General features: G+C 34.0%; 9 protein-coding genes across 18 annotated transcripts; 4 read left to right on the forward strand and 5 right to left on the reverse strand.

The window, feature by feature from the left end:
- Positions 1-4,533: 4,533 nt before the first annotated feature.
- On the reverse strand, positions 4,534-11,008 carry LOC123672987 (DNA ligase 1). Of its 2 annotated transcripts, XM_045607355.1 has the most exons (15): positions 10,864-11,008; positions 10,775-10,810; positions 10,542-10,622; positions 10,449-10,486; positions 9,958-10,353; positions 9,835-9,898; positions 9,385-9,557; positions 8,477-8,700; positions 8,129-8,397; positions 7,500-7,701; positions 7,237-7,440; positions 6,970-7,186; positions 6,415-6,650; positions 4,903-5,100; positions 4,534-4,752 (listed from the first exon to the last, which is right to left on the reverse strand). In XM_045607355.1, exons 1-15 carry the CDS (start codon positions 10,881-10,883, stop codon positions 4,582-4,584), a joined length of 2,529 nt encoding a protein of 842 aa, XP_045463311.1. In that variant the 5' UTR covers positions 10,884-11,008; the 3' UTR covers positions 4,534-4,581. The 2 variants fall into 2 exon arrangements, with proteins under 2 accessions (XP_045463311.1, XP_045463310.1); XM_045607354.1 differs by having other exon boundaries at positions 10,542-10,810; positions 10,864-10,991.
- A 14,928-nt stretch (positions 11,009-25,936) lies between these two features.
- Positions 25,937-60,116, forward strand: LOC123672988 (dual oxidase maturation factor 2-like). Of its 3 annotated transcripts, XM_045607357.1 has the most exons (8): positions 32,244-32,523; positions 32,600-32,636; positions 50,127-50,370; positions 52,868-53,219; positions 54,884-55,095; positions 57,320-57,533; positions 59,418-59,636; positions 59,921-60,116. In XM_045607357.1, exons 3-8 carry the CDS (start codon positions 50,148-50,150, stop codon positions 59,970-59,972), a joined length of 1,272 nt encoding a protein of 423 aa, XP_045463313.1. In that variant the 5' UTR covers positions 32,244-32,523; positions 32,600-32,636; positions 50,127-50,147; the 3' UTR covers positions 59,973-60,116. The 3 variants fall into 3 exon arrangements, with proteins under 3 accessions (XP_045463314.1, XP_045463313.1, XP_045463312.1); XM_045607358.1 differs by lacking the exons at positions 32,244-32,523; positions 32,600-32,636 and adding an exon at positions 25,937-26,391; XM_045607356.1 differs by lacking the exon at positions 32,600-32,636 and having other exon boundaries at positions 32,247-32,523.
- Positions 60,117-60,570: 454 nt separating this feature from the next.
- LOC123672989 (peptide transporter family 1-like) lies at positions 60,571-120,806 on the reverse strand. 3 transcript variants are annotated; one of them, XM_045607360.1, is made up of 9 exons: positions 120,687-120,806; positions 97,893-97,954; positions 72,797-72,875; positions 66,364-66,867; positions 66,164-66,246; positions 64,512-65,275; positions 62,443-62,722; positions 61,917-62,156; positions 60,571-60,877 (listed from the first exon to the last, which is right to left on the reverse strand). In XM_045607360.1, exons 1-9 carry the CDS (start codon positions 120,694-120,696, stop codon positions 60,680-60,682), a joined length of 2,220 nt encoding a protein of 739 aa, XP_045463316.1. In that variant the 5' UTR covers positions 120,697-120,806; the 3' UTR covers positions 60,571-60,679. The 3 variants fall into 3 exon arrangements, with proteins under 3 accessions (XP_045463316.1, XP_045463317.1, XP_045463315.1); XM_045607361.1 differs by lacking the exons at positions 97,893-97,954; positions 120,687-120,806 and adding an exon at positions 89,818-90,305; XM_045607359.1 differs by lacking the exons at positions 97,893-97,954; positions 120,687-120,806 and adding an exon at positions 77,223-77,418.
- A 7,558-nt stretch (positions 120,807-128,364) lies between these two features.
- On the reverse strand, positions 128,365-157,046 carry LOC123672990 (solute carrier family 15 member 1-like). Its single transcript, XM_045607362.1, has 15 exons — positions 156,950-157,046; positions 156,809-156,890; positions 156,532-156,673; positions 156,389-156,475; positions 153,640-153,914; positions 143,104-143,186; positions 142,867-143,055; positions 140,431-140,913; positions 139,816-139,919; positions 137,477-137,623; positions 137,275-137,389; positions 135,746-135,874; positions 133,535-133,642; positions 132,134-132,328; positions 128,365-128,550 (listed from the first exon to the last, which is right to left on the reverse strand). Exons 1-15 carry the CDS (start codon positions 156,953-156,955, stop codon positions 128,530-128,532), a joined length of 2,166 nt encoding a protein of 721 aa, XP_045463318.1. The 5' UTR covers positions 156,956-157,046; the 3' UTR covers positions 128,365-128,529.
- A 4,016-nt stretch (positions 157,047-161,062) lies between these two features.
- LOC123672991 (melatonin receptor type 1B-like) lies at positions 161,063-189,515 on the reverse strand. 4 transcript variants are annotated; one of them, XM_045607366.1, is made up of 5 exons: positions 189,327-189,509; positions 174,153-174,324; positions 170,850-171,043; positions 168,312-168,548; positions 167,636-167,800 (listed from the first exon to the last, which is right to left on the reverse strand). In XM_045607366.1, exons 3-5 carry the CDS (start codon positions 171,034-171,036, stop codon positions 167,760-167,762), a joined length of 465 nt encoding a protein of 154 aa, XP_045463322.1. In that variant the 5' UTR covers positions 171,037-171,043; positions 174,153-174,324; positions 189,327-189,509; the 3' UTR covers positions 167,636-167,759. The 4 variants fall into 4 exon arrangements, with proteins under 4 accessions (XP_045463320.1, XP_045463319.1, XP_045463321.1 ...); XM_045607364.1 differs by having other exon boundaries at positions 161,063-168,548; positions 189,331-189,515; XM_045607363.1 differs by having other exon boundaries at positions 161,063-168,548; positions 189,327-189,515.
- Positions 189,516-203,844: 14,329 nt separating this feature from the next.
- Positions 203,845-206,926, forward strand: LOC123674234. The gene is made up of 2 exons (XM_045609170.1): positions 203,845-204,320; positions 206,540-206,926. The coding sequence occupies exons 1-2, from the start codon at positions 204,116-204,118 to the stop codon at positions 206,797-206,799; spliced, it is 465 nt and encodes a 154-aa protein (XP_045465126.1). The 5' UTR covers positions 203,845-204,115; the 3' UTR covers positions 206,800-206,926.
- Positions 206,927-217,814: 10,888 nt separating this feature from the next.
- LOC123674235 lies at positions 217,815-225,978 on the reverse strand. The gene is made up of 2 exons (XM_045609171.1): positions 225,518-225,978; positions 217,815-218,992 (listed from the first exon to the last, which is right to left on the reverse strand). Exons 1-2 carry the CDS (start codon positions 225,930-225,932, stop codon positions 218,847-218,849), a joined length of 561 nt encoding a protein of 186 aa, XP_045465127.1. The 5' UTR covers positions 225,933-225,978; the 3' UTR covers positions 217,815-218,846.
- A 14,926-nt stretch (positions 225,979-240,904) lies between these two features.
- On the forward strand, positions 240,905-249,278 carry LOC123674236. Its single transcript, XM_045609172.1, has 2 exons — positions 240,905-241,142; positions 248,849-249,278. Exons 1-2 carry the CDS (start codon positions 240,938-240,940, stop codon positions 249,133-249,135), a joined length of 492 nt encoding a protein of 163 aa, XP_045465128.1. The 5' UTR covers positions 240,905-240,937; the 3' UTR covers positions 249,136-249,278.
- A 9,553-nt stretch (positions 249,279-258,831) lies between these two features.
- On the forward strand, positions 258,832-265,446 carry LOC123674237. Of its 2 annotated transcripts, none has more exons than XM_045609173.1 (2): positions 258,832-259,072; positions 265,050-265,446. In XM_045609173.1, the coding sequence occupies exons 1-2, from the start codon at positions 258,859-258,861 to the stop codon at positions 265,307-265,309; spliced, it is 474 nt and encodes a 157-aa protein (XP_045465129.1). In that variant the 5' UTR covers positions 258,832-258,858; the 3' UTR covers positions 265,310-265,446. The 2 variants fall into 2 exon arrangements, with proteins under 2 accessions (XP_045465129.1, XP_045465130.1); XM_045609174.1 differs by having other exon boundaries at positions 258,835-259,063.
- Positions 265,447-275,945: the final 10,499 nt, after the last annotated feature.

Genomic DNA, 275,945 nt, shown 5'->3' on the forward strand with positions numbered 1-275,945 from the left:
TGAATAAGTATTCATTACAGAACTAGTGCTTCACTTATTCAAGTAGTTGAATTTATCAACAGAATCATTGTATTGTAGATTTTTGGTTATTTCAATTAATCAATTTACTTTTCCATTCATTATATGGAAAAATTTTCCTTATGAAATCATGAACACCTCACAGCAAACTGTTTCCGGTTGGATTTTATTTGAAGGGGTTCAAGATTCTCTTTAAATACAGGTCATCTGAAACTTCTCTGTATCTAGTGGGCAATCATCTTCACGAAATAAATCACGAAGGAAAATCGTCGTCCAATTAAATTCATTATGGTGTTTTTCTGAATGATTCGATGAATTATTAGGAGATCTGAAAAAATACAATAATTATTCAATATATTATTTATATTATATAACTTAGTAACTTACTTACGCCGAACTGTGTTGTTTCTTATTGAAACATAAAATATTTTCGAATCAAATATCGAATTATTCCATTTGTTTGCCAAACATAACCACAATTCTTCGAGATTTCTCCATAGACCTATTATCCATGGATATTAGGTCTATGGATTTCTCAAATTCTCAGTTTGGCCATGCGCATAGAGTAATAAACTCTGAGGCCATGCGCAATAGTTCAAATCGTTCATAACATACGGTAATCTAGCATATTATGACTTATTTTATTATACAAAATTCGATTTAACATTTCGGATGATACTAATTATTACATTTCATGAAATTCATAATGAAATAAATTTATTAATTCATAAATTTGATGGTTTGTTTAAAAAATTATTCAAGATTCTTCTATGTTGATCGGTCATGCGCATAGAATGATCCGAAAACAATTGAAATTCGAGTTTATGGTATCATGATTTCTGTTGTTTTGTTTAATGTAAGTGATAAGTATTAAGTGTATTTAGTTTGTTAAGTGTTACCTAAGTGCGTTTAACTTGTTAAGTGTGTTTAGTTTGTTTAGTGTAAGGTGTTTGTTTAGTGTAAAGTGTTTGTTTGTGAAGTTCTTTAAGTGTGTTAAGTGGAAATTAGCAGAATGTATTCCAACCAGGAGATGGTAGATATGTTGGAATGCTATTTCACAAATGGAAAAATAGCGAGAAGAGCTAAAGAAGCTTATGGAAGGCTGTTTCCAAATAGGATACAGCCAAATGAGAGAACTTTCGTAAGGATTGTTCAAAGATTGCGTGATCATGGAACCCTCGCTATCAACATGGTGGATAATGGCCGAATGCGATCAAGAGCAATGGATGATGTTCTAGATGACGTGCAACAGCACCCCGAAACAAGTACGAGACGTCTCGCATTGCGATATAACATATCGCAATCTACGGTGGATCGCAGCTTGAGAGATCAAGGATTGTAGATTGTACCCATACCATATTCAAAGGGTACAAGCTTTATTGCCGACGGATTTACCAAAAAGAATTGAATTTTCTCAATGGGTTTTAAGAAACCATTTTGAGAATAATGATTTCTTGCGGTATATTCTGTTCACAGATGAAGCAGGATTCACAAGAGAAGGCATTTTTAACAGCCATAACACCCATTTCTGGGCTGTCGAAAACCCCCATGCAACCAGAGAAGTCAACAACCAACACCGTTTCGGAGTGAATATGTGGGCAGGCATCGTGAACAATCAACTGATTGGACCACGGGAATTATCCAGGAGATTGACCTCAGCTGATTATCTACATTTTTTACAGAATGATTTGGACGACTCATTAGAGAACGTACCACTTCTTGTTCTGCAAAATTTGTGGATACAGCAAGATGGAGCTCCTCCTCATAGTTCCCGAGCAGTAACAGATTGGCTCAACGACAATTTCAATGGAAGATGGATAGGGCGATACGGCCCAGTGCTATGGCCTCCAAGATCACCAGACTTGAATCCATGCAACTTTTTCCTTTGGGGTTTCATGAAGCAGCATGTTTACAGCAGTGCAGTAAATGATGTGGACGAACTGAGATCGCGTGTGGCATGTGCGGGACAACAGATCAAGGACAATCCCAATCTCCTTGAGAATGTGAGACATTCCTTTCTGAGGAGAGCTCGCGCCTGTTTGGATGCGAACGGCGGACAATTCGAGCACCTACTGTGATGTGTGATATGTGGGATGGTAGGGCTCCTGGCGAACAACCCACTAGGAAAAAAATGTAACGCGCCTAAAGCAATACTTCGAAAGTGGTGTGGAAATTTGCTTCAATAGATGAGGATTCATAAATTGTAAAAGGTGAGCTTATTCAAATCACTTTATTTTCAAACTAAGTCGGCTGGTTCCCTCACTTGTCAATGCAAATTCAGTGTTTCAATCCATGATTTTTGACCTGACAACGTAGCAAATATTCATTTCTGTGAGTTGCAATTAGCCAAGGTACCCAATTTTTTGAATTTCACAGATTTTTTTTTTTTTTAAACACATATTACTCGAAAACGGCTCAATATACGAGAAAATATGAAGAATACTTTTATTTTTCAAATTAGCTAAATATCCTTCAATGAACGTCCTAGTTACTTTTAAGAGTTCAGTTCCTTGAATTTCTGGTATTTTTATGGGATGAAGTGTTCATAATGAAGAAACGGGGAGATGTGGATAAAATTTTGTGTACGGAGAAGATTCATCACATACATGAAAAACTATATCCCGAAATTCATTTTTTTCTATACAACCATTTCCGAGATATAACGGAAAATGACATTTTTTTTATCGATTTTCAACAGCCTGTATCTTTTTAACCGGGCCGAATCGGAAAAAATGGTAAATGAAAAAAGGGTTTCTATTGACCTCAGGAATCTTCGGTTGAAATATATGTACAAGTCAAAGACTCACCCTGTATATGTATATCATGGAAATATTGATATTTGTGAAGTCTAATATGGAAAAATTCAAGAAAAATTGTGACTACCATGATTATTCTACAAGACACAGTGGGGAGCTTTCTATACCTAGACATAGATTGAGCATATTTGAACATGACCCTGCCTATATGGGTATTGTATTATATAATAAGTTACCTAATTCGATTAAGCAACTGCAGAATAAAATTGCCTTTAAACATACTGTAAGAAATGTATTAATAAAAAAATGTTACTATTGTGTTCAAGAGTTTCTCAATGATAATGAGTTACATAAGAGCTAGGATGGCTGTTTTTGTTATGTAATTTTTCTTGTTTATTTTTTTTTGAGCCTTTTTTCCTTGTAATTGACTTGTCCTATATTGTTATGTTACAATCCAGAGGATCAATAAATATTATTATTATTCAGATACACCAAGAAGAGAAGGGGTCCAGCAATCCCACCTTGGGCTATTCCCAATATGATTTCCTTCACGTCTGATCTTATCTCTGTACCATCCATGAAAACTCTCACAAGTTGAGTTCTCCCTTGGAGATATGATTTTATCTACTGGAGTGCTGTTCCCTCGACACCACAACACATGAGTTTTTCGAGCAGAATATCTTGGTCTACGCAGTCGTATGCCTTGGAAAGGTCTAAGAAGAGACCAAGAGGGAGATCTCCATCCTCAAATGCATCAGTTACTTTCTTGACAAACTGGTATATTGCTGTTTGGATAGACCGCCCCTTCAGGTATCCAGCTGATTTTCCTTAAAGAAAGCATTTTCTGTTAGAAAGCTCATTAGTTGATTACAGTAGGTCATTTCAAAGATTTTAGAGAATGAGGTTAACATACTGATAGGTCTATAATTGCCATAATTAGTTTCATCCCCACCTTTATATATCAGGACAATTACTGCTGTCTTTAAACTGTCTGGAAATACTCCTGTTCTAATGGAGTTATTTATTATATATCTCAATGGTTCCATAATTTCCTCAGATGTTTGCTTGATTATATTGTTTGAAATGCCATCTATTCCACAGCTGTGTTTGTTTTTCATGTTCCTAATTATTGATCTCAGTTCCTCGGTTGACAACACTTCTGGTTCAAATATCCTTTCTGGTTTCTTTATCTCCTTATGTTGAGTAACATTATTTTTTATTGTTGTTATAAGCGAGTGCTTATAAAAGCTCTGGATATCACATCAGTTTTGAATATGAGAAATACCTTTCATAATCCAGTTTTGCCAGAACCTTTGATCCCTTTATTAGGATTCATATGAAGTCTTTGTTGTAGTATTAATTTCTCACATCATACTAACATGACTTTGTAGTAAAAAAGTTCAAAGAAAAAGCGTTTCTTAACTTTTCAAGAATTAATATTTGTTAGTATGTATTGGAAAACAATTCTATATTTTTTTTTGTGGTGGCTCTTTGCTAGCCTGAGAAATGGCCTCGAAGTTCGGCGTTCTACGGCAAAGCCACCACGCTCAGTTATGGAGATGGATGGTCTATATTGTAGGGACCACCGAGTTGCTAAACTACTTAACTAACTATTTCATCAGGTTGAAACACCGTAATTCCTTCAGAGGGCGTACCATAAAAAATGGTTTAGATAGATTGGACGATGCTCATTTATACATTAATTTTGTAATGCTTCAATTATGAGGGTAAAGGTAAAAAAAAAGATTTTTCATGAAAATTTGAGAAAAACTAAATTTATTGTGATCATTACACAACTCTAAAGCTATCAATAGAAATCTTCTTCTGAAACTTTCAATGTTTGCTGATTTTTTATCTGATCTTGACTTGAATACATTTCAGCTACTTGCTGTGCAGAAGTAGCTTCTTCAACAGTTTTATCTTCTCTTATTCTAATAAAACGGGGGAATCTCAATGAGATACCTTTTTGAGGATCCACCTAGAAAAAATATCTATTAATAAAAAATATCGACTACTGCAAATCGTAATAAATAATTTAGAATCCAATAATATATATCCATACTTTTCTATAATGGTACATTTCTGAATGCATGTTAAATTAATTCGAGTTGACACTGGGTCTACTTACTATGCCTATTCCAGCTCTATGGATAGGGGATAATGAAAGATCTGCACATTTTATCTCCCAAACTTGGACAGGTTCAAACCAATGATCTGGTGCGAGAGATTCTTCAAAGCGATAATATGGTTTTGGATTTTCTACAACATGTTCCTTGAAAAATTCAGTATGCTTCTGTAAGTTTTCATCTGTAAAACCTGTTCCAATCTAGAAAAATTGAAAATTAATTAATGAAAAAATGACAAAAAGAGTGCTGCAAATTTGAGTATCTATGAAATTTTCAGGACAGACTTTCAGTTCAATGACACTTATGATTATTCACTTTATATGTTCCACTATGCTAAAATATCTCATGATATTTATGCTTTTTTGAAAAAAAACAATCATAGGCATTCAGAAAATTTCAAAAGTTTATTATATTTATTTGTTTCACAATTGGCAAATGCAATTTTATCGTTTCGATGTTTACATCACCAAGATAATGCACAACTCAATCGATGTTAATATAGAAGTTATATGAATTTTATCTGTTTCGATGAACGTTTCCAGATTCACGAATATTGAGGTTTAATTGACAGTAGACTAAATATTGTTCATTATAAACTTTGAGTTGGTGCATGTGCACTTGCTCAAACAGCTGTGATCGTGTTTTAATCCAACAAGGCAGCCTGTATTTATCGTTTTCCTCAAAGTAAAATAATGATGAATATATTAATTTTCATTGAGAAACAGTATTAGAAACTATTTTGAAATGAAAATTCTAATACATGAATACAATCAGGATGCCTAGAAACCCCTGTTGTGTGCACTGATTTGATTTTGTTTCAGACTTTGTACGATAGTCCAACTGTTACTTTTGCTAGAACTTACCACAGTTCTGTAAGGTGGCGCTCTTCAGAATTGTTCCAATTCTGGCTCTCTGTCTGTCGGCTTTTAAAAACGAAATAATGATTTCAGAAACTGCAAACACTTTCATAAGAAATTACAATTCAGTTCATATCGAATTTATACTAAAATTATTGAAATATAATGACTGAAGACTGAAGGCTATTGGTCTATTCAGAGTATAGAAGATTATCAAGAGCATAGAATATGAAATATAATTATTCCATACTTAAGAGAAGGCGAGAATCACGAGAATTATCAAATATAAAAAATTTATGCGCCATCTGAAACTCTAGTGATCTCTTAATTTAGTAGGCACAATTCTCCCGTGTTGTCTGAAAGTTTAACGGGTATAAGAAGTCACACCAGGGTTTCTAGGCATCTTACAGCAAATTAGTAATGACAATTTGGATCATGGAATCTGGAAAAATTTTGAGAGAAAAAAGTGTATTATTTGAAGACAGGAATCTATGGCTGAATTTAATGTACAACCTAAAGGGTATTCACAAATCTGCATAATATGCAGGCTTTGTTCGGAGGGCACATTTAGAGAAATTAGATTTGTAGAAACTCGAATCAATCCCCTAGGAACGTCATATGTTTTAGAAATGCTTCACTCAATACAAGAAGATTTACCTTGCAAATACTTTGGTATTCTTCATTATCTTGATCGTAACATGCTAACAGGAAGCCACCATAAGTCCCAGTCCTCTTTCCTTTTCCCAAGTAACCCCCAATGACTACAACGTCAAGTGTATCACCAACTCCTTCCAGGTAATCCTTTTTCAATTTCAACCAGTTATGTGATCTCTTAGCAATTTCATAGGTAGCATCTTTTTCCAAAGTTTTCACCATAAGACCTTCACAATTACCTAGAAAACGAAAAAGAATGAGAAAACTGTGAAAGATTACAAAATACCTATTTATTTATTTTTGAACATTGCAATATAGTTTAATCAGGTGAATTATATCAATGTACAGAAATAAAACCACTGTGACTCTTATTACGTTATAGATTTTTTGATTTATAGTTTTGGAAGCTTGGAGGTTGGATCCAAAGTAAGTCTCTAAATTCAGTCAATTTCCCTCATAACAAGAAGTGTAAATTTTGAGGGGAAGCTTCAAAATTTCTTTCTGGAGAAAAAAGGTTTTGTGATATCAAGTAAAAAATAAATGTGTAATAAATCATACCTTTAACACTTTCTTCTAAGAATTCTTGTACTTCTTCCATTTTAGATGTGTCTAAATATGTAGCAAAATACCAATGTCCCTCAGATTCTTTGAAATTATCTTTCAGTATGGTTCTTCTTTCAATGAAGGGTTTTTTGATTAGTGATTCACCATTAAAATAAAGTAGATCAAACATAAATACACAAACTTGTACTTTAATATCCTCTTCTTTTACACCCTAAAAAACCAGAAATAAAATGAAGTTTGAGACCTTTTTGTCATTATTACTTTTTTCTTTCTGGTACTCAAAACTTGGAAAGGCAGAATTGCTTTATTTTCAGAATCCCAAGCAACTGCTTCGCAATCCAAAATACAGGACTTTACGTTATCACTTTTACATAAATCTAGACGAGAAATAATATCAGGATATTTTGATGTATTGTTTTCTTGATTTCTACTGTAAATGTGAACTGTTTTACCATCCATATGTATCTAAAACATTACAGAATATTTTCTCATACTTTATAATGAACTAAGATATTGTAGCTTACTTGAGCTCTTTCTCCATCATATTTCCATTCGCACGTAAATTTGAGACCTTCAAATCTATTGAGAACTTCTTGAACACCTTTAGTAGGATGTGCCAACATAGGTTTCAGAGGTATTCCTGGAGTAAGCTTACAATGTTCTGGTAATTTTTCAATACCTTCCTTGAGTAAAACTGGTATAATAAGGTCATAATTTGGACACTCACTAAAAATTATGAACAATATGAATAATGACAATTGACATTTCTTATCTGTATAAAATAGAACAAAATATTTTAATAAGAGATTATGTATCGAGAAGTTCAAAACAGGTGTATTTCTAATAAAAGTAGAAATAAGAATTTCTTTTGAAGGAAAAGATTTGAGTTTGATGTTGCATTAAATTATTATTAAAATAGGGAGATAATAGTATAAGAACTGAAATAATGAAAAAAAAAAAGAAATCAACTATCATATAATATTATGTATAATTTTTTCTTTCAATTTCAAGCCCTTAAAAACAGATCTCTATCTTCAATTTACAATCCATCCTAAGAATAATATACTTATTTGAATAAGAGGTGTTGCTGGGTACTATATTACATTATAATGTATAATAATAACTTTAGGAGAATGATAATTGCAATACATACCAGTAGGTGTTCTTCAAAGTGAATGCCAATTTATCGTAGTACGTTTTGAAATCTTCAGCACTCATCTCTTTAGAAACATCAAGTCGTGTTGGGGGAAATTCTTGATTAGGTGGAGTCATAGCACATGATAATGCCAATGCTTGTAAAACTGATAATTCTGCTAAACCTATCCTTAATTTTCCTGCTAGTGACCTGATCAAATATCTTGCTTCCATTTCTTTACAAGCCACAAACATTTTTTTAATTTCGTCTATTTTGGTTGCTTGTGACTGAAAGTTTAGAATATTTACAAAATACCAAGTTGCATGAACATATATAGAGCAATAAACTATGAATATTGAAACTTACTGCATGTCCAGTCATTTGTGAGATTTGTTTCAAACTCTTGAAAACCCCTCTAACAGAAAGAGGTGGAGGTTGAAATAGTGTTTTTTGATTTGTCCTTGAATGCTCCGCTACTGTACCAAGATCACCAGTTTCCTTAACATCTGCTTTGATTTGGCTAAGAGTACGTCCAGTAGATTGAGCAATTGCTTTCATTAAACTTGTTTCTGCAACTCCTAATTCTAGACCTGAACCAAAAAGGAAAATTTTAACTTCAGATTAGGTTTCAACATGAATATTCCTTTCACTTTATCACTCTAAAACTGAAATGTTTTATATGTTTATGGAGATCTTTTTTAAAAAAACTAACATTTTCAATGAACTTAAATTCTTTGGTTGATATGATTTATTACACAAAGGGAAAAATTTTAGAAAAAAATTTTTTTATAACTTTCAAACTAATATTCTTTACTACTGGGTGAGTTCTCATATCCATCATGTTTAACCAATGAGAGATGATCATCAAAGATCAGAATCTTTATATTCATTTATAGAATGAAATTTCTAAATAACTTAGAACTTTTGAGGGTGCTTCAATATCGAATTTTTAAAAATTGCAAATGTTGAATTTGCTTTCCTGGGAATTAAACAATAATGATGAGTGCATTTTTTATGGACTTGACATAAACTTATCTGTCGATGGAATCCATCAGTAGAGTGCATTAAAATTTCATTGTTTATGGAATTATAACAAGAAGGTACAATAATCTATTAAATATAGTTGAGTGTACTAACAAGTTCTTCAGTATAAAAGTATGAAAAAATAGATGTTAGCTTTCAATAACCTTTTATGAATATAATTTTTACTGATGAAATTGTTCAAATTAAAATCTGTTTAGATTTTTCAATTTTCCTTTAAATAAATGGCTCACCTTCATACGCTGGACCCAACTTATTAAGGCACAAATATACAGAAGGCAACAAATCTTCAGGTGTAAGTACAATGCAAGATCGAAAATAATTACTTAAAATTTCAACTATCTTCAATCTACTAGAGATTTCTTCTATTTCCATAAGAGTTTTTGCTAGGGCCAAGTATGGTATTCTGAAAAATAATGACAACATATCATTTTACAACTGAAAATTCAATAAGACTGTACTAAAAAAGTACAGTAAGGAGCAGAACAGCTACCAAAAATATAAAAACTCCTTATATTTAGTGAATGAAAGAAACGGTCAAATATGGTGATCCTCAATTCTTATGGAAGAAAATAAGCATAGGAGGTGAATCATAGTTAATATTCATCTGGAGCCAACATTATTTTTGAAGACTTTTCAATAAAGGCTATAAGTACTAGAATGAGTAGAAAACAAGTACATACTTCTGTTCCCTTTTCCATATTGCATCTTTAATAGGATTATACTTCCCTTTGGCAGGATTGAATGCTGAATAAAATTGAATAAATTGTAAGAACTTTATAGTAGATGCAATAGTATAAACTCACTATCAGGAAGTTTGGCATCCTCTTCATCAGTACAGGCATACTTGGAATTTTTAGATTTTGGAGATGCAGTTTTCTCAATTACGCTCTCTTTTCTCTTGTTTTCTGGTTTTTTCTCCAAATTTTTTTCATCTGATTTAGGAGTTTTTTCATTTATAACTTTCGATTCAGGTGAATTTTTACTTGTTCCTTCTTTAGAGGAAGACAAACTCTTCTCTCCATTTTTTATAGGAGATTTGGTGGTATCATTGCTGTCAGATTCAGATTCACTATCAAATGCATTCTTCTTTTTAGTATTCCTTTTTATTGGTGAATCTTCGTCTGATGAAATTTTGCTATCATTTGTTGCCTTATTACAATGGGACTTATTTTTAGAAGGGTCTAATTTGATTTTTTTAGCTGTAAATGTATTAACTATTGAATGAAACAAGTATGTATTATTAATTTGGTGTCTAGTATATGACAAAAAAATAAACTGTTTACAAAACACTCACCATTTATTGTTGTTTCATTATCTTTTTCTATAGGTTTCCTAAAAATTCAATGAATTAATTAAAGGAAAATTGCAAAAATATATAATAACTCACTTAGTAGGTGTTAATTCTATAGAATCTCTCGAACGTTTACTTGATTTCCCAGAATCGACAGATCCAGCTAACTGACTGCTTCTGATTTTAGAGAAAAAACAATTCAATTCTTTAATATTTATGATTCGGTTCAATGATGAAGATATTCTCAAAGAACGAAAAATTATAGACATACTTCTTCCAGTGTATTACAAATGTTTATTTCATTTTATAACAAATATTGAATTACGTACCCATCAGATTTTCTTCCAGCTGAAGTGAAAAACGACCTGAAATATTTTTCATTTTGATATTTTGATGTATTAGGTTTACAATTACTTACGTTATAGATCTTTGTTTCATTTCAAATGATTTAATTGAGCAGTGTTTTGCCAAAAGATTTCATCTGTATGAAATGCTAAAAACTAGGGTTATCTCTAATTCAAAATATTTGACAGCAAATAAATCCCGCGCTTTTAATATGGGCCTCATTCATTCAAATTTCCCATAGGGGTATGGCGTATGGCGGTTTTGGTTCATCAGTCTTTGTTTGGAACTTATAGAACTTTATAATCAAGATACAGGGTGTTTTATTGATTTTGTCAATTTCTTCAATTACTCATAACTTTCGAACCACCTTATCCAGGGTGTTCAAAAAAAGATGCGATAATATTTTAAGAGGGTGATTGCCAGTGGCGACGCCAGCTTTCGAAAACAGGGGTGGCCAAAAGGGGGCCGGATTTTTTTTTAGGGGGTCCAAAGTAAAGCGAAATTAGAGTTCTGCCAATCTTTTAACCTTAGTATGTTAAATTTTAGGGGGGGTGGGCCTACCTCCCCCCTGCGTTGCCACTGGTGATTGCCCAGGTCATTTCATACAAAAAAGTTCCTTATAAACATATAGGTCCGCAAACGCTTCGTTACCGATCTACAGCGTTTATGTTTAATTGGAAAGAACAGTAAAAATTAGATTTTTCCAAAACGGCTTGAGATATCATAAAGATATTGTATAAAATATAAATAGCTGTAGGAGACACATATACTTTGCAATACAACACGCGATGTCCTGTTTTTTCCTTGAACTTGGAAATATAAGTTCATTCTAAAGGGGATGTGTTTATTTACTACATAATATATTTATTTCATGTTTAGGTCACAGAATTCGTAGGTACTACTACTTGGATTGGTAGTTATGCTATTATCACGCTGCACATTTGAAATGTAGTGTTTTCCAAGAAAAACATAATAACAATTGTTTGGATTCTGCCATTTATTCGCTGGAAGTAAAAGTGTACATTTGAGCATAATTTGTTCACACTCCAAGAAAAAACCTGTTTTAAGGAATTTGCATCTGAATCTGTAGTTGAAATCCAATCCATAGTGCTTTATTTAGGGATTCATGAATATTTTTTCTTTTTAGAAAGGAGTCAGCATTGTAAAAAATAATGGAGTGAAATAAGTTGCAAAATACTTGTCGACAAGTGGTAATGAACCATAGATCTTTCAGAGAATTATATTTTGAAGTTACATATATGTAGATATAATAAGTGGGTACTCTTACTCTACTAGTATTAGTCCTGGAACTTTTAAACATTTCAGATGATTTATGAACTTGAATGTTTATTGGAAAAATTCTCGGTTGCGAGCATCAATATTATTTCATTATTCATCAGTTTTTGGTAGATATTTCAATGTTTTTATGCTATCATTGGAGTTGTGACATGTTGAAACTATGAAGTGACTATAGCGACAATGATATAGCTTAAGGCACATTTATGTGTCGCCATAAGTCATGCAACTATCCTCATTTCATACACATATCTACTAAACTTATCTTTTCAGATTTTGAGAAGGCATTGGACACCCTCAACCATCGGCTATTATGGAAAAGTTGAGTTATTTCGGATTCAACGAGAACGCTATCAATTTTTTTGTTCGTATTGAGCAAAAGCGTACAGATCATAGTTTTGTTTTGGTCGGTGTACAATTCGATCTTTATCTTCTGAAATATTGCAGTGCTCTCTATTGGAACTCATCATTCATCTTCTAATAATTGCAGATACCTATTATGTTTCTGAGGTTGACGTCATGTGCGATCGTTTGCGAATGCTCAGCTTTTTCTCAGATTCGACTCTTCTTGAATATTCTGAAGCACATAGTTTGAGATTGAACGTAAGAAAGTAGGTGCCACCTGATCATATTTTGTTCTAATAGTAATTCAGTTGACTGAAATTCTGTAGTCAGGGTATCGGATAAGGTGATAACTACGAGTGTGATTGTTCAAGAAAGCTTTGTATATAAATTCTCCATTCACGTGTTCGTTTTCAAGGTCATCATTACCAGTTCTTATGATCAGAACATGTTTCTGAGTTCCAACGGGGTTGCATATAAATAAGACACTTTTTAACTTCAAACTGAACAAGAAGCTGGTTGAGTCTCTCTTGTATCAACTACCTATCCTATATCCTAAACTATGGATTTGTCATAATTTTTCCTTGATTGGACGAGATTACACAAGGTAGATCACAACATATTCTAGAATGCATGCTGCTGATTTATTAAACTTCTTCTTCTTGCTGTAGGACCTAGTTCTATTGGATCTGTCAGCTAGCTCCTGTGATGTGAACGTCCAGCTGTCGTGCCATCTTTTGGGTGGTACCCTTCTTTATTCTATCTCTGAGTGAGATCCCTTACAGTTCTGAGCACCTTCATTACTGCAGTTGTCATTAGTTTCTTTGAATGTGAGGTCTCAGCATAATTATTTTGACTGGATTTTTTGTGGAAGATAACCATGTTCAGTTTCTACGCTATTAAGTTGATTCTATAGAGTAGGCGTCGGAGGTCATCTTCACTTTCTGCTATGGAAACTGCCTGCACCATCCCTGTAGCAAAGGATTCCCAAAGATCGATTTCCCCATGTTGTTAATTTAATTCCGATGAATAGGTTGTCAAGCGCGGTCTCAGAGGGGGAGTCAAGGGGGTCATGACCCCCCAAAATGAAACCATCTTACACTTAATATGCGTTTCAAGCAGACAATGTACGAAATGGTCCCATCAAAAAAACTTGAAGCCCATAACGGTGACCCTCTCCCCAAAATTTTAGGCTAGTACCGCCCTCTTGTAGGTTGTTTTGAAATTATCCTGAAAACAAAAGTTTGATCCGATAGTCTGATTATGCTCATGAACGAACGAGTTTCTAGGGCTTTCCGTTCAAGAGTTATCGTGTTTACGGACCGACATAATTCAATTTGACCAAAGATTCCTTATCAGTGAGTCTAATATTGTTGTTGAGACCATTTCCGGTTTAAAATCTGACCGAGCGCTCAAAAGAATAAAAATTGAAGCGTAGTGATTTCAAGGGATCATGCTTATATTAAGATGTCTAAAAACCAGGTGTATGAACTGATTAGCTTTTGTTTTGCCAATTTTGAGAATATTAGATGAGCTTCGTTATGTCAACTGTAGGTAGCGCTATCAACAAATTAACTCTCTCTCTCTCTCTATTACAAATATTTGAATTCATTCCAGCAAACGTTTCGTGTTTTGTTTCACGACTTTGCACGATCATACTCGATTACACATCGCTTTTGATTGGTTAGTATCGGGTTTTAATTAATGTATCCAATAAAAATCAACGGAAATGACAAGTATGACATTGCGGCGCCGCCACGAACTAAAACTAATATTTTCAATTTGGTCGAATGTCATTGCATTCAAAATTTGACGAGTGCATTCACCATGTTTTTAGACATCTTAGCTTATATCCTTATATGTACTTCGCTTCGATGAACAAGATTTATGACTATGCCCTAGCTTCTGAATTCGAATTTATCTAAACAGAACAACATCTGTTTAGATTATTCATATTCGAAAATGAAAAGAATGAACATTTTCTCTTCTTGAATGTTTGTTATCAGATATAAATAATCAAATGTGGTAAGTGAGCCAATTCTATTGATACACCATTGACAAAAGGGTTAATTTGAATTCACCGAATCAATGGTAACAATGATATATTTTTAGTTCAGATATTTTAATACAGTTATGAAATAATGAGCTTTTACAATTTGTCAGACACCGATACTATGAATATTTTTATAATACCTCTGCTAATTAACCTCAAACTCTGTACATTATCCATGGTCGATTGTGAACCTTCAAGTCAATATTCCTGTAATTAAACCCATTATAATGGTACAAACGATATCCATTGCTCAATTCACCGTTTTCAATGTGCCCATTAGATAATGCTTCATTTCAATCGTTGTGGTTGATTTGCGATTGATCACAATCATGACTATGATTTTCAGATGTGCAATTTTGATTAATCGAATGCAGCAAACGGATATTCATGGGATTTTTACGAAGAATTACTGAATATTTTTAAATTGGCTCACGAAGGTAAATTGGTGCAAATGGCACGATCATGTAAATGGAATAGATATTTTGCGATAATTTGAGGCGACCAAAAAATAACGTGCGGTGTTAGAAGGAAAAATTATATGATGAATGAGACGAAGTTGAATGATTGTACCCGATTAAAATATAGTAAATGTGGCTAATTTAGAATAACGAGCAATCATCAATCATAGAGTAAAAGTAGAAACGTAAACTTGAAAAATATCGTCCATTTTTCGAGTGATAGGTATAGCTAAGAAATCTATAGAAATTTTTGTTTCTCTACTGATGGGCAGGGCTAGAAGGGAGGCAGGGTTTCAAGCTTGATCAACAAAAATCACATGTGTAGATGAAATTTAATTCGGTCAGCAACAACAGATATAGAATACCGACAAATATAATCAACATCAAAAACCATCAAAGGTGCCGCATTATGTATTATACTCATAAATATCCAGATGCCACGTAGGTATCCCCTCATAGTCCTGTTTACGAGTTATTATGCTTAAAAAAACACATGTACTCATAAGGCCTGTCGGAGTTTGCATTGCTATACGTTACTGAATTTTATTGCCACTTGGGGCGGCTTCTGTATTATTTCTCTTTTCAATTGTCCAATGCAAAATATACAAGAAACGATTCCATTCCACTATTTCCAACTTATCTTCTTTACACATTTCATTATATTATGATATTTTTTATATCAATATTGGGCGTAGGCGCATTCGAATTTGAAATAATGGTTCATCCGAATAATCCGATTGTTTTACTTCATAATCTCAAAGAAAAAAGAAACAAAATGTTTGAGCCTTTTATAAAGCCAAAACTGAGCAGAAGAACCTGAAACCGCAGCGCCCGTTCTAGAGGGGCGGCAAATAATGGATATTTCTGTTCCTGGAATAATGAATTAAATATTTTTTTATTTCAACGACTTTCACAAATGATTTATTTTTATCAAATTCACTAATCTTGAACATCTTTGCATTGAGAATCTCTATTACATATATTCGAATTTTATCCGAGCATTTTATGAAGTTTAAACTCAAGAGAAGACTCTCAAAACTGAATTCAATTCATATATTTCATCACTCAAATAATAATTTTTAGCATTCTACAGACTTTGCTTCTGTTAGGGCGGCAAATTGGGTCTTTGCCTAGGGCGCCAGTTTGGCTAGTGACTGCTCTGCTGATGGGAATTATGCTCCCTCGTTCTTCGTTTCTAAGATCATCCCTCTATAGTTCGTTATTTTTCGTCTTATCAAATCGTTGTCTACAATGGGCCTTCTATAGTCAATCAAAGTATAAGGAAAGGATAGTAAGCCAACCGCCGTTTGACGGCAAGGAAATAGTCACCAGGGGTCGCTACTGTAGTTGGATTTGTATTTGGAGAAGTAACTCGATTATAGATAGCGCTGAATCATGAGCTATAGATGGCGCAGAAATAATACGATAATTCATTCAGTGGACGTGATTAGTGATTTCATGATAACTTGTAGCATTGTACTTTTTTAGCACAAATACACGCCACTGGCGTAAATGCTTATTACAGAGCAGAAAAAATATCAAAATATAGGAATCTTCTGACCACTCTATTTCAAATATTTTAGTTCTTCAAAATTACACCGATTTTTTCAGAGGGCTCCACTTTACGGGCCAACTAGATGGCGCTCACATTAACAAAATCGAAAAAAACACTACACTGGCTTACTATCCTTTCCTTATATTATGAATCAATGTCTGAAAATGGAAAATTTGTAAACCACTCTCTAGCTCAGAAATAACCTAATTATATTAGGTGTACAACTTTGCTTCCGCTGTTTTGGAATAGATGTCTGTAGCGGTAAGTGGTAGTCGAAATAATTAGATCGTAGATGTTATACAATAAGCTTATAGGTATTTGTGAATATAACTCCATCGAAATATTAGTCGATTCGTGTCTGCATCATAAAGTTATTCTAGCTTAAACATGTCATTTTACGAGCCAAATTCTGGACATTTGCGGGAGGTTTTAACTTTCTGTTTTAATATAATGAAATCTGCGGCTGAGGCTCATAGAATGCTCTCAAATACCTATGGTGAGGACACTATCAGTGAAAGAACTTGCTGATAGTGGTTTCAACGCTTCAAGCACAGTGGTTTGAACATCGAAGACCAGCATGCCGGTGGAAGAGGAAAAGTTTTCGAAGATGCAGGATGGGAAGCATTACTAGCTCAAGACTCGTGTCAAACGCAACAAGAATTGGCAGGATCATTGGGAGTGAAGTAACAAGCCATTTCAAAATGCCTGAACCATGGAAATGATTCAGAAACAAGGAAATTGGGTGCCGTACGAGTTGAAGCAGAGAGATGTTGAACGGCGTTTGTTTGCTTGTGAACAGCTGCTTGGAAGGCAAAGACGGAAGGGATTTCTGCATCGCATTGTGACTGGAGAAAAAATGAGTTCTTTACGATAATCCCAAGCGCAGACAGTCATGGGGATATCCCGGTAGTATCGAGTGCCAAACCGAATATTCACGGTTCCAAAGTCATGCTCAGTATTTGGTGGGACCAGCTCGGCGTAGTGTAAAACCGACTAAAACAATCTCAAGCGATCGTTATCGAACCCAATTATTGCGTTTGAGCCGAGCAATGAAGGATAAACGGTCGAAATACAACTAGAGACATGATAAAGTTATTTTACAGTATGACAATGCTTGACCCCATTTTGCGAAAGTGGTCAAGACTCAAGACATACTTGGAAACGTTGAAATGGGAAGTCCTATCCAACCCGCCAAATTATCCAGACGATGCTCCTTCGGACTATGACTTGTTTCGATTGATGGCACACGGCCTGGTTGACCAGCACTTCGGGTCTTATGAAGAAGTAAACAATTGAATCGATTCGTGGATCGCTTCACAAGATGACAAGTTTTTCAACGCGGGATTCATACGCTGCTCATAAGATGAGGGAAAATAGTGGCCAGCAATGGACAATACTTTGAATCAAAAATGTATAAGCAGTTTTTTAGATAAAGCCAGGAATTCCGGAAAAAATGGCGGAAGCAAAGTTGTAAGCCTATGTAACAGCTAGAACAAATCCTGTTCATGGTATCTTTGGCTTCATCAGAAAGTAGCACGGTAATTCAAAAACCGAATTTTTCCTTCATTCTCCATTCATAAACGGGAAACCCCACAAAACATGAAATTGGAGCACCCTGCACCTACAGCTTTCACGTAGCTTTCCTAAAAGTTTTGTTGTAACTTACCCTTTCACTAAGAACAACAGTTTGATGCTAAATGTTGAAGTATCCGCATACTTGTCGACGAAATTTTATTTGAAATTTCAATTACTAAAGAAGACGTCGTTGTCGGAACAACGTAAAACACAAATAAAAATTCTGTGAATAAGAGAGTTATTTTTTTCAACATAAGTATTTCAGTTAATGTTTTTATTAATTTTTTTTATCAATTTGGATTCTTAGCCAAACGACGATATAGTGATTATTATATCAAAAAAAGAAAAGTCTTGAAGATTAAAAAAAAAAAAATGTTTACGAATTGTAGTGATATTGAAACTGAAAATCCAAACGGACTTTTATGGATTAAATTTCACATCATCTGTAGTCTGATATCTTGTCATGATAAATTTAGAATCCAATAAGATGTTTTGAGTTGAACTCTATACATGCTTCAAAATCACCAATTGATTGTTGCGCAAATATCTAAATGGATAATTAATCTGAAGTGAGATATAGAAGTATGCAATAAACTTTATTGCCTTTTAAAAACCGAATATATATTTTGGATGTTTGATGCTGGGCCATTCATTCGTTCCTTTTTTTATGGAAAATTACCAAGGCAAACGAAATTGTCAGATAAAGTACAACTTTCACTTCAGTGATATCGATATGCATACGAAATGATGTTTCTTATTTTATTTCTGATCAAATATTTTCCTTTTTGAAATTTTTCGAGTGTTTTCAATTTCAATTTTAGGATAATTTCAAAGTGAAATTGGGATTAGAAGATTTTTTTGATAAATTGATGTCAATTAGAGGCATAGTGAGTTTAGAAATATCATTGTTCGCATGATTTCTAAATTTGACCTCATGAGAAAAATTGATCGATATATAATATAAATGAGCTCTTGAGATTAATTATCTTTTCACACTATTCTTTCATTAATCTCAGCCTTCTACAAAATAGAATATATGAGATTTTTATACTTATAAAATCCTAACTAGTATGGAAGTAATGAAATTGTAGGAAGTAGTGTGGGATAATCTGGAGTCATATAGATAGGTCTTGTTTTTTTATGTTTGAGGGTCATTTTAGTAGGTATACAGAAAATCGATATCAATCTGACCGTCATGATTAAAACCGTATCAAAAATTGTTCTTAGTGACTTGAATTGCGAGATATTCACAGTTTTATGAAATTCGAGGAGATCTTAATCTCGGTCACTGTTTCAAGTGTTTAAGCTACATTGTTCATCGTGTCGCTAAGTTATCATTTCAAAATGATTTTCTTCATTGAAAACCCTGAGTGTTGTAATATATTAATTAGAAGTATCCATTATCAAAAAATGAATTCTTTTGAGATATTAAATTTGAAATTAATGATATAACCCATTTCCGAAAATGTAAACCGTGATTATATTTGCTTTATAGCAGAAATAAATTGGGAAAATTAAAAGCTATTACCCAGTTGCTGGAACGTTCATTAAAATTTAGTGCCGTCGTTAAAATTTTAATCCTTCAATACGAGGAGCCTATCGGTTATCTGTGCCGTTTAATGAAGGATTAAATTTTGATTTAATTTCAATGCAGCATTAAACTTTGATGAACGTTCTAGCAACTGGGTGTGAAATTGAAAGTAAAAATGAAATGATTAGACGGAAGTATTTTCTCATGGCAAAAATGACATTCCTACAAAACGTAAAAGGGTCGTATGAAATGAATAAATCCACAAAATTTAATGAATATCGGACTGCTGATTGTCAAGTTATGGGTATCAGAAATTTTGGCCATGATGAATCACCCTGTATCTCCAAAACTAACAGTCTTAGCACAGTGAAGAAACCATCTGTTTCTATACTATGGTCATGGTATACACACAAGCCACTTTCTTGGAGACTTGGATGCTCTGCATTCACCACTAGCTCATGGCCAAGCACTCATGTAACACCCTGTATGTATCTGGAATGTGATTTGCCATGACGTCATTGTTGTCGGTTAGTTTATCTAGATGAGGATATTTAATGATATGCTCATCCTGAAATTTGGCATTTTACATATTCAAATTCAATTCCGACCTAGTCGGATACCTTGTTAAAGTATATCCAAACTCACTTGAACCAGTCCATAAAAAGGCTTTGTCGACCTCATCTTGTGTTACCTCTGACGGTTGAGCATCACCGGCAACGATTGAACATGTACAGTGGTCCAGTGAACGTCAGAGAAAACGACCTGATGCCATTCCACATTCCAATGTTAACTTTGGAATGTGGAATGGCATCAGGTGGTCTTCTCGATTCTCCTTGGGTGCACATGATGGCCGAAGAAGGGTTAGACGACTTTGGGGAGAGAGACGTGAACCTCAGTTCGATGTTGAGCGACATGTACACCGGCCAGTATGGTATGGGGTGCTATTGCACCTGCAATTAGGTCACTTTTTGTCTTTTCTCGAGGTAACATGACAGCGCTGCGTTACTTTCAAGAAATAGTGGAGTCATATGTTCTCCCTTACCTTAACCGGCTCGAGAATCCAATATTTCAGCAGAGTTAGTTTGAACTTTTTCGAAGCGAACCATGCGAATCTTTTGCCATGGCCGCCCAGATCCCCCGATCTTTCGCCCATGGAGCATGTATGGGACATGGGTAGAAGGCTTCTATATTTATACAAACCATAGCATTTTTGAAATCAGGAAAAATTGAGCTTTCAAAAAATGGCACAGAAATCTAGTGTTCTAATTTGAAAAAAAATTACTTTGGTTCAAGCTTCGCAATTAAAAATCCCACTAAAAAGAAGAGCACGCCACTGGAGTCTACGTAAAAAGTGCCTGTATAATGTTTTAATTTCAGAGCTTTATCATCAGTACTAACGTACAGTATGCTCTTCAAAAGTTGTAGTAGTACTAAACATAGAAATTTGTTCATCCTGTACATGGTCTCCCAAATTCGATGCTCACTGAAATCATCTCGAGAACTATAAGACTCAGAGAACAAATCTTCGAGAACCCTCGAAAATTTTTTTCGAAATAATAATATATCAAAAAGCAGATTATAGACATCTTGATTCGTTCTTGAGTAACAGAGCATTTCTGAAAAATGAATGTTTCAAATATTTTGCTATACCTACCTTGGTTTCTGTTCGAGATATTCGAAAATTCAAAACCTTTTTTTCAGTAATTTTTAAGGTTTATATGATACTAATAACAGATCATAGAAATTAATAACCTTTTTGGAGATATAGGGGAAAGTTTTTAATTTGATTATTTAAGTTGGTGTTTTTTTTTCTAACGCAGTAGTTTGTCCACAGATTTGTTGAAAAGCATCCCGTTATCAGTTTCTCAAAAATATGTTTTTCGAAGATATTGAGTTTTTCGAATGCATTCTCTTGATGGGACACCGTTTATATAAACATTTTTCATTTATTTAGAGCTTCAATTCATTTTGTGTCATTGTATAATTGTAATCAAGTCATATATAGGGAGTATCATTCAATTGGAGATTGAAAAAAAGTTTTAGAACTTTTCGAATATCTCGATCAGAAACCAATCTAAGTATAGCGAAATATTTAAAACGGTCATTTTTCATAAACGCCCTGTACTTAGGGTTGCCAGATGTATATGAGGAAAAAACCGGACAAATTTTTATTTTTTATTAGTTCATATTACAAATAACAAAAAATTACGAAAAGCTTACAGTCTACTTCTTTATATATTTAGCATTCGACGAGACTGCTTTCAACAAAGATTTATTGCTTGACATGGCATCCTTAAATTCCGTGCAACTAGCATTTATATTGACATAAACACACAATTCATATTTTACAGTGTTTACGTCGAGACGATTTCTTTCGTCAGTCCATAGATTTCCCATAACATTGACATGCGCAATATCTATCTACGTAACTACAAACAATACTGTTGGCTGTCACGCGGTTGCGCTAGATATTGCGCGGTCGCGCCAGATATTGCGCGAAATTTAAAAACCGGACAATCTTCTGTCCGGTTTACCCAGATTTTTTCGAACGGACAAACATGAAAAAAACCGGACTGTCCGGTCGAAAACCGGACATCTGGCAACCCTACCTGTACTTGAGAACGAATCAAGATATCTATAATCTGCTTTCTGTTATCTTTTTATTTCGAAAGAAGTTTTTTTCTCTAAGTCTTATAATTCTCGAGATGCTTTTAGTGAGCATCAAATTTGGGACACCCTGTACATATATACATTTAATTAAATCAATTTATAGGATATTTCGTGGTACCAATGAACGAATTCGTGGATTTTGTGGGTGTTTAGTGAATTAATTAATTGTATAATTAAAATCTTGTGTGTCAAGATTCCCCATAATTGAGAAACTTTTATCGATCACATATTGTCCTTGAAACACTTTCTTCACTGATATAGTCATTGTCATTAATCAATATTGCATAAATCTTGAGGAAACGACCCATTCGTTGCTTTCATCGCTTCTCAACAATCTCAACTATAAGTTTCTGACTTTCTCTCAGTTGATATTCCTTCGAGATGAGATTTTCTACTCCTTTTTTTTCTTTTTAGAAATCTGAATCTATGACTATTATGGATACATTGAAAATAAAATATTTGACATTATGAATGTTATTGAAAGTTCATCTCAAACGGCATTAAGTGGTAATGTAATTTTCGTAATCTGAATTTCTCTGAGGAATATAGATTTGGTGAAACTGCGAATTTGATGAGAGAATATTCAAAACGGATATAGTATTCAAGGTTTTAGTGGGTATTGTCGTTTTTATTATATTCAAATAACAGTTGTTGACCTTTTATTGAAAATATTATTTGTTGTTAAATATGAGAGTTGTGAGATATCCTGTTAACATATAAGTATGTAACTGATTCGGAATTAAACGTTGTTGTATTTATGAAATTTTAAGAACAAACACAGATATTTCCTTCGTAGGCCTTGTAAATCTTAAAGATTGGTTTATTGTTTCGTCCTTCGTTACCAAATATCGTCACAAAATATTCCAACTATTATAAAATAGCACACTGAATATTGAGTATGGTTGTCGGGGTTTTGGTATAGGATTTAGAAATTATGAAGTAGATAAATATTATAATTATATGGGATGTATCTGAATAATACCGGAAAAATGTGGAAGGTGATTCTGTGATGAAAATTAAGGTGGGTATTCGGTAAAACATTTTTGGCAAAACCTCCCCGCGGAAAAGTTACACCCCTCCGAAAATAAAAAAAAGAATTGCTTTTCTTTTTTATTTTGCATGTACATATTGAGCTTGAGACACGACACTTGATGAATATTAATTGTCAACAAAACTACACCTTTGGTAATTTTTTCAACCCTGAAGTGAGTTTAGGTGTTGAAATAGTCAACCCCTAAAATATTTTTCGTTAAAACTATTTTTTGGATGGAAATTTTCCTTTCAAAAAAACAAGGTTGGAGCGACCAATTTTATCTCTATACAAGTTTTTTCGAAAATTTGAGCATTCACGAGAAAAACATTCATGTTAAATAGCATTTCATTGAACAAGATCCAACCAAGCTAAGATTCTACTAGGCTAAGACTTTTACAACTAAAACAATAGTGAACAAATAATGAACAAAAACCATTCGAATTTCGACAATACAATTAAATAAATGTTGAAATTTGTTTTGTTAATCTTTGGGGGGGTGTAACTTTTTCGGGGGGAGGGTTTTCAAAAAATTTTATACCAAATACCCACCTTAATTTTTCTCAAAGAATCATACCTTACATTTTTTTGGTGTTATTCAGATACACCCTGTATATGGGAACTGATAAACTGACAAAAATGAACTTGGATCAATGAGGATGTTCAGTTTTAAAGAATTATCAGAAATAAGGCTTCTAAATAAGCGAACAAGATAAAACTTGCCATGTTGATTGCCAACGTCCGGAACGGATAGGGCACGCCAAGAAGAAGAAATAATTTTTTGACAAATATATTTTCTAAATATTTTCAGTAAAAAATAATATTGGAAATTCTTGTCCAAAAGTATTTACTGCCAAAACCTCCTTCTTCCTTATGAACGTCCCTGATTGTATAAAAAAATTCTATTACAACTGAAATTGGACGGGAAATAATTGCTTGATATTTACTCTTTTTTTTATGGATCTGTTCTTTTATGATGAATTTGTTCTCTAAAACGTTACTCACTTTATAAGAAAATATTCTTTTTTCAGTTTTTTAAATCTCCTTCATCAAATAGATTACTTCGTCAGAATGTCTTTAATTTTAGAGTTCTGAGCAGGGAATGGTCTTAAACGATAAGGTTCAATAATAATAACTCCCCAAACCAGATCTATTGGTGAGATGTGGAAGTTGAACACAACTCCCACCAACAAGAGCGACCAAGTTGCCACGTGGGAGCACGTGAACTATTTTGAGCACTGAAAGTTACCAAATGGACACATATTATTTTGATAGGTAATCAACTATAATACTGGAATTTATTGAAAAGGAATGGTAAGACAATGAATTCTCTGTTCCCTAATACATTTCTGGGGAAACCCTTGTATATTATACATATTCTGGCATACTTCAAGTGACTATGAATATATCCAAATAAGAACAAAGAATTACAATGAACTGAAACCTAGTAAAAATGCTCATTTCGTTGATTCCCCTACGGACCGCACTGGTCTATGCGAATCATAAGGAAAATAATTAAGATCTGATAGATTTGCATTGTGCGTAGCTGCAGCCAACTAAATTAACTAAAACAGCACCTAGACGAAACGTGGACTTTTTAGCCGATAGAAACAATCAAATCGACACATTTTGGTTCCAGAGACGATCCGCTTAATACCAGGGTTTAGTCGAAAGTACTGTTAGGCAATAACATACCCCAAATGAATATCTGGAAACTTGGACAACCGAAATATTCTGGCTACCTTCAAGAGACTTGGATATCTCAACTCACCTTTTTATTCTATGAAAAAACACTCTTATAATCAATATCAATCAACATATTAAATCAGGTTAAGAGTTTTTCGGACGATATAAGTAACTTCGTGCCTGACAGTACAATTTTTCGTTCATTATCAAATACACAAAATATTTTTGTTATGGACTGGGAAAATGGAAAGACTTATAGCTTACTCTAAAATGAGTTCGCAAAAAAATGTCGGTATTAGAAACCGATCTGAGCAAATAATGATAAGATAAGAAAGGAACATCTTCTTCAACAGCCTTACCCCTGATTAGTTTTATTAATGTTGAAATCTCAATCATCATTTTGCTGAGAATACAATAAGTTACATATACAATAAATAATAGAATATTCAATGGGATGCACTCCATTGAAACGAAGTTGCAATTATAGGTACATTTAGCTCTTCATCCAATAATTCACATTCCATTTCGATTATTTCCACCTGGCATTTTCTTTGTGAAGTAAGTATTACCAAATTTGGGACGATAACATTAATTGAACGTTAAGATCTTAAGTTGTGTTGACATGAATGTTTTGTTTCGATTAATCTCAAATGAATCAGCTATAAAGTAAGTTGCAATACCGCAGATTAGACAGCTCGAGAGAAACTCATCTCTCTTATTGATGTCAAAGATGACCTAATTGAATTTATTCGTAGATTTGAGGACTGTTGATGCAACAAACCGTCACAATTCCGTTGAGTTATGAGCCAACTAATTCATTGTTTCTGTTTCTACCATGTACCGATGGAATGCGCACACTTTGAAGAAGACTTGTACATCTTCATGTATTCAGTGTCTCCAATACCAGAGATTCACTTATTTATTCCACTTTCACCAGTCAGTTAGTAGCGTTGGCTCACCATGTTATCGTTAAAAATACCAACTCTTAAACGCCAGAAAATTGAAAGCGGTACCACTGTCACTTGATGTTACTTCTTGATCAGTTCCTATAAGCATATGGAGGAAGGCAGATATAGTGTCGTTTCTGTGTCTTTTCCGGTGTGTTGACCGTTCAGTGCGGGTAAATCCTTGACACCGGTTCTGATCCTTTCGTTTCTTGATGAACACTCACATGCTGCTCTGTGAAATGCAGAATTGGCACCATCAGATGAACTTGAACGGAGGTCGAATTTGTGCGTGATTTCGAATAAACATCGTGTACGTCCTTTGGTATGACTCTAGAAATCCACGAGGTTATTGCGCTCTTGACAGAACCGGTAACTGAAGAGAAAAAGTCGTAGGGGTGACGATGTTGGAGAGTGAATCGTACTTGAATATTGTTTTTAGCTGATTTCTCAGGAATTAGGTGAGGTGATAACTATTCATTTAACGTTGTTATGGAAAACGATGTCGACGTTATTTTCGAGGTCTACCATGAAAATGTAGCATTTACTCATTTAAATAGTGACTCATCTGAAGGAGGACTGATTTAACTAGTTCAATTCAATACCTATATATTTTTGAAACTGCTGTTTCATGCGTTGAAATAGCAATATTATTCATATTATATTTCAAACATACATTCAATATCTATTAATAGCAGTAAGCAAGTGTTGAAAATGTAGTAAAGCAGGAAATCACAATAATGTACCTTCACAGCATCGAAGGCGAATTTCTTCAATCGAATTTTTTCAACTGAAGAAACTCTTTGAACAAATTATTATACATATGTTCAGGAAATCAATAATAGTTAACGTTATAACGGTTCTGTTATTTAACTCAAAAAATTAATATTCCTTGATAACACGGTTCTAATTTTTTCTCGGAATTGATTATGTCCTACATGAAATTCATCAAGTCTTTCATATTCAGGTACAAGTCTAATACCAGACATCAAGTCAACCAGTTCATACGGGAACATAATGTGGACACTTTTTCTATTGATTCCAAAATGATCTCTATGATATTGTTCTTTATTCAATCATTCGCCTCATAGCGATTGTGATAGTTCAAATTTGTTGTTCTAGCGAAAAGTATAACTATTATATAAGAACTTGGTCTCAAATTGTGCTCATATTCTTTGCATAAATTAGTGCATCAACGACATGTTGTTGATCGAATAGTTAATGCCAGTGTTAGGTTAGTTCTTTATTTCAGAAAATTGTCCGAAATCCCAAAATACTATATTTAATGGCAAATTTCGATCATATATCCCATTTTGTGCCTGTTACCTTAGTAGAAGACACAAAATTGATTATATGGTCGGAATCCACCCTAAAAATTTCAAACGTGCGACTTCTTTGAAATTTTTGGCGCACATTTTGAATATAAATTTGCTGAATGCAAAAATTTGTACTCTTAATATCTAAGTGCTTTTTTCCGATTCTTTCACCAAGTAAAAAATTGACGTTACCAGATTTTCTTACGGAATTTTCGAAGTATTCAGAAAGTCTCAATAAAATTTGATATCTTATGTATTTTGAATTTTATAGATTAACTTACGAAAAAAAGAATATCGTGATATCGAAATTCTACAAAAAAATCATTTCCCTTCGATACGATTGTCACGAAATTTGACAAATGAAAGCCCTCTGTTCATATGGAGCAAGTGCACAAAAACACAAAAATCATAATAAAATAATCGATTTGACGCAATCCAGATGAGCTACCTACTTCCCGACAACAATTCTTCAGGATTTGACAATATGTTTAATGCATTTTGAAATAGAATATTTTGAAGGAATTTTCATAATTGATAAGTAAGTGTTAAAATCATTGACCCTTTCCAATATTCGCTTGGTTTTCCTGCGGTGGAAGAGTTCGATTGACTTCAGCATTTCTCTAGACGTGGTCATTAAAAAAATAAGCCAACCATTCAATGCATTTTTCCATAACCTTGGATATTGACCATATAATGACGAGTGAAATACTGTTATTAAGACAATTTTTCACACCGTTAGATTTCATTATGTTAATTAAACTTCTCTTTCATTGATGGAGCCATGATTCTATTTTTTCTTTCCCACTGAAAGATGAATACTATCCATTTCATTCAATTTTTCAATCATAAAATTTAAATGAAAGTAGATAATTATAAAAAGGTTTGTAAATAATTGTTTCTCCCTTATTTTCCAAAGTAGCAAACAAGCATACTAAAATGGTAATAGTTCTGTTTTTAACTTTGTTTCAGTATAACCGTTTTTTATCAATCTAATAGAATGTGTTCGTCAGTGCCGGCGCGAGTACCTAATTTCGGGCCCTTCCTGAAGAAGCATTAAATATCAGATAGGCTGAAAATATTTGATATTTAATAGTAACTTGTTTTGAATGCAAAATTGTAAGAATTTTCCATATGTTGAAGTTTCCAAATCAAAAAGCTTCCAATAAGCTTTTCGAAAAAAAAGGTTGTATTGTTTTTCGTCATTTCGTCTTTATGAAATACATAATGATTTTATCCCTCTTTCAGTGAGGGTAATAGGGAAATCTTTTCAAACTTGTTGGGATGCCATACCTATGTTATTTATTATACAGGCGTCATAGTAAAGGCGGTTTGGAGATTTTCATTGCAGGCAGGGCTGCCCCCAGACATTTTGGCGCCCCAGCAAAATAAAATTTCGCCCCCTGTTTTACCTTATTTATATTTGAAATTTTTTTGAAGGAGCCTTTATTATTCCTTTTGGGAATCTTGATAATTTCATATGAAATCTTCTTTTTTAACTTCACGTCACCATCCATCAAAGTACGACGCTGTATAATAAAACAACGACGTAGTTCTTAAAGGTGTATTTTAGTCCCTATTTTTATTTTCATAACTATAGTTGAAGGCGCCTATTTGATTTAAAAAAATGGCTCTTGGGAATTTAATTATTTCACTACCAAGAAAATACTTTCGTCAAGAAGTATGTCTTGTTTTTAACTGACTTTGTGCCACTACAATTTGGCGCCCCGGCAAAATGTCCGGTTTGCCGGTCCTGGCGGCGGCCCTGATTGCAGGGAGTGTTGGATGAAATATCAAAAAATGATCAACAAATTGTGCCTAAATGAAACGGTCGCTTCACTGTTCCACCCCTAACGCCAGTCCTGGTGTTCGTTAATATAATCATTAACAACTATTTCATTAATGAGAGCGATTATGAAATGTTTCGAGTTCACAGTATTATAATTAACTCAAGTTGAAGTAACTATATACATAATCTTTAAACACGTTCAACAAAGATTCGACAACGATGTTGTCATCTTAAGATTTTTTTGACTAAGCAGGGGTCATCCTTATGAACGAATTACCCTTATGAAGGGTCGAACAGTGAAGGAGTCTTTTCTTTTTGATATTCAAAATTGTGGTTCACTCGATTTCTGTTACTTTGTAGTCGATCTCTGGGACTTTCGTGATAGGTTGGCATACTTGGTTGTAGTTAAATATTTTTAGCTTGTCATTTAGACGAAATCTGTGAGTTTCCCAGTCTCTATGATGGTTTCTTACGAATCACGACATATTCATTGCAGCTCTTAACAGTTTATTTTCCGTCACTTGTATTAGCTTGATATGACCTTTGGCTGAGTAGCTCTTTGCTGCCGATCCATATGTTATTTGAGGTCTTGAAATTGACTTGATCTTTCCCATTTTCGAATTTTAATTCATTTGGCTCTTTCTTCTTATAAATATCTGCTTATTTTATATGGCGTTTCCATATAAGCCTATTATCTAGTTTTCCCTTTTGATATTTTCTCTATAAATAATACCTATATTTGAGTTGATCTCTAGTCTCTCTTTCTGGTAGAGAAACCCTTTTTTTATTTTACATTTAACGAACAATTCGTCTATATCCTCTGTATATGATATCAGACTGCTATTCCCATATGATCTGCATATAGCGATAACATATTTCTTGGGTTTTTTTGGATTGAAGAGTTGAGGCCCTACAGCTGAACCTTGGGTAACTCCTGTTACTATTTGTCTACTGCGTCATGTATTTTGAAGTAGAAATTCCTGTATCTCAGGCGGTTTCACAGGCAAATTTTGGTGGTATAATCTTTCATAATCATCTTGTAGGCTAGTCTTTTGTTTCAAACTCGAACGAAGGCTCTCCCAACATCTTGTAGCACTCGTTTATTCAGAAATCCTTTAGTAAAATACTTGATGAGCCTCAGGATAGTTGCAGTTCTGTGGAATGATCTCTTTTGAATCCGTGAATCCGAATTGCTTGGGTGGTAACATATTGAGGTAACAGGTTATGTCCCCAATAATGAATTCGTTGATTAAATTTGTATACACTTAAATTATAGAGAGTTGTGACTTATAATGGATATTCCTCCCTAATCCTACCCCTTAGGAATGCCACTGTTATTGAGCACTAAACTAAAACACTATGAAGCAATAGCTGCGTTCAGCGGAAAGAGCAGTTGCAAATCTGATCACTGAGCGCTCACGGATTCTAAAGTCTTAGAACTCTATCTATATTCTAAGATTCTAAGCCTAAAGTGAACAGAGAGCGGTTTTCTGAACGGTAAGAAAATACCTAATCTCTAAAACCTCTGTTTTGACAGTTCTCACAACGTTTTGAGTTTAGTGAGCGCAATTCAAAGTCGCTCAGAAAAATGGCGTCCGCTCACTAAACATGTTGAGCATTCGCTCATTGATCAGATTCGTTCAGCGAAAATTCTTCCAACTGTTTTACAACTGTTGTGTCCGCTAAACGCAGCGAATGGTTAACATTGAATGATGAGCAGAGATGACGATAAAATAATAAATATTGCGCTTAATTTCCATGAAAACTCTTGGAAATAAGTTTTTCAGAATATTGGGTTATAAGATATCATATAGAGATTTATGGTTTTACCTCAAGGATGGAGTTAATGAACAGTTGACTATGGTGGTTAAAAATTTGTTCCAATAATGAATAAAGAGTTATTGAATATTAATGCAAATTACTTTTTATCTATTACAGATCGAATATGTATAATTTGAAATATACCCACAGGGTGTTTCATTATAAACTGGACAAACATATACAGTCGTGTAGATGTCACCAGAAGAATCATTTCTGCCTTAAGCGAGATACAGGGTGAGCAACGTTATTTCTGAGTGTGGTCAGTTATGTTTAACCTCTGAGGTAACGATTTCTGGTCATATCAGGTGCAAAGTGAAGAACTCTAAAAAAAAAATTCAAAACGGCGGAAAACCTGTTTTCATATTCGTGTTAGGTGAAAGTGAAAAATCGTGAATGATTCAATCAATTTCGATGAACTCTTTTTTAATACCTAACGCGAATATGAAAGCAGAATCGAAAAATATCAAACGGTTGCGGTCATCCAAATTTCTCCCTAGGTCCTCTGACATAATTGAAAAAGAAATGGTTGGACTATGAGCGTTAAAATTTGGAATTTGGACTGTAGAAACATTCCAGATGGTAATATAAATTTATCAAAAAAAAAAAAAAATCACTGTGATTTCAATAAATCTCTGTTATGAGTGAAACTCGCGACCATGAAGTATTACCTGTGCAATGTAAATTTGAACTGATCTAAGGATATTAATGTTAAAAGTTCAATCGTGAAACATTTTTAACAATTTCGGGTGAAGACATGTAAAAAATAATTTGTGTTCAATTTATGGATAAAATTTTATCACAGACAGTCGTAGAAAATCGAATTGATTCAGAAAATGAAATTCAATTCCGCAACCGAGAAAAAATCTCGAACGTTGCAGGTTTTCCGCCATTTTGAATTTTTTCCAGAGATCTTCATCTTTTCGGAATTGAGCACTCAAAATGAGTACAATATGACCAAAAATCATATCTTCAGAGTTTTCACATAACTGACCACACTCAATAGATTATTAATCAGAAATGACGTTGGACACCCTGTATCTCGCTTATGATTTGAAAACGAGGTATATGTCAAATGGTTCTCCCGGTGTCATCTACTCGATTATACATAGATGTTTGCCAAATTTATAATGAAACACTCTGTAAATACATATAATAAGTTCCTTCCTAGCTTATGTGGGTCACTGACAATAGGACAAACATACCCGGCTTTGACTTAGCCAATCAATTAGAATCGATTAGTTCCGACAATATGCGGAACCAAGTGATTTCTAACCAATATGTGTTGATACGATGGATTAAGGATAAAACGAGCATCAGGTACTAATAATGTTAAGTAGTATTCCGCATCAGCAGCATTGGAGCCATGACTTCAAGGTCGCCGCTCCCTCCAGAGCACCTTCCTTCCTGCAAAGTGTGTGAATTCAGGGCCATACAAACATCGGAATCTAGTCACACTCGATCGAAGTCACTACTGCTCTGTGGTCGGAAGAAGTGATAATTCTTGTGTAGTTTTTGATACGATAAAGTGTTGATTATTAACAAACGGATGAAATACGGTTATGAAAATAATGCGGACTCGAAATGATGAATTGTGAGATGCCCTGTATAGTGACTTTCCTCTAATGCAACTTTACTGTTTCCCGTGGATAGAAATTTCATAACACCTCAAGGTAGTGCAAGCATTGTTTACAGTTTTTTAGTAATTCTCACCTAATAATAACGACTGGTGTTCATGATATACTTCAGGTTGTACATGGAAAACGTAATAAAGGAGTTGACCTAGGTAATTAGGAATAAAAACTTTCAAGAATACCAAATTTATAACAACTGTTGATGAATAATTTTTGATATTTTATATTTTTATATTTTATGTGTACACAGGTCCAAATAAGTGTTGAACTTTCGAAGGGGCGAATCTTCGTCGTGAATTGAAGGGGGACTTTCATATGAACAAAAGCTCTTAGACCTACCCTCGAAAAGTTCCAGGCTTCCAAAATTAAGAGAAAAGAATTTTTTTTGAATTGAAGAAGAGGTGAAATGATGGAATGATATTTTGTCGGCATATTTCACCAATAGAAAAGCTATCTATGATTATTTTCTGATTTTGTTGTAATATTTTAGAGGTGAAACGTAAAGCCCCTATTGCATTTTCACCAGAACTATTGAATGAAACGAAATTTCTCAATTTGAAAATATTTTTTTTAAATACTGATTCATTACAAATATTTTCGTACTTTTTTCTTTTTTTGTGTTCGTAAAAGCACTAGTAGCCTAATAAAAAATTAAATTACAAAATTAAGCATAAACGGATTTTCTATCAATGAAATCGAAAAAAATTAGTAGGTGGCCATCACATTTTTTTTAGTGGTAGAACACGAACACAAAATTCAACTTTTCAGCAAGTTCAAGGAAAACATTTTTTTTTCATTTTTCTTTATTTTTGGAAACGTGTAACTTGCCTAAGAGCTTTTGTTCACAAGATAGATCTTCTTTAGTTTTCGATAAGGATTCACCCTCTTAAAACTTCCCCACTCATTTGGTAACACCCTGTCTATTTTTCTCATTCTTCCCTGACAATTTTCCTAATTTTAAAGTTTTTATGAAAGTCTTCAATATCGAAAATTTACATATTAATTTTTGATTGATCATTAAATCTTCATCCGATTAAGAAAATAATATTCATTTATTTCAATTTCAATTTCGAATGTTTTAGAATTATCAAATATTTTTGAAATTATTTAGCAGGAGTACTAAAGTCTAATATGCAACGACCACTAAAGTCTAATTTTGATGTTTCAATATTTTAAATCTTGATTTTATACTGAACCTCTGTTAGACTTTCAAAAAGTTTAAACCTTTTCGAGTTAGAAGATCTTGTTGATTATCGTTTTTTTCTTGAAAAATTTAATATTTTATTTTTCAAGAACAGATCGAATAATTCAAAATTTCGCACACACATATAAGAGTTTGTGAAGTTTGAAAACATGGTGGAAAAATTTTTTCACGTAATTTTAAAATTAACATAATATTTTTGATACCTATTGACTCTAGGATGAACTATATTAAAAATATAAATGCGAAGATCAGAATTTTTTTTCAAATTATCAGCTTTGGTTAAATATACGGAATAAATTTTCATATTTTTATTAGTGATTTGCCAAGTTAGGTTTTATTTTTGTATTGTCGTAATTTTTTCATGTATTATATTCTATTGGATGAAATAGGTCTATATTCGAGTTGATGGATTTATGTTCGATTTCAATTTTCAAGATATCTTGAAGAAAAAGTCGAAAAATGGTATTTGATTTTCATTCTCTAATAGGTAGATACATCCCCGAAGTTTGTAGTTTTTGAAATTATTTTGTTCAATACTTGGAGTTGAAATGTGTCATTTTTGAAATTGTTGTCATACATTTTAACGGCCTATAGTTTTTGGGCGCTCATTCTCTGAACAGAGCGCAAGTTAGGTATATCATCTTGTCCTGATGTCTGTGTTTCGAATTTTTAAGCCGGGGATGGTATCAAACAATAAGGTTCAAATCACTCATGACGAATCTGTCCTCAAATTCAATTCTGCCCGTGAACACGATAACTTTGGAATGGAAGATCCTAAAAACTTGAAATTTCCAAGATTGGTTCGGTTCTCGATTGCCGTCAATTACGTTAACGGGAAAAATTCGACTCACTAGGGGTTCCAGAAATATAGATGTCCGAAATGTTGTTCTTTTGATAATTTCAAAACTACGAATTCGATGAAGAGAATTGCATTTAGAAATTAACTTTATTCAGATTCAACTTACGCAGACGTTCTAATTTCTTACACTTCATCAATTATTATGTGAGAACGCGGTAACGATCTCCTTGACGGTAACTATTGTAGATTAATTTAATATCGAAACCGCCTTTTACCGACACCAGTACTTTCGAGAATCGATAAATAAATCAATGCAGTATACTTTCAAATTTTTAATTCGATATAAATGTATTTTCCATTAAATGGATCGAACTAGAGATTGTAATCAAAATTCTAGCAGATTTAGATCTTCTCTAACGCCGATCTAACGAAAGAGATAGGATGTTTATTTCAATGTACTTAACTAATATCAATATCAACAATGCATGCCTTTCAACTTTCAAGAAAGAGGATTTCACTAGTAATACTTGAATGTTTGATCAATTGATACCGTGAAAACTCAGTTCTTCTTCAAAACTGTTTTTATTTTCAAATATTAATGTAATAATCTGAAGTACCTAATCTATGCTTTTCCCAAAATGCATTTTATAGTATTCTGCGGTTGCGTACGTTAATGAGCAAAATCCCATATTTTGGAAATACGGTCGGGTGAAATTTGTTTTCCTGATAATTTTGTATCTACGAATTCGAATAGAAATGAAATACCTATACACTAAAATGTAAAATAGCATCATGAGGAATCTTATGAAAAATCGCATAAAAAATTCAAGCAGAATATCAAGAAAACTTATTCTATCGGTGATTGACTTGATAGATTTATATAGTTTAAAATAATTTAAGCAGAATTTTGTGTTGATCGCTTGATTTGAATGAGAACAAAAAAAAATTCCATGCAGCAAATCAGACTAGGTTGAAATTTAGATCGTATTTGTGATCAATCGAATGCCGAATTTCAGAATGATCATGTCATGAGAACCTCTCATTTAGATTTCTAGATGAACTTACCGACATTAATGACGTTGTATCAACCACATACTAATTTGAGTTTGATAGGAACACTTTTGGATGTGACCATAAATATATTGTTGCAAAGAACTGAATATAAACCTGTTAAAAAACTATGGCGGTCTTTCCTTTTACATCTTTATGGCTATTATTGTATTAGGTATAGTCAATATGAAATACTCAACTACTTCAACAATCAACAAAAATACAATTCTCTACACTATTCTGTAATATTAGGCTTTTTAAATAGTCGGCTTCATCTAATCAGAAATTAAAAAACTCCCCTCAGAGTTTGCTTCCGATCGCTCACCAGTGGATCTTATCCAGGATTGTGCTTCATTGTTTCCAGTTCCCGTAGCTCCCCAGGTCCTCATTTTAGGGTTCCTGAATTTTATTTTTAACGCGAAGAAAGTTATCTTCTGGATTATATTGGACAGCTTTTCCCAGAGACTAATAAAAATTCAGTGCTATACCGTTGTTCAGTTTAATGCAAAAAAGTGATTAAACGAATAAGCAGTTTGTCGAAAACATTTTTATTCAATATGAAATAGTTATTTTCCTAAAAGCGCTTCGAAAGTATTACTTTCCACACGCATTAACGGTTGGAAAGTAGTAATTTTCCAAATTCGTGCGGAAAGAAGTCCGCCCACAAATATTGAAGAGTCGCATCAATCATAAAATTCGAACGTTTCTCTATGTGGCTGAGCGCAGAAAATAGTTATTTATAATACAAGTGCAGAAGGCATTGATATTCTTCCACGAGTTCAAAATTCAAAAACGAGCCACGAAGTGGCGAGTTTTGGAATGAACGAGTGGTAGAATGAGCCTTCTGTACGAGTATTATACATTATTTTCTCTAATTCATTGCATTTTCATTGAAATTAATGAAATATTTCCATAAATATAATTTAGTGATTTTTGCATTGAAAAATGTTGGTTGGCAGAACTGATTTCTTCAAGGCAAAGTGATGAATTGACAGATAAAGCCGTAGCGGAAAGATCGGAGTGCCAACATAGAATAATAAAATATAACCATGAAAACTGTGCGTTTCTGATATATTCTCGCACGATTTTGTTCTACAAGATGTGGAAGAATGAACGGAATAACCACAGAATTAGAGAAATATAATTTTTCATAACGTCAGTCGGTATCAAGACGAAAACTCTCCGTGAAAGTGTCTCATTTACGCTAGTAGGAAAATAGTATATTATGCAACAAGTGGGGAATGTCCAACCTTTCTCGCGAGTGTGAAAGGCGAGTGCCGCAAACACACGAGTGAGAAAAGGACTTTCTCCACATGTTGCACACTATAATTTTCCTACAACTGCACAAATTTAAATAATTGAAGTTATGGACTTGATTCAAATCAAAATGGCCTTCGTTTACAGTATGTGCTAATTTATTGCGTTTCCGTAGAAACGACTCAAAAGCCCAATTTCATTGGTCTTCCAAGCGAGGTTTGGGCAAAGTGCCGTGAGAAATAATATTTCCCACAGTATGAGCAATACATAGTTTTGAAATTGAGTAAGCAATGAAGAATACGCTACTTTTCATAGCTGTTGTAGGAAAAATATTGTTCCTAACTCATGTGGAAAGTGTCTTTTTCGCACTCGACAGCTTGGTCGCAATCAATGCGGGAATAGTATTTTGGGCAACAAGTGGGGGAAGTCCAACCTCTCCTACGAGTGTGAAAGTTTGTGGCACGAGCCTGAAAGGTGAGTGCCGCAAACACACGAGTGAGACAAGGCTTTCCCCACATGTTGAATACTATACTTTTCCTACAATTGCACAAATTTAAATAATTCAAGTAATGCACCTAATTCAATTCAAAATGGCCTTCGTCGACAGTATCTGTTTATTGCTTGCGTTTCCATAGAAACGACTTCTCAAAAGCCAAATTTCATTGATCTTCCAAGCGAGCTTTGGGCAAAGTGCCGTTACGTGTGGAATAATATTTCTCTAATTCTGTGGTTATTCCGTTCATTCTTCCACATCTTGTAGAACAAAATCGTGCGAGAATATATCAGAAACGCACAGTTTTCATGGTTATATTTTATTATTTTATGTTGGTACTCCGAACTTTCCGCCACAGCTTTATCTGTCAATTCATAAATTTGCCTTAAAGAAATCAGTTCTGCCAACGAACATTTTTCAATGCAAAAATCACTAAATTATATTTATGGAAATATTTCATTAATTTCAACGAAAATGCAATGAATTAGAGAAAATAATGTATAATACTCGTACAGAAGGCTCATACTACCACTCGTTCATTGAATTTTGAACTCGTGGAAGAATATCAATGCCTTCTGCACTTGTATTATAAATAACTATTCTCACACTATGAGCATTAAAAAGTGTTGAAATTGAGTAAGCTATGAAGAATGAGCTAATTTCCATATCAGTTGTAGGAAAAGATACTTTTCGCAAGAGTTAGGAACAATATTTTATCTACAAGTCCTTATTAACATATACCCCGCGCTTCTCCGAATTCTTGCGTTCACGCAGTAAGCTAAACAAATATAAACTTTCTTTTGAGACACCTTGTACATAATATAAAGAAGAGTTTTCCGGTATTGAATGAATTTAAATGATAATCAGTACCCATATTAATAATTCAATTATTTTTTGACCAGGATCATCAATCAAAGTTGGGAAACATGAAATAATGTGTGATGAGTAGTGACGATTTGATTTCTTCAGGAATTATGGTGATTATTGAAGCGAATAAATGAAGGCATACTCATTACAAAATTAATGTATATTTTTATGGTATCATCGAATCAGAAAAGCGAATATATGTGTAAATTAGTGACGCTCATTTGAGGAGTTAATTTGCAATCATTAAGTAAATTGAATTTTGCTCAACGTTCTAGATGTACGAGCTTTATAATGGTTTTCTGAATTTAGTGCACGAGTCGTGACTCTTGTTTGATTTTCCATTAGAGATTTCGTGATTTTTATGATATAAAAAATAAGTGAACGAACAAAGATTATACAGATTCAATACCTACATGTAAATTCATCAAGATATTGAAATATTACATAATATATGAGAAAAAGGTGTAGAAAGATAATAGGTATATCATCTTATTTTCGGAAACCTAGCGGATTCTCGTATGCTGGTGAATTATTAATTTTTGTTGGTTATGGACCTAGAACACTTTTAATATACATGGTGTCCCGAAGCTATGGTGCCAAATTGGAACAGAAGATCTGCCTTGAAAAATAAATAAGTCTTTCCTAATATTTCTTTTAGCAAATATTGTTGTTGCAGAGATACAGGGTGGAATATGAAAAATTAAAAGTGATTTTTATTCATCACTTCCATTGTTTTTAAAGGTTTTCAAATAATTTTGAACGAATGTTTATTTCTAAAAAAAATATAAAGTTTATATCACTTACTAATATTAAACGAGAATTTATAGAAGGTAATAAAAATTAAAATTAAAACTCACCAACTGATGTGACAAAATCAAATTTTACAGAATTAAAAGCAGTAATAGGTACAGCAAAATGATCCTAAAATTTTTTGAAAATTCGATCGAATGAAACAAAAAACTGCTCCATGGATTGAATTGAAATTCTCTGGGATTTTTGTGGTGATATTGAACTGTAAAACGCATACCCAACATTGATGGTTTATTCGATATTTTCAATTCAACGTTTGATTATCCAAAAATCCTCCAAAAGCCCTTTTTTTATCAACTTTTCAAATTAATGTAAAGAACGGAGAAAATTTTTTTCCGAGAATACCATAGCTAATTCTTGTAGAGAATTTATTCAAGATTCCAAAACATCCCCTAAATTTTCTGTACAAACATTGATTGGTGAGATTTTGATGGTTAAAGACAAAAAGGTCCTTTTCAATTCAAAGTTCGATATTTCAGAGAGAAATGCTCGTATCGAAATTTTGAAAAAAGGATATTGAAGCTGAATGAACAAGTTATCTCATCCAGATAGTGGTTAAGTTGGAAAAAAAATTTCCAAGTCTGTAGGCCAAAAAATAAAAACTGAAAAAATTTCGCATACTGTATTAGCATTGAGCGGAACACGTTGCTCGAAAAATTTTTTCATCATGAGATCTCTAAACGATAAATCTCAAGCTTCAAAAAGCTTTTTTTCAAATTGAGATACGACCATTGTTATCGAAAATACAGCCATTTGAAAAACCGCTAAAAATTTCTAATTTTATTTTGATCCTTTAATTCATTCCACTAGTACATTACAGTAATGAAAAATGTTTTCAACAGAATTTAATTTTACAATCCTAAATACTAGACCAAATAATAACTGGATATTCAACCAAAAAAATTATTGACACTTTCACGTTAATTTTTTTCACCAAAGCTGCCTTTTTGCAGAGGTACAAGTGAAAAAATGAAAGATGAAACTTTCACATGCAGTTTTTCATTTGTTTTTAAAAGTAAATGGATTGATTACTCATTGAATGGGTTCCACACCATGTACCTCTGCAAGAAAGCAGGTTTGGTGAAAAATACATGTGAGAATGTCATAATTTTTTTGGGTTGAACATCCAGTTGTTATTTGGACTAATAATTGGGATTGTAAAATTAATTTCTGTCGAACAAATTTTTCATAACTAGTACCTATGTTTGTATTCATAAAAGCTAAATTATGCTAAAAACGGTTGGTATTTTTAAGTGCGCAATTCAGAAAAGGTGAAGAACTCTGGAAAAAATTCAAAATGGTGGAATACCTGCAATGTTTGTAATTTTTTTCGCTTTCAAATTGAAATTCATTTCCTGAATGCATTCAAATTTTCCAAGAATTTCTGTGAAAAATTTTTCCATAAATCGAACAAACTTTTTTTTAATTTCAAGTTTCTAGGTCATTCTCATCGAAAGTTACCGACCAGACGATCGGAGAAAATCGAATTTGTGGGCGTATTCCTATCAGTGTGTCAAACCTTATCGTATGGGGTCATTTGCATGTTAACATCTGAAAATTACGGACATGAAACGAAATTATAGATCGATCTGTTTGGAGAACTAGTAATCAAAAAGGTAAAATTCCTATGGAACTTCTAAATGTTCCAACCTGAATACGCATACCAAATTTGATTAAAATCGGAGTAGTAGAACGCAAAATCTTTAAATAGCAGGTATTCCATGTTGGCTTAAAATTGTATGGAACCAATCATAATGGTTCAATATTCATACCAATTTTCATCAACATCGGACTAGTAGGACACGAAATATGGAAATACCAGGAATTTAACCTTTACGCAAAAATTAAAATCTGTATCCATGTAGGATGTGCGAACACAGTACCACAGACATACAAGAAACCAAAGCAGTGGATCAGTATGATCTGAAAAGCATTTGCAAGCAGAAATTTGGATACCTGTGACGAAAATCGCTTCCTGCACCATCGGTAGACTCTGAAGCACTAAAAAGATTTTGCATTTTAGTTCCCAACTCCCCAAGAGATGTTCAGATATTTATTTCTCTAATTCTGTGGTTATTCCGTTCATTCTTCCACATCTTGTAGAACAAAATCGTGCGAGAATATATCAGAAACGCACAGTTTTCATGGTTATATTTTATTATTCTATGTTGGTACTCCGAACTTTCCGCCACGGCTTTATCTGTCAATTCATCAATTTGCCTTAAAGAAATCAGTTCTGCCAACCAACATTTTTCAATGCAAAAATCACTAAAATATATTTATGGAAATATTTCATTAATTTCAATGAAAATGCAATGAATTAGAGAAAATAATGTATAATACTCGTACAGAAGGCTCATTTTACCACTCGTTCATTCCAAAACTCGCCACTTCGTGGCTCGTTTTTGAATTTTGAACTCGTTGAAGAATATCAATGCCTTCTGCACTTGTATTAGAAATAACTATTCTTCACTTTTCACAATATCAGAATATGCTCTACTCGAATTGGCTTTCCTTGAAACATTTTAATATTGAAGGTTCAATATTGAAAACAATAAATCAAATTGAATAACTATACCCGACACAAGCATAAAATCGTGATTTGTCATACATGTTCCTTGAGCAGTTCTGGTCTTCTCCTGATTTCTCATTGTCGTTGTACCAAGAAAGTGAGAGAATTCTGAGTATTATCGAGTCAAGGCGGATGTGGCCAGTGATGCATGTCTGGCAAAGTATGTAAAGCGGTTGAGCAAGCGACCTAGAGATAAAATGAAACTGAATTATTAATGTACTTAATGCAATTCTGCGGAACAGAAACCCGCATTATCTTATTCGAGCATTATGGAAATGATGTTCTAAAGGTTTAGTGCCGTATTTAATATTTGTCCGCATTGTTATTGTTTCTTGTGGAATTCTATCGTTGAAACTGCTGTCAGTACTTTATAGCTGCGGGTACCTATATTTCATAATTCACAACAATTTCTCAATCTAGTTTTAATAGATTTTTGATAATGGAAACCTACATGCACTATACAAATACGTTTTCCATTTGAATGATATATTCGACTTTGTGGAAGCTAGTCAGGATTTCCAGCAGACTCGGTACGATACAGAGTGTCCCACGTTCGAGTGCATATTATACGTTTCTGGACCCATTTGAAATCTGAAAATTGGGGTTATGATATTATTCGATATTTTCTACCAAGCTAGAATATTCGTGAAGACTGATCACTACAGAGAATGAAAAAAAAATCTCCAAAACAGTTTTTTTTTATTTTATCATTCTGATATGATTGAGTATTCAAGTTTTAATATCTTTCTAGTCAAATTGTTGCATTCACCGAAATTGTTTCCAAAATATTTTAAAAAACTTGAAAAAATGAAAATAAGCGTGTTATTCCTATTTTTGATGTCTTAACCATTAACCGTTTTCACATTTTCGAAGTAGAACAATGTTGTCCGAGGAACTTCAAAATTCTTTGTTATTCGCAAACGTTTTATGTACTTATTCGAAAATTCCAAAAGTTCAAGAGGTACTATGAGACAACAATATTTTCGAAACTGATGCGACAAGTAATGAAAGTATTTTCCTACTGTGAGATACTGTTTGAGGATATAAGAAATGATAAGTCAGTTTGAAAACTGAGTGGCGTTTCCCGAACAGATCGCTCTATCAATTCGTCACAATATCTGTAATTTTCGAATTTTGAGCCGAGAATGGTCTCGGGTGGGGTACGACCCACTGATAATTACTAAATTCAATTATGTCTATTCGGCGGGCTTTTCATGGTAGGTTCGGATTTTGGACATGGTTAATTTCGTTAAGAGGTGTTTATACCAAGTGGTTTTCTAGTGATCTGCAAAAGTTTTACTACTCCTCCTCCCTCGGCTATTTTGAGATTCCACCACTTTCCAGAATGAGTGAAGCTATCTCAAACGTTCCTCTGATTTATCGTTCTTTTCTACCACATGCAAGAATTCAAAATACGTTTTTACGTCTTTATTTTTAATTTCAGAAAAACCGTTTTTTCAGCCTTCGACAAATGGTATAAAGGGTGGCCACTTTTTCAATGGGATTGTATTGGTAACTTTTAAACCATAAGATTTAGAAGGTCGGTCAAATGGAGAAAGAGTTATATTCATAGGAGCTTTGTCAAACAGTTCAAACAAATCGAGATTATCAGGGCCGGTTATTGAGATATCATAGGAAAAGTAAACTCTGTCATTTTGATTTTTCTTTTTTCCCACTTTATTTCAAATATTATCAAAAATGTTTCAGGAATTTTTTATTCGACAGTAAATTATCCTCAATTTGACGTAATCAGATTTCGTATCCAACGTTTCGTACTCCCTGGGCCACCCTCAACCTCATTATTTTCAATACGGACCTGCATATTTTATGACACTTTTCGAAATAACTTTTAACGCTGAATTCAACGATATATCATACGATGTCATTCATAGTTGATTTTCTTGTGATTTTGACCCTTATCCAAATTTCTTTGGGTCAGATCTGTATTACATTTAGGTACTTTCAGTTTAATTAATAACATGCAATACATTTCGATAAGAAAATCAACTAACTCATCTTGAACTAAATGGATCATATTAGAATCAAAGCAAGAAACATGTAAAAATTATTTACATATTTCAGTTCATACTAATTTAACGGAACTATCATTCAATCAAAGATAAATCAAATTTTTATTCGAAAGTAAATACCTAAATGAAAATTAATGATATCTCAAAAATAAAATTCATGATACTACGAACCCGAGATTCTTCGCGAGAAGATTGAGAATGTATTGGAAGGTATCCAAGGAGATGAAATAAGCAAATGTATAAGAAGTATGGGTTCCAGAACCTTAATGTGCATTTTACAAAATGATGGGCATTTCGAACAATTACTTCATTAATTTTCATTTACTTCCCAATAATCATTTGATTTTTCTTTGATTAAATGATAGTTCCGTTTAATTAGTATAAACTGAAATATGCAAATAATTTTTACTTGTTTCTTGCTTTGATCTAATATGTTCCATTCAGTTCAAGAGTTAGTTGATTTTCTTATCGACATGTATTGCATGTTGTTAATTGAACTAAAGGACCTAAATGTAATACAGATCCGACCCAAAGAAATTTTGATAAGGGTCAAAATCACCTGAAAATCAACTTTGAATGATCGATATATCGTACGATGTCAGTATGATATATCGATGAATTCAGCGTTAAAAGTTATTCCGAAAAGTGTCATAAAATATGCAGGTCCGTATTGAAAATAATGAGGTTGAGGGTGGCCCAGGGAATACGAAACGTTGGATACGAAATCTGATTACGTCAAATTGAGGATAATTTACTGTCGAATAAAAAATTCCTGAAACATTTTTTGATAATATTTGAAATAAAGTGGGAAAAAAAGAAAAATCAAAATGACAGAGTTTACTTTTCCTATGATATCTCAATAACCGGCCCTGATAATCTCGATTTGTTTGAACTGTTTGACAAAGCTCCTATGAATATAACTCTTTCTCCATTTGACCGACCTTCTAAATCTTATGGTTTAAAAGTTAGCAATACAATCCCATTGAAAAAGTGGCCACCCTGTATAAGTTTTTGAAATAACAGGAACCAGTTATTTTTTTCAGAAAAATCAATTAATCTTTTCAAATATTTTTTGAAATGTTAATAATATGCGACATCGGTTTAAAATAAGTTCATATTCATGCTATTTTTGATAACTCTTCATTTTGAAACATCGTTGTCAAAACTTCGAGAAATGGAAAGATTTCGCGGATAGGATAATAGTTTCTTCAATTTGGGAAGAAAAGGCACAAAAAGTTCACTGTGAACTTGAAAAAGGAAATTATATTGAATTAATGTACTTATTCACTTAACTCCAATGTTAGTCTTTTCGCTTGTCGACTTCTTGCCTTGAAAATAGTGAATTATATTGAATTTGAATAAAACTTTCAGTACTTTCTTTCGCCTAATAAAGACGGTTATTATTATTTTATTTCTATGAGAAAATGTAAGCTCAACGAAGTACTGAAGCAATAGGTATCTGCATTTTCGTATTGAAAAATAAAAATTGGATCAAAATTTGGGTATTTATTTCTTGGTTGTTGACTTCCATTATTTTCATATTTCAATCAGTTGAAAAAACGATCTCTAATTTCAGATCTGCCATTCGGTCATTTTCTGCGGAGTAAAACATTTAAACAAAACAAAAACATACACTCAATATTGGGAAATGCAAGGCAAGCCAATTTTGAAGGTTGTTTCATCACTCCTGGAACCATCAGTATGGCACAAGTTTTCCCTGCCATATATACCTTTCATCTCCATAGTGGAGCATAGCGACTCTGTGGTGCTTGAAGGAAAACAACTTTTTTTTTTTTTTTTTTGCTGTACAGCAGTTTAATATAAATTTCTATAAAATATGTTACAGAGTTATATATACAAGGGGATATATACAATGTTTACAAGCTTCTTAAAGTATGAGTTGCAGACTAGTACCTAACTCAAAGTTTTACCTAGTATTGAAATTTGGATAATGGATTACATAGGTTTTATAAAAAAAAAAAGTGTAAATTTTTACTGAGGCATGTCGAGTGCTTGAATCGACTCTGTGGTTGAACCGGCGTTGGGTTTTTATCCCAGCAATACCGATCCTCCCAGAGATGCGCAGCCCACAACGCTATCTTTTGGGGTAGCAAAAAGTTATTACAAAGCCATGGAATTTTAACAAGCCTTTGAGATTTTATGATTTTATTGCTTTCGGACCTTTGGACTGGAAAAAGGCAGACAGTTTTTTGGGTGGGCAATTACCTCAATTTTCACGTAGCAACATATTTTTGAACGATTAATCAACTCTCTTCTGATCCCATTGGAAATTAAGGAGTTCGAATAAAAATTTCGTTTCTGAAATCGACATATTTTTGTGTGCTAAATTTCATGTCTAGGTATCTTATGAGCAGATTGGATTTGAAAAGTTAACAATTACACGATATGATTTATTACATTGTCATGAATAATAATATTTTTTTTTATAACATAGATTCTTGGTATAATGGAAATGAACAACAGATAATTACATTATATTTCATTATATCAATCATAATTTAGTTGAATCAAAAGTCAAATATCACTGACTGTTGAGGAATTGATTTCTTCTAGACTCCCAATAACTCGGTTACATTTACTTTCATATCAACTATTCTCGAATCTCACATGAATAAGGAAAAATCGCATTCATTGTTTAATTTATTCTTTCGAACATTGAATTATTTATTTGTCCATACTATTCACCTTCTTCTTAGTTCCTACCACAAGACTATTCATTTCAGTGCACATTTTGCTTATGCATGAGTTGCATTGTGCCTTGCATTCTTACCTCTATTAATGATATTATGGAGTATGAGAAAGCATTTAAAACACTTTGTTTGAGCACATAGATTCGTGTTCTGATGGTTTACATTCACTTTCATTGTTTTCGAACTATTCTGTAATAACACAGTTTCTCTCCTCTCCTATGCCTTGGTCGGCATAATAACTGATTTGGCCTTAGGAGCTTTTAAGCGCTCGTTATGTATGCTTTGAAATGTAGCGTGTATATGAATAATAATAATTTCAAGCTTTATAAAAAAAATCGTGTTCATCGCGTCACTAGAACACATGGAGAATTCAAGCAAAATACCGAGAAAAGTACCCAACCTACTAAAAAAAAATTGAAATTCAGTTTGTTCGTATCATTGTTTGTATTCATTGTATAGTGAGAATCTTTCAATACCTTGGAGCTAGAAAAAATTAATGGTACATTTTTGAGATCGATTTTTCAGAGAATAAATAAATTCAACTGTTTTCGAGATATGAGAGAAAATTGGAAAATGGCGTGAAATGAGAAGTTCTGATAACATCTTTCTTACTGGGGACAAAAACAAACTAAGGTACTTTTCTTTGTAGAATCCATTGCTGCAATAATTTGTTTTTTATTGCAATTCGTCTTGAAGTTATAATACAAATTTGTGTTTTTTCAAATATAAACTTTAGATAATTGAAATAATTGGTGGTCACTAAGTCCTACGGATTTCAGACCGTTAGAGTTTTCCTTTGGTCATATTTAAATAACAACATTTATTAATTTAAAGATGTTGAAAAATCTAAATGTTAAAGTGTTAAAAAGTTCTGAAACTTCGACATTTTTTTTGTTCAATAAAAAGTTATTTAATCATGTTATATATTCTTGAAAAGGCAAAAAACGCAATTTCATTTTGCATAAATTTTTATGGTTTGCATTTGAAAAAATACAAATTTGTATTATGACTTCAAAACTGATCAAATAAAGAAAAAATGATTCTACTGAATAAAGTGCCCCTAGAAACTAGAATGTTTTATTTCATTTTTATAGTAATAAAGAAGTTATGAAAACCTTTCATTTCACGCCATTTTCCAATTTTCTCTTTTGAAGAACAGAAGAATGTTTGAGGTGTCAATTTTGTTCTTGTATTCGTTTTACAATATTTCTAAAATGTTGTTGTTATCTTCAGAAACAAAATTTAATGTAATTTCTTGTTTCTAATAATGACAAAATCGTTGTTGAAACGCTTATCTATTCATAGATAAATTCAGAATGAAAGTTCTCTGTGAACTTGAAAATTTCACAAACTACTGTAGATACTTAATACGAATGACAAAGGACAGCTAGTGATACTTTATGCTATGTCAAAAATGATTGAGATAATTTCAATTGGGAAACACAGCAATCTCTATATTGCATCTACTGTTGTCTCAACGAATCTAACCTACGATATTTGAATTTTGATGAGTGTGAACCTGACAAAGTGAACGTTCTTTGAAACATTATACTTTTTCGTGTTTACATAATAGCAGGCCGAAAACACGAAGAAGTTTTATGTCCTAGAGATAAAACGTACATTCCAATGTGTAATGCGTTCAAATTGCGTGCTACCTTACTGATGATTCACATTTTGAATAATTGACCCTAGTTTGGTTTGCATCCCTGAATTATCTTCAGAATGGTCATGGGTCAATGATTAGGTATTCTTTATTATGGTACGTGTGGGTGCTGACTGCCAACCTTGATCCACTTCCCATCATATAAAAAAGTATTCCCTACCTAATTGAAAAGAATATTCCTTGGCATTGATTTGTTCATTTTTCATCCCATTTTTTTTAACAGAACATTATTCAACCCTATAGCAACAAAGTTGAAATAATGTTTATCCACTCAGTGAATTTGAATTATTTTGATTTAATTTTAATGAACTGTCACTTCTGTAATCTTGCCTATAAAAAAAACAACCTTCATAAAAAATATTGATCATTAGGAGCGGCATTAAAAAGTATTCCAAATCTTTTCATATTAATATCTTTGAATTCGTTGCTATATATGTAAAGTTGATTAAAAAGGCAGTACTTCCACGATTGTAAACAATACGCAGTGACTTAACAACCATCAATCGAACAAGGTTTGATCTCATTTCATAAAATATATATATATTTTTTGTTTTAATTTAATTAAATCCTGAATGAAGTATAAACACAATAGTAGTCCTTCAGGGGAATGACTATCTTTTCTAGAATACCTAAATATTAATATAACTCAATTATTGTGAAAATAACTATGGATTTCTAACATAAATACGAAATTCATCGAATAGGAAACAAACGAAATTTCATGAAATTATCTATTGATATTCTTCAGAAACCGAATAAATCTAATTATTCATTTTCTACAGAAAAAGTGGCTGAACTTCATTGATCTCTATATTGAGAATTCTAAGCATAATTAGGTATCAGCGATGAGGATTCATAAACACTTCACAACCAGAAAATTGTGGTCGGTCTGTTGTTGGATGTGACGAGAATACAATCATAAAACACTTCTTGAGCGATTCCATGAGAATACAAGACAATTCATATAAACAAAAAACCCAAAAATTCAATTACGAGATATAATAATAACGATAATTTTTAATAGTCTCATCAGATATACATATGTATAAAAAATGTAAGTGTGATAAAAGTCAACGAATTGTTTGATCACAAACATTATTAAAATTTCAATTGAAAAAATTTTCAAATAAAAATAGGGAAAGATGTTTCGAATGAAAGGTTGATGGTTTTGAGAGGGAAGTCCACTTATGCCAGAACCTCTTCCATTTATTTCCCCCTTGTGGTTGGTACGAGATTCAATTTTGGAATTCCGAACAGGAACCCCTGTTCTTGTTGCAGATTCGTATTTTACTGCAAAAAATACAAAAGGTCCGAACGAACAATTGTTCACCAATCGTCGCAGACGGCTCCGTATTCGAATTTTAATATTCCGTCTGAACGATCTCAACCTCGACCTTAACGTATCCGTTCCATTAATCATTCACATAAATTTATTTAGTAAGTATTCCAAACGTGTTAAGAGATCTGCATAGGTGTCCGCTGACATAACTAGCGAAGAATCATCGGCTTACATTTCCAGCTTTTTTTTGACGAATATGATCCGATAGGACAAAGCACAGAAACAAGAGGGATCTCAATATGAATCCCTGAAGAAAATTTCAGTCAATTGACCCGATAAGAAATTTTTTATTTTTACTCTCAAGTTTCTGTCCGACTTGTAGTCGGTCAGCCAACTCGAAAACACACCACGAAATCCCAGATATTCCAAAATTCTGACGAGAAAATCGAAATCGATTCAATCAAAAGTCCGAGAAACATCGAGAAAATTTTATACCGATTCAAGCAGACTGCACGTAGCTGATCATCTTTGACGACACTATATCGATCTAAAAATGACATCATTCTCTTATAGATAATTTTCTCAAAAAGTTTTGGGAATACATTAAGTACATACATAGGACGGTAATTAGGAATATCCTCTGGATCGTTTTTCTATATATAGGGTCACCATAGACATTTTTAAAGCCAACAGAAACTTGCCTGCTGAAACTGAAAGATGAATCGAGTAGACCAGATATGGTGAGATTGTTTCTATAGTTGCTTTTAGAACCCACTTGAATATGCCATCATTCCACTTACTTTTTCTTTTTTACTTTTTCAAGGTAGCTAGTATTTAATCTTTTTCGACAATAAAAAAATAATAAACCATAATATGAAATTCAAGGTGTTTTATCTCTTTGTTTCAGGAAACAGATCAAGGTGTTGACATGAAGGGTTGGTTCGATGCATTCAGAAACGATGGTGGTCCTACACTCTATAATTTCAATAACAGAACAGCTGTGACAGGGGACGTAACTATCATAACGTTTTTGACGATATTCACGACTTTATATATTGCGTTCCTCATCATATTTCCTGGCATCAGAAAAGAGAAGTTCACGACTTTTTTCACAGTTACTTTAAGTTTATTTGTAGGAGCAACGATTTTAGGTAAGATACAAATAATTATGTTTCATCAAGATTTATTTATATGATTAGTTCTTGAACGAATTAGTCAAATTGAATTGAGATATGAATAATACATTTTGAGATTTTTTTATCTTTTATCGGAACAAAAACCTAAAATGAAAAACATAGGTTTTTAGTAGGTATTAATCTCCTTGCGAAGATTAATCTTATTTTCAATATAAAAACATTCTATTTCATTGAGATGGATCTGAAATTGCATACAATATATAAAGAAAGCATATTCGATTAAATATTATATCATTTAGACTATTTAGAGTTAGGAATATAAACTGAACATATATGATTTCATTCAAATGAAAACTGAAATTTAATATGGGCTGGCATTGTTCTCGTTTAGAATTAGTCTTAGAAAGAGAAGAACGACATATGAGCTTGACAAGAGGTGTAAAATAAATTCATCATGACTCAAAGCTGTCTCACACGCTTGGATTTCTCGTTCAATCTATCGCGTTTAAATCGCGCCTTGATTGGGCAAGTTAAAGGCTTGTAAAGCTTAACAAGTACCTAAACAATCTCAACTAGAGAAGGCACTCAAATGAATGGATCTAGTCACAAAACCAAACAAGAACCTCTATTTCGATTTTTAATAAATTTTCACAATTGCTTACGAAGTCAACAAATCTATTCCGCATCTTGATTTAAATTTATGGTGAAAAATGTTCACCTAAAAGGTATTTCTTGAATTTTTTTCCTAGTGAAGAAATCAAATCAACGTTTACAATAAAGAAATCATGTCTAATCAGATTGAACCTATTCGAAAATATGTCACATAATTCAAAAATATGTTTTTTTGTTTTTCGTCTCGATAGTTGAGAAAAAAATGTATATACAAAAAGATAGCAAAATGAACTGATATGTTTTCACGAAATGTTTCGGTGGTATCAATTGTATTTTACTATGTTTTTTCCAAAAAAACTTGAATAATTTTTATGTAATTTGCCATTTATGATCATGTTCCATTGGGAATAAGCCCAATATAAACGTTTGAATAAGTCGTTATGGACTAGTTTGATTTTGGATACCCAGTAGAATTCTCAATATTCATCAAAAAGTCAGTACTTACCTCAGTTTCTCTACTAGTATTCACTTTCAAAATCTCATTTATATGAATTCATTAATTTTGAAGGCATCAGGTTTTTTCAAAGACTCTCCAATTTAGGAAATAACGAAATAACGTTTTTGAGAAAAAACAACAAGTTCAAAGCATGTGAAACTTGGATCAAACTTGCGTTTTCATTTATTCCATGTAATCTGAAAATTCAATGAAAAAATATCGAAAATTTCAGCGATTAACCTTGAATGGTTTTATTGACATATTACTTGGTAGGGTGTCTGTACACTTTTTTAATAATTTCAATAATAAGAGATAATAATTTCAATGAAAGGTGATGCAGTTCGATTTGAAAAAAGTTTGCAAACATCTGAGCAGATCATATGATCCATAAATAATATTGATTTCGAACTCCCTAAGAGAATTCTGACTATGTTTTTGTTTGTTCACGTGGTATCCATTTCATTTTGTCAAAATCAATGTTTTGAAATATTTTGATGATTTCTTTGATTTGACTTATCTTTAATTGATATTATTAGTAGGTATTGAGTGAAATTTAGTTATCTTATACCTTTGAAATTGTTTGCGTGAAAAGAATACTGCCATTCTGAGTAGTAAAAAAATGGGATGCGAAGCATTTTGAAAGTAATTTATTTAGGCACAAATGGACTCATGATCTTTTTTTAGAGGTCATTTTGAAAAAAATGCAGTGTCTTTCGGGCCACCTGTAGAGGGATCCTTAAATTTGCAGAAGACTTGAAAACTTCACGGAAATTTAATAAAACTAAATCGCACAATTACCTCGAACGTTTCTCGAGATATAATATTTAGTTTAAACCATCAAAACCATAAAATTTTTCGAAAAGAGTAGTCTACATAAAAAAGTACCATAGAAAATTGATGACAAGGGGGGTGTTTCTAAATCAGAATTTCATGTAGATTATGAGTATTATCTATAAAAAATGGACATTCCCGTTCAAAAAATCAAGGTAGTATCGTGTTTCACCACTTCCGGACCAGCCTGTAGCGTCAAAAATATTTTGAGCTTATGCGCTGAGTGCTGTCGATTCTGCAATATTTGAATCATTCTCCTGGCGTAAAATTTACCGGAGTTATCGATATATCAAGTACTATTGTCCCACCCTATATCTATAAAAACAATTTTCCTAAGGAATAACAGGGAGATTTTCAGTGTAGTTATTAGAGGTGAGTGGACAAATGAAAAACTTTCCTTGAATTTTCCGAAGAATGGGGTCCAGTTGATGTTGAATTGAAAGTAAAATACGATCTATTTTGATCTTCACAAATTATTTCAATAGATTGAACATTGAATGGAGTGTGTGTGTATGAAGGCTTTCAGTTTTTCCAGATGAAGTGTAGGTATTCTTATATTATATGTTTTTGCAGTTTCAATATATGGATCATCATGGCATGTATCCGAGGCATCTATAATGAGTACGTACAAAGCGTTCTCCAAAGAGAAAATCGCAGCCAACATAGGCGTACATGTTGGATTAGGACACATAAATATAACTCTTCGGGCACAACCTGTTAACAATAGGACAGCCGATATCGATTTCAACGAGAGATTCTCTTGGAGCGATAGCAGCCAAATGGGTGATAGTTTCAAGGATGCCATAGCACGAGGTCTTCCCTTTCCTATTTTAACCATAGCCGAATATTTTATTTTAGGAGAGGATGGACTGTCATGGGGAAGCCAGTACAGATCTGCAGGATATTTCGCCATTATAATGTTATGGTAACTGAAAAATATTATAACTAATTTTACGTATTATTACATTTCGATATGAAAGTTACGCTGTAAATTTTCATCATGAAGCAGATTTTTTTTTGTTGATTGAATGAGGAAATATTGAAGATTGAAGTAAAGAATTGAAATAGGTATAAACTAGAATTTATGTATTTGAGCTGAATATCAAGGGTTATCCATTTTATAGTTCGGAAAGTAATGCACACTTTCATTTGAAATATCGTTCAAATTTCGATTTCATTATAATGTTTAGACCTTACTATTATGTGTGGAGTGTGTATAACATCATTAATATGTCCGTCGCGCGATCTATTATTGGACTCCATCCTTGTGAGGTAATTTTCGATGACTAGCCGGCACATTTTGGGAAATATCTCACCAATAACGAAAATTACGCGTTCTGGGAATTTTTCTTGCAATAAAACGGCTCGTATTGTGTGCCTTGTTGTACTATCTTACTGGAACCACATCTGTTCCAATTCCATAACATTTATTTCAGGCCAAAAAAATCAGTTTTCATTTGGAATGAGTGATACCTTCATTTTAAAAAACTATCAATCACTTCACGAGACTGAATTGAACACCATGTGACCATACAGTCAATTTTGTAAATGTAATGGTCTCTGAGCAGTTACATGAGGATTCTACTGTTTCATGTTCCCATATGCGACAATTTAGCCTCCTTACATGGCCACTGAGTGAAAAATGTGGTACGCAGCTGAAAAAAATTCGATTCGAAAAATCGTCATCTAAACGTAGCTGTTCAATCACTCAATCGCATATGTTCTACGCATTCCATGATCAGCTGGCTTTAGTTCTTGTGTAAACCGAACCTTATAAAGATGGAGATGCAATTCAAGATGTAAAATACGTCATAGCGTGCCGTGAGAGAGGCCTAAATATTCTGCGCTCCGAGGAATGAAAACATTTAGATTTTCTCCAATAATTACAACAGCACGGTAGAGCGTGCATTTCAATTATGTATGGGCCTTCAGACATCAGTAATGAATCCAGTCTCTTCTAATTTTTTCACTGTCCTATTGTAAGCTCAAATGCACGATTATGTCGATCATAATCTGCAGTAATACACGAAACGTACTTATTGTACAGAATCATTATTTTTGTAGTAAGTTTCCACAATTTTCACACATTCAGCAGAAGATAAACTATCGATATTGTTAAAAGGGTAACCTTCAACTAAACATATGACTCTTCAAATGATAGTACTGTTTGTCATTCAAGCAGGGCTGTAAAATTCAGACCACGACATGGACAATCATTTAGAAAGCTTCCCAACAGTTTGAATTTTATTCCGCAATTGTTTTAGAATACATTTACGAAGAATCATTGAATACTTCATTTTTATTTCCATTTTTTTATCGTTCAATATTAAGAAATAATTTTTATCCTACCAAAGGGCTGACGTTGACTAAAACTTATCACCCAATCATTCGCTGTTGTGTTAACAATTAACAATTACGTGTCTGAAGTAGCGATGGAAAACAGTAATAAAGCCTACTCGAAGCACAATCTGTCTATTAACTTACACAAGCTCGAGATAAAAACACCTTCTTTTCGGATTTTCAATTACAAGTAGACTTAATGAAGAAGCGGAACATTGAGAACTAATGGTCAAATTTTATAATTTTCAGGACTTCATTTACAGTATGGATTCTAATGAATCTAATGTTAATTGCGGTCCCGAGATATGGAGCTCTTCTCATGACAGCATGTGGATTCCTACTTCTTGGTACCTGCACTGGTTACTTCTGTTCGCTTCCAGAAATACCCCTCGTAATTCATCTGGATGGAGCAACGATGCAATTGTATTTTGGTTGGTGTTTCTGGTTAGTTGTTGCAGCAGGTATTTATAGAATGGACTAGTTTTCATTTTTTTGTTAAGGATTAATTCTGAAAATTCAAGTAAAATGAAACAAAAATGTGGAAGAATCATTGAAATATCTCTAGAAATGAAAAAGTTATGGGACTTTGAAGTTGCGCTTGGAAGAATAATTTCATAGTACGTGTAAGTGTCGTGACGTCACACACTAGACGACTGGTATTCGCAGAGTGCTTACGAATTCATTGGTGTACAATCACTTGTGCCGTTCGTGTCGTGTTTTGTTCGTTACACGATGGCTGAAATAACTTACTATATACATACATATAAATTACTTTTTTCTCTTTTTACTTCTTACTTCTCACATAAATATGTTTTGTCATTGATAGACTTCAACAACCAGTACTCAACTACAAACTGTTTATGAAACGTTATTTAAATAAATCATCGTTATAAGTTGAACCATGATGAAGCAAACTCAAAAGTAGATACTTACTTGAAAAGTTTAACTCTTTTTATTTCTGCACTGACATAAGATAAATTTGAAGAAAAAAACTCCATCACTGCGAATAAATCTATTTTAGGCAAATTGTCACTTTGTCCTTTCACGAAGCCTTCTTCTATTATGGTGACATAAAAACATAAAAACTCGAGTTAAAACTACACTGTACAACTACAAACGGCGCGAGAGCTTTGGCCGCGGCTAAGTATTTAAACGTAATTTATGGTGTAGCGATCACAGGCAAGAGCCGTGACGTTACAGACCAAAGACGTTCCGCGCTAAAATACGTAAATTTAAATAATCTATTCCTCAGTCATTTATTGATGGATTTTCAAAATTTTTTCACTGATTTATCAGTTTTGCTCTATATTTTAATTCTATCGTGTCAAATATAGTATTATCAACATCACTAAACTAGTCCATTGTACTAGGCTAATTCAGAGAAATAATACAATCCTCCTGTGGATACTTCATTTTATCTTCATACACAATAACCAATAGCTTTTAATCTATTCAAATCACCTCCAATAATTTTTTGATATTTATGTAAGATGCAGCAAATCACTTCTTTTTCGGGCACTCGTTCCCTCTACATTTCTTCACGAAGTTTTATTTTTCGAACGATATAAAATTCAAACAATATCGAAGACAACATGTTTATATTTCAGTACAATTAGGAAACCTGAAACCGGCGCACTCGCCATTTTGTTATGTTGCAACTACGCATTTGTTTTTGAAGTTGCTTCAAATATTTTTCTCATGAAAATGCATATATTCCAATGAAAAGACGTGGTATGAATCGAAATATGTCATAACCAGTATCCTTTCTTTTGAAATCAAGCCTTCGTGCGTTGAATAAGCTAATAATAATAACCAATATTTGTCCCAAATTCTTTTCGTATTCGAAATTTAAAGATTCGGAATCAGTGCAAAAAGTGAAAAACGAAAAGAGCTTGTGAGCACGTATGTATTCATAATCCTATTGTGTTCTTGGAGACCACATAAATGTAACGATATACTGGGTGTTACAAGAATGGCTGGTCATATACTAGTGGTGAATGCAGGCCATCCAGTCTTTTCAATAAAGTAGCTTGTTGTGCATCCTAAGATTGGTACTTTCAGAGAAACAGGGTTATTCATGAATGTTGGTATAAAAAATCGATCATCAATACTTATTTGCATTGGTTGAATCAAGAATTTTCTATGGTATTTTTGGTTGGGGACAGCTCTTAGGGAGCATCTGAAAAAAGGGAAGTTTTGCAAGGAACATTCATAAAAGAATTGAGAAACCTAGGCTTTATTAATCTGACCTTCTGTTTTCTGAGACTCAGCATTTTGACATGAGGCAATTATATTTTTTCGCTGTATGTACCATGGAATTCAAGGACAAGTAGAATTTGAATTCATCTTCAATATAGAGTGAATTCGAAAAATTTCATTATCGATATGAACTACAGTAATATACAAGAAATGAGTGTTCGTAGTACATAAATGCATACCATAAAACCAAAAGTGTTTTTTCAAGCATTCACGCAAAACCTTAGACGCAATAGTTGCTCACCTAAAATTTCAATTATACTCTCAGAATCATATATCATAAGATATAACATAACATAAAAAAATCGAAATATTTTGAGATTACAGAAGAACCAAGAAGCTACATTCTCAACGTTTCTATTTAAAATCCATTGAAATGCATTTTTTCTTCATATTAAGGCCCTCATTTTAAATTACTGAATGTTTCAGGAGGGATTTGTTTGTTATCGGGAGTGACAATTACAACGATTGAAATTATACTGCCTCATAGTTTCTCAACTATACTAGAAGTAGATTATGATACTCCCTACGACCGTCATATTATCATCGAGGATAGCCACGGCAGACGATTTCAGCGAAAGAGAAATAGTTCGAATAAATTGGAAGATCCATCATCTGAAGGTCTTGGTTTAAGGATATTGAAGTGAGTATACCATTCGAAAAACTTTGCAAATGGGTATGACACTAATGTTTCTCGTCCTTCGCTTCAAACATTAGCTCTCTAGTTATTTCGATGTTGTAAAATGATTAACTGCCTGGAATCTCTAAGTCATGCATACAAAACGCGCAGCGTATATGTAGATACTCAAAGGGGCTGAAATTTCTGAGAAACCTAAAACCCATGTAAAATATCATTGAAATCGCAAAATATTTGGACCCGACCTGGGGAATTTACATTTGTAATGAATAATGGCGCAAATGCGTATCTTATATCCGAAAAATCTAAAATTTCTAAGAATATATTCAAGACCTGCCTTTACTGCCCATATGAATTTTATAAACATCGGACAAAAATTGAAATTGATTTGTGACTTTCTACAGGTCAAATAGGACATACAGACCAAATATCATTAATATCGGAAAAGAATTTCAGAAGTAAATGCTGTTAAAATGGTTTGCGGACTAATATACCGAAAGACGGACCCACGGACGGATAGATAAAAACCAAAATTCTCCTGAATAGTCTGAGATGCATTTTGCGAGCAGAAAATTTGAAATCAGAGACCGATTCCGAAAATTTTCAGACAGCTAACTCTTCCTTCGATAGACACTGAAGCGAAATGATAAATTAGCTAAATCATTTCTTTGAGAAACTGATTTCAACTAATTAGATTCAGCTATATAAAGGGTTTTTTTTAGAGCTTTAGATCTTTAAATTGCAATAAAACAACGATGGATTATTCGATTGACATGAATTTTATTTATCCGCAAGATAATCTTGAGGCATTACATTTTAAATATGATTTCTGGCATATGACCTGGCTGGCTCGAATGTAGTCCAATCTGGACGTCCAATTTTCGATTACTTTTTCCAACATTTGTGGCCGTATATCGGCCATAACACGGCGAATGTTGTCTTCCAAATGGTCAAGGGTTTGTGGCTTATCCGCATAGATCAATGACTTTACATAGCCCCACAGAAAGTAGTCTAGTGGTGTTAAATCACAAGATCTTGGAGGCCAATTCACAGGTCCAAAACGTGAAATTAGGCGGTCACCAAACGTGTCTTTCAATAAATCGATTGTGGCACGAGCTGTGTGACATATTGCGCCGTCTTGTTGGAACCACAGCTCCTGGACATAATGGTTGTTCAATTCAGGAATGAAAAAGTTATTAATCATGGCTCTATACCGATCACCATTGACTGTAACGTTCTGTCCATCATCGTTTTTGAAGAAGTACGGACCAATGACTCCACCAGCCCATAAAGCGCACCAAATAGTCAGTTTTTCTGGATGTTACGGTGTTTCGACATACACTTGAGTATTATCTTCACTCCAAATGCGGCAGTTTTGTTTGTTGACGTAGCCATTCAACCTGAAGTATGCTTCATCGCTAAACAAAATAAAATGTTGCGCGATACGTATTCCGCACAGAACCATTATTTTCGAAATAAAATTGCACTATTTGCAAGCGTTGTTCAGGCGTGAGTCTATTTATGATGAATTGCCAAACCAAACTGAGAATAAATCACTTGACAGCTATTAAATCGGTCGCCATCTTGAACAGTAATGCCAACTTAAAGTTATATACCTAAAAAAAAATACCCTATATATCTCGTAGTCGGCTTTCAATAATTTTCAAGAAATACTTTGTGATATAGTTAGGGAGGAAAAGTTTTATATTTTGACCATGATTAAGGAGCCCCTTAAGAAATTTTTAATTTTTAGTTGAAAATCGGGTTGAATCTCTATAATCTAATAGTAATACTTAAGTATATATGTATGTATACTTACTTGAAGCAAAGGGTACTGCTGTTACTTGTAAGATTCATTGAAGGTCACCCTAAACCATTTTTATTTTTCAGGAGAATGTCTTCCAAAACGAAATCTGAGAAAGAAAATGTCGATGTTTCTTCAATACAGAATCATTTTTATGAAGCAGAAAGAAATAAATCACCTTGGAGTTATTCAGTTAATTCCATTTCTGGTCGAACATTTCAACCAAAGCCCCTACCACGGTCTATTTCTCAAGATACTTTATCTTCAATTTCGTCAGATTCAAACGTTGGTTCAGATTTGGCGAGGTAATATACAAAAATAATAATCAGTATTACTTCAGTAGGTATTACATATTCACAATCAAAAGCAGTTTATTGTCCCTTTCTGTCAATTTCCAATTTATTAATATTTTATTTAATATACACATCTAAGTAGGAAGTATATGAAGACTCTCTTCGGCATTCAGATTCAATACTTCACAGCCGAATTGTTCAACGGCATTTTGAAGGCTGATATGTATTTGGATGATATATAATGAAAATAGTTACCAGGCACTTGATATGAAATTAACTTTTTGTCTTAATTTCAGATATAGGATCCATCCATCCAATAAGTTCTCCCAAGAAGTCGGCATGTGGTGATATGACTTTTGAATTTCGACAATGCAAAGTGCAATATTTGAGTGATTAATTTTTGTGATATTTAAGGTTAAAACGATGTTTGTTGTTAGCCATTATTTAATTTATAATTATTAAAGTTATTCACATCGATATTTCGAATGGAAATGAATTTTTTGTGTTGCTTTATGGCTCATAGTACCCTACATTTTATAGACATTATTATAGATATCGAATTATGTAAAGTGCTCAATAATTTTCTCCAGATTAATTTTGAAGACAGAACCAAAGGTTATATCTAAATTTTGTGGGTGAGAAAAAACCAATGAGGAGGTGATGATACTGATTCATAAAGGGAAGAAACTAACTATGATTATTAAGAGAGGGACACAGTTACTTATGAGAAAAAAAAAAACAGCAATAAATATATAAATATAGCAATAAACCATTAAGATCTGCAATTTCAGAGGTATGAATCGTCCTGATGATTGACATCATTCATAGCAGAGATTGCAGCTGAAGAAGAGGTACGTATTCGTTTACAACTACTCAGATCTTACTTTCCAGGTAATTCAATTGTCATAGGTTATATGATATGTACATGTGAAGAAAAACTCATATGACAGGTCATTGATAAATTATAATTCTTATAGACAAATATGTATAAAATTAAATATATCTATGTACAACAATATTACATGTATTTTATAAAATTAACGAGATCAGTAAAATTAATCATCTTGATTTTTTGTGAATACTGGGTTCTCTGAACACATTTCTTGTTTAGATTTGACGAAATTATTATCATTGTCAAGTCCAATTTGTTCTTCACTGTCCTCGAAGTTAACGTACTTATAATTGCGAGCCAGGAACCAAAATACCATCATATCTGCCACCATGAGTCCAGTGTAGAAGAAGAAATCATAAGACTGCAAATGAATATTATCACTTTTTCTCTTGAAAATGATTTATTCCAAAACATCATTTTAATAAAAATTGCTGAAAAATCAGTTCTGTTTTTTTTCAGCAAATTTTGGTTTCATTGCAACTTTGTGAAAGGAAGGTTTTTTTAAAATATACCAAAACGAATTAATATTGTTCTCAATAAAATAAGAAACTAATGGAATCTTCAATTGGAATATTATTATTAATGAAAGTACTGAATAGACTAGTTGGCAATGAACTCAATTCAGATTCATTATTCAGTTGAATTATCTTGACGAAAATCTGCATCTTTTTAATATGTATTTAGTTTTGGTATCTTATCCTAAGATCTTCGATGCAGTTTTGGGAAGGTCTAGGGTAAATATTTTTTGGGAGTACTGAATAGATTCTCTATAGAATTTCCTTATACAATGTTTAAAAAAATGTACCCTGATTTTAGAGTGTTGATAGTGAGGATTATCGTAATCGTAAAAAATCACGTCAAAGCACTCTTTGGTGATGAATACATCTAACATGAAACAGATCGCTTTCAAAGACTCGTTATAACTAGAAAATTGTCGTCAATAACTCAGTATAATATTTTTTGCTGATTGCTAGGCACTTTGTAATTATTTTTTCATTGTAAATACTATTTTCAGGAGAGTAGTAGCAAGACGAATCTTGCTCAAACAATGAATTAATTTCTAGATCTTGACATAAGTCGAATAATTTAGTAGTTTCTGTTCTGGATATTCCACGTTTTTATATTTTGTGTGAAAAGCTAGGAATATATCTCCATGGTATTAAGGAGCTCTGCCGATAGATTAGTTTATAGTGTGCGGTAGGTAATAATTACTTAGGGCATTTTAGAGCCGAAGGAGATCTACAGATTAATTAGTTTGGAAAATCGTTCCGCGAAACTCCCTCTGCCATATATATGCTATACAGATTTGATACTGGTTCTGATAGTTATCAATTATTGCGATATTTCCGCAGTCAAAAATTGGTTTCATTCAAATGGAAAAAATATGAAAGAATACTTACAGCTCTATCAGAAAATTTAGCAGCTTCAATGACGACTACAAGAAGATTTCCGATAGAGTCAGTCAATAAGAAGGATGCACTCAACACCGACTTCATAGAAACCGGCGCTTGGGAATACGAGAATTCTAAACCAGTGATGGAAAATAGAATTTCTGCAGCAGTTATAATAACGTATTGTGGCAGGAGCCAGAGCATGGATATTGAGTTTGGCTTGGTAACGGTAATCAATTTACCATCCATCTGTAAAAAAAAATTATTATAGAAATTACGATGAGTTATAATTAATCTTATCCTAAGGAAATCTCATTTCTCTTATGATGTGGCTATAATATTTGTGAATCTAAATAGTAAACGTTTTTTTATACAGTAATATCGAAAAAAATGAGGAATACATGTACTGATGTGAGATCAGGAGCTTTTATGTGCTCCTTTATTCAGGCGTAAATTGCGCCTTTGGAGACCACATATAAACAGTAATGTAGTCTTGAAGCGTGCAATTGACATTATAAGAAAATAATGAACTCACCATTTCCCCATTTGCTCCTACTTGAAGCATCAATGTGTAAACACCGCCCAATCGAAGATCTATCTCGATATCACTGGAACTTTTAGCTAGTTGAATCATATGAGCACTTGTTTCCATAGAGTTATTTGCTTTAATTTGATCAGTTCTTATAACGCGATAGTGTCCAGCCGACATCTTCAGACGATCTAGGAAGGTGTTGTTGATTGTTTTCAGATCACTTTCTTTATTCAAAAATGAAACAAAATATTTTTCTTCTGAAGCCGATTTACTCATCAGAGTCCTGAAAATGAAAATGAATTCTATTCTTGTTTGCGTTAGATGAGTGGAATGGATGAAATAATTTCGAAAACATGAATTAATTTTTATCGACAATAATTTAGAAAATTTTCTCCCTGTGGATTTCTAGTATTAGATTTTCATTAACCCGAGTTCAATTTATACAAACTACATAACAAAACCGAAAAATCATAGTAGGCTGTTTATGTAATAATAATGTTTCGAGTCAATGTCTATTCTGAAGACAATGATTCCCAACCAGGTGATCTCCCTCCACAAGCAGCTTCAGTGAACTTAAGATTGAACACCACCACGTGACATTCTCTAATGAAGATATTTTACCAGATGAGGGACAAAAATAATGTGCGGTATTGCCAGAACGCTGAATAATTGAGGGATCAGTAGATAATAATAATAATAATATATATTCATCGTCAAAGTTTACATATACATAAACATACATATGAGGGACTAATGAATATTCAAAAAATGGAGAAAACCAAGTAAAATGGTTTTCTGTGAGTAAGTAAGTAGATGTTAGGAATATTACAATAGTTTCGTCGAAAGCTATTTATGGGTATTCTTATGAATTTCCAGAAAATTCTTTTTTGAAATGATTTAATGTGGGATTTTTTTTACGAATATTGTTAAAATATTATCATATCACCAATTATCTTGCGGGAAACAAAAAGTTACGAAATTATAATTTTTTTCTTATTGTAAACCAATTTGAGAATGGTACTGATGATAAATATTGTATTATAATTTATAATATATTGACTAAATTTTTATTTGATTATTGATATTATTTTTTTATAATAATATTAATAATAATAATAAAGGTCTTTATTATTCAGACTTTAGTTACAGAAAATATATCACACAAATAAATAGGGCGAGGTTCAGTGTGGGTAATTGTACATTTCTGTAAAACCCCCACCTGTTCTTACACCTAACCCAAAATTCAAGAGTGGCACACAGAAAAAAAAATTAAAAATTTATATACTACAATGTAGTAAATTGTTGTTGTTTAAAGAAATTATATGAAAACTTCATACAGATCGGTGATTTTTAAGAAGAAATATCTCTTATTTCGTTTTGAACTTAGCAATCATGTGATGGTGTTTTCTCTTAATATTAGATCTCCTGAGAATTTTATCTGTGCTGACCCCTCTCCTCTCTCGAAAAGAACTTCTCTGAAGAAAGACTCAATATGTGTTTGCCTTCCGAAATCATCATTTCTCTTACAAAATCTTTTTGAAATATGTTAGCTAGCCATAGCCTACTCTACAATCTGGATACATCATTTCAGAATTAACTTAAGACGAATATATTATGAATCACCAAAAGGCAGCTCACTATTTTTAGTCTATCTATTCAAGAATGAGAAGCTGAGGGATTAGCAATGACGTAGGAATGTTGCACTTCACACATATATTATCAACGTTTCACAGTTTTTTTAATTGTAAATATGTCTCTGTTTTCACATTGTATCTCCATCGTGAACCAAAATATGGAGTATTCTATTCATATTTTTCCTTAAAATTTTGCGAGAAATAGACTCCTAAGATTTATCTACATAAAGTTGAATACCTTCATACTTATAAATATTGCCACCAATCGAGCCACCAATAATTAGATATCTGAGTCATATTTATGATTTCATTTTGTTTGTATGAAGCTAATAATTTCCACAATTTGCTTTTGATTTGAATGAGCGAATTGTTACATAACATAATATTACATATTGCACAGTTGAAATTTAATTACATAATCCACATCCTTAAACCTACCTGAGAAACGGGGATCCACTATCATCATCCTTTGTTATATCATCATAACCGGAAACCAGGCCATCGTAAGTGAAATGTGCCAGCATTGTACTTCCAGCCTTAACCAAAAGACTAATTTCTTGGGATTTAGTTTTCAAGCACTCGGCTTCGTAGGTAATTGTTACATTTTTTTCTAGCAAATCTCTCATTTTCAAATCCAGAACTTCAACGTAGTCCATTTGTTTCAACACACCATTCAAGTCTTCCTTGAGGCTACAAGGTTCGGTTTTCGTTATTGTTACATCACACGGTAATGGGTTGTAGAATCTAATTTGCGCAAAATCATCGCTGGGTAATACTGGATCGGTGGATTCAATTTGAATTGACACTAGCGCAGACACGGCGAAGGCCAAAGCTGCCAGCAGTCCTCCCCATGTCATTTTCTCGAGAGGAGTTCTCAACATCCCGAATTTTTGAAAAACCGGGTAGACGATATATTGGAAAATAGGAATGAAGGCCATAATCAGGAGAGGATTGATTAGCTGGAATTGGTCTGGAAGAATTGTGTAGAATCCGATATTTCCGTCCATACGAACTGCTTGGAAAGTCCACGCTGTTCCTTGTTGATCGTAAAGGGCCCAAAATATTGGAAGCGGCAAGTACAATAGGAGAACCTTGAGTGTGGCTTTGATGTCATCAACAAAGTGTTGACCATACTTTTTCGAAGAATGGTCGAGCCAATGTTCTTTCTTTTCATCCGATGCTGCTTTTGTTTTAAGAGCATTCTAGAAGTAAAATAGGAATTTGATTAAGATGAATCTTTGTTCATTTTGGAATTTCCAGAATTCTAAAATTTGTATTTCATTTTTCATGATAATGAGAAAAGTAAAGATAGCTGATTATCAAAATAAGGATGTCAAACTCAGATTGACAAAATTGTTATTCAATAATTCTTGGAAGCGTTCAAGGAACAAAATATAGAAAAATGTTGAATCCGAAAAAATTTTGCTCTCCAGAAATTTCTCGAAAAGTATAAATTCTTATATGCTTACAATTTGGTTGAAAATAATATAATAGCACACTGAATCCTCTCAGCTCCATGAATTCTATTAATTAATTTTCAATAATAATAATAATAATAATTTTTTTGAGTGAAAAATCAGAAATTACACTGAAACACTCTTCTTCTCTTTATTTCAAAAGCTTTATGACATATTATTATGTATAAGATAAAACATATGCATACATATTTCTTCAGTAATTTTTTCAATGTTTGGCTATTTACACACATAAAACAAAATCAAAAGTATGGAACACTATTTATCTGTTGACAAGCCAATATCTAGTCCAGACTGTCCAGAGTAATATTAAATACCTAAAATCTCTCAACCAAAAGATTGAATTCCTTAGTTCACTTGATATTTATTTTTACATACATGAATCGAATTCTATGGAAAGGAGAATCAATGCAATTATAAAAATCGACTTTTGCATCAAATGAAAATAACTTTCCATCTTTCGAGAAAATTTGTGAAAGCTGAACGGACGATTTTGACTATTCGATTTGGATTCTTCACATTCCATAACATGATCTATGCAAAAAATCGAGTAGGGCTGATACGAAAATTGGTTCAATCTATAGATAACAAAAATAAAATCTGTTTGGTACTTACTCCTACACACTTCACAACTTTCAGAACGATGTTTCCTTCTGGCTGTTTGATTTTATACAATGGTTTTCCAAGTCCGAAAATAGCTAAAAATAAAAAGATGAATATATTAGGATCAATCGCTCAATCGCTAGAAAATGATATCGAAAAAATTGATGAATAAAAAATAAATAATAATGATACAAAAAATTTTTCTGACGCACCTATTGCGACGATCATAAGTATTCCAGGAACTCCGAACGCTAAAGGGTAGCAGGATGAATTTCCAAAGCAGTGGACGTCTTCTCTGAGTACAGGTGTCAAAAAAGTGGAGAGAAGACTCCCAGCATTTATGGAAAAGTAGAAGAGAGAGAAAAACATAGCTAATAACGTTGCTTGCTCTGGAAGTACAAATTGATCTCCTCCAAAAGCTGATACACAAGGTTTTATGCCACCAGTCCCAATGGCTATCAGAATTAATCCAAATATCGATGATTCTCTCATGGGCAAGTTCAATGAAGGAATTGATGAAATTGACAATATAATACACCCGGCAGCATAAACTATAGATACGTAAAATATTGTTCTGAATTTTCCTAAGAAGCTGTCGGATATGATGGCACCAATCAGTGGAAAAAAGTATACCATCATAATAAATGTGTGATATATAACTGTGGCATCTGCTTTTGAAAATAATAGTATATTGACTAGATACAGCGTCAGGATACCTGAAATGAAAAACAAGAGTCAGTTTATGTTTTGTTCTGATGATTTTTGTTTCATATTTAAATGAAAATCACAAATGTAATTTGTAGGAAAAAAATCTGGCATTATGCTTCCTGGTTTTTCGTAACCCAAAATATCAATCCTCCACAGTAGGATCTCCTAAAACTTCTCCTAAGTTCTAATTAAAATCTGCTCACCGCGGCGCGCACAGCATTTCAAATTTATCAGAATAAGACTAATGAAACGCAATCCATCAAGATTCCGATAGACGGAGATTTATCTAATTTCATAATAAAAATCTGAAGACCGAGATCTGACAATCGAAGGTTGACAACAATCATAGTTTGAATACAAACACTGAACTCACATCTTTCTGGAAATAAGGAAATTTGAAAGATGATAAAAACACTAACATGAATGCTCGTTCATTTATTCATTACCCAATTGTGCTCTTTAGTTTAGTTTATTTAGCAATTCAGCATCGACAACTAAGGTCATCAGCTGAAAAGGTGCGAACTCATTGCAACATCAAACACAAAATTGTATAATAGTATATTCTAAAACAAGTTGCAGAATGAGCTCATATTCCAACACGAATGAGAAATTCGAGAACGAGCGACGAAGGAGCGAACGCAAGAGTGTTGGAATTGCATTTTGCAAAGAGTATTAGACGATATTTTCTCTATTTCAGTCAAGCTTTGTGAAATATTGTCGAAATTCAATTAAAAATTCAAATTATACATTCTAGTGACTTTTGTATTGTATCTTGGCAGTTGGTGTGACTGTTACGAAAATTGATAGATTACGGAATTTCAATTTGAATCGTACGTATCGAATTCAAATAATTTAAAATTACTCATTAAATTCATGAATTATGTCTGACGAAATCGATTTAACACCACCAGAATTAAGAGAAATTGGGAACAATGCTGCAAATCATTTCCCTATATCCAAATTATACATTATATTAACAATTATTGACGTTTGTTGAAATTATGATAGGATTGAAAGGCAGTAGAGTCAACCACAAAACGAAAAATATAACTGAAAACGATGCTGTAATGAGTTCATTACAGCACTGTTTTTAGAACTGTAATGACCTCATTACGATACTGAAATAGAGAAAATATGTATACACATATAGACACATATATATGGGTATATATGTATGTATGTGGTCTCCAAGGGTGCAATTGGCGAATAAATGAAATAGCACTGAAAAGCTCCTGATTTCAGTCAGTGCTTTCCTCTTTTATTTTTAGGTCTTCTTGAACGTTTTAAGATTCTGATCATGCACGAAATTTTACAAGTAGCTTGAAATTACAGCTCATTCCCTTGTTAAATACCTCAAATAAAATAAAGGTTAACAAAATCAATTGAAGAGATGAGTTAACGGTGGCCTTGAATCCACGTCTTCCCGTCAAAGATCAGTACCCCGGAACTATCGCTTTCATAGGTAAGTGCGTGATTATAGGAAAATTATAAATCTATTCAAATATTCATATCTCCGAAAATTAGAGTGCTTTATGATGAAAAATATCATATTCAGTATCAGAGAGGCTATACATGTTTTCAGTTTCATGTTTATTTATGTGTTGTCAAACTTTAGAGAGTTTGGAGGATCAGAGGTCTGACAATCAATGTCAGGATCTACCGGATGATCTCGACGCTATTTTGCGTTGGTCCAATACTTGACTGCTTCCTCTTCACCTTCCAAGAAACAAGGTTCTCCATATGGGAAAGAAAAATCCAAGATACTCCTACCAATTTGCCCACCAGATAATGAAATCAGTCTCATTTCACTCGGATCTTGGGGTCATCATAACAGAAAATTTCTCTTGATCAGAAGACGTTACAGCTGTTGCGAACAAAGCAAAAAAAAAAGATTTTTCTTCTTCAGAAGACATTTGGAGGATGCGATGCCGAAAGCTTCAATGTTTGGCCCTGTGTGGGCTCCTGTGCTGAGCAGTGTTATAAATTATCAGGAATGCATCCAGCAAAGAGCCACTAGAACTCCATATGGTTAAGAAGACCAAGCAATGAGAGAATTGTTACAATTCGTATCACTTAATCTATGATTACATAGTACTATACGAGATATTTAGTGTTGTTCTTGACTTTAAACTGCCGAAGGGGAGATCCGGACCACAAACAAAAAAACTAACTTCTTCCCCAACAGGGTTTTTAAAACGTGGAATCGACTTCAGCCGTAGTAGCGAGTAATTATCTGTGTTTAGAAGCAAAAAAAAATTTTTCTTCATTGTCAATTTGTGACAATTCTACTAATTTCTTTTTTTATGTGAGTTTAAAGATTTACATCCCAAGTCTTCTGTATATTTAATAATAATTGATTTTCAAATTTCAAAAAAGTGATTCATTCGTTTTCGAGTAGCTCAATGTTTTTTTTAATCACTTCTATCTTTGTTATGAAGTAGAAGATGGCGTTAGTTCGATTCAAATATTTTCTTCAAATTCGTAAAACTAATCGTCCTCCTACTAAAAGAAGACCTTTTAAGTACTGCTTAGTACTGAAATGAAAATTATTATACTGCTCCCAAGATTGGTCGATAATCGTGAAATAAAAAGTCAGATATTTGATTGATTGGATTTCCCATGATCTTACCTACAGGAAACAATTATTTATAGCATTTTAATTACATCGGGTTCATATTTTCAATGAAACAATAGATCACGAATGAGTAGTTATTCAGGCAACGAGAGTGTAAAGTGAGTACACAGGTTTGGAAAATACATTTGGAAAGATAGAATATTCAGTAGATATATACCAAGTGCTTGCTAGATACTAAAAAAATATAATATATTAATGTAAGAAAATAATAAATGAAACACTACAGTTTACGTTTAACAATATTTCATAAAAAATTCATAAAAAAAATTGTGAAACGTAAAGTCATTTATTATTTATTATTTTCTTTTATTGATATTGAAATTATGTTCAAGAAGAATCAATTCCGAAATTATATATAATATAATATAGGGGAGAGGGGTATATGAAGAACTATTTTCCGATAAAAATTTCACTCGATGTTAATTGTTAAAATACTGACTATAATTTAATGAATAAAATTTTCTTGACAATCTTCCCGAATGTTTTTGATGGTTTAAAACGTCATAATAATATTTACCTAAATCACACGTGCAGATACCCGGATATTGTCACGCTGCATTAATGTTCAAAAATACGATACGGTATTGCATAATTGACCATATTCACCGTCGCCATATTGTTGTGCGACAGTACCAACTACCCAGTGTTCCCAACGGAGAAATATTGACTTTACTAGAAAAATTCCACAATATAAAGTTTATAAGTGAAGTTTATGTGTACCTTTTCTGGCTGCTACGCCAGAAAGGCTTGTTTGGGACAATATTTCGCAAAAATTTCACCTTTTGGAAATAAAAACTATTGAAAGGTGGTTTTATGAACAAATTAACTGTGGCCGAGTGTATAAATGAAGGCTTCGCTCCATTTTTGGAAATAGTCAGTGGAAGAATAATCTCTATGGCTGATAGTATTTTTGATATTAGCGGTATTTTTCTAGTAAACTCAATATTTCTCCGTTGGGAACACTGGGTAGTTGGTATTGTCGCACAACAATATGACGACGGTGAATATGGTCAATTGAGTGTTCTCTTTCAACGGCAAATAGGGATAAGCAGCATGGGCGCCCGCAGAAATTTTTCTCAGGGGGGGCAAAATGAAAATTACTGAAAAACGATAAGGCGTCCATGATTGTCATTGAAAACCGGAAAATTGTTGTGAATCCATTAATTTCCTTTTTTCCATGTCCTTAGGATTGAGGAAGTAATATTGAGGTTGTTGTGCTGAAAAATGAGGCAACCAAAATCCCCCCCCTGCGGGCGCCCATGATAAGCAGTAAGCACAGCTGTTACAGGGCTCTAGGAATAATACAATTAATTTGGTCTAGGCGAATGGGTACTTAGGTTTGTTCTTCGCCGTAACTGGTTTGAAAATTAATTCATCGAAAGTAAGAAATATAATACAAAAATTAATTCTGAGAAGTTCGAAATTGAGGGTTGACAAATTCAAATTGAATTTTCAAATATGTTGAGCCCACCCTATTATAAAAAGATAATCACACTTCTCTGGACAGATTTGGCTTAGTTGCTATTTAGGCACAAACTTGAATTATTTTGAATCATAAGCCATTAATATTTGTCGCTCTATCAATTTCTAGCCTTTAAATCAAATTTTTTTAGTAATCTGGATGCCATTTGATTATGCCATTTTTAGAAATGACTCGGTCTGAAGATATTGCTTTGTGACTTGGGGAGCAATTGGAATTAATTAGTAGCTGTCGAACTATCGGAATAATTTCATTCTGTAGAAAGTAGAAGCAGTGTTTAGGTTGCCATCGATGTTTTAAGCTGTCATTCCGCAGTATATTTTTGAGGATACTGAACATGCGCAGAATTACTTAGATGCTTATTCTTCCTAGAACAATATATTACTACTGATGGGTTATATTTTATTTTCAAGGAAAACGATTACCTATCAGTGAATAAAATATTGCTTGAAAATGAACAAATTTTATTTTTTTTGGCATCATCGTATGACAAAATTCCATAGGTACGTTTAATTTTGTCCTATGAAGAATTTTTTGATTTGTTCGAACCATATAATATCGGTAACCATTCCTCTTCAAAATATTCCGAACACTTTTATCGCTCATATCTACTTTTTCAGAAACTTGTTCACTCTAAGAAAGTGCACTGTTTTCAATACCAGCACACACATCTGTTGAATTGATTGAAAATAGAATTTTAATGAAGAACTTGAAGCGTAATGAGAATATGTTTGAATTTTCTAATTCAATAAAATGAAGATTGATTGATATCCTATATTATTTTACCCTGAAACCTGAAATATACGCGGGCAGCCCAATGCTGAATACAACCGTACCCGATTGGAGGATGCCTGCAAGAGTTTGAGAATGAGTTAGCAGAACAAACCCGTGCGCATTTGAATTACGTGCTGCCTTCAATTGTAGGTATTATACATGGAATCGAGAATACGCGCCCCGGTCAATAACACGCCATATGAAGTTTGCTAATTTTATCAATCAATACATAATTATTAATATTTTTCATTTCTTATTGAGCATTATACAAATATTATAATCAATAATTTTTTCAATTAAATATCAATTTATTTAATATCTTAAATTTGTGGTTATAGAATTGTTAAGGTAAAATAGTTTAATTATTTTTAATGCTTCAATGTATACTGATAAGTTCTCAAATAAATAAAAAAAAACTTATTAAGTAATGTTTCCATTAAAAATATCATTCTATACATTAATGGAAAAAAACAATGAATATAAAGTAATACCTGATGATAAGAACAGAAAATTATTAATAATAGAAAAGGATTCTGCAATAACTTCATATGGCTGCGCTCTCTACCCTCTATCTCGAAAAAACGATTCAACGTATAGAAAAACTTTCGAAACGAAAGTTGTGATGATTTTTTTTCTACAATATTGATAATGAAAGCAAATAGGAAAAAGCCAATAGGAAACGATATATTTGAAAAACTATAAAAAAAACTTTTCTTGTGACCTTTGACCTTTGATTCAATAGCCGCGATACCCTACCATGAGAAGATTTTGAAACAACTTTTAGGAAGTCAAAATACAAGTTTATACGAGTTTATAGCTGGGTATCCCAAACTCTGAGACTAGTCGGTAATAGCTTTTTACTAAGATGACTGGACTAAAACGCCTGTCGATCTCAAACGGTGTAATCGGCATGAATTAAAAAAATAGGTAGATACTAAAAAATCAAACATTGATTAGCTAATGAATGTTTATTTCTTGAACGGAGCAAGTGGCCATTAGTTAACATAAAATGTCAATTCTGAAATCCTAATAGAAATTATATACTCACTCCGCATTCCATAAAAGCAGAATCTCTCGCAGAACTCATTGCTCACTATGAAGAATACGGAATAGGGATATTTGGTTTTCTGAAAAGAAAAAAAAATTAGAAGGCTTTTTCACATTTTTCCATGATTCAATGTTAAATAATATCGTTCAAAAATTATAAGAAATTTATTAACCTAAACAATGTTTAAAAAGTAGCGCCTTGTAGTGATAACCATGTTTTTCTATTGTTCGGGTATATTGAATGTCATTGAAATACTTGAGCTAAGTCGTTCAAATATTATGATTTTATATTCACTACGAACGATTTATTTTTATTTTAAATACAGCTGGCAGTAAATCAAAAAACTTTTGAGTGGCAAGGAAACTTTTATTAAGAAAAATATTTTGATTGTCTTGTTTGAGATGAGATAATATTAATATTTTTCATTTATTTATCGCATTGATTAAACTGGGCTTTCATGAAAACTTTTGATTCGAGGCGGACAACTTTTAAGATCAAATTCAGAACCACATTGCTTCAAGCCTAAGTGTTAAAACACCAACTAATACATTTTGCATAGGAAAGATGGGGTCAGTGATACTTCATTTGAAAGGTCTTTCTACCTTGAGTTCAGCCTATTACTTCTTTTCTGTTTCATTTGATCCATTCATCGAGATATTCAAATTTAAATTTTGTACAATACTTGTCAAATCATCAGGATCTATGTGAACTAATAAAATTTTTACCAATTTATTCTGTTATTACGAATATTACGATGATCATTGATGATTGTCATACGCTAGACAACAAAATAATTGCTAATGGTCTACTCCACTATAATATAATAATACAAAATATATCAAAGACTCCACCGATGGACTATTACCAGAATTTAAAATAATTGCTGTTTATAACTTTCATTACCATTTAAGGTAAAAATGGGTTATTCCTTGGCAGAAAGACTTGAACTTATTTCTTAATCTTACAAAATAACGAATGCGAGAATTTTAAAGCAGATTTATTTAATGAAGTGCACCCAGAAAAGCACGTCCATAGAAAGTAGGTATTAGCATAGTTATACTATGGTATTAGCTTGTACGAAAACTTTACCACTCAATTTTTTTCTCTGGATCCATCTAAAATTGAAGCTATGCAACTAGTATCATTGGAGGAGACGACGAATTATAGAAGAATGTAAAAAAAATAAGGCCAATAATGCTGCAAAACGTGCGGACTAGATTCGAGCAGAATTTCTATGTATGGGCAAAGGAGCAGGACCGTCTGAAAATTTAATTTGATATTTATTGTATTTTAGAAGTAACTTATTCTCTTAAGATAATTGAAATCGGATCTATGTTCTCTGTTTCCATAATGTTTTTTTGTTGAACTTACATGACCTTTCATATGGCAATGTTTGAATGATTGTTGGTGAGCTAATAAATCACACTGTATAATAGCAATATGGTGAAATGGTTCGAAAATTGCTGACAGATGCTGATATAAACCTATGTATGTATTGAGGTTATAGTTCCAAAGATTTGGATTCTTTCTTCCAAAATTAATTCATTTTTCTAAATCAAGGAACAAGAACTATGAATGCAAGTGATTTTTTCACGGCTAATAGCCATACAAATCCAGTTGTCATCGATAATAATCATTTCAGTTTGATATGAATCTGATTAAATTAAAGAAATGTATTTTCCTATATCATCCTGAATATTATGATCATATTCTATCAAGAAACATTTGTAACTCTATATGACAATAGCTTGAAACAACCGGATATCTTTTCCCCATTCACATGCGAGAAAATTACTCTCATCGAAGCAATAACATGGTTATACAAGTATAAAAAAAGGAACATTATCTCATGATTATCCCTAATTGTCGTAATAATATACAGAAAATTTCCATCCTGAAAATAACTCATCTCTCAATTCTGGTAATTAAATAAATTCCCCTTCCAGAAATTCAATGAAATAACATATCTTCAAGGAGTGTATCAATCTTTCCCAACCAAATTTACTCAAAGAAACAATTATTATATTTCACTAATACTTCATTACTTACATCACAAATATGTTTTTCTTGATGAATTTCTAGTGTGAAAAGTTTATTTTTCAATAGAATGCAAAAAACATTCAAATGAAAATACAGGACTTTTGGTTTATTATTTTCAATAATGGAAATCGGTCATGAAAAAAACACAACCCCCTTTTCTAATTTTCCCAGTACCTATATGTTTTGATTTATGTAAAATCTAAAAATCGAATCCATCCAATTCTTAGACCTTTTATTGTGAAGTTAAACGTTTTCAAAAGTGACGCAATCTACGTTTTTTGTATTCTTGCTGAAGAGTTTAAAAAATATCTTTTTGTCAGCACATTCTACCAATAAAAAAAAGCCACCAATGCATATATTCTGTTCTGATCTTTTTTGATAGATAGAATGACTTTTATTAGTTACCGCGTTTGTTGCTAGATCAGTAGATTATTTTGACTGGTAACTAAGATAAAAATAACAGTAAGTGAATAAGTTACTAAATATTAATCGAAATAATGAAATAATTCTCAAAAAAATTAGATTTGAATACATGCAGAACAGCCGATTTCCCAGGCTTTTTGAATTTCTTTTTCTTCAGATGATTCGATATCGCTCATCTCTCAATTATGTAAAGAAGTAAGAAGTAAATTAAGTTGATTTTATTGTCACTTTGATAACCTACAACCATGGGCGCCCGCAGAAATTTTTCTCAGGGGGGGCTAAATGAAAATGATTGAAAAACGATAAGGCGTCCATGATTGTCATTGAAAACCGGAAAATTGTTGTGAATCCATAACTTTCCGTTTTTCCTTGCCCTTTGGATTGAGAAGTTATAGTGAGGGTGTTGTGCTGAAAAATGAGGCAATCAAAATTTCAGGGGGGGCCATGGCCTCCCCTGGCCCCCCCCTGCGGGCGCTCATGCCTACAACAAATAAGCTTTCATCACCAAATCAATACCTTCCTCTCATTATATTCCTACACAGAATTGACATTAAAGTTATTTTATTGTATCTCGGTCGTTTCGACAATAATAACTATTGTCTTCGATCCTTTTTGTTCTCGATAATTAATATACTTTCCGCACGCATAGGCATGCGGAAAGTGAATAGCAAATATTAAAGGGTCGCATCAATCATTAAATTTTGGCATGTCTCTATGCGCCAATCATAATATTCAAACGTTTCTGTATGCTGCTGAGCGCACAAAAATATAATTTCCTGTAACGTCAGTCGAAAACTCTCCGTGGAAGTGTTTCATTTACTCTAGTAGGAAAAATATTGTTCCAACTCATGTGGAAAGTGTCTTTTCCGCACTCGACAGCTTGACCGAACTCCGCTTCGTGTCCTTCGGTCAACTGCAGTCTCTTGCGCAAAAGTATCACTTTCCACACTTGTTAGAAAAATATGTAACTATTTATTGATGGTAGGGTATTACTTTTAAATGGTCATGGATCCATATGACATGATATTTTTGAATATTTTTCCAAAACGCATAAAATAACGCATACACACATATTGTACAAAATTTTCATCTCGGGATTGAAAATATCAACTAAAACTTCTCATCCAAATGTATTCAATCGTCTGCAATAATCCGTCCCTAGTTCGTAAACCGATTAAGGTATTGCATCATTCAGTCTGAGTTGAATCGAAGTCATTTCTGAGAGTTTGATTTGCTTTCTTTCGTTGAATGTAACAATAGTACACCGATCTAAACTTGGAGAATCATTATGCATTATAGATATATAAGAATTGTTCATTCTGAAAAGTAAATATAGCATTCGATTTATTGTTTCACATGGTGAATTTTTTTGGATTGAAAACAAACAAATTTTTCGAAAAGGTTTATTAGTTTCAAACTGATACTCAATTTTTCAAGACTCTAAAGGATTTCACATTATACCTGAAAATATTTCAAAAGAAATCACATGTATCGAATAGGTACTATTGATTTGTTAGCTATGCTATAGATGTAAGGGTTTGGTATATCAGATTAATCTCGAACAAATTCAAAATTTTCTGTTAACATTCTTTGAACATTTAAGCCATAATTATAACAAGCACTCGAATTCTAATAATTTCAAAATGTGAACTAAAAATTTCACACAGGCTAAAAATATATTTTCTTGAAATATTTAAAAATTTAATTAGTGTTTAATAAATCCAAATGATCTGGGTCTACAATAAAATATTCAATATATTTCAGATACCCGATACCTGATACAATTCTGTATCAAGAATGTTTTTATTCATGAAATAAAATAAAACAAGATTATGCTGATTAAAACCTCTTTTGACCATTTCAAGATCATTCTCAATCAATAAATGTTTTTATATTATAGTAGAGCAATATTTGATGGAAAGTGCTATTACACTTCGCAGAATGATGGAGATGAGATATTTACATTTATGGTTTCTGGGGAGTAAGTGATAACCGTTTTTTTGTCTTCTACAAATTTGTTCCGTTTCAACTGTTTCCCACATCTCGCGCCATTCGAATTTCGAACACTATCCGATTCACATTGATGGCAAACTTGTACAACATTCAATTGCACAAATTCAGAATTCATTTCGATAGAACAGGCCAAAACGAAAAATATTATTTACCGAAAACTGATTCACTTCCGTCGTTATTGTATTGTTACTGAAGATGATAACTCCAAAGCACTAATTGTAGGTACCATTCAACCTTGCGATTTTATAAATTGCGCAAGCTCTGTTTAGGTTTTTATACACACTTATGTCTACAATAGGTCGGCAACCTTTATAAAAGTTCCTGTTTGAAATCACCTTAAACGATAAGAGAAAGTGTAAATCGACAATTTTGTTTTAGTCAAACTGATTGAACCTATATTTATGAATGACCCATTCAGTAGAATGATGCTGCAAAAAAATCAGAATATTTGCACCATATAACTCTCAGAAATTGTTTTAGAGAGATCGGTATCTGATCAGCACAATTTTACACAGTTCTCTACCACTTCACAACTTTTTTTTTGTGTCACAGGAGTTTCGTGACCTGTTGATAATAAGATTTTTACTGCCTTTTTGAATTTTTAGAGAATTTTTTTTGGGAAATTGTATAATGCCTAAATTTTTTTCTGTACTTCTGACAGGAACATGTGGATTTGCGTTGAAATAAGTTGAGACATTCAAAATGTTATCTTCTTTTGAAGTCACAAGCTTCGACAAAGTTCGTTCCGTTATAAGTTTTGATCCATTACAGAACTGAATTTTTCTGCAAGCGTACAAATTGTTCAGTGGTTTTAAGTCAGGATACATCTCATTAAACATTCTGCATGCTCTTGCTACAATTTGATCGCATTGGTCGTAAAGAATGAATAATTTCTTCAAAATCATTCGTACAATTATTTCCAACCAATTGAATCATTCAATCCCGGTTAATGAATTTAAAAATACTTTACAATCCATGTCGATTTCAAGATTATAGTAATCTTTTACGGCATCTCACTTTTTACATTTTATTCACTTATCATTGCCATTTGCAATGAAAAATTTTTAAAACTTAATGATATTTCTTAAAACAAAATTTTCGAGCCCCTTCAGCATCTTTACTGATCAATTTGTTTTTATTCATACAAATAACACCTCTATTTTCGAAGAAAAACACGGTTCTAAAGGAAATAATTCTATAATCCTTTATTAGTGACTAGCCTACTTAGCATTTTGTATGAATAATTTGTAAAGTTGAGAATATTTCAAAGAAGAGTAAATAATTGAAATATTTATATTTTTATATTTATACTAGTTGAATCATAAAACACTATCCTGTCGAAAATTCTGAATTCTGGTCGCGCATTCAATTCCGAAAAATGTTATCATTATGAATTTAATCTCAATGAACTCTAATGAACACATTTGCTTTTTTGATCAAATTTGAATAATGTTTATTTCCAGCCAGCTGAATTGAAAATGGTGTAATTAATCTGATTTCGTTATCTTCATATGGATTGATTAATTTCGGAATAAAATTGGATTCACTTCACCCAAAATTGTTAAAGCACAAGGAATGAAAATTATTTCATAAAGTTATATAATTGTGTACTTTTTTGAAAAAATGTACACACGTTTATGTAAAAAAATTGTTTAGTTTTCCACAATAATGTATAGAACATTCGAACGCAATAAATACTTTTTTAACTTTAATTTTTCTCTGAAAATCACTGATGATAGATAAAATTGAAATTGTTCAATTCAAACGAAGATCATTTATTGCAATCAAATTCTACCTTTGCTTGCCCGATCAAATCGTAACGGCTTGAGAAATAAACCGAAACGTGGAATTGAACATACAAAAAATTAATCGATTTTAAACGTTATTTATACCTAGCCACTTTAAAGGAAGCAAATGACACGTAAAAAGAGCTTGGCAGCTTTATCTCCGTCCATTCTACTTCGCAATGGTTCATAGATTCAGTCGGCGCTACTGAATAGTTATTCGCTTGCTACTGACCCTGGTGAACATGATAAATATTGGCGGACAATCAATCTCAGGGATTTGTAGTCATTTTCCACCATAATAATGGATCTTGACTGACAGGAATACGTTTTTCTGAATTGTACCTATTTATCTAATAGTCCTTTCAATGTGAGAACTTTGTCCGAAGCCGCATGTTCGTCAAATGTCGTATTATCATCTTCATCGTTGCTATTTAACGATCTATCCGATAAAATTGTTGGGACACTGATATCAGTATTGCTAGATTGACAAGCTATTGGTGAAGACAATCTTGACCGTTTTTCTGCAGGAGCGTCAACATTTTTATTTGCAAATTTATTTCAGTCATCAAGTGAACTGATCATTGGATTGAACCTGTTCTTTATTCTCTTCTACAAAAAATGTTTGAGGTCTCCGAATATTGAATTTAATTGGTACATTTAATTAGAGTTCCAAATTTTTCGTTTGTGTCTAGTTCTTTTTTTCATAATGTTAAATTCAATGTTTGTATTAATGGGATAGCTGATGAAATGCGGGTATTGTTATAGCTCAGAATCCGGATAATCTCTTCAAAAGGATGTATAGCATGAGTTGAGGACTCCTCTGCGAAAATTTGGGGACAATATTCCATGGGGTAGTTTTTGAGGATTTTCTACTTTCTGAAATTTTATATTATTTATATGTCGAATTATTCGTTGAACATTATTACTCTTTATTAACGGAAATAAACTGCTCTCCAACAAAATTGTGAATCGAATTCAGATGTATGTTGACGAGTGAATCATCTTTTTGTCTCTCAAATCGGACTTCTTTTCTCTAAACTCTTGCCTTATGCATAACGCACACGGGGATTCCTTCAAATTTTTTTTTCCTTGAAAGTGAGTAGAAGGCTCTCCATCGTATCGACTGGAAAAATTCTGAAGATACAAAAAAAATTTGGATTGTGCTTTCTCAAAATAAAAACGCTCTAGACGAGTCAACGTTTGGACAAGTGTCCACTATTGCTTTAGCTCTTCTATCCCTCCATTTTTGAGTCAACATTTCAAAGATAAGTTGAGCTGAGGAATAGATTATTCTTTGCAAGCACATTTCATTCAATGAAAATAGGGTGTGCTGCTTCTAAAGCTCCTCAAGGAATGAAAAATAATTCTGATGTAAACATGTATCAAGCTAGTGCAGAAAATAGTTCTGTCCTATATACAGTAATGTACCAAATCAACCTATCAAAATTTGGGGTATTTTTTAAAAAAAATCTCATGGTTTTGGGGAAATATTTAGCACCATGTATTTTCAATAAAGCAACATTGCAACCCAAGTCGAACCGACGAAGACAATACAGCACTCCGGTTTCAATATCGCTTCGCTCAGTTATATATTTGTTTTTATTTATCGGTTTTCTCGGTGCAGTATTTGTTATTTGTTAAAAATAAAACTTTGAAATAGTTTCGATTTTCTCTTTCACCTTGAGAAAAAGTTCCTAAGCTTCCGCGCATCAGGAAAATAACGCATAAGAAAGTGCACAAATATTGTGTACCCTTTTAAGAAAAAATAACTGTCAAAAATGGAACAATTCAATAGAATTAGTACACAAACAAAACAGACAAAAATCTAAATATTTTCACGTAAGATTTCTGAACGTATTCCAGCAGTGTGCCTAAAGTTGACTGTTGTTTTTAAATTGTACAACCGTTTTTGAAATTAGACGTTTGTATTACTATTATTCCATCAATCGACAATCAATTCACTTCGCATATATAATTGCATACCAATAGTTGATTATTACTCAATGAAATATATTCATCGTAATAATGGGTTAAAAACAAAATATAAATTCATTTTACAGCATGGTATCCTTCCTATATGTTGAATACGAGTGACTATTTCTATTCTAGACCTAGGTGTCCATTGAGTGAACGAATAATAGTTATTAGTCATTTCTTTCAAATCATTTCCATATAGTTTCGTAGACAAAGATCTACCGTAGGTGATGAGAGATTGAAAAGAATTCAATAGCCGACGATTTCGCATTTGATTTATTTATTTATCTGAATCAACGAGAGAGTCGGCTTTCATTGAAATACAGTTGAGCATTTATGAAATCGACCTAAATACCGTCTATACGAATTATTTGCCGTATTTAATGATTGAATCCAATTTGCATTATATTTCGTACAAATTTCGACCTGATTTTCATAATAGTTCACCACTGTAATTCATATGGAATCGTATAATTTGCATGAAATGTTGTAATTCGCGACAAACCTGTACCAAAATCAATACATAGCTCAAAATATTGACAGTAAAGCGTCGTATTTATTTCGCTAGTGCTCGCAAATACTGCGTTTTACACTTGACAAGTGTAGTAGCCAGTAGACTAGCCAAATGTGAGCGACGCTTTAATTTCACCTATGCTATATAAAAATCATTCCTTGTTAATAATACCATATACGAATTATTTGAAAATGGACTAGTTTTCATTTTTTTGTTAAGGATTAATTTTAAAAATTTAAGCAAAATGAAACAAAAATGTGGAAAAATCATTGAAATATCTCTAGAAATGAAAAAGTTATGGGACTTTGAAGTTGCGCTTGGAAGAATAATTTCATTTGTGTAAAGGATAACGAGGGTTTTTGTTCATAAAACAAAGCACAAAAGGATAAGGACAGTCCCTCACACTTTTTCACCGTACTGATGAGGGCCGAAAGCCCGAAACACGTGTCTACGGTTAGCATTTCTCTGTGAGGGACTGTCCTTATCCTTTAATAATTTCATTGTACGTGTAAGTGTCGTGACGTCACACACTAGACGACTGGTATTCGCAGAGTGCTTACGAATTCGTTGGTGTACAATCACTTGTGCCGTCGTGTTTTCTTCGTTACACGATGGCTGAAATAACTTACTATATACATACATATCATTTCACGAGTTTATTGTAAACTGCATACTTACGACCACTAAACTTAATATGTGTAAAACGGTATTCAATATTATAAATTATAAAGATTGAATGATTATTATTGATAAGAGTCAATCTTAATCAAAATATAACTCTCTGAAATTGTTAATTAAATTGAAAATGCTGCTTTGTATACTTATTTTAGAAAATTTATGACCACTTGTTGTTTTTGCTTTTTCCGTAGAGCCGTACCAGAGAAACAATCTCTTTCAGTTAGCCTACAAGTAAGTTTGAGAAATAAATATGCATTTTTCAAGTTTGTGAATTCAGAAAAAATTTTGAATTATAGACGCTGATGGGGAAATATTGTACTAAAAACTAAAAGAATATCAAAACATTCGTCTGTCCTTAGGTTAATTTAGTTGTTCAAATTATCAATTGCTCACTCAATTTGTGCAGTTTTTGATGATTTATTTTTCTTCTGGTTGGTTTTTATTATTTTGTCAATTTGGAATTGTGTTTCTACATTTCAGGGCAAAAAGGAATACATCGAAAATATATATTAAATAGTGTAGCTTTTGACAAAATGATATCATCCTTTTGATATTTATATTGGTTTTCAATGTTTTATATTGTGTAGTAACCCAAGGCATTTGGAGGTACTTCAATGAAAAATTACTGAGAACATGATCATAGCCAATATTGTCAGTTTACTCAAATATTGGGAATATATAAAAATTCATTGAAACAAAAACATTAGTTTTATAAATATACCTGTATCTATATTTTTTATCGGTTCTCGAGTTTTGTAGTATTACTTAATATTACCACTGGTGTGAATATTGCCTTGTTGTAATGGATTCATTTAATACATACCTACATGCATGGAATATATGAATAAAATCAGGCTGCTCATTTTTTTTTGAATGAATCAGAATTATATAATCTTGAAATAGTACCTACTCGTGGAACTGAAAAGCAAGAATTTAGATAAATAGAGATCTATAAGCATTGAAACTACACAGATTTATAACGAATAAATTGATATAAAATAGGTACTGAACTTAACAAAAATAAAAAATAATCGATTATAACGCTTCCTATATCAGATAAAGCAGGTTTTCTTCCTGCCAAATAAAATATCTGTAAGGATTTTCTAAGCTGATATACAATGTTTGATAGAGACTAGTATGTTTTCATAGACTAAGATTTCTAGTCATTTACTCAGAATTTATTTATATTCCTGTAAACTCCAAAGAAAATCACGAGCAGCCATTGGTTCATTGTGAAAATATTCCCCAAGAAACAGTTGATAAAACAAACTATTATGGAGTATATACATACTGGAAAGATATACTCAATAGCAGATAACTGAGTCCAATTAGGACAAAAATAAAGGAAAAATGCGACTACCGGACTTGTAGTCAAGTTCCGGCTTTCAATTCAACAGATAAAATCATCATGTTACAGGATATCTTGTTTTGCAGGGTATTATATTTTCACTTGAGTTCATTTGTTGAGGAACAAAATTTATATTAAAAAAAATATATCTTCAATAAGTACACGTTCTTATATATATTCAGATCATTTGTGGTATGTCATAATGCGTAGCACGTAATTTTTTATTTTGTGCTATAATATGGATTCTATTTTAATGAGCTTCTAGGCTCTAGTGATTCTTCCCATCAATTAAGAAATGAGCTAAAATGATTAAAACAAAGTTTAATCTTTTAACGTTATCACTACCAATAAAATTGGATATTAATTTAATATTATTTGAGGATAACATTGTATAAGCGCGCAGTTTCGAACTCATTTCAAGTTCATCTTCAAATACAGTGTCTGATAACGAACTTGAAATAAAACTTAAAAAAAAAAACAGTTATTATAAAAAAAATTTCCTCTATTTCGAATAGTGTTCCGATTGATTGTTCAATCGTTTGCGATGGTGAAAAGTCTAATAAACTGTTCAATAACAAATTCATTGAATTCAAAATTCTTATATTTAATGAACCTTCATCTAATTTGAACCACAAATTATTCATCGAGAATTCATACGTGAAAATCGATATGAATAGCAAACAAATTAATAGCTAAATGGCGAATGCGCGATGTGCTGAAAACCATAGGATATATATCTAAATAGTTTTTGATGTATCAAATAAGTTATGTGACTGTTAATTACAGAGAGCAACATGGATGTATCAACTGACAAGTTTCTAAATATTTGTCGAATTCATTAATTCGTGAAAATGAATGAACGTTTGGAGAAAATCGAAATTTCAGGCGATTTGTTCCAAAAAGCTGAGAAAGCTCGTGCCGTTATACTACCGATAAAGTCAGAAACAAAGTAGGAGTATGAAGAAGAATATGACAAATTTTTGCAGTGATTGAAAGTAAGTAAGTTAACCGTATTCAAAGCAAAATAATGAGTGAAACTATAATGTTGGCTTACATTCAAGACAAGGTATGTATGTAGTCTTTTACGTTCTAGTCTAAGTGAATCGGTTTATTTTTCTTACAGTCTGAAAGGTTCAATTCTAACTCCCTTCGGACTAAGTTTCAATGTTAAAATTAATCATAAGAATTTATAATAATATAGATGGGAGTAAGTTTCACGAACTGGAAAGTTTCTCAAAAGAAGAAGTAGCGGCTATGAGGCATGAGCCAAAAAAGTCTTCAGTTGGGACGATATTATCTAATTTCGAATAATGCTTCGTATCAAGAACACTTACTACATTAGGTATATAATGCAAATGTTACGATTACATATTGATTGTTCTGTTTTATAGGTAGTTCTGATTATGGATTATTTTGGGGACTGCATAGAGGTCAGGAATTTTCCAATATGAGGATAAATCACATTGAAGATAAGGGCTTGGTGTTGGTTGACATTGTGGAAAGTAAAACAGATATCCATAAGAAATTTACAATTGTGGAAGAAAACGAGTTCTGTGCGTCTGTCAGGTCCGGTAAGATTTTTTCTAAAGTATCGCGAAAAGCGTTGCACAATTAGCTCTTTTGGAAAAATACATTCGGTAAAATCCCAAGCAAAATTGCTAATGTTTTGCATTAGCTGAACCCTGAAATTTTCACGGGACTTTGCAAAGGAATGCTGCCTCGGCCAATGCGAGAGCAAATATGAAAATATTGAAGAGACATACATGGTGGATGGAGAAGTTCAACGGTAGCAGAAGGGGATTTGGCTGACAACATGTAATTGAAAAATGAAACAACAATAATTCTGGCTGGCATGTGTGTTATTCAAAAGAAATCTAGTCGAAAACTTGTCTGTTTATTCAAGTACGAGAACTACATGGAAAATGAGTAGGGGTAAACACATGCGTACAAACATTATAAATATAACATAAGAATTTGAAGAACAGAGCCAACAGTTTAATTTCAGTGGAATTGGTCTAGTACTACACTTTTCGGTTTCTTGCGGTTACTGTTTCCGTAAAAAAAATTTCAAACAATTTTCAGAAAAATCCAAATTATTATTGATATTCAGTTAGTAGGCTGTGATGAATGAATTAATCTGTATTAAAGATTGATGAAGATTCGATATGGTGGTAAGTGGAAGTCGAAATAAATAGATGGTAGATGTCATATTATAAGCTTAATTACATCGTAAACATAACGACATCGAAATATTAGTCGACTTGTGTCTGCATCATAAAGTTTTTCTCGATTAAACATGTCAGCTTACGAGGTTACAATTTACTGATTCAATATGAAGAAATCTGCGGCTTAGGCTCATCGAATACCTATGGTGTGGCCGCTCTTAGTGGAAGAACGTGCCGAGAGTGGTTCAAACGCTTCAAGAACGGTCATTTTGACGTCGAAGACGAGCATGGCGGTGGAAGGGAGGAGGTTTTCGAAAATGCAGAATTGGAGGCATTACTTCATCAAGATTCGTGTCAAAAGCAACAAGAATTGGCAGGATTATTGAGAATTACGCAAGAAGCCATTTCAAAACGCCTGAAATTCATCGGAATGAAACAAAGAAATTGGGTGCCGTACGAGTTGAAGCCGAGAGATGTTGATGATTGTCTGCTTGTAAACAGCTGCTTGCAAGGCAAAGATGGAAGGGATTTTTGCATCGCATGGAGACAAAAATGCTGGCTCCTTCAGATTTCGTATATTTCAAATAAGTGAGTGAGGTACGAAATCTGAACAAGCTACAAGCAAAACAATTGTTATTTACATAATAAAATAATGGAAATTAGAATAACGTATTCAATATATCAGTATTTTTAAACATCTTATGGTGGTTCCGATAAAATTTTTATTGCGGTGATTTTCTCTATCAAATTTTTTCTGTGTTCAATTTCAGTTCATTCCTGACACTTTCGTAGATTTCAAAATATACTCAACGAGTTGATTGGTCAATTAGAGTTTTATGAAACCCGTCGTTGATCTCAAAAAAACTCAATGATGAGATTGTAACTGTTCCCTATGCGCTAATGATCAAGTTAGGTCAAATGCGTTATTTTTGGCGAAAAAAAAAACATAAAAAAGGTAAAATCTATGAGCTCTTCAAAATAACACCAAACTCTTTAGTTAAAGAAGAACATCAGGCCACTATGGACTTGAGGCATTATAGATCGGGTATAGATGGGATCTTAGTTCTCAGTGCGATACAGAAACGCTTAAAATTCAATGAAGGAAGGGTCCATTGACGATTTTGTTGAACTTGCAAATTGTTATTTCCTTAACAGGTGCTCAAAGTGTTATTTTTCCCAAATAAAGAAAGATGGACGACGCGAAACGGAGTTCGGAAAAGGAACTTTGCTCACGTTTTAAAAACAACATTTTTCCTACGAGCTCCATATCAGATAAAAACAGGTTTGATGAACTTTCGATGCGCAAAAAGGCCTTTAATATTTTGGCATGATAAATATCGATTTAACTCTGGACAGTTGTTGAAATGGGTTAACAAAGGTTGACTTAATTCAAAATGGTTAAGTTAATTGAGAAGGGTACCTGCTCTAAACAATATTTTAGTTTTACTTTTTCGCATAGTGTAACATTCTGAACACACTCGAAGGAAAATATAAAACCGAATATATTATTATCTAATCTAGATACTGATTTGTAATGTGTGGCAAAATTGAGAAAGTCCAAGGCATGAATATTTCTAAAATTAATGTCCTATCTGAAAAAATGAGCAACAGAATTTGAATCAAAGAAGGCTGAATTGTGCGTTAGATAAAAATCAGGCTGAATTTTGACCTGAATTACTGAGTAGTAGTGTAGGTAGGTGATGAAACTTGTCAATTTTTCAATTAAATCAGGCTTGTTCAAGAGATTGGAGTATTGAATAAAAAGGAAAACGGTGGCTTATAAAAATTTCGTTCGAAAAATAACACATTACAAATGTTTTTGCTGACTGATGAAATAAACAATGGGAATCTACTTTATTTGCTTTTTCTTCATTCAGCTGTATATTAAATATAAGAATAAATAAATATTAACGAAACACACTAAGATAAACACGAAAGGAAATATATAAAAAAACTATATGTGAAATAGATGTTGAAGTACTATATAGGGAAGATCAAACTGAAAAAATACATTATCAGAAATAATTAGGGAAATATGGATTTTATACTGAAGAGCTGTATAAATATAAAAAACTAAAAATGAAGTTACCACAAATTGCAAAAGATCTGAAGAAAGTAGCAGCAACAATGATTGAGAAAAACAAGGCTGATGTGCATCAGCACAAGATCAGTGCGATTTATACTTTTGGTTGAATCTTCGACGCTAGTTGAAAAAATGTTTAATCGAAAGTATATTTTCCCCATTCAACAGCTTAACTAAACTCTTTGTTCGGTCGACTTCAGGCTGCTGCGAAAATTACCGATTTCTGCATTTATTAAGCAAATAACTACATACACATACATATACAGAGAGGGCCATTGAAAACGAAACAGCGGCTCTGTAAGTCGGCAGAACCGAGTTATATAAAAACGCTCGGACACGTCAACAACATTTTCGAGGGGGTATTCGTTCGCGATGAAATTCACCCGAAATACATTCCATCCCTCGGAGCTGTGACCGCCACCCCTAAATTTTTAAATGGCACCATATGGCAAGTGATACCTCATTTGAAAGGTAGTTTCCTTCTTAATATCAAACAACAAAAATAAATCAATTCTATCGATTCGTTTTCGAGATATAGGAACTTGAATTTGGAAAATAACTTTTTATTCACTCAATCAATAAAAATAAGCCGCTGTTTCGTTTTCAATGGCCCTCTCTGTATGTAAACTTTCCTCCGCATTCTCGGATGTTTAGTAATACAGACGTAAAAGATTCCGTTATTTTCGCTCCATTGTTGAGACCACCGAAACAATACCATGACCTTGTTATTAAGCACCTCTTCAGCTATTATGCCATCAAATGGTATCTTTCAGATCTGTTGACTCGTAAATGATAAACATTAATTACTAGAATAGGAGTTTGAATATTCTATCTTAAGAAGGATTACCACCACGTGGCTCTCCGCGTATCAGGCAAACTTTGGCACCCATTCATCGCTAATTTCATCGCTCCTACGATGACCAAGCTATGGTGTACGAAGTTGTATATTCACTTCATATTCTTTCTCTTTTCGAAGCAAATAAGTAGAGGGCAGGACTGTACGACGATCGATTATTTTTTTTTTACAAAATTATAGTTTTACCTCTTTCGTTATGATTTTTTTTTTTTCACGAATATTTCAAAAATTCATCAGTGCCTTTTAGGTTGTCCTTATCATCAATTCTCTGCGAAAAACAAAAAGTTACCAAAATTTTTTTTTTCATTACCACATTAAAAATTTCGTTCAATTTCGTTTTGAACTGAGCATCCACGTGGTGGTGTTTTCTCTGAATAACAGCAGTAGCCGCATATTTATTGACTATGTATATAATTTACCAATTAATTAGAGATTCTGTGTAGTCGGCACTCATCATGGAAGATCATAATTAATTCTACACAATCTGAAGGACGTGAAATACGATGATTTCTTTTCCATAACTATCGATCATTATTCGAAAAATAATTCCTATTGTTTTCTCTACCAATTGAGAGAGAGTTTAATGTGCTTTCAGGTAGAAATTGATTCCAATAAGAGGTACTTATGCACACATGCACTTAATATCACAATGAAATAAGGAAAATAACTAGTTGATACAATAGTTCTAGCATTCGATAACTATAAGAGTATAATTACAGTGTCTGTGTGTAATTCTTCTTTCCATGTTCCTATTTAAAGGTCATAATATGTATGTCCACATGTTCCAAGTCAATTTAATTTCATTGGTTGTATTTTCAACGGAATGCGAACCCTGTATCTTTCGAAATGTTCTTCATTCAATGCACGTTATCTTTCACTACGTGCCAGAAGCAGTAAGTACGTGAATTACTTGAAGGAAATCATTGTTATGTGGAAAATATGTTCTTTAGAAATCGAATAATCTCATTCAAATAGCGAACAAAACATTGTATAAAAATGTGAGTTACAATCTTATTCATTAATTACTTTTTTTTAGGAACAAGTCAGTCTAGTTGTTTTCCTTCTGATAAGAAAGAAAATTTGAAGAAAACTCACATATGGATGAAATATTCACAAAAATATCGAAAATAATGAAATTACCTTATCACGTGTTTTCTCGCTGGTAACTTCCAATTTTGCACTCGTCATTTCGACAAAAAACTTCACAAAAAACCTACACAAAAAACTACACAAAAATCGCGAATTGCACTTCAGTATTTAATGATACAAAATAGAGCGAAAATTGACATATTTCAGTTTCGCTGCACGTTTGAAGTTTGGAATTGGGACATTTTCGTCATCAACCGCAGTGTTGTGTTTGGGTGTCAATACAGCTCTCCTCTTGATTGCGGAGTGATTGTCAAACAACGAATATAGCTTACCAATCTTCGCTGTTTTATATCGAGTCAAGGTGAGCTCGTTGAGGGAATTTACTATAATGCAGTCTGTCGCTGGATCGGATGTAGGTATAGTCATTCGAAAGTGACTTGACTCGAACTGAAATTTATCAGATATATACAAGGTTTGTCCAAATTTCAAGTAATTCTACATTTTATTTCAAATATTTTCAATTTTCCTCAGTAATTTACAACAGATGCAACAAATGCCGTTTTCCATTTGTTGAATTCAACACGTGGATGCACACCTAACACACCTGACCAAAACAAAGTGCAGTGGATCTATATCAATAGGCCAGTGGTGCCTGTCATAACCGCAGCTCTTTAAATTGAACTGAGTTAGTTGTTTTGTTAGTGTTTTTGATTTTGATTATAGTTTTGTGGTGGTCATTTCCAGAAATCAAATATGCGACATTTAGAGAATCCCTAATTTATACGTCAATGTGTAGTGCTCAACATTTATGACAGTATTATAAAGTGAAATGATAATAAAACGTGAAATCGTAAATCGTGAATTATCAAAAATTAGATATTCTACAATATCACGTACCTACTGTTATTTGTGGATAAGTGGTTTGATCATTCCACTAAACGGAAATGTGTCAATCAAGAACATATAAAACTGGACGATTTTACTAAAGAACTTATTAAACCGTGTTAGACGGGTAGTGTATGATGTGTTCCTTGAATTTATTAGCGATAAAATGAACGACTATTCATCCGAATATAACCATAAATCTTTAGACATGATAGTGTTGATGAAGTGTTGCAGTCGAATAAGGTTTTGAATATGTACAAACAAATGCTGATGATTATGGAATGGAGGCCCATCGTATAATATTTGCGTGCAATTGAAGAGCATCAAATGGCAGAAAGTAATTAAATATGTAATAACTGAAGTAATGAAATAATTAAATATAATAATATAAAAATATGGAAACATGACTCGAAGAAATGCTTTCTGAATCTCCAGTAGTTTTTTGCATCAATTACTGTCCAATATTCGCTGATTGTTATGGATAATGCATCATATCACTTCGATATTCTAAATTAAATCAAACCAATAGAACTGATTTAGGAAGTGTGGTTGAAATTTTTCGAAGGGAATAATCAGTAGTTATATCCTGAGTGCTTGCCAAATATCTCGAATAATATTCTATAATTTGGCAAGCACAAGGGGTATATAAAATACTATTTCCCCAAAAAATGTTCAAACAATTTTAATTGTAGGGCAAAAATAATACAAAACAAAAAATTATTAATATTGGATGAATAGGTCTGTCATACCAATACCAATTAGTGTCGATGGTTTGAGACGTCACAAAAATATTCACCTAAAGCACAAGTGCAAATACCCCTCGAAATAATCGGATATTACTCGTATTACGCTGTATTGATATTCCAAAATATTGGTTCGTTGCTAAATGATTTGCATTATATGCGTTGATATGATTGGTTGAAATTTTTCGAGAGAAATAGTCAGTAGTTATATCGCGAGTGCTCGTCAAATACTCGAATATTTTACCGACTACACGAAGTGTAGGAGGAAAAATATTCGATAATTTGGCAAGCACGTATGAAGGACTGAAATGATTTCGATGGTTTAAACTCCAAAAAAATAGTAACCTAAAGCATAAGTGACTATACTCGGATATTTTCACCCTGTATTCATATTGAAAAATACCTATTGGTTCCTTACTAAGTGATTTGTATCATATGTCGTTAATATGATTGGTTGAAATTTTTTGAGGGGAATGGTCATTGACATTATTATAAACGAACTTATTTGAGATCCCCTCTGCATATGTTCGCGTTTATTATTAAAAGAGTACATGATTATTTATTTATGAATGCCATATTGAAGTCAAAATTATCTTATTAAGTTTGTTTCCCTCAAAATGGAGGAGTATAAGCCGTCTCAATAACAGCTATAAAGTATTATAAACCATTAAAATATAAATAGATATGCGATTGACCTGGTCGTTACTTGATGGAAATCCATTTAGTTAGTTTTTCTAATTTTCAGTATTTTATTATGAAAATAACAATTGTTTCGCTACACATCTTGAAAATGGATGCGATTTGAAAATCTCTTTTTAAACCATTTTGAACCTGAATAAATTCAGCGCAAATAATAAAAATATGACGATTATACGAAAATGATTAATCAGAAGTCTATAAGTTGTTATGCACTTATTGTCAAATTGTATATAATATATGTATAAGACAATCATAGAGATCTTCAAGAAAGAATCAATGTGTTTTCTTGGAAAAATGAAGAATAAAACATTTCTCAGCCATCTATTAGAGTTAGAATATAATTTAAATCACAATTCTGAAATTTCGAAAATAAATATTAAGCCCTCATCTGCCTTAGAAATAAACAAACGTAACAAGATGAGAAATATTTCTCAACCACCAAACAAGTCACCATCACCCTAAATTATTTTTTTTGCTATAATTCCCAAGTTTTTTATATGTATTCAGTTTAGTTTCTAGTTTCGTTCATCAAAATGTGAGAATTCTCAAGCAGTTACTGTGTAGCGAATCAATTGTTATTCAGATAATAAAAAAGTGAAAGTTGGAATAGCTCGTATTTAATATCAATATAAATATATAATTAAATTACTTATACAGGGTGGCCACTTTTTTAATGGGATTGTATTGGTAACTTTTAAACCATAAGAGTTAGAAGGTCGGTCAAATGGACAAAAAGTTGCATGCATAAAAGCATTATCAAGCAGTTCAAACAAATCGAGATTATCAGGGCCGGTTTTCGAGATATCATAAGAAAAGTAAATTATGTCATTTTGATTTTTCTTTTTTTCCCACTTCATTTCAAATATCATCAAAAAATGTTACAGGAATTTTTTATTTGACAGTAAATTATCCACAATTTGACGTAATCAGATTTCGTATCCAACGTTTCGTACTCTCTGGGCCACCCTCAACCTCATTTTTTTCAATACGGACCTGCATATTTTATGACATTTTTCGAAATAACTTTTAACGCTGAATTCAACGATATATCATACAATGTCATTCAAAGTAGATTTTCAGGTGATTTTGACCCTTATCCAATTTTCTTTGGGTCGGATCTGTATTACCTTCATTTAGTTTAATCAACAACATGCAATATGCAATAAATTTCGATAAGAAAATCAACTTACCCATCTTGAACTAAATGGAACATATTAGAATCAAAGCAAGAAACCAGTATACTGGTTTCTTAGTTCTTTTATAATAATCATTTGAATATTTCAATTCATAATAATCAAACGAAAGTATCATTTAATGAAAGAAAAATCAAATGATTATTCGAAAGTAAATGAAAATTATGAAGTGTTCGAAATGTCCAGCATTTTGTAAAATGCACTTTACGGTTCTGGAACCCATACTTCTTATATATTTGCTTGTTTGGTCTCCTTGAATACCTTCCAAAACATTCTCAATTTTCTCGCGAGGTATCACTATTGTTGTATTTGTCATTTGTTCCGTTGAAACGAATAACAGAATCGAACTTTCTTTTGAGAGCATTACGATATAATTTTTGCAAGGCTTGGTATTCAAATTTAAAATCATTGTATTCGCAACTCTTGACTATTTTATTAAGAGCAGTTTTTGAAAAATTCCATTCACTGGCCACAGTTCTCGATTTTTTTTCTGGGTTCGATTGAATTTGGGTCAGTACATTGATATCGTTAATAGACTTGTTTTTTCATACACACCATTAATTTTGGATGAGGGTCAAAATCAGCTGAAAATCCACTTGGAATGACATTGTATGATATATCGTTGAATTCAGCGTTAAAAGTTATTTCGAAAAATGTCATAAAATATGCAGGTCCGTATTGAAAAAAATGAGGTTGAGGGTGGCCCAGAGAGTACGAAACGTTGGATACGAAATCTGATTATGTCAAATTGAGGAGAATTTACTGTCGAATAAAAAATTCCTGTAACATTTTTTTATAAAATTTGAAATAAAGTGGAAAAAAAAAGAAAAATCAAAATGACATAATTTACTTTTCTTATAATATCTCAATAACCGGCCCTGATAATCTCGATTTGTTTGAACTGCTCGATAATACTTCTATGCATGCAACTTTTTCTCCATTTGACCGACCTCCTAACTCTTATGGTTTAAAAGTTACCAATACAATCCCATTGAAAAAGTGGCCACCCTGTATACGTTCTTCAACAATAGCAACAAATGGATAGTACTGCCGACTGCGGGTTTCCAACATATGTAAATATTTTTCCGTTCTGCGACAATGTAGGGCCTGCTGTACGCACGCCTATGGAAGCGGCAAAAACGTCGAAGAAAGAGATCAATTTCCGTTTTTTATATTCGTCAAGTGACTGGAAGAAAACTATACTTCAGCTGGAAGTTCTCAGTTTGGTAGGAGTGGTCAGCTTGATTGATAGGTGGGTTTTGGAAATTTTAGGTCAGATGTTATGCACTCGTTATGTAAGGCCTGTAGGCCGATTATATTCTCATGATGGGGGAATAATGAGAAGCGATTCATGGAAGTGCAGTCACCTGACATAAGCTGTATGGATACGAAGAATTTTTGCATAATTTATCGATAAGGAACGCAGTGATAATTGAGTACAATTCAAAGAATTACTGATTTTATACTGCACCATTGAGTCAAAAAGTATAGGGAATGAATCAATAAAAAAGATGTATTATTCATACAGATTCAAATTCTTCTTCAAGTATTCTATGATTTGGAAACGGGTGCCTTGAAATAGTATAACGTGTTTTCAAAAATTTCGATATTAATAAAAAATTAATCATCCTTAAAATCTGACAGAAAATGTCTAATGAATAATGATAAAATATAACTCTAATACCTAAATAGAGAACATAAGAAAACTCTCACATTTATGCACAATTAACTGTATAACTAGCTGAAACTTATGACTAGAATAGAGTAGAATAGAATAAATGCATTCATTGCATTCTATGACAATTTTAAACTTGAACGCTATATCGTGACTGGTGAGATTGGGTATTGTGGAAGCCTTTTGTACATCTTCATTCCATTGAATAATTGTGGAGGAGAATCAAATGAGACAACCTACGGTTGTTGTTTATTCCTTAGCCATTCCGGAAAATTTCATAAGTTTTTATTTCATATTTCCATGCTGGAGTCCCATTAATTATTTCCGATTGTTAACGATTCTAATCACATATATGTAATTATTGGGATTACAGCCCTATTCTAATCCGACAAATTATGTAACATTTTCATTGCCCCGAAAGCCGAAATTTTTTCAATATTTCTATTCACAGTAAAAATGGCAGAAAAAACATGAACTTTTATTTCAAAGCGACAGGTAGTATATTCGTCATAAAGTATAAAGCTCAATTTTTTAAATTAAGATAACTTAAGAAAACTCTTCATTCATTGCCACACACTAATGACAGTTGCTACCCCCTGCCAAACACCTCCAAAGTTAGTAAATTGAGAACAATTGAATATTTTTTTTAAGTGTAATAATACTTTTTTTTGTTTTATAATATTGAAATAATATTTTTCCTCTATTTCAGTATCGCAGTGAGTTAATTACAGTTCTAAAAACAGTGCGCTGTAATGAAGTCATTATGGTGTTAAATCGATTTCGTCAGATATAATTCACGAATTTAATGCGTAATTGTAAATTATCTTAAAATTCGAAACGTACGATTCATATAAAAATTCCGTAATCCGTCAATTTTTGTAACCGTCACACCAACTGCCAAGATACAATACAAAAGTCACTAGGATATATAATCTGAATTTTTTATTTAATTTCCACAATATTTCACAAAACTTGACTGAAATAGAGAAAATATCGTCTAATACTCGTTGCAGAAGGCAATTCCAACACTCATGCGTTCGAATTTCGCATTCGTGTTGGAATAAGAGCCCATTCTGCAACTGGTTTTAGAATATACCATTTTGTTTGTTTTATATTATTAAAATAACATTTTCCACAAAATTTAACATGCCTTTGAACGTAAAAAAATTTTTTATTTTATATTTTCTTGTCTTAAACGATCGCAACATCTATAAAATTCAGCTTATATACTTAAACGAATGTATATTTGTAATTATAAAAGTTTAGGGGTGTCTGGCAGGAGGTAGCTATCATAAGTGTCCGTTATGGATGACGAGTTTTCTCAAGTTTTCCGGAAGAAAATATAAAGCCGAGATTTATACTTTGACATATTTGAGATTTTGGTTGTCGACTTGAAATGCCAATTTCAAGTTCCGCATAAAATTATAAGAGAATTATGAAATAAATAGTAAATAATGAATATTTTCATGCAGAATTTTGTGTCGATAGCACAACCAAAACAATGAAAAACTCAAGAAAAAGAAATGGTATTTTTAGGTAGGTACTCAAACTTTTCGTGGCCTCAAAATCAATAGGTGATTTGGATGATATTGAATAACCATTTAAAGCTTTGTGCACAGTTTAGTGTTGATAGCGTTATCAGAAGCAGAGGAAGGTCAATCAGAAAAGCAAAAAAAAATTATCTAATAATTCCGTAACAAATCCCTTCGTGTTACAATTTCGCAAGTAAATATAAAATAACAATTTTCAGCCTTATGCAATGTTTTATGTTCAATGCATCATCAAAATTATAGAAATTTGGGAGAGGACTACCTAATATTTCCTTGATTACAATTTGAGATTTGGCGTGCCTATATAATATAATTCAGTCCAAGGCTGTAATTGAACAAATAGTGAATAGCTCTTGACTTCACCTAAGTGCTTTTCTCTTAATTTTATTCAAAAAGTTGTGATCTATCAACTTATTGATAATTATGCAGATAGATATTGTGTTTAAACGGAATTTATATTATGCCGTGAGATACAATGTAACTTCCTTGATAAGTTATCGAAACATTAAACTTCGAAATAACTGACCATGGATGTTGTGTTTTTCGAGTGGATGAGTTAATATCAGTACATTTTTCTCAATTTATTCCTTAAATTCATTTAGAAGACAAAGCTGTTATTGTGAGATATTATTCAGTTATTATAGCCTTGTAATGTAATTAAATCGCGATATATAAATCGTTTATTTAATTAACCTACATAAAATGTGCGATGGACCAACATTGAAATAATTAGAGTTAAAAAATTTACGTATATTCAACTTGTTTACTCGTATTGGTAAATATCGATTCTAAATATAAATGTATGAACCATTGATGGACTGGATCTTCATAAATTGAAGTAACCTTACATTGAGACATTTTATTTTCATTTTAATCTCTTCATCCGTTCATTGACCATATCCCAGGGAGCAATATGAGCTGATTTGATTAATTATCGTTCAATTAGAGGATTTCCCAAGATAATAAAGAGGATTATTGGGCGGTAAGATAAAAGAAATAAATTTAGTTGCATCATCCATCGCTGGAATATCTCAATAAAAATTATGAATTGCAATAAAAACTTGTATTTCTATTTGCTATATAGGAACATATCCAGAATATCAAAATTGTCTCAACGAATTTTAGGTCATTGCTTCACTTTTTTCATGAAACCCTCTCGTTCATAATGAATTTTAAGTTTGCAAGTTCAATCAATTGGGTTCTGAATATAGGATTTATATTTCAATTTATATTATGAATCAATTGATTTTAACATTGAATTTTTACACCCTGACTGATACGAGTCATAATTATACATAATACATAATTATAAGTTCACACTACTTAGAACTAAAATATTGAATATAGAGAACAAGGAGTTTTTGTGTGCAATAAAACTTACCGGTGCAGCAGAACTGTTTTCAACATCTCCGGCCTCACTGAGTTCTTTGTAATTGTTATCATCTGTGAAAATAATTTTAGTAAGTACCAACCTTTCAAAGATAGAGAAAACATAGTTTTTTATTGGACATAAATAATAATAAAATAAAATTAGGGAAATAACCTTAACTATTATGGAAAACAATTTCTTTCTGGTTGTATTCGAAGAGTTATAATTAAATGGTAAAAAATCTAATTCTAGACTTCCTAAAATTTATGGGTTGATTGCTTTTCAAAGAATAATATGTAATATAATTTATTGATCCTTTCAGACAAGACCATTTCATGTATAGGACAGGCCATATAGAATCAATTTACAAAAAATTTTCTAAATTATCATACAAGTACTCATTTACAGTGTGATATCATGCACTAGATATTAATTTGCAGTAGGTATTTTAATTGTGGAAGTAGTTTTCACATTTTTTAAGTAGGTACTTAGTTTTATTGGTTTATAATTTTCAATGAAAAACTTTTCGAAACGTTGAAGGAAGATAAAATTCAACCCGCCTGAAATTGTCATAGTTTATGTTCTGCATTGGGTAGAATCCAAAAATTAAATGAAGAGTCGTTCGCCTGGCGTTCAGAGCTAGTCAACTCAATACAATCGAGTGGTAGACGTTGTAGAGTGAAGGTTGCGCAAAGAGTGAGAGAGTGAACACGTGGTCAGAGAGCGAAAACGTGGCCATTACGGCTCAAAGTTTTTTGTTTTAGTACTTTTCAGTACTGTGTATGTAGTTGAGAGTACTTTTCAGTACTGTGTATTTTGTTAATAATATGTCCGATCACTCGGACGAAGGATTCGATATGGAGTTGGATCAAGATCCGGATCCTGTGTTCCAGGAGATGAATGCAGTCCGACGCGAGAATGCGAGACTCCAATCAAAATTGGATGAGATGTCGATTTTCAAACGTGAAAATGAAAAATTACATCGTCAAGTTAATGAGATGACGCAAACCATCTCAAATCTCGTTCTTGAGATAAAATCTCTTCGGGAACTCCTCAGCCCAGGTACTTCCCAGACTGTTGCCCAAATGCCAATAACCCCCACAACCGATGCTGAGGTCGCATCATATTCCGTTGCTGTGAAGAAAGGAGCCGTGCCAAAAGTTAGCCCAGATTTTCCGAAACTGGGCGGAACGCGTCGAAAAACCCAAACCGCTAACATATTAACACCCGCCAAGTTGATTGTACCCGCGATGCACCCCACCCCCCCCCTATGAAACGAGCTAGACAAGATAGTTCTTCGTCGACCGAGACAAGAGAGGAAACTCCCGTCAAGAAGGTTAGAAGGTTAGAATACCGCCAATCACGATGATGGGGAAATCAGATTGGACTCAAATTTCAAAGGAGCTTCACTCCCAGAAATTGAACTACAACCGCGCTACAGTGGTGAGAGACGGAATTAAAATCCTCGCGTCGTCTGAAGATGACTACAGAAGAATAATAAGATTCCTTGACCAACGCGGTAAGGAATAATATATCTTCCAAACAGAAGATGAGAAGAAAGTTTATGCTGTTATTCGGCATCTCCCTCTTGATGCCGATATAGATATAATCCGAGAAGATCTGCATAATCAAGGGATTCAAGATGCCGAAGTCACTCAAATGACTTCAAATCAAACAAAGAAGAAAATGCCCCTATCTCTGGTTAAAACCCAAAAAAGAGAAATTTTCACAATCACGAAGCTTTACAATCTTTGTATTGTAATAGAACCGAAAAAGAAGACAGCAGGACCGGGGCAATACCATCGATGCCAGAGATACGGACATGCACAGAATAAGTGCACTTTTCCATGGAGATGCGTGAAATGCTCAGGAAATCACAGAAGCCAAGAGTGCACTCTAACCAGGAAGGACGAAGAAAGGAATGCTACATGTGCACTATGTGGCGAAACTGGACACCCAGCAAGTTACAAAGGTTGTAGAGAATTCAAGCTCAATTCGGATTCAGAGATAAACATTCAACAACTTCTCCGACTAACAGAGTATATCACCCAGGGCTTTCAAAACAAACAAGCTACTGGACTGCTTCTACTAGATGTAACAAGAGCATTTGACAGAGTATGGCAGGAAGGACTAGCCTATAAGATGCGAACAGTAGGATACTCAATTAAGATGTGCCGAATCATCAGAAATTACATAAGGGACAGAAATTTCCACGTTAAATTAGAAGATGAAAAATCAACGCTAAGACACTTAGAAGCAGGCTCAGTATTAGAACCTCTCCTGTATAATATATACATCCATGATATACCAAGGAATCCGAGAAATTTGCTTGCCCTTTATGCGGATGACACAGGAATAGCAGTCAAACACAGAAGAGCAAATATCATACACCAACGATTACAAGAAGCAGCAGATGAAATAACCAAATGGTGCATTAAATGTAAGATTGAAATAAATGGACAGAAAAGCCAAGCTATCCTGGAGGAAAAATTATCAATTGACGGCAACGAAGTTGAATGGCAAAAATAAGCAAAATACCTAGGTGTGATCATGGATACGGGTCTAACGTGGAAACAACATGTTAAGTATGCGGTGGATAAAACCAACAAAGCGATGAACCGTCTATACCCAATCATCGGAAGAAGAATCCGAATGGACATAAACACCAAACTCAGGATAATTAAAGCCGTTGCCAGACCCCAACTCACGTACGGCTCAGTGGCTTGGGGATACGCGGCAAAGAACCACATCAAGACAATTCAATCAACAATTCAAGTTGCCCCTTGGTTTGTTAGAAACATCCAAATCCACAGAGACCTAAAATGGGACAGAATAACTGACTTCATGAAGAAAAAAGCCGAAAAAAATTCGAAAAATTGATAGAACATCCCAACGAAGAATTGAGAAGATTAATTGATTACGACCCTGCCGAAGATGCAAGAATAATGAGAATATACCGCAAAAGACTCAGGGATCTATTGCGAAACGATGCCCTTAATATATAGGAAACTCAAGAAAACACATCAAATTGAAGAAACAATCCGAATAAAAAGGACTCCCGAATAACACAGCGCAATAGTGTGCAAGTAGAAATTTATCCGACTAAGAGATAAATGGTTTATAGGCTTTATGCCCGAAACCTAAGAAGCAGCAGGTTAGGTTTAGTGAGTATTCTCGGTCTTGATGAGCCAGGACCCTCACACTTGTTCCTTTGGATAAGGTTCGTCCGTAAATGGATTCCCCCTGCTTTAACAAAAAAAAAAACGTTCAGAGCTCTTCTCTAGCTCATTGGAAGAACTATCGAAGCAAGGCATGGAAAGTTATTGAGAAAAAAACCGTTTTAAAAACGAAATTTTTTGCAGATTTGACTGGTTTTCAAAATAAAATGGTCTTGAGACAGTTCCTCACCAATCGATTTTTGATTTAAACTTCTGGTTTTTTAGAAAACAGAAAATTTTTTCTTGCAAAATATACCTCATAATATTTTCTGAATGCTCAATGGATTCTGCATCCGAATGTGTAAATATAGTGGAAGCTTTATCTTGCTCATATCGCTCAGCTGAACAAGAATATGGACCTTCTGTTGGCATGGGCCAAAGAATCCTTCCTTTCAGCTTAGTAGCAGAGAAAAAGGCCTAGAGAACTTTAGATAATCAATATAGTCTGTGTCCACCATTAGATTTTTTCAACATTCTCAAAAAATCTAACGATGTTAAATCCGCAGACCTTGGTTGCCACCGAATATATTAATTATCTGAAGTTCACAGATTATTATAGATAGGCACTTGATTGATTTGTCATGTGAAACTGAAACTTTTGATGATTTTATAGTTTCATAAGAAGTTTATATATCATATTATATATTTTTGAAAAAAAAACTCAAGCGATTTTATCTGTTATAGAAATTGTCTAATCTAGGGCAATAAAAAATTAATTATGACACCGATGGATTCTATTAAAAAAACTCGCTCTGCTCGCCGAAGGGGCTCCGCCCCTTGGACCCCGTCACTATGCCGGTAGATCCTTCACTGGGTATCCCTCTAGAAAATAAAAGATTTTTTTCGGAAACCTTGTATCGTTAGCTGATTTCAGACGATTCACTCGGTATACTATGCTGATTCTAGGGTGGAATTCTATATGATTTTTTTTCCTAGAACATACCGTTTGGCCCTTGCTCACATGAAAATATTTGATGCAAATAACTTTCCATGACGACAAATCAAGGGCGGTCCTAGCCTTAAATTTTGAGGGGGTTCGCCGTTATGGGCTTCGAGTATTTCTTTGGGACCAAATCCCAGATTATACCGATATCAAGCCTTACCTCTCAAAAATATTCATATTTAGATATTCATATGAATATTTATATAAGGCGTACAACTTTGCGTCCGCCGTTTTGCAATAGATGGCTGTAACGGTAAGTGGTAGTAGAAATAAATATATCGTAGATGTCATACAATAAGTTTAGGTATTTGTGAACATAACGCCATTGACATGTTAGCCGATTTGTGTCTGCATCTTAAAGTTATTCACGATTAACCATGTTAGCTTACGAGCCAAATTCTCGTCATTTGCGGAAGTTTCAATTTTCTATTAAAATATGAAAAAATCCGCGGCTGAGGTTCATCGAATGCTTTCAAATACCTATAGTGAGAACGATATTGGTGGAAGAACGTACCAACGATATTGTTTATGTCTAGGTTCAGTTATTTTCTGGTACATCTGTAAAATGGCTTGTTCCGTTTGATTAAATAAATTAAGGAATAGATGAGTGGTTTCAACGCTTCAAGAATGGTGATTTTGATGTCGATGACCAGCATCGCGGTGGAAGAGAGAAGTTTTTTGAAGATGCAGAATTGGAGGCAATAATTGATCAAGACTCATGTCAAACGCAACAATAATTGTAGGATCAATAGGAGTGACACTAAAAGCCATTTCAAAACGCCTGAATGTCATAGGAATGACACAGAAACAAGGAAATTGGGTGCGGTACGAGTTGAAGCCGCGAGGTGTTTGAAAGACGTTTATTTACTTGTGAACAGCTGCTTGCAAGACAAAGACGGAAGGGGTTTCTGCATCGGATTGGGACTGGAGACGAAAAATGGGTTCATTACGATAATCCCAAGCGCATAAAATCATGAGGATATCCTGACAATGCTTCCACATCGACGGCCAAACCGAATATTCACGGTTCTAAGGTCATGCTCAGTATTTGGTGGGACCATTATTATTATTATTATTATATTATTATATTACCAGCTCGGCGTAGTGTATTATGACTGAAAGAATTACAGGCGATCTTTATCGAACGCAATTAATGCGTTTGTACCGAGCATTGAAAAACAAACCGTCGCAATACAACGAGAGAGAAGATGAATTGATTTTACTGCATGACAATGTTCGACCCCATGTTGCGAAAGTAGTCAAGATATACTTGGAAACGTTAAAATGGGAATTCCTATCCCACAACCCTACCCGACGTATTCTCCAGACGTTGCTCCCACGGACTATCACTTGTTTCAATCAATAGCACATGGCCTGGCTGACCAACACTTCCGATCTTATGAAGAAGAAAAACTTGAATCGATTCGTGGATCGCTTCAAAAGATGACCAGTTTTTTCAATTCGTACGCTGTCCGAAAGATGGGAGAAAGTAGTGACCAGCGATGGGCAATACTTTGAGTTATAAATGTATAACCAGTTTTTTACAATAAAGCCTCGAATTTCGCAAAAAAAAGTTGTACCCTTATGTATTTGTTGTATTATAATAGCATTATTTACTAATCAGGGTTTTAACCATTCGGGTAGAAATTTAAAAAAAATTAGATTGTTTAATATGAAAAAAAGAAGACAATTGGCAACTACATCACAAAATCTAATTTGGTCTTTAAAACTTTGAACCCTTTGAAAACCTTGTAATCACAGCGTCCTCGTCAACATCAATGTCCCTATAAATGTTCAGGACGACAAAATACTCCATAAAAATGAAAGCAAACTACTAAATATGTCGTTTTCCACTGAATCTTATTATTATCCTCTATGATAGAAAAACTTTATTCAAATCAACAGAATTTTCTCACACCAAAATACCATAGCGATATATATCGATATTTTACTCTTACATATTTCGATACATTTCGATAGTGTCTGAAAATATCGATACAATATATAGATATCGATAGTTTTCTGACCTTTGCCCATCCCTAGTGTGGATTTGCCGAACGCAGTCATAACCATAAACAAAGATTTCTCTATGACCATAATTGTCAGTCAAACTCAGACGCATGTCTCAAAATTTTGTTCGAATATAAATCGTATATTGTATTCTTTAATAATGAATAAAAAATAACCGATATCAACCAAATTCTCAGATCTCATTTTTCCAGAAATGGCAATTTCTTTCTTTGAAGAATTTGGGAGAAATGAATAATCAAAATGTGAGCGTCAGTCTTTCAAGAAAGTTATTCATGCTTATAGGTTTGTAAAAAATTTTTAGAGAATATTGAATAATAATATAATCCCAACATTAAGATTTTAAATTAGCACATTTCTTCTTTATAGAGACATGTATGATGCATAAGTCCAAATTTAATTGATGATTGGGTGGGAAAAATTGACAAATATTGATATTCTTGTAAGTCAATTCAAAATGAATAATAGATATATTTTAAGGGCTATCATTCCATTGGATATTTACTTGTGAGCCATAAAATGAAGTTACATTCATTCCATTGACTCATTAATAGAAATACTACCTGAAATAAAGAAATTGCATTCAATGTTTATTTTCAGTTTTGACAAATATTGAATTTACATAATCGTTCGATAAGATCTATGAAAAGACCTACAGTGAGATTTTGTTTTAGGAATATTCAGTATAGCTGTAATAAACAAACTGAAAAGAGGCAGAATGAATAATAGATCTACCTTTCGGATACCCATATCTGAGAAATCAGGTTATAAGAAGTCCCTCATTTCCAAGGTTTATCAATACATTTTTCAGTTGAGCAGCAAATTATTCTTCTATTCCATATTTTGTGAAGAAATACAATATAATTGCAACAATTTGAAGAACCTATTGGAAATTCCTGAGGAACTAAGGAGTTTTTTAGTATCTGAAGATTGTATTGATGCTATGTTATAGAACGAGACTTGTGGCTCTGGGTTTTACTCAGAAGTGAATTAAACAGGGCAATTTATGTCCTATATAGTAAATAAAATTTTGATAGATATAAGTTTCAAAAGATCAACAATTTTGATCATAGTATTTACATAAATCAAAAAATAACTGGCTTACTATTAGTGCATTGTACGTGGATGATTTTTTTGTTTTAACTAATGTTAATTCTGAATGAATTTTCTGATAGAAAATTTTATGAAAAAGAAATTAGGGGAAGCTAAAAAATTATTAGGGATCAATATTACTAGAAATTATGGAAAAGGTAGTAAAGCTATCGATTATATTCTTCAAATATGTATTGCAATAATTCAACATGTCTGATTGTGAACATGTGAAAACTAAATTGAATTTTGATTCAACAAAAAAGAGTTGTAATGATGAACCATATAAGAAATTAATAGGTTTATTAACATCTTTAGCAGTATTAACTAGTCCTGATATAGCATACTCTGTTAATTTCTTGAGTCAATTTAATAATTATCTCATTGTTGAACACTGGAAAAGTGCAAAACTCATTTCAAGATACAAAGATCATTGTTCAAATTTTACTTCAGTCAAAAGGAACTGAGTATTTGAAATCGGTACTAAAATTGTATCGGTCAATACTATTGACCCATATTAGTGGGTTCGATGAAATGGCCATATAGCACTATTCCTATAACGATTAAAAGATTGGAAACTTTAGTGAACAAATAGGTAGGTATCTACATTATACAAATTTGATCATTCATGAAATGGAAATTTTCAATAAATAGTTGCTTTTTAAAGTATTTTATACCTTCATTGAATTGCTGGAAAATTGATACCAATTTCGAAAGTGACTGCCATGTTAAAATTCTTCATATACTGAATGATCCTTCAAAATTTATTTCTGTCGTAACATTTTGACTAGTATTTCAACTGATATATTCCATACGTTATTGAAATCAATATCTTCAAAGTACTATTCAGAAGACTTATAATGGAATTTAGAAGAATATGTCTTTCTCAATTTCATAGTCATATATGATATGATGCATAAGTCCAAATTTAATTAATTCACATCTAAAGTGAATGTTATTTTTAGAAATATTCAGTATAGCTATAATAAACGAACTAAAAAGAGACATAATGAATAGACTTGCCTTTCAAATACCCATGGCCTATGTTACCTCATAAGCAATTACCTATAATATCTTATCTTGGTGAAACCTTTTTGAGAAATCAGGTTATAAGTTTGAGAGTCTCTAATTTCCAAGGTTTATTAATACATGTTTCAGTTGAGCGGAAAATAATATAACAGGGTATATATAGTTGAAATTATTAGTATGAAAGATTTGACTTATTCATTATAAATTCAACAGCACTGCACTCAAATTCTTCAAAAACGGAGTGGTCACTTATATTTTTGCACTCCTCTGTCGTAAAAGTGTATATTTTAGATATTCAAAAAACACATGGAAACTTTTGACTGTTATCTGACTAACTTGGCTCTTTTTTTCCAGTAATAATGCCAATTGTGAATTATCTATAAGGAGTTTTTCTATCTGTTTAATACTGTTTCATAGTAGCATAACTTTTACTCCAATCCAAGACTGAATTGATGAATGAAGCTTCTGTTCTCTTTGGTAGTTCCATCTTCTGTCGCAATAAATTCAAATTCTCACGAAAGGGAATGTAGTTTTATAGTTTGTGGAAAATAAACGAAAAATTCCTGAAATAAAGTAACATTCAACCAATTAATTCCAAATAATACAAACCCTTCAAACGAACCTGAGTTGAGGAAAATGCATTCGATGATGATATCAATGTTCATTTGCAAATTTTGACAAATATCTATCGAATTTTCGATTCGCCGAAGACTTTGCATTTTATCTGTCGGCATGTATTTAAATATTGAATAACAATTTTGGAAACTGCAAACTTTTTCAAGAAATTTCATATATCGAAATGGAATATTTATTATTAACATGACACTGACAGCCAAATTGTCCACAGATACCACAGAAATATGGGACTTGAAATGTCAAAATGATCCGAAACACCCCGTATACTCGAAAACCGCGGGGAGAATCGAAGGTTTGGGATTTTTCCCGGGATCTCCAGACGATTTTGAGGGGGGTCTTATTCTTGTCATTTTTGCTCTAGATGGTCCCGTTTGGGCTGTGATTTTACGTTTATAGTTTGACGTATATGTGCAAGCGGTTTTATATATACTTAGATATTGGTACACTCTTTTTCGAATACAGCGCTCACAGAAGTTTTGAATTTTGTTCGCAATAACTATGAAGAGCTCTACTAAACTCCCAACTAAACCATACTATCATTTTTGAAAAAATGTTCTGGTTTCGATTTCATCAAATTAGAATGCTATTAATTAGTGTAATATTCATTGAAATATTTTGGTCGAATTGAGAATTCTACAAAAAAATCAGCAAAAAAACATGCTACACTTCCGATACATTTCTATAAGAACAGACTGAAAAAGATTAAATTGAACCAACAACCCATCAATTTATAAAACCGTCAATTCCGCACAGCTCATGTTCAGTAATCTACCTCAATAATAATAATAGGTCGATTGTGTTGTGACTGAGTACAGGAGAAAATAATGCACTAGAATTCCTTATAAATTATACACCAAATTATCCAAAATATGCATTATGATGCCTCAAGCGGTAATAAATAATTGGAGGGCTTTTTTGAGTGTAGATTGCATCTGAAAGAAGTGTATTAGAATTACATAGTAAAACATCTCTCGAACATGAAGAATGCATCCATGCATATGCTGATATCGATCAATTTTCCAAATTATAAGATATGGATGAATTATGAATAAATTTGATAACGATTATCTCTCAACCGCAGTTCTTATCGAGTCTATACTATATACTATTTTTGTTGATAAATGGATGACGTTATCACCATAATTATACTTAGGGAAATCCTCCAACAGAAGATTAAAAATATTGGGATTATATGTATAAATGGAAAATTCAGTTCAGACGCTTTTTTTTACTGAAATTTTGTTGTTATTAGTTTATTTCTTTATTTATCTGCATAATACTAAGTAGGTAACTCTTTCAATAATGTTCAGTAACTTTATTCTTTATATGCAGCTATGGGGTTTGAACAATGGACTATTATTGCGAATTGATTTGTTTCTTTAGGCATAAAATTAAAATAAATATTAGTAGTATAGGATATTCTTAACCATATTTTATCCTTACTTTTGAATAGTTAAGGATTTAAAAATTCTTGAAAAATTGATTTGGAATTCGGACCAACATCGGTTGCAAACAATGATCAATAATCACTGATTCAGGGATATAGAGTAAAATGCATTAGGGTAACTACATAGTGGTGGGGGATTTCCCCACTTCGAAAAGGCAAAATCATTCAATTTTAGAATTAGTCGAATATCTCGAACAGAAACCATGATAAAGCGAAATATTTGAAAAAGTCATTTTTCAAACACGTCCTGTAACTTGAGAACGAATCAAGATGTTTACAATCTGATTTCTTATTATTTCGAAAAGGAGAAGTCTGTTACTTTTCGAGAGGCTTTCAGTGAGCATTGAATTTGGTACACTCTGTACACTTCGCTCAAGGAGTGATCTGCTCCACTTCAGCGCGAATTCTTTGTCGTAACTTTTCTAAATTATTTTGCCTATTGATATGAACTTTTGATTTTAAATGGCCCCATAAAAAATTCTGAGGAGGGTAAGTCAGAGGAACGCGGTAACTTCTCAACAGGTCATCGACGTCCTATTCATCTTCCAGGAAATGTGGCGTCAAGATATTGAAAAAAGTTTATTCCAACGCGAGGAGCAGCCCCATCTCATTGATACCAAATATTCTGATGGGGAATATGTCAGGATGTTCTTGGTTGAATAATTCACGTGCCTCTTTATGTGTTTCTAGCTAATTAGCTAGAAGGTAATTACCTTATCCAACCTTTATTAAAATTTCAATTTTTTTTTATTTTAGTTTTTCTTTCTTAGTGAATCACCATCCAGTCATCATCCAAATTTATATTTATATTCTATCAAATTCATCAACCATCACCATACATACACAACATCCATGACCTAGTCAGCATTCGAACCCGGTACCTTCGGCACCACAGTCGACTATCAATCCACTGCGCTACCAAGGTAGTCTAAAATTTCTATTTGTTATTGAAAATTCTATGTGCCATTTTTTTAACATGAAAATTAATTCGCTTGAAATTGCAAACTTGCGCCTCCATCGCACTCTCACAGCAATGTTGTTTTTAAGAGGTAAATTTAAGAGTTTCGTTTTATCCCCAAATATGATACAGAACTACAGAAGTCATAACGATAATTAGTGCAAACATTATTTTATATTTTGTTATTTTACTCTTATATCGGTCAGTTCCAAATGGATGACGCATAGCAATTCGAATATTTTCGCCAAATTTCTTTTGTTTTTTGAGTTCAATATTTCTTACAGTGAATTTTCTGAACAAAATTGTTATTATAACACCATCATTTAGGTACGTACCTTCGTTGTACCATCAGATAAATTAGTAAAAAAATATTGAGGTAGTCACTTGAAAAGAAAATATGACGTCATTATGTAAAAATGAATGACGTCATAAGTAAAATTTTTATGGCATAAGGTAGTTGATTGAAAACTAAAATTGAACAGTCCGGGCGTTTTGTTTCAGAACATTCAATAACCGAATTATGAATTTTGTTCATTTCTTTATCCACACACTGTATTATATCAATATCTAATCAAAAATCAAACGTAAAATGGATGTAGATACTAGTTAATTGAAATCAATAAGCTACTATTCAGTAGATTAGTACTTAGTTGATCTTAACTTAATGCTTTTCGGGGAAATACTAGATGACGTGAGAGATACAATGATAATTCAGGAATTTTCGTTATCAGTATTTTGGATACCTACGTAAGGTTATTGTGTTCATACCGACAATACAAGGGCGTAGAAACGAGGAGGTGTTGGGGGTAATTACCCCTTCCCAAGATTTTCTAAATATAGAATTTCATAAATCTCGCAAAGACAAAGAACGAAAATTTCTCCATAAAATAAACCAATAATAATCATTTTAATTTCCTTAGAAATCGAGACGTATGTAAAAAATTGGACCCCTTTACGGTTTATGAGTTTATTATCGCTTTCAATTTTTATTGCACTACGAGCTCGTTTTTGTCCGAGGTTTATTATTTTTTACATTTATCTATCCGCTTTCTCGACATCGCCTCTCATTTGCCATATGTGATTTTTGTATTCGTCATCGGCATACACTTAACCGTTGTTTTCGATTTTTTGCATCATTCTCGTCACAAAATTTCAATATGTATTAATTTGTCAAAGAACTGAATTGAGTAATTCACATCGAAAATTTGTCAATTTATTGTGTTATATTCAAATTGCAATTTATTTGTGAAGACATCAGTTTTGAATTGACTATATATACAGGGTGATCCTAAATTGGAGGTGCAAATGAAAATGACAGATTTCTCGGATCATTTCAAGAAAAAAGTCCTATAACATGAGTCCACAAACGCTATGATTTTGAGATACAAATGTTAAAGTTCAAGTTTTTCTCTCATAGAACCTTTCCTTCAAAAGATATTCTTTGAATTGTCATAGATATTCCAATTTAAAGTTTTCATCATGTGATATCCTAATTTTGAATGCAAATCTACAAGGTGATTTTTTTCTGGAAGAGTGCCCGCTTCTTTTCTCCAGAATTATTTTTTTGTGAACCACTGGTAGTTTAGAAAAATTTAAAAAGAAACTGTGGTTCAGTACTACACTTTTTGATTTGTTGTAGTTTTGTCGTATCTGCAATCGATCTCGACAAAAAATTCAAACAGCTCTCTATAGTAATTCTTAGGAAATTCCAAATTATTATAATGATTCAGTAAGGTAGCTGTGATAAATAAATTAATTATAAGTTTTGGTACTTATTTACCACCTCTGTAGTGGATATTACTGAAGATTCGTTGAACTGGTTAAGCATCACAAAAAAGTAGAACTATAAGAAACACCTTGTATCTCGAAAACAATGCGTTTGCGGGCTAATGTTTATGGGCCATTTTAATTTTGAAATTATCCATGTCATCTCTTATTTCCTTCGTAATTTCAATTCGGGAACACCCAGTATAAGACAACAATAGAATTGGTGATAAAAAAATTATTTCGGGTAATTTGGTTCGAACTTCGTTATCAAACCTCTTTTTCTCTCATTATAGATATGAGTACAATGTCGTCAAAAAAAAAAAAATCTACGCCCTTGCGGCAATATGAGTGTATAAAGTAAATAAAGACATAAAGAAAAAAATGATTAATTTGAGGTGATTCTATCATTGATTTCAGTGCAGTCTACTTTCACTCAGAGCCAAAATAACCGAAAAGAAAATAATGATATAACTCCAGTGATCGGTCAGCCTAAAACTTGTTTTTCGCTCAAGGTCTTAATGCTGCAGAATCGAGCACAAATTCATCCACTTTTCTATAAAAATATCCGCGTGGGATAGAACTCGTATAAACATAAACTTCTTATGCAATTCGAATATTCTTCATGAAAAGTAAATCAATAACCTCGATCTTTCAGAAATACGAAAAACAGAATTTGAATAAATTTTGCGATGATTATTTGCAAAGTGTATCTTGTTTCATAATTTTCAATATTATGGAAGTATAGAGTCATTATAACATTCCTTGAACTTTCTTGAAAATTGAATTGGGATGTTATCTACCTACGTAAGGCATTTGATTTTTTTATGTTTATATGTATGTTTAGATACCTATCAGAGAAATGACGAAATAATTGATTCTACTTTTCATGGCGGAAAGTTACATATTCTATCGAATATAAATAACTATTGAATAAGTCTTTCAATAAATAATGACACCAACTATAAATATACAGAAAAAGTCTAACGGCACCGCATTAGATTCTCTGTATCGAGTAATGGCTACAAACCGAATTTCGAATTTTCGAGTTTTATAGAAAAAAAGAAAATCTCGATTTTTAGTTTTTTCGAGATATCTCGGGAACCATTGGAGATATTTTGGATCTGTTCACACCAACACACCCATTCTAAAATAACACAACGTTTTGTAATTTAAGCCATTCTTCATTTCTAACGGTTTTCGATATCCCTGTAGTGTCCCTCTAAATAGTTCTAACTCTGTGTACAAATTTTTCATTTTCTGATAGCGTTATATAATTTTATATAAAGAGTTTTATTTAATTCATTCATTCAACCATATCGAGGTTGAATAAATGAATTAAATGAAACTCTTTATATAAAATTATATAACGCTATCAGAAAATGAAAAATTTGTACACAGAGTTAGAACTATTTAGAAGGACACTACAGGGATATCGAAAACCGTTAGAAATGAAGAATGGCTTAAATTACAAAACGTTGTGTTATTTTAGAATGGGTGTGTTGGTGTGAACAGATCCAAAATATCTCCAATGGTTCCCGAGATATCTCGAAAAAACTAAAAATCGAGATTTTCTTTTTTTTCTATAAAACTCGAAAATTCGAAATTCGGTTTGTAGCCATTACTCGATACAGAGAATCTAATGCGGTGCCGTTAGACTTTTTCTGTTTTCTTTTGTTTCAGAGACACGAAAGTCAATTTTTTTCTTATGGACGCCATATTAGTTCTCCTTATGGCAGGATAAAGAAAAAAATTATACAATTCAACAATTTATCACACTCTACAAAAATATCGAGTCCAGCTACGAAAATTCGAACTTCATCTAAATTTTTTCGTTTAAGTAGTAGGCCGGTGCCAGAATTATCAAGTGGCAGGTTTTTATAAAACTCAAGTGATGATTTCTCATAACAACTGAACAAAGTAACAAGTTATTTGACAATTTTGGCACCAGCATACTACTTGAACAAAAAAAAAGGAATTTAAAATTTGCGTAGCTGGACTCGATATTTTTGTAGAGTGAGATACATTGTTGAATTGAATAATTTTTTTCTTTATCACCCCATAAGGAGAACCAATAGGGGGTCCATAAGAAAAAAATTGATTATCGTGTCTGTGAAACAATAGAGAACAGAAATAATCTGACAGCACTATACGGCAATTTTTGTACTTTCATTGATCACTAATGGGAAAATTTGAAAACTCAATTTTCGCAGATTTTCATGAATAGTTTTTGCTTTGTACTAGATTATCTCCAAAATGGTACATTCTATGAAAAAATTTATGAGACCTCTTTTCTCAGTAAAGCTCGGTTGATTCCTGAAATAAGATAAATTTCTCGAAAAAAGATTGGTTTTGATTTTCAATAGGCAAAGGATCATCACACCCTTATATCTAGGCCACTGGGCACTGGATAATGTAAGTCGGAGACACTGACCTTATTACAAACATTAAATTATCAATACCTAAAAATGTATCTCTAAAATGAAGCCTGTAAGGATATATGTTCATATAAACTTTTTTTCATGAAAACAGTTGTTCTATCCGAGGCCAAAGTTATTGAACTAAAATCTGAATTTTTATACTCGCGGGGGAGGAAAGATTCTTCTGTCTGTCAGGACGAAGGAACTGGCGTACCGGTCTGCCTTCAAAACTTCAAAAAATAATATATATGAATTTCAAGTTTCCTAAAATACCTACTTTGGAAAAAAAAAATTTATTTTGAAAATTTCTGCCACCATTTCACCACCACGATAGTCGTCTACCGTTTCGTTTTTGAATAACTACAAAAATTGAAATTTGACATATCAAAACGGCAGCTTTCTCAAAATAGTTTTAAGTTTTTCACACCTGTCGCTCCTGATGGTAGCTGAGGCCACCGCAATCGTACTTAGCTAGCCCCCAATTCATGGTCGGCAGGTACAACAGACTCACCGAGGAATTTCAGGCTTCCCTAAAATATGTGTGGTCTGCCGTACTTTGTCGCTTAGACTATACTTCTCTACTTATTCTTATTATATTTTATTCAAGAAAAATAGTAGAAAAAAATATGAAAAGCACCAACGTGAAGTCAGAAGCATTATAGCAGTTGTTCATTAATCCTCCCATTGCATCCTTGGAGAACACATATATCTTTATATACAGTTTTGTGGTCTTCGAAAGTGCAATATACGCATGAATGAACGAGCGTTCGTCATATCCCGATTTTACCTCAATTCTCTAAAGCCTGCCACTCACGAAGCGTTTTTTCGAGACTTTGAACGCCAAGCGTCCAAGAGATTCCAGTCGGGCAGTCAAGTTCATTCTCTGATTTACAGTCGTGCGGTCGTGTCCCGAGCTGCCCGACTGTAAAATTATCCGAACGATTGAACATGGTAGTCTCGTGAGTGGCCGCCTTAACAGAAACTGAACTTGAAACGTCAGCATTTAGATAGATAAAAAATATTATGGTATTATGGTTATTAGATATTACAAGTGAAATAATCAAATTTAAATTTTCAGGATGAATTGAGTGTTTTCCATTACAACCTTTATACGGCTTCAATATCATTTCTAATGTTCAGGCTGAACGCTTATTTTCAGAATATAAAATTGTTAAAAATTACCTACGAGGCACAATGTCCCATTGTGAGTGAAAAAAAGTTAATTAAAAATTCATGTATCTAAGAAATATCGAATATAATTACCTACATGTATTAATATGAAGAACTGAAAGTTACAGTCAACCCAGTCAACCTACGACAATTTTGTTCTGTGTATATATACTACATATTAATGATTGCTTTGTTACACTATAACAATTAATTTATGTTGATTTCTAAGCTAGTCATGTTTAAATTTTCACGTTTTCGTTTTACAATTAATTTTCATTTCAATTTTTCAATGTTTCACATAAAAAGAGGACTAGCTTTTATTTTTGAAGTTACAGTTGGCAATATTCTTATTGATGTATCTCGACTAATGTGTCAATGCTTCCTGTCTTTCTTTCCTGCAAACTTTCGTTCGTTGGATAATCTTATCAAAACCAATCATCAGTGATAGTTCGATACTTCATAAGTTTGCAGTAGTTTCTCGTTGAAATCACTTCATCTTGGATGGCTAGGAAAAACCTTCTGTTTCTGGAACAGTCCACTCGATGTGAGCCAATGGGTAGACGCTGCAATGCTCCTGGTTCATTAATTATTATATTATGAAATTTTCATCCATCATAAAGAAGAACCTTGATACGCTTGGGTAGTTTCGTGGATACCAAGGCTCAACAAAATCCAAAAAGAAATTCTAATTAAGTAATGAAGGAGGTCAATGCAGCTAGTCTACCGATCTACAATGGAGTTTGTCAGTACAATTTGTATTCTTATGTATATGTATTTGTACTATTATGTTCTCTATAATTCCTAGGAAGAATCTACTCGAACTATATTTCCCTTTGTACCTATTTGGTTTCAGTACAATGTCTTTGTGATGTGTTATTTATAATAATGTCACGTTAGAATAATGTGGATTAAAGCCTCATTTTCCGAAGATAATTGTCATTATGACTCTTGAACGCAATTAAACTGGACTCCATCTGGATTATGAGATTTTTCGAAATTATCAGATTTGATCAACGTCGTGTGAAACGTGATCTCATTATAACCTATCGTGGTCTCCATGCTGGTCTTCAGCTACTATTTACACAACACTCAAACCATCTATCAAACCCTATATCTAAGCTCGCTAAGGAGAAGCTTAGAAATTCAGTTTGTCAAAATTTTCAGCCGAACAGAAAATTTGAATAGGTACTGAAATCATCTACCGTCCGATGTGAACGCACTGCACCTTTGATCAATATGGATCGACATCACTGTTAGATATCAGCATATTATTTTTTTTTCATCTTTGCGTACACCTTTATTTTGTGAGTTTATAGATGTAGACTTCAATTATTAGGTACTTATATGATATATAGTATAATTATAATACCCAATAACTGCTTCGAATATTCCTGAAATAGTTTCACAAGAGACGTATACAGCATCAAATGTCAGATAGGAGCATATTTGATGAACACTATTTGTAGTTGATTGAAAAATTTTAATTCCAGATAGACAAAGTAAAGTATTCTACTCGCAGATTGTAACTTAAGGGTAATATAAGTATTAACTCATCATATGATTTAAAAAATTCGCCGTATTCTCGTGAATCTCATCCGCATATATAATGGTAGACAAAATATGTTCATTAAATTATTCTAGGAGCTCACGTCAAGCCGGACTAGGGTAACAATTATAATAGTCATCAGAAAAATTTTTAAAAATTTAAGTCGTGTATTTTTTAAATGTTGGCTTAGAATTGAAGGTAACAGGTTAGAAGCATTGTTCAGGATAACATAGGGAAAATTGAATTTGGAAAAAAGTAATAATTTGTAGAAACAATAGTTCAAAAAGCATCACATTTTCTCGGATAAAGAAAATCAATCTAATCAGAAAAAATACACGACTTAGATTTTTTCTAAATTTTTCGGATTACTATCACGACTTAGCTGTTTACCCGATTCTGGAATATCTCGTATACTTTTCTGCAACAGAATATGAAATTTCAAGAACCTATTTTGACTTAGTTCAATTATATTCAATCAACATACCTACTTACGTATCAAACAATGAAGGAGCATAGAAATAATATAAAAAATCGAAATAGAAACTCCATTGAAAAGTTCAAGATTATTTCCTTGAAATTTGTATAACTATTGGTAGGTACTACGTAATTTTCATTCATAAAAACAATTGAAATTCTGCTATATATCTGATTACAATCAATACTATTGTGATTATAATTGAACTCCTAAAAATTCCTATGATAACATATTGAAAGTTACAATCGTTTACCAGAAATAACTAGATATATACATATATGTACCTATATAGATAACAGCTACATCTCCAATATTTGTCAATAAAAATAATGTAGGTACTCTCAATACATATTCACGTGAAATAACTAATAACATAATAAATAATATTTCACGCCTTTTTTACTTAAATACAGTAGCGACGCTAACATGAGGGTTTATTGTCACGAAATAAAGGAAGAATTCAAAATGATTTTCAGTTTGAAATATTTAAGTAACGTACAATTTTTTTTCTCCCGAAAAATTGAGAGCAATGAACAAATATGCAGTTATTTTTTAAGAAATATTTTTAACACCCTGTATATTGGAACACGAAACATTTGCGAACAGAAGGATGAACATTTGTGTATCAGGAAAACAATATTTCGAACGGATATATTTTGGGAACACCTAGTATGATTGTGCACCCGTACTTAATTCAAAAATGTAAGCTATCCTGGAAATTTCAATTTTCTAGATTTTTCTGTTTGAGATTCATCGTGTTTAGGTACGCTCGAAACTCGAAAATTACAGAGAACTACCGCCCGTAAAACGATGGCATAACAGTATTTTTTAGTATTTTACCAAACGTATTTGATAATTTCATATGATCTCCATCAGTTATTTGATTAAATCAATTATTTTTCAGATTTAATTCTGTAGAATTCATTCTTGGAATTTTCTGAAGGTTATATAAGAAATATTTTAGGTCAGGGTCTGAAAAATGGATGATCCATGCAAATTTAGTTCTACCAATTTGAAAACTATCATCAATGGTGTTATTACTGCTGTTATTTTAAATGATATTCAAATGGATGGCTTAGAAGAATGATTGTGTGAAATATTCATACAAGGTTTATTCCAGCTGTCCTTGCCTCGACGAGTGTTTCATTGTATTCGCTCTTTATGAAATCTACTTCGTGAATGACAAATAAAATGCTCTCAGAAAAGGAAATTATGAAGTTTCTATTTATATGTATCTTATTTTATTTTATAAACTTATACGTTTTTGTGGATCTAAAATATATTTCAACCAGAAATTTTGATTGAAATTGAAGTTATGAACAGTTGTTGATTCTGATATTTTCTCAAAAGGTATTGAAAATAATACACCAAAATTGTATACATCAGCCAATATATATAAGGAACATCACAAAAATTTGATATCTGAATCGAATTTCAAATGTATCATTCGTAGAACATGAATTGAAATTTTCCTATCTATATATCAACATTTGGAGATAATTTAAATTCGGCAAGATTTATTATGTTACTGTCGGTTATTTCATTTGAAAGAATACTTTAAAGTAGATCTGAAATTCTTCATGAACATTCTAGTGATTATTTCACATAAACACACACTGAATTTGAACCTACTCTGATTTATTGTTGAGGAATTATTGTGCATTACGATATTCTGATTGAATTTTCACTAGTAGTGGTTGTAAATACAATGAACATGAAATTGTGCATAAAGCTTGACATTGTTAACAATGACAAATGACAAATTTCATCTGATCTGTTTTTCACTGAAATAATAATATTTTTTTCGATATTCTACATGAATTGGCTGTGATTCTGATTGTGTATTTATATCGAAATTTTCAGGAATTTAAATTATTATTTTATATTCACTTGCAGAATATTAACAAGACCGTAAAATATCAAAATTTGTTTTTCGATATTCTGTCTCAATGTTGTTCAATTTACAGGGTTAGGTTAGGTAGGTTGGATTTCTCTCCCGAGGTCAGCACCTTGTCGTGCTGGGAGGGCTTGTAGTAACTGCCTGCTGTAAAGTAGACAGTGAAACTAAGACTGACCAGTAAATGTGGCATGGCTAATACCAGCCTGCTACATTTCCATACCTTAACAATCCCATGTTCTCCCAAACACCACATTCTTGCTAATACCACTCCTAAGATTATCCTCTAATCTCTACCCTTCCAAGTGAAAGGTACTAGCAGAACGAGCGACACGGGAAGGGGACTAGCAGCCAGCCGGCAGATCCGAGCAGACAGAGGCCATAAAGGTATCATAGGTGGAAATAATTGACAGGTTTATCAGATCGAGACACAAGAGACTGAGAAGTAAGCAAGAAGGGGCTACTTATGTTTCCGCAGGCGCCAGTTTAGGACCCTAAGAGTAATTCCCGGTACACTATTCGAAGAGTAACTATGACTTTATTGATAAAGAATCTTAGGAAACGAGGATAACGAAAAAGTATGTTGGTACTCTGCTCAACCCCACTGCTCACAGTCGAAACTACTAAACTCCCTCTAAAAAACCCCCATCCTTATAATTTCCCTTCACAAGTGAGGATGATGTTATACTATGAGGACTTAGGGGTTGCATTAGTTGTGCAAGTTCGCAAAGGTCGCAAGACCAGGGTCAAAAGGCGTCTTCTCGTTGAAGATTAAGTTCGAAGGGAGGATGCTTGCCGACTAAGTCTCTGCGGGGAACTACCTCAGGCTTGAGTTTCCTTATCAGAGCTATGGGGGAAACCACGCAACGAGTGTAATTGTATCACGCTTTTTAGGCTATCTGTTGGATGACCCTAACACCTTTAACGAATTGCTTCTACCCTATACCACACTACTTAGGGCAGGACATCGTAATACAAGAAGGACATTCCGCCGTAGAGTACCAAACCCTTGGTGAGCCAGCTGCACTGAGGCTGAACGCGTAAGAGGAAGGTTGGTTAAGAGATATGTTAGGTGTCCATAAGGTGGATTTCCCTCCATTTAAAAAAAAATGTAGGTTGGGTTTGCACTAACCCTGTAACATGTTGAACTTCAACATTTTTGTTTATTAGATAAACATTAAATGAAGCTTGAAATTGTATATCATATATATGTACTAGGTATATCTCTTCCGATATTCTCATTGAGTTTTCTATTGTCTTGGTTATGCGATAAACATGAAATGATGCCTTTGATAGTGTGATTCTATATCCAAATGCTAATTTTCATCTATTTGTAGTTTGAAAATGATCAAAAAACCGAAATTTCGAACGGACATATTTACGAACTGACAGAAACGAATTTGATCCCGGATTAGTGAGTTGAATTTCATCGTTAGAGACCATCGCGACGAAACAATCGCAATTTTGCAGAAAAACTTTCAAGGATCACTTATTTCTCGAAGAGGTGATCACAATTGGCCACCAATATTTCGTGATTAAAGACCCTCAGACTTATTTCTTTGGGGCCCCGTGAAAGATAAGGTCTATGACAATGCTCCACAATCGATTCAAGACCTTAGATATGAAATTCGTAGAATTATCGAGAATAAACAGCCGCAAATGTACGAATTGGTCATGGAAAGTTTCATTAAAAGGATATGGTGCTGCAACCATAGCCGTGGCGGCATTTGGATGATAATATTTTTCATCGTTAATGCCCTACCTTCCTCTTCAAAATTAAATAAATATCTATTAATTCCTATCAGAATATATCCAATATTAAAATTGAACTTCTCATTGGAAAACCCTTCATTTTGTGGTTTGAAAGGGAAAGAAAAATACAGGCAGTTTTGAAAATCGTTCAACAGATTTCGTGATATCTTGTATACTTCTTCATTTTCATATTATTATTATATTATTATTATTATAATGGTAGCATACAATAAACTTCGATCAATAAATCTACCAAATTCGAATTTCATGTTCAATTCTCATCTTGACCATCCTCAAACTGCAAATGCACCATTGACTGCAACTGCATGTATTGAAGAAAATTTCAAAAATTGAAAATCATCCTTCCAGCATGTTAAATATTTAGTTGTTTTTTGAATAGAAAAATTATGTTAGTTACAAATGAGTAAACTCACCTCGATCCATTTTGAAACAACAGGGGGATTATAGTTATCTCACCAGATCATCACACTGCTAAACAATCACCTAACAATGTCGAAGCAATTTCGATCACATCATTTTATGATGAAAATGAACAGGTCTGGAAAAAAGATAAAGGAAACAAATGTTTATTGCGTCGGAATTGATAGCGTTCGAGTAGCTTTCCTTTGTATGGCGAGAATCCTTGTTTTGAAATCATGGATGATATTACCCCATTCAATGTTATTGTGCCAAACTTTTTCTTCGGAATATATGGAATGAATAATATTAATTCAATTGTTATTCTGAATATTTTCAGTTTTCCTTATTTGAAAGAAATGATGACTAACTTTTCAGAAATATTTAATGCATTGATAATAAAAAAACTCAATTTCTATTATTATGTATGATTATACATAATAATAGAAACTGATCGATTCATGGGGTATTGTAGATTTACAATATCCCATGAATGGATCTGTTGAATTTCAGATAATTTGCGCGATTTTCCATTTGCTAAAGATCTTATTATACAGGGTGGTCACTTTTTCAATGAGATTGTATTGGTAACTTTTAAACCATAAGAGTTAGAAGGTTGGTCAAATGTAGAAAAATTTGCATGCATAGAAGCTTTATCAAGCAGTTCAAACAAATCGAGATTATCAGGGCCGGTTATTGAGATATCATAAGAAAAGAAAATTTTGTCATTTTGATTTTTCTTTTTTTCCACTTTATTTCAAATATTATCAAAAAATGTTTTTTTATTCGACAGTAAATTATCCTCATTTTGACGTAATCAGATTTCGTATCCAACGTTTCGTACTCTCTGGGCCACCCTCAACCTTATTTTTTTCAATACGGACCTGTATATTTTATGACACTTTTCGAAATAACTTTTAACGCTGAATTCAACGATATATCATACAATGTCATTCAAAGTTGATTTTCAGGTGATTTTGACCCTTATCCAATTTTCTTTGGGTCGGATCTGTAGTGAATGCAATTTATCAAAAACTGCTGTTACTGAAATAATCAAGAGACGCGAAAACAATGATTTTAAATTTGAATACCAAGCCTTGCAAAACTTATATCGTAATGATATCAAAATAAAGTTCGATTCTGTAATTTGTTTCAACGGAACAAATGACAAATCCAACAATAATGATTTCTCGCGAGATTGAGAATGTATTAGAAGGTATTCAAGAAGACAAAATAAACAAATTTATAAGAAGTATGGGTTCCAGAACCGTTAAGTGTATTTCACAAAATGATAGACTTTTCGAACACTTACTTCATTCATGTAATCATTATGTATGTTGTCGGACTTGAAGGTAGTATTCTGTTCGCTCCATAGTTTTTTCGAAATTAAGTGTGTTAATATAGTCTATAAATCTCTCAGTTTCACACAGTGATCAGTGTTAATCCATCTTTACAAAAGGTTTATTTCGAAGAATCTAGAAGACAAGTATTTTGTCCTGAAAACTATAAAATGTCTAATTGCGTGCGTTGTAATGAAGTAACATCAAAGAGATCGCCGAGTATTTTTTGCAGTTTTTGTCGAAAACCTTATCACGCAAATGGCACCTGCTCCGATGTCACTAAGAGTCAGTTATCGGCAATCAAGAATATGCCTGGTACTGATTGGAAATGTGACACATGTCGTCAAGAAAATGCACATATATCCAGTGGTGGAGATCGGAGGAGGCAATCGATTTCGGCTGGTCGTCCATCCCTCGCATCCCTGGGTAATCAGTCTCAACGAGTTGAAAAGCCCATCGTTTCAGATGATGAATCAGACGCTGAATGGCGCAATGATGGTGTTTCTCGGCCCATTCAATCTCTCACTTTGGAAATAAGAAACCTACGAGAATCAGTTAATTTTTGTTCAGGGAAAATAAGCGATTTCGAAATCAAGCTCAGTAAATTCAATGAGCTTGTCACTAGAATGGGTAAAGTGGAGAGGGAGAATGAATTTCTGAAAAAGCAGGTCATGGATCTCAACTCTAAAGTAAATAACCTTGAACAATTCACCAGATCTAACAACATCGAAATTCAGAATATTCCTGAAAAACCTAATGAGAATATCATAGAGATTATTTCATCAATTGGGAGGGCTATTGATCAGCCGGTTGACTCTTTCTGTTTTGATTTTTGCAGCCGGGTTCCTACAAACATTCAAGGGAGACCTAAGAATATTGTTGTGAAGTTCATCTCGAAAATCAGGAGAGACGATTTTCTTGCAGCATATAAGGCCAAACGAATGTCAAATTCGGGATTGGATAAATCAGGAATTAAAGTTGAAAAGGTATCTGAAAAGCTATATATTAATGAGCACTTGTCAAATTACAACAAAATTCTATTCAAAGAAGCACGAGAAATTGCAAGGAAAAAGGAGTATAAGTATGTATGGACTCAATCTGGTAATATTCTTCTACGCAAGAACGATGCTTCTAAAATTTTACATATTCGGTCAAGCGATGAGTTGAGAAAGCTCATATAATCCACAATAGTTACATCCTATGTATAAAAATATTCTTTGATTCCCATGGCTCTCTCGATATATTACCAGAATGTCACTGGACTCAGAACTAAATTGGAAGAATTTAAAGTGAACGCCACTGTTAATAACCACGATATAATTTGTATAACCGAATCTTGGTTGAACGATGGAATAATTGACTCGGAATTAATCGATTTGAACAACTACACTATCTTCAGGAGAGATCGTGCGACTTCGGGTGTGGTAAAAACCGACGGAGGTGGTGTCTTCATTGCGGTTAAAAACAATTTAAACCTACTACAGCTGCTGAACTTCAAAGTGATGCAGAGGATATTTGGATAGTGCTTAAACTAGGTATTTTATAGCTCTTTATTTGTTGTGTTTATCTTCCACCTGGCGAGCAATTTGCTAGCTCCAGCTTCATTTCTAAACTTTACTCCAACAAAACAAAATTTGATGACTGTCTCGTCATAATCCTTGGCGATTTTAATTGTCCATCGATTTCGTGGATTTTTAATGATGATGATAACTATTTGAATGCATTTAATGTGGAAGGTAAATTCGAACATGTTGTTGACGCTTGTGCGTATTCGGAACTAATGCAATATAATCATGTAAAAAACTGTAATAATAGAAACCTTGATCTTGTATTCAGCAATTCTCACAGAGTTAATAATTTGGAACATTGTTTATCTCCATTAGTTTTTGAGAATCGTCATCATCCTGCGTTAGAGTTTTTGTTTGAGGTTGAAACATTCAGACATCTTCCATCCAATGTCTCTTCTTTTTTCAGCTTTCGAAGAGCTGACTACAATATGTAGTGAACAGGAGTGCTGGACGGGTAAGAATCTCTGGTGAATTCAAAGCACATTCACCTTTGGAAATTTTTGAAATGTAAAAATTGATGACGTCATTCTCAAAAACAATTTGAAAAATTCAAGAATGTTTGTTCTAAATTTGAAGAAGAATAATACAAATGTGTGTAAAAACTAGTACGCCATCATTACCGTCAAAAATCATTCTTAACCTAACCTCACATAATTACATTAGTCAAGAGGCAGAAAATAAAATTATCATAGTTTATCGAGATGATAGACCGTGAAGCCGGGCCTGGAATCATTCTATACGACCAAAGTTGCCTATTTCAGCGCATTTTCTTAACAGATAAGTTTGCCACACAAAGGTAATTAAAAAAAATGTACTTCATTCCTAGGTATGTTCCGGTGGCTACAGAGTCGTAGCTGCATTCTAGCATCTTCTATTCACAAGAATCACTTTACGGCATTGTTGTTCCTTGATAGAAATAAGCGCGTATTCCTTTTCATCAACAGTCGTTTATGGTCTGGGCTATCTAGACACAGAATATACTATTCTTCATACAACGCTACTATCTTTGAGTTGAGTTGAGTCTATTTTTTTTTTTTTTTTGAAAAGCCTTCACTCCATGCTCGGCCTTTACAGTATTTGTTCTTCGAGCAAAAAGGAAATTAACATATCCCAGGAGGTTTCATCTAAAGAAAAAAGTTCTATAAACATGGGCCTTCAAACGCTTTGTTTTCGAGATAAAAGTGTGATTTTTGTTTCAAGTTTTTTTCTTATAGCACCTTCCTGCATAAGGTATTTAATTGAAATTTGGCATAGATATTAAAATTCAGAGTTTACATCACGTGATGAAAATTTCGATTGCAAATCTACAGGGTGATATTTTTTCTGGAACAGATGCCGCTTCCTTCCCTCAGCATTTTTTTTTGACCACAGGTAGTTTAGAAAAATGTGAAAAAAAAATTTGATACAGTACTACTTACACTTTTTAGTTTCTTGTAGTTTTGTCGTAAACGCTACAGCAAAATCCAAATTATTATAAAGATCCAGTTAGATAACTGTGATGAATAAAACAATCATAAGTTTTGATAATAATAATTCACCCAATCTGTAGTGAAGATTAATAAATATTCGCTAAACTGGGATAAAATTAACAAAAAAGTAGGACTACAAGAAACACCTTGTATCTGGAAAACAAAGCGTTTGCGGGCTCAACAAAATCAAAACCTTATTGAAAGGTACTTTCGATAGAAATATGGACCAGTGTATGATGCTAAAACGCTAAGAAAGAGAGGATACGAAGGCTACAAACCAATTCCAAATTTTTCGAAGTATACCTGCAATGAATAGGATTTTCGATGTTCTTATAAACACCCCCCAGAACTTTTTACGCCAAGTGATGAGGTTTAAGAATATATACTAACATATCAGGTGTGGTGTGAGGAAGGCTACAACAGTAGCGTTGCAGAAGAGTTATTGTGACCCTAGCATTTCTAGCTCGACTGCCGCCACTATACAATACAGGGTGTCTGGATTAGTAGTACCAAGTTTTAAAGAATAGGTTATCTGGTCAACTTTATAATAAAAAATTCTTAGATGGAAGTCTTTTCTTGACTCCCTTCAAGTTACAGCATTTACAATATGCACATGACCTTCAGTTAGTTAAACATTTGAATAATGAGTTTACTAAATACACATCATGAAGGAAACATTTTGGTGTTGATGAATGGCCAAAAATAACAGTATCAAAGTAACTGATACTCTTCTCATTTTAAATGAGAACTAATAAAGTTCGGAAGATTACATTTTTTCACTGTAATCTTTTTTCAAAATAACAAATTCACAAAATTGATGTTCAGCGTAGATTATCTACATACTACATAGATCTTCATTAATTCACCTAGTTTTTATGTTCATCTACAAAATATTTTTTGAATTATTACTCTAAATTCAATTATTCAAAGGTAATTGTACTCAGCGTGGATTACTATACAACCTCACTTCACATAGTAATCCATCAGTATCCACACAATACACTAAAATGAGATGGACACATGGTATATCAATTTAATTCTGGTTTAATTTACAAAACGAAGGTGAAAATTTTTCTCCTTATCATGATCTGAAAAAAATTACAACATTTCTTGATTGCTGATAAAATATAATATATTAATGAGAGTAATGAGATGATGGAATATTACTTTGAGGAGGATTTTCATCGAACACAACGAACCCTATTCAAGTATTTCTCGAATTTTTTGCTTAATCCAGCATTCTTTTATATTTGCGGTCTTTTGAAGTTTCATATTACCATGATTATTTGGGTCTCGATCGTCAGATAAGATTAGATAAAAAATAGAACAGATATTGAACAATATAGGCAATAAATTTATATCCTAGGATTGCTAAGAGATATCAAACAATCGTCTCGATGAGTGAGAAAATACTTCCCACCTGTCTGTCTAGCGAGATTTCATTCAAATGTACAATCATTGTAGAACTAAATTTATTTCAGGTGCGTGGAGAGGGGACTCTGCGTAATGATTACGATTTTTCATTGAGTAGATTGAAGCAGCACATTTAAGATTTCAACAAAATATTGATGAATGTAGTCGAACGAAGTAAAATAAGTTGTTGGGTATTGAAACTGTTATTTTTGTATTTGTCTCAATGGGATTCGTTGAATTATTGATACCTACTTCTGACAAATATTTCACTTCTCGCATTTATGACCCAAAATATATGGGAGACCGGAGAGTTTATCGAAATTAATTCAACTCAAACAGCAATAGTATATTCTAAAACAAGTTGCAGAATGGGCCCCTATTCCAACACGAATGCGAAATTCGAAAACGAGCGACGAAGGAGCGATTTTTGGAACGCATGAGTGTTGGAATTGCCTTCTGCAACGAGTAGAGACGATATTTTCTCTATTTCAGTCAAGTTTTGTGAAATATTGTCGAAATTCAATGAAAAATTCGGATTATACATCCTAGTGACATTTGTATTGTATCTTGGCAGTTGGTGTGACTGTTACGGAAATTGACAAATTACGGAATTTCAATTTGAATTGTGCGTTTCGAATTTTGAAATAATTTATAATTACGCATTAAATTCGTGAGTTATGTCTGACGAAATCGATTTTACACGACCAGAATCAAGAGAAATTTCGAATAAAGTTGCAAATCATTTCACTATATCCAAATTATATTATATTGACAATTTGACGTGTATTGAATTTTGATAGGATTGGTGTAGACAACCACAGAACGAAAAAAATAACTGAAGACAATGCTGTAATGAGTTTATTACAGCACTGTTTATAGAACTGTAATGAACTCATTACGATACTGAAATAGAGAAAATTTATAATTAAACTTCAGATAATTAACTTGAATTTATGGAATTCAATGAATTTTGGTTATCAGGATCAATAACAAGTAACCCAAAATTATTCCCTAGAACATGGTCAAAATGGGAATTTTGCTATATTTATAGAACTCTTATGTTAAACAGGTTTAGCGAATTGCCAACGTCTCGAATGAGTTTCTGGTCATCTTCAGCGCTATTAATTGAAGGCAGGTTTCTTTTGATTAATTCCTGAAAATCACGTGAATTCATTATAATGTAATTGAACGACACCGATTGTCGGTTTTTATCTATATGAGGAGATATTATGGTAATATAGTGACTCTGCTTAATACGACAGAGCCGTGCCGCGCTGAATGCCATGGATCTTTGCGTGTTGGCACAAGTGACCAACATGTGCACCGATAGGTACCATTTACAGCCACCCAGCCGTGGCTGCTTCGCAGTTTAATCGCCGATGGCATGCTAAGCCTTGATTTTTTCGCCTTTTCAACTGACTTGCGTTCTCTCCCTTCTCGTATCTACTTTCGTACCTTCTCATCTCGTCGGTACTGGCAGGTATGTGCGTAGTAACTCTTTGCTTGGCCGAGGATAGCGTCGTGGGCTGCGCATCTCAGAAGATCGGCACTCTTGGGACATAAACACAATCGTGTTACGGCAAAGTCAACTTCGCTACTATGAAAAAAGGAGGTGAGTATGACAGGGATCAGTGCCATAGTGATGATTCCATCAGTGTTTTCAGGATTAAATCATCAGTTCAGTATGGCAATGCTGCCATAACTTAATATTGATTTATTTCCAATAAGTTCACTCAACCAACACATTGTCGCAGATTATACTTTCTATGGTTATAAAAGTGAATATATTGACGATTAATTTTTGTCCAAGTGATACACTTATATTTCACCCCAGAATTGCAAGAAGGATATTTTTACCGAGTTCAACATAATGTTTCTGAAATAAAATATGAATGCACATTTCGGTTGTAGATATCATATATGTATTCTGTTTTCTTTCCTTAAAGTAGGTAAGTACAATATTTTTCATATATAAAAGTTAAGTAGAAACTTGTGGAAAAATATATAGATAATCGCTGAAAATATGCTTAACTGATATGAAGTCATATCAAAATCACAAATTAATGTCTGCTATGTAACGTTCTTCACCTCCTGAAAAAATAAATTATTACATAGTGGTATTATCATCAATTAAAAATGCAGGGTGTTCCACAGATTACTTCAATGAGTTAGAATTAGTGGTCAATAATCCACCCCCGTATTCTCCGAACGAAAATATTGCATTAAATTCAAAATTTAAGATTTTTCAAAAAATATTTCTCGACGAAGTAACAACGGTGACTCTCATTCAATTGAATTTTTGTTTTCTGCATTCGGTACCAACGCAGAAAAAATCATGAAGTTGGGTTGGTACTTTAAACATACTATGAATATTTCAAGTACGTCGCAAACAGTGTTCCAAGGATAAATTTGGAACCAAAATATTTTCCAATTTTGAGGAATTTCTATGATGAAAAGTTTTCAAATCCGTTTTCCTTGAAAATCAAAGGAAGGAAGGAATATGTTTTCTCTGTAGAAAATAGACCTTCGAGTTTTCCAAATGTTGCCTCAAAGTTTGAAAATATTGAGGTACGAAAAAGTTGTGGCATTTACCTTTCAAAATTTCAAAATTTTTGTCGCATTAGATCCGGTGGTAAAAACAAATTGAAATTTTTAAATAAATTGAATTATCCCGAGGGGCGGGTCCATCGAGAAATATTTAAATATTTGATGATAGATACAGAAGTGAATTATTGAATAACTTTTCTCAAACAACCTGTATATTTGGAAAATAAATGTTTTTTCTGTGCTTTTCATCACACCTCTCCTAGTCCTCTTTGCAACCTCTCAACAGCTTAAAACTAGTGCGCAATGGCGAATTTACCAGCAGGCTGAAACTGAGAGCGGAAAATTTTTTAGAGTAGCAGAATGAGTTTTTGAATTTTCATTATGATTTACAGAATCAAAAAGAAATAATTTACACACCAAGTACGAATTTCGAAAATAAGAAAAAAATTGCTCGCAAAAAGGTATTGTATTGCTTTTATAATTTAACTTAAACTGTAATACTAACAGATAATTGAGAAAGGAAATTTATTGTATATTTTACATTTCAAGCGTAAGCTTTATTTTTATTATGTAAGTGTTGTAGAGTTTCAAGACATACCTATTCCTAACCTTACTTTAAAAGTGGTACATGATAGAGATATTCTTTGCTTAATATAATGTTTTTTGAAAATTATTTGCTGTGAAAATAATCAAGGATCCGACACCTCATACCTCAGTTCTCAATTATAACGGGTGTTTTTTTAAGAGGTTGCCGATTTTTTTTTTTGAATAAAACATATGTAGTGACTCGGTTTGCTCAGAGATGGCGCTATGGTGGTAATGCGCCACACAACTTCGGCCCCGGCGTATTTAAAGGGGTCGACGCGAAGCAACCGATTCACTTCTCACCCGATGGTGTGGGAAGGTGTGTCTTAGGCAGAGATCGCTGCATAGCCTAACTGAAGAGTCCACCAGCGATCTCGGGACGAAACACAATACCCCCGGGAGAGGGCGCACCTAAATATTGGCTCGAGACAGACTCGCCAAACATATGAAATTATGAAATGACCAAAATTTTTTTTATTTGGTAGATAATTTTTTGGCATTTAATATTTAAACAAAACTTGTGGCATATGGCCACCACGACTATTTTTCACAAATGTCATTCTGGAGGTCCAATTTTCGACCACTGTTTCAAGCATTTGAGGGCGTATGTCAGCAATGACACGTTGAATATTGGTTTCCAAAGCGTTAATCGATTGAGGTTTATCCACATAAACCAATGACTTCACGTATACCCACAAAAAGTAATCGAGTGGCGTCAAATCGCACGAACGCGGAGGCCAATTCACCGGACCATTTCTCGAAATAATGTTGTCGTTGAAAGTTTCTTTCAATAAGTCGATTGTTTCACGAACTGTATGGCAAGTGGCACCATCTTGTTGAAACCACATTTCATCCATATCCATATCTTCAAGATTTGGTAACAAAAACTCATTTATCATGGTTCTGTATCGATTTCCATTCACGGTAACGCGTCGTCCTTTCTCATTTTTAAAGAAATATGGACCGATGATCCCACCAGCCCATAGACCGCACCAAACAGTACATTTATCAGGATGCATTGGTAATTCTTGAACGGCGTGTGGATTATCTTTGCTCCAAATGCGACAATTTTGCTTGTTGACGTATCCATTCAACCAAAAATGCGCCTCATCACTGAAGAGAATTTTACGGTAAAAAAATGGATCTTCGTTCAATTGATTTAACGACCAATCACTGAATTCACGGCGCAAACGATGGTCGTGTGGCTTTAATTTTTGCACCAATTGAATTTTGTATGGCACCAAAGCCAAATCTTTACGTAAAATTTCCCATAAAGTCGATGGACAAAGTAATTTGCTGAGCACGACGACGAATCGATAAATTGTCGTTTTCTTCGACACTGGCCTCAACGACAGCAATATTTTCTTCTGTACTAACTCTTCTCCTTCTTGTCGGTGGCTTGGCATCCAAAAGAGTGAATGTAGACCGAAATTTGGTAATTACGTTCTTTATGGTGGTCTCTGACGGACGATTGTGTGCACCATAAAATTGAACACTGATTTTGAAAATTCATTTCCACGATTTGAAAACGTTGTTCTGGAGTTAACCTATTCATAATTATTTGCCAAACAATACTGAGTAGAAATGCCACTTTGAGCTGTCAAAACAACTGTCATAAAATAAAACGACATCTATCGGAAAAACAAACCTCCTAAAAAAACACCCGTTACTAACCATCTGATATAAGTTGATTCAACAAGGAAGATGGAGCACCAATCATAAAGTTTTTTGATTTCATTGATTGTGAGTTGAGGTATCAAAAATTCAGAGGCTGCAGGCGGTAATTCTGTTAATCCGCCACTGTTGGTGCGCATTAGGAAGAATTGTGTCCCAATTCAGACACAGACCTGTTAATTGCTTACCAGCAGCGAATAGTTGGGGGATGCACAGAAAGCAAGATTCTAAACCAGAAATCCTAGTTCTTTGATTGATACCTAAATTATTATGTGGAATATTTCCCTCCTGTCAAAAATTCTATGTATGTGGAGAACAATTATCGAAAATTACAGCGAATATTTCCCTCCTGTCAAAAATTCTATGTATCTGGAGAACAATTATCGAAAATTACAGCGATAATTGCATTGTAGGAAGCGAAACTGCACTGCGATAATTGTTCTGTTCATAGATGCATAGATTCAATGCATCTTACACAGTTCGAATCTATGGCAATTCCATTCTGAATCAGTTTGACAAGTGATGTAACAGTTTATTCGGGAAATATTCCCCCGAATTACACTTGTGCATCAAAATGACCGGATAATTTCGCATTCCAGCGTGTTTTCTTTGAAAAACTGCATTCGGTCATTTTCATTTTTGGAGAAAGAGCCCGACACCGAAGTTGGAGGTGAACTCATGCAGTTTTCATGACAACACGCTGTCATGCAAAATTATCGGTAATTTTGATGCACTTGTGCAATTACTTACGATAACAGGAAGGTAGAGGTCCTTAATATCTTAAGAGTGGAGTTACATATCCGGAAAAACATAACCACAGAGTTCTCGGTGAAGCACCCTGCATACTCATATAAAAATTACTGAATACCTCTTCTTCTTCCTCTTCCTCATCATTACTGTATGTAGGTGCTGAATCTCCACGGATAAGTGGGCATTTTTCGCCACGGAAGAGGTATATGGAACTGTCTGCTTCCAATTGAACGAATCTGTATCTTGAAGCCATCTCCAGAAAAACCAACATGTCGGCAATAATAAGAATAGCAAACAGAAAAAATTCATAAGCCTGAAAATTTAAAACGTTAATTTTAGGTTGTTGAATTTCAGGCCCAAGAGAACTCGGACTTTAGAGTAGAGTTTTGATGAAAAAGAATAAACTTGGCATTATCTTTGTCTAGTTATCATATGAAAGAACTTTTAACAAAGATTCAACATTCAGCACAATGTATGGAGACTAAGCAGATCTACAAATTTATAATCTTTAAGGCCCAGTTTCACCAAACAGCTCTTGATCCCAGATTGATTAAACTCCGCTTGTTACTAAAGCAGGCTTAACAGTGTTTTCTGTTTCACCATGCATCAACCCGTCCGAAGATGATCGCGATTAACCAAATCGCGTTTAAATAGTCAAACTATTTGGCAACGTTGTGAACAAAAAGTTATATAGTGTTCTGTATCGTATTAGCAGTGATGACCACCATTGGCGCTAGGTGTCATTCATTCATAACTCATAACATTTCAAAACATTTGTCATCTTGTAAACAAAAAACAAAGTTAATTTTTGCCGAAAATGTCGAGTGATGTGCTTCAAAATGTCGGAAACTTGCAGAAGTTAAAAAGAAATTATCCCATTTCACAAAACCACATATTCTGGAAAAAAAAACTATATAAGTAATTTTAGTAACTTATTTATTTTTATTAACAAGTTTAACTGCTTCTTAAATAATATTTCAATCAAACATATCAATAAATTATTTTTTTCAATAAATTTCATAAAACACAAAAACAAAGTTTACGTGTATTTTAAATGGGAAATATTGAGCCTATACATATAGTCATATTTTGATAAAATTTACCCAAAAATTAGAAATTTCCGGAAAAATAATTACATAGACAAGAGTTCCATACTGATAAATAATTATTAATCTCAACTTGAAAGGTTGTAATCCTCCAAAAATGGCCGATTAGTGCTAAATCGCGATTGGTCGATTAAATGGCGCTTTGGAATGTGGTGAAACGCTACATTACATTAATCGTGATCTAAGGCCTCAGTTAAGAGCCAAGTCAAGATTGAAGCATTTGGTGAAACTGGGCCTAAGTTTTCGAAAGTTCGAGATCCAGGTTGCAACAATATTTTAAAGTTAAACCGTTGCTCAAGCATGAAGTTAAACCGTTTCTCAAGCATGAAGTTTTGTCAATCTATCATTCTAATATCTTTCAATAATCATATTTCCACTAAATGTATTAATAAAAAATTTTGTTCAAATCTCACCTGACTCTTGAAGAAATTCGCTTGGGTAATCAGTATGACGAAAAAATTGCCTACAGCTACGCTTAAATACCAACCTGCAATAGTCACTGTCTTCATAGATTTTGGTGCCTGAAATTCAAATGAAATATTCGATATTCTTCACATTTATTTGGCCGATTCACATGCTATTAACTATCAGGTATCATGCAAGTAAATTGAGAGAAAACCCATGAGGTGAAGTGGAAGCTTTTGGGTGCTCGTACTTTAAAGCTGTTCTAATAAACACTTAATTTTGTAAGGGGCTTGAAATGATTATTCTATAGAGACACGAGAACCCTCAACACGATCGGATGCGTGGTCACGAAAAAGATTGTATATTTATTTTCCAATATTCTTCTTGAATTGCTATAGTTCTTGTCAGAGACCAACGAAATGGGGAGTCACGATGGTCGACAACCGAAGCCGATGTGTGTGCTTAGCTGATTTTGATTATTATAATCATTATTGAGTTTGAGTTGTATTGTAAACTATACGGACCATCAATAAATATTTTGAATGTAAAATTTCTTGCATTCTGATGATGGGATCAGCTTGACATTTTTCATGGAGCTTGAAATTGTTATTCCTTTGACTGGACTTCTGACTGAGCGATCAACAATCAACTTAGAATTACGCACGAGGCGTTAAATTGATATTCTACGTCCAAATGCAAAATTTCCCCTAGATCTTTCCGACGGGCATATTAGGAGTAGTAAAAAAAATATTTTTTCAATAGATGGTTTTATTTATCTGTATCTTGCGTTGTATAAGTCCGATCGGGTTTCACTATATGACGTTAGAAAAATAAGATTTCGCACTATAAAAACAGTTTTTGTTCGATAAAGACAAAAATGCAAGCCAGGTGGCTGAAAGTGTAATTAGTGTTTTTGGTCCCGATACTGTAGAAGCCAATCACGAGCAATTTTGGTTTTGTCGATTCTGTTCCGGTAATTTCGAGAAAGCAGCACGCACTGGAAGTCCAATTGTCGAAAATGTCGATGAAACTATGGACATTGTCGAGTCCGACCGTCATGTAAGCACTGTTTCGATTTCACAAAAACTAAAGATCGCACAAAAACTTTTTGGAACAATTTTCATGAGGCTGGTCTCAAGAGGAAGCTCGATGTATAGGTACCACACGGGTTAACGCAAAAAAAAACCTTATGGACCGAATTTCCAACTGCCAATCACTGCTGAATCGCAACAAAATCGACCAATTTTCGAAACAGTCAATGACTGGTCATAAAAAGTTGATCACGACAACGTCCAGGAAAAACGGTCGTGGTCGCAACACAGTTAGCCGGCTGAAACGGTGGCAAGGCTAGGATACTTTTGCTGTGTGTTTGATGGAATTGGCAGGGAATTATCTACTATGAGCTGCTATCCTACGGCACAACTGTTAACTCGGAATTGTACTGTCAACAATTGGATCGTCTGAAGGAAGCAAACGCCCAAAAGCGACCAGCTTTGACCAATAGGAAAGGAATTGTGTACCATCAAGAGAATGCCAGGCCACACACATCGATACTGACTCGCCAGAAACTCCGGGAACTCAAGAATTGACTCCCGGATCTGTAAAAGGAATTATCAAGCATTCTTCCTGAATTTTTTCTTTTCCTGATTAAGTAATCATTTTGAAACTTATGACGAATCTATAAATCGTTATTTCATATCAACTACCAAAAATTCTAATAAGTCGATTTTTTCTGAACTTTCATATTTTTTAGTAATTGATCAACATGAAATTATGTAAAAGATTGAAATTATCATTGGGACCAAACGATAAATCAATCTATTCTTTACTGAGAACGAGCGCTCAAAAATAATCAAACAAATATACAATTTTTCCCAATAATTCCTGGAGGTTATTGTTTGGAAAAACCTCAATGAAATTAAATGAAATGATTGTCACATCACATTTGATATAATTTGAACAAATCCTCCAGGTACGTTTCCATTACGATACGTATATGGAACCTAAGGCTACTAGCTATAATTTGAGTAAATTCACATAAAAATCTAGCATTGAATATAATTCATTTAAATAAATGAATTAGAATAATATTATGCACAACAAAAAAGCATTTGTTATCTAAGTTTAATTTTATTATGAAAAAAGGCTTCCAAAATCTTTTATTTTCGACAAGTTAATTCATCGAGAAAGAAGTCATCGAATTATATTACAATTCTTACCTGCATGAATGCAAATTCTAAACCAGCAATAGCAAAGAAGATTTCAGCAACAGAAATGAAAAAATATTGAGGTATCAACCACAATATGCTGACGGTGTTAGGCGCTGCCATCGGATAAATATTGAAAAACTGCAAAAAAAAAGAATATTTTTTAGCACTCATTTAATTCAATGAAGGCTGTGCTAGTCAGTATAAAGATTCTATTAGTTGTTTCTATGATATTCTCAAACTTTATATTCTGTTTTATTCCTATAATTCTAGTTATACATAATGTTTGGTTCGGTAACTGGAGTGTCAAAGTGAGATCGGGCCTCGATAAGAGGCATTACCATCACATGGCTTTCCGCGTATGAGTTGAACATTAAGTATCCATTCATTTCCCCTCTAGCGCTCCTGCGATGACCAAACTTTATACGGTGTTCAAAGTTGTATATTCACTTTATCTTCTTCCTCTTTCGTATTATTATTGTGGGATCCGAATTCTTAACCAACCCAAACGAATGATACGCTACTGACTTGACTATACGAAAACTACGCGTAGACCATGCAGTTGTTATCGATATAGGGAGACGTAAGGGGAAGAGGTACTTGAGACGGAGACTGGAGAACGATACATACGAACGAGGGTGGAATTCGACGTGAGAGAACGGATGGACATAGTTAGTATTCGACGTTATAGATTAGACGTAAAAGGTTGAAGAATTCGACGTGATAGACGCATATGATTCGACGTGAAATATAGTAGACGCAGCGAGTTAGATAATTCGATAATTAGACTATTAACAATTAGACGGAATAAAATAACTTCGATAGTTCGATAGACGAAAGTTCAGTGGCTGTACATTCAATTGAAGTTGAATTGTACATTGTGTAAATAAACAATAGTTAAGTTCCGGCGGCCTTTCATATAAACCCCTAGACAACGATTAATAATAATAATAATAATGAAGTTTATTTCATAAATAAACACTTTACATCACGGAGGTACATGAGGTATGACCTGTATGTGATATTAACTTAATTAAGATTTCTGAAATAAATGTTCCATAAGATAATTCAAAAGAAAATAATTACAATACCAGGAGAAAAACAAAAATCATTCATAAGCACAATGTAAAAAGTTATTTCACATCCGATATTTATAATTAATTGTATTATACTGCCTCAATCAGGTAATTATTGAAGTCGTCATCGTCGATATAAAAACCCTACATTATTATATGAGTAGAGGGCGGCTATGTACGACAGTCGATTATTTTTTTTTTAAATTATAGTTTTACCTCTTTTGTAATGATTTTTTTTCAGTTGTTTTTAGAATTTTTTAAACATATATCAATCAGTGCTTTGTTTATTGAACATATCAGTACCTTCAATTTTCATTAATATCCACAAGGATGCCAAAAAAAGTCACATATTTCGAAGTGCAAAATCTTTCAGGAGGTTGAATTTATTTTCGAATCATTCCAAAAAAAGTAATAATACCGGAAGAAGATATAAACTACAACTTGAATATTTTATTGTTCAATTACCTCTATTCTACGTCTGTTCTCACGTATTACCAGAGCATATATTCCACCAAAATCCAATTCAATGCTTCTCGTCAATAATTCTGGTATTTCATAGCTATTTATCGAACAATTGTAACTAAAAATTAAAAAAATCTTCAATTTTATAAGACCTTTCATTCAAACATGATATAAAGAATATTTGTCTATTTCGGACATTACTTACTCTCCATCTGGGAGTTCCATATAAGCCGATGTAGCAAGGTAATTGTTCTTAGAATCTTGTACGAAATAAACATCCTGAAAACCTTTTCCATTCTTCAGGCTTATTGTCACATTGTGCAGAGAACTGCTGGTTTTTATATATGCAATCCTGCAATCAGAAGCAATTTATCTGAATATAATTCTCAAGAATGAGGTACATTTTTTAAACTTCGTGCGAACTTTCAAGCTGATTACGTCATCAGAACCATAAAATTTGTTATTTAATATTAATACCCAATAATGAGTATTTTTTCGATATTGTAGTAAAGCGGATATTTGAAAATTATCGAAATTATTAGAAATTATTATGCAGAGAGAATATATGTTAAATTCAAAAGAGTGATCGCGACTTGTTTAGACTGATCTTAGCTTAGCATAAGGATGTTTTATTTTTCAATCAATGCTTTTCTTAGTTACCGTCTCACGGCGTTGGTGAAATCGATATATTTTTTACGGATAAGAAAAATAATTTAGATAAGGGGAAATCTTGATTTATCTGAGTTCGATACATGCGAAAAATCATCAGGGTCGTTCCCAGATGACGCAGCAAAAAGGTCTTAGGCGGAGTTGAAGTATGTTTCTTGCTGAGATTGACAGAAAAATGTAGTTTGAAGTAGAGGTAAGGACTCTTATTGAAAAAAGATAAAAAATGTTCTAACCAATGATCTAATTGACATGGTATCTGGAGGAGTAGTTGGGGCGGTCTTAGATAAGTACGATGTTACGATTTTTGTGGAGGTCGAAAGAGTTAGTTAGTATCGCTTAGGGTCTCTTATTAAGAACGGTTAAATTAGGTCAGAAATAGTAAAATAGGAATTTTTTGAGATAAAGTTAGAATTTGTTTTAGAATCTCTTTGGAATAAATTAGGTTAGATCGGAGTTCGCGGATCGGGAGTGAAGTGTTATATAAGGAATTACACGTTTTCGAGTGAACAGTTTGGAAAAAGTAAAACTAGGTTTAGGCAGGGCCTAAACTACTCAGCTAGCATCGTGGGATAAGGGCAAGTTTTTTGGCTATTTACTTTTTAGTTTATTTGTTGATGTTTGAATGTTTTTTTTTCTTTCAATGAAAATAAGTTTATTTGAGTAGTCCCGATTCTCCCAAATTCAAAGCTGGTATATTGTTTCGTTTGTTTGAATAACAGATTATTTGAGACATTTTTTTGTTTCTTATAAAATTTTGGCCGTTGAGTCAACATTTCAAGGGATATTGTAACTTTGGTTATTTTTATTTTTCTTTATTATATTTAGTTTTAAAATTTAAATCGATTTTCATTGACCCAATAAACTAATCCTGTCCCTAGAGAAAGAAATTCAACTAATAAGACCTGTCCATTGAAGCGACGGGCCGGACTTACGTAGAACATCTTTGGTGAACTTACATAATTATTAATTCTCCGAGACCTCTGGAAAGCCGCTCTTCCAGGGGTTAAAAGAACATCCCAACCGGAGATAAGTGAACGATTGGTTAACTTTCTCTGACCAACCCGTTCATGACAATATTATACCTAAATTTTCTTTGATTCGGGCTAAGCTATCAACACAATATTCTACAAGAAGTTTAAAATAATTTTTCTATATACTTATTAGTTCACCGAAAAGCTTATGCACATAAATAATCATGTAATTTTGACAAAAAACATTATGGGGAACATATGTGCTTTAAGTATTCAAGAAAAAAAAGTATGCTTAGAAACAGGCGTAAAGCATAAGGTAAGTTGAAAAGACTTGTTAACTAAAACCCTGTAGAAGATGTCATAAGGACGTCAACCTATCGTGAAAGACCCAGAAATCGACTAAGTAGGAATGTAGAACTCAATTTCAAATATCACAAAGAAGGCACTCTCCTAGGAAAGACATAGGTATACACAAAAACCATACGACAGAAATCGTGAAAGAGATAGATACAAAAAGAGTGAAAGGTTCAGTTCCATATTGTTTGACCCTTCTTAAGGGTAGTTCTCTATGAGGATTCAACCTTAAAAAATAACATGACTACTAATAATGTTGCCAACTACAAAATGGAAAAGATTATTTTCAAAAGGTGATACTTGCCTTATTCTTGGCAAAATGTCGATTATTTATCTACTTCTAATCTTTCAGATATTAAATTTAATCTCTGAGGGATTGAACATGATTCAAACCATATGATAGCATTTTATTTTATTTAATCCCGCCTTCCTTTCATTACAAACGCGTAGAAATTTGAAGCAGATCACTCAAAAACACCAAATAGTGGCAACAACTGTTCGACAAAATCAGAAGAAAAAAGATGATATCTTAATTGAATTAATGATTCACCTGACTCTGGCTCTTCCATTGAGAGATTTCTTGAAATCAATAGGATCTGTCTGGAATATTTCTATTCTGTTTCTATCTCCCACACCTATGATGACAGTTTCTACCTAGAACAATGAATAATGAAATAAATTTTCAATTTCATCAATGTGACAAAAATTAGTTGAATATAATATCTACTGAAATATTAGGTATGCTTCTAAAGTACTGATGATAACTAAGTTTTTCAAATAAAGATTATGGTTATTCTGGAAAGATTGAACCCGTTGTGGAGATAAATTATGCTCGTTAGGTGTCATTTGTCAAGTTTCTTCTATTTATGTATTAGGATCATCTTTGGTCGTCAAATGTTACCCTTAGCTCGTTCAAAATACCTTAAACACAGACCTATCGTATGTAGAAGCTAAAGAAGCCTATCATAGCCTTCTTAGCTTAGATGCAATGAATGAGTATCCCCTTATTCGAAAAGGTACCTATAGACGCATGTCCCAGTAGGTAATTTATATTTGGTAAATGATCGACGTATCTTGGATCTCATTCACAACCCTGTTGTGATACTATTCGGTAACATAATAGTCTCATAAGCAGAAAGTATTATAAAAAAATAATGAGACTCACCTGATCTTCAACTGGATTGATGGTCATCTCAAAAAAATGTTTCTGGAAGAAAAGATTACCACAAACTCTAGGAGCTTCGACAGATATCCTATACATATGGTGTTCATGTGCGGGTAAATTCTTAAACGTCCTCAATTCACTCGAATTCATTTCCATCATCTTGCCGAAGGGGTTAAGAACTTTCAGCGTGCAGGGCAGTGTGTTCACGATGAACATGGATGCATGTCTTTTTTCTGGTAATTCTGGATAAGTTTTTTCGAGCACCGTCTCCAGAATGCCAGCCGAGAAGAAGGCAAAGCTCGCCGCTACTCCGCCTATGGCCATGCGATTCAAATTGTTCTGGAGCACTGGACAGACAGTGAAGAGCGGTTTTAGGCAAGTGTCCATTATGGGGATCATGAGCAACACCATGGCTGGGTTTATGACTTGCATTTGATCCGGAACTATCTCCAGTCCCAGTACTTTACCATTCATGTGGGATGCCTTTTAAATAAAATTGAATGTATAAAATTTTTTTGTAAAAAAATATCATGGTCAGAAGGAGAACAGAACTAGCTCAGAGGTTTCAGAATAGTAAATACTGAAAAGATTCGCCTGATCATCGTGTGAAAAATGACATCTTGTTCTGTTACATTTCTAGTAACTGCTACCTACTGGTCCTTTGGACCAATCGGTCTCTCTGACTCGATCTCAGCCTGTGTCAAAAACATCTCGCTGATAATTTTGGTTCTGATGAAGATTTCATTATTTCCATGAATAAACAAACTCACCCTGTAACTTTCTGAGTTAACTCTACCTCTGATAAGAGTATGTACTGTTACTCCCGGGACACCCTGTATATCAACCTATATATTCCAGATTAATTGTTGAAGCCATTTTCAACCGTGTTATTGTTATTCTCATTTGAAACTCGCACGTGTAGTTTAGAAAATTGAATTGATCAACACGTTTTAATTGTATCACACAATTATTCGGTCTTTTTGGTTAACTATTTTTTTACTTTAAAGTTTTCAGATGGAAGGAGACAGGCAATATTTCTCTCTAATAACGTAATTGACTCCATAGTGAAATCTGGTATTCTTCTAAAAATTTACTGATTACCAATAATCAATATTGAACGGGATCCCCAAATGATTTGAAAAGGAATAAACTGGTGAATTTGTAGAGTCAGTATTTCAATGAGATAGAATAAAAAAAATTAAACTAAAGGTGCTCATATCAGGCATATGTTCAACAGAATTCATTATGGAATCCGGTATACTTCAGGGTTCGCCTATTTCGGGGCTTTTATTTATCCTATTCATAAACGATATGGGAAGAGCTGTCAGGTACTGTTCATTTCTACTTTTCGCGGACGACTTCAAACTTTTTCGTCAAATAACATCACTCGACGATTGTGAACTGTTACAACTAGATTTGAATGCTATTATGGAATGGAGCGCAGCAAACGAAATGGAATTCAACATCGAAAAATGTCATGTGATGAGATTCAATAGATTAAAATCACCACATCTGTTTGAATACAAGATGAACCAGATAGCTTTGAGAGAGTCGTCGATTGTGAAAGATCTTGGGGTGTATTTCGATACGAAAATGAACTTTATACATCAGATACAATATGTAACAAACAGAGCGTTCAAAATGCTCGGGTTCGTGAAAAGTACAATGAAACATTTCAAAAATTTAAATGTTTTGAAAACAGATTACTGTAGCAATGTCAGGAGTGTTCTAGAATATTCCACAATCGTTTGGTCACCGGCTTATGCTGTACACAGACAAAGTATCGAACGTGTTCAAAGAAAATTTTTAAAATGGATAGCCTTCAAATTAGATCTTCCCCTATCAACGGAGAGTTACGAAATTGTCTTGACTTTGCAGTCACATCAATCAGCAAATTATTACTCTTCCTGCCTAGGCAGCAATGTGATTATTCTCAATGCAAATAGAACATTCGACATTTTCTGACAATCAATATTTTTTGCCACCTTTTTTATTCATGTAAGAGTAAGTACCTACTTATAATTCGATATCACTGTCCATAATATAAATATATCCGTTTTTATTTATCACTACAGAAAAAATGAAAAGATTGTGGGAATTGAAATAATTTGCAAATACAATACCTATCCTACATATATCATTATAAACAATCGAAGAAAAAATTATACGTTTAACTATTAGGTAAAATAACTGCCTTGGCTGAATTCCTATGAACTATCAGCCGCGGTCAATCTAATATTCTAATAATTTGATACCTAGTAAAACAAACAACAATTATCTGATTTTTGTGCCAAGCCAAACAATATTATTTGCTAATTGTTTTCATAATTTTATATCTTTTGGAAATGTATTAATATTCGATTTTCGATATATTATAATTTTTATTTATCCTTTACTCCTCAAACACTACCTTGGATACTGCAGTGCAATACTCACTTGAAATGTCCATCTGGAGCCCTGTTGATCAAATAGAGACCAGAATAGTGGTACCGGCAAAAATAAGAATAGCACTGAGAAAACTATTTTCATATCATCTATCAATTTTCTATTATATTTCTCCTGGGCGTAATCCAACCAGTGATCGTATTTTTTCTTCTTGGCTGACATTCGCTTCACTAAAGCATACTTCATATCTCATCGAATACAAGTGCGTGAAAAATGAAAACAACTCACCGAAGCACATTTCATAAAGTTCAGCATTATATTATCCTTGGGATTTTTCAGTCTATACCATGGTTTTCCAATTATGAAGAGAACTGAAACAGAAAGTTTTTAAAAATGGATAAAAGGCTTATATTATGTGAGATGAGTAAGTAGTCAGTATAAGCCTGAACACTCGCTCATTTGTGTTTGTTATCTACTTTTGAATGATCTTATATTTATTAAAAATATATATGCATTAAAAAAAATTATAAGTATTATTATTATTATTATAAAAGTTCAATGCTGCTCAGATTGTTACGTCCGATAGCTCAGTATTGTTTGAGAGAAAAATGGACTGTATATCTGCGTGCGTTTGTAGTTGGATAGTTGGAGCGACAGCGAAATATTTGATAATAATGCAAATAATAATTGCGGTCAACAATGATGACTTACCAAATGGGGCTTCAGGTTGAAGAACAAATGGTCTCTGGTACAAATCCCAGCTCTTCACAGGGCCCTTGGTGCGGGTTATCAGCTCCAACTTTCTGGGTTTAAAGCGGTGTAGAAAAAACACTAACAAAGGCGTAGGCGAAAAGACAAAGCGATGAATAAAGCGGGTATTTCAAAAGCGTTAAAAAATCAAGAAAAAAAATGCGAAAAGTCAATTAATATTTAGAAAATGTCAAGCACAATTTTTGGGCGAACTAGCGAAGTCAATCATTCAAACTATATTATTCATATGTCTCTTGCGTTCTGGGCAGAGCCATCAGTGTTGAAATCGTTTACGCGCAATACTATGATACTTCGCGGTCGCTCGAACTTCATAACTGTTTCTTGCACAAACATTCTCCGGGCGCGAAAAATGGAAAATGAATGAAAGATAAAAAAAAAAGAGAAAAAAAAAATACCGTACATAACATTGGTTTTCTAAAACTGCATTAGGTGCGACTTAATTATAAAAAAAAATTGAGAGAGAAAAAAAAATTAATTTATTAACCACAATTAATATAGGTGCCTATCAAATTTCAACAGGCAAAGGGAAAAGCTTAACAACCGGTCTCTTCAAGAAACCAGATCGGGTTTTAACAGTGGCGATGCGGGAACGTCCATCGATTGCATTGGACAGAGATGAAATTCGTCCAAGTGCCCATTGGCAAGGAGGAAGCCTCTCATCTTTGATGAGCACTAAATCTCCAAGTTTAGGAGGATTATTGTCCGGCGTGTACCATTTGGAACATTGCTGCAAAGTGTGCAGGTATTCACGTTGCCAACGTTTCCAAAAATCTTGTTGAATTCGCTGGAGACATTGCCAACGACTAAGGCGGTTCAAGGGAAGTTGGGTAATATCGGGATAAGGAAGGGCATTAAGTGGTTCAAGGGTAAGGAAATGACCAGGTGAAAGGGCGGACACATCTTCTGGGTCTGAAGACAATGCCTCTAGCGGGCGAGAGTTCAATATAGCCTCGATGAGACAAAGAACCGTATAAAACTCCTCATATGTGAGAATTTGAGCTCCTATAACTCTGCTCAAATGGGTTTTCACAGATTTGACACCTGCTTCCCATAAACCACCCATATGCGGAGCTGAAGGGGGGTTGAAATGCCACTGTATGTGCTCCCTTTCAGCAGAATCTTTCATCAAATTGATTATTTATCGATTGGCACCGACAAAATTAGTACCACAGTCAGAATATAAATGACTTATTCTTCCTCGTCGCGCAATAAGTCTTTGGAGAGCGGATAGAAATGTCTCAGTGGACAAATCGGTTGCCAATTCTAAATGGAGGGCCTTTGTAGCGAAACAAACAAATAAACATACATAAGCCTTCACCGTTTTGACACCACGATGTCGACCTATAGTTATAGAGTAAGGACCTGCGAAATCTACTCCACAATTACTGAAAGGTTTAACTTCAGAAATCCGTGGTTTTGGAAGTGCACCCATAGGGGGTTGATATGGCTTGGGCCGAATTTTGAAACATTTTAAACACCTATTCAAAACCGAAGAAATGGCCTTTCTACCACTGATGATCCAAAATCTTTGAGCAATCAGAAATCTAAGAGTGCGAAGTCCTGCATGTAAATATTTTTTATGGTACATATCAACGACAAGTGCTGTCAAACGACTCTTTTTAGGTAAAAGCATTGGGTGTTTTGACTCGAAAGATAACGAGGATGAATCAATCCTGCCTCCTACTCTTAATATACCTCGTTCATCAAGACAAATTTTCAATTTTTGCCAATGTTTGGGAAAAGTGTTCCCTTTAACTTCGGTTGAAAAGGCATGTTGTTGCGTGACTCTGACTAATTGAAACAATGATTCATTTAGCTCAAGGAGTGTGAGATTTCCAGACAGTTTATCACTCTCTTTTTTAGCGTTATGCGTGAAGCGAAGAACATATGCGAGAATTCTTTGAATTCTGGTCAACGAAGAAATACTATCGAGTAAAGAAATTATAATATTCTGGGCAGATTTATCTGAAAGTTTCGAGCAAAAATTATTAATGTTCTGTTGAGTGGTCACATCAATATCGATATTAACAGGAAATGAGCTTGAAGGCGTGTGCAATAATTGAGGTCCATCAAACCAAATGGACTGATAGGCGAATTCTGAAGGCAATAACCCTCTGGACCCGGCATCAGCGGGGTTATTTTTGGAGTCAATGTGATACCACGAAGCACTAGGTACCTTCTCCTGGATGTGAGCTACTCTGTTGGCTACAAATGTAGGCCACCGATGTGGTGATCCCTTGATCCAATCTAATGTGATTTGGGAATCCGTGAAAGCGTAAACTTTACAAAAATCTATAGAATCCCGAAATACGTGAAGGCAATATGAGAGGAGCTTGGCTAGCAGTACAGCACCGCACAATTCAAGACGCGGAATTGTTATTCGTTTCAGAGGAGAAACTTTAGTTTTTGCGCATAAAAAATTATTATTTGGTTGATCGTTGTCATCAATCATACGATTATAAACCACGGCGCAGTAACCCCTCTCAGAGGCGTCACAAAATTCTACGAGTTGGTAAGACTTGGCTTTCGGGGAGAGAAGTTTGCGAGGAATGGTGATCGAGGATAGGATCTGAATTTGGGATTTGAATGCATCCCAGACTCTAGCGATATCTGGAGGAAGTTCATCATCACAATCAATACCTGACGACCAGACTCTTTGCAAGAGGTGCTTCAGGAGAAAAGTCACTGGAGCTAAAAAACCTATGGGATCATAGATGCGAGCTATTTGGGAAAGTAAGTGTCGCTTTGTAGAAGATTTATTCAAGGGTTCAAAGCTGAAGCGAAAACAATCTCCCTTTGGATCCCATTGCAAACCCAAAATCTTCAAAGAAAAGTGTTCATCTTCCTGGTCAAATGTCAGAGGATCAGCTGACATATGTGAAGACGGTATTCCTGCCAAAACGGAAGGGCAATTGGAAGAAAATTTTCTAAGTTCGAAATTACCCCTATTCAAAAGTTCAACTAGTTGCTGGAGCAACAGTTTGGCTCCTTCCAACGACGAATTGCCAGCAACGATATCATCAACATACGTATTTTCGAGTAGTGCTTTTGAAGCCAAAGGAAATTTAGGACCCTCATCATCAGTTAACTGAATGAGGGTGCGCAATGCTAGATATGGGGCACTATTTACACCATACGTTACTGTGAGTAACCTATAGTCTTGAGGTGCCTCATCGACTGAAAACCTCCAAATAATGCGTTGATAATCTGCATGGTCTGGCGTTATACGAATCATGCGATACATCTGTCGGATATCGGCGCATACTGTATATTCATGCAACCGAAAACGAAGTAAAATCGAAATTATATCCCTTTGAAGTTTCTTCCCGGTAAGAAGATGATCATTTAGTGAACCTTCTTCAGAACAAGGAGATTTTGCGGAAGCATTGAATACTACACGAATTTTACTCTGACTATTCTGAGCTTTTACAACGCAGTGATGAGGAAGATAATATGAGTTTCGATTAATGCAGTCGTAAGGAATAATCTCCATATGATTGGATTCAAGATAATCCCGCATAAACTCAACATATAATTTATACAAATCGGGCGTTTTCAAAAGTCTTCGTTCAAGAGTAAAGAACCTTTGCAGCGCCAGTTCACGCATTCCAGTAAACTGCGGCAAACAACTGCGAAATGGAAGCGAAACGACGTATCTACCCTCGCTGTCGCGATAGTGTTGATCGGAAAATATCTGATCACATAGTTTGTTATCAGGGGATATCGGTTCTACTGAAGGCAAGGAGTCAAGTTCCCAAAATTTTTGCAGAGAAATATCTGTGGAGAAATCTGAACATGAAGTTAAAAATGTTGATATAGATGGTTTTGATTTACAATAGAACTTCCCCATTAAAATATAACCGAAAATGGTGTTCATAGCGTCAATTTGACCAGGTTTTCCAATTATCTGTTCAGTCAACATGATTTTCGAAAAAACATCTGCGCCTAATAAAATATCAATCTTACCAGGGGTATGGAAGGATTCGTCGGCTAATTTTATGTCCGCTAAATGGGACCAAGCGGAAACAGGAATCGGATGAGAAGGTATCTCATCACAAATTCTGTCTAAAATTATTGCGTCTGTCAACAAAACAGGACCATTCAATTTACATGGGCGAAACATTAAAACTAAAGAACCATAAGAAGCGTTCATTTTCATGGAATTAAGACCTTTTACCTCAACATCAAGTTTGTGCCGGGGTAAACCTAACAAATTCGCAGCCTTTCGAGTTATGAAAGAAGACATGGATCCACTGTCAATCAAGCAACGAAAACGATGAAACATTCCAAAATTATCTCTGACTTCAATTAACGCGGTGGACAATAGAACTGTAGGTGTTTTATGAGAGACACCAGCGGATGCTGACAAAACTGCCCAATCAGAAGAGGTAGAAGGAGGTTCCTCTGATCCAGCGGAAGTTTCACTGGAGGGCCGTGCAAGGTGCAACAAGGTGTGATGTCGTTGATGACATTTTCGACACGTATTCACAGACTTGCAAGATCGCAAATCATGTATGTTACTCAAACAATTGAAACATAGATGTTTCTGCTTGGCGAAGGAATGACGTTCTTGGGGAGTTTTTTCAATAAATTTTGAACATGAGAGAAGCGAATGGTCTTGATTACAAAGCGTACAAGTGGATTTTGAGCGTTGATTCTTATTGTCGTTAGAGAAATAGGTTCCTATGCGTTGTTTTGAATTGGAAGAACTATTTGAATCACCCGTTCTGGTATTATTAGAATTATGGGATGTACCCAGAGTGTCCATTGCAATACAATATTTATTGAGAAATTCAAGTAGAGTCTTGAATTCGGGAATCATAGAGGAACCATTTTCAAGTTCGAAGCGTGCGATAGTTGAATTATCCAAGCGTTTTATCAAGAGCATAAACACGATAAAGTCCCAAGATTCTACAGGAAAATTCATGTTTTTTAGTGCGGCCAAATTTTCAGTGAATGTACTCAGTAAATTGCGAAGTGCGGTTTGATTATTACAATTGATTTTGCCTGTGCTTTCTATTGCGTTCCAATGAGCTTGGGCTCTCAACCTTTCATTGGAAAATCTATTGACCAGCGAGTCATAAGCGATCTGATAATTATCAGAAGTCATCGGCAATGTGCGAACTAAAGATAGAGGCGGTCCTTCTAACGAGGATATCAAATAATTGAACTTTTCAATTTCAGTGAGCGATTGATTGTTATGAACAAGGGCGTCAAATACATCCAAAAATGTAGCAAATTGCGTATAATCTCCTCTGAACTTTTTTATTTCTATTTGCGGAAGTCGATCGAATGTTAGGAGTTAAGGAATGAGGAAAGCAAGAAGCAAGACTCTGCTTGCGTGTCAAAACAGATTGCGTCGATTCATTCAAAGATTTTTCATTTGGATCAAATAATTGAGTATAAATAGTTTTGACAGAAAAATAATCATTTTGAAATTCACGTTTTATTGCTTCTTCTGAATCGAGATCAGTATCTTCACCTTGTAACAAGATTGAAGTTACAGTTTGGTGTTGTTTATTAAACTCTTCGCGAACATCATCTATCTCGGTAAAACGAATTCTAAACGAGGTTCTGAGATTAGAACCTGTTGTTGCTTTATTGGCCAAATCCAATAGTGAAGCTAATTCACCTATACACGATGTTCTCGCGAACTTAGCTCTCTTCAGTTTGAAATCCGTCATGTTTCTGTTCGATATTCACAGTAAGAACCAAAATATAATGAAATGTATAGAAAATTAATTCAAGGTAAGTCCAAAAGCAATCAATAATTTTCAAATGTGTGTGCATAAACGATTTCTAGACGACGGAAAATGAAAGGAATGAAGATAGGTACATATGACGTTACTCGTCACCAGATGCGAGATTATAACTATGAACTATGAAATAAAAGGCACAAAAAATGTTTATGACAGCGATAAATGGGAAATGAAAACAAATTAATAAACCAAAATTATGCCAAATTCAATATCCGGCTCGAAGGACCAATGTTACGTCCGATAGCTCAGTATTGTTTGAGAGAAAAATGGACTGTATATCTGTGTGCGTTTGTAGTTGGATAGTTGGAGCGACAGCGAAATATTTGATAATAATGCAAATAATAATTGCGGTCAACAATGATGACTTACCAAATGGGGCTTCAGGTTGAAGAACAAATGGTCTCTGGTACAAATCCCAGCTCTTCACAGGGCCCTTGGTGCGGGTTATCAGCTCCAACTTTCTGGGTTTAAAGCAGTGTAGAAAAAACACTAACAAAGGCGTAGGCGAAAAGACAAAGCGATGAATAAAGCGGGTATTTCAAAAGCGTTAAAAAATCAAGAAAAAAAATGCGAAAAGTCAATTAATATTTAGAAAATGTCAAGCACAATTTTTGGGCGAACTAGCGAAGTCAATCATTCAAACTATATTATTCATATGTCTCTTGCGTTCTGGGCAGAGCCATCAGTATTGACATCGTTTACGCGCAATCCTATGATACTTCGCGGTCGCTCGAACTTCATAACTGTTTCTTGCACAAACACAGATTCCATATCAGAAAAACATCATATTTTTCATGAGAGAAAAGGTTAGGTATTGATATAATTGAATTTTTAGTTATCTAATTCAATGGATGAGTATTGAGACGTGGTTTTTCTCAAGCAATATTATCACGATGTTCAGCTTTTTTTCGGAGATTTTAAAAACCTCACGAATGTAGAAGTGATGTGATTAAGAGATACTGGCCTCTTTTATTTCCTACCCAAGTGTATCTGTGTCATGAATATAATCAGGTGACAACAAATAATGAGGAAGAATAAAGAAAAAATAGACAACAACTGTCATACCTCTATATGAGCTGTCTTTTGGATACTTCACCGTCACCAGTCTGTTACAAAAACAAATTCTATTGAACTAATTCCAAAACTACCGAATAAACTACTCAAACAAAAATCTATGAATCTGAATTTGAACCATGTGAAAACCTGAAGAGAATTAATAGAACGAATGATAAGAGAAAAATAATGAATAGAAGGTGAAAGTGCGGCCCACAAAAACTAAATTTTCTAAAATATCTTGAAAACATTCACGTTTCTTTTTCCCGAGAACATGGTGTTTTTCGGAGAAAAAATGAGGACCAGATTATTATTATTACATATGATTATTTCACTGAATCGGGGTCGTTATACGGCTCTGTTAGCCGGTCGGGAACCAAGTTGATATTTTGTTCTCAATCCTACCTATTCATATAAACCCAGGTAGGCCGTCGATGCTGTTAATGGAACCAACGACATCCTTAGTAGCCTTGGATATTACTTCGTGAGTATCCAGACTTTCCTTATGAGTGCTTCTTAGGCCAGTCAGCTCCGGACATTGGCACACTATGTTTTCGTCTGTTTCTACCTCCTTTCCACAGAGTCTGCAAATTTCATCTGCTGACTTACCCTTGCGGTACAAAAAGTATTTGCACCGACAGTATCCTGTCAGCAGTCCTTCCATTACCCGAAGCTCAGCTCGTGGTAGCTTCAGGATCTTTCTGATATAGGTCGGTGAAAGCTCCACAAATTTCTTTGTCTGAAAAAGACACGAAGTATTCCTCCAGAGGGTTTTCCTATTGTCTCTCTCCCATTGTTGGACCGCTGTCTTGTATTGGTATTTTCCAAGCCTACAGAGAGCTCAGGACCAACAGGTGTCAACCTTGATGACCTTTTGCAAGTTCATCGGCTTTTTCATTTCCTTCGATACCATAATGCCCCAGTAACCATAATAGAGTTACTTTATTGCCTTTGGCGACATACATCGCCATGAAAATCGAATTTCTTTACAACGTCATCTACATAATATTAAAAAAATGTCGATTTTTATGTAAAAAATGAGGCTTCATTTCGATGAAATCTTAGTTCGTTTTTTATTTAATTCAGTTCTCTCCTTTCTCAGAAAATCGATGAAAAGGTGTAAGGCCTCCAGTAGTGGAGGCCAGCTTTCGGCTATTTACCGCATCTGCTAAACTATTAGATTTGGCAAAAATTAATATTCATGTCAAATATACAGGGTGAGTCTTTGACTTGTACATATATTTCAACCGAAGGTTCCTGAGGTCAAAAGTAATACTTTTTTCATTTACAATTTTTTCCGATTCGGCACTGTTAAAAAGATATAGCCATTTTAAATTGTCAAAATGAGCTTATTCATCCCAGAAAACCGGAACACTGAAGTTTTCTCAAGCATAAGATATACCTTTTGAACCTTGGAAATAAGCTACTAAATTAGAAAAACCATCATAAACTCACGTTTAACATTCCATTTGTTGAACAAAGTAGTGTTTATAATAAAATAAATGAGTTATTTCAATTTCGTTGACGCTGAAGATTAAATATTCTTCTCTTGATTTCTGTTTCATTTTCGATAATTATAACGAATTGAGCTAGCTACCACCCATATTAGCTCTGATACTCATATCCATTCATTCATTATATTTCATTTATATGATATCGTTGTTTACAAGAATTGCCATTTAACCTTAAAATGAAATGAAAAATGGAAGTTCTAACACAGACTATATTAATCTGTGGTTTTAAGTTTGAATTTCAAATTTCGAGTGATGCCAAATATAACCACAACAGTTCGGTTCGAATAATCTATGTTCTTACCTAATATTTTCATTCACAGTTAACACTGTTATTGTTATAAGATATTTGTTATGAAAATAACTTCCAACTATCTCAAAAAATTTTGAAATGCATCAATATTTTTGAAGCCATCAGTATGAAAATATGGAAATATGTAAAATATTCTGGCTCTGTAATCAATGGAAAATGTTAGACTCCACTTGTAATCAAATTTGTTCTTAATGTGTACCTACATTATAGCCAACTTTACTACTTAATTCATCTTGATTTTGGCATTGAATATAAATGAGAAGTATTCAATTTAAATATCCACAATAGAATATCCAGTTTCTTTCAACTCACCTAATTTGTTTTCACATTAAAACAATTATGGCCCTCTTGGAAGTATGTCAATCATATGCTCTTAGGATGAATTAATGGAATAGCAAAAGAATAAAAGTATTCAATCTCAATCACATGAAAATTTGTCTAGTATGTACCTAGTCCTAGTGGTATGTTTCGATGTGAGTTTGAATGAGCCGAAGAAGAATACAGTATTGTTCGATAGCAGCAGTCTTTAGTGGGATATTGATTGTTGTCATTATAATGGGACTATTTTGTGAAAACTTTCTTAAACATGGGCTTTATGAATAATCTGGACTTTTCAAAAAGAATGTTGATTTTAGTGAAGTATCTTCTTATTATCAGAGCTGTGCCAAAGCTCAGTAATTTTTAATCAAATCGAGGAGTTGAGGTGAGCTTATTCACTTTTACAACTTCATTTTCAAACTAAGTTGGCTAGTACTTCAATTCTAAAATCTGAGACATGACATCATAGTAAATATTCATTTCTTTGGTTTTTCTTCCACAACAGAACAGAGTTGCATTCAGCCAAAGTACCCAATTTTTTGAATTTCACAGATAATTTTTTTTTTAAGATCAACTTATTTTAAAACGGCGCTTGTACGAGAAAACATGAAGAATACTTTTATTTTTCAAATTAGCCAAATATTCTTCAATGAATGTCCAAATTACTCTTAAGAGTTGGTTTCTTCGAATTTCTGGTATTTTTATGGGATGTAATGTTCATAATAAAGAAACAGAAGAATGTGTATGGAATCTTGTGTTCGGATAAGATGTATCACATCAAAAAAAAAGCTATATTTCAAAAATCATTTCCTTCGATACAACCATTTACGAGATATAGCCGAAAATCACATTTTTTTAACGATTTTCAACAGCCTGTATCTTTTTAACCGGACCGAATCGGAAAAAATGGTAAAAGAAAAAAGTGTTTCTTTTGACCTCAGGAATCTTGGGTTAAAATATATGTACAAGTCAAAGACTCACCCTGTATAATCTTTTTCCGAGAAACATAAATAGGGGAAACCAAAAATAGCAAACAACTAAGAACATTCAATGTTCAATGTCATATCTCCAGTATTTCATTCACTTTAGGAATACTCACCTATCGAAAGTAACATGAGAGCAGCTGGGAATCCAAATCCCAAAGGATAACATGTGTCTTCTCCAAAACATGTTACATTTTTCCTCAATAAAGGTGTTATTATCATTCCCATAAAACCACCCAAATTTATACTGAAATAAAAAAGGGAGAAGAAATGCTGAAGTTCTTCACATTGGTCTGGTAAATAGAATTGGTCTCCTCCAAATGCTGCAACACACGGTTTTACACCTCCTGTTCCCAATGCAATTAGAAGTAGTCCGAACGGAGTGAAGAATCTGAAATAGAGTTCAAAATGATAATTGCACTTAATGGATACTTCGAAATATAAGGATTCAAAAGTATTTTTAGTGTATTCTTGATTTCAATTAATAATATTGACCCTATATGGTAAAATAAATTCATCTGAATCTACATATAGTATGTTTCAGAGATAATAAACACAATTTTTATCATAATATCCTCAGGAAATATTACAAGAATCGAAGCATCTGCGTATTTCTTCACAACTAAATATTTACCACTAATTCGGATGAGTATTTCTGAAATTATTTGAAACTTTTGAAAGATTTGCGAGCAGTTTCCTCTAACTAGTCGCCACTACATATTTAGGTAAGGACTTCAAGTTTCCAGCCATGAAAGAAATTTTCCGAAAGAAATATATCAGATATTCAATTCAAACTTTGAAGACTTGATCAGGGAATCAAATTTTCATCTTGCATTTTCACGAAAACTATGAAAACAGCATATTTTTTATCTACCGTAAAAAAACAATACATAGAATAGAAAGAAAAATCAGAGAAACTAAGGACCGATTCTGGGAGGAAAAGTGTAACCAAATTGAGAACTATATAGGTGGAGCACAATCAACGGAAGTGTGGAGAACAATTAGATCACTCAAAACCAACGAGACAAATAAAACACTGAATATAATTAACATGAAGGACTGGGAAGATCATTACAAAACGCCTTTAACGAAAAACAGAGACTACGCAATGAATGAAACAGAAGAAGGATATAGCCATGATCACCATAACCCTAATATGACAATAACTATAGAATAAACGCAGCAACAACTGAAGAGAATGAAGAATGGAAGATCTCCCGGCCCTGGAGATATACCAATAGAGTTGGTCAAATATGGAGGTACAGAAATAGTCAAAAGACTGACAACTTTTTTGAATATATGCTGTAGTACGATAACAACCCCAAAAGAATGGAAACATGCCTACCTAGTTTCGATTTTTAAAAAAGGAGACCGGAGGGATCCCAATTGCTACAGAGGCCTCAGTATTACCAGCAGCTTGAGCCGCCTTTATGGTAAAATTTTAAGCTCTTAACTCAGCAAAAAGATGGACAGTAGCATAAGTGAACAACAATCTGGATTTAGAATAGGAAACTCATGTGTGGACAACCTGTTTGTGCTACAACAACTGGCAGAGAAAAGAATATCGACAGGAGAAGAGGTACACATGGTCTTCGTAGATTTGGAAAAGGCTTATGATACGTCAGAAACTCTGGGGAGCATTTAAAATATTGAAGATCAATAAACAAATGCTGTTGATTATCCAAGAAATGTACAGGGAAAATACTGCCTCTATCAGAATTGGCAAACAGTTATCAAAGCCAATTAATATATCAAAGGGGCTGAGGCAGGGATGTAGTTTGTCGCCTCTGTTGTTTAACCTTTATGTCGAGGTGGTGTTGGCTAGGTGGAGAAGGAGCTGCGGAGAGATGGGCATACCTGGGGGGGACCACAAGCTTTTCTCGTTGAACTTTGCAGACGATCAGGTCATCTTGGCACAGGATCCTTTTGATATTGAATATATGATCAGAAAATTATACACGAAATATGAACAATGGGGCCTGAGCGTGAATCTGAAAAAGACCGAATATCTGGTTGTAAACAGTGAAGCAAGTTTTGAGGTGCTCATCGACGAAGACACGAAAATGAAACAAGTAGATCAGTTCAAATACTTAGGTGCGGTCGTTGACAGAAATGGCATTGGCGGAGTCGAGATAAAGCAGAGAATTCAGGGGGCAAGAAAGATTATTGGTTGCCTTAACTCTTTGTGGTGGGATAGAGGAATCTCCAATCGTACGAAGATATGGGTAGGAAGAGCGATGGTAGAATCAACTCTGTGTTATGGCAGTGAAATATGGACCATTAACGCTGACCTAAAACGCAGACTGAACGCAGTTGAGATGGACTATCTGAAACGGAGTGCAAGAACATCAAGGCTACAACATATCACCAATGATAGCATAAGAGATCGGTTACAGGCCAGAGAAACAGTAATAGACCGAATCGAAACCAAAAGTCTAAGATGGTTTGGACACTTAATGAGAATGCCCGAATATCGATGGCCTAGGTGGTTATTTGAGTGGGTCCCTCCAGGACGAAGGAAAAGAGGTAGACCGAGACGCTCTTGGAGTGAGGGAGTGCACCAATCTATGGAACAGAGACAGTTGAACGTGGAACTGACACAGAATCGCGAGGCTTGGAGAAGAGGACTGGGTAGACTAGGTAGCACTAGGCTGTATCTCACTAATATGTGATATACCATATTTTTAAGCCCAGAATATATATATAAAAAAACAATACAAAGTATTTCTTGTTCAAGTGCCGCAGTATGGCGTAAAATATTTAATCTTTCGTGTTTTAACTTGAGATATCAGATGGAACGAGAGAAAAAAACATGGTGTGTATTATATCCCGATTCTTGTCATTTGAAAAATTTTTGTTACTTACATCTTAGATAATTCAATACTTGTTACAGATGCTCCACACATCAGAATATTTCCGACCAGATATATTAGGGAAAAATAAAGTATTGTTCTGAAAATTAGCTATTACAGTAACAACATTAGTAATAAATACCAATCCATTGAAACCTATATTTTCCAATGAAACTATCTGCACATATAGCTCCTATAGTTGGTATTATGTAACATCCCATTATGAAAACATGGTATACTATGGTAGATGAATTTTCACTCAGCATGAGTTCATTTCTCAAATATATGGATAAAATAGCTGAAAATAATGATCGTTAGGTATAACAAGATAACAACATATATCCTACAACTGAAGACTCTGACTTCTTATTTTAAAATTTATAAGTGGAATTGTCAAAATTGTGATGAATGATCTTGGGGGGAACTAACTCACTTCGTAATCCGCAAAAGGAGAACCTCTCACAAAATTCATTTGCTACAATACATATAATCGAGATCTGCACCTTATACACCCTCTGAAAGCAAGCAATATAATTGTAATTCCCTGAAAAAAATAAATGTTTGAAAGATGTACCTGCATTCTATCTTTCAATTGGCATCAGATAAAAACTAATGACATACTTCGATGACAGATTTTTGTTCCCACCAGGTAATCGTTACCTTGGAAATGCCTGGATAGAAAATGTGAACATTTAGGTTTCATTTCGAAATTCATAATTTGATATAAAGGTTGTCCCAGAAGTCGAATTCAAGGCAGAAAAAAACAGTGCGCTTCAAAATCAACGCACCACTAAAAATGATGGAAAAAGGACCAATTCAAAGTTTATTTTCTCGTGAACCGTTTGAACGATTTTTGTAATTCTGGTGTCAAAACGTAGGAGTATCTCTAGTTATGATGCTATGATATAAAATTTCAAAAGCACTTCAATTCTGAGTAAATATTCAGGGTACAAAAACAATATAACGTTTTGTTCCAGAAATTTAATTCGCCCTATATGGGGTGCTCCAATCTCATCGCTGAATGCATACATTGATCAAATTGTAGGCCCATATCTTCTGAACAATTTGTTTTTTGATTACCTCTTTTATTGAAAATGATGTCTTTGTAAACGTATCAGTTAATACGAAATTTTGAGGCTCAATATTAAAAAAGTACTCATAGCAGGATGTAAAAAACGAAAATCGCGTCAAATTGAAGCGTCCTTGAACTATATCATTTGTTTTTCTAAATTATCTTACTCGGTAAAGAGAATTTTGATGAAGAATTGTTGTAATGGAGCGCCAAACAAGAAATCTGAATCGGGGCGAATGTATGAAAGAGACAAAATTGGCAGAAGAAAGAGTGAGTTACCGCACAAAAGCTACAAGACTAGCAGTTTACCATACAACAATATCTCGCGTTTAACGACTTTTTGAAGAAACCAATGATCATACCTGAAGTCCTGGACAAGGTAGGGCTCGAGGAAAAACAGCAATCCACAGTTGTGGCATTCAAATGTGTTGTTTGAGAGAACGCTTTGTAACTGCAAGAAAACTGCAAGTTAGTTAGAATTATCCGATTTAGGTCAAATATGCGGCGTTTTGTTCTATAACTTGATGCCATTTTGAAGGTTTGTGTATGCCTCTCTCATAGAAGAATTCGTCTGTATTCGCAAAAAATTGAGACAGTCGATTTTCACAAGCCTCTGTTGAAATAAGTTTTGACCAGCAAAATTGTTCGCCATGGACAGGAACAGATGGTAATCACTTGGTGCCAGATCTGGACTATAAAGTGGATGCATAAGAATCTCTGGCGAGCCTCTATCGATGTTTGTGGCCTTCCGTTGTCCCCATGGAACACATTATCTCTCCTATTGGTCACTTCTAGGTGATTGCTTTCTTCAGAAGGTCCAAATGTTGACAGTACAGTTGAGAATCAACATTCGCGCCTTAGGGGAGCAGCTCATAGTAGATAATTCCCTACCAATCCCACCAAACACACAGCAAAACCTTTCTGAACGTTTCACCCAACTCACCGCGTTTCGATCACGACTGTTTTCGCTTGACGTTGCCTTAAGTCATCGACTTCTCATCACCAGCCACCAATCATTTCAAAAATGGGCGATTTTTTCGAGATTCGCAGATGAAAATTCGGTCCAAGAGGTTTTTTGTGGTAACTCGTGATGGTAACCATACATCTAGCTTCTTCTTGAGACCAACCTTATGTAAATAGTGTTCCAAACGGTTTTTGCGCATTATTGGCTATTAAAGTATCAAAACCATAATAGTACATTCTAAAACAAGTTGCACAATGGGCACTTATTCCAACACGAATGCAAAATCGAAAACAGACGACGAAGGAGCGTGTTTTCGAACGTATGAGTGTCGGAATTGCCTTCTGCAACGAGTATTAGACGATATTTTCTCTATTTCAGTCAAGTTCTGTGAAATATTGTCGAAATTCAATAAAAAATTCAGATTATACATCCTAGTGACTTTTGAATTGTATCTTGGCAGTTGGTGTGACGAAAATTGACAGATTACGGATTTTGAATTGTACGTACGTTTCGAATTTTGAAATAATTTATACTTCCGCATTGAATTCGTAATTTATGTCTGACGAAATCGATTTAACACCACCAGAATCAAGATAAATTGTGAATAATGCGAATATTGTAGATATTATTATTGCAAATGATATACTTCAAAATTGAAAATACTAATAATTCTTTGTACATTACAGTAATAAGCATAGAAATTTCAAATTGCAATATAATAAAATAAAATCATCTAGAGATTCAAATTTGTTTTCAAGAATCTGGACATTTACTCGTTCGCTTCGTAATTGATCCAACGAAGGACTTCAAAGCTGCGCCAATACTCTTGCCGGGAGTATTCAAATTAGCATTGTAAGTTTCAAATCCTTGGGGATGAGCATCTAGACACTTTTGATATGTTTCCAAAGAAGAGCTCTCAGAACTATGCTTGGTTTCACTACTAGAACATCGTTTCGCGGACATTTTAAAAGTCAAGAAATACTAGCCAACTAATGCCTAACTAAGCTGGAACTTATATTCTCAAATGCTTAGTATTCTTTCAGAACATCTATGATCTGTTTCGGGAATATGAGAATTCCAATAGAAGAAAGCGCATCCACCCGTTTCACTTTCCCAGGTGTTCACTTTCACTGATGCAAAAAAAATGTGGAATATATGTGTTGAAGCTGTTTGATAAGCAAGAAGTTATCAAATACTAAAAGGAAACCTGTTCAAAAATCAAATCAAAAATTATTAATAAATCTGGAACCATACAACGTCGAGGACTACCTACTTAAATTCTGTTTTTCAAATCTGAACGTTTTAGTTTTATTGACGTATTTTTTTTTCAATGGATGTTTTAATTATGGAAATATTTATCCCTCCAAGGCTTATGTCTGGGTGCGCCACTGATTCGATGTACATTATAAGTGAATTTGTTTTTGAAAAACATTAGGTATCCACATAGTGTTTCACTCGATGTAACATCAAAAATATACTTATTTGAGTTCATGTCTGCACACTAGTTTATTATCTGAAATTGAATATTGATCAATGTCATTCTTTGAAATTATCATGAAAATCAATGAAAGTATTCAAAAGCTCAAACAATTGAATGTTTTTGATGGAATGCGTAAAACACCATTCATATAATTAATGAATAAACATAAGACACTTTGATGTGAAAGGATGTAACTGTAAGATTAGAATTATTTTTCAATATTCTCAAATTTTCTGGTTTCGTTGATCCGATCGATCAACATGCGCATTGAGCTTAAAGTTGTTATTTTATATCTAAATATAAATTTAATTTCGATGCAATCTGTTGCTTCGAATTTACATCAGGAAAACCATTTTCACGGAAAGCGTAGACGCATTTTGTCCATTAATAAATGAACCTAACATGGGCACTCGAGATCCAAACAAATCCTGAAACTTTCGTGGGGTTTCTATTCGAGAGTTATCGTGTTTACTGCCGAATGGAAGGACACAATCGAATTCGAAAACTGATTTGTCCTCAGTGAGTCGCACTTTATCGTTTCAGACCATTCCTGGCTCAAAATGCGAAATTGCAACGAAATAATAAAGCGATCTGTTCAGGAAACGAGTGCTAGAAGACAAAACAAATTTTACACTATGGCTTATATTCTCGTTCAACGCGAAATGTCTTGTAAACTCATGAAATATATAAGGAAAAAATATAAAACTTTCCATATAACATAATTTTAATGAGCATTCATCGACGGGAATCAAACCCATAGTCAGCCCATAATTCCACTAAGAATTTAAAAAATTTATAACACTTAAAATGAATTTTGCTGTGAAAAATGTTTCATAGTAGATTAGTAGATACATATTAATGTTTCTAAATCGTGATAGTATCGTTAATTTCCGACTTATTAATTCTTTAATTTGTTTCTTCGATTTTTTGCCTTCAAACTGTTTGTATATTGTTATCGAGCTATTAGGATCAATGTTCACCCAATTTTCTATAACATTTCCATGAGAATAGCTTTTATGGTTTTCAAGAAAAGATCTGCATGGCAGACAGATCGATTTGTTTATTGTTTTTTTTTAATTCCACAAATCAAAACGTAATTGTGAAAATGTTAGGCCAGGGAAGGATCGAATAAATTACAACATGAACTTTCATAAATATTTCCATATAAAAGTCATTTATGGTTCTCTGAGAACTTACAAGCTGAATATTCCTTAAAACTAAACATTCAATATGGTTTACTTCTTTGAATAATTTTGGATACTCATATATTATATATATCCATGAAAAAATTTTATAAAATTTCTTACATCTTACTCTTAAACTTACAAGACTCGTAGTTTCATTACACCTATCACAGCTCATTAAAATGAAGGAATTCATTAAAATTTATTCAATATGACCACAACACTTCAGCCTGAATTATGTAAAAAAATAATTTTATGACCTGTTGCTAAGATTCGTATACATAATTCCAATTTATCTTTATTGTATACACAAGATAATTCAGAAGTAACAACATCATGGAGGAGAAAATGAATATAATTTCAGTTTAAATTCAATTTTTATGAAGATTAAAATTCTACCTAAACGAGGTAAATACTGCAATAGTAAATCAAATACTTTCGAAGTAGAGAGATCATATTGATCACAAAATCAAATGAATATGGAAAAAAATTCCATTATACGAGTCCAACTAAAATAGCACCTTTTATGGACATAATTTTGCAATAATAATAGGTTATAGATACATCAATGAAAAGAGCTAAATATTATAGATATAGCAATTGCTTTCACTTACAAAAGCTCAATACATTTATCACAAAAATAAGAAATGTAAGAACATCCACTTCATATGTTGAAAAAAATATTTGAAGAGAGAAAAACTAATAAAATACAGCAACCTCAATCTGGACATCAAACAATGAAAATGAAACAATTGTCATTGTTTGTACAATTCATTCAAATTCAAGCCCATACCCTTACAATCAATACTATCAACAACACAGATTTTGCAGTTTACATATCTAAATTCCAAGCTTTTTAGGTGTTCATCATTATCACTCAAAATTTGGTTGAAATAAAAACATTGAATTTGTGCAACATAAAATATAAGACCCATTGTTCTAACTGCAACTGCAAAATATTTGCCTTAATCAAATCTCTTCCGAAGTACTTCGTAGAATTTCTAAGTAGATTTAAGAATCCTAACTCCATTCTTCTTTTTCAGTGTTCATTTGAACCTATATATGAAGATATATTATAGAAACAAGATTTATCAAATACAAAATATTAGGAAACATATCGAAAATATTTGAGATTTCAAATGGAGATTGATTAAATTTTCATTATGGCGCATGTTTCACAAAATAACCAAACTCAAACTGTTATTGAAGCAAGGGCAATCATATTATACACGGATTCTGAATATCATTATGAACAGTTCTTATGGAAATTATTTTTGTTGCTAATTAAGATACGAACAACATATAGGTAAGTCGTTTTCTACTGTCTCTCTGGGCTATCTTATCAAAAAAGATAATATTATTAGCTTATGGTCAACAAATCACTACTGTAGTTTGTACATATTATGATACCGAATAGAAAAACTCAAAACTTGTATTAGCACTACGAATGAGCTATATTTTTCTTCGTTCTTCAATGAAGAAATACTGGAAATCATTCAGAATCAATAACTAAGAGATATATCAATCTTGAACTATTGTTTCAAAATAGCGACTGTGTAGCAAGATATTTCAGAATTACCTACACCCAACAGAAATCTTTTGTAATATAATTTTTTTCGATATCCTTTTTATTTTCAACTGAAGAAGAGGTGATTCATATATTTTTTCGATTATTCCATGAAAACTTTCCCTGAATCACTGAAAGTTTTTGGATCATCTATTTTTCTCAAAAATTAGTACAAATTCAATAAAAATAAATTTCTGGATTTCTCCGGATAGAAATGAATTAAAATTACTTACAGCATGATTCCTGTTTAGTGCAGTTGAACCTTTCAACAAAATATGGATGGCGATTTTTTCTTATCTTCCTACAGTATCGATATTATTGTCTATATAGTTAAATAATATTGTCGTAATCTTTAAGCCGAAATGGTCCACAAGAAGATAATATTTTCAGTATGCTGGGCTACTCATAACAAAAAATTGTTAAATTGAACCGATATTATACCAAAAAAATTTGGAATGCTACTCCTAACAGATATTAAACCTAATTTAAATGTTGTTTGTTACTTCTGTAAGAAGCAATATTTATCGAAATTCCATGTACTTTCATAAAATATATTTTCATTATGAATCTGCCCATTAGTGAAAAAATGTTGTTATATTCAAACGTGTGTAAACAAGAAATTTATGAATAATATTTCTTCCAGTTATCATAATGAATTTAGAAGTAGCAGAAATTATAATTTATGTCATTAAGTCCTATGACGAAAATTGTCATCTTATCTACTTTGGTAGCCGTTTTTCAAAAATTTAATGTAAAATTTTTGTAACAGTTTCCAAGTTTTTCGCAGTTTCATAGAAAATTTAGGAAAAAATTTTAAATTGAAAGAACAATTCAAATATAGAATGAATTCATTGTATATAATCAGGAATATAAAACATATATGTGACTGAAATCAACTTTTTTTTCTCTCCAAATAATATTTATTCTTTCCATTTCGAGAATAAAATAAATTTCCTAAATGCCTTCAATATTGTATTCGTGGTCAATGACGAGTTCAAAAGACCCGGATTCGAATCAAGATTCCCCCATTCTCCTGGAGGAGTGACAGACCACAAACACTGAGAAGTCATACAAAAGCCTACGAAAAAAATATCATAGAAAATATTAAGCAAAATATACAAAATGCCGTGATTATGAACAGTATTTCCAAATAATAAATTATTGATTTACTTCATCCAGTTGGTATAATTTTGAAATATTAATATCAAGATTATATTATACAATACGTTTTTGTTGATCTTCCACTATAGATATGGGCAAAAAGTTTTCGAATATTAAAGCTATATAAAGTATAATCCTTATTATTGGGTAAACATGCTGATATAGTTTCATCTGAAAAGTATGTGTATTATATGTTTATTTTCGAAGAATCCTCGAAAGGAAGTTATATGATGTTTTTGTTTAGCATTATATTTTTGAGGAATTTGATACTTTTTGTAGTTCATAATGATCAATTATAAAATATATTTCCCCTTTTCATTCGTGAAAAATATTTCATTCCTGTCTTTCGAATACCCTGAAATATTATATTGTACTATTGATTATGCTTTTAAGTTGTCTCTATTGAAAAGAGGTCAGGTTTTTTCATGAATATGTGTGTCAATGTGAGTAACAAAAAATTTACAATGCCATCTTAGGTTTCCAATATCTTATGTAGTTCTAGAAGAACTTGAAAAGGTGAATTGTGGATTTCAAAATTTGCCGAGATTTTATTTTCTTTTGTGGGTTTTAATTCCAACATCTCTATTTATTGAGTGATTGAGCTTCAGCTATGAAAAATTAAATGCTGCCCTCAAAGCGTATGTAGAGCATGATTTTCCATATTGTTATTTTATAATGGTCGACTGGCCAAGGTGAGTACATTCCATTTTAGCTCATTGGGAAACATGGTTGATGTAGGTATGTCATGCAATCCAAATTTGTACACCAATCTGTGTGAGGGGAAAATGTTTTACAGAAATATGTATTTCAGTCAAATATCGCTCTCTATCCTCAATAAAGAAGGTTGAGACTTGACGATGAAGGATTGATTAGAATTATATCCCTAGAAATCTGAATACAAAATTCGCAAAATCCGCTCTTTTGAAAACCTTTTCGATAAATATATTCCTCTTTCCCTAGAAAAAGCTGAATCCAAAAATATTGTCATTCCTAGAAAAACAAAAAATAGATTTTTCGAATTTAATTCACTTGTATAAAAAGATGAACCTTTAAAAATTCATTCAACCTTCAAGTCAACCTTTCTTCTCCTACTTCTTTTTTTTCTTCCTTCTTTTTCACCGGTGTCTATAAACAATATGAGAGTTAACAGTCCAATAGAGGAAAAAGGAACAAATTTTCTCATTGATTTGATTTGAAAAATATGTGATATAATTCATTTCATTTTCCATTAGGTGCAGGATGAATGTTATGTTTTTATCAAAGACTTAAAGGGTGGGTCAATTAGGGTTCAGTTATATTTAGTTTAAATATCAGCAGCCCTGTTTCATATAGCAAATCAATTGAAAGTATTCTAGGTTACGTGATTACCTCTCAACATGTGACCATCAACTCAGCAAAATATTACAATTTAATTTACTATCAAAACCAAAGCTGTATATATTCCGTCCTGGAATATGTTATGGTCCCTATGATATCCAATTGAACATAGAGTTCTTTATATTATAAAGAATATGGCTATGCGGACAAAATTGTTATTAGACAAAGTGGTCAAGATAATCTGATTTTATATGTCACACAAAATTCCCATCACTCAAACTTGAATATGCTTCGAATAATCCTAAGAAATTATTCAACAAGAAACAAAACTCTTTTTCAATCGAATAGGAATGAATCCACCCCCTTGCTGCGCAATTCCCCAGTAAATGAAAGAAAAAAAGCAAAAACTTTCAAGACAATGAATTCGATTGTACCGTTACTTGCATAATTTTTCAATTTCAAGTTAACATTATTAAAAAACCGAACTATTAGGTAGAAAAAACAGATGTGGGCTAGAATCAACTCAAGTTTTAAGCATTGTATTGAAATATTTTCGACCAAAATGCGGTACTGCGAAAATTCTCGTATACGTTCATATCAAGTCCAATTCATAACTTTGTTTCCTAGTATTTCTAATTTCATGTTCTGAAATGTTGTCTTGTTATTCAAAATTTTCTCTACTCAAACTTATCATCTTTATTGGAATATTGGACGAAATATATTGTAGGTTAATATTCCAAACATCGACTTTATCAGCTTTTAATTATAGGTACATATTTATCACTTCAACTTATACCGATTTGGTTATTTTTCTCTGTAGCCTTGATAAAGTCTAAATATACAGCAAGTCAATTTAAAAATATACCACATTTAATATCTCGACAACCATGTCAATTCAGCACAAAGTAAAAAGAAGTAAACTTTGGTTCCTAGGAGAACAAGCAAATTTGGCGCCAAGCAATTTGGAATTTACATTAACCTTGTTAGGATTATAATAGCAACTCCTAAAATCATATTAGGAGGAATTGACTGACAACTTGTTCTGAAGGTAATTCGATGGCCTTCTCAAAAATGCTATACGCTCATTCTTTTTCGATAGTATTAAAACAAAATTAGAATATTTACTATAAACTACAACAAATGAATACAATGAAACATGAAAAATTTTTTACTTCGAAATATTTTCATAATATCTAATCTAGTAGACAAAAATAAGGCCTATTTTCAAATTCGGCCCTTACATTTTTTGAAACTTCAGCTTGAATTATACGCTGGACGGATTCTTCACTTATTCTGTCACTTTCAATTCTTTTAAATCTCGAAGCTGTGTTTTCTACTCAACCGACTTCAAATGTCCGCAGAGGAAAGATCTAATGGTGTCAGGTCTGAGGAGCGTGGTGGTCATTCAATTGGTCCTCTTCTACCAATCCATTTCTCATGAAAATGACCAATGGGTCATTTGAGATTTCAGGGATTGCAGTCATCACGCTTAAATGGTTAATACAAATTGAAACCAACGTATAAAATAACGCTTATACATTTTGCATGGGAGCTGAGATATTAAGAGTGGTAACTTGTCAAATTGACACAATGAATAGACGAAACGTTGGCTTAGTTCAAATTGGTGGCCTGATTTGAATAGTTCTAACCCTGTAAATCGAACTCCAAACCATCAACATGTTTTTTGAATATTAAATCTACATTTCAATTAATCTATTTTTCTGAGAGATTTGAAAAGATGTACTGAAAATATGAAAAACCGCTTTCACAAATAATGCTTCTGGTTTTTCCTTATTGTGAAACTATGTCAATAAAAATGAATGATTCGAATTCAAAAAGAATTATTGTAATGAATCTTGTATTCATGCGAAATTAGGCCGGAAATATAATATATCATTAAAAGTTATTTCAAATCTTTCGAGCATAGTCATCAGTAAGATCACATTTCAAAAATTTCAGTTAAGCGGCACAATCTGAAACCAAATAGGAGGAAATACTATATTATTCATTGGAAAACATTTAGATGGAATAGGATTTAGATGAATGTAGGCTCATGACCTATATATTATCATATTATATTTGTATTGTACGAGTATTATAAAGAGAGAGAGAAAGAAACTGAATTTTTTGATGTTGCCATCAAATTACTTTCGGTTCTTGAAAAATCGACTTCAACGTCATCAGTAGTTGAAGAGCGAAGTAAGAGATAATGCGACACATTCTGTACCGCTTTCGGGTGAAAATTTCAATAGAACAATGATGATAAATCCTTGTAAGTTGAGTAATCCCCAGAAATCTCAATCAATACTAAGTTAGTAACCTGGATATTTTTCTCCTAAGTTTGTCACACTCGCGATAGATACTTATTCAAATCAATGGGAATCAAATAATGTTGTTAAACTGATAATTTTGAGAATGAATTGAAGCAACTCAATTGCTAGACCGTGAACCCTCACCTTGTTTAGGTCTATAATTAGTTCGCACTTAAATCCATACACCTTTAATGGAAGAGCTAGTGTTTTCTCATCATAACTCATAAATGTCTCCACCATTCGTTCGAATAGCACTTCTTTTGAGTTGGGCTTCTCGTCCCCGCTGGGGGCTGCAATACATATTATAGCCCGGAATAATATGAACCCTTACGTCTCCCGAAGGTCTAATGCCTTCAGGTCTGTGTCTCCTGGAAAACGAAACGGTCGTCTTGCAGCAGCAATAATGGAAGAGTTTTACGTAAGCTCCTCTAAAATGCCTATTAGTGATGCAATATATTATGCTATTAATGCAAGACTTGCTAATACCTAACCACGCAAAATTATAAAAAATTCTATTGGGTATTCTATTCACTGTGCCTACGGCTAAGACTACACCAAATGGTAACCAAAAAACTACGAAAAATATGAAACTGTATAAATTAGTAAGCATAAGAGAATGGTCCCATTTCACCGTTACAGGAATTTTATAATTAGGTCTATCGATTCTGACACCTTTCATCTTGATAAAGGTAGTTACGAAATAATACAAAGATAAAAAAACTGGTAAGAACACAAACACTACAGCAACGGTTATCTGGTAAGGAATAAGTCCGGGTGTTTTTCTGGTACAATAGTCGAAAGAAAGTCTTGGGGCAAACTGCAATCCCGACGTTAAACTACTCATACTCCAAAATACTACAAGAAGCGTTGTTATTTTACCGGAAGTGAGTTTTGCATTGGTTTCTGCTGTGCAACAGAGTCGGAGATAGTTTTCCCCAGCAACTGCTGCTATGGAGAGTACACTGACGAGGAAGCAGAGAGCTGCTAGGAACCATTGAAATCGACAAACGTCTAAATTGTCCTGGATGCCAGCTAGTATAACAACAGCTGAGGCCGGCATCACCAACCCAGAAACTAGGAAGTCAGCGAGGGCGATGTTCACAACGAATGTATTTCCTGAAAAAAATTACGGGTTTTTATTATATCCTGAACTTTTTTTGGGCTATGACTTAAGTTCATTTATATGATTATCCACTGGATATTTCAGGGATAAGATTTAAAGATGTGGCGGCACATTATAACGATCCATTTCATCTCATCACTCATTGAGCAATGGAGATAAAATTTTTAAGGGGAATAAAGGGAATAACAAAAATAGACCAGAAGAAAAATGAAGATGTCTGAAATGAGCTGGAGGTGAATTCACTAGAAGCATATGTGTGAGAGAGACAGATGGGATGGTGGGGACACTTACAGCGTATGGAAGATGATATACAACTTAAAAAAAGATGGGAGGCGAGAATAGAGGAGAAGCCAAGGAGAGGAAGACCACAACAGACTTGGGATGGGGCAATAATGAGAGAAATACAGAGAAGAGGAAAGAACCTAAAAGAAGCGAAAGAGTTAGCGACTAACAGGGCAGAATGGAAGAAATTCATTAGATCATAGTTAAGTTTTATTTATTGGAATGTATGTATTTTTATTTGAAATCCGAACCCCGTACATTTCTTAAGAGGAATGGCTTTCTGTGAATTTTTAGATCTTGATCACAAAGCTCAAAAATGAACTGTCTTCGAGATATTCAGCGTTGAAACTGGAGTTTTCCTAGAACTGCTATGAAAAGTTTCCTATATTTCATAGCTTACTGAAACTATGTTTTGCTCATACTGTAAAAAATATTATTCCTCACGGTGATTCGCCACCCACGCTTGATAGACCAATGAAATTGGGCTTTTGAAAAGTGTTTTCTATGGAAACGCAAGAAATGCATAGGTAATATACGAAGCGTATAATTCTTGACTTGTACTTCTTTGGATTTTATAAATTTTGTTTCCTTTCTTTGCAGAACAGTTTTAGAATGTAAAATTAATTTAGTATCACGTACAGGTTAATATACTCTGTCAGTATATATTACCTATGTGATAAACTATGTTTATTTGTTGAAGTTCTCGAATAAACTTTATTATTATTATTAATACTATCAACGAAAGGCATTTAAAATGAATCAGGTACATTACTCGTGTTATTTTATATTGTTATTATATTAATTTGTGAAGTTGTAGGAGAAGTATAGTATACCTACAAGAGGTGGAGAATAGCATATTTCATTACCAGTGGTGAAATATACAATAGTATATTTCATTACCAGTCCAGCTTTGAAGTATCAAGGCTCCATATCTCGAAAACTGTCAATTTTTGAGCTTTGTGGCTATGGACATAAAAATGATATTTTATTGTTACGTGAATGGATGTAGGTAGGTATATGGCGAATTTGATTTAATTGGACAAAACAACTTTGTTCGAGTTAAGAAGTTGGCACATGTACGTTAATATAACGTTGTGAAATGGTTGTGTAACTAACCGCTTAGTAACTGTAAAAATGTCGAGTCTGATGTCTGTCAAATACACCTTCCCCTTTTTTATATTCTATAGCGGAGGACTTTGCCTGAAGGATATGAACTTAAAGCTCACAGCATCCGGTGTTTACAAGCGGCCGTGAACTGACAATTTGAGCGTGTTATGGGTGACTTTACTGTGCACTAGCAAAGAGTCACTACATTGGTATATATATACTATAGTAAGCAACCGCTTAGGCGCTTAAGTTTAATATAACAATTATTAAAGAAAAAATAACTAAGACACACTAGACCAAAATGTATAGTAATTATTTATCAATAGTATAGTAATATATATATATATCAATAGTATAAAAAAAAAAAAAAAAAGTAATTATTTATGGTAGATAATATGCCTCATATTGTATTAGTGGACTTTGTATTTAGTATTCGAAACAACTGATTCTGCAAAATAGTCACGTTATTTCGAAATCTTCATAAATGGTTATTACATAGTAGTGGTGAAATGTTATTTATAGCTATATGATATGATTAGAGGTTAATAATAATAAATGGGTCATTATCAATAAGTATTCAATTTTTGTGAGCTCTCTGTTTCCAAACCAGTGATAATTATTCTGAAGTTCACTTCGATGTTACAATAATTTATAAAGAACTCTTCTTTTAAATTTTTGATTGTTGGCAGGGTATTCATATATTCAAATCAAAACTAATAGGTTTGTAGAACAAACGCTAAAATCATCATGAACGTCAAGAACTACTCATCTAGACAATAATTGGAGTGGTCGACAAGCTGCTTTCCCTTCCAATTGTCTTTGATCGGTAAAATATGCTTACAGTTCTTGTTACTCAATTTACTTGGTATATACATAGAAATATGAAGAAATAAATAAAATCTTACCTTTTTTTCTTAAATAATCATCTATCATAACGGCACTTATCATGAATACATTTCCAACGCTCCCTACTGATGCCAAACAAACAAGAACCATCAACCTAGCCATACGTGACCAATCATCACTCAAAGTGACTGGGGACATAAATTCATTATCTGGAATATCTGTGCTGTTGAATTTGGCAAAACTCATAGTTGATCTAAAAACAACAATGAATATATATTATGTCCAGGAATATTTAAAAAAAAATACATTTTTAAACATATTATTTAGTTTCTTAGAGGAAAAGAACCAAAAATTATGTAACAGATTTTGTCTATCTCCTTTTATTAAAGTTCTTAAAGTTATAGTACCAACATATCGAAATTTGCCAACAATGAAACCATCTGTTCCATGAACTGAAGCACATTCTTTTCAACTCTTATTGTCTAAGTTATTGTGTTCCATCGCAACTTTCGACACTGCACTATAAGTAGGGTTGCCAGATGTATATGAGAAAAAAACCGGACAATTTTTATTTTTTATTAGTTCATATTACAAATTACAAAATATAAGAAAAAATTAAGAAAAGCTTACAGTCTACTTCTTCATATACTTAGCATTTGATGAGACTGCTTTCAACAAAGATTTATTGCTTGAGATAGCATCTTTAAATTCCGTGCAACTAGCATTTATATTGAAATAAACACACAATTCACTTTTTACAGTGTTGACGTCGAGACGATTTCTTTCGTCAGTCCATAGATTTCCCATAACGCTAAAGATTCGTTCCACAAAAGCGTTGGACACAGGAATACTGCAGACAAACTGCACAATTTTCAGTAAATTTGGTGCATCTGCTTTTTTGAAAAAATTGCACCACATATAAATGGAATTGCCTTCAAGTGAAGGAAAAACCCTTTGAAGGACAGTCAATTCTTCATAAATATGTTCTGGAGGAGTTTGTTGTTTCCATGGCGAGATTGACCATAGTTCGAGTAGTTGGTCCAGCGTGGGTAACCTTCCGCACTCGATATCCAAATAACTAAAAATTTTATAATTCAGATTATCAAATTGGTACCACTTCTCTATATAATCTAGCGTTCTTTTGTAAACATTTGTTGCGTTTTTGATGAATTCTTCCACTTCGTGATCTGAAAGATAGCCTTTTCTCAATGCCATATGCACTTTCATTCCGAAATATTTGTCACTTATTTTCTTTGAAATTGTGTCTCGAAATTTAACCATTATATTATGGAGATTGAATGCTGCTGTGGAATGTTTCTCTAACATCAGAATAATTTCTTGAAAGGAAGCCATAAAGTTATGCGTAAAATACAAATATAGCTCATTATAAGTAGGATTAGCTTCTGTTGAAATGGCGTTTTCTTGGTCTGATAAAATGGCCCAAAGTGCTGCTGGACAATTATCAGAACCTTGTTCTAAGAAGTACCTTTTCAATGGCCCCCATGATGAGAGCATTCTATCAAGGGCTTTAAATAAACTGAGCCACCTTGTAGGAACGTGACGAATAACTTCTCTGTATTCGCTTTCGAAGTAATCAAAACACTGCTTCAACTCTTCTCGTTTTTTCGCGGAACAAGAGAACTCTGCAAATACTTTCATTACTATATTTTCGACATCAACAGGCATTACTTTCAATGCATTTTTAGCGCAGTTGTGAAATATATGGTCATTGCAATGAGCAGCAATCAAGTCGTTATTTTCCTCGGATTTCAATTTTTGAAAAACGGATTTATTGACTCCGAAATTTACAGAAGCGTTGTCCGCACCATAAGCAGTCACTCTGCTCCATGTAAGATGTGATTTTTCAATAACTTCACATAAATGTTTCTTGATAGATAATGAATCTTCGAAAGAATCTTCGTAAAAATCCAAGATTTTATGACAAATTCCGTTCTTTGGGGAAAAATATTGAATAGCTACTGGAAAGTACTTTCTATTTCCTCTATTTGAGGCATCAGTAGCGACGGAAAAGGGAACTTCATCTTTCAAATCTTCCTGCACCAGTTCCATTGAATATGGTAATAAAACTTGGTTGACCAAAGCCGTACATTTAGTGCGTCCTCCTGTCATTTGCTTCACGATATTTGAATCGTTAATTATTTGTCTTAACACTTTAAACGAACAATCTTGGGCAACATAAGAAATATGATGCTTGATACTGTGGTAAACCGTAGTTAATTCGGCAATAGCTACTTTCTCACTTTGCGCGCTTTCTTTAGGTACAAAGAAGGACTTCAATTGCTGAGACATAGCTACAGCACTTTCACAATCTTTGTGTTTCTTTGAAGAAGAGTGATGGGTTAATGCTTTTGAGCCATCGTAAGCCACAGTGAACTTAATTTTACAAACTTTGCAATAGACTTTTGTATTGTCTTCTTCACATTTTTTTAACCAGGAAAAACGAGATTCCCAGTCAATATTATAGTGGCAAACTCTTCTTACTTTCTTAGGAGGAGTTGCTCTGCTAGTAGATGGTACCTCATCTTCCATTTTGACAGACAAACAGGAAAGCAACAAAATAATAAAGGTAATAATTCAGATTACAACGTGACTCCACACGAAACTAAACAGCGACGGAACAGAGCATGCGCGATTGAGAGATACGACTGATGCGAGACGGCGCGAAATACGGGAGTCCTAGGACTTTAGGAGTAGGGGAGGTGACATGCGCAATATCTATCTACGTAACTACAACAATACTGTTGGTTGTCACGCGGTTGCGCTAGATATTGCGCGGTCGCGCCAGATATTGCGCGAAATTTAAAAACCGGACAATCTTCTGTCCGGTTTACCCAGATTTTTTCGACCGGACAAACATGGAAAAAACCGGACTGTCCGGTCGAAAACCGGACATCTGGCAACCCTAACTATAAGGCATTTCTTTCGCAGTCCATCATCGAATTCATTCCATTTTTTAAATAAATATTTCAATTCCTACTAGCCTATGCATTCATTATGCCAAAACCTGTAGTACGACTACATATTATAACACAATAATCAAATTCGATAATCGAATTTGGTTTATAAAAATTTAATTAATTAATTTGGACACTGCGAATTCGTATTCACATTTAATTTTCTCTCGGATTGAATATTTCTCATGTTATTGTCCAATCACACACTTCTTGGAATATTAAATACTACAACAATTTCTCGAATCGCTTGACAGAAGATGCAATTGATCAAGGAAAATGTAATTTTCAGCTCTTGAATTGTAAATTCCACCTCTGATAAGTATCTATATATACAAAATACGTTTTTTTATGATTACAAGGCATTCGCTAATTTTCTTTTCAACTCACCTTAAGTTTTTCAGAAATATACTATCCTTTTGTTTCTTCAAAAATAGGGAAAAGTTATCGATTGTTGGAATCAAATTGGAATGTTATTATTCTAACTACATATGCGCTTGGTGTTTCCATAAAGTCCACTTTGTTCTGTGAGCTGAAGTCACTCAATTCGTTGGCCTGAGCACTGCGAAAAAAAGATAAATGTTATTATTTTTTCAGTATGTTCCCATGTTTTAACGAATACCAATGACTCAAGTGAACTTGACGTTTACTCATACTCATACTCGTTTATTTCCTTAACAGTTTACAGGGAGAGTCAATAAAATATGAAACAAAAAATACAGATGTCCTGAAAATTAGTTCGCACATTAATTACATATATACAAAATTTACTGAGGAATATAATGACTAGAATTGATGGTTCATGAATTCTTCTATGGAATAGAAGAAATTTTCGATAAGTAAATTCTTCACAAGCCTCTTATGGGGCCCACAGACGAGCAACTTTGTCGCCAACCAAGGTGACAACTAAGTTGGCAACCTAGTTGGCAACTTGTATTATCAACCACCAACTAGCCCACACACGAGCAACTTAGTCGCCTACTTGAGAAGTTGTCAATTTGGTTGCTCGTGTGTGGGCTAGTTGGTGGTTGATAATCCAAGTTGCCAACTTAGTTGTCAACTTGGTTAGTGACTGAGTTGCTCGTCTGTGGGCCCCATTAAAAGTCACTCCACGAAGTGATATCATGTGATCGGGAAGTATATTATACATCTTAACACCATTTGGGGCCCACAGACTAGCAACTTAGTCACTAACCAAGTTGACAACTAAGTTGGCAACTTGTATTATCAACCACCAACTAGTCCACACACGAGCAACTTAATCGCCAACTTGAGAAGTTGTCAACTTGGTTGGCGACTAAGTTGTTCGTCTGTGGGCCCCATTAAAGATGTACGAGTTTTGAGTTCTTCTAATGCGGTGGCTGGGAATCACAATTATATATAATATCATTTCTGGATCGCGTAAGGTGGTCATGTACAGTACAGGGTGGGCAAATTTCGATGTTTTAGCACTACAACTTTTAAACCAGAGGAGATAGACAAAATCTGATACCTTCTTCCCGGTCTCTTTTTCTGAGAAACTAACAGGAGTAGTATTCATTTTTGGTCACCTTCTTTTGTTTTCGAGTTATAAGCGAAAATTGTAAAAATGGCGATATCGAAAAACATTTATATCTCCGCTAATACTGATGACAGAGCTCTGAAATTAAAACATTTCACAGGCACTTTTTGACGTAGAATCCAGTGGCGTGCTCGTTTTTTCAAAAGGGTTTTTAATTACGAAGCTATGATCCAGAGATATGTTTTTTCAAATGGGAACACTAGATTAATGTGCCATTTTTTGAAAGCTTAATTTTTCCTGATTTCAAAAATATATCATATAATATCGTATGGTTGTAAGTTATCAAAATAACTAACAGAAATTGATCAAAAACACTTTTCGCTCTCAATATTTCTATGGTTTCAACTGTTCAAGTGTCCTTCCATCAATCTGATTATTTCTATGCTATTTACTAATTTCTACGAAATTCAAATCTAGATATGTTTTATAAAAATAGTTTCTATAAGATGTTTTAATTTCAGAGCTCTATCATCAGTATAAGCGGAGATATAAATGTTTTTCGATATCGCAATTTTTCCAATTCTCGCTTATAATTCGAAAACAAAAGAAGGCGGCCGAAAATAAATACTACTCTTGTTAGTTTCTCAGAAAAAGAGACCGAGAATAGGGTATCAGATTTTGTCTATCTCCTCTGGTTTAAAAGTTGTAGTGCTAAAACATCGAAATTTGCCCACCCTGTACATTAGAGTGTTTTGGAAGAGTTCTTTCTTTCCATGAACGTATAGGAATTACTCGAGCATGTAGCAGTATGGGACGTTATGTACTTAGTATTTTTTGAACATCGATAAGCAACTTATCATTTGATTAACTCCGGATATCAACCTTATCGATTTTTTCTGTTTCAGAAAGACCCTGAGTGCATCCAACGATGCACTCCATATATATTCTTCATTTGTCTTATTGCAAATAATGATGTGGAAAGCCTTTTACACAATTCTCAGTCACATGCTCAGTCCAAGTCAAATTTCCACTGATGCACATCCGGAGGAATATTTTCCATTGATATTCAAAAATATTCGTTCGTTCCTAAGTGCTTTGTATCATAATGCGATAATATGATCGATTGAAATAATCGATCAATTGAATGGTCAGTAATTTCATCCAGAGTGCTCGCCAAATACTCGAATATTTTAATGTTCTATGATTCTAATGTCGCTATTCTGCAGGAAGTTTGAAATTCTTATTTATTTCATATATACTGTACCCTGAAAGTTTCTAGGTCTTTCCGTTCGAGAGTTATAGTGTTTAAGGCCGGGCGGCCGACTAAATGCACAAAATCGAATATGAGGATGGATTCAAATATTACAGACACTTTGACGATATTATAGATGATCTGTTTTTTATTATCATCAAACCTCTTCGAAAATAGTTATTTTATGCTAGAAGAGGAAGTAAGATGAAAACTCTGTGAATGTGACATTAGGTTTCAATTTCATGTTCTGCCCGGAGTGCGAATAAATTTGAAATGAGAGAATATAATATAGAATATACAAAATAATTTTAAAATGATCCAACATTCAGTTCAAGTGTTTCCGCCCAAACACTCTTCAGGCAACATTACTTTGGTAACCCATTAATTGGAAGTTCTCGAATTCGAGGAAGTAATTACTCCTAATTGAAAAGTATTGGAATTTTCTACACTGCTTAGTCGATAATTTAATTAATTGATCTTTCATGGAAAGTCAGCTGGAAAACCGTGGAGAAGAACGTGGCTCCCTCTAACATTAATGGAAGTTAGACTACTTTATAAATTCCAATGGAATAGTTTTTTTCTCGTGACCGAGAAGTTGAGATTTATTGAAAGTAATGAATGCAAAAGTTTCATTTGATTTCAGTGAAAGTATCTCAGTTTTCCAGTTATCGAGAGTTTTATAAAAATCGTCAAAATCTACACCTTTTTCATTGTTCGGAGTGCCACACCTACAAATGTTGTTTTTTTGTAATTCTTTTTTCGATCGAACATTACAGACGGATCACCCTACCTAACATGACCAAAGATTTTTCCAAGGTGCGTATGGTATGTTCAGAAAAATTGAATGGTTCCACCTTTTTAATTTTTTCAAATTTCGTCATCCAACTTGATCGTTTCTGCTATGAAAAAATTATATCTGACTAACTCGGCATGTTATGCCAAAAGTGAGCCTTTTAAGTATAATTTTCGATGAAATATCACTTTCTGCTTGAAACTAAAAGTCGACATTTCAAGAATTGTACTACTCAATGGTTCGTTTGGATGGTTGAGAATCCATAAACGAATAAAATTTCCAATTACCAATAATTAATGACACTGTGAAATGTCAAATTTAGTTATCCAAATATCGACTTATAGTTTCTTTCTATATTTTCCGGAAGTCATAGACTACTCCACTCAGTTAGGAATTGTGATTTTTCCTTAGTTTGAGTTTTTCCTTGATAACTCCTCTCAAATTTTTATATTCAGAATCAGAATAAATATTCAAAGATATAGGTGACCTATTCCTATTATTATTATCATCCCGACTGATTTCGGGAAATGGTGTATTATTTCTATTTTCTATAAAATATTTGATGGCTTTTTCGATCTGGCTACGTAGGTAGCTATTTTAACGTAGCAAATGAGAGGGTCTCAAGGTCATGTGTCTATTCTACATGATCACTCTAACTAGTAATAACATTGCTAAAATAAGAAAATGTAGTGAAAAATCAGTTGGTTCATATCATCTAGTTGAAGTCTATGAAACACTTCTGTTGGTGGAACCTTGTATATTAAATCATCTGGTTACATGTTTCGGCGTATTCGCCATTATTAAACCAAAGATTGATTTTTAAGGTTCCATAGTCATATAGAACCTGAGAGAATGGTTCGGATGCAGCAGCTCAGAACTATTTAGAGCGGCGGTTAACAAAATCCGCATTGCTATGATGGTTTCCAACCTTCGATAGGAGATGGAACTAGAAGAAGAAGAAGTCATGTTTTACTATAGTAGTCACAAAGTGAAAAATAAAGATCAAAAATACTACGGTCAAAAAGGCCGAAACATGATTTAATATGCAAGGTTCCACCAACAGAAGTATTTTATAGACTTTTCCTTCAACTTTATACTCAACACTTCAAAATGTGATTTTATGAGATTAATATCATCTAGTTCTTTTCGTATTCCACCAAAAATGTTTGCTTCAGTATTATGAAGGTCTTTAGGATGCGGAATTTTTTTCTTCAGAACTCGGCGTTCAAAAGTAAATGGAGGAATAGATTTGATCGCAGAATATTCATCTTTGTTCACATGAGCCATAGAATTTTGCCAAACGTCATAGTCGAAATCATTAAAAAAACACAAAGAACTAAAAATACTGGTTAAAAATGCTCATATTATTACCCCTACGGACCACATTGTTCTATACGAATCATGAGAAAGTAATTTAGAAGTGATAGATGCAGCCAATGAGTCTAACCAAAAATGTTCCCGAAGTGGAACGTGGACTATTCAGCCAATAGTAAAAATTATATCCAAACATTCTTGTTTCCAAGATGATTTGGCAAATACCGGGATTCAGTTGAGAGTGTTGTTAGGAAATAATTTCACTGGCTCCAAAGGAATTTCTGGAAACTTGGACAACCCTTGTATAATTGAAATATTCTGGCTTCCTCCAAGTGACTTTGGATATACTATGCACTGTACCTCCCGTCTTTCAAGTAACGGGATATCCCCACATCATACATGATGTCAGACAAATCAGCTTCACGCTCTGGATACCTATCAGTCCGATTGAACAATACTTGACACTGATAAATGAGAGCCATATCAAAATTTCATCTAACTAATGATAAGACTGAAGTATAAACGTCTGATCACCGGCAGGTCATCAAATTCTATTGTGTTCCTGAGTACAAAGCCTAAAGTTTTACTGGCCGATGCACACAACTTCTAAAAACTATGGAAATAAATGCAAGGAATAGTCACGATCTCTTATTTAATGAAAAAAGTTTTGCAAGAAGAACGGAGTTTTACATAAAGTATCATTCTCATTATGTACTTGTTCCTCTGATATCAAAAGAATCTAAATCTAGGTGCATAACTGAATTGGCCCATAATGATATACATAGTTATTTATAATACAAGTGCAGAAGGCATTTATATTCTTTCAGGAGTTCAACGAGAGTTAGAATAAGCTTTCGGTACGACTAATGAGTATTATACATTACTTTCTCTAGTTCATTCGACTTTTATTGAAGTTAAGTAATAGAATATTTCCATAATATATCGTTTTAGTGATTTTTGTATTGAAAAATGTAGGTTCGCAAAACAGTTTTCTGTATCACAAATTTGACAGATAATGAATGAATCCGTGGCAGGGGAGTCCCGAGTACCAAAAAATAATAATAAAATATAAACATGAAATCTTTGTGAATCTGGTCTCTGTTCAGCTCAAGTTTCTGCTGAATCAACATTTCTTTCGATTATAAAAAAAAATCATAAAACAAGAAGTAATAAAATAATGATTCATATAAACATAATATTATTGAAATCGAGACAACAGTTTTGGATTGCCCAATCGAGATTGAGTTTATAGTGCGCCAGATGAACAATAAACTATTTAATGAATTGTACGCATATTGAGTACTTGAAGTAACATAGAGCCCAATAAAAATTCGAATATCATCATGTTTTATATCCAAAGCGATTTCGGAGATCAAATAAACTTCAGCCTTAGATATATGGCAGAATTTGTTGCCTATAATAATTTGATTGATTACAAACATTTTCGATTCATTACCTCACTTGTATCAATCAGATGACATATTGTATTTCGCTGTAAATAGACGAGCGATAAAAATTTAATTACTCCTAACTTTCCTTTCATACAAGTATTCCAATATATTCATCCACTATTTTGAACCTGGTCATAAATTACGAATTAAGTCTGAACATTTTGCATACAAGAATGTTTTCTACAATACATGAAGACGCTTGAAACGCTTGACTATTCTGAAGTGAGCAGCAACTTCGTTGAATATCAATATATGGAGTTCCACTTAGATATATCGTCGAGCCCCTAAGCATTGAAACATTCAAATATGAATTCGAAACTATCTTTAAAACTTTCGGGACAGTAATATGTTCCTTTATAACTTTTTTCATAAGGTGCTCCCAAACAACTCAAAATCGTAATTTCAGTGTTCTCCACTCGTCACATCCAATTTGAATTTTGATGAATTTCCGAGACTTGATAAAGAGAACATGATTTGAAATATTTTGATTAAGTTTCAAAATATTCGATTATTCTTCATTATTATAAATTCCACATATTCATCTGAATCATAATTGAACAGACGAATATATTTTAGGAACAGTACCTACTGTCAGTTAAATAGCACCTTCCTACTGCAGAAGAATATATAGAAACTATGTTGGTAACGGAATTGTGATTGAACGAGTAAGAATGTGATTTTAGAGTCATCGGCGAGTTCAATCTTCATTTTGTACTTAGTTGGTTCAGGTGAATATTTTTCTACTTCATAGTACTCCTAGTATGGAAATGCAACAGGTTTCATTTCTATTTAGTAGTTATATCTCACTTATTAGTTCAATATAATTCCATAAATAAAAACTTATCTTCAACCAAAGACGAAATTATGGAAGGGGCTGAAAATATATCGATCGTTGGAAAATTCGGATCAACTGAAATTTGAACGGATTTAAGTATTAATTAAATATCGAAAATATTCTTGAAATAGTAATTTACGTAAGAAGTCCGGAAAATAGGGTTTTTTTGGACGAATAGACAAAATGTCGGTGAGTCCAAAAAAACCATTTTCGGGCGTGTTGCGTACAATATTTTTTCGGTAACCATGTAAAATAACACTATCGCTGCTGCTTTCCATATTTTATTGCGATTGCGATCAAAAAACATGTAAATTTTTGACAACTAATTTCATATGAACTGTCAGCCGTTATCTCGGTTGTTATGGATTCTATGATTCTTTTCCGGCCTAGTCCGGGAAGTACGTACTTTCCGGACTAGGCCGGGAAATGCTACTTTCTCAGAGAAAAAGCGTCCGGGAAGTGAGCACTTCCCGGACGGTTGCCGAAAAATATTATTGAAACAACTTGGAACACGAGCTTTTTAATTCGTTAGACTGTTCAATTTGAAGAAAATATTTCATTGAGTCCACTTTCACAGCACCATGAATATAATTATGTTAAATTGAATACTATAATACGTATACAGGGTCCTGCAATAGTGTGTTAGGCTTCCATAGCTTCAAAAATAGACGTTTTAGAAATTTAGTTGAAAAGCATCCCCTTTGTACTTTCGATTCTGCATCTCTGGAAATTATTTTCTGATATACAGGATTTTCCCTAATAAAATTATTCAACAAATTTTTTAAATGGAACACCCCTTATATTTTTGCATATTTTCAATGCTCTTCAATACCTCTATCATGATGCAAAATATTAGGGATATTTTTCCAACAGTACGGATCTTATTCTGAAAAAACTGCAAAATTTCGACGAAACAGTAGTTCGGTAAGAGCCCTTTACCGATTTCCAGAAGCGATAAAAATATGAATTTAATCAGAATTTCTTTTAACCTAAGCATTTGCCTAGTCATCGTTCGTAAATGATCAATCTCTTTTATACAGGGTGTCTGTTATCAATGTCCAAATATGAAGAATTTCAAATTGTTTTTTCTCGATTTTTTCAAATGTAACAAATGTATTTTTTTCCATGATGATGAAAAAATTGTATCAACACAAAAATTCCGAAATATACGTCTGTCTGTACTCTGTAAGTACATTCAGTTTTTCAATTTGTTAACCATTCACTAAATTTGTACAGTTTTAGTTATTTTGAATACAATTTTTTCTCATCAGTGCCTTATAGTTAAAAAAAAATACTCATCACTTGTATATCTACTTCACAAACATTTCAATTGATGAATTTCAAAAGGATAAATTTAAAATATCTAAAATTGTTATTTCTATTGTAAATGTCGATTTGTATATGTAGTACACGAAAATAACAAGAAAAAATTTAGTTATATAATTTGTTAAACTTTTACTCAATTTGTACAGTTTTAGTTATATTGAATTTTCTTTTGGTTGGTTATTAATTTTGCCATTTTTGGAATTGGAATTGTATCCCAAGACAAAAATAAACCAAATATATCATAAAGATATATTATTTCGAAAGCAATGAACACAAAGTTGTCAGTTTTTTGATATTTATATTGCATTACCTTCAAATAGTCTCAATAAACTTTTATAATCTGAAGATATTTACTGTAGGTTGAGAATTCTCAAAAACAAACATATTGTAGACCATATGTCAACCATAAAAGCAACACGTGCAAAATACCCTTGGTTCGAGAATATTCCATGGCGAAAATCCGCCTAAATTTCTAGGCACCACAGAATATTTTATGGGCGGTACGGCAAAGCATTTCATTAGACAAAGGATGGTACTTAGTAGGTACTTCCTTCATACCTCTGACATGCTAAGGGTGTGGTCCAGATGGAGGGGAAAAAATTAGATGACCATGGTGGAATAAGACGAGAGGGCAGTTAATGTTCAGTCAAGAGTTAAGAATTAACGGTCAGCGGTTAGATTTAAAGTTAAGACGAAGTCAAGAGTCTGTCAAGACATATTCAAACAGGTCACGAACTAAAATTAGAGGCGTCGCAAATTTTCTGAGTAAAAGGGATTACTGTGGTCTTGTTTTGTGGTTGATATTAACTCCACTAACAAGGATCGCTGCTGAATAATTCTAAGGCCATGCTGTAATGAATCCTACAAGGTGTCTCAAATTTAACCCTGACTATTAGAACTATGTCATCTGCATATTATTTAGCTATCAAAATAGAGACATTTTTATGATATTAGGTGTACAACACTGCTTCCGCCGTTTTGCAATAGATGGCTGTAGTGGTAGTCGAAATAAATGGATCGTAGATGTCATATAATAAGCTTGGTTATTTGTAAACATTACGCCATAGAAATATTAGTCAGTTTGTATCGACATCAGAAAGTTATTCTCGATTAAACATGTCAGCTTACGAGCCAAATCCAGCAATTGCGGTAGGTTTTAATTTTCTGCTTCTATATGAATAAGGGTTGGGGCTCATCAAATGCTCTCAAATACCTATGATGAGGCCGCTATTGATGCAGAATTGGAGGCATTGATCAACACCTGTGTCAAACGCAACAAAAATTGGGAGGATCATTTGGAGCAACAAGCCATTTCAAAACTCCTGAAAGTCAGAAACAAGGAAATTGGGTGCCGTACGAGTTGAAGCCGAGAGATTTTGAAGGGAGTTTGTTTGCTCACAAGGCAAAGGCGAAAGGATTTCCGCTTCGCATTGTGACTGGAGACAAAAAATGGGTTCAACCCGAGCATCCCGAGCATGCTTCCACGTCGACGGCCGAACCGAATATTCACGGTTCCAAGGTCATGCTCACTATTTGGTGGTACCAGTTCGGCGTAGTGTGTTGTTAAAACCGACTGAAACAATCACAGTCAATCGTTATCGAATCCAATTAAGGCGTTTGAGCCGAACATTGAAAGACGAACGGTCGCAATACAACGAGAGACATGATAAAGTGATTTTACAGCATGACAATACTCGTCCCTATGTTACGAAAGTGGTCAAGACATACTTGGAAACGTTGAAATGGGAAGTCCTACCCCACCCGTCGTATTCTCCAGCCGTTGCTCCCTGGGACTATCACTTGTTTTGATCAATGACACACGGCCTTGCTGACCAGCACTTCCGGTCTTATGAAGAAGTGAAAAATTGGATCGATTCGTGGATCGCTTCAAAAGATGACCAGGGGGATTTTTACGCTGCCCGAAAGATGGGAGGAGGTAGTGGCCAGCGACAATACTTTGAATCATAAATGTTTAACCAGTTTCTTATAATGAAGCCTCGAATTTCGGAAAAAAACGGCAGAAGCAAAGTTGTACGCCTATGTAATATCACTTACGAAGAGCTTTGGCTCAGAGGTTATCACAAGAATCAATGTCCCCTATGATGCGATGATCTTCTCTTATGTTTTCCGCTTTTTTAAAGATTCGAGTTAATTTACAAGAGAGTAATAAACTATAGTATGAAATTTGTGGTGTTTTTTTTTTATTTTACACTGATCAACAATTGCTAGGGATCACTTATGAACTTCTCTTCATTTGTATTTTTTTCAAGTTATCTCGTGAATATCTGTACATTATATGTTCTCTAAGGAAAAAGTAAGATGTTTTGAGTTGATTATATCAAGGTCTTCCTCACTTCATCGGCTCTTGTTCACAAAATCTATTATTATCTGTAGGCTGTTACAGGTGGAGTGAAAAGCAATGTGGTATTTGTTATTAAATCTGTTTTTTTCTCTCGTTCAAACACATAAGGTGACAATAATTGAAGCAATGAGAACAATATCAGCTTATCAGTCATGCCGAAAAGACGTTAGGCTCCTGTGCAACTGGACCAAATCATACGGTGGATACAGGAAGGTTTGTCCCAGCGAGAAGTGTCCAGGCGGTTGAATGTTTCGCAAAGTGTCGTGAGTCGGGTTTGGAATAGGTTCATCCAAAACGACTCAGTAGCTTATGTTCATGGGGGAGGTCGGCAGCGCAGTACAACAGCTGCCCAAGATCGTCTTTTGATCCTCAATGCTAGGAGAAATCCCACTTACCCTGCGTCGCGGCTCAATAGATCACTGAGAGTTGCAACAGGAGTTCTAATTTCGAACCAGACTGTAAGACGACGACTACATGTTCGTGGTTTGAGAGCACGTAGGAGGGTACAACATCCCCGTTTGAATAGGAAACACCGGGTTCATCGACGGCAATGGGCTGAGGAGCACCGCAATTGGACACTTGAAGATTGGAGCCGATGTTTATTCGTTTGGTCAACTCTGATGGACGTATTCTTGCTCGGAGGGAAAGAGGTCGAAGGTATGCAGAACAGTTTATGGTACCCACAACAGCTTTTGGCGGAGGTTCTATATGTGTATGGGGAGGCATTTGTTTGAACCAACGCACAGAGTTGGTTTTTCTGCAGAACACCACCATGACCAGCCAGAGATATCACGATATGATTATTGAACCCATAATTGTTCCGTTTGAGGCTGCCGTGGGCGAGAATTTCATTTATATTGACGATAATGCCCGTCCACACCGTAGTCGTCTGGTTAATGAAGCGCTAGAAACTCATGCTATTGATAGGATGGACTGGCCAGCTCGCTCTCCAGACATGAATTGCATCGAACATGTCTGGTCTGAGATGTCTAGACAATTGTCAACCTTAGAACAACCGATCAATAACCTGGAGGACCTTTCTAACGCTTTACGGGATATTTGGACGAATTTGCCCCAAAATTTTATAAATCGTTTGATCGAAAGTATGCCTCGTAGGGTAGAGTGCTTGAGACGAGCTCGTGGGGGACCAACTAGGTACTAGCTTAACCGAAACTTCAGCCTTCTTGTGGTTTCATCATGAAATTTTTATGTTATTCAAACACAGAATTTTGAGTGTTCCTAATAAAGTATTTTTTCTCTCCAACTTTTCATTTTTTCATTCTTTTCTCAAGTGAACCATATTATCAACTAAAAATACTCTGATATCTGACTGAATTTATAATCTTGGAGCGAATATTTCAGAAATAAATTTAGAACAAGTAAGTGATCCCTATCAATTGTTGAGCAGTGTATTTGAATTAACGTGTCTCAGCCGCTAGGCCATTGACACAAGGTACAATGTACTTATCCTCTAAGCTTTACAAATAGTACTGTTCATAAAATATTCACAAAAAAGGAAACATAGTGTTATATTATGTGTAACCTTAAGAAATGTATGAATGGTTATTTTTAAACAGAGTAAAAAGAAACAAATATTGCTTGGGAGGCAATCTTCAATGGAAAGGAGGGTTGTTTGTAATTTCAGAGACCTGCACGCGAGCACGGCAAAAACTAGTTCAATAATATGAATGATGTGGATATAAAAAATTCTTGAGACCATATCGATTCGTTTCCGCTGTGGGTCAAAGAACTCTCTGAGCTATGCGTTATTTGTTGGTTCCATATAAATTCTCCTGATATTATAAAGTGCCTTCATACTGTTATCAACAATACAATGAGTAGGTATCTAGAGATACAAAGAAAATAAATTAACATACTGAAATAATTAATTCAAACTGAAAACTTGTATTCAGAATACCTACGTATGCAAATCCTACAAGCATCAACTAAAATTAAATTAACCAAGCACAGTCGAGAGCAGTTGCTCACGGAATTTCTTCTGCAATTAGTATAAAAAACTGTAGTTTAGAACATCCGGAATATTTTAGAAATGTTACTGCATTAAAGGTAAATGATTGCTGAAACAGTGTAAATATGGCTGTTGTTTTTCTGTTCATTTCAGAACTGCAGATTCGATCGAATTGACAATTTGCATTTGGATGTAGAATGACAATTTCAAGCTTCTTTCAGGATTCCATGATGATCGCGTTACCAGAATCAAAGTATATTCAAGAAATATATTGCAAATAAATTACCCAATATTTACGAAAAACCGACAGAGTTGAGATTTTGGGTGTTGAAATGAAACTAATAATTTCCAGCTCTGTACAGAATTACAAGCTGATTATAACTTTGGAACACAAAATACATATTGAATTTTTTTGGCTATTTTGCAAGGAGAATCGAAGAAATGCCAAAATGAAAGAAGATAAAAAGAAGAACAGAAATTTTTTGGAGACGCAATGAATTTAAGTTCAAATGAAAAGATCGATTTCATCCAGAATGGATAAATTTAAATGCTCCGCTCTTAGGATTAAATGCCTAGGTAGGATATAATGATATATCGATTCGGACAAATCGAACCTTCCACGCATATATTTATTAGTTTTATATTCTCTTTTAGTTTTTGTTTCCGAAATGATAAATAACATTGGTTCTGAGTATCACGTTATACTATGTTTTCATAGCATGTCACAGGCCAGTTTTGACAGTTCTGTGTTCAAAATTCTGAATTAATTATATTGAAGTGAAAATCTGCTTGTGACATTTTGAAAAATAACGTAATTTAACAAGCTAACTTCACTTCAGTGCACCTACCATTGAGTTATTATATCAGATATTCACATTTTCCTTCATGTTCTTCATTTAAAAACATCTTTTCCTTCAATCTCTGAGTACCGAACCTGGGGGTAATTACCTCCGCTGGGGTAAATCAGCTATTCTTTGCAGGTAACAAAGAACCTTATAAGTAATAAATAATCAAATGATAAACCGAGTAAAAAATAAAAATTGACGATGGGAACAACAATAAAAATGAAAACGGGGCGGCCAAAGTGGAATTTCTTGGAATTCGCGAGAATACTGTAAACTTATTAAGTAGAATTTCAAACTTCTGATCTCTGCACATTTTGGAGTAAAGCTAGGCAAACTATCTTGTTTTAGCTAACAGAGCTTCAAAAATATCTTTTGCCATCACATTCAAATGTGAGAGTAGTTTTTCAACTCATTAAGTTGTCAATTTCAAATGCAAATTTAATCTTCTCCAGAATCTCCCCTGAACTTCTTTTGGTGGACCAATGGTAGTTAGTAGAAATATTAAAAAAATCTAAGGTTCAATTGATATTCAACTTTTTTGTTTTCTATAATTTTTCGAGTAAAAAATCAAGCACTTATCACGAAATCCCCAAAAAATCGGAATTATCATAAAATTCCATATTCATATTTGCTTTTATTCTTTGTATAGATAAAATTTTAAAGTCGAGGTAAACTCAGTTTTTCTTATAGATCAGAGGAGTTACCATATTGAAAAGGTTGCGAAACACTGCTTCAATCGTAAGAAGAATTACTCACAGCTCATCAATCGATTTCCGCCATATAGCACTGGTTATTCATTCGATATTGTAAGGCCGAAATATTGCATATTATTTCAAATATTAACCTTTGAAATTTTTCAAAATTTCACCCTGAATATCCATTGTTCAATTTCTCGAAAATATATTATCACAGAAATGAATTAACCTTCTTCAGTCACTTTTCGCATGAAATTTGTTACAACATCGTAGCACGATATTAATATTGTTATTATTCAATAGGTTGAGAAATTCTATAAGATATAAAATCAAGAAGATGATGAATCTTTGTGTGGAGAAGTTTAGAGGCTTCACACCTTTCAATGAAAACCAAAAAGTTATGAAAAATCCCACTTATCAAACTGAATCGTTTTTTTTCAGTGTTTCCGTAGCGAGTACCAATAAACATATGTAATTTCTTTTGATTGCTTTGAATACACCTGATGAAAGGATTTTTCTATTGCCTTCTTTTCCGTATTGTTCTCACAAAAGATAATTTTCAGTAATTTTTGTATGTTCAAATGTTTTAATTGTCCATTAATATAATATAATGAAAATTACAACTATTAAAATTTTTAAATTGTGGTTTCTATTTTTCATTTCACATAAATGAAAAAAATTTCACATTATAGATTCAATCATCCTTCCACGTTTGCATCGCCTTGACAATTATCGAAAAATTCAATTAATTCATTCAAAATGAAGTGAATGAAAGGAGTTATTGAAATTAAAATTATCTCAATTCCAAATGATTGCATTCATTAATTGATCGCTAAAGAAATTATTCATTGTTTTAGACAAATATACTTTTAATGAGAAGAAATTCGTCAATTGGAATAGTTCATCAATAATCTAATCATATAATTTCATTACAACCTGTGGATTTTAGATTAAAGTGAGTGTGAAAAAATCATTGTAAAAATCTGATTTGAACTTACACTCGCTTCTGTTATGTTAGAGAGCTTTGAACGATATTTGAAATCATCAGATTTCTGCGAAATATCTTAATTTGAGATAAGGAAAATTTTCGGAAAATTATAACTAAATCCTTGATGAAGCGCATGAATTTCAACGAGTTCTGGTTTCTTCACCATTAATGAGCCTGAGATCGAAGGGGTTGAGAAGAGAGTTCTGTCAATTTCACAACATCGAAATACTTACCCACCTTGCTTATATCTGATGATGCATAGTATTTGGTGGGAATTAGGACGGCGTTCTCATTCTGACTTATCAAACACCTCGAATGCACTTTTCACTGCTCCGAAACGCACGGTTTTCGTTTCGAGAAGCTGTGAATTTCCCACGGTGTGCAATCGAATGGTCTGGACTAGACGCCCTGACTCGTCATAGAGGTTGCTTGGACGTCGTCGCATGCGCGCCACACTAAAACTGTTGGGCGTCCTTTGGTTCGGTATTTCCAATAATAAACTAGAGAAAACAAACATAATCACACCATTTAAATTTGCGAATTTCGAATCTTGAATCCGAAAGATGGACAAAAAATTCGTGAAAAGCACTGTTAGAAGCTGTTCACATTCATACTTCTTTTAACTCCATGTAAAAGGAATCCTCTATTACTAAACTTTGATACTTACTATCATTTTGAATGAGTTAAAAACAATAAGGAGTAGAAATGTTGATAGTAAGCCATTCAGTGTACGTTAACGTGAGAAATAACTGGCCAATTATGAAGTCCCCGGTCTAACATAAAAAAACACATTTTTTTTGGCAAAATTCGATTTTATTATCCAACATAGTTGCCTTCGAGGGCGATAAAGCGATCATAACGATCTCCCAACTTTTCGATACCATGGCGAGCATTCTGTTGAGTTTTGAGAACAGAAAAAAGTCGCTGGGAACCAGATCTGGCGAATACGGTGGTTGCTGAAGCAATTCGAAGCCCAATTCATGCAATTTTGCCATTGTTTTCATTGATTTGTGACACGGCGCATTTTTTCGAGGAAACAGCACCTTTTTTCTTCAAATGAGACCGTTTTTGAACGATTTCATCCTTTAAACGATCCAATAACACTATATAATAATCGCTGTTGATGGTCTGGTCCTTTTGGAGGTAATCAATGAATATTATACCTTGCGCAACCCAGAACACTGATGCCATAACCTTGCCAGCTGACTGTTATGTTTTTCCTCGCTTTGGACTCGGTTTATCGTGTGCAGTCCACTCAGCTGACTGTCGATTGGACTCCGGAGTGAAATGCCATGTTTCATCCATTGTCTCATATCGACGCAAAAATTCAGGTTTATTGCACTTAAACAGCTTTAAACACTATTAAGAATCACTAACACGTTCAAAAAGTATCAATCACAGGAAAACACACTATAATATATAATTATTTATTAATCTTAGGCTATCGATTTCGGAACATTCCTATTCTATCATCAGGCCAGCTGAAAGTACACGATTTTACAACATTTTCATTTGTTATGATTAACCTTTGTATTCGAAATGGAATATTTAGGGTTAAGTTCCGAAATCGATAGCCTAAGATTAATAAATAATAATATATTATAGTGTGTTTTCCTATGATTGGTACTTTTTGAACAAGAACATACTATGGAAGAATTTATAACTAATACATTAACACGTTGTTGCTTTCGATCGATTGTGAGCTCGCGCGGAACCTATTTTCCACACAGCTTTCTCATGTACAAATATTCGTGAAAGATATGATGTACACGTTCAGATGATATTTTCACAATGTCTGCTATCTCGATCAACTTCACTTTACGGCCATTCAAAATTATTTTGTGAACTTTTATTTTTATTTTTTCGTCGGTGACTGCCTCTTTTGAGCGTCCACTGGCGTTCGGTGCTCATTACACCACGTTTCAACTTACTATACTATACTATGATGGTTGATTTTCCTGGTGCAGACCCCGGAAACTCTTCATCAAGCCAAGATTTTGCTTCAATTGTATTTTTTCCCTTCAAAAAGCAATATTTAATCAGCACTCAAAAGTCTTTTTATTTAATCTTTTTTCAAATAACAAAAGTAGCTGCAGCACACCGCAATATATCACTAACTAATGGTCGGACTGCTGTCAAATTTGGACACGTATCGTTTGAAGGTTGGTACTAACTAAAAATCTTATGGATTTAATACTAGCACCGCCATCTGTACATCAGACCGTGGACTTTTCAATTGGCCTAATATAAGGTGTACCCAAAGCCGTCGCTAGCCAAACTACCGCCCTAACAGAAGTCTACTCTGCAGAATGCAAAAAATTAATATTGAATAATCGTCTTCTGACGAGATGTGACAAAAGTGAAATCATCTTTTTGAAAAATTTTGGTAATAATATACGGCAAATATTGATTAACAAAAAAATTAGCAATTTCAAATCTATACAAAAAATTAAATTCTTTTAAGACATTTTGTGACGTCACAATTGCCCATGAGACTCTTAGACTGACTTCCAGGGGTGGTTTGGCTTATTTGGCAACAAAACCACTACCCAGGTTTTCACAAATTTAATAAAATTAAAATATACAAAGATCGATCATCTTCACTCTAAACAAATAATATTGAAATAAAAACTTAAACTTAAATCAATTTTTAATAAATCACTGTACTATTAGGATGGAACCTCTTCTTTAGATTATTTTCAGGCTTCTAAACACCATATCCCAGCAGGAAGCTATAGTACTCCAATTCCCATTCAGCGAAGTTGATGTAATAACGCCAGGTATAACGCAGGTATTCTCTCAGTTTCGGGAAATAAAGTGGTTTGAGGTAAGTACTATTCCAAGTTCTATATCTCAAGGAAGTTCTACTTTTCGATATTTCAATCCCAATGAAGATTTTTCTCGTTTAATCCCAAGGCAGGTTGTACTTTTTGATATTTTTCAATCCCAAGTGAGGTTTTTGTTATTCTAATCCCACAGGGGGTGCTTTGGGAAAATGAACAACGATATTAGAATATGTTAACCTCAATTTAAACCTCCTTCTCGGATTTCTAACCAAGCAATTACAAAGAAATGATTATATTTATAATCTAAGTATATATAAAACCGCTTGCACATATACGTCAAACTTTAAACGTAAAATCACAGCCCAAACGGGACCATCTAGAGCAAAAATGACAAGAATAAGACCCCCCTCAAAATCGTCTGGAGATCCCGAGAAAAATCCCAAACCTTCGATTCTCCCCGCGGTTTTCGAGTATACGGGGTGTTTCGGATCATTTTGACATTTCAAGTCCCATATTTCTGTGGTATCTGTGGACAATTTGGTTGTCAGTGTCATGTTAATAATAAATATTCCATTTCGATATATGAAAGTTCTTGAAAAAGTTTGCAGTTTCCAAAATTGTTATTCAATATTTAAATAAATGCCGACAGATAAAATGCAAAGTCTTCGGCGAATCGAAAATTCCATAGATATTTGTCAAAATTTGGAAATGAACATTGATATCATCATCGAATGCATTTTCCTCAACTCAGGTTCATTTGAAGGGTTTGTATTATTTGGAATTAATTGGTTGAATGTTATACTTTATTTCAGGAATTTTTCGTTTATTTTCCACAAACTATAAAACTACATTCCCTTTCGTGAGAATTTGAATTTATTGCGACAGAAGATGGAACTACCAAAGAGAACAGAAGCTTCATTCATCAATTCAGTCTTGGATTGGAGTAAAAGTTATGCTACTATGAAACAGTATTAAACAGATAGAAAAACTCCTTATAGATAATTCACAATTGGCTTTATTACTGGAAAAAAAGAGCCAAGTTAGTCAGATAACAGTCAAAAGTTTCCATGTGTTTTTTGAATATCTAAAATATACACTTTTACGACAGAGGAGTGCAAAAATATAAGTGACCACTCCGTTTTTGAAGAATTTGAGTGCAGTGCTGTTGAATTTATAATGAATGAGTCAAATCTTTCATACTAATAATTTCAACTATATATACCCTGTTATATTATTTTCCGCTCAACTGAAACATGTATTAATAAACCTTGGAAATTAGAGACTCTCAAACTTATAACCTGATTTCTCAAAAAGGTTTCACCAAGATAAGATATTATAGGTAATTGCTTATGAGGTAACATAGGCCATGGGTATTTGAAAGGCAAGTCTATTCATTATGTCTCTTTTTAGTTCGTTTATTATAGCTATACTGAATATTTCTAAAAATAACATTCACTTTAGATGTGAATTAATTAAATTTGGACTTATGCATCATATCATATATGACTACGAAATTGAGAAAGACATATTCTTCTAAATTCCATTATAAGTCTTTTGAATAGTACTTTGAAGATATTGATTTCAATAACGTATGGAATATATCAGTTGAAATACTAGTCAAAATGTTACGACAGAAATAAATTTTGAAGGATCATTCAGTATATGAAGAATTTTAACATGGCAGTCACTTTCGAAATTGGTATCAATTTTCCAGCAATTCAATGAAGGTATAAAATACTTTAAAAAGCAACTATTTATTGAAAATTTCCATTTCATGAATGATCAAATTTGTATAATGTAGATACCTACCTATTTGTTGACTAAAGTTTCCAATCTTTTAATCGTTATAGGAATAGGTGCTATATGGCCATTTCATCGAACCCACTAATATGGGTCAATAGTATTGACCGATACAATTTTAGTACCGATTTCAAATACTCAGTTCCTTTTGACTGAAGTAAAATTTGAACAATGATCTTTGTATCTTGAAATAAGTTTTGCACTTTTCCAGTGTTCAACAATGAGATAATTATTAAATTGACTCAAGAAATTAACAGAGTATGCTATATCAGGACTAGTTAATACTGCTAAAGATGTTAATAAACCTATTAATTTCTTATATGGTTCATCATTACAACTCTTTTTTGTTGAATCAAAATTCAATTTAGTTTTCACATGTTCACAATCAGACATGTTGAATTATTGCAATACATATTTGAAGAATATAATCGATAGCTTTACTACCTTTTCCATAATTTCTAGTAATATTCATCCCTAATCATTTTTTAGCTTCCCCTAATTTTTTTTTCATAAAATTTTCTATCAGAAAATTCATTCAGAATTAACATTAGTTAAAACAAAAAAGTCATCCACGTACAATGCAACAATAGTAAGCCAGTTATTTTTTGATTTATGTAAATACTATGATCAATATTGTTGATCTTTTGAAACTTATATCTATCAAAATTTTATTTACTATATAGGACATGAATTGCCCTGTTTAATTCACTTCTGAGTAAAACCCAGAGCCACAAGTCTCGTTCTATAACATAGCATTAATACAATCTTTAGATACTAAAAAACTCCTTAGTTCCTCAGGAATTTCCAATAGGTTCTTCAAATTGTTGCAATTATATTGTATTTCTTCACAAAATATGGAATAGAAGAATAATTTGCTGCTCAACTGAAAAATGTATTGATAAACCTTGGAAATGAGGGGCTTCTTATAACCTGATTTCTCAGATATGGGTATCCGAAAGGTAAATCTATTATTCATTCTGCCTCTTTTCAGTTTGTTTATTACAGCTATACTGAATATTCCTAAAACAAAATCTCACTGTAGGTCTTTTCATAGATCTTATCGAACCATTATGTAAATTCAATATTTGTCAAAACTGAAAATAAACATTGAATGCAATTTCTTTATTTCAGGTAGTATTTCTATTAATGAGTCAATGGAATGAATGTAACTTCATTTTAGGGCTCACAAGTAAATATCCAATGGAATGATAGCCCTTAAAATATATCTATTATTCATTTTGAATTGACTTACAAGAATATCAATATTTGTCAATTTTTCCCACCCAATCATCAAATAAATTTGGACTTATGCATCATACATGTCTCTATAAAGAAGAAATGTGCTAATTTAAAATCTTAATGTTGGGATTATATTATTATTCAATATTCTCTAAAAATTTTTTACAAACCTATAAGCATGAATAACTTTCTTGAAAGACTGACGCTCACATTTTGATTATTCATTTCTCCCAAATTCTTCAAAGAAAGAAATTGCCATTTCTGGAAAAATGAGATCTGAGAATTTGGTTGATATCGGTTATTTTTTATTCATTATTAAAGAATACAATATATGATTTATATTTGAACAAAATTTTAAGACATGCGTTTGACTGATGATCATAGAGAAATCTTTGTTTATGGTTATGACTGCGTTCGGCAAATCCACACTAGAGATGGGCAAAGGTCAGAAAATTATCGATATCTATATATTGTATCGATATTTTCTGACACTATCGAAATGTATCGAAATACATATGTAAGAGTAAAATATCGATATATATCGCTGTGATATTTTGGTGTGAGAAAATTCTGTTGATTTGAATAAAGTTTTTCTATCATAGAGGATAATAATAAGATTCAGTGGAAAACGACATATTTAGTAGTTTGCTTCCATTTTTATGGAGTATTTTGTCGTCCTGAACATTTATAGGGACATTGATGTTGACGAGGACGCTGTGATTACAAAGTTTTCAAAGGGTTCAAAGTTTTAAAGACCAAATTAGATTTTGTGATGTAGTTGCCAATTGTCTTCTTTTTTTCATATTAAACAATCTAATTTTTTTTAAATTTCTTCCCGAATGTTTAAAACCCTGATTAGTAAATAATGCTATTATAATACAACAAATACATAAGGGTACAACTTTTTTTTGCGAAATTCGAGGCTTTATTGTAAAAAACTGGTTATACATTTATAATTCAAAGTATTGCCCATCGCTGGTCACTACTTTCTCCCATCTTTCGGACAGCGTACAAATTGAAAAAACTGGTCATCTTTTGAAGCGATCCACGAATCGATTCAAGTTTTTACTTCTTCATAAGATCGGAAGTGTTGGTCAGCCAGGCCGTGTGCTATTAATTGAAACAAGTGATAGTCCGTGGGAGCAACGTCTGGAGAATACGTCGGGTAGGGTTGTGGGATAGGAATTCCCATTTTAACGTTTCCAAGTATATCTTGCCTCGTTTCGCAACATGGGGTCGAACATTGTCATGCAATAAAATCAATTCATCTTCTCTCTCGTTGTATTGCGACGGTTTGTTTTTCAATGCTCGGTACAAACGCATTAATTGCGTTCGATAAAGATCGCCTGTGATTCTTTCAGTCATAATACACTACGCCGAGCTGGTAATATAATAATAATAATAATAATGGTCCCACCAAATACTGAGCATGACCTTAGAACCGTGAATATTCGGTTTGGCCGTCGATGTGGAAGCATTGTCAGGATATCCTCATGATTTTATGCGCTTGGGATTATCGTAATGAACCCATTTTCCGTCTCCAGTCCCAATCCGATGCAGAAACCCCTTCCGTCTTTGTCTTGCAAGCAGCTGTTCACAAGTAAATAAACGTCGTTCAAACACCTCGCGGCTTCAACTCGTACCGCACCCAATTTCCTTGTTTCTGTGTCATTCCTATGACATTCAGGCGTTTTGAAATGGCTTTTAGTGTCACTCCTATTGATCCTACAAGTATTGTTGCGTTTGACATGAGTATTGATCAATTATTGCCTACAATTCTGCATCTTCAAAAAACTTCTCTCTTCCACCGCGATGCTGGTCATCGACATCAAAATCACCATTCTTGAAGCGTTGAAACCACTCATCTATTCCTTAATTTATTTAATCAAACGGAACAAGCCATTTTACAGATGTACCAGAAAATAACTAAACCTAGACATAAACAATATCGTTGGTACGTTCTTCCACCAATATCGTTCTCACTATAGGTATTTGAAAGCATTCGATGAACCTCAGCCGCGGATTTTTTCATATTTTAGTAGAAAATTGAAACTTCCGCAAATGACGAGAATTTGGCTCGTAAGCTAACATGGTTAATCGTGAATAACTTTAAGATGCAGACACAAATCGGCTAACATGTCAATGGCGTTATGTTCACAAATACCTAAACTTATTGTATGACATCTACGATATATTTATTTCTACTACCACTTACCGTTACAGCCATCTATTGCAAAACGGCGGACGCAAAGTTGTACGCCTTATATAAATATTCATATGAATATCTAAATATGAATATTTTTGAGAGGTAAGGCTTGATATCGGTATAATCTGGGATTTGGTCCCATAGAAATACTCGAAGCCCATAACGGCGAACCCCCTCAAAATTTAAGGCTAGGACCGCCCTTGATTTGTCGTCATGGAAAGTTATTTGCATCAAATATTTTCATGTGAGCAAGGGCCAAACGGTATGTTCTAGGACAAAAAATCATATAGAATTCCACCCTAGAATCAGCATAGTATACCGAGTGAATCGTCTGAAATCAGCTAACGATACAAGGTTTCCGAAAAAAATCTTTTATTTTCTAGAGGGATACCCAGTGAAGGATCTACCGGCATAGTGACGGGGTCCAAGGGGCGGAGCCCCTTCGGCGAGCAGAGCGAGTTACATGAACTAAACCTGAGACGGAGTTTTGCTGAAATTATTTAACACAAAAAGAATTCTACCAAACCTGAAATCCGTTTCCACAACATGGATGACTCTAAAAAAAACTACTGTTTCAAAATTAATCAATTCGTCCTGGTGAGATTATTACTTGTTGGATGCAAATATTCATGTCAACAATCACCGAGAATCCCGACACAATTCTAGCCGATAAATTAAATTCTAAATCTCAAATTAAACTAGTAATGGCTGAAATCTAGAACAAGGTACGTATCTTTCTTGAAGTCTCGATAATTATTGGAAATCTTTCAGAAAATTCTCTGTTTTCTTCTCTAGATACGCGACTCCGTTGGCGCTTCATCGGCGATCAAACACACGACGAATCTACAAACCACCGCGTCTTTGAAAATTCCAGTAGCGTAACATGAATTGAAGAGTGCTAAATCGTTGCAATTTTGGACACTCCCGTGTTCTCATAATGCCATCTTTTTTACGTGACTTACATCGTAGGTGTCGGAAAATGCTCGAAAAAAAAATATAGGGCTTACTTTCATTAACCTAATTTGAAGTCCTTAAGTCCAAAGGTAAATTAAAATAGTGGAAATATGATTATAGCCTCTTCAATTTTTTTTATCGTTTAATCCCTAAAAGATTGAAAAATATTATAATTGATTCTGATATGGAATGCACTTCTTATATTTCTGAAAATCCGCGATCGGATTTTCACCACTAATCGTTCTCACGGAATGAAAATGTATTGACTTACAATTAGAATTGAATAGACCATGAAACAGTTGTTTGAAAGTTCCTACCTTAATGTTTTCAATTATGGTCTTCCATGTTGAAGATGATTGTTCAGAAGTAATACCCATCAGGGATGAAGGGTCGAAAGGATAAGAATATTACTTCCGATCCAATTCAGAAGATGAAGAATTCACTCACAATTTATACTTGGTCTATTTTAAAATGAAAATAAAACACTAATGGTTTCAAATAAAGATGAAAAACTATTTTCTTCTATAAATATAAAATATTTTAATTATTTGACGATGATAATCAGCATAAGAAAAACTGTAAATACTAATTGTCACTTTAGCGAGACGAACGAATGAATGAATTTGACAAGATATGTATGGCTGGTGAATTTCACGCCACCGAAGATTGATGTGTTGCCTCTAGATTGCCGCAGGTCATTCAGTTTTTGGAAGCGAACTAACATGCCACCCACTCTGAAAACCTGCTACAGTGATACAACAGGTAAAGGTGAGTGATCAGAACGCATTCGTTCTATTGCATCGGAAAAGGACATAATTTGATGATGGGTCGTCTAACAACACCAGAAGCATTTGTAACTTCAGCAACGCGAGAGATGGAGACAGAATCTGGTTCTCCTGACGCCAACACCTCCAGAAGTCTTGTTGGATTGGCTGAACGATTTGCCAACGTGAAAGACGTTCGATAGCTGTAGATGTAACATCGACATCAGGGGGAGAAGTAAGAGGGCGAAAGATTAAGAAGTGTCCGGGAGTTATAGCCTCTAGATCAGATGGATCAGACGATTGAAGATATAAAGGACGAGAATTGAGGATAGCTTCAACCTGGGTAGAGGCGGTAAGAAATTCCTCTTGAGTGAGTCTTTGCTCACCGATTACCAGAAGCAGATGATATTTTCAGCTTTTACGGCTGCTTCTCAGAGGCACCGAAGTGCGGACTAGCAGGCTGTATGAAACGCCAATCAGTCCCGGAAGCAGAATCAACATCAAACAGGGACTGTTGATGCTGAGTAGCCGACAATTGACGTCCTACCCGAAGATAATTGTTAACTCCGACAAAATTAGTGCCGTTATCTGAGAAGATTACAGATGGATGACCTCGTCGTGCTTCGAAACGAAGATATGCAGTTAAAATGCCAATTCCAAGGGCATGGTGATGAAACAAATGAATACTACTAAGTAGGCTTTCGTGCTTACAGCGCCGCGTAACCGAGCGCTAGTAACGTAAAAGGGACCTTTGTAGTCAACCCCAGTGGTCACGAAGGCAGCAGAAGACGACAAGCGCTCATGTGGAAGATTACCCATTGGTTGAATTATTGGTAGAGGCTTAAAAGAAAAGCATTTATTGCATTTACGCAGGCGATTACGTACTACATTGCGTGCGTCGAGTATCCAATATTGACGACGGATGTAGGAATGAGTCGCTAGAGAGTTGGCGTGGAGCAGACGAATATAAGTATCATCAAAAATAGGTAACATGTCTGAAATGACTGTTCTTGTGAAGGATAGGATTTTTCTTTTGATATGACCACAAGAAAGCATGTAGGTGACTTTATGTTCATCAAAAGATAGATGAAGTTCCTTGAACAGACGATGACGAGATTAAGGTTTTTGAATCTCAACAATTTCCCCAGAGAAGTGTAGAGTTTATTCCCACCGAATTAGACAATTTTTAGCTTCTAGATGCTCGAGGGAGGATAGGAGACCCGACCGGGTTCTACTTGAATTTTGTGCATTGAATTCAAACATAAAACAGAAGGCATTTACTCTTTTGAGTTTGAGAGGAGATGAAAAACACTCGATTAGAATTTGTGGACTCTGAGTGACATTGAGTGACCAAGAAGTAACAGGTTTCGACTCAAGTTGCACATCTACAAGATTTGATGTATAACCAGAAGACACAGGCCAAGAGTTTGGATGAGAACGTAACCAAGAGGTCCACTCCACCATAGAGGATGATGGTGGATGTCTTTGATGATATTCCCTTAGAAGCACAGTCAGCTAGATTTTTTTCAGAAACGACGTGTTTTCAGAAGGAATATGGCTCTAAATCTTGAATTTTCGCAACACGATTTCCAAAAAATGTTTTGCATTTGTGGCTTTTACCTCGGGTCCAAGATGAAGCGACAGAGGGATCAGAATAGTCAACAATCTCAGCAATGAGAAACGGGATGATACGTGGAGTAGATGAAGAAGCTTGGAGAGAAGATGAGCACCACATAGCTCAAAACCCGATAGAGTTACAGCTTTGCAAGGGGCAATTTTGGACTCAGTTGTCACAAGAGTCACACACTTAATATTGACCAGAAGAAGTTAAAGTGTGCAGATAATCAACACCAGCATACCCAGACTCTAGGACGTCATAAAAAGCAACCAGAATATTAGAAGAAGGGGAAGAAGTTTCTGGAATGAAACGCCAAATATGAACGTTGGTCAGATCAGGAAGCTGAGATTGAAGGTTTCTTGTAATCATTAGGAAGCCCTTGATTCCAGTTCAAATTGGCAAAGTTTTTAATCATGTGAAATTCGATTTGCTCGACAAGGCTCTCTTAGTGGCCTTGACACTGGTGGATATCTTGGAATCACTAACATAGCAATAAAAATGAAACAAAACTTAAATATTCAATTTTTATCGTAAAAGTAAATAATAAAGTGTAAAAAAAAGTAGTTTCCTCAAAGAAAATTCTGAAAACATTTTAAAATAACTTCAAAAAATTGAAACTTATAACATTCTTTTTCGCGATTTATTATTGGCAAACTTGCATATTTTTGAGTCACAATCTAGTTTCTCCAGTACACTATATTCTATCTAATATATATATATATATATATATATATATATATATATATATATATATATATATATATATATATATATATATATATATATATATATAAGAAGTACCACTAAAGTGTGAAATTAAAATATATATATATATATATATATATATATATATATATATTTTAATTTCACCCTTTAGTGGTACTTCTTACAGGGCTTCCCGGGTATTTCTACCAAGAGAAGTATATATATATATATATATATATATATATATATATATATATATATATATATATATATATATATATATATATATATATATATATATGTGTGTGTAAAGGATAACGAGGGTTTTTGTTCATAAAACAAAGCACAAAAGGATAAGGACAGTCCCTCACAGAGAAATTCTAACCGTAGACACGTGTTTCGGGCTTTCGGCCCTCATCAGTACGGTGAAAAAGTGTTAGGATGAGCAACACTTGAAACAAACTATATTCTATCTAATATATATATATATATATATATATATATATATATATATATATATATATATATAAGAAGTACCACTAAAGTGTGAAATTAAAATATATATATATATATATTTTAATTTCACACTTTAGTGGTACTTCTTACAGGGCTTCCCGGGTATTTCTACCAAGAGAAGTATATATATATATATATATATATATATATATATATATATATATATATATATATGTGTGTGTGTAAAGGATAACGAGGGTTTTTGTTCATAAAACAAAGCACAAAAGGATAAGGACAGTCCCTCACAGAGAAATTCTAACCGTAGACACGTGTTTCGGGCTTTCGGCCCTCATCAGTACGGTGAAAAAGTGTTAGGATGAGCAACACTTGAAACAAACAACAAACAAACAGAGTCAACAACAGAAGCCAGCCGTCCATTTGTGGTTTCAGCAGGAAGACCCAATGGGTAGCTATAGCTTCCTACGTGGTGATGTTGGTTGTTTCCCGAAAACCCATTGGGTCTTCCTGCTGAAACCACAAATGGACGGCTGGCTTCTGTTGTTGACTCTGTTTGTTTGTTGTTTGTTTCAAGTGTTGCTCATCCTAACACTTTTTCACCGTACTGATGAGGGCCGAAAGCCCGAAACACGTGTCTACGGTTAGAATTTCTCTGTGAGGGACTGTCCTTATCCTTTTGTGCTTTATATATATATATATATATATATATATATATATATATATATATAGAGAGAGAGAGAGAGAGAGAAAGAGAGAGAGAGGGGGTTTCAAGTTCGACTACCTATTAGACGTTTTTGGAGAACGGGGCCTATTTGAAATCTGAAAATTCGGAATATGACATTGTTCATGATGCCCTATTCACCATAAATATTTTCGAATCTACTGCACTTCCGGTTATTCAAGAAATGGAAAAAATGTTTTCAAAATTACATTTTTTGTCTTAGATATTATCAAGATTTCCATTCTCAATTACTTCTTCCTAAAATTATTGCGTTAGTCCTTATAGTTTTCAAAATATTTAGAAAAAACCGAAAAAAAGAGAGAATTTCCTTAGTCACTATTACGTGAATTATTCTTACTGCAAATATCCTATGCTTATACTTAGGGTTGCCAGATGTCCGGTTTTCGACCGGACAGTCCGGTTTTTTTCATGTTTGTCCGTTCGAAAAAATCTGGGTAAACCGGACAGAAGATTGTCCGGTTTTTAAATTTCGCGCAATATCTGACGCGACCGCGCAATATCTAGCGCAACCGCGTGACAACCAACAGTATTGTTTGTAGTTACGTAGATAGATATTGCGCATGTCAATGTTATGGGAAATCTATGGACTGACGAAAGAAATCGTCTCGACGTAAACACTGTAAAATATGAATTGTGTGTGTTCATGTCAATATAAATGCTAGTTGCACGGAATTTAAGGATGCTATGTCAAGCAATAAATCTTTGTTGAAAGCAGTCTCATCAAATGCTAAGTATATAAAGAAGTAGACTGTAAGCTTTTCTTAATTTTTTGTTATATTTTGTAATTTATAATATGAACTAATAAAAAATAAAAATTTGTCCGGTTTTTTCCTCATATACATCTGGCAACCCTACTTATACTTGATTCACCTTCTCGAACTAGAATGATGTGGGAATATCGTGCATATCTTGAACTTAAGAAATATATCACAGGGTGTTTCGAATATTATGGCAAAAATTGTGAACAAAATTTGATCATAACTTTCGATTTTCAAATTAGAACCCTATTTTTTCATTATTGCGTTAGATTCTACTGAGAAAATAATAAATAAATAATTTTGTGACTTTTTACAAACGAAGCACAATATTTTGGAAAAATTAATATCTAGCTATGAAAGAGTTGTGACATACTCGTAAGTGAATAAAAATACAAGAAACGTAAATTTTTCAGGGAGGGAACGGTATAAATGAACTGAAAATATATGTGAATAATTCCAATTAGCATATAATTCTCTTATTGATAACTGCCAGCACAATATTCTCTATATCGAATGAATATGTTGGAATTGTCTGTATTTGCAATAGGTCACATAATCTCTTAAAAAATAGAGAATTCAGTGGAGATAATAATTTAATCCTTGAAATAAAAATATATGGCTTTTCGAAATTGTTGCCTATCTTTCTAAAATTCCTTATGCATTGAAATAAATATGCATGAGATAAACATTATTATTATTTGATTGAAATGATTTTGGGGAAATCCGACTGATATGAAATTCAAATATAGGCGAATATCAATATATCATTATTTCCTATACTACAAGAAAAATCCATACTCCCAAGTCATGGTCAAAAATTACTATTTATTATTCTTGCCAGATCTCTTTTTTTGTTTGAGGAGTATAAACTTCTCGAAATAAAATTATCTGAATTTTTGAATCTTGTTATCTTATTATAAATATGAAGCGGATTTCTCAGGAAACATTTTCTATATTGTAGTTATCGTAAATAAGAATGGCTTCAAGAAAGCTGGTACATATTTTTCTTCTAACGATCATATTTTATACAATCAAAGGTGAAAAACTTGATGATATGAGTTGGCAACCTGGTGATATTATCAAATGCAAATTATCTGGTGCTGCAGGTTTTTTTGGTTTCAAACATTACATGATAGGGGGTGATAAACCAAACCATGTGATATCTGTTTTCAATGATGGAGGTATGTATAATATTGTTGTAGCAACTCTTTTTCATTTTTCTGTGGGAATTCTTTTATACATAAAATTCGCCCAATGGATAGGTATAATTGTATAATATTCTATAGATAAATCTTTCATCTTTCGAAAATTTATTGTTGCTTCATTGGGATAAAGCACACCAAAAATATCACAGATATTCTGTTACCTTTACGGTAATATAAATTCTAATATGTCCATCATATCTTTGTACAAGAAGACTGTTATGACAAAAAAGTGTTTGAGTTTGTCGATTGGTAAAACTGGATACATCCTAAATTGAAAAAAAAATTGAAAAGCATTGACTTGATGTAAGAAGCTTTTTAGAATTCATTGGTTCATTCAATTGCACCCTTAGAGACGCGCATGAAAGAACAAGTAATCTTATACCTTTGAAATTGTATGCGAGGAAAGTATACTGCGAGTCCCAGTACGAAATATGAAATACGAAGCATATTGGAAATAATTCATTTTAGGCACAAATTGTCTAGACAATATATCAACATTGCTCATTAGGCTATTCGATAACCAAAAAAAATTAGGGCAGGCCATTTGAAAAAAAATTGAACATCATTTTTAAAAAATTGCGGTGTCTTTCGGACCACTGTAGAGTGATCCGTAAATTTACAGGAGACTAGAATACTTTTCGGGAATACAATGAAAAATAAATCGTACAATTATCTGGAACGGTTTTCAAGATATGATCTTTAGTTTAAACTTTAAACCATCAAAACCATGAAATTTTTCGAAAAAAGTGGCCTTCGTCAAAAAGTACCACAGGTAAATTGAAACAAGTGAGGTATTTCTAAATCAGAATTGCATGTAGATTATTAGCGTGTTGAAAAATTAGCATTTCTATTCAAAAAAAAAAACAAGGTGGTATCGTGGTACACTTTCGGACCAGCTTGTAGAGTCAAAAATATGTTATGGACCGATCGAGAACTATGAACTCAGCCTTTATACAAGCAATTTCAACTCGGTCGATTTTGTTTTCAAAGAACTATTATTTTTGTCTTCAAATATTCCTCTTGATTTTCCTATTGTTCTGATTATGCCATCCACGCAAATTTTGGCACAAACCTTGAAATGATCACTCTATTATATTGCAATATAATTTTATGGTCTATTTTTTCATAGTTCTGCTGATGTGATCAGGTCGAAATTTTGCACGGATCTTGGAATTGCTATTCTTCACATACGAGGGTTACTATTTATGTGTTGAGAATACACAAAATAAACAAGCGATTTTGATGAAAAATATTTGTATTGCTTTTTAAAATAATCACCTTTAAGGTCTGTACACTTTTGCAAGCGGTTGAACCATCATTCGAAACATTTTTTTCCAATCAGGAGGTGGTTCTAGTTACGCGATCAAAATGGAATTTCGCACGAGCCTTGAAATTGTCATTCATCATCTGAATTCAAATTTTCATCTCGATTGAATTAGCAGTTTTAAAATAACCAAGAACACAAAATTTCTATTGATCATATTTACGAAAACCCTAGTCAGATTTTGCCCATCAACGAACTTATCCGCGCATTTATGATCTGAATATATCCTGAAAATTTTTAGTTTTCATTTTTTTTTCCTTCGGAAATTATATTATACGGTCGGACAGACGGACAGAATCAAATTCGAGGACGAATTCGTCATCAGTAAGTCTAATCTTATCGTTTGTTATCGTTGAGTGTCAAATAATAGACCCCTAGATATCTAAAGTGTTTCATAATTTTGATGATACCTGTAATGTGCAAGTTTTGAGAATGTTATACTCTTATTCTCTGGTTATAATCGCAATCTTGCGATCACTGCCTAAGTCACAGTAGTCGCACTATCTCACACCATAGTGGAGAGATGACTGCAACACGGCGACCCCTATAAATCCGCCGGGGCCAAAGTAGAGTGTGGCGCGACACCACTAACGCCACTTCTTGGGCAGACGGAGTCACTACAAATAAAAAAATTATTCGTCACATTTTGGTGGAATGTTGTCAACTTGTAGGGCATGAAAAAGTTTGTTGATACAATCATTGGCGTAACTAGAGTTGACTTTGAAAAAGCTTTCAATTATTTATGAAATTTTATTATGAATTGTTACTACAATTTTTTTTATTTCTTCCAATCAATGGGGGAGGTTATGTTCCTAATAATCCCCCATCGTTACGTCTATGCATACAATATTGTACTCTGAATTATTCACAGCTAATGGCGTGATCTCCGACATACATCACATTTACTTCACATCTGGCATTAACAGAGATAAATGCGAGAACTATGGAAAAGGATCACTATCTAGGGAAGAGACGATAAAAAAAGCTCAAAGAATGGTAGGAACAACTTTCACATATGATTTGTCCCTTTGTAATTGTCAACATTTTACAAATTATTGGGCCAATGGCTCATCTGGAAAATGGTATAACAATCAATCACTCCGAAGTTCAGCTGACTATTGTCCAGTATAATATGAGAATTAACTTAGATAAAAAAAATTGATCTGGAACTAAAATAGTTGATTTGATATCATCCTTTGACAATGTTGTAGAATGAATTCATGAAATATTCTTGAAATAAAAACGCTTTCGTATTTTATTTAATGAAGATAGGAATACAAGCACCTGTTCCAACCCATGTATATTGTGCAACAAGTGGGGAAAGTTCAACTTTTCTCACGAGTGTGGAAGTTTGTGACAGGAGCCTGAAAAGCAGCCGTGTGAAGCTGGCAGCCCCAGGATCATTTATTCATCGTAGGTCCACGTTTGTCCACCCCTATTTTTCATTTGTCCAGGCATCGTTCGAAGAAAATGAGAAAATACATCTTATCCGTTTCTGAGCAGCACCCCCAAATTACAAAAAAATGTTTAAAATGCCATAGATCATTTGGACTTTCCCCACTTATTTTGTGCAACAAGTTTTTGAAATGCCATAGATCATTTGTCCATCGTATGTCCACGTTTGTCCACCCAATAATTTCATTTATCCACCCCATGGAACCAAAAAAATCGACCATTCGAAATCACGCGGCACCCCCAAATGCGAATTTTCAGCTCAAAATTCAGGATCGTTTGTCCATCGTAGGTCCACGTTTGTCCACCCTCAGGAATCAAAAAAATCGACCATTCGAAATCACGCGAAGTGTGAAGTTGGCACCCCCAAATAGGGATTTTTCAGCTCAAAATTCAGGATCGTTTATCCATCGTAGGTCCACGTTTGTCCACCCCCAGGAATCAAAAAAATCGACCATTCGAAATTACGCGAAGTGTGAAGCTGGCACCCCCAAATGCGAATTTTGATTTCAAAATTTCAGGATCGTTTGTCCATCGTAGGTCCACGTTTGTCCACCCCCAGAAACCAAAAAATCGACCATTTGAAATTACGCGAAGTGTGAAGTTGGCACCCCCAAATGCGAATTTTCAGCTCAAAATTCAGGATCGTTTGTTCATCGTAGGTCCACGTTTGTCCACCCTCAGGAATCAAAAAAGTCGACCATTCGAAATCACGCGAAGTGTGAAGTTGGCACCCCCAAATGGGGATTTTTCAGCTCAAAATTCAGGATCGTTTGTCCATCGTAGGTCCGCGTTTGTCCACCCCCAGGAATCAAAAAAATCGACCATTCGAAATCACGCGAAGTGTGAAGTTGGCTCCCCCAAATGCGAATTTTGATCTCAAAATTTCAGGATAGTTTGTCCATCATAGGTCCACGTTTGTTCACCCAATAATTTCATTTGTCCACCCCCAGAAACCAAAAAATCGACCATTTGAAATTACGCGAAGTGTGAAGTTGGCACCCCCAAATGCGAATTTTGAGCTCAAAATTTCAGGATCTTTTGTCCATAGTAGGTCCACGTTTGTTCACCTTTTTTTGTCGAAAATTTGCAATGTTGCTCAATATTTATCCTGTTTAATTAAACATTGGTATTAATCAGCAAACGGTGCAATCGGTAGAAATGAAATAAAAACAGTGCTGTAATGAACTCATTAGAGCATCGTTTTCAGATATACTTTTCGTTTTGTGGTTGTCTATACTTACTTCTAATCCTATCAAATTTCAACAAACGTCAATAATTGTCAATATAATATAATTTGGATATAGTGAAATGATTTTGCAACATTATTCGGCTATTCGAAAATTCTCCCAATTCTGGTGGTGTTATATCGATAATTCACGAATTTAATGCGTAGTTTTAAATTATTTCAAACTTCGAAACATACGATTCAGGTTCAAATTCCGTAATCTGTCAATTTTCGTAACAGTCACACCAACTGCCAAGATACAATACAAAAGTCACTAGGATATATAATCTAAATTTTTCATTGAATTTCGACAATATTTCACAAAATTTGTCTGAAATAGAGAGAATATCGTCTAATACTCGTTGCAGAAGGCAATTCCAATACTCTTGCGTTCGAAAACGAGCGACGAAGGAGCGAGTTCGCATTCGTGTTGGAATAGGAGCCTATTCTGCAACTTATTTTAGAATATACTATCATTTTTTGAACTGTGCAACTGGCCCTAAGTTGAACGTTGTCAAGAATCTACAAATGGGCGAAATCTGAAATACATTCAAACGACGGAAAGTTATAGTAAAAGTTTCCTTTGGATTTGATCTTCTCTCCGGAATTCTGAAGGACAATAACTGCATAATTTTGGGGGACCAAAGGGATGCCGTTCAGAACTTCATATATTAAAATCTTATCATTAATTTTTTCTTTATGCAGTTTGCAAAACTAACCATGTTGAACCTAGATTGGGCTTCTGTGTAATTAAAATATTTTATGAGGAAATTCTTTCGGTATGACAGGTATAGAAGAAATTTGTGTTGCACACTTTCAAATCGTTTCTTATAAAATTCATAATGAGAGTTTCAAATCGTAGGAGTCATTTAAGGTAAGTAAGCTTTTATTAGTCCTGCATAGTAAGCATTTTATTTAAAGATGAAATAGTATTATGAATATGTTGAATGAAATTTAATAATATCTAATAATGAAATATATTTGTACTTGAGCTGTTTACAAGAACAGATGTACCTACACTTCAAGTCATACATGAAATCAAATTAAAATCTATCACACATAAATTCTTCTACGGAATAATAACATTTAGCTATCAGGATCCTTCGGACAGCCATTTTGAACTTTCCAATAACAAATTCAACAATTTCATTCGGGAGTCGATCGAACATTTTTACTCCCGCATATGTGGGTGACTTCTCAAACATGGACAGCCTGTGTCCCTCCAACAATAGTCTGTTAGCATTTCTCGTCCCGTATAGATGCCAAAAGGAATTTACTTTTATGGAAGATACTACATTATTTTTCACATATAGTAAAAGTCTGTAAATATATATGCAAGGAAATGGGAGAATTTTTATCTTTTAAAAAATGGTCTGCACGAGTCAGTTTTGTTGAGATCAAATATCAAGCTAATTATGCGCTTCTGTCCAACGAACACCCTATTCGTGTCCACACTAGTGCCCCTCAGTATCGTTAAATAACTCATATTACTGTATATGTCCATTTCATTGTGTTAATAGCAAAGAAACCAGAATTAATTTGTACGCACACATCATTGACGTGGTGTTTCCAGTTTAAAAACTCATCGGTCTTGACTCCCAAAAATTTCGTTCCAAGTACAGTATGGATGCTCCGAAATTCTACCTCCCTAATACAGCTAGTTTTAAAATTCAGACGAACAGTCTTACTTAAGTTCAATATGATATTATTACTGCTGCACCATGCATCGAAGTCAACCATTACAGTTCTCAGCTTAGGTTCTAACTCCCCATGCGACGCCGCCGAGACCACAACTACTATATCATCAGCAAACATGGTGACCTTGAACCTTTTTATTATTTATGGTAATTTATTTATGAAAATTAAAAACAGAAGTGGCCCCAGCACCGACCCCTGGGGAATACCCATATCGATGTCAAAGTCCTCCGAAACATACTGGTCAACTCCTACACAAATCTTCCTGTAATTCAAATATTCACTTTCAGCATATTTGCCCTGAAGCCACAGGCATACAGTTTATCAATCAAAAAGTCATGATTAATTATGTCAAATGCTTTTGACAGGTCGAAAAAGAGAACAGCTACGTGATTACCGACATCTAGCCCGATATAAACCTTCTCAAACAAAGAAGCAGCCGCACTCTCAGTCGACCTGCCATCACAAAACCCATGCTATGATTCAGAAATGACGGAATTTCTACCAACAAAGGACACAATTATATCGAACAACAGTCGTTCAACTATCTCATCTACAACATTTAATAAAACTACTGGTCTATAATTGTCAAGATTGAGAGGGTCATCTTTTTTGAGTATGGGGATCAGCAGCTTCTTTTAAGCCCTTTAGGAAACATTCCAGTTGCAAACATCTGATTCGCCAGAAACTAAATGAGCCAATTTAGCGGACAATGATTCAACCAATTTTATGGTCATTCCGTCCGTACCAGAGCTATTCTTTAATTTCATTTTCGTCATCATATCGATGGTATTTCGCCAGAATCTACATACTTATCAAAGAAACTTTCGGAGATACTCCTCATTGACACCGTACAATGCCGAGGCAAATTACTACCGAATCTATTCTCAAGAGCCGTGTGTGCCACACTACAAAAATGGCCACCAAAAGCTCCTACTAACTCAACACTATCATTGTTAATCGTTAAGGATATTTCAGCTTTACGTTTTGTTCGTCCTAACTCGGAAGTAAATATCTGCCAGATGACTTTTTGTTTATTAGAGCTACCCGAAATTTTTCTCTGAAAGAATTCCGCTTTAGCTTTAGTTTTTTTTAGTCTTTTAAACTATTTGTACTGCTCAAAGATGAGGAAATTGTATGTATTTTTACTAAGCCAAAATAAATTCTTAAGATTATATCATTTGTGTTTTCGATTTGAAATTCATTACTCTATAGAAACTATTTAACTCGACAGCGCGCATAACAATATCCAAGATCCCGTTGTAAATTTCATCAACATTGGTTAGGTCATAAATTCCCTCAAATGCATCACCCGCGACATCCCCCCGAATTGCGGTTGACATCCAGTCTCGGAGTGGAGTAGCCTTGGCTGGACTTCGCCCCTAGAATTTGCCAAATAAAGACTCTATTATTATTATTATTAAGATATCCTGAAAATTTTAAGTTTGAATATCTCTCCGAGAATTATAATTTTTTCGGCCGGACGAACAGAATCGAATTTCAGGACGGATTCATCATCAGTGAGTCAAACCCTAGGTCGAACCTCATTGTTTTTACCATCTCTGGTACAAAATTCATAAAGCACAGACATTATGACGAAATAATAAAGCTGAATGACGGCGCAAAAATTTATGATCATAAGTTTTCAAGTATGGAATAATAACTCATCACATTCGTCCATTCCATGCAGGTTCCTGCTATTTGATATTCAATCTATTTGTTGGTTAACTAGTATCATTCATTATCATGAAAATTCAATTTTTACTTTTATTCAAATATACTCAAACATTTTTCTACAAATAAAAATTGAATTGTTAAAAATTCAAAATCATATTTGAAGAATTTGAACTTGTGCTCTTCCATTTTCATTTTGCCCATTCTTTTCCATTTTGATAATTATGTGTATATTATCAACTTTGAAAAACAATAACCTAATTCTTTTATTTTCAAAAATTTACTATTTTGAATCAGCTCGCTTCTATAAAGTTCTGGTGGACTTCTTCTCTTACCCTACCATAATCTCACATATGTTTATAGCAACAATATTTATTCCGATTAAAAAACTTCACTTTCAACAGTTCCTACTAAAGTGCTTAGTGCTCGAAATTTCGAATTACTTTTACAAAGTGTTTAGTGATCGCGAGTCTTTTCTGAAAATCGGTGCTTAGTGCTTGGTGCTCGAAGCTCTTTTTTTTCTTGTGCTTAGTGCTCAAGCACTTTTTTTCATTGCTCGTCATAGCTCTGGTGTTAGGTCATACATCCAGTACCGAAGTAGATTATTATATACTAACTAATTCTGATTCAAATCATTGTCGGACGACTGTGTTTGAGGGTCACTTTAGCGATCACATGATAATCTGCCTTGATTATTTTTTTCAATCTAGTGTTAAAGCTCCTATAAGAGCACAAAGGTACACTTTAACTCGGTACATAACAACTAAAGCCCTACAGAATCTTGTAATGGAGATTTCACATGCTAATTTTGATGATGTTTACATGGCATCTGATATTAATGAATCTTTCAATTCGTTCATTGACATTGTGCAGTCTTCAAAAAATAATTGTTGTCCAATAAGACACCAAGATGTTGTAAAAAGGTCAAATCTGAGGTGGCTGACACCCGAAGCCAATACATTGGCTATTGAGAAATTCTAGAACTCAACATGCTTTGACAGTATATCAGAAAGCTAAAACTGACTATAACTTGCTGCTCAAGACTTCAAAATTAAATTACCACAAAAATCTCATCAATATGTCAGATAATAAAAATAGAACTGTTTGGAAAATTGTGAATCAAGAGACAGGTAGATCGAAGCATGATGTTGACATCAAGTTAGGTCTGAACGGTTCATTATGTTCCGATTCAGATGAACTTGCTGATGCCTTCGTGAATTATTTTTCGTCGATTGCTAAAACGTGCATTCTCGAAAATTATAGTAATAACTTGTAGCAGTGTTGTACGCTAACTTCAATTCGAACTGAAATCTTTTTCTTTCATCCGGTAGATAGAGTTGAAATTTGAAATGTGATCAATTCGCTCAAGAACAAAAAAAGCTGTGGTGCTGATTTTGTGTCAGTCAGGATTTTGAAGGAAACAGCGGATTACATAGCGGAACATATTGCATTTCTGATTAATTTTTCAGTTACAACTGGTACGTTTCCTACTGTCTTGAATATTGCAATAGTACTTCTGATCTATAAGAGAAATGATCCTTATAATGTAGCCAACTATAGACCCATTTCCATACTAAGTGTCTTCTCTAAGGTCATTGAACGAATATTATTGAACCGTATGATGAGTTTTCCCTCAAAATTTGATCTCATTTCCAGCTGTTAACACGGGTTTAGACCTGGAAGATCGACGCAAACGGCTGCCTTGCACTTTTTTGATTTTGTTTATCGTTCTCTAGATGACGGTCTTCTTGTTTCGGTTGTATTTTTCGATCTTACGAGGGCTTTTGATTGCGTTGATCCTCAGTTTATTGTAAGCAAGTTTCATAATATCGGATTTAGGGGGATATCTCTCAGTTGGATTCAAAGTTTCATTTCAGACAGGACTATGTCTGTTAAAGTCGGTAATTCAGTCTCTCGCGTGTTCACGAACGACTTTGGGGTTGCTCAGGGTTCCGTGCTGGGACCTTTGCTTTTTATACTCTTCATTAATGATTTGCCTGATTTCGTTTTCGAATGGCTTGTGATTTTTGTGGATGATACTTCGGTGGCGGTCTCGGCTCGGAGCATGGTTTTGTGGAGTGCTGTAAAGCTAATACTCTCATTGTTAATATTCCTAAGTCTGAATTGATAATTTTCGAAATTAAGAACGCTTTAGGTGAATCAATTTCAATTAATTGCTTGGGCAGTAAGTTAATGTCCAATAACTCAGTTAAATTTCTAGGTTTATATGTTAACAAAAATCTGAAATGGACTGATCATATACATCATGTATGTAGGAAATTAATAATAATAATAATAATAATAACAAGCTTTATTTCAAGTAAAGTAGAGATGTGATACATAACTTCTTGAAATGAAATAGCGTCAAAAAAAAAAAAAAAAAAAAAATATTTCAAACATCTACTGATTAGCTCGTCCTTCTATGCTATTCGGCAGATAAGGGACTAGCTCCCCCTCGAATCCATTATAAATACTTATTACAGCTTGTGTTATTCCCATATTGCCTATAACATCATAATATGGGGAAATTCTGTGGATTTCAGTAGAGTATTCATTTCCCAGAAACGTATCATTAGAATGATTTTCCGAGTTGGTCATCGTGAACACTGTAAACCTTTATTTGTTGCCAATAGTATTTTGACTGAGCCTTCTATATTTATATATAAATGCTTATTATATGTGAGAGACAACAAATCTGCTTTCAACAAGTTGTGTAATCTTCATTTTATCAGTGTATCAAGCTTTACAATCACTAACCTGATTCTGTGAAAGTAATGAATACATTAAGTTTTAAGAAAATAGTTAAATCGCTGTTGATTAGTAAGGCATATTAGTGTTAAGGAGTATTTAGATGACAGAAATCTGTTGTAGTGATTTGTAAATTTGTAATGATATGACTTGTGCTATACCCACCATTGGGTCCAACAGGATCAATAAATCATTATTGTTATATATCTATTGTTATTATATCATGGTGTTCAAAAATAGAAATGAGTTTGATATAGGTATTAATGACGATTATAATACGAGAACCCAAAATTTAATTTTTCCCCAACATAAATTAACCATGGCGGAGAAAGGTCCGTAATGTGTGTTTAAAATGTTATAACAAGTTACCCAATCATATTAAATGCTGTTAGATTTGTGTGAATATGAAAGATGTATCCAATCTCGATAGCGTAAATGTCAGTCTTGAATATTGATCCAGGGTCTGTGGGCAACAAGATCCAATTCCAGAACTGGCTATTTCGATAAGTTTGAACAATATAAAAAAATTAAAAAAATGCTTTGAATAGAGAACTCTATTAGCATTAGATAAGAGGAAAAAGGGCCAGAATTAGCAATATTGGAAAGAAACAAGGAAGGTGTGAAATCTAGGTAATCAAATCATGCTTGCTACTGTAACAACCTACTTTTACTCACAAAGGCGAGCAGCTGGTCCAGTACATCCAGTGTTGGCTGAAAATTATCTCAAATATATTTAATGGTAAAGGAAAACCAGATGAAGACTGTGCAGAGTATATAGTTCATAACAGTTGAAAATATCTATTTACATATAGGGAGGAGAAGACTGCTTTTCCTCCCGTAGAATAAATGAGGCCCGACGCGAAAGGAAGGAATAGCATTTTTCTCCTGAGGTATGTAGTTTTTTCTACTACAGATCTCCTGCAACGAATGTCGGAAGGTTTGTCGATGATCGGATGAGTTAAATTATTTCTTCTCGAGTGATAATTGGTGAGATGCATCAGATAATAATATTAATAAAGCCTCGTGAACGTCAGCTGCCCTCAGGTGGATGGGATGAGCAGCGGCAGCACCCCATGCACGAAGAAAAAAAAATACATTTAATCATTTCCTCCCAACTGAAAAATTGTCAAATTGTAGCTAACCCAATATATCGACGAAAAAAAGCAATCAGCTGGGTCTAGCATAGTGTATCATACGTTAGCTGGTACCTCAAACATGACAGAAAAAAATTATATTGGAACGCATTCAATATTTTCGGCTCCGATTTTGGAGCCATTCTTAAGAACCGTTGACTTTACGTCGGGGTCTCAATCTGCCTACTCCCCAGGTATCGTCAACGACAGTATTCTCGCAGGTGTGGATATCTCCCGTTTTTCGACTAGATCCGAGATAGAATAGAATAGAATAGAATAGAAATAGAATAGAATAGAAATTTATTAATTGTAAAAATGCTACAAATATAACAAGTTGATATATACTACAGCAAAGTACAACAAGTCAAGAAGAAAGCATGAGTCTCACAGCTCCGGTTGATAATTTCTACACCATGTATAAAATTCAGTCAAATTATAGGGTTCGCTGTTTATAATGAATCTTTTCAATATTCTCTTGAAACGTTCAAGTTTTCTGGATTTCAGCATATCTGAAGGAAGTGAGTTCAATAGCTTGATACACATGAAATGCACACCCTTTTGTGATAATGTAAGGGAGTGAAGCGGATAATGATAAGGGTAGAGTCGTCGGGTGTTATTTTGATTTTTAAACTCCTCAAAGAATTTGGGATGATCCAGAATGAAACATATGCACTTGTACACATACATTCCAGGCAATGTCATTAGCCCTGCCTCCTTAAAGTGCCCTCTGCAGGATTCTCGAAAACCAAGCCCCAGCAGTACCCGTAGTGCTTGCTTTTGAGCAATGAATATTCTATCGATCAGTGATGAGCCTCCCCAGAAAATTATTCCATACGTGAGAAGCGATTCGATTTGGGAGCAGTATATTATTCTCAGGATGTTGGCATCAATTTGAAATTTCAGAACCCTCAAGCTGTAAATAGAGGAGTTCAACTTCTTAATTAAAATGCGACTGTGTTCTTTCCATTTGAGGTTCTCATCAAGATGTATACCCAGAAATCTTGTGGTATTCTCCAACATTACAGTCTGCCCTCTGCACTCAAAGCTGTTTGGGAAAAGTAAATTATTTCTATCTGTACGGAAGGCTACACACTCCGTCTTAGTCATGTTCAGCTGCAAACTATTCTGTTCACACCACTTCTTCGTCTGAGTTAAAGCGTTCTGTGCTCCATAAATGAGGTTACTGATTTTATGTGATCTAATCATTATGTTTGTGTCGTCAGCATACAATACTGATTCCCAAGAGTGCTCCCTGAGGACCTCTGGCAAGTCATTCATGTAAAGGACGAAAAGAAGCGGTCCAAGAATACTTCCCTGAGGTACGCCTCTCGCTATCTTCTTCACAGTGGAGTTGTATTCCCTACCATCCATACATATAGCAATCTGTTGCGTTCTATTCTGCAAATAGTTTAGGATGAGATGAAGTTGTTTGTCTCTGATGCCATATCTTTCGAGTTTGTGTATAAGTATGGAATGATCAACATTATCAAAGGCTTTAGATAAGTCGAGAAACAAACAAAGAGGTACTTCACCAGCTTCTATTGAATTTATGATGGAGGTAATAAATTGAAAAATTGCAGTTTCAGTGCTTCTACCAGAAAGGAAACCATGTTGTGACTTGTCGAACGCATGGAACTTTCCGAAAAACTTGATCAAACGTTGCGCCAATATTTTCTCAAAGATCTTGGAGAAAGAATTCAGAATACTGATCGGGCGGTAGTTACCAAGGTGCTCAGCGTCCCCCTTTTTTAATAGTGGTTTGATAATTGCCATTTTCAATCTATCAGGGAAAACCCCCTCTATGAAAGATTTGTTGATAATTCGGCTAAGAGGCTCAGCTATTTTGTGAGCAGAGTCCTTTATAATTCTCATAGGAATTCCATCATAGCCAGTTGAATTCTTATTTTTTAGGCTTTTTATGCATGAGAGTACCTCTCCTTCAGTTACAGGAAATACATAGAAAGAATTTTCAATCTTCTTAATTCCAGAAAAAGAATTCTCTTGAACTAAATTGATGTACCCAGCTTCATTGCTTTGGAAAAGGATATTGAATTTTTCAGCAATTTCCTGTAGATTACCATCGGGTAAGATACTTGTTTTGGGCCTTTTTTTACTTGGTTTCAAGTCATTTATGATTTGCCAGGTGGTCTTAGGTCTATTTGCAGAATTTTCTATCAAGTTACCATAATAGTTCCGCTTATCCCTGCAAGTGGCTATGTCGTAGTCTCGCTTTGCTCTTTTATACATTTCAACGAAGTCTGTGTTGATGCAAGATATCACAAAAAGGCTGTCAAGATGTTGCTTTAGTTTGAATAACTCTGGGGATTCTTTGTATCGTTTAGAATTGATTGGAACTTTTTTTGTTAGCAATGGAAAATGGTCATTGAAAGTAGTTATGAAGAAATCGGAAAACTCATTCCATGTTTCATTTACACCCTGGGCTGCAACATTTCCAATGGGGCCGCAAGTCTTGCCCTTCAAAGATTCCAGAAAAGCATTTAAAGCCTCTGCATTATAGTTTCTATAGCTCACTGTCTTATGTGACTGTTTTTTGACAACTTCAATGTTGCTCCTAAAAAGCTGTGCAGAATGATCAGATAAGTGCGCTTCAATGACAGTGGTCTTACCTTGACCAATATTTGTGAATACGTTATCCAGGCATCTACCACTACTAATCCTTGTTGGCTCTCAAACAGTAATCTCCACATCGAAGGTCTCCAGGAGAAAAACAAGGTCATGTGCAACCTCCAATTCCCTGTCCAACAAATTTATGTTGAAATCGCCTGTGATAACATATGTTGCATTCTCACTATTTAGTATTTCTAGAATTAAAGTTAATTTTTCAAAAAACGTTTCAAAATCATGAGATGAAGAAGGCCTATAAATGCACACTACAACAATTTTTTTACTACCATAAACAGAAACATTACATGCTGAACATTCGATTATAGTGGACACACTGAGGTTTTTGAGATCTAGCCTCTCTTTCATTTCCATATGATTCAGACAGTACACAGCACAGCCACCATGCTTTCCCTTACTTCTGCAGAAGGCACTAACAAGCTTGTAATCAGCAAAGGTATGTTGCTCGAGTTCATCAGGATCTTTCCAGTGTTCTGTCAATGCAAAACAATCAGGTTTCTCTTGTTGTAACAAATTTTCAAATTTCCCTTGCTTCGCCCCACCAACAGATCTGACATTTTGATGGAGGACTGAAAATCCTGAGAAACTTTGACATGTTTTGAACGTTATTTTACTGTTGCTTCTCCTCTCATCACGGAAAAATTTTGTTCTCTATACTTATTGAAGTTGAATCTCTTAATACCGACTCCATTTGGCCAGAACTCTGACTTATACATCTCTTCTTTATGGACTAACGGTGCTGTCACTACAAATAATAATAATTATAATAATAATAAATCGCCTTTATTGTTACAAAAATTATAAATAAAATATCATAATTGGAGAAAAAAACTACTATGAAGTGGCGAAGTCTAGCTAAGCTATTCAAACTCAACCACATCAGAGCAGGAAAAAGGAAGAAAAAAAAAACATATATGTTGCACGAGATACCAAAAAAAAGTTAATATAAACAAAATCATGAATAATGAGCCCTCGAATATAGAGCAGGTATGTTGACTCTTTCAAACTACTACATTCGGTTCTGATCATTTAAAAGATACTGTTTGTATTTGACCCTGAATCTGTTAACGCTTAAATTCCTGAGATCCTCTGGAAGGGAGTTAAGAAGTGATACAGCACAGTAAATAAAGGACCTACAAAACATGGCAGTCCGATGACGGGGAACAAGGAACCTGCCTCCGAATCTGGTACCCCTACCATGTCTCGACTCCACCGAGACAAAACCAGACAGAAGATGCTTTGGTGAATCCGGAGACCTCAATAACTTCACAGTGAAATCTGCAAGATGAAGTTTTCTCCTACCATCCATATTGAGCCAACCCGTTGAAATTAATGCACCGCTTATGTGATCGAATTTTCGTAATCCATATATCAAACGGCAACAGTTGTTTTGAACCCTCTGGATGCGATCCTTCTCCAATCTCCGCAAACAAGGTCCATACAAGAAATCACAGTAGGTAAAGTGAGAAAGCACGAGTGATTCACAAAGCACCCTTTTTAAACTCTGACTCAAAACATGTCTATTGGAATAAAGGAGCTTCAAATTTGTATAAGCTCTCCTCAACAAACTCCTGACATGCCCAAAGAATCTCAAATCGACATCAAGATGCAACCCCAGATTTCTGGCTGACTCACTCAAAGGTAACCTTGTATCGCCTACTGAAACATTCAAAGCATTCCTGAGCACTTGCCGAGTATTCATAGAGGAGAAGCATAAAAGCACCGTTTTCTTTGCGTTAAGGTTCAGTGCATGTTGTCTGGAGATTGAAGCGATATTAGCCATTTCCTCATTCAAACGATCATTAACTACTCCGACATCAGAAGGATCAAAATGCATATATAACTGCACATCATCAGCATATGCCTGCACCTTACAATGAGACACCGACCCAAGAATATCCGCAGTAAAAATAATAAAAAGGAGTGGACCCAAAATCGATCCCTGTGGTACGCCAGTATGAACATCTCTAGGAGACGAATATATCCCGTTGCTGAATATTCTTTGGGAACGTCTCTGCAGGTACGAATGAAGCAAAGAAACAGCCGGGTCATCAAATCCATAATATATGAGCTTGGAAATGAGAAGACTATGATCGATGGTATCAAAAGCCTTTGAATAATCTAATAAAATGAGTGCACTTGCCATACTCCTATCATGCGCCTCCATCAGATCATTCAACACAGTTGTCAGTGCCGTGGCAGTACTAAAGCCTTTTCTAAAACCACATTGACTCTCAGGTAAAATTTTTTTTTTCACAAAGTTGTATATTTGGTTGTATAAAACTTTCTCAAAAATTTTAGAAATGGTTGGCAAAATACTTATAACTCTCAGGTCATCATAACTGTCAACATCATTCTTCTTAGGAATTGGTCGACCAATAGAAACCTTCCATGCATCAGGGTAGTAGCTCTCCTCAATAGAACTATTAATAATATTTACTATGACGTCATCAATGAATGGGCTGCAGTATTTCAACATAGTTGCATTAATATTATCTATACCCAAAGCATCAGACTTCAGATCATTCAAAATTGAATTCACCTCAGCCGCAGACGTCATAGAAATTGAAAAACTATCACCCGGATCGAATCTACCATTTGAATAAAAGTCGATAGTTTGGGGATCTACATCTGAACTATTTCTCGAAAAAGATGCGAAATGTTCACTTATATCTTCCGGGTGAGAGATGCTTGTTGGAATAACATTCACTCTCCCCGACCGAATGTTCATATTTCTTAAGGCTCGCCAGGTTTTACTCGAATTCTTTTCTACACAAATTGACCTTAGATAAGCAGACTTCTCGCCCCTAGTCAATTCCACAGCGAAGTTACGCAATTTTTTATAAGAAATCCAATCCTCCTCTGAACGCGAGCGCTTGAATTTTTGAAGAGCCCTGTCACGTAGTTTCATGATCATCTTTAGATTATCCGTTAACCAAGGAGCCCTCGGCTTGGAAACTCTCCTTTCAATTAGGGGGGCATGTTTATTGAATAGTTCTAAAATAAATCGGTTAAACGTTGAAATTTTTTCGTCAATATTTTTTTCTACGATCACATTCATCCATGGTAAATTATATAAGTCTTCAAGAAATTTATCATAGTCAAAATAATTAAAACATCGAAACGTGATCAACCGTGGCCCGGGCCTCACAGCCCTCAACTTCAGCTCCGTGTACACCATCCTATGATCGGAGATACCATCACAAGGAATGGTCCCCACTGTGCTCATTAGTTCATCATTTGAAATAAATATTGGATCAATCAATGTTTGAGTATTGCATGTTATTCTAGTAGGTTCATTTAAAATCTGTGAAAGACCGTAAGACTCAAAGCAATCAGCGACAGGGTTCCTCATCTTAAAGAAATCAACATTCAAGTCACCCAAACAAATGATCTCACCCTGTGACAAACAGACATTTGACAAAATATTATCTACGGCGAACTAACAGAGTATCATTTTCCTGTTTCTCTGATCCTACACCACCAATCTATAGTGAAATTAAATTTTGGATCACCACTTCAGATCTTGTGAAATAATTTATGGTTATTTTTTGACAACATCATCTCTAATATGGGTTTTATGGAGGACATCAAGCACCGTTATGAGCCCTGAGGATGGAAATAAATTTTTCCGAAACGTCGGCGAACTAACAGAGTATCATTTTCCTGTTTCTCTGATCCTACACCACCAATCTATAGTGAAATTAAATTTTGGATCACCACTTCAGATCTTGTGAAATAATTTATGGTTATTTTTGACAACATCATCTCTAATATGGGTTTTATGGAGGACATCAAGCACCGTTATGAGCCCTGAGGATGGAAATAAATTTTTCCGAAACGTCGGCGAACTAACAGAGTATCATTTTCCTGTTTCTCTGATCCTACACCACCAATCTATAGTGAAATTAAATTTTGGATCACCACTTCAGATCTTGTGAAATAATTTATGGTTATTTTTTGACAACATCATCTCTAATATGGGTTTTATGGAGGACATCAAGCACCGTTATGAGCCCTGAGGATGGAAATAAATTTTTCCGAAACGTCGGCGAACTAACAGAGTATCATTTTCCTGTTTCTCTGATCCTACACCACCAATCTATAGTGAAATTAAATTTTGGATCACCACTTCAGATCTTGTGAAATAATTTATGGTTATTTTTTGACAACATCATCTCTAATATGGGTTTTATGGAGGACATCAAGCACCGTTATGAGCCCTGAGGATGGAAATAAATTTTTCCGAAACGTCGGCGAACTAACAGAGTATCATTTTCCTGTTTCTCTGATCCTACACCACCAATCTATAGTGAAATTAAATTTTGGATCACCACTTCAGATCTTGTGAAATAATTTATGGTTATTTTTTGACAACATCATCTCTAATATGGGTTTTATGGAGGACATCAAGCACCGTTATGAGCCCTGAGGATGGAAATAAATTTTTCCGAAACGTCGGCGAACTAACAGAGTATCATTTTCCTGTTTCTCTGATCCTACACCACCAATCTATAGTGAAATTAAATTTTGGATCACCACTTCAGATCTTGTGAAATAATTTATGGTTATTTTTTGACAACATCATCTCTAATATGGGTTTTATGGAGGACATCAAGCACCGTTATGAGCCCTGAGGATGGAAATAAATTTTTCCGAAACGTCGGCGAACTAACAGAGTATCATTTTCCTGTTTCTCTGATCCTACACCACCAATCTATAGTGAAATTAAATTTTGGATCACCACTTCAGATCTTGTGAAATAATTTATGGTTATTTTTTGACAACATCATCTCTAATATGGGTTTTATGGAGGACATCAAGCACCGTTATGAGCCCTGAGGATGGAAATAAATTTTTCCGAAACGTCGGCGAACTAACAGAGTATCATTTTCCTGTTTCTCTGATCCTACACCACCAATCTATAGTGAAATTAAATTTTGGATCACCACTTCAGATCTTGTGAAATAATTTATGGTTATTTTTTGACAACATCATCTCTAATATGGGTTTTATGGAGGACATCAAGCACCGTTATGAGCCCTGAGGATGGAAATAAATTTTTCCGAAACGTCGGCGAACTAACAGAGTATCATTTTCCTGTTTCTCTGATCCTACACCACCAATCTATAGTGAAATTAAATTTTGGATCACCACTTCAGATCTTGTGAAATAATTTATGGTTATTTTTTGACAACATCATCTCTAATATGGGTTTTATGGAGGACATCAAGCACCGTTATGAGCCCTGAGGATGGAAATAAATTTTTCCGAAACGTCGGCGAACTAACAGAGTATCATTTTCCTGTTTCTCTGATCCTACACCACCAATCTATAGTGAAATTAAATTTTGGATCACCACTTCAGATCTTGTGAAATAATTTATGGTTATTTTTTGACAACATCATCTCTAATATGGGTTTTATGGAGGACATCAAGCACCGTTATGAGCCCTGAGGATGGAAATAAATTTTTCCGAAACGTCGGCGAACTAACAGAGTATCATTTTCCTGTTTCTCTGATCCTACACCACCAATCTATAGTGAAATTAAATTTTGGATCACCACTTCAGATCTTGTGAAATAATTTATGGTTATTTTTTGACAACATCATCTCTAATATGGGTTTTATGGAGGACATCAAGCACCGTTATGAGCCCTGAGGATGGAAATAAATTTTTCCGAAACGTCGGCGAACTAACAGAGTATCATTTTCCTGTTTCTCTGATCCTACACCACCAATCTATAGTGAAATTAAATTTTGGATCACCACTTCAGATCTTGTGAAATAATTTATGGTTATTTTTTGACAACATCATCTCTAATATGGGTTTTATGGAGGACATCAAGCACCGTTATGAGCCCTGAGGATGGAAATAAATTTTTCCGAAACGTCGGCGAACTAACAGAGTATCATTTTCCTGTTTCTCTGATCCTACACCACCAATCTATAGTGAAATTAAATTTTGGATCACCACTTCAGATCTTGTGAAATAATTTATGGTTATTTTTTGACAACATCATCTCTAATATGGGTTTTATGGAGGACATCAAGCACCGTTATGAGCCCTGAGGATGGAAATAAATTTTTCCGAAACGTCGGCGAACTAACAGAGTATCATTTTCCTGTTTCTCTGATCCTACACCACCAATCTATAGTGAAATTAAATTTTGGATCACCACTTCAGATCTTGTGAAATAATTTATGGTTATTTTTTGACAACATCATCTCTAATATGGGTTTTATGGAGGACATCAAGCACCGTTATGAGCCCTGAGGATGGAAATAAATTTTTCCGAAACGTCGGCGAACTAACAGAGTATCATTTTCCTGTTTCTCTGATCCTACACCACCAATCTATAGTGAAATTAAATTTTGGATCACCACTTCAGATCTTGTGAAATAATTTATGGTTATTTTTTGACAACATCATCTCTAATATGGGTTTTATGGAGGACATCAAGCACCGTTATGAGCCCTGAGGATGGAAATAAATTTTTCCGAAACGTCGGCGAACTAACAGAGTATCATTTTCCTGTTTCTCTGATCCTACACCACCAATCTATAGTGAAATATTATCTAAATCCGCGACACAATTATTCAAGTTGCAATTTGGAGGTCGGTAAAAAACACCAATATTGATAGTGACACCTCCAAACCTAAATTTCATAAATAAATATTCTAAGTTGCTACCTAGATTTAAGTTCAAAGAAAGAGACTCACCGGAATATGTATCTCTATAATAAATACCAACTCCTCCACCTCTTGAAGTTCTAGGCCAATGAAAAAATTTGTAACCTTGAATTGCCACCGCACCAAGCTCCACGCCCCCAGACAGCCACGTCTCAGTCACCGCCACGATATCAAAATCCTCTTTCAAGACAATCTCAGAAAATTCATTAAAACCCGTAAATATTGAGCGTATATTAATATGTGCTATCTTCATTCTACTCTAATCTAAATCTGAGCAAATCACACATACCAAAAATTAATCACAACATGATTATGATAAATCTAAATACAAAATATTCATGAAATATGGAATATTAACCAATTAACCAATGTAATAAGCAAAAATACAACTAAAACTAAAAACACACAACTCTATATGATTTCAGAGGATAATATCAAATGAGAACAAAAATAACAAATTTAAATCTTAATTCTAGTGCAACAAATTATATTATTTATTATATTATATATTATTTATTATTATATTTATTATATATATATATATATATATATATATATTTATTATATATTATATTTATATTATATCTTTTTAAACCCTCTGGATTCCCAGGTATCTCCCTCACTTCTATTTGGTTGCCCTCAAAACCAGGTTTACTTGCAATGTACTTATGTATATCCTGTATTGTGACATGTTTCATTATGCGATTTATAAAAATCCAAACTTTCTTCTCCATTCCTTGAAAACCAGATCCACTAGGTTCAGCGGTTGGTGCTGTACCAATCTGCGTAGTTCTTCGTTTCTTTTGAGGATTTGTGCTATTGCTTGACTTATTATGATTATTCTCACTGACAAGATGTGTCCTAGCCTTATAAGAAACATTCTTCCATTCGGAATATTTATCAAGGTTTATAATTTCTTGCATTTTTTCTCGTTGTGCCGTTTCTAACGGATGAACGTTTGAATTTGAGTTTGTTTCATCCTTCAGAAGGTCAGCCATAGTGCTTTGTTTTTGTTTCGCTGTTTTTTTCTTGACTACCTGAGTCCAGGATAATTTCTGGTTCTTCAATTCGATCAATTGGTTTTTCAGTATGCAAATTCTTAGTTTGATCCAATTTCATACCCTGATCATTTTTATGCAATAACACTGGGTTTGATAAATTGGATATCTTCCTTTTACTGTTTCTGTTTGGAGGATTTCCTGTTGCGGAGCTGCTTGAAGGAATATTCTCAGTTAGCATCATATTTCTGAGATCATCAGTTACAGATGCCGGTGAACAATCTGTCAAATTGTCGATTTTAATGACTGGTATAACAACCTTATGATGGGAATTGTTATCAACAGATTCATGATGTTTATTCGCGTTTTTCTGCGGTACATTTGTTTTCCGTTCGATATCCTGTATTCGTTGAAGGAGTAAGGCATTATTCAATTTTAGAATTTCATTTTTTTCATTCGCCGATTCTAACAGTTGAGTGAGAAATTGATTTTTAGTCTCCAATAATTTAATCTCGAGTAATCCCAGAGTACTCACTGTTTCTTCCTCTGATTTTCGAAGCAATATCCCGGTAGTTTCTTCGGAGTTGCAGCAGTTTATATGAAACCCATCAATAAATTTTATGTGTTCCATCTTTTTAGCACAGGATTTATGCATAATTTTTTCACAGAATGCACAAATGACTACACCGCACTTTCTTGAGCAGCATGAAAAGCCTTTTTCATTTTTATATTCGATATTAACATCGATATTACTTTGTTTTTGAGAGCTCGTCTCAGATACGTCATCACTTTCGTCGCCCATATTGAATGCTCTGAATTTTCTGATGAAAATAGAGAAGTCTGAAATTTTCCTAGTCCGGAACTGAGTTTTTCGATTTCAGAAATATTGAAAGAAGTCATTCGTAAAGGGTGCAAAACTGCAATTTCCAAAATGATTCTACCGATAAAATCAAGATTTATCGAACTATGAAATTTCTTTTATATGGAATGTATATTGGTCACCCTGTATGACGATGCCAAGCAGATATGTTAGAATATTACTGCATCTGAACAAATTACGAGAGAGACAACTAACATTATATCCTTCCCTACACTTGAAGTATTACTTCATGTCGTCACGGCGGCGCTGCGAGTCTGCGCGTGACGTGGCCGTCGAGGACTATCGAGCGAAAGAACAAGATCGATCTTCAGTGATCTTAGTTTTAGACATCTGAGATCTTACCTATAAGTTCTGTCTATTCGATATCGAGCTTGCTCGGAGAGAGATATTCTAGAGAGAGAATAAACGATTGAAACAGTATATGTGTATTAGTGAATCCTCTGCTAAAACCTATAAATCCAACAGGTTATAGGCTCAGTGTACGCTTTAAACTGCGCGACGAGGTAAACACTTATTCTGAAAATCTGTTGTGTACACAACTAGAAAAATATTGAGGTGAGTTGAATTTCAACTTAATTAATTAGAGATATTTTATTAAGTTCAGTGAATGGAAATGATTTATTTCATATTCATTCCTGAAATAGAGAATTCCTGTTATACAGTATATACTGTATTTGGAAATAATGTGTTTACCTATCTATTAGAGAAGGAATCAACTTTAATTCTTAACGGTTATTGAACGTTGATGTTTAGAGAAATGAGATATTTTACTATACACATGTTTTATTGAGTTAAATTGTAGGATTTCACATATGCCTACTTATGCGTTTCGTCCCTGGCACACACACCGGACTCATCAGTGTGACTTTGGTATATTTGTGTGTGCCCTGTCACAGACGCTTGGGTAATTTATTATTATCGGGAGCCGCCGGGACTCGAACCCGGCACCTTGTCGCATCTCGGTGAGTGAGTCTACAGACTTAACCTCTAGGTTAGGCCACCGAATGCTGTGTTTATTGTTGCTATGTGGAGCTTTATGAGAAGCCGCCACAAAATCATGTTCACAACCTAGGAAGTCAATTTCAAGTGTAGAGATCTTGCAAATTTGATTCCTCACGGTTATTGAACGTTGATGTTTAGAGAAATGAGATATTTTACTATACACATGTTTTATAAAGTTAAATCATGTTCACAACCTAGGAAGTCAATTTCAAGTGTAGAGATCTTGCAAATTTGATTCTTAACGGTTATTGAACGTTGATGTTTAGGGAAAAGAGATATTCTACTATACACATGTCTTATAGATTTAGATTATGCAGATGTAGAGATTCTGCATACCCATTGTCTCAAATTGATTTAGATGTTTGTGAACGTAGAGACTTCACATCGTTTAAAATCAATTCAGGTGTTTGTGAACGTAGAGACCTCTCATTATTTGAAATCGATTCAGATGTTTGTGAATGTAGAGATTTCGCATATTCATCTTTTAAAATCGATTCAGATTTTGTAGAGATTTTACAATTCATCGTTCACATGATATGTAACTGTTGAGATCTTACATATTCATTGTTCACGAGAGATGTCACATCCATCGCATGAGAAAATTATATTATGTGAATTTAGAGTTTTTATATTCAATAATTTGAGAGATTTAGGTGATGTACAAACATCATTCGAGAGGTATTGATGAGAAATTTTAGAGCTTAACTTAAACCATTCAGAGGTTGAGATTATATTTACTTTTGGGATTTTGCTAACATACTTTCTGTTTTAGATTGGATAATTTTAGAGATTCTACATACCACACCTAGAGGATCGGAGATCCTACATACATTGCTTGGAGAATGTAAAATTGGATGTTTTACATTCCACAAACATAATCTAGAGATTTAGATATTTTGAGAGTATTGTATATTCATCATGCTTGATGAAAAATTTGGGGAACTATTCATTTCACTAAACTACAACAACTGCAGTATGGTAAGATTAATGATAATCAATATTTCAGGGCTTCTTCCATACAATGCTTGCTGTGCTGTGTTGTTTGTTTGTAAGCTAGGTATATTATAGGATTCAAGTATTCATCCCGTACTGTACAATGGCCATACCTAACTCAACAGGTATTCATTGCAGTGCGTGATACTGCCTTTGAAGTAAGGTGTACATGTACGAGGTGGTGCTGCTTGAAAACTTGATAGTCCTGTTTCGAATTGTATCAGATTGATGTGCGCCTGAGGCAATTCAGAAGCTCGAAAAATGTTATATCTTATACCTGGAAATAGATGTACTTAGAGAGCATATAATGCACACAAATTTGAAAATACATAATATAAATATTTTGTTTCATAAATCCTGAAATAGAGATGGCAGCCAAAGGAAATCAAGGTAAACCATTGGTGGATTATGATAGTGATTCCACCATTTCCGTAAGTGCAGGAGATAGAGGTTTCATGCAATACGAGGAAAGAGAGAATTGTCAGAACCAATGTAAGTTTTTTCGTGCAATTAAAATTCAATTCCTTGATTTTAGATGTCTAGAGCAGTATCAACGAGTGATACCTAAGACACTAGATGAAAGATACTAGAGAAATTTTAGAGACATTAGACTAAACCCCTTTTCGAGATATTAGAGATCTGAGAGAGGAGAAATAGTTGACATTAGAGTTATGAGAATATTAGAGATTTAGAGTATTAGAAAACCCAGGTATATAAAATTTAATTCATGTTGAAGAGATAATTAGAGTTAAGAGAATATTTTTTTTTGGTTGAATTCTAGAGTATTAGGAAACCCAAGTATTTAGAGATTTATTCATGTTACAGAGATAATTAGAATCGAGAGAATATTTTTTAGGGTGAATTCTAGAGTATTAGAAAACCCAGGCATTTAAAATTAATTCATGTTACAGAGGTGACTAGAATTATGAGATTTTTTTGATTGAATTTCAGAGATTTAGAGTATGAGAAAACCCAGATATATTCAATAAAAATTAATTCATTTTACAGGGGTAATTAGAGTTGAGAGAATGATTTTTAGGGTTAAATTCTAGAGTATTAGAAAACCCAGGCATTTTAAATTAATCCATGTTACAAAACAGAATTCAAAATTAGAGATCTGGATCGACAGTCTGAGATCTGAGCTTTTCGACAAATGATTTGTTGGACGTCATAGAGCCAAAGTACGAGTAACCAATCTTGGTCAGAGGCCAACAAGTCCAAGAGAAGTAATTGAGTACGAGACATTATCATAAACAGAATTGACGAGAATGATCACAAGAAAATTCTCAATATCCGAGACTCTGTTGAAGTAATTAGAGGTTTGAGGTTCTCCAGGAAGTGCGAGTCAAATGCGACACACACTTTATGTAAGAGCTCGCTTGTACTCCATAAAAATAGAGAAACATGAATCGGTCGATGATTTCTGTGAAAGATTCGACTCGATAGTATGAGAGTATGAAGCTTTCGAGGATGCGATTGAGCTTACTGCTCAAGAGATGAGATCTGCATTTTATCAGACTGTAATACCAGTCATATCCTAGTTACGAAATGCAGATCTGACCAGGAGCCAGACCTCATGCCAAGAAGGTAATTTAGACGAGATCAAGACCTTCATCCCTCGATTAGAGAGACTAGAAATCTCTAGTCTCTCGACCTCAACCTCTTCTCAACCGAGAAGAGGTCTGAAATTAAAGAGGAGACTCCAAAAGTTCAACGGGTGCATAAACTAAAATGCTACCGTTGTAACAAAGAGAGACACTGGTCAACTGATTGCAATTTGAGGCAACAGAATAAGTGATTCTGCTTCGGTTGTGGGGCAATCAAGAAAGAGAATTGCCTTAACAATGGTGGCACGAACGAGACTAGGCCCATTCAATTTAGAGGATCGAGTAGAGGCAGGTTGAACAAGCCAAGTTTCAACACTAAGAGACGGAGCCACGTAAACCAGAGGAGAATGAGAGAGAGCAAGAGATTCAACAAAGAGGGTCGCTCCAAGGCAAGAAGGGTTGGAAGTATAGAGCATAGAGAAACTAAAACAGGTAAACTTGATCCAACCATTAACTTCTTTGCAGATTCTGGAGCAACAGACCATATCGTAAATGATTGTCTGATTTCGAGAAACTTTGAGAGATGTCAAAATACGAGTATAGAGTGCTAATAAAAACGAGATAGCAGTAAGTGTAATCGATGGTAAGGGTGAGTTAATCTTATATTCAGATTCTAGAGATGAGAATACTAAGAAATTGCAAAATGTGTTTGCAGCGAAAGAGATTTCTGAGAATTTACTTTCCTTACGTAAACTCGCAGACTCTGGGTTCAATATTTACTTAGAAGTCCAAGTCCTAAGAGTTTACAACAAGGTTAATAATGAAATTGTTTTAGAGAACAATTACAACTCCTAAGAGTTGACAATAAGGTTAAGAATGAGTTTGTTTTAGAGAGTCAGTATGAAAAACCGAACTGGATTCTCAACTTCAAATTTATTGTTTATTATTACAGAGCAACGATAAGCGAAGAAGATGAGATGAGCTTACAATCGCAGACACATTCCAATAACGAGTTATTAGGTTCGGAGGGAGAACCGGAGTCTGCGATTGGGAGGGAGAAAGAGTATAATCTCATCTTTTCACCTAAAGAGAAAGTTCTACAAGTTTCAACTGCAAAACAGATGTAACACAATCTGAGCAACAAGAGAAAAATTGGAATTGCAGTCATATCAGTAGATAGGTAATTCAGATCAATAGCTTGGAATCACTCCAAAACTTAGAGGAATTATGTATCGTAAGTCCATTAGACAATAACTCCTGTAATTCAGGACAAATCAATGAATGAATGAAGCAATGTTATGGCATTGTAGACTTGTACATGCTTCACTTAACTATCTGAAGAGAGTGCAGAAGTTAAATGAGAAACATAAGAACGTCATATTTGACGACTCTATTTTTAGAATGTGAAGTATGTATCATATCGACAATGGAGAAATTACATTTTAAAAAGACAGAATGGAGCTGAGAGACAACTTCAATTGATACACACTAACACGATGGGACCTATTAAACTACCATCGCATCCAGCTCAGTAAAGATTCGTTAATGTCTACATAGACGACTATTGGAGACTTGTTAAGCCTATTCATTAAAAACAGAAGATGAGTTGGCTGAAGCATTAGAGAAATTCTTAATATCAACAAGAAACTTGTTGGAGAAGAATGAGAAGGTATGTTATATCAGGTCAGATCAAGGTACAGAATTTACCGAAAGGAAATTCCTAGAAGAACTGAGTAGAGAAAATATAGAGAACGAGTTTGCAACTCCATATACGCCTGAACATAATGGTGTAGCGGAGAGGTTTAACTCTACGATCCAAATGAAGGTTCGTACATACATGGTTGATTCCAGACTACCTAAGAGTATGTGGGAGGTTGCTGTTGATGCATCTATAGATGCGTACAACAGAACACACAAGTCTATCGGATATCAAACACCATTGACAAAGTTTGCACCAAATGCAAAATGCCACTTTGATCAAATTAAGAGATTTGGATGTATTGGATGTATTTGTATGTATTATTATGTATTGTAATGATTGCATACATTAATATTCTAAAACCCAGCTTGAAATTTGGAGAATGTGCCCTGAAAGCTGTCCTAGAAGGTTATACTGCTACAGGATACTTGACGTGGCATTCAAGCTCGAGAAAGTCCTTTGAATCTCAACATGTGAGATTCAACGAGAAACTTGTTTACAAAGATGTTTATAGGAATAAACAACTTGATGACACTAGAGAAAAATTAGAGACACAGGAAAATATAATTGACTGGGATTGGATGAAAAACTCCAAAGAGCCAAAATAAGGGAACTGCCGATAAAAAGGCAAGTACCCTGCTACACTTAGAGAAAACCGTAGAGGACGTAAGCTATGCAAGGTTTCTTGATTACTCAGAGAATAATATTTTAGAGAATGGGCTGAACGACCTCGGTCGATTGTCCTTTGATAAGTAGTTATCAATAAAGATCAGCTATTAATATTATTATTTTAGGGAAATATGAGAAAACCGATAGACAAGAAGATATAAGGCTTTGTCTCATTTCTTCGTTAAATAGAGAGCCCATTTTCGAGGAAACTATAAATTCTAGAGAAGGCCACTTATGGAAGAGAGCTAAAAAAGAAGAAATTAATTCCATGATACAGAATAAGGTTTGGATATTGGTAGATAAAGAGTATTTTCAAATATCTGTAAAACAGGGCCATATTATGGACTCGAAATGGTATTTAAGAGAAAATTAGAGGAAAATGGTCTTATACGATACAAGGTAAGAATAGTCATACGAGGCTTTAAGGTCAAAAATATTTATGACCGTAAAGAGACATATGGACCAGTATCTAGACTTTCTGTAATTAGAGCTACACTTGCAATAATTAATGAGTATGATTTACATGCTTGTCAATCAGATGTAAAACCTGATTTTTTAAATGGCACTATAGAGGAGATCTATATGGAGATTCTGGATGGAGTAGACATCGACAATGAGATCAAACGATCTTATGTATATAAACTCCGGAAAGCCCTCTACTACTCTTCTCTTCTACTATAGGTAAGTCCAAAGAGATGTAATAAGAGATTAACTGAAGAGATCAAGAAACTTGGTTCAGAGAATGATCTACATGAACCTTGTTTATATACTTGGAGGAGAAATGGTAAAGTAGTACTACTAGTCATATATGTAGATGATATATTGCTAGCTAGTAACTAAAAACTTTATAGTTATAAAAATAGAGAGAAACCGAGAAGAGAGTTTTTATAAATCGATCAATCAAATTATAGCATTAATATATTAGAGAGATTAAATATGAATGACTGCAATGCCCAAAATACTCCTATGGTAACCAGACAGGTTGAAAATAGGATTAAGAGAAATCAATCAGAGAATCTACAGGATGACTCAGATAAACTAGAGATGAAAAGAGTCCCTTATAGAGAAGCGATTGGTAGCTTAATGTATCCATCAAATTTTAGACATTACGTTTGCTGTTAACTATTTAGTGAGAAAACAAATAAAGCCCATCGGAGCTAATTGGAAAGGTGTGAAGAGAATCTTCAGATATTTGAAAGGTATTGTGAATTTAAGCCTTAAATTCACTGCTCAAACTGTCTTAGAGGCATTTACCGATGCAACCTTTAGAGACCATACAGACTCTTCATCAACTGAAAGGTATGTTTTTAGATTGTTTGAAGATGTAATAGCTTGGAGAAGCCATAATCAAACCTATGTCACATTGTCCACAATTTTTGTTTTTCAGATTATTTTTAGAGAGTTCTGTTTATAGATTAGACCTAGAGTGGATAATGCTGGTTGTAGTTCGATGAAGGGAGGTAGTGTTAGAATATTACTTCATCTGAACAAATTACGAGAGAGACAACTAACATTATATCCTTCCCTACACTTGAAGTATTACTTCATGTCGTCACGGCGGCGCTACGAGTCTGCGCGTGACGAGGCCATCGAGGACTATCGAGCGAAAGAACAAGATCGATCTTCAGTGATCTTAGTTTTAGACATCTGAGATCTAACCTATAAGTTCTGTCTATTCGATATCGAGCTTGCTCGGAGAGAAATATTCTAGAGAGAGAATAAACGATTAAAACAGTATCTGTGTATTAGTGAATCCTCTGCTAAAACCTATAAATCCAACAAGATATTTTGAATTTTTATTATGAATTAATTCTTTTTGGATACGAGAAAAAAATCATGATATTAACGTACAGGGTGATCCAATATTCACGAAAATAGACGAAATTCGACTAGTCCGGATCTGGTTTATTCGATTTCACAAGTATTGCAAGAAGGCGATAGTTAAAGGTGACAAAATTCAAACTCCAAAATTTTAAATTAATCCGTCGATTTTAAAGAATTATTGAACTGTTAAATTTCACTCATAGAATGAACATCACCCTGAATATCCCAAACGAAGGCACTCAGGCGATTGAAACCTCTTGATACAAGTCCTCCTTGATGTCCTTAATTCATGGCATCCGTTTGTCGCATTCTTCCCGGGACACCCTGTATATCGCCCATAATGATTGCGAGATACTCCTGAAACGTAAATCGTTTTGCACAACTTTGCAGCTAGGGTGAATGGAACGATGTCAGGGAACTTTTCCAGTTCCGAAAATCGACGAACAATATCGGCTTGACATTCACCAGATAGACTGATGTCAGATGGAAGATGATTTGTCGAGGGCAGGGGCGATATTTCATGATTGGTCTCGAGAACATGAGAAGTAGTATCCATTGAATGAATGATTTGAATATTCGAATATTCAGTGAATAGTTGTGTATTCACTGAATAGTTGAGTAATCAATGACTACTTTTCTATTCATGAATAATCAGTGAATAGTCGAGTATTCACTGAATAGTGGAATAATCAATGACTACTTTTCTATTCATGAATAATCAGTGAATAGTTGAATATTCACTGATTATACAGTGAAAGGTTTTCTATTCAGGGAGTAGTTGGATATTTATGAATCATTTGTGAAGTTACGACTGAAAGTTTGAGTGATAACTATTCAGAAATGATTAAAACAATGGCCTAGCTGTTGAGACACGTTAATTTAAATAAAAAAAATAAAACAGGGTTTTGTGATTTACTATGGACATCGTTTTATTAATATTAAAATTACTGGAAATTACATATATTGAAATTGATAGATACAATTGAATTGATATTATTCATTTAATAGTAGAAACGATCCGAAGAAAAATTAATAGAATTGGGATTTCATCAATGAAAAAATAAAAAACTGGAATTTAAGATTCTAAAATATGAATTTAGCAATAAAAAGTTCTAATAATAATAATATAAGATTCTACATTCGAAATCTAATGCCGTCTTTTTAATCGATTGCAGAGTTTTGCTTTCCTATTCCGTATGCATTGCCATTCCTAGACATTACTCTATTTCAGTGGTCAAATATTGCTTGATTCTGAATTGCGAACCGACGAATCTTTCTATTCTTTCAAATCTGAGGTTTTAAAATGTACACACATCAACTGGAGTAACATCCTTCTCTAACAAGACTGAATCAGTAAATAAAGTTTTTTGAAAATTTCGTATAATTGAACACGAAGTGTATTCTTGAAGAATTTAATGTTCTCAAAATCCGCTTGATTATTCTTTTTGTACCTGTAGACCTGTTTTGGGTCCATGTAGATTGTATTGTCCCAGCAAAGGTTTTACTGCGTCTATTTAAGGATCTATTGTATTTTGTACGTTGTCATGTAATAAAAATTATTTCTGCATTTACCAAACGACAATTTGATTATAAAAATATGACAATTTTTTCGGTAAAACGTAAAACCAGAGTACTACTGAACTATCATTGTAGCGGTAGCGCTGCCTTTTGCAAAATTCAATGACATTTCACTGAGCCTGACTTTAATTTATTTTTTTTTTGACGAACGTCCAATTACGTTACTGTGGAAATGATCGCAATATGGTGAGAGACGAAACACCAAAACGATTATACCATATCGGCGTCGTCGTCAAGAGTATATTCACTCATCAAAACGCTCGTATTTTATTGGTTCATTAAAACATGCGTTTAATCACTGAATAATATAATAATAATAATAATAATATATTTATTGATCCCTTAAGACATACAAAATGCATAGGATAAGTCAATTGGAAAAAAAGAAAAATGAAATTTCTGAAACTAATTCTACAAACAAAAAACTTAATTAAGCTGTGACAACACACTTGTCATCCAGATACTCCTTAACACTATAATAACATTTGTTATGTAAAATACATTTGATAGTTTTTGTAAATTTTATTTTATTGAGCAACTTAACAGTATTAGGCAGATGATTGAATAATGTTATGGCCTGATATACTGGGGAAGTTTCATATTTGGCTGTTGTATGTGATGGAATGTACAAAGTAGCATTATTTCTGGTAGAGTAACCATGAAAACTGGATAATGTTACCATTAAGTGTTCATGTTCCTTGATATAGGTTAAACATCTATAAATATATAGAGAAGGTAGCGTTAAAATCTTATGTTGACGAAAGAAAGGTCTACAGGATTCACGTGGGTGTAGGTGGAAAATCAGACGCATAATTCTCTTTTGAATAACAAACACCCTTTTAGCATCGACAGAGTTACCCCACAACAGAATATTATAGTTCATATGACTATATACCAAGCTATAGTAAACAGATATAACCGACTGGAATGGTAATGAATTATTTATCCTACTAATCGCATAGAAGGAACTACACAATTTTTTGCAAACAGCATCCACATGGAAATTCCACCTTAAAGAACTGTCCAGATGAATACCTAGAAACTTTATAGTCTCTTTCGATACAACATCTTGGTCGAGGCATCGAATAACTAATCGATTATTATTAATATTTCTGATACTGAAATAAATGCATTCGGTTTTGTTTGCATTGAGAATGAGCGCATTTGAACGACACCAATTTACAAAATTGAGAATCAATGTATTGCAAAGCTTAGACAGTTCCTCAAGACTCCGAGCCGAGATCAACACTGACTTATCATCAGCAAATATAATCATTAATTCGGATATAATGTGTTCAGGTAAGTCATTAATGAACAAAAGAAATAACAACGGACCAAGGACCGAGCCCTGAGGCACTCCCAAATCGACACTAAATTTTTCTGACCAACATTTATCAACTCTAACAGTCATCCACCGATCGGTTATGTAGCTTAAAATCCACTGGAGAAAAACACCGCGAAAACCAATGTTATATAGCTTGCTCTCGATGAATTTCCAAGGAAGAACATCGAAAGCACGCGAGAGATCAAAGAAGAGACCTGCTACATGAAGGCCTCTATCGAGGCTCTTGTACACGTAATCAGTAAAGGAGAATGCTGCAGTCTCTGTGGATCTACCCTCTCTAAAGCCATGCTGGCAGTCGCTTATCACCCCAAAACGGTTTAGAAATGAGATCATACGACCATACACGATTTTTTCAAATACCTTAGAGAACACACTTAAGAGTGAAATGGGTCGATAATTGGCTATATTGCTGGGATCGTTTTTCTTCAAAACAGGTATAACCGAAGCAATTTTTAATATAGAAGGAAACTTGCCTGTGTTGACAGATAAGTTTATAAGATCAGCCAAAGGTTTGGCAACAACATCAATCATCGCCTTCAATATGCCAACAGATACCTGGTCAATTCCTGTACTTTTCTTGTTTTTTAAAGTCTTCACAATTTGAATTATCTCTTCTCTCAGGACTGGATAAAAGAAAAAAGTGTTCATCAAAATATTGAGTGAATATTCATTGAGTAATCATTGATTAATCATTGAATAATCACTGAAACGTCATTGAATAATCAATGAATACTCGTTGAATATTCAACGAATAGTTGAATATTCATGACTACTCATGAATAATCAAGCATGAATATTTGTTTGAATGAATTATCCGAATAATCGAATAAATTTAAGAATGAATATTCGAATACAAAAAGGCCAAAAAGTCCCAGCCCTAGTTTGGAGGGTCGACGATGACGAGCGAATGATCCGAATAGGACCCAACCTAATGTGGTGGAATAGGCTCCAAGGAGCTCACATGTTGGATCTTGAATTTCGGCTAGTATCAACGTGGGGATGGAATACCTCTGATATCGTTTTGAACTGAGCAGTCACGTGGGGTTCCCTCTTAATCATGTGAAATTCGATTTGCTCGACAAGGCTCTCTTGGCGGCCTTGACACTGGTGGAGATCTTGTAATCGCTAACATAGCAATAAAAATGGAACAAAACTTAAATATTCAATTTTTATCGTAAAGTAAATAATAAAGTGGAAAAAAAATTGTTTCCTCATAGAATATTCTAGAAACATTTTTAAATAACTTAAAAAAATTGAAACTTATAACATTCTTTTTCGCGATTGATTATTGGAAAACTGGCATATTTTTGAGTCACAACCTAGTTTCTATCTTTCTAGAAATATAAAAGTGATAGTGCGTCGAGGTTCTCTTGGCTAATATTGGACCTTAGATACGTTTTTTTCGGAAGCCGATAAGATTTTGCTCATCTGAGGCATTTGAAATAGGTAGGTATAGTAAAATAAGAAAGAGCTAAAATATTTGTAAAAGTTGCTTTGCCCTACTGGGCGACCTCAAATTTTTAAATGATATCCCTATCTTCGGGGAGACTTTCAATCTAGCTAAGAGGTATTTTCACAGTTTGGAATCACGTGGTCGAGGAAACAGTGAGTTATTTCTTACGTATAAAGATTTTATACATGATTATATTTCATTAGTTCATGCGAGATACATGCATATTTTTTTCTAAAATAAAAATATGCATGTATTTCGCATGAACTAATGAAAATTCCGATCAATGTTTCCTACCTCAAAACGCAGTGGTGAGGTAGGAAATATTGATCGGAATTTTTTTTCTAAAATAAAAATATGCATGTATCTCGCATGAACTAATGTTAATGGATTTAAAATAAGAGTGGTTTTTGATAGCTCAATGAAAACGTGGATCTTGATTTCGCTTAATGACATCATGTTGAAGGGTCATCAGATTATTCAGATTCAACTTGATTTGACATTTCCTGTCGTTTCAGGACCTTCATTTACGTATTCACAATAGATATACCTAGCATGGTCAAAAAAAAAACCCTACAGGAGATCTCAAATGTATTTAGCTTACTACTGTCATATACTCAGTGTACCTACTAATTCAATTCAAGTCAACTTAAAACCAAATCTGCTTTTTATAGTTGATTCATTTTCTTTTTCCAGGATTTCTAAATTCGTGTCAGAGCAATGTTTCTTTTCTTCTTCAAATTCAGTTTTCAATGCTTTTTTTCAATTATGTATATACAGATTTCCTCAAGATGAATTCCCATACCAACATTTCAAATCATATGATGATTTTGTAGTAGAAATATAAACAATTGAAAATTTTCATATTGAAATGAATATTTTTTTTATACAATAAATATAGATTACGAGTTCATAATGATTAGATCTTTAGTTAGTACTACAATAACAATTAATAATAGGTATATAGTGTATCTAGTGCGAAAAAAGGAACATTTCTTACGAGTCTGCATCCTCACGAATATAAGAAATGTGGTTTTCGCACGTGTTTTGCACTATACTTTCTCGACAATAGAAATGAAAATGCTCATGTCGAATTAATTTCTTCCAACAAAATGGCCTCTGTTGACAGTATAATATTTATTGCGATTTTTCAAATGCCCATTTGCTAGTCTTATAACATGCAACATCATTGTGAACAGTCAAAACTGTACCGAATTATTGTGATGAACAGCTTTTAACTGTCCAATATGATTATGTTAAGGCGATATTTAATAGCAATCGTATACAAAATTATTTATTCCATGATTTATTTATTTGTATGATGAGTTTATGGTGAATTATAATCTCTGGGCAGATTGTAATGTTTATATTATCATAATTGAATTCAACGAAATTATTTTTGTATACGTACTTTTTAACTAGAGTGACCTCTAGTGATAAGAACTCAATTTCGAGAGATTTTTTCGGATGGATCTAATTAATTCCTTTGATTCGATTTATTTGGGGATATCCTACTGGTTGGAGTTCAAGTGTCAAAGAATGTTAAAATTTATATCATCTTCATGTTTTATACTACCAGAAAATCCTTTTTTTCTCCAGTCATGCTCGAACTTCAACTTTTTCCCTACTTACAAGATATCTATACAAGATCTCTATTTTGTTTGAGGAGTAAAAACTCCAAGAAATAAAATTATCTTATTTTGCAAAGTTGTTATTCATCTTTCTATAATTTCTTATGCACTCAGTTGGATTGATCATAAAAATCCAACTGATAAAGAATTCAAATGTCACTGAATATTGATGTATCATTATCCACTTTTATACTAGAAGAAAAATCTATATTTCCAAGCCATTCTCAAAATTTACCCTTTTTCATTCTTACAAGATCTCTATTTTGTTTGAGGAGTATAAAATTCTCGAAATAAAGATAGCTGTTTTTTTTTAATTGTTATCTCATTATAAATATGAAGAGGATTTCTCAGGAAACAGTTTCTATATTGTAGTTATCGTAAAAAAGAATGGCTTCAAGAAAGTTAGTACATCTTTTTCTTTTAACGATACTATTTTCTCCAATTAAAGGTGTCAAACTTAATTACCTTATTTGGCAACCTGGAGATAGAATAATATGCAAATTGAATGGTGTGGCAGGTTTTCTTGGTTTCAACCATTATATGATAGGAAGTGATAAACCAAACTATGTGATAACTGTTCAAAAAGTTGGAGGTATGTTGATGATATTATTGGTGCAACTCATGTCATTTTCTGTATGAATTATTTAATATATTAAATTCGCATAATAGATGCTATAGATGACTGACTTCTTATCTTTGGAAAATTTATTCTTCATATATTGGAATGAAGCACACAAAGAAAATCACTGATATTTTGTTGCCTTAACAGTAATTCAAATTTTAATATATCCATATAGACACAATCCCGAATATGAGAGTCGTTATAAGGCAGTAATAGTTATTTATTATACAAGGGAAAAAAGTATTAGATTTTAGCTCGAGGTTATGTGTCTCCCGACGCGAAGCGGAGGGAGACAAAAAACCGAGAGCTAAAATCTAATATTTTTCCCGTGTATAATACACTATTTTTTTCTGTGACAGGAAAAACGATAATTTAATAGTGAAAGAACATATTATTACAATATATTAAAGTCAGAGTGTTATCGATATGAATTTTGAATTTTTAAACTAGTAAGCTGCAAATAGACCTGCGTTGCTAAGGGAAACTTCAAAGTAATCAAATATCTGTCAATTTAATTTTGTGATTTATTTCAAAAATTACGAACTCTGTAATAATTGTTTAGTGGTTATTTTGTTGAATAATATAAAGTTGAAAAATGTCTGATTTCGAGTTTTCTATAACTCCACTGGAGCTGGCGCAACCAGGTGGACTAATCCATTAGGAAACGGATGCGTGACACCATTCCGTTTCCAAAGTGGTTTACACACCCCATACACTTATGCCCTCTGCGTACATTCGTATACAGCCTGTTTGTTTCCAATATAAATTCTTTATCAAGGTAATGCCCTCGTAGGCTAGGCCCTGGTTCTGAAGTTATTGTATCAGTATTGAATGTATTATGCGGTCGAAAGCCTTTTCATAAAACAAATATACAAGTCTTTCCTCAGGTCTCTATATTTTTCAAGTATCAGCCCAAACAATGCTTCCCTAGTGTTTCGTCTCCAAAGAACACCTACCCGGTGAACAAAGACGTCTAATATGGAGAATGGTAAATGAATATGATTCCAAAGGAGGCTTCAAATGACTATTGTCTCGTAAAATATATTCATAAAACTGACAACGTCAAAATTGTAATTTCTTCGAAATATTGACAACGTCAAAAAAATTATGTTTCATAGATATCTTAGATACAGAGTTTCTCCAACATACTCCCACCTTGAGTTACAAAACATCAGAGGAGTAACTCAATTCCAAATCACCCTGTATACTTCGATGGCGGTTTGACAATTCTCCCGTATCTTGTGACCACAGGTTTTTTCTCATGTGCGGGTTTGTCATCTTTTTCATTTTTCTGTTCTTCTGGTTCTCTGTCCCTTTTCGTTCCTTTCTCTTCTTCCATTTTTTCTTGTCCTATTTTGTTTAGAGCATGGAAATCTATTTCGTTATCCCGACTATTGATTTCTAGGGGATAAATTCTTTGCACTGGTCTCAATAATGACCCCGTAGCTGTTTTCAAGCGAACTACTCGAATTTTACCATCTCGCCCTGGAATCATTTCTTCTATTCGAGCCAGTGGCCAATCCAAGCCAAGTGGACCGGCAAGATCTACACCTGCGACTTCGAATACATTTGCATCTCTCACTCTATCTCTTGGCAAAGGTATCGGTGAAACTTCGGATGATTTTCCATTGTATCGTCTGCATACAACACATTTTGTAACGATTGATCTAAGTGTTTTTCTTCCTTTGAGTATCCAAAATCTTTCTCTCAGCAGGCCCTGTACACCAACATGGGAAGCTTTCACATGTTGTTCATGAGCAATTTTATCGACTACTGGATGCTTGCTGGGTAAAACAGCTGGGAAACGGAAATCTCGCGAATCTTCTCGGGCAGAAATTTTCGTTGAAAGTCGTATTATTCCATCATTATCAATAAAAGCACATAAAGTTTTCAGTTTGGGATCATTCAGTCCCTCAAATGCCTCTTCTTGAATAAACTTTATGATGCAGTTTTCGGACGAAATCAGCTCTGCCAGTGACAATGGATCTCTTTTCTTTTCATTTCGGTTAAGAGAGTTGAAAATGAATCTTCGTATCCAACTCAATATCCTCACGATTTTTTCGAATCCTGAAAAACGCTCGTAAAACCATGAAGAACATTGGTTTGAAAATAACATTGAAGAAGTCACACACTTTCTTTTTTCTGTATTGATAACATTTTCTTCGACAGAATAATTTTGAGAAGGCCATTGTTCAGGGGATTTTTTTAGCCATTCCGGACCCTCCCACCATCTCGACTCAACTAATTGCTTAGGAGAACATCCACGAGAAGGTACATTTGACTGTTTTGGAGCAGGTACAAATTTCGTAGTTGTTTCATCAGTCTTTGTACACATGATATCAACATGTCTTCCATTACAGATTGAACACACCGAATTTACTCTGCATTTTCTTGCAATGTGGCCATATTTAAGACATAGATAGCAGCACCCCCGTTCAATCAATTTCTTCTTACGATCAGCTAGTGTCCAATTTCTGGCATCTGAACAATCTCCACTGCAATGACTTCCGTTGCAAAAGTGGCATTTCTTCTGGAATTTATTATTCATCAGTCCAGATGCTGTTGGAAGAGCATTTTTTACAGGAGGACAATCCACAATCTTTTTTGTTTTAGATTGCATGTCGAAACCAGCAACCGCCAAAGTAATGCGTTCTTCATTTTCAACTTCCTTTCTAAGAAAGATCATCAGGTTATCCAAACGTATTTTCAAAGTGGATTCAACATCATAATGACTACTCCTTTGCCATACCCTTATCAAATCTTCGGGGAGGCAAGATTCCACCAGTGGGTACAACATTGCTGCGCATGTATCTGATGTCACATCTAGAGTTTCCAATGATCGCAACTGGGATTCTAGCTTATCATAGAGAAAACTAAGCTTATTTCTATTCCCAATACTAGTCAGTACCAATTTTAACAGCTCTCGAACATAAACTTCAACAAGAAGATCTTTTCGGCCAAATCGACTCTCAAGGCTTTCAATAACTTTGGGATAATTGTCTCCGCTAGGTGGATAACTCTCAACCAATTGACGAGCACGAGAGTTCGGAATCATAGCTTGTAAAAGATATTGAAACTTGTCTTCAACGGGAAGATCTTCATCATTGTGAATTCGCTTAAACTGACTCCAGAATGGAAGCCAGTCTCTGATATCACCTCCAAATTTCTTGAATTCTATAGTAGGTAGCTTCAGTTTACGCTTCGTGTGGGTGGAACATACGTTACTTGTTTCATCGGAATGATTCGGTGAATGACTCTCAATAATCAACTTAAGTTCATGATATTTTTTCAAAAAATTATCTGCTGCTTCAATTTCGGATAGCAAAGCACTTTCTTCGCTGCTTTCTGACTCTAGGATATGATCTAGCAATTGTCTGCCCAAATCAGCAATCAACTCAATTTTCTGGTCCAATATTCGAACATTTCCTCGAATTTCAATTAAATTAATATTCTTCTCACCAAGCATTGTGATCACCGCATCATAAATTCGAGTAAATGATACTCTCTGAGCCTCAAGCATCTTCTTCACCTTCTCCATAATCTGAAGTCGTCCTGTCACGGTCGCCAAATTGTTTCGTCTCCAAAGAACACCTACCCGGTGAACAAAGACGTCTAATATGGAGAATGGTAAATGAATATGATTCCAAAGGAGGCTTCAAATGACTATTGTCTCGTAAAATATATTCATAAAACTGACAACGTCAAAATTGTAATTTCTTCGAAATATTGACAACGTCAAAAAAATTATGTTTCATAGATATCTTAGATACAGAGTTTCTCCAACACCTAGTCCCATTGTGAATCCAAATTGTTGGGGACTTACTTATATTTTGCTCGCATTTCAGGTAGATACGTCGATGTTTTATTTTCAACATCACTTTCAAAGTATAGATCATTAGGCTGATCAATCTGAAATTGGAGCTTTTTCTCGCTGTATTTCTCTTTGGAATTGGTATGAACACTGACTTGGGTTAGAGAAATTACTTCGACAATTTTAAGCGTAAAAACGGTACAAGTCCAATTGTTTTCAACATGGTGGAAACTCTACTAATAATATGAACACAGAGCATGCATGGCTCTGATGAATTTGTGAGGGATAGCGACTACACAAGGCCCTTTTCATTCAACAGGTTTTTATAGTCTCTTTTATTTTATTGTCCGACTGAATACATTTGACTTTCTTTCCCTTTTGTTTCTCGGCCATATTCAAACATTCTCTGAAAATTTCAATAACTTAACTTTTCGAAGAAATAAATCATACCTCGCATCATCTCGAGTGATCGTCGATGAATTCCTCAAAGTATTTTGTTCTGCCATTCGATAGCACTCGGTGTCCGTGAAGTAAGCACCCACTTTTTCGAAAATGAAGAATTTTCTTCTGCATTCGTTAGTAACTCGTTAGTAACTATGGGTAACACAAAAATTTTCGTTTGTACCTCAAGGATACTGGTAGAAAAATATTGTATTCCGCTGGAGTGCAAACTTCACGCTTTTTTTCGATTTTTTCGATTTTTGTCAAAAAAAAACTTACAGTTTAAGAGTACATCGTTTATACCTGTTTGTAACAAAAAATTTTTGTTTGTAACCTGACCTACAATGAAAAAATATCATTCCTAAAATGAGAAGTTAGCACCCACGTTTTCGAAAATGAATATTTTTCTCTTGCTTCCGATAGTACTTCTTTAAAACTATTTCTAACACAAAAAATTCGTTTGTAAACTAAACTATAATAGAAGCACCCAATTTTTCAAAAATTTCATATTTTTTTATTCCAATTGTACTTCTTTAGAAACTCTTTGTAACACAAAAGTTTCGTTTGTAATCTAAACTATGATATGAGATATGAGATTATTACAAATCACTTACCAGGAACAGTCTAGGAGACTACGTTATCATCTGCCGCAGAAATGATGGAGCGCTAGAGTTGTACAATGATATGAGCAAAAAATTTCAGATAGTATCAAAAACAATGATGTTTGACGTCTACCTACTATTGTATAGTATTTGAATATAATATTTTAACAAAATATTATTTTGAGAATAAATTTTGATTAAACCATGTGGGAGTTTCAATTCAAAAGTTTTTTTATAATCAACAGCAACTATTGGGTAAATGATATCTACCACAAACCAAAATTCAATTGATTCAGTGAAAGACTCACCAGGTATAAAAATATTCGTCTATTTAACTCTTCCGTCTACCTGTCAATTCTTCCACTGACCAATGAAATTACTGTTTAAAATAATATATTAATTGAATAGTAAGTTATATTGTGTCGAAAATAATGAACTGATTTTGTGAGTATTAATTAAACAGGAAATATGTATATGTACATTCTATACATACATAAAGTTACTAACGAATGCAAAAAAAATCTTCATTTTCGAAAAAGTGGGTGATAACTTCGCATTTAAGGAAGGATATTCTTTCATTATAGATTAGGTTACAAACAAAAATGTTTGTGTTACAAACAGTTACTAACGATGTACTTTCAATCTAATTTTTTTTTGAGAAAAATCGAAAAAAGGCGTGAAGTTGGCTCCCCAGCGGAATGCGGTAGTTTTCTACCTGAATCCTTGAGTACAAACGAAAAATTTTGTGTTACAAATAGTTACTAACGAGTTACTAACGAATGCAAAAAAAATTCTTCATTTTCGAAAAAGTGGGTGCTAACTTCACGAACACTAGCACACGCATAGGACCACAAAAATCTGCATGCGAATTAAATCTTATAGCTCCGTTATAAATAATCTAGTTCTCTAGATGCCCAACACGCCTGCTAAGGACTAGTTTCACAAACATTAGCGGCCTCAAGCGATAGCACGCTGGTACTAAAAGATTTCGCGGGAATTTCAAATGGGATGCTTGCTTTTGTAAATGAGAGTCAAAGCCAGTTCAAAAGTTGAGTGTGTGATAACACACAGCGATTTCTATTCAACTTGGGTTTTGAAGTTTCACCAGAAACATACGCCCATTCATTGTTTTTTACCAACAGTGCCTCCATATGCTCTTCCATGTGTCAGAGTTTTCCTTACTGAGAGATTCGATTTCAGAAAATGAAAAATACATTTCTGACTAGTAACAACACGCAATTCATTGTAAATATCTTGGTTTTTTTGGGGCGCAAACATCTATATACATATACCAAACATCTACCTATATTTTGTTACTGATATTAGTAACAAATATACAGGGTGGCCATTTGAAAACGAAACAGACGAGATTACAGACGAAATAAAGTTTTTCGATAGAAATGCTCGGACAGGTCGATTTCTGTTTCGAGGGGGACAACTTAAGATGTAGGTTACGGACGCATAGCGCTTCAACCCTTGCTGCTACAACCCCCACCCCCAATTTCTGAATAGGGAAGATGGGGTGAGTGATACCTCAATTTAAAGGTATTTTTATACTGATTTCAGCACAGTAATTGTTTTTTCATTTTATGCATTATTTCTCGAAATATTCATGCGTTAGTTAGTTAGGAAGGAAGCCACAGTCATGGTTGTTTTGAAGCTCAAAATGTCGATGACTACAAGTGCCATGAAAACACCACTTCATTTTCAAATACTTAGTTAAGAATATTTCGAGAACTAATGCATAAAATGAAAAAACAATTACTGTGCTGAAATCAGTATAAAAATACCTTTCAAATGAGGTATCACTCACCCCATCTTCCCTATTCAAAATTTGGGGGTGAGGGTTGTAGTAGCAAGGGTTGAAGCGCTATGCGTCCGTAACCTACATCTTAAGTTGTCCCCCTCGAAACAGAAATCGACCTGTCCGAGCATTTCTATCGAAAACTTTATTTCGTCTGTAATCTCGTCTGTTTCGTTTTCAAATGGCCACCCTGTATAGGAGAATGAACGTTGACAATCAATTATAACTGACACTATACAACTGTCATCTATATTGTCCACAGTAGTCGTGTCAGGCACACTGAGAATAATCTTCAGCTCTAAAAATTTCAACTCGGTCAGAACTCTTGTGATTGAAAAGCCAGATTTTTGTTTTTAGACATTCTTCTTTAATTGTCTATGATTCTAATCAGCTTGAAATTTTGTACGGAGCTGTAAATTCTTATTTCATATCAACACCCGAAATCTCAAACTAGTCGGTTTTGTGATCAAGGAAATATGGTGTGATTTTGACCATATTTTTCTTCAATTTTTCTTGTTCTGGTTACACTATCAACGTGAACTGTCGCACTAGGCACCTTTCTCCGACCAAATTCAAGTGTTCATCTCGATCGAATTCGCAGTTTTGAATTTTATAATAATAATAATAATAAGGTTTATTAATCTCAATATGTAACACAAACATGAAATTTCTATTCACAGGGCTCCTAGTCGGATTTTATCCATTAACGATCTTTCCAGGTATTTGAGATTTGAACCTATCCTGAAAATTTCAACTTTTTATTTTTATCCGTTCGAAAGTTACGCTGGACGTACAAACAGAATCGAATTTTAAGAAGACTTCATCATCAGTGAACCGAAATTTATCGTTTCAAACCTTGTTATTACAGTTGATTTTCATCCGGACAAAATGTAAAATTTTCTTTCTCAGATATTTTTTTGAATTTTTCAATTTCAGAATATTGTTTCCTTTCTTTCGAAATTGTTTCATCCAAAAAACTATTCACCACACATTTCCAAAATGCTGTGTCAACTTGTAGGATATGGAAAAAAATCGTTATTCTCAGCAAGTGGTACCATTGCGGACATACATCAAGCATATCTTACCTCTGGCATGAACAGAAAAAAATGCAAGAACTTGGGAAAAGGACTGCTATCTAGAGAAAGGACGATACAACTTGCTCGAAGAATGGTAGGAATAATTTTCAGATATAATCTTCTCCGTTGTAATTGTCAACATTTTACAAATTATTGGACCAATGGCTCTTCTGGAAAATGGTATAGAAATCAATCACTCCGTCCTTCAGCCGACTATTGTCCAGTATGATATGGGAATTGTATCAGGTGAGATAAAAAAAATGAGCATTAATTGATCTGGAACTATAGTTGTTAACTTGATAACATCCTATGATAATTAAGTAGAATGAATTTATGACATATTCTTGAAATAAAAGCCTTTGGACTGAGTTATTTATTAAATTATTTATTGAAAATGGGAATACAAATAACTGTTCCAACACATAAACAACATTCACAAATTAAAAGCAAAACAATCATACAAATGAAACACAAATTCAAATTATAATAATTTCAAATCAAGCGAAATCAAAGAAATGTTTTTTAATTAGGTATAATACATAATAAAAAACACTCATAAAACAACATTCTGTGGCAAGAAGAAGAAGCAGTGTACAAAAGGTGTTGCTAAACTGTGAGCTGAACGTCGCCAAATATCTACAAATTGGCGAAATATGGAAAACTTTCATTCAAACGACGGAAAGGTATAGCAAAAATTTTTTTTTAACTTAATCTTCTCTCGGAACAATAACTACAGAATTGGGAAGCCCAAAAAGACGCTGTTCAGAAATGTATATAATGTATATATAATATATATGACATATAATGTATATAATGTCATTCATTTTTCTTTTTGCGGTTTTCCAAACTAAACATGTTAAATCTAGATTGAGCTTCTGTGTAATTATGATCTTTTATGAGGAAATTATTTCGGTATAACAGGTATTGAAGAAATTTGTGTTGCACTCTTTCAAATCGTTTTTTATGACATTCATAATGACAGTTCCAAATTGAAGAAGTCCTTTAAGGTAAGTAAGCTCTAATTAGTACTGCATAGTTTACCATGACGAATATTGAATCGAAGTATTTTATTTGAAGATGAAATAATATTATGAATATGTTAAATGAAATTTAACGTCCAAAATCGCTCCCAAATCATAGTATACAATATTGGTATATTTATTCGATACGATTTTCAAAATTAGTTATCACTACTTCCATCACCCCTATTCAAAATCAAGGGGTTGTACTCATTTCTGTTAGGGGGTAGAAGTTCTCTTACGTAGTCAGCACCTTGTCGTGGTGGGAGGGCTTGTAGTAACTGCTTGCTGTAAAGTGGACAGTGGAATTAAGACTGACCAAAAAATGTGGCGTTGGTAATCCCAGCCTGCTACATTCCTCATGTTCTCCCAAAAATCACACCCCTAAGAGCATTCCCTTATATCTACTCTTTCAAACGATTGGTTCTAGCAGGACGAGCAACACGAGAAGGGAAGTTGAGCAGCCAGCTAGCCGGCCAGCAGGTTCCACCAGAGAGGCGCAGAACCGACCAGACAGAGGCCATAAAGGTAGGTGGAAAACAGTGACACGTCTAGCAGAACGAGACACAAGAGGACGAGAAGGAAGCGAGAAGATGCCAACATTTGGCTGTGAATACGTGGCAGAATAGAGGTTACTTATGTTTCTGCGGGAGCCAGTTTAGGATCATAAGTGTAATTCTCGGTACACTATTCGAGGAGTACCTATGACCTTAATGACCTTGAATCTTAGGAAACGAGGATAACGAAAAAGTATGTTAGTACTCTTCTCAAACCCCACTGCTCACAGTCAAAACTTTTAAAAAAATCCCATCCTTATAACTTCCCTGCATAAACTGAGGCTGATCTTATGCTGTGAGGACTTAGGGTTTGAGCTAGTTGTGCAAGTTCGCAAAGGTCGTAAGACCAGGGTCAAGAGGCGTCTCCTCGTGGAAGATTAAGTTCGAAGGAAGGAGGCTTGCCGACCAAGTCCCAGCGGGGAACTACCTCAGGCTTGAGTTCAGTAATCAGAGCTATGGGGGAAACCACGGAACTTCTTCTTCTTTTTCTTCCTCATTCTTAAGACCATGTCTTGTCATCTTCTGTTCATCCAGCCTCCTGCGATGTGGACGTCCAACTCTCATACCATCTCTTAGGTGGTCGGCCGGGAGGGCGCTTTGAGTTTGGCTTTTCGTTCTTTGCCCACTTAGCCCATCGATCGTTGCTCATTCTTGCCACGTGATCTCTCCAGTTCCTGCGTCTTGACAGTACAAACCGATATCCTGCACTTTCAGTTCTTCCCGTATAACACTGCTTCTTATTTGGTCCCGCAGTGTTACTCCCTTTATTGTCCTTATGATTTTCATCTCCGTACTTCTCATCATAGACTTGGTTTTAGATGTTTCAGCACGGGTTTCTGCTGCGTATGTTAATATTGGCCTCACAGCCATTTTGTATATAGGGACTTTACTTTCTGCTGTCATATGGTTGTTCTTCCATATTATTTCTCTTTTCATCCAGATATTCGGGATGCTTTATTCGTCTGAGTCCGCACTTCTTGATACAAGTTCTTGCAGCTTGATATTTCTACTCCTAAGTATGAACAGTGCATCCCATTTTGGGTGAGACAGCCAGGTTTATCGCTTGTTATTTAAGATCGAGCCTTGCGGTTTTCACGTTCCTGTCCTATTTTTTCGTGAAACTCAAGTTGGTCTAATCAGATTTTGCATAACTGTTTCCCTTCAAGAGATACAGGGAGATTTTGGAAATTAATACTTTTCGGACCCCTCCTTTATCTCCGAAGTTATTAGAAATAATGCTGAGGTAAAAACTAAGTCTGAATCAGAATTCTGCGTAGAATCCAGTGGCGTACTCAATTTTTTTTTCGGGGTATGGTTTTGAAGATTCAACACAAACCTATATTTTTTTTAATGGAACACCCTAGTATTACTTCGTTGAATTCGTTATTTTTTTCCCTTCAAAATGATGTATAATACTATGTAAGTAGGATGTTCAGAAATGTTTAAAAAAAACACTAAAACATCAAATAATGATGATTTTTTGTAAATGGGCCATGAATTTTCTATGTTTCAATAAGAGGATTATTACTTTCGATTTTAAAAAGTAGTAGGTCATTGACGATACAAACACTCTTGTTGTTATTATTGCTACTATGCATTTGGGAGCATTGTTTTATTAAGTAGGCATTGGAGGGAAAAAAACCAATCTGATCTAGCTGTCATCGCTATGAATTATTGTTATTATTATTGATTCTTCTTTTATATAGGAAATCCATTGCCCATTAACAAAAAATCATCATTATTTGATGTTTAAGTGTTTTTTTAATATTTCTGAACATCCTACCTACATAGTATCATACATCATTTTAAAGGGAAAAAAATAACGAATTCAAGGAAGTAATGATATACATGGTGTTCCATCAAAAAAAATATAGGTTTGTGTTGAATCTTCAAAACCATACCCCGAAAAAAAATATTGAGTACGCCACTGGATTCTACGCAGAATTCTGATTCAGACGTAGTTTTTACCTAAGCATTATTTCTAATAACTTCGGAGATAAAGGAAGGGTCCGAAAAGTATCAATTTCCAAAATCACCCTGTATCTCTTGAACGGAAACAGTTATGCAAAATCTGATTAGACCAACTTGAGTTTCACGAAAAAGTAGGACAGGGACGTGAAAACCGCAAGGCTCTATCTTAAATAACAAGCGAGAAACCTGGCTGTCTCACCCAAAAATGGGATGCACTGTACAGGGTGGGCAAATTTCGATGTTTTAGCACTACAACTTTTAAACCAGAGGTGATAGACAAAATCTGATACCCACTTCTCGATCTCTTTTTCTGAGAAACTATCAAGGGTAGTATTCATTTTTGGCCACCTTCTTTTGTTTTCGAGTTATAAGCGAAAATTGGAAAAATGGCGATATCGAAAAACATTCATATCTCCGTTGATATTGATGATAGAGCTCTGAAATGAAAACATTATACAGGCACTTTTTTACGTAAAATCCAGTGGCGTACTCGTCTTTTCAAAAGGGTTTTTAATTACGAAGCTATGACCCAAAGTTATGTTTTTTTAAATGGGAACACTATATTTTTGTGACATTTTCTGAAAGCTTAATTTTTCCTGATTTCAAAAATATATAACATCGTATAGTTTGTATCAATATAAATAATGGAAAATGGTCAAAAACTTTTCTCACCTAAGTGTCTCAATATTTCTATGGTTTCAAATGTTGATGAGCACAGAAAAATTTAGCATTGTATCATTGCCACAGTCTCCTTCTATTAGTTTCTTCATTTCTATGCTCTTTACTCAATTTCTGACAGAATAATGGACTGCTATCATAGAGATTCGAGCTTTGACTGTCAAATCATCAATTTATATCATTTGAAATCAAATCAGCGCTACGAGTATCATTGTTTAGAAATACTTGTATATTTTTCTATTTCAAAATGAATTATGGAAATAACAAAAAGTTCAATATGCTCGAATGTTACATTAGGTGCAGTTATAATGAGGATGCAGCTTCACAAGACTATTTGAATAGTTTTCCAGAAAGAAGTCAACCGCACAAGTCAATATTTGAACGACTCAAAAACAATTTGATCGAACATGGAAGTTTCACAAAAAAAAGACCAAAGAAGTATAATATACATGACGAAAAAATAGTGTATTAAGTGTAATCGGTACTGTATCCGCAAACCCTAATATTTCGAGTCGTCAAATAGAAAAAGAAACTGGTATAGCTAGAAAGCGAGCTCTGGATATTTTAAAAAAAAATAAATTTCGACCCTATACCTATAGGAAACAACCTTCTCCACGGCTTAGGGATCCTGCCTGCCGATTAGAATATTGCCATTGGTATTTAGAAAAACTAGAAGAAGACCCGTCGTTTTTTGAAAAAATTATATGGTCGGATGAAGTGCACATAAGTAGCGCTGGGATATTCAACAGGCACAATGAACATTACTGGTCAGACATTAATTCGCACATTACTTTAGATGTTCCTCAGCAGGGTAGATTTGGATTTAATGTTTGGTGTGCTATTTTAAAAAATCGTGTGTTGACCTATTGCATTTACGATGGAAATTTAAATGGTCAACACTATAAAGAAATAATTGATCAGCACATTGTTGATGGATATTTGGACAATTTACCTCTTATCGAAAGAGGAAATTTTTTTTTTCAACAAGATGGTGCCCCACCTCACAACAATAGAAATATAGGTGAAATATTAACAAACAACTTCGGAAATAAATGGATAGGAAACAAAGGGCCCATAAGATGGCCGGCTCGTTCACCTGATTTGTCACCATTAGATTTTTTTTTCTGGGGACATATTAAGGACAAACTTTATAAAAATAGATACGAAAACATGGATGAACTAAAAGAGAATTTCCTAGTTTGCTTGAACACAGTTTCGAATATTCATCTATTTAATTCGGTGCGAAGTATCGAGAAGAGGTGTCGACTGTGCATTGCTGCGGATGGTCAACGATTTGAACATCTTCTCTAAAAATTTTATACTCGTTCAAAGTTATTTCTGCTCAATTGTTATCACTATTAGGTTAAATATTATTTCTTGTTTGTTTCTTTCCTAATTAAATTGTTGATTTTAATCATATATGCGTTTATATCATATGCTATTTGAAATTGATTGTGCGTATTCATTCTAGAGACCTATAGAAATAATTTATCAATGCATTCATCTCATTACAACTATCTCGATTGAAACAGTCGATGATGTGGATCTTTTCATTATTTCCGAAACCATTTTGGAATGAAAAATTTATAAATTTTGTCGAAATTAGTAAAAATCATAGAAATAATCAGATTGACGGAAGGATACTGCTCTTGTTATAAGAAGCTATATTTTCCTGTGCTCATCAACATTTGAAACCATAGAAATATTGAGACTCTTAGGTGAGAAAAGTTTTTGACCATTTTCCATTATTTATATTGATACAAACTATACTATGTTATATATTTTTGAAATCAGGAAAAATTAAGCTTTCAGAAAATGTCACAAAAATATAGTGTTCCCATTAAAAAAAACATAACTTTGGGTCATAGCTTCGTAATTAAAAACCCTTTTGAAAAGACGAGTACGCCACTGGATTCTACGTAAAAAAGTGCCTGTATAATGTTTTCATTTCAGAGCTCTATCATCAATATCAACGGAGATATGAATGTTTTTCGATATCGCCATTTTTCCAATTTTCGCTTATAACTCGAAAACAAAAGAAGGTGGCCAAAAATGAATACTACTTTTGTTAGTTTCTCAGAAAAAGAGATCGAGAAGTGGGTATCAGATTTTGTCTATCACCTCTGGTTTTAAAGTTGTAGTGCTAAAACATCGAAATTTGCCCACCCTGTACATTGCATAGTTTGTTTCATGGGTTTGTCATTGACGGCCAATTTGCATCGGATAGGTTTCCGAGAGATGACCATCGATTCCGTTTTCTCCAATGAAATGATCATATTGAATTCATCGGCTGTTGTTTGGAATCGATATAGCAGACGTTGTAGATTATCTTCGTTTTCAGCCATCAAAACAGCATTATCCGCATAGCATAAGATCTTTAATGCTCTTGGCCCCATTCTATATCCTCTACTGGTTTGGTTGACACTAGTTATAATTTCATTCATGATCAAGTTGAATAGGATTGGGCTTAGGCTATCACCCTGGCGAATTCCTGTCAGTATGGGTATGTCTTCGGTTAAGCCGTGTTGAGTTTTGACCCTTCTTTTGTTGTTCTTGTTGAGTTTTTTGATAACTTTTATGTGTTTAGGGTCTATTTTTCCGTTCTTCAGAATTTTCAAGACATCTACTAGGCGCACTCGATCGAATGCTTTTGTAAGGTCCACAAAGCATAGGTATAATGGTTTATCAAATTCCAATGATTTCTCAATTGTTTGTCTTAAAATGAATATTGTATCAACTGTTGATCTATTGTGCCTGAATCCTTGCTGTTCTTCTCCGATATACATTTTTTCGGTTATTCTTGTTGATAGGATCTTTGTCAAGATTGCATACGCTGTTCAGTAAGGTTATTGATCAATAATTTGCGGGATCATTCTTATTCTTAACCACGGAACGAGGGCTAGCTTATTGACGGGTAGTTGCTTCACGCTTTTTAGGATATCTGTTGAATGGCTCTACCACCGAAAACGAATTGCTTCTGTCAAATCCCAAACTCCTAGGACAGGACACACAAAGACGGACCTTTCCGCCGTAGAGTACCAAACCCTTGGTGACCCGGCCTCACTGAGGCTGAACGCGTAAAAGGAAAGTTGGCGTCTTTGGAACTTTTCTCTACGGGTTCGGCGGAGGTGTAATGGAGGTTTTTAGTGAGTATGCCCTTCAGGACAGCCTCACACTACCCAAAAGGTGCCAACAGGTGTTTTACATTTGTCGAGATTTGTTGGGTGTCCATAGGTGAATTTCCCTCCATTAAAAAAAAGGCAAGGTTGGGGTAACAGGGATGTCCTTTAAAAGACTATTTCTATAGACAAATGCATAATTAAAATTCATATTCATCTGTGTGAAAGAAACTCCATACACCTCAATAAGTAAGAGTTCAAATACACTTCCTGAAGAATGGAAGGGCATCAGGGCCTAGGGACATATATGGAGAACTCATTAAATACGGAAGTGAAAAGTTGTGTATACATTCAACTAAATTGTTCCAAATTTGCATTAACAGACAACAAATACCCGAAGAGTGGAAAACAAGTTCCCCAACCACCATCTACAAAAAAGGAGATAAACATGAATGCGATTACTATCGAGGCTTCACAGTCACCAACACTTTGAGTAGGGTATACGGCAAGGTAATAAAGTCGAGATAAAATTGGGAATACCAAAACATGGAAGCTGAAGAACAAGCTGGGTTTCGAATTGGGAGATCAACCGTGGATCACTTTTTTAAGCAAGTAATAGAAAAGAAAATAACCTACGATCAAGAACTACATCTCTTATTTGTCAACCTGAAAAAGGCTTATGACAAAAGCTCCTGCACTTCCGATTATACAAGAAGAGAAAAAAATGTTTTCAAAAATAGTAATTTACGTAACAAGTCCGGAAAATAGGGTTTTTTTGGACGAATAGACAAAATTCCAGGACGAGCGTAAGCGAGTCCTGGAAGTCTGTGAGTCCAAAAAAACCATTTTCGGGCGTGTTGCGTACAATATTTTTTCGGCAACCATGTAAAATAACACTATCGCTGCTGCTTTCCATATTTTATTGCGATTGCGATCAAAAAACATGCAAATTTTTGACAACTAATTTCATATGAACTGTCAGCCGTTATCTCGGTTGCTATGGATTCTATGATTCTTTTCCGGCCTAGTCCGGGAAGTACGTACTTTCCGGACTAGGCCGGGAAATGCTACTTTGTCAGAGAAAAAGCGTCCGGGAAGTGAGCACTTCCCGGACGGTTGCCGAAAAAAACTTTTTTTACATTTTTTGTCTTAGATATTATCAAGATTTCCATTCTCAATTACCCCTTCCTGAAATTATTGCGTTAGTTCTTATAGTTTTTAAAATATTAAGAAAAAAATGAAAAAAAGAGAGAATTTCCATAGCCACCATTACGTGAATTATTTTTTTCGGCAACCGTCCGGGAAGTGCTCACTTTCCGGACGCTTTTTCTCTGAGAAAGTAGCATTTCCCGGCCTAGTCCGGAAAGTACGTACTTCCCGGACTAGGCCGGAAAAGAATCATAGAATCCATAGCAACAGAGATAACGGCTGACAGTTCATATGAAATTAGTTGTCAAAAATTTGCATGTTTTTTTATCGCAATCGCAATAAAATATGGAAAGCAGCAGCGATAGTGTTATTTTACATAGTTGCCGAAAAAATTTTGTACGCAACACGCCCTAAAATGGTTTTTTTGGACTCACAGACTTCCAGGACTCGCTTACGCTCGTCCTGGAATTTTGTCTATTCGTCCAAAAAAACCCTATTTTCCGGACTTGTTACGTAAATTACTATTACTGTGAATATCCTATATGCTTATATTCTAATCACTTTCTCGAACTAGAATGCTGTAGGATTATCGTGCATATCTTGACCTCAAGAAATATATCACAGGGTGTTTCGAATATTGTGGCAAAAATTGTGGACAAAATTTGACCATAACTTTCGATTTTCAAATTAGAACCCTATTTTTTTATGATTGCGTTAGATTCTACGGAGAAAATAATGAATAGATAATTTTGTGACTTTTTACAAACGAAGCACAATATTTCGGAAAAATTAATAGTTAGCTATGAAAGAGTTGTGACATACTCGTAAGTGAATAAAAATACAAGAAACGTGAATTTTTCAGGGCGGGAACGGTATAAATGAACTAAAAATATATGTGAATAATTCCAATTGGCATATTAGTCTCTTATTGAAGAACACAAACACAAGTTTTCCTAATTGATAACTGCCAGCACAATATTCTCTATCGAATGAATATGTTGGAATTGTCTGTATTTGCAATAGGTCACATCATCTCTTAAAAGAATAGAGAATTCAGTGGGGATAATAATTTAATCCTCGAAATAAAAATATCTGGCTTTTCGAAATTGTTGCCTATCTTTCTAAAATTCCTTATGCATTGAAATAAATATGCATGAAATAAACTTTTTTTATTATTATTATTTGATTGAAATGATTTTGGGTAAATCCGACTTATATGGAATTCAAATGTAGGCGAATATAAATATATCATTATTTTCTATACTACAAGAAAAATCTATATTCCCAAGACATGGTCAAAAATTACTATTTATTATTCTTGCAAGATCACTTTTTTGGTTGAGGAGTATAAACTTCTCGAAATAAAATTATCTGAATTTTTGAATCTTGTTATCTTATTATAAATATGAAGCGGATTTCTCAGGAAACAGTTTCTATATTGTAGTTATCGTAAATAAGAATGGCTTCAAGAAAGCTGCTACATATTTTTCTTCTCACGATCATATTTTATACAATCAAAGGTGATAGACTTGATGATATGAGTTGGCAACCTGGTGATATTATCAAATGCAAATTATCTGGTGCTGCAGGTTTTTTTGGTTTCAAACATTACATGATAGGGGGTGATAAACCAAACCATGTGATATCTGTTTTCAATGATGGAGGTACAATATGTATGTATAATATTGTTGTAGCAACTCTTCTTCATTTTTCTGTAGGAATTATTTCATACATAAAATTCGCCCATTGATAGGTATAATTGTATAATTTACTATAGATAATTCTTTCATCTTTCGAAAATTTATTGTAATAAAGCACACCAAAAATATCACAGATATCACGTTACCTTTATGGTAATATAAATCCTAATATTTCCATCATATCTTTGTACAAGAATACAGTTATGACAAAAATGTGTTTGAGTTTCGATTAAAAAAACTGGAAACATCCCAAATTAAAAAAAAATAGTAAAGCATCGACGTGATGTTAGAAGCTAGCACTCGTTCAGTGGTTCATTCAATTGCACCCTTAGAGACGAGCATGAATGAACAAGTGCCCAAATGTTCCTGTCAGTATACTTTTCACGCATACAATTGCAAAGGTATAAGATTACTCAACTCTCATTAATACCTACTAATAATATCAGTCATTTCGAACTCCCTAAGAGAATTCTGACCATGTTTCTGTTTGTTCACTGGTCTCATTTCAGACCAAATGAGTCTTTAGAAATGTGTTGATGATTTCTTTGATTTGGCTTATCTTCAATTGATATTATTAGTAGGTATTGTAAGTAGAGTTGAGTAATCTTATTCTTATACCTTTGAAATTGTATGCGTGAAAAGTATATACCAGTCGCAGTACGAAATATGAAATACGAATCATATTGAAAATAATTCATTTTAGACACAAATTGTTTGGGCTATCCGATAGCCAAAAAAATTCAGGACATGCCATTTGAAAAGAAATTAAACATCATTATTAAAAAATTGCGGTGTCTTTCGGACTACCTGTAGAGTGATCCGTAAATTTGCAGAAGACGGGAATACAATGAAAAATAAATCGTACAATTATCTCGAACGGTTTTCAAGATATGATCTTTATTTTAAACCATTAAAACCATGAAATTTTTCGGAAAAAGTGGCCTTCGTTAAAAAGTACCACAGAGAAATTATAACAAATGGGGTATTTCTAAATCAGAATTTCATGTAGATTATGAGCATGTTAAAAAATTGGCATTTCTATTCAAAAAAAAACAAGGTGATATCGTGTTTCACCACTTTCGGACCAGCCTGTAGAGTCAAAAATATTTTAAGCTCATGCTCTTAGTGCTGTCGATTATGCCAAATTTGAATAATTCTCCTAGCCCAAAATTTACAAGAGTTATGGACCGATCGAGCACTATTAACTTACTCACCCTTTAGACAAGCAATTTCAACTCGGTCGGATTTGTTTTCAAAGAACTATTATTTTTGTCTTCAAATATTCCTCTTGATTTTCCTATTGTTCTGGTTATGCAATCCACGCAAATTTTGGCACAAACCTTGAAATGATCACTCTATATATACCTATTGCAATATAATTTTATGGTCTATTTTTTCATAGTTCTGCTTATGTGATCAGGTCGAAATTTTGCACGGAGCTTGGAATTGCTATTCTTCACATACGAGGGTTACTATTTATTCATTAAGAATACCTACACAAAATAAACAAGCGATTTCCATGAAAAAGTTTGTATTGATTTTTAAAATAATCGCCTTTAAGATCTATATACACTTTTGCATGCGGTTGGACCATCATTCAAAACATTTTTTTTCCAATCAGGAGGTGGTAGTTCCAAAACATTCATTTTGAAGGTCTCAACCTCATTCTTCGGGCGATGAAAATCGTTGTTCACGAAGTTTATTTTCAATTTCTGAGAAGAAGAAGAAGAAATTCGGTGCCAAGTCGGGACTGAAAAGCGGATGAGCCACTAATGTGATTTTTGTGTGTCCAAATATTCATTCGTTGCATTTGATGTGTGTGAGCTCGCATTGTCATGATACAAGATGATTCGTCGTTTTGGGTTTGTTTCTCTCAATTTACCCAAACCTTCCGGCAAACAAATGGTTTGATCTGAATTAACGTTATTTTGATTTTCAAGAGCCGCAATTGCCACAGGACCAATATTCGTGAAGAAAGACGCCACCATTTGCTTCTTAGCTGAGGTGCAAGGCGATTTGGAGTCAAATTCTTCCTCTTTCTGGGGATACATCAAACATAGGAAGAGTGGCACAAGAATTCCTGGTGTATTTCATAGCCACGGAATATCACATGACGATCCAAGAGATATAGTCGATTTGTTCGCAAAGCATTTTTCAAATGTTCGTATGCCAGACGCAGTCAGGGATTATAGCGAAACTCCATTTTCCCAATTCCCTCCAGTTGTCTTGCCCTCTATAACTGAAGATGAAATTAGATCTATTATGGATAAATTTCCTGATAAAGCAACTGCTGGTGACGATCAGCTACCCTCATTTTTCATCAGAAACTGTGGCTCTGTGCTTGCTGAGCCTCTACATCGCATCATCTCTGTCAGCTTGCGTACTTCCATTTTTCCCACCATTTGGAAGAGAGCCCGAGTAGTTCCGATTTTCAAAAAATGCGATAAATCACAAGTAGAGAACTATAGACCAATTTCTGTACTGTTAACTTTGCAAAAGTATATGAAGAAGCTTTATACGCTAATATCAGTCATAATGTTAGACCACATATATCAGCATTCAACATGGTTCATGCGGGGCAGGTCTACGGTCACAAATTTGGCAACATTGTCGCAGTTTATCGCGGAGACTCTGGATGATGGAGGTCAGGTCGACGTTATTTATTCGACTCGGTTGATCACCGTATGTTGCTGAATAAACTTTCTTTTTTTGGCCTCAGTCCAGCATATGTCGACCTGATGAGATCTTACTTGGAGGGAAGAATGAGTCATATGTTTTATAATGGCTTCAAGTCTTTCGAATTTTGTCTGTCATCTGGTGTGCCGCAAGGATCAAATCTTGGACCATTGTTATTCATAATTTTTATCAACGATCTTCTAGCTCTTCTCAGTTGCTTAGCCTTGGCCTATGCAGATGACTTCAAACTTTACCTGAGGATACGCGGAATTGCTGATTTAGAGCTGCTCCAGTCCAGCTTGGAGTTAGTTAATGTTTGGTGCTCGCGCAATGGACTCATTTTAAATATACAAAAGTGTTTTAAGGTGACTTTCACGAGAAGCTTACGTCCTCTCACCTTCAATTATTCTATTGGTAATTGTCTTATCGCTAGTGGAGATCGGTTTCGCGATTTGGGGGTGTTATTTGATTCGACGTTCAGCTTTGTTCCTCACATCGAGGAGTTTTGTTATTCGGCTAGTCGATCTTTAGGCTTTGTGTTCCGGTGTTCCAGGGAGTTCCCTGATGTCTCAGTCCTCAGAATTCTCTATTTTTCTCTTGTCGTCAGCAAATTAGAGTACGCCAACTTGGTTTAGTTTCCGATATACAGTTCCCATCTAACATCACTTGAACGCATTCATAGAAAATTCCTGAAGTGTGCTGAATATAGAAAGACCGGCAGGTATCCTGAACGTGGTGCGGATTTGTCGGAGATCATGCGGGAAATTCGAATTTCAACGTTGCAGGAGAGACAGAAGCGACAATGTGTTAAATTTGCGCAAAAGCTTGTCACTGGAAGAATTGATTCACCTCATCTACTTCCAGGGTTGACATTCGTGTACCAAGAATTGAAGCGAGGACCACATCAACTTTTCGACTCCCTAAACCTCGGACTAACATAGTTGAGCAAGCTCCGGTCTATCGATTGTGCAGGGCTGCTGATGAACTTAAGTTTAATTTGTTTTTTTAGTTCGGGGCGGTTATTGTTTATTGTTGTATCATTGAATGTGTAATTTTGTTTGAATAATTGTTGATATTATTCATTGCCAATATGTTTCCCTGTTGTTGGGAAATTTCCTGTTGGGTAAAATAAACTATTATTATTATTAACGCTTCGAGAACGAACAACTTTTGTTGGCCTTGCTTCAGATTGAAACACCCAAACTACCGACTGGCCTTCTGGCTCGTACTAATATGCAACGAATCCACGACTCGTCACCTGTGACGATGTTGTTTACCGCTTTGGATGCACCACAGTCTTATTTCGAAATCATTGTACGACATCAATCGACACGAAAAATTTTTTAAGCATCATTTAGCAAATTTGGAATCCAACTTGCACAGAACCACCGAACACACATGTTCGTACAAAATCTTATGTACGCTAGTCATACTAATGCTTAAACATCTCTCGATTTCCTGATATGTCACATGACAATCTTTTTCAATTAGTTTTCGCACAGCATCAACAAAAACGTATTTTGGAGGACCTTCTCCAACTTCGTCCGTGAGCGAATTACGTCCACGTTTGAATTCAGTAAACCAGCGATATACACTAGCTGGTGCTTCATCGCCAAAAGTTGAATTTGATAGCTGCATTTTTCTTGAGTTAGACCACGTCGAAAGTCATAATTTACAAAGCTAGAAAATTTTCACGATTTAAATCTATATTTTGGCGGAGATGAAATTATCAATTTACTGTAAACAACAAAAATTGGGATCGTACAATGTTGTCTCTGATCGTACATCGAAACGTTATGAGTACTTATACCACAAAAAATGTCAAATTTTACGATGTCAATATCAAATTTCACCTGGCAATATCAGTGTTGCCAATTCTCAATACATAAATAGTAGCCCTCTTACAAGCAAAATTTCAACTCGGTCGGACATATATTGATACAGATAGTGTTGTAGTCTGAGATAAGAGCCTTTTTAACTTGCGTAAATGTATCAATGTTTTGTATCTGTTTATTTTAGACACCCTGAAGAAGCAATAAAGTATTGCGAAAGCTTGGTTTAGAAAAAAGGGTACCACTTTTTTCTTTTTTTTTTCCTATCACAAGTGAGCCTCTATTCCCTGAAGCATAGTGTTGATACAGATATATTGGGTGTTTATGTTCCAATTTTTTACTTGAATGTTCTATGGTTCTAATGAGCTTGAAATTTTGCGCGGAACTTGAAATTTCAATTCAAAATAAATATCCAAAATCACAACCTAGTCGGTTTTGTGGTAACTGAATATGGGTTATTATTTTTTAAGATTTTTTTCTTGAATTTTCTATTGTTCTAGTTACGCGATCAACATGGAATTTCGCACGAGCCTTGAAATTGCCATTCATCATCTGAATTCAAATTTCATCTCGATCGAATTAGCAGTTTTAAAATTACCAAGAACACAAAATTTCTATTGATCATATTTACAAAACCCCTAGTCAGATTTTGCCCATCAACGAACTTATCCGCGCATTTGAGATTTGAATATATCCTGAAAATTTCAAGTTTTCAGTTTTTGTCCTTCGGAATTATATTATACGGGCGGACGGACGGACAGAATCGAATTCGTCATCAGTAAGTCTAATCTTATCGTTTGTATCGTTGACTATTAAATAATAGACACCTGTAGCAGTCATGGTGTGTCGGTGTGATGAAACAATTGCGGAAATAAAATAAAGATATCTAAAGTGTTTCATAATTTTAATGATACCTTTAATTATGATATGAAATTATGTAAGTGAAATTGCAAAAAAAAATTCACAATGCGTGAATATATATGTTGTCTCCCGTAATGTGCAAGTTTTGAGAAATTTACGCTTAATCTCTGGTTATAATCGCAATCCTGCGATCAGTGATCACTGCCTAAGTCACAGTAGACGCACTCCCTCACACCATAGTGGAAAGGTGATCCCTATAAATCCGCCGTGGCCAAAGTAAAGTGTGGCGCGACACCCCTAACGCCACCTCTTGAGCAGACAAAATAACTACAATTAAAAAAATTATTCGTCACATTTTGATGGAATGTTGTCAACTTGTAGGACATGAAAAAGTGTGTTGATACAATAATTGGCATAACTAGAATTAACTTCAAAAAAGCTTTCAATTATTTATAAAATTTTATTATGAATTGTTACTTACAATTTTTCTTATTTGTTCCAATCAATGGAGAGGTTATGTCCCTAATAATCTCCCATCGTTACGTCTATGGATACAATATTGTTCTCTGAATTATTCACAGCTAATGGCGTGATCTCCGACATACATCACATTTACTTCACATCTGGCATTAACAGAGATAAATGCGAGAACTATGGAAAAGGATCACTATCTAGGGAAGAGACGATAAAAAGAGCTCAAAGAATGGTAGGAACAACTTTCACATATGATTTGTACCGTTGTAATTGTCAACATTTTACAAATTATTGGGCCAATGGCTCATCTGGAAAATGGTATAACAATCAATCACTCCAAACTTCAGCTCACTTTTGTCCAGTATAATATAAGAATTGTATCAGGAACTTAGATATAAAAAAAAATTGATCTGGAATTAAAATAGTTGATTTGATAACATTCTTTGACAATGTTGTAGAATGAATTCATGAAATATTCTTGAAATAAAAACGCTTTCGTATTTATTATTTTATTTATTGAAGATAGGAATACAAGCACCTATTCCAACCCATACCTAATAGTATATTGGGCAACAAGTGCAGAAAACTTTTCTCACGATTGTGGAAGTTTGTGTCAGGAGCCTGAAAGGCAGCTGTGTGAAGCTGGCACCCCCAGAATCGTTTGTCCATCGTAGGTCCACGTTTGTCACCCCTTTTTTTCATTTGTCCAGGCACCGTTCGAAAGATATGAGAAAATACATCTTTTCCGTTCGTTTTCTGAGCAGCACTCCCAAATTGCCAAAAATGGTTTAAAATTCCATAGATCGTTTGTTCATCGTATGTCCACGTTTTTCCACCCAATAAATTCATTTGTCCACCCCAAGGATCCAAAAAAATCGACCATTCGAAATTACGCGAAGTGTGAGTTGGCACCCCCAAATGCGAATTTTGAGCTCAAAATTTCAGGATCGTTTGTCCATCGTAGGTTCACGTTTGTTCACCTTTTTTTGTCGAATTTCTATCGAAATTTTGCAATGTTGCCCAATATTTATCCTGTTTAATTAAACATTGGTATTAATCAGCAAATCGGTAGAAATGAAATGAAAACAGTGTAATGTAATGTAATGAACTCATTATAGCATCGTTTTCAGATATATTTTTCATTTTATGGTTGACTATACTGACTTCCAATCCTATCAAATTTCAACAAACGTCAATAATTGTCAATATTATTAAATTTGGATATAGTGAAATGATTTGCAACATTATTCGCAAATTCTCTTAATTCTGGTGGTGTTATATATCGACAACTCACGAATTTAATGCGTAGTTGTGAGTTATTTCAAACTTCGAAACATACGATTCATATTCAAATTCCGTAATCTGTCAATTTTCGTAACAGTCACACCAACTGCCAAGGTACAATACAAAAGTCAATAGGATATATAATCTGAATTTTTCATTGAATTTCGAAAATATTTCACAAAACTTGTCCAAAATAGAAAAAATATCACCTAATACTTGCAGAAGGCTATTCCAACACTTTTCGCATTCGTTTTGGAATAGTAGCCTATTCTGCAACTTGTTTTAGAATATACCATTATTTTTTGAACAGTGCAACTGTCCCTAAGTTGAACGTCGCGTCGTCGAAAATCTACAAATTGGCGAAATCTGAAATACTTTCAAACGACGAAAAGGTATAGTAAAAATTTCTTTGAATTTGATCTTCTCTCCGGAATTCTGAAGGACAATAACTGCATAATTTGGGGGACCAAAGGGATGCCGTTCGGAACTTTATATATTAAAATGTTATTATTAATTTTTTCTTTATGCAGTTTTCCAAACTAAGCATGTTGAACCTAGATTGGGCTTCTGTGTATTGTGTAATGATATTTTATGAGGAAATTCTTTTGGTATGACAGGTATAGAAGAAATTTTTGTAACACAGTTTCAAATCGTTTTTTATAAAATTCATAATGAGAGTTCCAAATCGAAGAAGTCATTTAAGGTAAGTAAGCTTTCATTCTTAGCTTTTATTAGTCCTGCATAGTTTACCTTGACGAAGAATAAATTTAAGCATTTCATTTGAAGATGAAATAGTATTATGAATATGTTGAATGAAATTTAATAATAATAGGTAATAAAATATATTTGTACTTGAGCTGTTTACAAGAACAGATGTACACGTCAAGTCATACATGAAATCAAATTGAAATCTATCACACATAAATTCTTCTTCTTCTTCTTGGAGTGCCTATTCGCGACGAATGTTGGCGACCAACATGGCTATCTTCACTTTATGTGCGCCGGCACGAAAGAGTCCTGATGTTATTAAGGAGAACCACTGTCTAAGATTCTGTAGCCAAGAGTTTCTTCTTATTCCTGGGCCTCGCTTTCCGTAAATTTTGCCTTGTAAAATTAGCTTAAACAGGCCATATCTATGTTCATTTCTTGTTATATGCCCTAGGTATTCCAGCTTCCGCTGTTTGATTTTAGATCTCGCTCTTTTCCAATTCTCCTCAGAACATCCTCATTTGATACGTGATCCACCCAGGATATCCGCAGTATTCTCCTATAAATTCTTCTACGGAATAATAACATTTAGCTATCAGGATCTTTCGGACAGCCATTTTGAACTTTCCAATAACAAATTCAACAATTTCATTCGGGAGTCGATCGAACATTTTTACTCCCGCATATGTTGGTGACTTCTCATACATGGACAGCCTGTGTCCCTTCGACAAGAGTCTGTTTGCATTTCTCGTCCCGTATGGATGCCAAAAGGAATTTACTTTCATGGAAGATACTACATTTTTCTCATATAGTAAAAGTCTGTGAATATATATGCAAGGGAATGGGAAAATTTTTATCTTTTAAAAATGGTCTGCACGAGTCAGTTTTTTTGAGATCAAATATAAAGCTAATTATGCGCTTCTGTCCCACGAACACCCTATTCGCGTCCACACTATTGCCCCACAGTATCGTTAAATAACTCATATTACTGTAAATCAATGCATAGTACATTTATTTGATTGATTCGGTCTTCACTTGATGGAAATTCATTTCAAAATTATTTATTTCAATTCAATTCAATTCAATTCTTTATTGATCCCTAAGACACAGAATAATGTATAGGACAAGTCAACATCAGGAAAAAAAAAATAGCATAGTTACAAACTTTGAGATGCAAAATTTAACATTAAGAAACAATATAGAGGATTAAATCAATGAGTCAGAAAGAAACTCCTGAGTGCTGTAAAAGCATTTATCAGCTAATATACATCTGATCTTTTTTTTGAAAGTTTTGATATCTAGCGATTTCAGCTCGTTTGGAAGATGATTGTAAAACTTGATTCCCGCAAAAGTAGGCGAGGTCTCATATTTGCTTGTGTTATGTCGTGGTATGCAGACGATGCTACTATGTCTTGTCTGATAGTCGTGAAAGTCAGAACATTTCATTAGGTTATTAATGTTACATTTTACATGCAGGAGACAGTTCAAGATGTAAAGAGATGGAAATGTCAGGATTCCAAAATTCTTAAATGTCGGTCTACAGGACTCTTGAGGACGCAGATTGAAAATTAATCTAATTATTTTCTTCTGGGCAATGAAAACTCGTTCGCTACCAGAAGACCCTCCCCATAAAACTATATTATAACAAAGGTGACAGTTTACCATACCGTAGTATATATTTATTAATGCATAGTACATTGATATGAGTACATTTCATTGTGTTATTAGCAAAGAAACCAGAGTTAATTTTTATGCACACTTCATTGACGTGGTTTTTCCAGTTCAAAAACTCATCGGTCTTGACTCCCAAGAATTTCGTTTCAGATGCAGTATGGATGCTCCCAAATTCTACCTCCCTAATACAGCTAGTTTTAAAATTCAGACAAACAGTCTTACTTAAGTTCAATATGATATTATTACTGCTGCACCATGCATCGAAGTCAACCATTACAGTTCTCAGCTTAGGTTCTAACTCCCCAGGCGGCGCCACCGAGATCACAAATGCTTTATCAGCAAACATGGTAACCTTGCCGCTTTTTATTATTTCTGGTACTTCATTTATGAAAATTAAAAACAGAAGTGGCCCCAGCACCGACCCCTGGGCGACACCCATATCGATGTCGAAGTCCTCCGAAACATACTGGTCAACTCTTACACAAACCTTCCTGAAATTCAAATATGATCTTATCACTTTCATCATATTTCCTGTGAAGCCATAGACATATAGTTTATCGATCAAAAAGTCATGATTAATTATGTCAAATGCTATTGACAGGTCGAAAAAGAGAACAGCTACGTGATTACCGACATCTAGCCCAATATGAACCTTCTCAAACATAGAAGCAGCCGCACTCTCAGTCGACCTGCCATCACAAAACCCATGCAATGATTCAGAAATGACGGAATTTCAACCAACAAAGGACATCATTCTATCGAACAACAGTCGTTCAACTATCTCATCTACAATTCAATAGAACTATTGGTCTATAATTGTCAAGATTGAGAGGGTCATCTTTTTTGAGTATGGGGATCAGCAGCCCTCTTTTAAGCCCTGTAGGAAATATTCCAGTTGCAAACATCTGATTCGCCAGAAACTAAATGGGGGAAGCCAATTTAGCGGACAATGATTTAACCAATTTTATAGTCATTCCGTCCGTACCAGAGCTATTCTTTAATTTCATTTTCTTCATTATATCGACTATTTCTCCAGAATCTAGATACGTAACAAAGAAACTTATACTCCTCATTGACACCGTACAATGCTGAGACAAATTACTACCTAATCTATTCTAAGAGCTGTGTGTGCTTGAACACTAGAAAAATGGGCACCAAAAGCTCCTGCTACCTTAACACTATCATTGGTGACAGCATCGGTAATTGTTAAGGATATTTCAGCTTTACGTTTTGTTTGTCCTAACTCGGAAGTGAATATCTGCCATATGGCTTTTTGTTTATTAGAGCTACCCGAAATTTTTCTCTGAAAGAATTCCGCTTTAGCTTTAGTTACAGATAGTTGTGCTGTCTTTTAAACTGTTTGTACTGCTCAGAGATGAGGAAATTGTATGTATTTTTACCTAGCCAAAATAATTTCTTAAGATTTTACTTCTATTATATCATTTGTGATCCATGTTTTCGATTTCAAATTCATTTCTCTATATAGAAACTATTCGACTCGACAGAGCACATAACAATATTAAAGATCTTTTTGTAAATTTCATTAACATTGGTTAGGTCCTAGAATCCCTCAAATGCATCACCTGCGAAATCCCCCCGAAGTGCGGTTGACATCCAGTCGCCTCGAAGGACGGAAGATACCCACACCTGCGAGAATACTTTCGTTGACAATACCTGGGGAGTAGGCAGATTGAGACCCCGTCTTAAAGTAAACGGTTCTTGAGAATGGCTCCAAAATCGGAGCCGAAAATATTAAATGCGGTCCAATATAAATTTTTTCTGTCATGTTTGAGGTACCAGCTGACGTATGCTATATCCAGCTGATTGCTTTTTTTGGTCGATATATTGGGTTATCTACAATTCGACAAATTTTCAGTTGGAGGAAATGATTAAATGTATTTTTTTTTCTTCGTGCATGGGGTGCTGCCGCTGCTCATCCCACCCACCTAACGGCAGCTGACGTTCACGAGGATTTATTAATACTATTCTCTGATGCATTTCACCAATTATGACTCGAGAAGAAATAATCAAACTCATCTGATCATCGACAAACCTTCCGACATTCGTTGCAGGAGATCTGGGACTGTATTCTCGACAAGTGATCTTTCAAAACGTATACGTTCATTCAGTGTAATTAGCACTGAAAGAACGTATACGTTTTGAAAGATCACTTGTCGAGAATACGGTCCCTGCATGATGCCGTCAATCAAATATCGATACCGAGAAGTTTAAAAGTTATTCTTAATAAATTTGTCCCAGTCATATTAATCACAATTGAATCAACTCAAACTCTCTTTCAATTTCGCAGGCAGCAGATTTATGAATACTTGTTCAGTCTGTTCGGCGAGATTTTTCATCTTCTCTTCATCCTCACTAGAACATAGTCGCAAAAAAAAATCACAAATAAATTCGAAAAGTAAAGAACGTAACAGTTATGCTCGTTTGTATTATCCATATTGTCATAGCAACTAAGCGATATCAATACAAATTAAAACACGATGCTAACGCACCGCGTACTTGATTATTTTGAATTTGAGATGCCCATACATCATGTACTTAATATTGTACTATAGTCGCATAATTCTGGTGAGGAATTTTGTGAAAAGGTAGTAGAAAAAACTATATACATACCTCAGGAGAAAAATGCTTTTCCTCCCTTTCGCGTCGGGCCTCATAAATTCTACGGGAGGAAAAGCAGTCTTTTCCCTATATGTAAATAGATATTTTTAACTGTTATGAACTATATACTCTGCACACTCTTCATCTGGTTTTCCTTTACCATATTTGAGATAATTTTCAGCCAACACTGGATGTGCTGGACCAGCTGCTAGCCTTTGTGAATAAAAGTAGGTTGTTACAGTAGCAAGCATAATTTGATTACCTAGATTTCACACCTCCCTTGTTTCTTTCCTATATTGCTAATTCTGGCCCTTTTTCCTCATATCTAATGCTAATAGAATTCTCTATTCAAAACATTTTTTTCTTTTTTTTTATTGTTCGAACCTATCGAAATAACCAGGAATTGGATCTCCAAAATCCTGTTGCCCCAAGACCCAGGATCAATATTCAATACTGACATTTACGCTATCGAGATTGGGTACATCTTTCATATTCACACAAATTCTAACAGCATTTGATATGATTGGGTAACTTGTTATAACATTTTAAACACACAATACGGACCTTTCTCCGCCATGGTTAATTTATGTTGGGGAAAAATGGAATTTTGGGTTCTCGTATTATAATCATCATTAATACCTATATCGAATTCATTTCTATCAAAAAGACATGTATAAGAAAACTGGAATGCCATAATTTTATTTCAAATTTCATCATTATTACATTTAATTGAGTTGAAGCTCGAAAAATATCAAATAAATTCCTCCCGTAAATTATATTCTCTCTAAGTACATTGATTTGAGGAACATCCTCATTTCAACACTTACATTTAAATGGATCATCCATAGGATTCCATTCTTTCATTATGCAATATAGCACATACTACAATGAGCAATTTTGTTGCTTCTAGTTTTAATCGTATTTCTAATGCAAGTTTTGTTCATTTTAGTTTTTAGACATCATCTAGACATAAACAATAAACATAGAAAGTAAGGTTATATCCTTATATTTCTCAAGGTGAATGCCCTCAACCGTCGGTTCGAGACAAAACCTCTAGTCTTCCAACCAGTTTATCAACTTCCGAGCTCAACCTACGGTTTGACATTAAGCCCCGGTGCACACATACGACTTTTGCAGTTACGACACCGTTGCTGTGTCGTACTTGCGGCCTGTGGTACAAAGAATCAAAGGCCCGGTGCACACATCCGATTTTTGTAGTTACGACACCGTCGTCGTGTCGTACTTGCGGCCTGTGGTACAAAGAATCAAATGGGAGCATGCACACTACCCGCCGTGCTGTTGCGACGTCGTAACTGCCAGCCTACGGTCGTTTTTTGGTAGCATGTCCCTCTAGGCCGCAACTGTGCCGCAGTCGTAGATGCGATCTCTCAGTACTCTATTCCAAATTGGCCCGCGCACACATACGACGTTTGTCGTGAGTTCGCATAAAATGGCGGAGAGGGAATTGGATATTGAGCTATTCATTGAAGAAATTAAGAAATATCCAGAAATATGGAATGTGGGTGATGAAAATTACCATGATAGGACAAAGAAGAGAGCAGCATGGACAACTATCTGTTGTTTGTTCAGCGATGATTTTGAACAGAAGGATGAGCTAGCATTTCCAATGGTGGAATGGAAAGTCTCATCCATGTGTCTTGAGATCTGATTTTTGGTGTTATTTTCGCTGCAAGCTCGTCAAATGATTTCACAGACATTCTGTAGTAGTTATAGAACTTATCAGGGTTTTCTCTTAATTCTCCGAAAGAAGTATGAAATCTACCCCTGAGAAGTCTCAAGTCCGTGTAGGGGTGTATAGTATATCCAAAGTCACTTGGAGGAAACCTGAATATTTCAATTATACCAGGGTTGTCCAAGTTTTCAGAAATTCCTTTGGAATTTATGAAAATATTGCTATCAATACTCTCAAATAAAATAAACCCCGGTATTTAGCAAATCGTCTTGGAAACAAGTATGTCCCGATTTGATTGATCTTATTGGCTGAATATTCCCCCTCGTATTCCCCTTTCCACTTTGAGAGCGTTTTTGGTTACACTCATTGGCTGCATCTGTCGCTTCTTAATTACTTTCTGATAATTCGCATAGACCAGTGTGGTCCATAGGGGTATTATTGAAATGCATTTTTACGTAGTTTTAGTTCGTTGTGTGACTGCTGCTTTTAATTATTTCGACTATGATGTTCGGCATAATTCTATGGCTTATGTAAAAAAAGATCAAATCCATTCCTCCATTTACTTTCAAAGTCAGAATTGATATATGACAGGTTCTGAAGAAAATGATTTCGCATCCTAAATATCTTCATTCCACTGAAGGAAGAATTGATTAAAATGAGATTAACCAACAAAATTTTCATTACATTTTTCTGATTATAGCAATGTTATTACTGGTTTGAAAAATCATGTAGAATAGGCATATGATGTTGAGGCTCTTACTACGTCAAATTAGCAGCTACGTAGCCAGATCGAAAAATCAATCAAGTATTTTATAGAAAATAGAAATATTTCACCATTTCCTGCCATCAGTCGGGACAGTTTTAATAATAGGTTACATATATCTTTGAATATTTATTCTGATTCTGAATACGAAAAATTTAAGAGTTATCGAGGAAAAACCTGAACTGAGAAAATACTGCAATTTCTAACTGAGTGGAGTAGTCTATGACTCGGTCTATGACATGGAAACTGAAATCGAATTTTGGATAACTAAATTTGACATTTCATGAATGTCATTTATTATTCGTAATTAAAAATTTTATTGGTTTATGGATTTTCAACCATCTTAACGAATAATTTATTTCAATTCATGAAATTTCGACGATATCTATAGAAATCTCTTTAACATATGAACCGTTGAGCTTATACTCAAGTATTGCCATATTGCTGAAATTATCATCAACCAAGCTATCTGATAATGCAATAATATACTGGGTGTGCCGTTTGAAAAAAGAAAGTAGTACTCTGTTTCCGGTATAGAAGGAAATTGTATAAATTTTCAGCACATAATTATTTTTAGTTTTCCATAAACATCTAATAGGCCATCGCGGTGAATCACCCTGTACATCATTATCATTTAGCCTTCTGCTTCCACTGAGGGACATACATTTCGCCTTACAATAACGAAGAAATAAAATTCAATTCGGCAACGTAGCTGCTAATTTGACGTAGAAAATTGGATGTCATTCAATGATCTCAAGGTCATGCACCTATTCTACCCTAGTTTGTCTTATCTTCAGACAGAACATTTCCGAATTCATCTCAAACATTTTCGTGCTCTTATAATTATATGCAACGATCAGTTCATCATCGTTGATGACGTTCCTTGATAGTACAGGTCGAGAATAAAGAATAATCAAATTATAACACCGTAGAATGACATATAGCATCATTTTTGATGTAACAACAAAAGCTACTCACGTCACAAATTTTCTGAAAGAATCGACATCTGAGTCCCATACATACGCAAAAATATTATTTTCAACTCAAGGGTTTGAAAAGTGTGCGCCTATGGTTTATGACTGTTTTGCAATTATCTCTGGCCAAGCGTTTTTATAGACTAGTTCAAGTGACTTTGGATATACTATACCCAATAACGCCTGTTTTATTTACAAATATACTTCTTGTAAACAAGGTAAGCAAAAACAATTTTTTTGCGATGGTCGTCCATTATAATATAACTATATATAATTATATATTATATTATATAATAATATCGAGCGCCGATCGCACACACACACACACTGGCAGTGTGAACTAGTGAATTGATCCGACTCCGCAACCACGCCGGTGTCGTATGTAGTGTGCATTGAATAGGTACGACACCGCAACGGGTGTCGTAACTGCAAAAGTCGGATGTGTGCACCGGGCCAAATGGGAGCATGCACACTACCCGCCGTGCCGTTGCGACGTCGTAACTGCCATCATGCGGGCTGTGGTACAAAGAATCAAATGGCAGCGTGCACACTAGCGTACGACACCGCAACGGTGTCGCAACTGCAAATGTCGGATGTGTGCACCGGGGCTTAGGCCCGGTGCACACATCCGACTTTTGCAGTTACGACACCGTTGCTGTGTCGTAATTGCGGCCTGTGTTACAAAGAATCAAATGGGAGCATGCACACTACCCGCCGTGCCGTTGCGACGTCGTAACTGCCATCAAGCGGGCTGTGGTACAAAGAATCAAATGGGAGCATGCACACTAGCGTACGACACCGCAATGGTGTCGGAACTGCAAATGTCGGATGTGTGCACCGGGGCTTAGGCCCGGTGCACACATCCGACTTTTGCAGTTACGACACCGTTGCTGTGTCGTACTTGCGGCCTGTGGTACAAAGAATCAAATGGGAGCATGCACACTACCCGCCGTGCCGTTGCGACGTCGTAACTGCCATCAAGCGGGCTGTGGTACAAAGAATCAAATGGGAGCATGCACACTAGCGTACGACACCGCAATGGTGTCGGAACTGCAAAAGTCGGATGTGTGCACCGGGGCTTATAATACGCATTTTTGTAGTCGACGCTCGGTTGAACTCAACCGACGGTCAACCATCTTTAGTAATACCATAGTATAAGGAAAGGATAGTAAGCCAACCGCTAACCGGTTGGTATTATCTAATCCGTAGGATGGTTTACTACGTATTCTATACAAAAAAATCCTGGACACTGATTTTAATTTTTTGAATTTTTGCCAACTTTCTGGGT

The sequence above is a fragment of the Harmonia axyridis genome, chromosome 2 (assembly GCF_914767665.1).
Source record: "Harmonia axyridis chromosome 2, icHarAxyr1.1, whole genome shotgun sequence".
Taxonomy (NCBI): Eukaryota; Metazoa; Arthropoda; class Insecta; order Coleoptera; family Coccinellidae; genus Harmonia; species Harmonia axyridis.

What these genes read in the sequence shown, in the direction of transcription:
- LOC123672987 (XM_045607354.1), bottom strand. Translation starts at nt 10,714, where the DNA reads ATGTCTATAATTTTTCGTTCTTTGAGAATATCTTCATCATTGAACCGA. An exon ending in ATAGAATTAACACCTACTAA is followed by an intron (nt 10,487 to 10,541) that starts GTGAGTTATTAT and finishes TTGAATTTTTAG; the next exon opens with GAAACCTATAGAAAAAGATA. An exon ending in ATAGAGCTGGAATAGGCATA is followed by an intron (nt 4,753 to 4,902) that starts GTAAGTAGACCC and finishes TATTTTTTCTAG; the next exon opens with GTGGATCCTCAAAAAGGTAT.
- LOC123672988 (XM_045607358.1), top strand. Translation starts at nt 50,148, where the DNA reads ATGAAGGGTTGGTTCGATGCATTCAGAAACGATGGTGGTCCTACACTC. An exon ending in CTGGTTAGTTGTTGCAGCAG is followed by an intron (nt 55,096 to 57,319) that starts GTATTTATAGAA and finishes TGAATGTTTCAG; the next exon opens with GAGGGATTTGTTTGTTATCG. An exon ending in CTTGGTTTAAGGATATTGAA is followed by an intron (nt 57,534 to 59,417) that starts GTGAGTATACCA and finishes TTTATTTTTCAG; the next exon opens with GAGAATGTCTTCCAAAACGA.
- LOC123672989 (XM_045607359.1), bottom strand. Translation starts at nt 77,387, where the DNA reads ATGAATTCTGAATTTGTGCAATTGAATGTTGTACAAGTTTGCCATCAA. An exon ending in ACTCCCCAGAAACCATAAAT is followed by an intron (nt 72,876 to 77,222) that starts GTAAATATCTCA and finishes TTTTCTTTTCAG; the next exon opens with AAAACCAAATATCCCTATTC. An exon ending in AAGTTGTGAAGTGTGTAGGA is followed by an intron (nt 65,276 to 66,163) that starts GTAAGTACCAAA and finishes TTTTACTTCTAG; the next exon opens with AATGCTCTTAAAACAAAAGC.
- LOC123672990 (XM_045607362.1), bottom strand. An exon ending in AGTATTGAATTATCTAAGAT is followed by an intron (nt 153,915 to 156,388) that starts GTAAGTAACAAA and finishes ACTCTATTTCAG; the next exon opens with ATTCTTCACTCCGTTCGGAC. An exon ending in AATGGAAGAGCCAGAGTCAG is followed by an intron (nt 137,624 to 139,815) that starts GTGAATCATTAA and finishes TTCTGATTGCAG; the next exon opens with GATTGCATATATAAAAACCA.
- LOC123672991 (XM_045607364.1), bottom strand. Translation starts at nt 171,036, where the DNA reads ATGAGTTTTGCCAAATTCAACAGCACAGATATTCCAGATAATGAATTT. An exon ending in TGATTATTTAAGAAAAAAAG is followed by an intron (nt 168,549 to 170,849) that starts GTAAGATTTTAT and finishes AATTTTTTTCAG; the next exon opens with GAAATACATTCGTTGTGAAC.
- LOC123674234 (XM_045609170.1), top strand. Translation starts at nt 204,116, where the DNA reads ATGGCTTCAAGAAAGCTGGTACATATTTTTCTTCTAACGATCATATTT. An exon ending in ATCTGTTTTCAATGATGGAG is followed by an intron (nt 204,321 to 206,539) that starts GTATGTATAATA and finishes AATTATTCACAG; the next exon opens with CTAATGGCGTGATCTCCGAC.
- LOC123674235 (XM_045609171.1), bottom strand. Translation starts at nt 225,932, where the DNA reads ATGGCTGACCTTCTGAAGGATGAAACAAACTCAAATTCAAACGTTCAT. An exon ending in TCCAGAGGGTTTAAAAAGAT is followed by an intron (nt 218,993 to 225,517) that starts ATAATATAAATA and finishes AATTATTATTAT; the next exon opens with TTGTAGTGACAGCACCGTTA.
- LOC123674236 (XM_045609172.1), top strand. Translation starts at nt 240,938, where the DNA reads ATGGCTTCAAGAAAGTTAGTACATCTTTTTCTTTTAACGATACTATTT. An exon ending in AACTGTTCAAAAAGTTGGAG is followed by an intron (nt 241,143 to 248,848) that starts GTATGTTGATGA and finishes GTCAACTTGTAG; the next exon opens with GATATGGAAAAAAATCGTTA.
- LOC123674237 (XM_045609173.1), top strand. Translation starts at nt 258,859, where the DNA reads ATGGCTTCAAGAAAGCTGCTACATATTTTTCTTCTCACGATCATATTT. An exon ending in CAATGATGGAGGTACAATAT is followed by an intron (nt 259,073 to 265,049) that starts GTATGTATAATA and finishes AATTATTCACAG; the next exon opens with CTAATGGCGTGATCTCCGAC.